This window comes from Diadema antillarum, unplaced genomic scaffold, assembly GCF_040938485.1.
Source record: "Diadema antillarum isolate AM-2024a unplaced genomic scaffold, OU_Dant_1.0 seq00000319_RagTag, whole genome shotgun sequence".
Classification (NCBI taxonomy): Eukaryota; Metazoa; Echinodermata; class Echinoidea; order Diadematoida; family Diadematidae; genus Diadema; species Diadema antillarum.
This window is the reverse complement of record NW_027271338.1, coordinates 26,676-315,033: the sequence shown is the minus strand read 5'-3', so window position 1 is coordinate 315,033 and position 288,358 is coordinate 26,676. Positions and strand designations below refer to the sequence as shown.

At 38.6% G+C, this 288,358-nt stretch overlaps 1 protein-coding gene and 1 non-coding gene across 2 annotated transcripts; both read right to left on the bottom strand.

Annotated features, from left to right (window-relative positions):
• Positions 1–28,459: 28,459 nt before the first annotated feature.
• On the bottom strand, positions 28,460–28,533 carry Trnai-aau (transfer RNA isoleucine (anticodon AAU)). Its single transcript has one exon. It is a non-coding gene; the product is annotated as a tRNA-Ile (tRNA).
• A 41,234-nt stretch (positions 28,534–69,767) lies between these two features.
• Positions 69,768–286,885, bottom strand: LOC139730507 (uncharacterized). The gene is given in 177 exon segments (XM_071641346.1): positions 69,768–69,955; positions 70,846–70,989; positions 72,083–72,202; positions 72,817–72,930; positions 73,588–73,707; positions 74,519–74,632; positions 75,168–75,284; positions 76,040–76,153; positions 77,083–77,211; positions 78,491–78,859; positions 79,642–79,755; positions 80,491–80,604; positions 81,153–81,266; positions 81,624–81,737; positions 82,324–82,437; positions 83,092–83,205; positions 83,781–83,894; positions 84,497–84,610; positions 85,001–85,117; positions 85,602–85,712; positions 86,559–86,675; positions 87,332–87,442; positions 88,104–88,214; positions 88,687–88,800; positions 89,126–89,236; positions 89,784–89,897; positions 90,524–90,634; positions 91,307–91,420; positions 91,893–92,003; positions 92,526–92,642; positions 95,403–95,513; positions 96,093–96,206; positions 96,768–96,878; positions 97,495–97,608; positions 98,059–98,172; positions 98,578–98,691; positions 98,880–98,990; positions 99,723–99,839; positions 100,595–100,705; positions 101,692–101,802; positions 102,566–102,679; positions 103,188–103,298; positions 103,702–103,815; positions 104,313–104,423; positions 104,743–104,856; positions 105,358–105,468; positions 105,888–106,001; positions 106,847–106,957; positions 109,859–109,972; positions 110,647–110,760; positions 111,417–111,530; positions 111,885–111,998; positions 112,555–112,668; positions 113,534–113,647; positions 114,682–114,798; positions 115,478–115,591; positions 115,950–116,063; positions 116,587–116,700; positions 117,330–117,443; positions 117,725–117,838; positions 118,862–119,095; positions 119,954–120,067; positions 121,963–123,676; positions 123,791–124,146; positions 124,489–124,816; positions 124,931–125,856; positions 125,962–126,412; positions 126,527–126,978; positions 129,216–129,917; positions 130,374–130,923; positions 131,380–132,752; positions 132,966–133,118; positions 133,347–133,565; positions 134,364–135,029; positions 135,374–135,487; positions 136,310–136,423; positions 136,747–136,860; positions 137,297–137,752; positions 138,021–138,590; positions 140,931–141,315; positions 141,430–141,782; positions 142,730–142,905; positions 143,134–143,587; positions 145,532–146,101; positions 148,838–148,951; positions 149,656–149,769; positions 151,576–151,689; positions 152,690–152,803; positions 153,331–153,669; positions 154,497–154,610; positions 155,100–155,213; positions 156,281–156,394; positions 156,998–157,111; positions 158,466–158,579; positions 159,761–159,874; positions 160,374–160,487; positions 160,859–160,972; positions 161,924–162,037; positions 162,870–163,667; positions 164,338–164,451; positions 165,969–166,082; positions 166,442–166,555; positions 167,300–167,413; positions 167,782–167,895; positions 168,629–168,742; positions 169,822–169,935; positions 170,405–170,518; positions 171,186–171,299; positions 171,840–171,953; positions 172,497–172,610; positions 173,137–173,250; positions 174,046–174,159; positions 174,505–174,618; positions 175,455–175,568; positions 176,586–176,699; positions 177,952–178,065; positions 178,959–179,072; positions 179,702–179,821; positions 180,340–180,588; positions 181,070–181,315; positions 181,728–181,970; positions 182,531–182,773; positions 183,686–183,805; positions 184,961–185,080; positions 185,687–185,806; positions 190,075–190,197; positions 190,916–191,032; positions 195,846–195,965; positions 196,248–196,367; positions 197,329–197,448; positions 198,134–198,253; positions 198,895–199,014; positions 199,689–199,808; positions 200,441–200,560; positions 201,348–201,467; positions 204,231–204,350; positions 207,200–207,319; positions 207,979–208,104; positions 210,905–211,024; positions 213,031–213,150; positions 213,636–213,755; positions 226,213–226,332; positions 229,278–229,397; positions 229,837–229,956; positions 231,187–231,306; positions 235,194–235,313; positions 238,206–238,325; positions 238,970–239,089; positions 239,426–239,545; positions 239,841–239,960; positions 252,501–252,552; positions 253,283–253,350; positions 253,884–254,117; positions 254,536–254,769; positions 255,107–255,226; positions 255,780–256,019; positions 256,867–257,103; positions 257,475–257,708; positions 258,197–258,430; positions 259,212–259,328; positions 259,852–260,088; positions 260,444–260,563; positions 260,965–261,075; positions 261,826–261,945; positions 263,415–263,528; positions 263,892–264,008; positions 264,727–264,858; positions 265,843–265,959; positions 266,453–266,584; positions 267,087–267,239; positions 267,799–267,951; positions 268,425–268,577; positions 269,045–269,194; positions 269,650–269,799; positions 270,489–270,556; positions 271,028–271,256; positions 286,669–286,885. Coding segments are annotated over 177 exon segments (32,124 nt in total).
• Positions 286,886–288,358: the final 1,473 nt, after the last annotated feature.

Below are 288,358 nucleotides of genomic sequence, written 5' to 3'. Positions count from 1 at the left end.
ATTCGAACCTTCTATCAAATGAACCAACAAAAGTGCGAAATTGGCTGCGAAAACCTAACTGGCTTTGATGTTTTGGGTATCTATGATGTAAACTAAGGCCTACTTCGATTGTAAAAGAAAAACAACTATGACTCTTTTCAGCTAAATGATGTCATAATAATTATGTGGGGGAGGGGCACTTTATGGCTACTGTAACCTGGGCCCAGTACAAGATGAAATGACTGGTTTTCGTAATATGGTCATCTTGGTTGTGCACTATACAGAAGTATGCTTCCTTTGCAAATTTCTTGAGTGTTTTGCTACTGTAACCTATGGGACCCCGTATACAGGATAAGATGACTTGCTTTAGTGTTTGTGATATCTCTGTTCAGTAGGCCCTGATATTCATGTTACAAAAGAATTTGTAAGACCATTTTCAGCTGATTCACAGTACATGTATAATGGATGGGACACTGTGGAGCTACTGTCTGGGGCTCTGTGCAGGATAAAATAACTAGCCTTGGTGTGTTGAATATCTCTGATAGGTACTTCTTCCAGTGCAAAAGAAATTACCCGTGTTCGGGGCTATACTGTGCGGGGCCCCATACAGGATAAAATAACTGGCTTTGGTATTTTGGATATCTCTGATGGGTACTACTTCCATTGCAAAAGAAATTAGCCGTGACCCTTTTCAGCTGAATGAAACTAATGTGTGTGTGTGTGTGTGTGTGTGTGTGTGTGTGTGTGTGTGTGTGTGCGTGTGTGTGTGTATGTGGAGGGGGGCACTTTGGGGCTACTGATGATGATGAGGAGGAGGACGCGTTGTCGTTGTCGCGAAAATGAAGACGAAGGAGCGCATATTTAAGAAGAAGAGATGCAAACAATAAAGAGAATAAAGCAAAACACTATGGAGCTACTGTCAGGGGCCCCGTGCAGGATAAAATATCTGACTTTGGTATTTTGATATCCGATGGATACTACTTCCATTGCAAAAGAAATTAGCCGTGACCCTTTTCGGCTGAATGAAACCAATATATATATATATATATACATATATATATATATATATATATATATATATATATATATATATGTGTGTGTGTGTGTGTGTGTGTGTGTGTGTGTAGGGGGCACTTTGGGGCTACTGTCTGGGGCCCCGTACAGGATAAAATAACTGGCTTTAGTGCTTTGGATATCTCTGATGGGTATACTTCCATTGCAAAAGAAATTAGCCGTGACCCTTTTCGGCTGAATGAAACCAATATATATATATATATATATATATATATATATATATATATATATATATATGTGTGTGTGTGTGTGTGTGTGTGTGTGTGTGTGTGTAGGGGGCACTTTGGGGCTACTGTCTGGGGCCCCATTTAGGATAAAATAACTGGCTTTGGTGCTTTGGATATCTCTGATGGGTATATTTCCATTGCAAAAGAAATTAGCCGTGACCCGTTTTGGCTGAATGAAACTAATGTGTGTGTGTGTATGTGTGTGTGTGTGTGTGTGTTTGTGTGTGTGTGTGTGTGTGTGTGTGTGTGTGTGTGTGTGTGTGTGTGTGTGTGTGTTGGGGGGTGCACTTCGGGGCTACTGTCTGGGACCCCTTACAGGATAAAATAACTGGCTTTAGTGTTTTGGATATCTCTGATGAGTATGCCTACTACTTCCAATTGCAAAAGAAAGTAGCCATGACCCTTTTCAGCTGAATAAAATCAATGTGTGTGTGTGGGGGGGGGGGAGGGAGCAATTTGGGGCTACTGACTGGGGCCCCGTGCAGGATAAAATAGCTGGCTTTGGTATTTTGGATATCTCTGATGGGTACTACTTCCATTGCAAAATAAATTAGCTGTGACTCTTTTCAGCTGAATGAAACTAATGTGTGTGTGTGTGTGGTGGGGGGGGGGGGGGAGCTCCTTTGGGGCTACTGTCCGGGGCCCCGTACTGGATAACATAACTGACTTTGGTGTTTTTGATATCTCTGATGGGTACTCCTTCCATTGCAAATGAAATTAGCCGTGACTCTTCTCAGCTGCACGAATGAAATCAATGTTTGTGTGTGTTTGTACGTATGGCCTATGGGGGGGGGGGGGCACTTTGGGGCTACTGTCTGGGGCCCCTTACAGGATAAAGTAGCTGGTATTGGTGTTTTGAATATCTCTGATGGGAACTACTTCAATTGCAAAAGAAATTAGCCGTGACTCTTTTCAACTGAATAAAATCAATGTTTGTGTGTGTTTGTACGTAGGCCTATGGGGGGTGGGGCCCTTTGGGGCTACTGTCTAGGGCCCCGTACAGGATAAAATAGCTGGCATTGGTGTTTTGGATATCTCTGATGGGAACTACTTCCATTGCAAAAGAAATTAGCTGTGACCCTTTTCAGCTGAATAACACCATATTTGTAGGGCCCTTTGGGGCTACTGTCTGGGGCCCCGTACAGGATAAAATAGCTGGCATTGCTGTTTTCATGATAAGTACACCCAAAGGAACAATATCCACCAACTTTTGTCCGTGACCCCCTTCGGCTGAATAAATCCATTTTTCGGGGTCCCTTTTTGTGGTCCCTAGGCTTACGGTACAGGATGTGACTTGCCAGCAATTCATTTTATTGACCCTTGGACACATCCTTATATGATGAGACCATTAAAAAGTGTGACCCTTTTCAGCTGAATAAATCTTCTGGGCCCCCGGTCTAGAAGGTTTTCCGTAACTACGTACCGGTAGTTGCTCTATTCACGCACCACTACTTTGTTTGAAGAACACACAAATTCTCAAAATTGATGATCTATATGACTTTCATTTAAGATCGCTCATGCATGTATCAAATATACGGTGATCTTCAAACGACATTATTTTCAGAAATGTTCATCAAAAAATATTTCTCCTCACAATGATACTTAACAAGGATGTCAAACTCGTTGCATTTACCTTTGAATAGAACGTTGTCTGCACCACAGTACGTACTTCATAATACGTAATCTATAGACTTTTGACTTTATATCAGTCCTGCGCTGGTCCTCACCAACATTATCCTGAACATTATCGGATAACCCCTGCATGTTCTACATTCTATCGACACGTAAGGAAGTTCAGTAATGTTTTCAATCTTCTTTGAGATTCAAAAAGCATGGCGATTATTATAGGGCCTACGTGTGAACACACATTATATTATGAAGTCCGTCACATTAGAGTTTAGAAAATGATTAATTCGACTTGAATATCAGATCATTAATATTTATCAACTGTCTTCTCATCTTTGTTTTTGTACACATTGTCCGGGTCTATTGTTCTTGATATATTTTTAATAAGCACTCCTGTCAACCACTCCACCTCCACTCCGACACTCAAAACGATGGAAATAGTTCTATAAGGTATAATACTTGTTTAGAAGTATACGTTGTGATAGATTGTGCAGGATATTGTCAACTCCACCCCATTGCAGCCCCTTAAAAAGGAGGGTGGAACCAAACAAGCAGAAACAAGCAAAAATAACATTGGTGATAACATCAAACCATGAATCAGGACCAGGTCACGTTGAATTGACTTTCACATCGACTCGCATCTCAGTTAATCATAGTTATTGAGAGCTAATGCTGACAGCGATTTCTCTTGCCAACATACAGCGTCGCCGACCCCACACGACCTGCACCCTTGCCTCACCAATAGCTATGGTCTGAATTACACGCTGCCTGGGATCAAGGGATGTCAGAAGACAGTAGGTCCAGGCGGACACCTGGTCCAGAATATTCCCAAATTGACCCCGGCCTCATCTGAGAAAGTGAGATGCCCGAACCAACGGCAGAGCCGTCTGGGAATTCCACAAGGAATTATCGTCTGTCGAATACCTGGTGGGCATTTCTTTTCTCTGTTTCAGGGATTACTATTAGATACACGTTCACCAGCCGCTCCTAAATATGGAATTGCACCTGTCTGTTCTTTTATGGACATTAAGTTTGCTCGATTTAGCTTATAGTCTGATGGATAACTATAATATAAGGACGTTCATGAGAACGAAGTCAAAACAGCTTTCGACATACTTAAAGATAAATATCATAGCAGTTTTATCTGACGGAATTAAAGGGATGGTATAGTGTTGGTTGAGATGATGATTTGGCTTTTCACTTTCTGTGAGATACCAAGAAACCACTTATGAAAAAATACAGAACATACCATTCTTAGAGGTATTCAAAGTTTATTAGATGAAAATCGGTTTTGGAATGGCTAGGACATCCAAAAAAACAAAGTAAAACAAAGCGATCCTTTCAAAAAAAGGTGGGTGCCACCTTGTAGAATTACTCTGGTTTGAATATCTCAGCCATTTCAAAACCAATTTTCATCACATAAATGTTGAATCCCTCTTGGAATTACATGCTCTTTCATATTTCAAAAGAGGCTTCTCTTTATCTTACCAAAATAATGTTAGAAACCCAAGTTAGGTCTTAACCAAAATTATACGATCCCTTCAGTGAGAAAAATTATAAAATCGGCTTTCCAGGAGTGTACAATTTCAAACGCTGTCACAACAAACCGCTCTGGTTTACACTTATTCACATTTCTAGGGCCCTATTTCTGAATGGAAGTAAACCATTTTTTGTTCTGCATGGAATCATATTCTATTAATAGTTGAAGTTTCATTTCATTAAAATGGTAGTCCTACATCTGTTTCCGGTGGACCTGCGAGTCATCGGACCATAGGAACTGCGTGAATATTATCTATAATACAATGTTATTATCAAGATCAAAGTCTTGCGTCAGTGTACTTTATGATCCCTTTGACATTATTCACATTGTACGTGTTGAAACACGTAAACACGTGCCATCACCAACAGTCAAACCAAGCCCGGGACCAACCCCCTCAAAAAATAATGGAAATAAAAAGAAATAGATAAATAAAAAGAAGGAAATATGAACACCCAAACACTAATCGGCCTACTTGCTTTTGGTTTCATTTGCAGTCTTGTAATCACGATTCATTTTGTTATCATGAAAGAGAAGATATCATCAGGCCTACAAAAAAAAAGAAATAAGAACATTTCTCTATCAAATGTTTGATATTGATGTCAAAGATTGCCAGAGCAACCCGTGCTTTTCTGGGTGGTGTGAAGAAACCATGACAGCGTATGAGTGTCACTGCCCGCCGGAATACACTGGAATTCATTGCGACGAAGGTCGGCCTACGCACAACAACTAAAAGGCCCTCGTGAGAATTCTTGTCAAGGGCGTGTGTGTGCGTGTGTGTGTGTCTACACATGCTAGGACGTGCACTTTTGCCAATATATTTTGGTATACAATTACATAATAGGATTCAGTCTATCATCTCTTTCTAAACCTGAAGGACGATTGGAACAAGCAATTACTATAACGAATAGGTGCATAAGAGAGAGGCCACGGCTAATAGTTATAGCAATGAATTGCCCCCCCCCCTCAAAAAAAAAAGAAGAAAAGATAAAGATAAAGAGATTATGGCACTAACAATTATCCTAACACGACCTTGATTTGGATGCATAATGACAGCTCCGATCGCAGGGCTACCACCATAGTGATGCGACACAAACCAAAATAAACGATTTTTTCCTTCATTGTAAATGATACTCGTTTGAGATTTGAAATTATTTTTTTCATTGCGAATTTGGCTGGGAAATTATGAGGAAACTCCGCAAACCCTGAGACATAGATAGCAATGCAAAGATTTATTCCTTTTTGGTACTAGCAATAAAAAAGAAAAAGAAAATAAAAAATACAACTGACAGAAGAACGTTGCGAGTAGTAAATGAAGGTAAGAAAAACTAAACTTAAAATATCTGAAACACGCCAAAGATTTCCAACCACTTCTCAGTGCTTGTCGACCAGGGAGAAGTCATTAAAAATTTAGTCAACGATATGCATTGCAAAACCTTTAAGATTATAAATTTCCACGCTGAAGAAATTATCCGAAATCAACCCGCAAGATATTAAGCACACTTCAGTCAAAACAGTGAGACAAAAAGTTGCTTATTTAGTTTTTAAATTGAAAAATCATAACATCAACACAAAACAAACAGAGAAAGAAAATTTGTAAAACAATTTTAAGTTAAACATTAATTTGAAAATTTATGAAAAATACGTAGAGATGTTAACAAACTATTTTTACACATTTGATCTGCCAAAATTAAAACAAAACTGAATTCTTTCATTGCTGCGTGATTGGAAAAAGAAAATCAATTTTGTTCATGTGTGGACACTGCTCTCCTTTGGAAAAAGGGGAGGGGGTGGTGGAACCCTTGAATACCTCCCCCATATAGGTTACGGGCCTTGGAGGTCACAGAGAAATCAGGAATGACAATGCGCTCGTCTTGAACAGTGTGATTTCAGAGTGTTAGTGGTGCTGCTTTACTCCCAGTAGACCATATTTTTCGGGGAGGTTTCTGATATCTCAGTGATCAATTTGATAAACAAGATACATATCAATGAAATATGGAATCACTATTTGGGAAAAGTCATATGTCCACCAACACAAATGTCCTCATTATTCTTCAGATATCGATGAGTGCATGTGCAACCCATGCCAGCATGATGGAATGTGTACCAACCAGGTGGGCTCCTTCGTCTGCAACTGTCAAAACGGAACGACTGGAACATTATGCGAGATCGGTGAGGATTTTAAAGAATGTTTTAAGAAAATACTGATGCTCTTTGGTTGGTCGTTTTGGAAACCCTTCTGGGAGGGAAGAATACATGCTAATTTTACTAGCAGATGAAGTGTGAAAGGAGCAAGACAAATCTAAGAAAATGGATCATTCATCCGTTGATCAAGTTAAAACTTGCAAACTTTATATCGGCTGATCGTATAAGTGAACCTTACACCAATTCACATTTCGTCGTGTAACAGTTATCGTGATAGAGTGTATTCACTAAATCCCTAAATGTCAACATTTACACATAGGTGTATATAATCACTCCGAATGTTATGATCACCTATGGCGTTCAGATATTTTGTAGGGAGAGAATGAGAATGCGGTACATGACTCGGACCCGAAATCCGTTTGTAAGATGTAAGAATCGGACCACTGGGCTAACATCTTTCATAGCCCCGAGGACGACTCTTTAGATCCATAGGTTAGAAATGAAATAACGCCTTCCCAACTGGGTGAAGTTCTCTTAAAGAAGACAAAATACAATAAATGAAGGTCTGATACGGCTGGATGCTGGTTACACTGATGATTCATGCGTGCATTCCGCAAGCTCGTTATTCCTAACACGCAAAACTCCCGACCCTGTGGGTTCCCTTTATGATAATGCCATAATATTGATATTGATAGGGTTTGTTTATCCGAATACCTGTTTCATTAATCCTAATGTTATTCTAATGATGATCACAGTAGGAGAATTTATAATAATACCGATATAAATCCTCTTTACTCTTCAGATACTGATGAGTGCGCGTCCTACCCATGTCAACATGATGGATTGTGTATTGACCAGTTGGGCTTCTTTGAATGCAACTGTCAAAATGGAACGACTGGAACATTATGCGAGATTGGTGAGCGGGGATCTTTTAGAGAGTGTTTCAGAGAGTATAAACGTTCGTACGTCGGTTATTTTATAACCTCTTCTAGGTATACCTATACTAAGAGGCTAAGAGGTGATTATTTAACAGCAGATCAAAATGAAAAATATGATCACAGTGAGGCAGGCACAAGATAATTACGAAAGCAAGTGTGTCTGAGCGGTCCATTCACCCGTTGATTAGGCCGTTGATCAACTAAATTTGTTATCAGTTGAAGATGTGTATATTGCACTAATAAACCTTTGTCCTCAAGGACCTAGCCGGATGAAGAATATACATTCACATTAGAATCAACTCAACATTATAGGCCAACTTCAAATCTTATCATCACTGAAGGTTTTATAGCTATTTTTAGGGAGCGTAAGAGGCCTATTATGATAATGCTATATAGGACTCTGACGCGAAATCCGTCTGTGAGATTTGGGACATTGGGTTAACATGTTTGGTAACACCAAGAACGACTCTTTGTTTCCTGAGGTCATTAAATGTCATGGTAGATTCTCAGCTTTGGAGAAATTCTCGTTAAAAGTCAAAGTACAATACAGATATGATATGTCTTAATGCCAGTTATTCTAAGGGTTCATAATTATATTCGGCAAGCTCGTTATTTTTTGCAAACACGGAATATTACGAAGAAGTTCTGGACTTTTCGTAAGTCCGAAGATTGAAAGTCCGAAAATTGATAATCTTTGTTTTTACGATCATTTGTTGCATTAATGTGATTCTTGGTTTCATGATCATCAATGACGATGACCTAATCCAATTGGAGAACAACTACAAATACGAATCCTTATTACTTGACAGATATCAATGAGTGCATTTGCAACCCATGCCAGCACGATGGAGTGTGTACCAATCATGTGGGCTCCTTTAACTGCACATGTCAACCCGGAACGACTGGACCACTATGCGAGCTCGGTGAGCAAGGATTTTTTTTAGAGTGTTTTAGAGAATCCTCGCATTTTTTTGTAGTTCATTATAGAGACTCTTCATTCATCCACTGTCCTTTTCAATAATCATCAATATTCAATGAAATATAAAGATAAAACGAGAACTTCCCCTTCGAATTTTGAGATTGGTTTTGATGAGTAATTTGAGGTTAAGAATATGGGATTCCGCCCATGCGTACGCCAGCAACAATTTTCAAAGCATATAACGATATGCCCATAGTCACGACAGTAAGCTATTATGATGATTGTAATATTAATGATAATATTGATAAAAATAATAAGAACAATAAGAATAACAATAGTATAACAATACAATATACAGTTGCTGCAGGTGGTCGGAGCTGGCTAACCCTTGAAAAATGGACATATCGAGGAAAGTGATCCAAGTATGCATGAGTATACAATTCAAAACAACTTTGATGTACTCTCTAAAGAAAAAGTCGAGTGGAGATATTCACTCTTGAAGGAGTGAATACAAAAAAGAGTGAATTTTGAGTGAAAATGTTCATTTTCACTCATTCTGGAGTGACCTCAAGGATCACTCCAAAATCTTCGAGTGATCCTTGAGGTCACTCCAAAATGAGAGAAAATGTTATCAAAACGGTCAGTCAAATGACGAGAAATTTCTTCCACAAGCATGAAAGTTATCCAAATATGCCTCGTTGGTCGCAACGAGCTTCAAAACGTAAACCTCTACATGTTATTGATAATATCAAAGGATTAAGATTTCGATTTCTTATCGGCGAAAAACAAAGCTTGAAAACGGAGCCAAATTGCTAGCTCGTTGTTAGGGCATGTGAGGGTAAAATAAAAATTACAATGTGAAAATAATGCGACACTCTCCAATATGAATCGTCATTCCTCTTCAGATATCAATGAGTGCATGTGCAACCCATGCCAGCACGATGGAGTGTGTATCAACCAGGTGGGCTCCTTCGTCTGCAACTGTCAAAACGGAACGACTGGAATACTATGCGAGCTTGGTGAGCGAGGATATTAAATAGAGTGTTTATAGGGAATATTAACGGTCTTTTACTTGGCCATTCTAGAGGCTCATCTAGGAGGAAACAAGCAAACAGGTGGAAAAGAGCAAGACTGTATGACTACAGCGAAGGAGACGCAAAACATGAAGGAATTAAAGTATGTCTGAGCGCTCCACTCACCCGTAATTGATAAAAATACACTTGTACATTTGTGATCAGCTAGACATGTGTTTATTGCATCATTACATTTGTCGTTCTTCAAAAGTTTTCCTGACGAAGCTGGGCATATATAAGTTCACATAGTAAACTTATAAACTAATTCATATTTAGGCCAATTTCAAATCTCATTATTTCCTAAGATGTTTATGATTATTTTCATGGAGAGTATTTTTTTTATCATGATGATAATTCTTAGGACTTTGACGCGAAATCCGTGTGCAAGAATCGGACCACTAAAATTGGGCTATAACATGTCTAGTAACCCTATAAGGACGACCGTATAGATCTCGAGCCATTTAATGTCGAGATAAAAAGACTTTCCAGCTGGGTAAAGTTATCGTTAAAAAGTTTAAAAAGTACAACACAGGTAAGGTACTCAGTATGGCTTGATCCTGGTTATTGCATTGGCTCATACAATATTTGGCAAGCTTGTTTGGTATACCCAACACGCAAACATCCTATAGGCCCTACCTGATGGTTCGTTGATCCGAAAATCAGTAGGGTTTGTTTATCCGTACATTGCTTCATTGATCCGAATTTTTTATTTTTTTAAATGACGCTGGAAACCACAATGGGATGAGAACCCTGAATTCTACCAATATGAATCCTTGTATTCTCTTCAGATATCAATGAGTGCATGTGTAACCCCTGTCAACATGATGGAGTGTGCATCAACGAGGTTGGCTCCTTTGACTGCTTCTGTGAACACGGAACGACCGGAAGATTATGCGAGATTGGTGAGCGAGGATCTTTAGAGAGTGTTTTAGAGAATATAAAAGTTCGTTCGTTAGTCATTTCAGAGACTCTTCTTAGTCGAACAAGAGGTGAAAATTTTACCTTGAAGAAAAGGTGAAAAAAAGCATTCATCCATTTATCAACTGAATTACATTTGTAGATTTGTGACCAACGGAATATAATGTGTGATTGCATCAAGAAACCTTTTGTCCTAAAGCAGTGAAACTGATTTAAACTTAGGCCAACTTCAAATCTTATGATTTCTTAATGTGTTTGTGATTATTCGTAGGGAGAGTAATTATGATGAAAATGCTAACCAGGACTCTGACATGATATCAGTCTGCTAGAATCGATCCATTGGGTAACCATCTTTCGTAGCTCCAAGGACGACCTTGGTCATTAAGTGTTGTGATGAGATGACTTCCCCGCTTGATGATAGTTCACTTAAAGAATTATTGTCGGAGCACAAAAAAGGCGTGATATGGCTTGATATGGCTGGTTTTTCTGTTGTTTCATGTATTGGGCAAACTCGCTATTCAGAAACACGCAAAATTAATGTACCTGATGGTTCGTTAATTGTTGGTTCAGAAAATAAACAGTGTTTATTTATCAGAATATTTTGTTGCATTAATCCGAATCTTATTCTATGATCCTCAGGGACGATGACATACATGTATTTAACCACGATGAGACAACAGCTACCAATATTAATTCTCATTTTACTCTTCAGATATCAACGAGTGCACGTCGAACCCATGCCAGCATGATGGAGCATGTATCGACCAGCTAGGTTCCTTTGTCTGCACGTGCCAACCTGGAACGAGGGGAACACTATGCGAGATCGGTGAGGAAGGATCAGAGAGTATTTTAGAGAGTGTTAACTATATTTATTTGGTTATTATAAAAGTTCTCCTACGAGGTAACAAGAGATGATAATCTTACCAGGAGATAAAGGCGGAAAAGAGCAAGAGATGATTACAGCGAAGAAGACACAAGAGATGAAAGAAAATATGTCTGAGTAATCCATTCATCGATTGATTAACTATGAAACAAAGTCATGTCAGAGGTTGCAAACGTCTGGTGATCAGCTGAAAACGGTTGGATTGCATCCATACAAATTCCCTACGTAAACATTTATCTTGATGAAGTATTTTTCTTCGCATCAGTAAAACTCAACATCTGCTCTTACGCTTATACTTAATCTTTTTTTTTGTTGATTGATTGATTTCCTAAGGTCATCTTATATTGTGATAGAATGAATTCTAAGTTGAGTGAAAGTTCTCTTTAATAAAGCCGAATAACAATAAAGGCTTGAGATGGCTTAATGCTGGTTATTCTGAAAGTTTATATTTTCGGCAGGCTCGTTTTCCCTATAAGTTTCGTTAATGCGAAAGTTCTTTTTTTTTTTAAATCCGATTATTTGTTCCAGTAGTCGAAATATGTCTATGATCATCAATGACGATGATATACAGTGTACATTGTATAATCACAAATGGAGAAGGGCTAGCAATATGAATTCTCATTACTCTTCAGATATCGATGAGTGCATGTGTAACCCATGCCAGCAAAGTGGAGAGTGTATCAACCAGGTGGGCTCCTTTGTATGCAATTGTCAACCCGGAACGAGTGGAACGCTATGCGAGATTGGTGAGCGAGGATCTTTAGTAAAATTACTATAGAGAGTGTTTCAAATATTTTTAACGTTAATTCGTTGGTCATTAAAGTGGAATTGTTTCAAGCCGTAACGCTTAGAGGCCGTTGTCCAAGTCAAGCGATTTGTTTATTGACAAACGGTCTCCTCTATCTGTATTCTTAAAGATGTGTCAACATGAAGTATTATGTATTAATTACATGATTACGTACTGTGAACTCGTGCTTATTGTCCATGACTTATGAATATGTTTGATATTGCCGTACTTGTATTTTATTCTATACAAGTTGAAAAATAAAACTTACTGAAACTGAAACATTATTTCAGAAGTTCTTCTGGGAGTGATCAACAGGTGATAATCTCACAGAAGAATGCAGGAGCAAGATGTGATCACAGCAAAGAGGACAGAAGACATAAAAAAGTGTGTCCGCGTGATCAAATCGTTCGCCTGTATAAACTAAACATATCAAAGATTGTCAATTTGTGGTTACAGCAGAGTCTATCTTGACTGTAATAGATTAATGATAATACATGTAATAAGATATAGTAAATGAAAATATAATGTGGTAAGGGGAACGTCTTTCAGGACGGGAGGGGGGGTGTCTACTGGAAGATTCATACCATCAATCCATGATTGTCTATATATTTAGTATTGCGTGTTCTTTTTGTGTTTGCTTGTTTTGGTATTATTTTGTTTTGGATAAATGACGAATAAACGGAACTGAGCATGCTGTGTTTCCTTCTGGTATGGCACCTTGTTGAGGAGTTCGCAGCATTCGCAAGTTTCCCGTCGAAGACGAGTCCCAAGAATACTCGGCCAGGTGTTTATGGGAAATACGTGTTACAGCAAAACCAGTCCATCCTCAACGGGTTTTAAAGTCTATAGACCAAGCATATATCTTACATGCTTCCCTGCATCTTTTTTTTTTTTTTTTTTTTTTTTTGGGGGGGGGGGGGAGGCTAATCATATATAAAGTAACATGGAAACATGCAAGTTATACTCGGCCCAGGTTAGGGTGTATTTCATATCTTTTGTTCATCACATTAGTTTTGTACCAATGATTGACAGATGATGCCACTGGCAGGAGCTTTTTTGGGGGGGGGGGTGGGGGAGGGGTGGCGCTTATCCAAGGAATCCAGAGAGAAATAGTAGAAAAAAATAATTATATATAGGGCACGTATTTAGACATTCATTTGGTCACATTATTATTCAAGTGATGTTGAGGGTAACATTAATCAACACAAGCTAGCATGCACTTGCACTTTGTCTTTCCTTTAATATGTGTACATGGAGTGCATTACTACACCTTTTGCTGTCGTTAGTAATCCTGATGAAACATATTCCTTCACGCCAGTAAAACTCAACATTTTATCTCCAGTTGACATTATTATAATGAGCAGTTTATCGTTATGCAGGACTTCAGACGCGCTTATTTAGTTGTTGTTTTCGTTGATTTGTTATCCCTCGTTAGATGTGAACGAGTGTGACAGCGACCCCTGTCTGAATGGAGGAACCTGTGTTGATCTTATGAACAACTACAATTGCTCATGTCCCAGTGACCTTGGTGGCTCTAGCTGCGAAATTCGTAAGTGAGAATAGGATTTATAGGGATTTGTAAGTCAATAAATGCAACGAAAGACTTTCTGCCCTTGGTCGTGGTTGCCTTAGAATCCTAGACCTATTGCCTAAATGGTTTCAAAATTGTGATATGTCCAATTTCCTTTAAGAGTTTTGACTTTAGAAAGGTTGCAGCGTCTTCTTGAACAGCATTATTATGATCCTCTGGAAAAACAGATAATTTCTCATAATATGTATTTTTTCCTCAGGAACTATGGGCGCAGTATTCGTAAGTAGTCATGTCATCTGACCAACCAAACGAAAGTGATTGATGATATACAATGCGGAGTCGAGATCATGCTTAGCGTTTGCTATAGCTATAGTGCCCGTAATGAGCTCGACACTCACGAGTCATACATCCCACGAGCTCGACACTCACGAGCCATACAGCCACGAGCTCGACACTCAAGAATCATACATCCCACGAGTTTGACACTCACGAGTCATACATCCCACGAGCTCAACACTCACGAGCCATCATACAGCCACAAGCTCGACACTCAAGAATCATACATCCCACGAGTTTGACACTCACGAGTCATACATCCCACGAGCTCAACACTCACGAGCCATCATACAGCCACGAACTTGACACTCACGAGTCATACATCCCATGAGCTCGAAACTCACGAGTCAAACATCCCACGAGTTTGACACTCACGAGTCATACATCCCACGAGCTCAACACTCACGAGTCATACAGCCCACGAGTTCGACACTGAGTGAAGAAGGCTAAAACGCCCACGTGTAGAGATCGTGGGCCTTTTTTGCCTTTGTCTCTTCTGAACATGTTTTGTATAAATCTAGATGGGGGGATGGATGTAGATATGGAGGCGTTTTTCTTTCTTTCTCCCCACCTCGTCCCACACTGTTCGGTGGAGCAAAACGATATACTTCGCCCTACCCGTGTAAAGCCATATTTTTTAAAAGCTAATCTACCAAAGAAACTCTTCAAATTTCCGCTTTGATATATAAAAATCAACAAGAAGTGCATGATGTGTCGGAAGTTCATGACTAAATAGCCGTAATTAACAGGTTTATTCATGCATCTTCTTATTCTGACAGTGAGAAGTTTCAACATACATCTGGCCAATAATAATGGCGACTCGCTGAGGGGCACCCTAGAGGTACTGTGGAACAACATATGGAAAAGCTTGCGCGTCTATTACTCTTACAAATTCAATGACAACGCAGCTGCAGTTGTGTGTCGTCAACTCGGGTTCACCGGGCACTTCTCTAGATCGTTCCAGCAATGGTTTCATGTGAAGGACATCTTGACCCTTTTCAGTCTCGAGTGTAGCGGCCAGGAGGATGATCTTGGGCAGTGCCGGAATCGCGTCGGATTCCAAAGTACAACATATTATTGGAGAAGACGTATTACGATCACGTGTGCAGGTGATTTTATTTATTTTTGTTTTGTTTTTTTCAAATTCAGAGACCTGCGACAATATATATATATATATATATATATATATATATATATATAATTTGTGTATTTTGGTATGTGAGTGTTTGGTGATGTTGTGTGTTTGCCTTATTTCCTTATCAATTTTGTTTTGTCATTACTTTTATTAGTGTTTTTTGTTTGTTTCACACCCAAATTCATGTGTTACGTTATAATGTTATCTTATGAAATAATGACAGAAAGTATAGATTAGGTCAACCAACTCGAATTGCTAGCTCCAACAGGCTTAACAGTTAGTCTAATACGGTATATCACAATAAGGTACCTGTCAGGGTTTTCGTTATACACCTATATCTTTTTTCGTATGAGTTGTTGTTCGTCGTTGGGATGAATATCTTGTAATGCTATGAATATCGCGAATCGGGGGGGGGGGGGGGGAGAGGTAGAGAATTACCACAAAATGTAAACCTCGATCAGCGTGCACCAGATTGTTGAAATTCAATTCTGAAATGCAAAACCTCCCTCGTGTGAGAAAGGAAAAAACTGTCATTATTTCATCCTCCCTCCTTCTCTGTGAGCCCTCGCTTGTGTATTCTCACAAATTGATATCAAATGTATTTTGCCCCCCCCCCCCCCCCCCCCCGGTGGGGAAATCGGTTGTTCTGTCCTGTGTGCGTGATATGTGTGTTGGGATGCATAAATGTTTGTTTTACTAGTAATTGTCTCTTATTCCAGGTGCACACTCATGTGTCACATATTCCTTTTTTTTGTTTTTATCAACAAGTGATTCCTCATACGATCAATTCATGATTGTCTGTATTTTATAGTCTTGTGTGTTCTTTGTGCATGTCAGATATTATTTCGGTTCGGATAAATGACGAATAAACTAAACTGAGCATGTAGGTACTATAAAAGAGATTATGGGTAGCATTTGGTCTTATTGGCTACAGGAAATTAAGAAAACACACATGATGGCAAAATTCTATAATTATGTAATGATTTGTTTTTTTCAGGAACGAATTCTTCAAGTCATATAGGTACGTTCAATAGATAACATCAAAAATTGCTGCAGTTTCCCTGTATGATTGCATTATATCTGTACAAGATAGAAAATTGTCAATTCAGTCCTTTGTCAATAAAATTTTCCTTATTTTCTTTTTTCCAGTTGCACAATGATCCGCATGTTGATTTATAACAGACATTCAAAGCCTCCATCAACAAGCTTTTGAACTTACATTTCGCACCAGATCATGATCGTGGCCTCCTTTTCCAAGTTCAGATGGTAACTCTGAATTCGTCTCTATTTTTGTCTCCGCGATCTTCAGAAACCCAAGTTCGTCTGACAAACGACTCTACCCCAGACCTAGGTCGAGTGGAGATCTTCTACCAGGGTACGTGGGGAACGGTTTGCAGCAGTCTGTGGGATGACGAGGAAGCCGGTGTGGTGTGTCGCATGCTCGGTTACAGCTCGGGCGAGACTACCCCAGCACTCAGCGTCAGTAGCAAGCCTATGGTACTTAGTGACGTCCGATGTGTCGGCTCGGAAACCGACATCGGTGCTTGCGAGCACTCGCCGTTTATGACGGGAACATGCAACCAACAATCAACCAGCCAAGGGCAAGAAGCCTGGGCGGCTTGCTATACCCTTTCTAACTGAGAATCAGAGAGAGAGAGAGAGAGAGAGAAAAAAAAAACAAGAACCCGGGGCTAACAAAGACACTAGAATTGAAATATGCTTGCCGAAAATGATATACGTACAGAGCAAACGAGATAATCTCGCAGTTGTTTTGGTTGAAAGTGTTTTGAAGGATTTCTCTGCCAGCAAATCATATCTTGATCTAGGATTGATCATTTTCTTAAACTCCGATGAAAGGAAAAAGACGGAAAGACGAAGCCCAGATAAAGATTATTATGTACTGTATGTAATCACCTCTGTAATATAAATTGAACAATTAGAATTCTCGCTTATCTTTTTTTTTCTTTCTACCTCTCAGCTCTTGGTAAAATGCTATGTATACTGTATCAGAATGAACTGTACCGCGAGAGAACTCGAATTTTCACAGTGGTTTATGTTAAGTTAGTGTGTATGTATTTGTTCAGGGGTTAGTTTTTACTAATTTGATTATTACTAAAGGGAGAATATCTTTTTCTTCTCGAGTACTCGCGTTTGCTTGTATATAAAGTTTGCAATCACTCTTTATCAAATTACATGTGATGTGATGAGGAAATTAAAATAGAAAACCATCAAGAAACGAAGACACCACCAAAGGATGAAAACGTTCTTTAAAAAAAAGATATTCATTGGAGAAGTACTTGTCCCTCCTTTGGCATTTGTCAAATCATGATAGACCACAAAGAAACAGTTGCAGTCATGACATGCAGTTCTGGGTCTCCGGCGTTCACATCAATACTCTTCAGCTTGTTCAGCCAGACCCTTTTCCCCAGAAACAGTCAATCTTTGGAACAGCCTGCCACACTCAGAGCAGCTGTTAACCTTACAGGATTCGAGAATTGTAACCAACAACAAAGAGGCTGAAATAGTTTTTATTTTGTTAACAAAAATAGAGAGTTCATGATATCATTATGTACACTCAATGGGAGAGTTATAAAGTATCATCCCCTAGTCTTATTTCCGCAATCAGTAGTTACGTTCAGACGGTCGAGGATTAATGTTGTGTAATCTAACTTAGAGGATAAGATCGTAGCTAAGTATTGGACGCCAACTGTCACATGCTCTCTTTAGTCACAAAATGACAATTTCGTGACAATTTTTTTTCCGTTGACGGAATTGTGCTATTTCTTCGACGAAATTGACGTTGTCACTTGTCAACGAAATACGATTTCGTCAGAAAAGTGGTATTTTGCGACGAAAGAGACCATGCGACACTTAGCGCCCCATACTTAACGACAATCTTATCCTCTTAGTTTGCTTATTCCTATTGCTATTTCGTCGACGAAATTAACGTTGTCACTTGTCAACAACAACAACAACAACAACAACAACAACAACAACAAAAGATTTCGTCAAAAATCGGCCTCAGATGAGACTTGTTAATAGATAGCTTAAAAGAAATCTTTACAATTTCATTGAAATATTGAAGGTATTAAATCTGAGTGCATTGATGCTAGTACCTAAGGGAGTTCCAGAACATAGGGGCCACCAGGACAAAAACTGATTTTGTTGAATTGTGCACGTCAAGGGTAAATGTAGTCTTTTGCAAACAGTAAGGCAGCTCGCTATAATTTCAGCACACAGAGAGCAATGGACTCGCACACACAGCGAGCTGCGAGAGAAGCGAGCTGCGATCCGATCACTGTGTGCGTGCGAGTCCATTGCGAGCTGCCTTAGCAAAAGGCTAGGATAAATGATATTTATTCAGTTTCAATTTACTTCATGCTTCTCATATCAAGTAACATAAAAATGATAGCATAAATTCTGGTGCCTTATCAATAATAAACAAACGACTTTACATATTATGCGCAGTAATGAAAATGATAACTAGTAGAAATCGAAATTACTGTTCGGGTTGTAGAACCAGAAGTGTGACGGGACCTAGCCTACATAAAATCAAGCCTGTTTGGCTGTAAGCCCTGAATACTTAATAAGCGCTGTTTGTGAATGGGAAAGGCAGAGCGGATGAGTTCAGACCTGGTAAATTAATAATGCCAAATACAAGAAATGAAGGATGCTTTTGTGATATAATCTAAATTCAATATAAACCATAATTGTGACCGAATTTCCACTTCATTTCAGAATAAAACATTATTGTTCACCTAGATTGGTTTGGTATACACAAGATTGTTTTTTACACTGGATTCTGGAACTGAACAAGTATTTAGCATAGAGACGAAAAAGTGTAATGTGCAGTCATTGAACCATCAGGAGCCCGCCTTCGAGCTCTGGGTAGAAAGAGAGAGAGAAATGAGGTAGACCAGGGAGGTGGGTAGACTGCGGAATTACTCATAGTGACGGCAAGGCCCAGATCATAATCTGCAGCGTGTGGACAAGGTATTGATAATAGGGCAATAATGGGCGGTGAGTTGGCTCAGTCGGTAGCGCGTCTGCCTCACGATCACGCGGCCCGGGTTCGAACCCGAGTCTGGACTGAGCAATGTTGTGGGTAAGCATACCGTCCCCTCTAGCAAGAGGCAAAAACACTCTGTCCCTCGAATAGGACATAAAATGGAGGTCCCGTGTATGAGAGAGTAACAAATCATGCACGTAATAGATCCCGCTTCATTCATTCATCGCAAAGAGCAGGGTGTTTAACCCGGTGAAGTGGTCCCACCTCACATCCAACTGGACCCCATGGAAGACCAGCTTAAAGTAGCTGAATATGGGCTATCCAGCCATCTTCTCAGATGGAAAAAGAACAAACAAACAATGTATAACAATTAATCACATAAAAAGACGCTGCAAATCTATTCAGTGTCTACTAGATTTTCATTCAATGAAAGGTATGCTAATTTACCAAGAAAGGAATGTAAGGACGAAAAGCTTGTTCCTTGGGGGGAGAGATCATTCTAGTATCTGGCCCTGTACTCTATACATTATCGATTATCGTGTTTTTGTTTGTTTGTTTTTTTTCGCGAAAATTGTCCGACTACACGGAAGGTGAAATGCGTCATAGCTGTGAATCAAAATATTTTCTCTCAACATAGTGAGTAAAAAGATCCGGTTGCTCCTGGTAGAAAACTGATACACGAAATGCTGACATTCTAGCAGATCTGTCGGTTTAAATATTTTGTGTTCAAGAAAATTAAAGCATTTCTAAGAAACAATGATATCATTAAAAAAAAAGAACAGATCACTCAGCCTCCGCACCAACCATGTGCCAACTGCACTGAAATGACACAGGTATCCATTTTTACGTGGCTCAGATTTGATGTTCTCTTATATATATATATATATATATATATATATATATAATACAATATTAGTATTTTACATAGCGCTCTTACAATGAGTGCACATGTTTCACAGCGCTTCACAAATCCATCTTACACTTGGGAGGTAGGAGAAAAGAAAGAAAAAAAAATCAACAGACAAAAAAAAAGTACATAATGAATCAGTCAGGTATTGAAAAGGAAAGTCTTCAATGATTTCTGGAACACTGACAGAGTCACAGAGATGGTGATTCCCTGATACTTTGAGGGAGCTATTTCCACAGGCGTGGGGCAGCTGCTGAGAAAGGATCTGTCTCCTGTCCGAGTGAGAGTCCTAGGGACAGATAGCCGGATTGGGTCTTGGCCTGACCACATTCTTTGTCTTTCAGATTGGTGACGCGCACTGACGTGAAAGTAGATTCAGGAGGTAAAATGGATGCACCTTATACTGGTATATATGCATAATATTATATGCATAACATTGTGTACTGGAACTTTTACATTTATATAAGAAAAAAAAAAGAGATATTCATCGTCATGGTTTGATACCAACCTTCACTCAATAAAGACAGGGGGTCGCTACAAACTTCCGAAAGTCAATGACCCGCTTACAGTCACGTGATCAAGGCGAAGACGGTTCATTCCGCTGATGAAGGCTGTAGCGTTAACAACTGAAATTCGGAGATAACTATTTTGTATTGAGATTAAAGGTTCAACACCAGCTCCAGATGAATTTCCAATACTGATGAGCTTCTACTCTGAGAAAAAGAAAAGCGATTAATTCTAACTGCCTCAATATTCCTTGAATTTCTTTGCCCTTGTTGAGAGAAATTACCTCTTCGGCTTTATGCAATTAATAAACTATCTTCCATTCTTTCTTTCTTTCTTTTTTGCATCGTATTCGCAATCAGCATTAATGAAATTGAGATGTCATTGAGACCTTCCGACATGCCAATATCCCTTTCTCTTTCAGACAATTACTAATACTAATTAACATTAACCTAATGCGTATGAGTGGTAATTTTCACCATTATCTCGAGCCTTCAAAGGGAGACGCGAAATTCACGCTCGCCCGATTCCATGATTAAATTCATAACAATGAAGGAGACTGCTAATCATACAAAATATAGAAATATAACTAAAACAACATCAAGAGTCCTTCCAGAGTACTTCTATCGCCAATGCCACGTCAGAGGGTGGAATGTATATTACCTCCGTCACAACGGGTGGCTCCCTAGTTTCCTGTCATCAGACGAGATATAAGCACACCTCAAAGTTACAACGATTTGTTCTTCTCATTTAGTCTGAAAAATGTGCCGAGATATACCACAATAATTTGTACTCTGCTCCGAAGATACTGACAGACTTTCTTTCGTACGTCAAACTTTATCGCAGGGAAAATGGTAAGCTCAGTCTAAGTTCAAAGCAGTCAGACTATAATTGCATGTTTTCTACACACCATAAGATATAAAACCAAATTTATATATTTATCGATCTATTGACATCACATATTAAAATGTACATACATCCTAACATGTAATGTGACACGAAATGTTGGAATGTTACGGCAGGTTGTGGGTGTCAGCCGCTTCAATAATTTGAAGTTACTTTTAACAACATCTGTAATGGTGCTCATTCAATTTGTGTGTATAGGCTTTAAGAAGTAAAAGATAGATTAAAAAATAGTTTAGTTTTGTTTTTCGTGTACAGCGTAGCTATTGAATCGGGGTATCTTTATCACTATCACGGAACAGAATTATACAGTTGATTACAGGTATCATAGGTTTTCCCGGCCAGTTTCACACTTTTGTCAGCCCAATTCTTTTTACTGCATTCAATTTAGCAAAATTTAGCTTAGATGACATGTTCGGTATTTCAATTTTATTATCTCTTCTTTCAAATTCATTTTGGAGCATTCAAATTACCGTTAATCTCATTCTAATTAACACTTTTTTTTAAAATTCGTAAAACAAGCACCATTTCGTTATTCGTAACCATACCGTGAATCTTTATAGGCTACATCAATAGACCCACTATAAATGCGCAACAATGCCCCATGAATGAAATGTCTTTTTATTGCTGTTGTTTGCTTTTTTAGAACATCCCAAGGGCGTCAATATTCGGGTACTGCGCCTTGTACATTCTTCACCTGGGTAAGATGATGAACAAACACAATTACGGTTTGAACGATCTGTGCATATAATAATATCTTACACTCTCTGAACTTCTGATACGGCAATTTAGTCTGGGTGCCAAAGCCACTTTTTGGGCCTAACCTTGTTTTACCGTACGCCCGATGTTTTTTGATGGTTTTACCCTATTTCGGGGGTGCTGAATCCAAATCTGGATGATGCAACTCTTGCATCCTTGAGGGTTTTTAGATATTCAAGATGGCCGCCAAGATGGCCGCCAAAACCGGAAATTCCCACGTATTTCCTTCTAAATGGTGAGATATTGAAAACAATTGATGGATTTACCCTATTTCGAGGGTGCTGAATCCGAATCTGGATGATGCAACTCTTGCATCCTTGAGGATTTTGAGATATTCAAGATGACCGCCAAAATGGCCGCCAAAACCGGAAATTCCCACGTATTTCCTTCTAAAAGGTGAGATATTGAAAACTGTCACGACCAATGGAAGAGAGCTATGACATAGCCAGTTGAATTATCACAAAATTACATTTATTATAACAAAATTCTGTATCACAATTAAATGGTTGCCATTGCAACTGCATTATCATCACATTGACATCAATTTCCGACAATTAAATTATCTCATGAGTTCCAAAGAATGTAAGTGCACTTCCCTGTATTAATCGACGACTGAAGTCTAGTCCATTCAGCGATTATAATTGACTGCGTTATAACATCATTCAAGCGGCGTAACCGCGGTGGCGACTCGCGCGATGACGGCTCGGGCGATGACGGCTCGTGCGATGGCGGCTCGTACGGTGGCAGCTCGTGCGTTGACGGCGGCCCAAAAGGAACATCCGGCGTTCAGGAGGCAGCATGCATGCTGCATCCCCAGTGTGGGTAGATACTGTGGTGCTCGGCTTATCAACGCTGCGTTGACGGCACCATGGCATTAAAACATGTTGACCCCTCCTTCTCTGCGATGTGGAGTACGAACTCAATATTATGTAGTGCGACTCGAAGTGAAGCACGAACTCGGCTCGGAGTAGGTGCGGCACAGGGACTAGGGGTAGGAGTATGAACTCAGGATAAAACCCTTAAGAAATGGGAACAAATTTCCACTAGCTGAAAATCGTACCCAAATTCCATATATATAATAACTCCACATTTTCAATCCATGCTTCATAAATCTCATATACATTTGCCATAAATTAGCCTATGGCTACTTCAATTTACCGCTGGATAAATTATCACTTACCCTGACACAAATCTCTATTTCAATTATCCGTTCCACATCAACATACATATATCATAATTGTCACATATCTCTGTAAAATAACATTTACTGATAGACTTTCTTCAGATTCTATCACAACCATAGTTATTAAAAATCAAATTCACTTATTCTTCAATTTCTGCCACACATCTATCTCAACTTCCTCAGATTTTCTGACATTCAGATAATATTCTCAAAATGCAAAATAATGCTATCACTTGCTTAAGCGCTGACTGTAAAGCTGATAGAAAAACTATTCAACTCACCACCACTGTGGGCTCACAACTCCTCCCAAAATTAACGGTACTCGAACTCGAGGGCCATAGCCTGTTGGCTCCTCAAAACACAAACTCGACTCTCTGCTGCCAAAATGAAGAGTGACTCTCTCCTACACTGTGGCAATGCAACCTGTAGCTTCGGGCGGGTCTTGGCATTCAAAGTATCCCTGACATTCGCCCTTGCCTGGAGGCGATTACGTAATACTATCTGTCTCCCTCTCTGAGCGGAGTCAATACATTTCCACTAAGCTACTTATTTTTTTCCTTTACAAACACAATTATACCAAAGGCATTTTCTCTTGGCAACATCTTCCCGTGAATGATATACGTAAACAAATAGGAGAACTTTCTGTTGCAGATTTCAGATACTACATTATTTTTTTTTTTTTACTTATTTTCCAAATTTCAGAATATTGCTGTTGGAAAAAACTACCTGTGACAAAAACAATTGATAGTTTTACCCTATTTCGAGGGTGCTGAATCCGAATCTGGATGATGCAACTCTTGCATCCTTGAGGATTTTGAGATATTCAAGATGGCCGCCAAAATGGCCGCCAAAACCGAAAATTCCCACGTATTTCCTTCTAAATGGTGTGAAATTGGAAATAATTGATGATTCTCCCTATTTGGAAGGTGCTGAATCCGAATCTGGATGATGCAACTCATGCATCCATGTAGTTTCTGAGATATTCAAGATGGCCGCCAAAATGGCTGTCAAAATGGCCGCCAATTAAAACCGGAAATTCCCATGTATTTCCTTCTGAATGGTGAGAAATTGAAAACAATTGATGGATCTACCCTATTTCTATGGTGTTGAATCCGAGTCTGGATGATGCAAAGCTTGCATCCTTGAGGGTATTGAGATATTCAAGATGGCCGCCAAAATGGCCGCCTATCAAAACCGGAAATTTCTATGTATTAGCTTTTAAATGGTGAGAAATAGAAAACAGTTGATGGTTTTACCCTATTTCGAGGGTGCTGAATCCGAATCTGGATGATGCACCTCGAGATAGTCAAGATGGCCGCCAAAATGGCCGCCGAAACAGAAACTCCAATGTATTTCCTTCTCATAAATGGTGAGAAATTGATAACAATTGATGGTTTTCGTCAATGGCACAGTTTGAACTTGCTGTATATACAGTGAAACCAGCTCTACTGGATATCTTTGAGTTGGTACGATACAACTGTGCCAGCAATTAACCCTTCAAGACTACAGATGCGGTTGAATAATTGCAAGATTACACTGTTTCCTCTACATATAATGGATAAGTTTTGAACACTAACAATTCATGGACAAGACATGTTCATCTAAATCATATTGTGATAGTGATGTAGAGAAGTGTACTGAAATTACCCAACAATACCTGCCTTAATCCATGAGCAGTTTTAATCTCTTTATCCATGAACACTCAAATTGGTTATTTGGTTTATATTGGTGGTCTTGATGACATTGTTGAAGACACGAGTGGGACATTTGTATTGTTATGCTTCAATTTTTTCTTCAATATTATGTAACATTATGTATGTGTATATGTATATACTTATGTATATATAATCTATTACAAACACACACGAGGGGACGGACAAATCACAGGTAACGCGCCGTGAAAAAAAAAAACTAAACAAAAATCAAACGACAACATGGAAGGTAATAGTTGATAATCCAGTACTTACGAATATCATAATCGCGCAGAGTGCTTTTTAAATTACCCTTATTGATATCTTCTATAGTGGTCATGGATGCAACCATTTCCAATGACCTAATCAGAATATGCGACAAGTTTCACAAGAATACGAGGCGAGACTCGTCAGAATGCAAGACAAGTTTCAACACCACATACCAACATGCCATAATTTAATTTTACTCTATTGATAGCCGAAAAGAATTAACTTTACATCTATAGAGCCATATTATTGGCGACCACAAGCATTATTTCATAACAATTATGCATAAAGACATTTTCAGTCGTATCTTTCTTTGCGTTTGTACGTTTCAGTATGATGTCAATATCACTTCTTTTTTTTCCAGTACGTGTTAAAGTTCCGTTTGAGACATATCGGAATATCTCAGTATATTACAATACCATTGTGACAGTCATTTTGACTGTCAATAAATTTTGGCTGATTTGACAAATTCGCTCAACTGAGTTGAATTCAAGAATACGAATTATTGCTTTTCACCCTGCATGGGTTTAATCTCCCGCTTCGCGTTGGAGCACAATACTTCACCATTTCAGTATAAGAACATGTTAAGGAGTTTCCGTTCATACATGACATTTATAGATGTCCGAAAACCTTCAAAGACCTTCAGCACCCCCGAAATAGGGTAAGACCATCAATTTATTTTAAAATTTTTACCATTAAGAAAAAATATATTAACATTGGAATTTCTGCCACTTATTTTGGTTGTCATCTTGGACGTCTAAAAACCCTAAAGAATGGACGAATTTCAACAACCAAGTTTCGAGGGTGCTGAATAGGGCCTAAAATTTACCAATTTTTGACAGTTATTTTGGCGGTCATCTTGGACATCTCAAAACCCTTAAAAAAGAACACGAAAGTTGCATCAACCAGGTTCGGATTCAGCACCCTCGAAATAGAGTAAAACCGCCAATTGTTTTCAATTTTACACCATTTAGAAGGTAATATAGGGCTTACATGGAAATTTTCGTTTTTGACGGCCATTTACGGGCCATTCTGGCGGCCATCTTTATTATCTCAAAACCCTCAAGGAAGTAAGAGCTGTATACTGGAGCTTCAAATTCAGCAAACTCAAACTAGTGCAAAACCACCAACTGTTTTATATTTTACACCATTTAGAAGGAAATAGGGGGTCTACATATGAATTTCCGTTTTTCGCGGTCATTTTTGGCGACCATCTTTATCATCTCAAAACCCTTAAGGATGCAAGAGTTGTATCCTGAGCTTCGGATTCAGCACACTCAAAATAAGATAAAAACCACCAATTGCTTTCAAATTGTCACCATTTAGAAGGAAATACATGGGAACTTCCGTTTTGGGCGGCCATTTTAACGGCCATATTGAATATCTCAAAATCTTCAACAATGCAGGAGTTGCACCATCTAGATTCTGATTCAGCACCCTCGAAATAGGGTAAAACCATCAATTATTTTCAATTTCTCACCATTTAGAAGGAAATACGTGTGAATTTTTGGTTTTGTTGGCCATTTTAACGGCCATATTAAATATCTCAAAATCTTCAAGGATGCAAGAGTTGCATCATCCAGATTCGGATTCAGCACCCTCGAAATAGGGTAAAACCATCAATTGTTTTTAATTTCTCAACATTTAGAAGGAAATACATGGGAATTTCCGGTTTTAATTGGCAGCCATTTTGGCGGCCATCTTAAATATCTCAAAAACTTCATGGATGCAAGAGTTGCATCATCCAGATTCGGATTCAGCACCTTCCAAATAGGGAGAATCATCAATTCTTTTCAATTTCACACCATTTAGAAAGAAATACGTGGGAATTTTCGGTTTTGGCGGCCATTTTGGCAGCCATCTTGAATATCTCAAAACCCTCAAGGATGCAAGAGTTGCATCATCCGGATTCGGATTCAGCACCCTCGACATAGGGTAAAACCATCACTTGTTTTCAATATCTCACCATTTAGAAGGAAATACGTGGGAATTTCCGGTTTTGGCGGCCATCTTGGCGGCCATCTTGAATATCTCAAAACCCTCAAAGATGCAAGAGTTGCATCATCCGGATTCGGATTCAGCACCCCCGAAATAGGGTAAAACCATCAAAAAACATTGGGTGGACGGTAAAACAAGGTTCAGCCTCTGGCACCCAGACTAATTACTGTATGAATTTTGTATTTCATTTCAGACTATCATGTTGTGTACTTTCTGTTCAAACTGCTCTTTGGATTTGGCATGTGGTAGGTTGATACACGCATAACTTTTCATACCCCAAAGTGTCTTTAAACAGCTTCAAAATATTACGTAACGAAAACTCTCATGTGCAATTTATTTCCTTCGGTCAATGCAATTTTAAAAGTGAATTTATCTATTTTCACTATCCTGCTATGGAGCCTTGAAGACTATATGGGAATATCCTGAGTGTCCTGCCCTGTTATCATGAAAAGAACAGTTCTATGATATTAGTAAAATCATTTCTAGACGATCTCTATTCAATAAATAAATAAACAAATTATTTTGCTTGTTCTATTCTTTTTAAATTTCATTCTACTTTGATTCTTCCTCATTTACATTATGCAAATTCTCTGTGGGGTAACTCAGATAAACTTCTGAGTGAAATAGTTTCTTAATTACAAAGGAAGGTTCTCAGTAATACTTTACGTACCGGTGCGTGATTTATTTCTCTTGCCGATTTCTCTTGCCGACATGCAGCGTCACCGACCCCATCATGCGACAGCCACGCTTGCCTCACGAACGGCTATGGTCTGAATTACACGCTGCCTAGGATCAAGGGGTGTCAGAAGACAGTAGGTCCAGGCGGACAACTGGTCCAGACTATTCCAAAATTGACCCCGGCCTCATCTGAGAAAGTGAGATGTCCAAACCAACGGCAGAGTCGTCTGGGACTTCCACAAGGAATGATTGTCTGTCGAATACCTGGTGGGCATTTCTTTTCTCTATTTTAGAATTTACTTTTGAATCATGTTCATCAGTCGGTCCTAAATATGGACTTGCACCTGTCTGTTCTATTATGGACATTCAGTTTGCTCAGTTTAGCTTTACTGAAAGATAACTTTATATAGATATATATAATAAAATAGCGAAAACTTTGAGCAAAGAAAATGGGTTTTCACCGGGATTCGAACCCGAGACCTCCGGATTATTAGACAGGTGCTCTACCGACTGAGCTATTGAAAGCCCTAGATCGGTGTTCGTCCCAAACCCTTAACTCTCTTTGCTCGTGTGGTCAGAAGCTATAGTGTGTGTATTGTGCCACACACACACACATTAACCTGACATAGACCCAAAGGAAGCCTTTCTTGTTTCGAATCCCGATGAAAACCCATTTTCTTTGCTCAAAGTTTTCGCCATTTATTATTTTGTTTCTGGTCAGTTTTCCCTTTCTTGTTTCAATATATATATATATATATATATATATATATATATATATAGGACGTTAATGAGAATGAATTCAAAACAGCTTTCGATATACTTGAAGAGAAATATTATAGCAGTTTTATCTGACGGAATTAGAGGGATGGTATAGTGTTGGTTGAGATGAGGATTGGGCTTTTAACTTTCTGTGAGATACCAAGAAACTACTTATGAAAAAATACAGAACACACCATTCTAAGAGGTATTCAAAGTTTATTAGATGAAAATCGGTTTTGGAATTGCTATGACATCCAAAAACAAAGTAAAACAAAGCTATTGTATAATAAAAGGTGGGTCCTACCTTTTATTAGGATCGCCTTGAGTTGGATATCTTAGCCATTTCAAAACCAGTTTTCATCAAATAAATGTTGAATCCCTCTTGGAATTACATACTCTTTCATATTTCAAAAGAGGTTTCTCTTTATCTTACCAAATAATGTTAGAAACCCCAAGTTAGGTCTCAACCAAAACTATACGATCTCTTCAATGAGAAAAATGATAAAATCGGCTTTCAAGGAGTGTACAATTTCAAACACTCTCACAACAAACTGCTCTGGTTTACACTTTTTCACATTTCTAGGGCCCTATTTCTGAATGGAATTAAACCATTTTTTGCATTGAATCATATTTTATCAATAATTGAAGTTTCATTTTATTAAAAAAAAAAAAGTGATGGTCCTAAATCTCTCTCCGGTGGGTCCGCGAGTCTTCGGGCCTTCGGACCTGCGTGGATATTATTTATAATACAATTATCAAGATCAAAGTCTTGCGTCAGTGTACCTTTTGATCCCTTTGATATTATTCACATTGTAAAAGTGTTGAAACTCGTGCCATCACAAACAGTCAAACCAAGCTCTGGACCAAGCCCTCTCAAAAAATAATGGAAATAAACAGAAATAGGTAAATAAAAAGAAGGAAATATGAACAGCCAAACACTATTAGGCCTATACTTGCATTTGTACTAATTTACAGTCTTGTAAGCACGATTCATTTTGTTATCATGAAAGAGAAGATATTATCAGGCCTATATACAAAAAAAAGAAGAAAATTTCTCTATATTTGATATTGATGTCAAAGATTGCCAGAGCAACCCGTGCTTTTCTGGGTGGTGTGAAGAAACCATGACAGCGTATGAGTGTCACTGTCCACCGGAATACATTGGAATTCATTGCGACGAAGGTAGGCCTACGCACAACAACAAATAATTTCAAGGCCCTCGTGTGAAATTCTTGTCAAGGGCGCGCGCGCGCGCGTGTGTGTGTGTGTGTGTGTGTGTACATGCTATGACGTGCACTTTTGCCAATGTATTTTTGTATACAAATACGTAATAGGATTCAGTCTAATATCTCTTTCCTATTATAACCTGAAGGACGATTGGAAAAAGCAATTACAGTACTATAACGAATAAATGCATAACACGTATTTTCCAATTCAGGAGTGCGTTTCAATGAGGCCACGGCTAGTAGTTATGGCAGTGAATTTTCCCCCGAAAAATATATAGATAAAAAGATTATAGTACTAACAATCATCCTAACAAGACCTCCGTTTGGATGCAAATAATAATTATGATAGCTCCGATCGCAGGGCTACCACCATGGTAACACAATACAAACCAAAATAAACGATTATTTTCTTCATTGCAAATTATACTTGTTTGAGATTTGAAAGTGTTAATATATTCACTGCAGATGTGGCTGAGAAATTATGAGGAAACTCCGCAAACCCGGAGTCACAGAGAGCAATACAATGATTTATTCCTTTTAGGTATTAGCAATAAAAAGAAAAAGAAACTGAAAAAAAATACAACTGACAGAAGATCGTTGCGAGTAGTAAAGGTGAGAAAAACTAAACGTAAAATATCTCAAACACTTCAAAGATTTTCAATCACATGTCGACCAGGAAGAAGACATTAAAATTTGAGTCAACGACATGTACTGCAAAACTCCGTACCTTTAAGATTATAAATTTTCATGCTGAAGAGATGATCCGAAATCAACCCGCAGGATATTAATCACACTTTAGTCAAATAGACAGAAAGTTGCTTATTTAGTTGTCAAATGGCAAAATTATAACATCAACACAAAACAAATAGAGAAAGAACATTTTTAAAACAACTTTAAGTTAAACATTAATTTGAAAATTTGTGAAAAATGCATAGAGATGTTTACAAGCTATTTCTATACATTTAATTTTCAAAAATTAAAACCAAAGTGAATTCTTTCATTGCTGGGGGTGGAACACCTGAATACACCCCCCCCCCCCCCCGCCCCAACAGGTTACTGGCCTTGGAGGTCACAAAGAAAATATCAGGAATGACTCGTCTTCAGCGTGATTTCAGAGTGATAGTTGCGCTGCTATACTCCCAATAGGCCTAGACGATATTTCCCCCTGTTTTTTTGATATCTCGGTGATCAATTCGATAAATTCAATACATCAATGAAATATGGACTCACTATTTGGGAAAAGTCATATGTCCACCAACACAAATGTCCTCATTATTCTTCAGATATCAATGAGTGCATGTGCAACCCATGCCAGCAAGGTGGAGAGTGTACCAACCAGTTGGGCTCATTCGTCTGCAACTGTCAAAACGGAACGACTGGAACACTATGCGAGATCGGTGAGGATTTTAATGAATGTTTTAAGAAAATACTGATGTTCTTTGGTTGGTCGCTTTGGAAACTCTTCTGGGAGGGAACAATAAATGTTAATTTTACTAGCAGATAAAGTAGGAAAAGAGCAAGAGAAATCTAAGAAAGTGGTCCATTCATCCGTTGATCAAGTTAAAAGATGTAAACTTGTGATCGGCTGAATAAGTGTACATTACACCAATTCACATTTCGTCCTGTAACAATAAAGTGCTGATAGAGGGTATTCAGTAAGTCACGTAATGTCAACATGCATACTTAGGCTTATACCACTTCGATTCTTATGATTACCTAATGTGTTAAGATATTTTGTAGGGATATATTGTACAGGACTCAGACCCGAAATCAGTCTCTGAGAAGTAAGAATAGAACCACTGGACCAAAATATTTGGTAGCCCCAAGGACAACTCTCTAGATCCTGAGATTAGAAATTATATAATGCCTTCCAAGATGGGTGAAGATCTCTTGAATCCGAAATACAAGACATGGAGGTCTGATAGGCCCTAGATGGTTCATGCGTGAAGCGTGCGTGAAGCGTCAAGCTCGTTATTCCTAGCACACAAAATTCCTGCACTTGTGGGTTCCCTTTATGATAAAGCCATAATATTAATATTGACAGGGTTTGTTTCATAAATCCTAATGTTATTCTAATGATCATCACAACAGGAGAATTCATAATAATACCGATATGAATCTACGTTACTCTTCAGATATTGATGAGTGCGCGTCCTACCCATGTCAACACGATGGATTGTGTATCGACCAGATGGGCTTCTTCGAATGCAACTGTCAAAACGGAACGACTGGAACATTATGCGAGATTGGTGAGCAAGGATCTTTTAGAGAGTGTTTTAGAGAGTATAAACGTTCGTATGTCGGTTATTTTATAGCCTCTTCTAGGTGTAATTAGGAGGTGATTGTTTAATAACAGATCAAGGTGGAAAATATGAGGATATGATCACAGTGAGGCAGGCACAAGATATAAAAGTAAGTGTGTCTGAGCGGTACATTCACCCGTTGATTGGACCGTTGATCAACTATGAATTTGTGATCCGCTGAACATCATATACACGATAAACCTTTGTCCTTAAGGCCGTGTCACACCATTCCGGGCAAGCTACGCGGGCTTGTGGCGAGGAGGTAGTTTCCAGCACGTAGAAGATTTTCAGCGGGCGAACAAGAATGTTTGCAATTTTCATTCATGCCTTGTCATACCGTACGGGGGGAGTTTTGCGGTTTGACTTGCGGGGAAACAAATTTACTCCCAGGAGCTCTCCGCAGTTGGTCCGCACCTGACAGTATCTAGCGCGTAGTTGCCCGGAGGTGCTCACGCAAGTCCGATTTAACCGCAGCAAAGTTTTGAGCATGACCAAAACTTTTTCCGGGTGAGTCGCGGGAATGCCCGTAGAGGTCCACGCAGAACGCCAGTAGGAGGCCCGTAGCGGCAGCACTCCCCAGGCAACTCCCACGCAGGTACTTCGCAGTCCCGTATGCAGCCAAGATAATGAAATTCTGTGGGATTTCAGCCATTCCATCAGAGGAATTTCTTCACCGAGTTGTCAGCCCCCACGCGACAGGTACAAAGGTCACACAGTATACTCGCAAGTATAATTTAACTAGAACGCGTCCAGCAAGTAAGACACATGCGCTGACTCGCTCAAATCCTTTTCCGCCCTCAGGAATGTCCGGTATGCTAGAAAATCCCTACACGTAACAAGCCCGAGTTTTGCCCGGAAAGGTGTGACAGGGCCTAAACACGGTTGCGGATAAAGAAATATGCGTGCGCACCTCCGGGCGACTACGGTTGAGATACATGCTAGGTACTGTCATGTGCGGATCATCTATGTGGACCTCCGGATAGTCAACATTGTTCTTTGCAAGTCGCAAGGCTTGCCCGGAATGGTGTCACACGGCCTTAAACACTTATCCGGACTAAGTGCACTGTCAGCTCTAAGATCTGTATTTATCTACGACTGACGATAAGTCTGGTTCTGCTATGAGATACACTGTAATTAATACACTTCAACACTTCGTGAGTTTACTGAACAAAAAATGCAGCTCTTATGCTATTTATTTTTCCAACAAGACTTAAAAAAATATATATATATTTTTACAATACTTTCCCACAAAAAACCCTATTACAATTGCGTTCGTATTTACACCAAAGAAATTATAGAAACGTTCAGGAGCAATCCTATGAGATAATATAATATGCTAATAAATCCTTTCCTCATGTAAACACATCCTAGACTAATCTTATAAACACATCCTAGACCCGGGTTGAATAAAATACCTGTGGTTCAATACTTTACTGTGCGCACGCGATGTCGAGGATGTCGTCCGGCTGGCGGGAATTGTCGTCGTGTCGACCGAGATGCTACCGCTTGCACCGGAGGACTACAAAGTACGGAATTCTGTCCGGGTAGCGGGAATTGCCCTCACGCTAACCGAGATGCCGTTGAGCTAATGGTGATGCCGTCAATATGATGCCGTTGAGTTACCTGACGGTGATTCCGCCGAGCGTATTTGCTATGCCGTCGAGATAACGATGATTCCGTCGATGTTCTTATAGTGATGATTCCGTCGAGCGTATTTGCTATGCCGTCGAGCGTATTAGCGATGACGTCGAGCCCAGCTCGTCAGTGTCCACTGGCGTAGCCAGGGGGGTGGGGGGGGGGGGGGGGGCGATGGGGGCGGTCGCCCCCCCCCCCCAAGATTTGGACCGGGGATTTGGGAGGCGGAAAAAAAATGCGTGTATACTATACGCATGCACATGAAGCGGGTCTCCTTTGCAACCTGTCATCAAATAAAATATTTTTTTGAATATGTCACTCAAAGTGTGCACCAGATCGTTGAATTTCAATTCAAAATATGCAAAATCTCTCGTGCTTGGGAGGGGGTATCCCCCTCCCAAACCCTCCCCCTCTGTGCCTCTTTCCCTAGCTAAGTACACTTTTTAGATTTACAAAAAATTATGAATAATTCTGAGTGCACAAGACTTATCACTTATATTCCGAAAAACTCAAGGTTCCCTCATATAAGGGGAATTTCCCCTTCTAATCGACCCTTTCCTCCCTCAGCCCCCCCCCCCCATCCGTTTTTTTTTTTTGGTGATTTCCCAAATGTTGATTCCATCAAATATGCGTATACGAGATATCTCAATTTCAACCTTAAAAAGGAAAAAGCTCCATCGGAAGGGAAGGGTGGAGATAACACTCGCCCACGCCTTCTCCCTGTTCGCCCCCCCCCCCCCCGCCATGCATAAAAGTAGACTGTGGCTATACCCAGATCGCTTTATTTCAATTCTAAAAACGCAAAAGCTCCACGAGCGGGAGGGGGAATCCCCCTTCCCCTAAGCTCTACCTCATTAGACTTTATACATACACACAGATGGTGCACATTCGGAATAAGAGCTAAATTCCGTGATTTTAACACTTCGATGAAAAAGTATTGCACCAAAAATTTGCATGCATTTTCTGTTTGATTGCTGAACAGACAGCGTTCATGATATTCAGTGTAAGAATTAATACAAGAAGACCAGTGTATTTGAATTATACCATTTTATAGGCAAATTGTTCAATAATAATCTACACTAAAATATACTGCAACCTTTCAACTCGTTAAAACACGCAAAAACATGCATCAAATTGCACCATTTGCAACATCAAAATGCAAAAAGTTCTCACCGTGGGAGGGGGGGGGGGGGACACACCCTCCCCTCCCACCTCGCTCGCTCCACTCGCTCGGGTTCAGTCGCGTTCATGATATTCAGTGAAAAGAATTAATACAAGAAGTGTATTTAAATTATACCATTTAATAGGCAAATTGTTCAATTATAATCTACACTAAAATATACTGCTACCTTAAACAAGTGGGACTGTTTCACGTCGACAAAACGCGCAAAAACATGCATCAAATTGCACCATTGCAAAATCAAAATGCAAAAAGTTCTTACCGTGGGAGGGGGGAAACCCCCCTCCCACACCCTCCCCTCCCCCCTCGCTCGCTCCACTCGCTAGGGTTCAGTCGCGTTCATGATATTCAATGAAAAGAATTAATACAATAAGTGTATTTAAATTATACCATTTTATAGGAAAATTGTTCAATAATAATCTACACTAAAATATACTGCTATATACCTTAAACAAGTGGGACTGTTTCACGTCGATAAAACGCGCAAAAACATGCATCAAATTGCACCATTTGCAACATCAAAAAGTTCTTACCGTGGGAGGGGGGAAACCCCCCTCCCACACCCTCCCCTCCCCCCTCGCTTGTTCCACTCGCTAGGGTTCAGTCGCGTTCATGATATTCAATGAAAAGAATTAATACAATAAGTGTATTTAAATTATACCATTTTATAGGAAAATTGTTCAATAATAATCTACACTAAAATATACTGCTATATACCTTAAACAAGTGGGACTGTTTCACGTCGATAAAACGCGCAAAAACATGCATCAAATTGCACCATTTGCAACATCAAAATGCAAAAAGTTCTTACCGTGGGAGGGGGGAAACCCCCCTCCCACACCCTCCCCTCCCCCCTCGCTCGTTCCACTCGCTAGGGTTCAGTCGCGTTCATGATATTCAATGAAAAGAATTAATACAATAAGTGTATTTAAATTATACCATTTTATAGGAAAATTGTTCAATAATAATCTACACTAAAATATACTGCTATATACCTTAAACAAGTGGGACTGTTTCACGTCGATAAAACGCGCAAAAACATGCATCAAATTGCACCATTTGCAACATCAAAATGCAAAAAGTTCTTACCGTGGGAGGGGGGACACCCCCTCCCACACCCTCCCCTACCCCCTCGCTCGCTCCGCTCGCTCGGGTTCAGTCGCGTTCATGATATTCAGTGAAAAGAATTAATACAAAAGTGTATCTAAATTATACCCTTTTATAGGCAAATTGTTCAATAATAATCTACATCAAAATAAACTGCTACCATAAACAAGTGGGACTGTTTCACGTCGATAAAACGCGCCAAAACATGCATCATATTGCACCATTTACAACATTAAAATGCAAAAAAGTTCTTACCGTGGGAGGGGGGACACCCCCCTCCCACACCCTCCCCCCCCCCCCCCCCCCCCTCGCTCGCTCCGCTCGCTCGGGCTCGGTCGCTCCGCTCGCTCGGGCTCGGTCGCTTCGCTCCCTCGCAGACTAACCGCCCCCCCTAAGATGAAATCCTGGCTACGCCGTTGTCAGTGTCGATGTCTGATTTGGTGTTCAGACCCTCAAGCAATGGTGAGGAGGAGACTTCAGCTGTTGTCAGTGCCTGCAGCATGTCTTGCGCGTACCCTGCCCTAATGCGTGGGGCTGCTGTGCCATGACTCTCCTGCCTGAAATGCAGCGCTGCGTTGTAGGCCGATCAGCTACCTCTCTACTCCTATCACCAGTGAGTTAGAAGAGCATGTCTTGCTCTGACAGATGTTCAGATCCAACTGATTTTCCCTCCAAATTTACTTTCCTTGTCGCCTCTAATATAACTCCACCCTCTACTGTGCTTAAACTGGTTCCAACTAGCTTTCCCCTTTTTATGTCCCTTTTCTTTCCAACTAATTCCTCCTTTTGGCTTTAAACCTATCTATCCCAACTATCTCCCCCTAACTAAATACCTATTCTCTCCTACCAACTCTCCCTTTCTACATTAGCCATTCTACCCTGACTCCACTGAGCATCCCTCTTTCTTCCACACTGTCCTTTCTCCCTAACCACTTCTCTCCACCTGGCTTGCCCGATTCTAACTTTCTATGCTGTTTACGCCTGCTGTCCCCATTTCCCACCTGATGGCTTGCCTGAACAAAGGAATCTCACACATTCCACACTCGCACTCTCAGTCACATCGTGACATGCACACATTTACATCAGAATCGACTCAACATTTTCTCTTAGGCCAACTTCATATCTTAACATTACTTTTGGTGTTTAAATGATTATTTTAGGAGTAACATAATTCTATTACGTAATACTCGTATAAGTCTTCAGAGGTTAGCATTTCCCAGGTGTTTAAGGCAGTGAAGTCACATAATGAAATTCAAAGTAGGTAAAAATTCCAGGCAGTCCCAGTTGGCTATAAATACCCGTGTCAGTGAGCAGTAAGCATCTTTTTCAAGTGTGACGGCAGTGAATTATACCAGGGAGGTGAGACACCTCCCTGATTATACATCTCAAACTCCAATGTCTAGTGATTGGGAAGACGACGCTACCTCTCAGCCCCCATCCCCGCGGGGAGATCAGGGCATGGAAGGCCGCCTTGAAGCTCAACTAGAGAGACCGAGATACTCTCCCGCTTCATGGATAGGGCGGCGGCACACCGTTGTAATGACAAACGGCATGCGAGCCATGCCAGCTGGTGCAGGAGAGCTTCTCCTCCCGGCGATTTGTCCGGACATGCGAGCCATGTCCGCGGGGACAGGGGCGCTGCCCCGCCCATCGAAGACTTCAGCGAGCTAGCCATCCCCATCGGCAGCTCATCAGACGACGACATTCTCATGTCAGCCTCCTTCCCGGCAAAACTGATTGCGTTGCCCTGTATATGGGTGGCCTTGACTCTGCCCTTGTGGTTATGGTCATTTTGACAACCGAATTGATCCGGCTGCCATATCCTTACAGCCAAACTCTTTCAAAGCCTGGTACCAAATTTGATTTTAACTTAAATTCTGATCTCATTTGGGCCAAATTTAAAAATAGGCTGATTTGCTAATGAAGGCAGTCACACTGCCCATATCAGAAGGTAAGTGCTCTATAAAATCGCGAAGCAAACGCTCAATTGCCATCGAATGCCCAAGCAGTTCTCACACCAAAAATCGAGAGAAAAATTTGGGCGATCCTCCTTCACGAGGCCTTGGGTCTTGTGAGCTCCCAACTTCTACAACAAAATGTAGTGAAGGGACTTCTACCACATAGATAAATCCTTTCTGAAATTCACAGATCATGCACGGATAATCATCCATGCAATTGACACAATAAGAATTTTAACAACTCATATCACCATCGATGGCCTGACACTCCCGGGCTTGTATGATCTGAGCATGCACCATCGAGGTACAATATTGTATCTTGAAACCCCTTCTCAACCCTTCTCAACAACACTTGCGCAGCAAGTCGATTCCACTTGGTAGAAAGTTGTTCAGAAAGACATCTGAGAAAAATTGACATGTGTCGCAATCATAAGCATACATCGTGTGTCATGAATGTCTCTACGCAAGCCAGCAAAAAAAAAAAAAAAAAAAGGATGAGTACTGTCCAAAACCGTTCAGTGCTGGAAATCTCAAGCTTTCCAAAGATGACTGGTCAAAATAATTCCCGAGCCTTGGATATTGGCCACGATATTTGGCTATGAAACCAATAATTTCATTTCAACCCCATACCAATAAATTTTTCCTCTACAAAGTGTACATTCTACCGAGGAGGAAAAGGCAACCCATGAAGACTTGTCTCCGAATTGTCTCTCTCGCAAAGCAAGCTATTAGAGAGATTCCTCACATGGAGTATCAACTCTATTCTAGAGCTACCAAAGACTGGCGGTCTAAGTCCAATCATGAATTTGAAAAACTTGAAAAAATTTGTACGATACGAACACTTCAGAGTGGAACAGTTTCGCTTGATTACGGCTTTAATTTTGCCCCTCCAAAGGGTGCATATTTATCGGTATCCATTCACCTTGTTCGTCAAGCATAGTCTTTCGAATGGAAATACTAAGTAGTATTTTCACTGCATTCCTTCAGTGCCTTCCATCTGGCCTTAATTCGACCCCACAGAATTTCCTTAAAGTTATGAAACCTGTCTTTGCCTCGGTGAGTAGTGGCATTAGAACAATCACCTATTTCGATGATATCCATATTCGTTCTCATAGCAGAGAAGAGTGTCTTGACAAAGCCAATGATCAACTTGTCACCCTTTAAGAGTTTCAGTAAGGATTTCGACAAATCCAGTTTCAACCCAAAGCACGTCGAGACCTTCCTTGGTTCTCATATTAATTCCCAGCAAATGATTTTCAGATTTTTCCTCAGAACGAGATTGACAAGGTTACTGCCCTTGGAAATTCAATCTTGTATGGCAACGAAACCAAATTTCGGGATTTTAATGCCCTCCACAAAGAAATTTACATTCTCGTCACTTGGGACTAGAAAAAATAAATCAACTAATGCTCTGCATAAAGCAGAAGATGACTTCGACACGAAGTTTGGTGTCGTTATCTAGTCATTTGATACAAAACATTCTTTGGTGGTGGCTGTCTCGCAAGACAAAGAATTATTTTCCACCTTCATTAGCATGATAATTTTAAGCGATGCTTGCATCTCAGTATGGAGAGTAGTTAATTCTGAACAATGACAATTCCTTTGCTCAGAGAGTCTGGAGTGCCAAACAGAATTCCCCGCATAGCAATGTGTGTGAACCTCTTGCAATTCAGAACGGTCTTGAAGCCCTGTTTGGCTCGTGTACAAAAAATGTGCTTACGTATAAATACATAATTCGGTCAGACATTTCTACAGCTACTAGCATACCTGACCCGAACAAATTTCACGGCCAACATTGGAATTGGTGTCTAGCAATTGGATATCAGCTTCACATTCAACAGATGTAGATAATTCTGAAGTTTCCTGCTTGTCTCGCAGAGACATGAACAACTAATTACTATTTTACATGCTTTTCACCACATAATCCACAAACTCTACATATGGATTAGCAACACTCCTCATGTCAAATGGAAGCCAAGTTTTATTGCCCTGAATTTTGATGCCTTTTTCCTTACCCTAGAACGTTTTCAGTCCTCCACAAGCTTCAACTGAACAAGGTGACCTAAGCAATGCTCAATGCCCCAATGGTGGCGGCAGCCATGGGTCTCATTATCGCTCAAAATGCGAATAGCCCCACCTCTATTACTCCACGAGAAAATTCGTGCCCCACATCCTCACCCACCGACGAGCCTCCAGCTCACACTAGCCGCCTGCATGGGTGCTCTCTGCTAGCGATGACAAGTGGCAGACACATCGCAGCACATTGCAAAGGTCCTTTCATCATCATGGCGAGACAATACCAATAAACAAAACAAATGAGGGTGCTTGAAGACAGTAGCAATGTCTGTATTCTGAACAATCTTGTGATCCCTTTTAACCCGTCTACAGAACACGTTGTCAACATCTAAGCCTATAGCATAGCTTTTCAACAAAGCCCACTCCACGATTAACTCATAGACCTGCTCGGTCTTCCATACTACCTGAAACCGAGAGCTATGACATAGGCAAACAGCCCCTATAGTCAGACTTATGAAGGGCGTATCTAACTCCGACCCTCGCAAGCCTAAATACAACAAGACTTGGGATGTTTCAATTGTTTTGAATCGCTTTTTATCGTTTCAAGATACCTATGAACTATAGACTCCTTCAGTACCTTGAGCCAAAAACAATTTTCCTAGCTCGTTTCGGCAAAACGTACACAAATGCTGAGACATCTAGTTCTTATGACATTACCGGAAGATGATGCCACGTTTGCACATTAGAGATATAGAAGGTATATCTCTAACCAGGTAATTAAAGTGCCTTCTGTTACCTCCAATCCTAAACTCTGTGTTCCGATCAACTCTTCATGAGTACCGGTATATTAAATGCACATCTCCAACGAGCAAGTTCAGAAAGCAAACTCATAATTTCTCCGAAACATCCCAACAAATCGGTGACGACAAGCATCTTGGAGCGGAGGCTAAAAGCCAGTCCCTCGCAGCTGCTTGTATAAACACTTAAAATATTATTATAAAATGGGTTCAAGAATGTAGCCAATTGGAAGCGCTGAAATGAGTCACGTGTGCGTGCATTATTTTCTTCAGGTAAGCACTAAGAAGAGTCTCTCTTCAACCTCCCTGGCCTGACGTACGTCACAATGTTTTACACTAGCAGTGCGCACTCAATCAGTTGTTACAAGTGCGTCACGCGCTACTATACGCGCTGTCAATCCTGTAAACAACTTCTAGTTCGGGCCGCGGGCTGCCACAACAGCCGGCCGGCGGCCTTTCTTGTGCATAACAGTACGTGGCGTACGTATACTCTTATACGTACGTACAGTATACCTAGGTGAGTGTGCGGGATTTCCGAGTGCGATGTGCGTAAATGTTTGGGACGAACATCTTCGGACATCTTGACTTTTGAGCGAGTGCTACATGTAGCTGACTGGTATTGACCCACAAAGGTACGTGAATAATGCTGTTAGTTTTCGACCCATTTTATAAAACTAATGATGCACAGGATTATTTCGTGGCGTTAGTGAAGGTGCGGCTCACTCTCGAGTATTGACAACGGTTGCAAACATGCACTCGGCTGCGCCTCGTGCATGTCGCACCATTGTCAATACTCTCGAGCGCGCCGCACCTTCACTAACACACTCTATCCTGTGCATCATTAGTATATTATAGAATGGGTAGCGAGAATCCTGCGATCTGATTGGTCGAGAGCTATGTGTTCATTTTTACTGGCCGCACGCTGAGTCACAGTGGTAAACATGTTATCGCGCACTTAGCAAGAGTACGCGTACTTGTAACAAAGGTTCGCGCACTAAAGCAAGCGTTCGCGCACTCAGCTTGGCCATGCATCCAGTAAAAACTTATGCATGGCTGGCCATGCATCCAGTAAAAACGGTAAGTACGGGTATGCATGCCCTTTACGGAAAGCCAAAAGGAAATACATCCAGTAATTTTGTCATCGGGTAACACGATAGAAAACTGGGTTTTTGACAAGAAAATTACCCATTCTATAAATCAAATGACGCACATGTCTTTTCGTGCGTCAGTCGGAATATAGTGTGCATGCGGTAACTATGGAATTTAGCCTAAACCCACTCGGCTTCGCCTCGTGGGTTAAGCATTCCATAGTTACCTTATGCACACAATTCCGACTGACGCACTCAGACCTGTGCGTCATTTGTATACTAATAATACTGTCAATAGCTGTACGTATACATCCCTGTACACTGTACTGACTGCTGCATACAATTAGGTATGAATGTATTGTTGCTATGGGAACATGTATCGAGTTTGTTCTGTCTTCGAGATCAGTATGAAAGGGTACCACAGGACGTACCTCGTGTTCACATACATAAGGATTTGGGAGCACAGTCATCCCGCGTTCATCCCAGACTCCAGGATGGTCTGGTAAGACATCCACGGATGCTAACATGAAAGGGGTATCACATTCTCAGCTCATAGCTACAGAAGCGCCGCAACTTAGACTTTCGCGCATGAAGTATAAAGGTCATAATGAAATCTTGTCCACAACTGACTGGACGAACGCTGGTGCATTTTGAACCTTCTACCTTCTAACAATTGATTCCACATTAGTTCAACAATTCTCAGTTCTGCTGAGTTAGAAAGATACATGTAAATTGTGATAGTATGTGTATACAAATAGTATCTCAGTTAAGAACAATGTCCTAATACGAGTCAGATAAGACACAAGACCATAAATCACGTTACGTTGTGCATTGGAAAATGTCGACACATTATTCGGCCACTCGTTTAGGAGATTGGTCCACCAAACTGATGAATTTAAATCTAATATCAACCCAAAGTGCAATGGACTTGCCTCTAATCATTGCTCCAATATTACTATGCCGAGTATGAACTGGTTAATGTCTAATCCTTAATGTACATGAATATTAAGGAACATGATTATGATTATGCCTTGATTGGAAAATCGGTACAAGAGGTCCATTGTATTTGATTACTTTGTGCGCTATCATGCTTAACCCAGCTCCAGTTAAAGCACGCAAGGTATCAAAATGATATCTTTTCTACTCAAAACCTATGCCTTGCACCTTATACTAGTAGGTTCTCAAGCAAACTTTGCTCGAGTTCTTCTCTTGTTTGCGACAATGTGTGTCACCATCGATAGACACTCTTTATGCATGAGGAGTCATGACCAAAGTTCCAACCTTGTTGTGAAGTTACTGTCCATCATCCCTCTTGTCCTCTTGCCCTCACTCATGCCACTAGACCGACTTCTGTACGGAACTTTGAACATGCTAACCTCTGATGACTTATACGAGTATTACGTAATAGAATTCCTAAATTATACAAGTAATAAGAAGTATAATTAGAATTCTATTAGTAATAATGAAGTATAAGTCGAAGAGGTTCCCACCCAGCATCTCAATTGATCGATACTCTTCAGTTCTGAACCCTCCCTTTCCAACACTGTACAGAAGTCAAAACTGGTGGGCCCTTATACTGTATGCTGATGTTCTGCTTAATTGCTTGACTTGAGATGTCCATACGTATAAGAATGCTCCGTGCCCTTGGAACAGCAATGATTGTGCTTTATTTATTGCTTGTCTGAATGATGAGAAGGACCAGTGAGCTAATTGTCTGCATTGCACCCAATACTGCGTGGTGTTGCTGGTCTGTATATTTAAAGCCGTATTCTCTTTGAAAAGATGCTTACTGCTCACTGACACGGGTATTTATAGCCAACTGGGACTGCCTGGAATTTTTACCTACTTTGAATTTCATTATGTGACTTCACTGCCCTAAACACCTGGGAAATGCTAACCTCTTCGACTTGTACTTCATTATTACTAATAGAATTCTAATTATACTTCTTATTACTTGTATAATTTAGGAATTATAATACAGTCAAACCTATCTATAATGGCCGTTATTGACAGGTGGCCGCTATTGTATAGACAGGTTATCCAACCATATGTGTAAATTGCCTATACATGTACACGTACAAGTATCATCGTTGAATACATCTGTAAGTACCAAGTGTACATGTACATGCGTACATAATTATGCACACGTGTGTTTCATGCATTGAACAATGCCCGTGTTTATGAAATTGTTGCACAGTAGCATGTTGTACAGTTGTGAAGAAAGCTTAACAAAAGCGCATTATAAATATGACTGAATAAGTGGTGAATGCAGCGGTGGCGGTCACTAAACGTTGCCCATGAATGACTGGTACGGCAAGAAATCAGAAAAATACGCTGAATTACCTGCTCTGTGACCGCTAGACCTATAGACAGGTTAAAATCTACCGCGGGAAATAAAATTTGTGGCCGCTGGCCGCGTCAGACAGGTGGCCGCTATACACAGGGTCTTTAAAGGGCTTTTCTCTCGGGGGATTTTTCAGTGGCCGCTATAGCCAGGTGGCCGCTGTAGACAGGTGGCCGCTAAGGCAGGTTTACTCTGACGCGAAATCCGTCGGTGAGAATCGGACCATTGAGTTAACATGTTTGGTAACATCAAGAACGACTCTTTGTTTCCTGAGGTCTTTAAATGTCGTGGTATAGATTCTCAACTTTGGTGAAATTCTCTTGAATAGCCAAAGTACAACACAGGTGTGACATGGCCTAATGCCAGTTTTTCTGAGGGTTCGCACATTCGGCAAGCTCGTTATTCCAAACACGGAAAATTACGAAAAAGTACTGGAAGGTTCGTAAATCCAAATATCAAAAGTCCGAAAATTGACAATCTTTGTTTTTACGAACATTTGTTGCATTAATGTGGATCTCGGTTTCATGATCATCAATGACGATGACCTAATCCAAATTGGAGAACAACTACAAATACGAGTCCTTATTGCTCTACAGATATCGATGAGTGCATTTGCAACCCATGCCAGCACCATGGAGTGTGTAGCAATCATGTGGGCTCCTTTAGCTGCACATGTCAGCCCGGAACGACTGGACCACTATGCGAGCTCGGTGAGCAAGGATCTTTTATAGCGTGTTTTAGAGAATCCTTACATTGTTTTTTAGTTCATTCTAGATAATTATTCTTCATTCATCCACTGTCCTTTTCAATACTCATCAATATTCAATGAATTATAAAGATTAAAACAGAACTTTCCCTTCAAAGTTTGAGATTGACTTTGATGAGTAATTTGAGGTTGAGAATATGGGATCCCGGCCAAGCATGGCAAGCAATAATTTTCAAAGCATATAACGATATTCTCATAGTCACGATAGAAAGCTATTATGATGATTACAATATTAATAACTATAATAATGATATTGATGATGATGATAATACTAATGATAATAATAACAATAACAATAGTAACAATAAAATAGCTATAGGTGGTCGGAGCTGGCCAACCCTTGAAAAACGAACATATCGTGGGATGTGATCCAACTATGCATGAGTACACTATTCAAAACAACTTTAGTGTACTCTCTAAAAAAGAAAGAGTGAATTTTCACTCGATTTTCACTCCCCTTGGTAGTGACGTCAAGGATCACTAGAAGTGGAGTGAATTTCGAGTGAACAGAAATTTCACTCCAAAAGAGAGTGAAAAAAGACGGAAATGTTTTTGGTGGGATGTTCACTCCTTTCTCACTCTAAATTCACTCCTGACGTATTTCACTCTTTTGTCAGTCGTTTTTCACTCCTTTCTCACTCTCAATTCACTCCTATTTATTTCACTCTTCTTTAACTCCGGAGGTTTTTCACTCCTTTTTCAATCTTTTTTCAATCCTTTTTCAATCTTTTTTCAATCCCAAACGGAATTACACTCTACATGGGCACACATCTCTATCACAGCACTCAGTGCACTAGTTATTCAACCCTGGAAGAAAAAGTGACAATGGTGATGAATTTGGGAATAATCTAGGTGGTCTGGAGCCATTTCTGGAATAATGAATACCAATCAAACTAATACAAACAAAAACAGCAAGCAACATTCATAATATAGATATTTGTTAATACTAAATTTATGCATGTATTTTGAAGCCAACGATCCACCACTGGTAGCCCAGTGCATTGCCAACTTTGTGTTCCAGTTTTGAAAGTCATTCCTACCCGATCAATACATGAAACTGAATAAATATAAGCTAGTAATCCAATTGGCTGTTGTTTCATTCTTTCTTATTAATTTATTCTTTCTTTAAGTAGCATTGAGGGGGATATAAGAAGATAATGTACTAAATGCTACGCATGATATTTTTTTTTTTTATGAGCTGATTCTCTATATTAAATAAATGTGTGATGTCCACTGGATCACCTGAAATTAAAAAAAAAAAGAAATATACCTCTTTAAATATCTAAACTTCAACTACAGAGCAGTACACCATTACAAATAGTCTTCATGTGCTGAGTATCTGGTTTTCCATGAATTATGTGGCCAATAATAATTATACATATTTTTATCATTTAAGAACAACTGTCACCATAATCATCACAAGGTCCTTGTAAATATGCTATTCTAGCTGTCATTCCCAAAGCTCTACAAATGAAGAGTTTGTTTGCAAAAACTGATAAGTCCATATGTGCCAAATGGAGATATTTGCGATTAAAGGTCAAGAAAAATACAGAGAATAATAAGAAAATGTTTCCTTCTTTTGATCATAACTTCAAAAATGTACCTTTATATGTGACCGTGCACCTCAAAACGAACATAAAGTCGCACACACTGATTTTGCGCGAGGACTGAAAATAAGCGAAATCAGTCAACCTAGCCGAACTTGACTTTTCCATATTTTCTGAAAGAGCGGATCTTCTTTTTCTTTATGCTAAAATTTGGTATCATAAAATGGGCAGGAACATGTGTTTTTTTAGCAATTTATCTCGAACATTTTTGGTAAAAAGTGTGATTAGGTGTGTCTTTAGAATCCCTTTTTCATTTCTGAAAAACCTTGTCCACACTCTTCACTTTCAACTCTAATAACTTTTGAAAGTATAGCGCTACTGCTTTGAAAGTTGGCATCAATTATGGGCAGAATGTGTTAATGAGGCATGCTTAATTTCAGTTTAATCTAATAATCCCTTCATTGTTGTTACTCTGGTGGTTTACTTCCTGTTTTTTGTCCCATTCATCGCACAGCCAGCACGGTTTGGTAAAGATTAAGCGCTTGAATAGACGCTGTACTTCAGAGCCTCTTTTCTCAGTTCACACTTTCCTGAGTTTGCGCTTTCTTTCCAATATTTAGATAGATTAGGAGAGTCCATTTGATTTAAGTTATACATCATTTTAAAGCTTAAAGTCTGCTCTTTCAGAATATGGTCTTAACTAAAAATTCATGTCTGGCGACTCTTTGTTTGTTTTGAGGTGCAGAGTCACATATGTAGTGACCAATATACAATTCAAAAGGTATTATTTTGTACTTTATGACAGAGACCGTACTTCAAAATCTTCAAAAATGGACATATCGGTTTTTGCGAACTAACTCTTCAAATATTAGCATCACACATTTCCCCTAAAATATGCCAAATTCATAAAGTTTGTGCAAAAGTGAAAAATTTTACAAGTACCCATCCTGAACATGTTTAATTTTCGACTACGAGTGAATATAATTATTGCAGGTTCAATGATAAGCTACAAAAGACTTGCAAAGTATAGTCACCATTATCTATATTATAATAGAAAAACAATTACACATGTACCAGGAATTGTGATTGCTTTGAAAAATTGACAAAAATACAGAAATTTTCAATACTGCATGATTAATCAAGTTTGGATCCTCTGTTATGTAACACAGTGATGCTCTACAAGTACATTGCACAAACACCTAAACATACTCGATCAGAGAAGCATGGTCTTGACTTTAAGTAGGCTTTAGGTGGGGTATTTATGTAGATGATAGAGCCAGAGGGGAGTCTCCCTGAAACCCCCCAAAATCCACACACAAATTGCCTGTGACATAATCTATAAAACGGTAATGTTGATTTTCAACAACAAAAAAAGTCACTTGGCTAAATTATGCTAATTTGAGCATGAAATCAGACCATTTGCCATAACTAAAGTTCCAAAAAGGCACATTTGTTTTTTTGTGTAAATATTCTTTCTACCGTCCATAGCAAATGAAAGAGAAAAAAACTGTGCTATCAAAAAATTCTGAAGTATCTATTTTTTTTTCTATTTACTCATGTATTTCTTTGTTTCTTACTTTTTGTTTTTCATTGCCTTTTCCATGAAATTTGTCAGCGACACGTCCAGCATGAAAATATTTATGTTATTAATTACAATCAATAACCCCCCAAAATAATCATGCCTTCATGAAATTTGGTATGGACTGTCAAAGGGGAGGAGGGCTCGTAGCCCCCCCCCCCCCTCAACCGGGCCTACTATTTATGGAAAAAGAATTGCAATCAATACAGTTGACACAACATGTATCATATCATTGATCTTCTTCACCTAAATAAGGCATCATTGTACAATATTGAACACTTGTAATCCTTCCGAGTTTTGCCAGATGTAGCAACAACTAATGCATGCAAACTGAATTTCTTATAGAGTGATTTGACATCATGTTGGCCACCATAATGGTGGCTTCCATAGCAAAGGCGATCAATATTCATTCATGCATGCCTCTCTAACAAAGGTGTTCTTTTGCCTTAGGTTTCCCTGAAGTAAACATTGCTGCAGCTTTTGTATGCAGTCTTGATTTCTAGTCAGTTTAGGCAATTGACTTCATTAGGCTGCGTTCACATAGAAGTATATGGTATACGGTATTCGCTATTCGCTATTCGGGCACCCAGTACACCATCACCCTCACCGTCAACTTGCCATCCCATGCAGTGAGGATTTCTTCATCCTACATCCCAGCAAATCTTATTAACAATTTCTAAACCGCATCAGAATGTCAGTCTACATGCTTATTTTTGCTAAAGGGCAAATCCAGACCAAAATTGTCATTATTTCATAAACGTGAGACGGTATACGCTGCAGAAAAATCGAACAAGCTCGATTCCCACTTTACTACACTATTCTATGCTATTCGGTACATTCAAATAGTGCCCTCTTATGTGAACCGGTGTTAGGAAATCCTATCGTTCGATTCAAGCTATTTGCGTGCCCTCGAAAACGAGCCCCGAATACCCAAATAGTATGTATTTCTATGTGAACGCAGCCTTATGGTGGGCGATTGTGACATCACTGCTAACACTCTATAACAAAATATGATTGTCAGTTGCAGGTTATCTTAATAATTTGTTATTAGGTCAAGGGAAGAATTATCCATAAGTTTGACTTGGCACATTAGTGAACTAATCTATTTGGCTCCATCTACTCTAATGCCATGGATTTATCAATGATGGGCTGCAGATGTTTCGTGGAAAAAGAAGTTGAACCAATTGAGCTTCTACCCACAAGTTTTTCAAAGTACAGTACATCAATTACATAAAGGTGAAAATGTACAAAATAACTCTGGGTCCCGTAACCCTAGGGATCAATGATTCCCATCAATTTTGTTTTATTCTTTTTTAAAGTTTTTTCCCTCTACTCCAAAGAAGATGGATGCAATAAATTTGAGCACATGCATATTGTACTGCATCACTGTTAATCGAAGGGGTGACAAATGTATGTGGTAACTTAATCACAACATGGAGGCATGATCTTCATCCCAAGAGCATGGATGACCATTGGAAGATTCTACTATTTAGCTGCTATTTGTAGCATTCCCCCCCCCCCCCCTCCCAAAAAAAAAAAAAGAATGAGGGAAAGAAAAAAAAATACATACGAGTGTCTGTCAACAGTTTTCTCTCTTGAATATTAGACCATAAAAAGGTTTTATTAAAGAATTGCCTGGAGAGAAGGGGGTGCTTAATCATGAGCGCAGCCAGATTCGTATCATGCGGAATGCCAAGCTGTGTGTGGCCAAACATTCTTTCATATGCTTGGAACACCTTACAGATGAATGTATTGATTAACATGTGGCCATGAAGAGGAGATTTTTTCTTGACTATATAAGTCAAAACTATTTTCAGTTACTAGTATATACAACAATCAACAATTTAAAGCATTAACAATCACACATTCTATGCAACAAACTCTTTTCATCGGCGAGCCCTGTTCTACTTTTAATGTTGAAGTGCTGCAGTACATCCTGGTACAGTAACAGCTTCATGCTAACCTATCGCTGAGCCTGATGAGGCTGACTCTTCAACAAGAATGTAAGTTCCAACGTCAGAGGAGCATATACTGTATCTCAAAAGAGGAAAAAGCAAGGGTATTTAGACCTATACACCGATGGTAGTTGTCTCTTCTCATTGGGCTTCTAATCTAACGATGGAATGGTGCTCGGTCAGGGGCTTGGTGGGAGCTGCAACTACTCTCTCTCTCTGCCAGAGGTGATGAGTGGTGTCATAGCTCCTCAAGGTCTTCAAACGATACTCAATGAATCCATGATCCTTGCCATACAGGTATACTCCTGAAATATAAGAATGCATTGTAAGTCAAAGCTTTTTCTTGAGTCTCAACAAATTTGACTTTGGCACAGAGTTGACTATAACTGATGAAGATCTGATAGCAGTAGAAATACATGTAGTGGCATTCTTATGGAAGAAAACGAGAATAGGTTTATTATAAATGAACAGCGCAACTGGCATGTTGGTACTTAAGTTACATTACGTTACGTTGAAGTTAACGTTTAATATTGAACCTAAGTCATGGATCAGGCCAATCTGCACACAACTTTATTAGACATCTATGAGAAGGTACATCAAAGATTATAAAAAGTCCCCACATTGCCTGTATATTTGCACAATAAGTTAATTAAGAAATAGAGGCAATTTCCCTGTAAAGGCCATTTTTTTTTTTTTTTTTTGGGGGGGGGGGGGGCATGCCCATAACCTGAAAAACTTTGGGTCCTTGCCCCCTAACTAAACAAGGATGATCAACTCCTCGTTTGGTTGCTTAATTCTGTCCACTAGCTCTTTAGAAAAGTTGAAAATGTTGAAGTTTTTGCAAGCTAGATGAATAAGATACCATGTTACAAGGTATTTCACTTAAGCTTTCTGCTAAAGAGTGCTAAAAAAAGTTGTAGATCACATAAACTTACGAGTATAAACTTACATGTCCTTTTGCACCTTGTGTGGTGTCTCACAAAGTGGGGTACTGCATCGCAACAGCCTTGGCTACAACATCCTTTGCTCACTACTTGGTATCTGAATTTAAAAAGAAAGCAAGAAGAATGTTAATCATATTCTAGGACGCAAATATATAACATCAACAATTTGGCCCTCATTTTAATCTTTTAAGGGGCTGAACTATTTTTATGTCTTTTTTTCTTGGCATTAATTTCTATTGCTATTCAGTACCACTGTTTCAAGTACATTTATTGCTACTTGAGCCAGATATCAGTTAATACATATATGAAAATTTCATGCAGATAGGTTAAGTGTGAATGTGCACAGTTAGTAGAAAAAATTATACAAGATGTGATTATCCATTGAACTTCATGGCACATCAACTCCCACTTTTTTATTAATCATTGTGATGATTAAATCATAAGTATTAGGACTATTATCAAATCAATATACATGTGGCCCGATGGGGCTACCAAGAAAATAAGTCAGCGTGGAGTCTTGTACGTACACTCTGTTTACATGTCTCATACAAGTATACCAGTCTTTATTTTTAAATCTATAACCATCACTTCATTAACAATGTTATACTTACCGGTCCCTTCTACTTTCTTTCTTCTTTTTTTTTTTTTTTTTTTTTTGGGGGGGGGGGCAAATTTTAGTCTGCTTTTCTCTATACTTGAAAAGACCCAAAAGAAAAAATGAACAGGCAAATTACATGATTATATATTGGATGGAAATGTAGTACAAGACATGACAATGGGAAACTGGTATTCCAGACCAATTTTCAATAATTATGATAATATAATATATGAATAATAATAATAATATTTTAAATAATTGAACTTACGCTGTACAGTTTTCTGCTTCCATTTGCAACAACAAATATGCTGCAATGATCTTGGTGTGCAGATGTCTCCTCGGAACAGTCAGAACTCCTTCCCTCAGCTTTTGAAGTATCTCTTCCCCCTTGAAGTGATGTGTGTGTTGAATTCCTGGGCAAATAAGTAAAATTTAATGGCTTTATGAATAATACAAATGGCATGAGGATAGTAGGTTCCTCCAGTTTACATTATAAACTTGCAGAGCAAAATCATTTAACATACATATTTGACATAAGCAACAGCTCTACTTACACAACTCAAGACTGACCATAACATGGTTTTCACTTCTGTCGATACGGCAAGTACACGGTACACATTTTTCTTAAATACAAGTACTAACCTGTCAAGACATTCATTTTCAGAGGGAAGGACAGCTCCAAGACTGCTCCATGAAGTATCTTGAAAATCATTTCTTCAAACAAAATAAAACCAACCAAGCATTCAGTCTCTTAATGTAGCCTCTTATGTACCGGTAATTACTAAGACTCTAGAATGTAAAATAAATATAAATCAATTTCAAACTAGTCTCCCTTCATTAATCATAGTGGAAAACAACAGAATAGCTTACAGCAGGGTTAATGCAATGGAAGTCCATATCTCAGAGGCTCCTTCGCTGATGTTGGCCCGGTGTTTTCAGCATTCGTCAACCCTGAATTCAATGGCTAGTCGTTGACCACATCTGGTACTTTGCAATCTGGTGATCTGCACCCTCTTCGTGTGACAGAGACTGTACAGCTATCAGTTTATCTGTTTTTGTTCTCCAAATGATGACCCCTACACCGAGTTCCTTTAAATCACCATCACTCCCAAAGAGCTGTCATGTCCTCGTCTTTATCTGGAGGAAAGTATGAAAACACAAGGTTCAGAAATGGATTTAGAACTCATTTCCACAAGACAATAATTATGCAGTTGTTTTGTCCACACAAATACTAAGTGAGCACCAATACAAAAGCTAGTAGGCCTAATTACTTTTTTAGCTACATCAGCATATTTAATGTTAGAATTAAAGACCCAAAGATGATCTCTGCCAAATTTCAATACCGGTAGGCCTACCTAAGGTCACCTGTAACTTTCATAAAAAAAAAAACAATTTTGAAAATAGTACCAGTCATCGTCTGCTACAAGGCGGATCGATCTCCATGATGTGTGAGCACGCTGATCTTCAGCTAGAAGTGTGATGTCACAGTGGACCAACACTTAACACGAACAGTACCGTACACGCATCATACTTCTTACCTAGTACAGTAACGTTAGAAGATGATTATGACACATGACGTGGGAGCTAGTGTACGTGGTATTCTCCCAGCTGTTTGGATGCTCGAATGTAGCGGCAAATAAAAGTCCTTTTTACTACATACAGTGTATATAATGAACAAGAATCATAAATCACCAAATTTCACCATTCTTTATTACCGTACTGATCGAGATCACCATCTCTTCTGCCAACACAGACCAGTGTCAGTGATTCGGCTGTCAACTCAACAATAGCAATGTAGAGTACGTGTCTGGCGCTAGACGCTTCTAATCTATTGCTTTAATTAGCACAGCTTAGTAACAGTTAAAGTTCGATCTCTACACTCGACCACAGTAATCTTTGTGTGATGATTAACTATACACAGCCCAGTCGCTGTACATTAAGACGTACCTACGTACAGCGACTGGGCTGATAGTTATGTGATGATATTATGCTTACGAATGTCAATTCGGCATAATGGTTAACGACCAACGTTTCATTCATCACTCATTTTTTTTTGAATAGTTCAAGCCCTACATCCCAACGTGTACAATTAAACTAAAGTAAAGACTCAACGTATTATTAGATCCCAACACCTAGTGTGTACCAGTTGAGTTTCGGCCTCGGATTCTAGCTGTTCGTAAAGGTGTTCTATGGTATGACCAGCCCCATATAGCTAACTGTGCCACGGGCGGCCCGGGGTTATTCGTATAGAACCCTAAAGGTAACTTACTTATGATGGTCGTTAACGGAGAGGTATAACGTTAGACTAGCCCGTAATGCTGAAAAAAAAAACTCAACAAGTTATAATTTAGATCGATCTATGGTTTCCTTACCTTCAAAAATGTGAATGATATCTCCGCCCCATACGCACTCAATTTGAAGACAGACATTTTCCCACGTCCATCACGACATTCAGGCTCAGATTCTCACGATTGCACTTACACGCACGTAAATCTGTGATCCTATGCATAATACACGCACAGTTAGCACACAGCACGCAATTGCACACAGTCCACGCACAGGCGACGCGTCGCTGCGTCAGGTAAACCTGCCCGCGCCCAAGCCAGGGGAAATTGCGGCTGGTGATTGGCTTAGAGTAAACACATGACTGGGGAATTCTCAATTTCTATTGGCCTAGCAAAATGCGTTTAATTATGTATTCACTCAGAATTCACTCGGCTTAATTTTCACTCGGAATTCACTCGGCGAATGGGTTTCACACAAATTTCACTCGTTACAAGAGTGAAATTCACTCGACAACGAGTGAAAGTCACTCTTAATTGAGTGAAATTTTATTCACTCCTTCCGAGGAGTGAGTTATTCACTCGAAATTTTTTAGAGAGTACTCTCTAAAAAAAGTCGAGTGAAAATATTCACTTTTGAAGGAGTGAATACAAAAAAGAGTGAATTTAAAGTGAAATTGGAGTGAATTTTGAGTGAAAATTTTCATTTTCACTCATTTTGGAGTGACCTCAAGGATCACTCCAAAATCTTCGAGTGATCCTTGAGGTCACTCCAAAATGAAGGAAAATGTTATCAAAACGGTCTGTAAAACGACGATAAATTTCTTCCACAAGCATGAAAGTTATCCAAATATGCCTCGTTGGTCGCAACGAGCTTCAAAACGTAAACCTCTACTTGTTATTGATAATATCAAAGGATTAATGACTGCAAATGTGATTTTGATTTCTTATCGGCGAAAAAAAAAGTTTGAAAACGGATCCACATTGCTAGCACGTTGTTAGCGCATGTGAGGGTAAAATAAACATTACGATGTGAAAATAATGCGACACCCTCCAATATGAATCGTCATTCCTCCACAGATATCAATGAGTGCATGTGCAACCCTTGCCTGCACGATGGACTGTGTACCAACCAGGTGGGCTCCTTCGTCTGCAGATGTCAAAACGGAACGACTGGAACACTATGCGAGATCGGTGAGCGAGGATATTTAGAGAGTGTTTAGGGAATATCAACGGTCTTTTACTTGGTCATTCTAGAGGTTCGTCTAGGAGGAAGCAAGAAAAAAATAATCATACCAGCACAAACGGTAGAATAGAGCAAGATATGATAATCTTACCTGCAGAAACAGGTGGAAAAGAGCAAGACTTGAGTGAAAGTTCACTTTAATAACCAAGTCAAATAACAATAAAGGCGTGAGATGGCTTAATGCCGCTTATTCTGAAAGTTTATATTTTCGGTAGGCCCGCTTTTCCTAAAGTTTCGTTGATGAGAAAGTTCTTTTTTTATCCGATTATTTGTTACAGAAGTCGAAATACGTCTATGATCATCAATGACGATGATATACAGTGTACATTGTGTAATCACAAATGGAGAAGGGCTAGCAATATGAATTCTCATTACTCTACAGATATCAATGAGTGCATGTGCAACCCATGCCAGCAAGGTGGAGAGTGTATCAACCAGGTGGGCTCCTTTGACTGCAATTGTCAACCCGGAACGAGTGGAACACTATGCGAGATTGGTGAGCGAGGATCTTTAGTAGAGAGTGTTTCAAAGAATTTTTAACGTTAATTCGCCTGGTCATTAAAAAAGTAGAATTGTTTCAAGCCGCAACGCTTAGAGGCCGTTGTCCAAGTCAAGCGATTTGTTTATATGGACAAACGGTCTCCTCCATCTGTATACTTAAAGATGTGTCGTCATGAAACATGATCATGGACTGTGCACTCCTGTTTATATGTCCATGACTTGTAAATACAATGTGTGTTTGATATTGTCATACTTATTTATATTCTCTACACGTGGAGAAATATAACTTACCGAAACTGAAATATTATTTTAGGAGTTCTTCTGGGAGTGATCAACAGGTGATAATCTCACAGAAGAATCCAGAAGCAAGATGTGATCACAGCAAAGAGGACAGAAGACATGAAAAAGTGTGTCCGCGTGATCAAATCGTTCGCCTGTATAAACCTAAACATATCAAAGATTGTCAATTTGTGGTTACAGTAGAGTCTTTCTTGACTGTAGTAGGTTAATGATAATACATGTAATAAGATACAGTAAATGGTAATAGAATGTCGTTGTATATCATGAAGTTTAGCAGGCTACTACGGTCCCATAGAACTGTTTGTGTCCTAGAAAACATCTTGGATCCGGATTATATGATCCAGATCACCACCAAAACTAACTCAGAGGCCTGCGGTGAGGGGAACGTCTTTCAGGACGGGAGGGGGGGGGGGGGGAGGGAGGCGGGAGGGTCAACGTGTCTACTGGAAGATTCATATCTTTTGTTAATCACATTAGTTTTGTACCAATGACTGACAGATGATGCCGCTGGCAGAAGTATTTTTTTTTGGGGGGGGGGGTGGGTATGGTGCTTATCCAAGGAATCTTAAGAGAAATAGAAAAAAAAATCATAACATATAGGGCACGTACCTTGTATTAAGACATGCATTTGGTCACATATTCAAGTGATGTTAAATTGAGGGTTACATGAATAAACACAAGCCAACATGTACTTGCATTTTATTTAATCTAATATGTGTACATGGAGTGCATCACTATACCTTTTGTTGTTGTTAGCTATCCCGATAAAACACATTCCTTCACGCCAGTAAAACTCAACATTTTATGTCCAGTTGTCAATATTATAATGAGTAATTTGTTGTTATGCAAGAGTTCAGGCGCGCTTATTTAGTTGTTGTTTTCGTTTGTTTATTATCCCTCGTTAGATGTGAACGAGTGTGACAGCAACCCCTGTCTGAATGGAGGAACCTGTGCCGATATTATGAACAACTACACCTGCTTATGCCCCAGTGACATTGGTGGCTCTAGCTGCGAAATTCGTAAGTGAGAACTGGATTAACTAAGTATAAGGATTTGTGATATGGTTGGTAGCCGATTCTTCCGTTCTTGACAGAAGTCAATAAGCCAGTTCGTAATTAGCTCATGTAAACATTAGTACAAATGACCTTTCTTTTTTCTCAGTTGGTTAGGCACTTCACTCGTTTTCAAAGCGACATAATGAATAAGCTTGCCTAACGTAGCAATTTATTGAATTCATGTTCAAACAAGGAATGAACTTGCGTTTAGATCAGGTGATCAGAATACTCCATCAGTTGACAATTCAGCAGGCACCCATATAAATGTTTTGTATTGAATGCAATAACAGCCTATTTCCTTTCATATTGCGAAATACCATTCTTGCTGTCAGGCGGATGTGCTGGCAAGCACCATTTAGGGAAGGATCACATGAATAATCATCGTATCACATGCTTATCTCAGTGACTTTACAAACCAAAACGCCTGTTGGTACAAATGACCTTTTTCTGCTAATGCTTAAAAGTGGAATTACGAACTGGGGTGTGTTTCACAAAGCCGTTCTTAAAGTTAAGAAGGACTTAAGTGCGACTGGTGATCAGTTCTTATGTGCGATATTTATCAGAATCGCAGTAATTCAGCACAAGAACTGATCACCAGTCGGTCTTAAGTCCTTCTTAACTTTAAGAACGGCTTTGTGAAACACCCCCCTGGTCTATATATGCAACGAAGGACTTCCTTGAGTCACAGTTGTCTTAGAAGCCTCCTGCCTGAATGATTTCAAAATTGTGAAATATCCAATTTCCTGTAAGAATTTTGACTTCGGAAAGTTTTCAGCGTCTTCTGGAACAGCATTATCATGAACCTGTGGAAAAACCAAAGAGATTATAATCTCTTTGGGAAAAACAGATACTTTCTCATACAGTTGTATTATGTATTTTTCCTAAGAGACTATGGGCGCAGTATTCGTAAGTAGTTATGTCATCCGACCAACCAAGCGAAAGTGATTGATGATACAATGCGGAGTCGAGAACATGCTTAGCGTTTGCTATGGCTATGGTGCATGTCTCGAGCTCGAAACTCACGAGTCATACATCCCACGAGCGCGCGAGCCATACAGCCACGAGCTCGACACTCACGAGTCATACAGCCCACGAGTTCAACACTGAGTGAACAAGGCTAAAATGCCCACGAGTTCGATATTTCATCACATGGGGCAGAATGTAAACAGTGTAGAGATCGTGGACCTTTTTTCCCAGGGTGTCGAGCTCCTTTGCATTGTTCCCTTAGTGCCTGGCTCATGAACTGTATGATTCATAGGTGTGACACCATAGGTAATCCAGCCGTGACAGGTACTCAGTGATCCTGGAAGGCCTACTCAGTATTCTGGATGGAGGGGGGGGGGGGAATGGGTTGGAAAACTGTAAAAAAATGGAAAATAATATTAAAAGCAGCAACAACAACATACACATGTGCCTGGATTTCTCTTGGATGTGCGTCTTTGTGCAATAATATCCTCCAACGTCAAACTTTATCTTATCTGAAAATGTTTTGTATAAATCTAGATGTAGATATGCAGGCATTTTTCTTTCTTTCTCCCACACTGCCCCACACTGTTCGGTGGAGCGAAACAAAATCCCCCCCCCCCCCCCCCCCCGTGCATAGCCATAATCTTTGAGTTAACCTGCTCATAAACTCTTCAATTTCTGTCTTCATATATCAAATCGACAAGAATTATGAATTTGTTGGAAGTCCATGACGACTTAGCCGTACTAAACATGTTTATTCATGCATCTTCTTATTCTGACAGTGAGAAGTTTCACCATACGGCTGGCCAATAATAATGGCGACTCGCTGAGGGGCACCCTACAGGTCCTGTGGAAGAACTTGTGGAGAAGCGTGAGCTTCTATCCTCCTTACCCATTCAATAACAACGCAGCTGCAGTTGTGTGTCGTCAACTTGGGTTCACAGGGCAATCCTCTAGATCGTTCAAGCGATCGTTTTATACGAATGAGGACATCTTGACCCTTAACAGTCTCGAGTGTAGCGGCCAGGAGGATGATCTCGCACAGTGCCGGAATCGCATCACATACGGACGTGCCATATATTATACAAGACGTATTACGGTTACATGTTCAGGTGATTTTATTATCATCATTTTTTTTTAATTCAGAGACTTGCGATAATATAGGTCTTTCCGGCCTATTTCGCAGTTTTGACAGTCCAATTCCTTATTGCTGCATTCAATTCAGCAACATTTAGCGTAGATGATATGTTCGGTATTTCAATTTTAAGATCTCATCGTTCAAATTCATTTTGGAGCATTCAAATTACCTTTAACCCCATTCTAATTAACACTTTTTCAACTAAAACTCGTAAGACAAGTACCATTTCGTTATTCGTTAATTCAATTTAGAATGATATACTTAGTAGTCACGTAATCACGTATATATATGCAGCGCTCGTTCATTCGGATTCATTTTGGGCATCCAATTTAACATCTTCTGCAGTCAGTCTAACACACATGTTTATGCTGTGATTCTTCCTTTATTTCCTTTCATCATAGTTATTGCTTTGTAAGCATCATTACATTTCATATTTTCGTATTCATTTTAGAGATTTCGGCAAAAGTTTTTTTTTCTTCTTCTTCAGTGAGCTTATTGAGTCTCCCATCCGAAGATGCACGTGGCCACATTACATGTCTGGCCATTGAGCTCCGTATTCCGAAGGGCTTTTTACACTGGTACATTTTTGCTTTGGTTCTTCCTGCTTTGCCCCCCCCCCCCCCCCCCCCCCCCCCTTTAGCCCCACCGTTGGTACGGGACTATCCTTAGCCCACTTTCTGTTTACACTCGTTTTTGCCAAAGTGGGCTAGCCCCACCGATAATCCCGTACTGGCCCTGCAAATTAGCAGGATTAGCACCGCAATTGCGGTGCCAAGCAAGCGAGTGTAAACAGAACGAAAAAATAATCCTGGGCTAAGCGACGGAGACGAAGTCCGACCCCCACTGACCAATCAGAAACGAGGTAATCAAGTGCTGCCGGTGCGTGCGTGTACGTGTACAGTACACAGCGTAATCATGAACATTCATGTGGTTTGGAAAGTACCGGACTAAGAAATATGAGTGTAAAAAGGTCAATTTTCTCCTTAGCCCCGGACAAGAGCTTAGTACGGGACTAATTGGCGAGTGTAAAAAGCTGAAGAAATTGGTACGGGACGAACGATAGTCCTGGGTCAGAGAAAGTACGGGGTTAAGAAACACAAGTGTAAAAAGGGCTCGAGTGTGCCGGCCAGTTCTAGGAAATCAAGGTTTTGATCATCAAATGTTTCTATAATTCTTTTTCTGTCCTCTTGATATATGTCTGTATCTAACTTATGCTGTCATGACTGTAACAAGATAAAGTTAATCTGTCGTAATGGTACATGTAGGCCTATAATGACATGTATGAATAGAAAGGGGCGTTACACAACAACAAACTCGAGTTATAAAGGGTGAAAAAATATGATGCTTTTACTGCTTAACAATACGTGGATGAAACAAAAAAAAAGTCACATAGAAATATACGTTAAATGTTCACACCTTTTCAACAACAACAACAACAACAACAACAACAACAACAACAACAACAAAGGAATAACATGACATATCTTTGAATGAAAATGTTTGGAATTTGACTGCCCATTCGCGAAATTGAATGACTCAAATACCCTTTTCAAATTTGAATGAACGTAGAGTACAATGCCAACTTGAATGCACTTTTTACGAATTCGAAAGCCACATGCGCAAATTTAATTGATCGAAAGGCTAAATTGAAGCACAAGTTGCAATTTTGAAAAACAGACTGTGTGATAACGAGGGGGTTTGCTAAATTGAATGAACCTTCTATCAAAAGGACTGACAAAAGTGCGAAGAGTGGAACACCGATATTAAGCATGTTAAGTATAAGTTATATATATATATATATATATATATATATATATATATATATATATATATATTTATATATGTGTGTGTGTGGTATGTATAGATATAAATAACATCTAACATGTAGTTTTGTATGTGTTTGGTAGAGACCTACTATTTCCAGCTATAAGGGGAATGCGGAATAAATGATAGTTTGGGGGAATTTTGATAAATGCATGATAATATTCACAAAAAAGCAAATATTGCCCTTTTGGAAAATTATGCGTTAATATGGTCTCATTGAAGTATTGAATTTACAAGAGCACAAAATGCATATTATACAACTAATTCTGTATGTTAATGAGAAAATACAACTTGTTTTGAGAAAAAGCAGATATACCTACCTTCCCCCACCAGTGCCCACTGACCCGTTCTCTATGGACTTCCAATATGTACACCCATTTTCTATTTCATCGCTGACAATCTCCCCTAAATTGTAATGATGGTACAGTCCTCAATCTATACACACTCTACGCCATCTGTGTCCTACAGTGGAGTAGTCCTTAGCCCCTAGATCACTGATAAGGCATTGAAAAACTTTTGTCAAAACCTTAAAGGCCGTATCACACCTTTCCGGGCAACCCTTTCGTGCGACTTGCAAAGAACAATTTTGACTACCCGGAGGTCCCCGTAGATGATCCGCACATGACAGTACCTAGCATGTATCTCAACCGTAGTCGCCCGGAGGTGCGCACGCATATTTTTTTACCCGCAACCGTGTTTAGGCCCTGTCACACCTTTCCGGGCAAGCTACTCGGGCTTGTTACGTGTAGGGATTTTCTAGCATACCGGACATTCCTGAGGGCGGAAATGGATTTGAGCGAGTCAGCGCATGTGTCTTACTTGCTGGACGCGTTCTACTTAAATCATACTTGCGAGTGTACTGTGTGACCTCTGTACCAGTCGCGTGGGGGCTGACAACTCAGTGAAGGAATTCCTCTAATGGAATGGCTGAAATCCCACAGAATTTCATTATCTTGGCTGCATACGGGACTGCGAAGTACCTACGTGGGAGTTGCCTGGGAAGTGCTGCCGCTAAGGACCTTCTACTGGCGTTCTGCGTGGACCTTACGGGCATTCCCGCGACTCATCCGGAAAAAGTTTTGGTCATGCTCAAAACTTGGCTGCGGTTAAATCGGACTTGCGTGAGCACCTCCGGGCAACTACGCGCTAGATACTGTCAGGTGCGGACCAACTGCGGAGAGCTCCGGGGAGTAGATTTGTTTCCCCGCAAGTCAAGTTGCAAAACTTTCCCCGTACGGTATGACAAGGCATGAATGAAAATTGCAAACATTCTTGTTCGCCCGCTAAAAATCTTCTACGTGCCGGAAACTACCTCCTCGCCACAAGCCCGCGTAGCTTGCCCGGAATGGTGTGACACGGCCTTAAGGGGAATAAAAAATTTTCCCCTTTGGAACGAATTCCCCTTAAGATACCTCGTTTTCAGACGTATGTTCCCCCAATGGACCGGTCACCGTTATATATATATATATATATATATATATATATATATATATATATATAATAATAATAATAATAATAATAATAATAATAATAACAATAAACCATTTTTATAGAGCGCAAATTACATTCAAGTCTCTAAGCGCTTTTAGAAATGAGAAAAGACAGATTATACATGTGTAAGAACACACAATACAAAGTAGAAAATTACATATATATCAACTTAAAACACATCATTAAACAATTTACAGAGCAATGGTATATATGTATATATATATATACACATATATGCGTGTGTGTGCGTGCGTGTGTGTGTGTGTGTGTACGTATAATTTATTTTTGTAAGTGAGTGTTTTTTCTTTACTTTTAGTAGTGTTTTTAGTTTGTTTCACACTCAAAGTCGTGCGTTATGTTTCATGGTTCCCTTTGGTAAGGAATCTGATCTGAAGTAATGACAGAAAGTAGATTACGTCAACCTACTCGAATTGCTAGCTCCAACTGGTCTATTACAATCTAGTACGGTATATCTCAATACGCTGTCGGGCTTTACTCTGTTTTTTTTTTCTGTTTGTGAGTTGCTGGTCATCGTTGGGATGAATAACTTGTAATGCTATGAATATCGCCAATCGGGAAGAGAGGTAGAGAATTACTCCCCCCCCCCCAAAAAAAAAAAAAAAAAAAACACCAAAAAAAAAAACAAAAAAACCAACAAAAAAAAAAACCACACACACAAAAAAACACAAAAAACAACAAAACAAACAAACGCGCACCAGATATGGTTGAAATTCTAAAAATGCAAAAGCTGCCTTGTGTGGGAAAGGAAAGTGTCATTATTTCATCCTCCCTCCTTCTTTGTGATCCCTCGTTGTGTATTCTTACAAATTAATATCAAATGTATCCCCCGGGAGAATCGCGCGTTCTTTCTTGTTTGCATAATATGTGTGTTATTGGTTTTATCAACAAGTGATTCCTCATACCATCAATTTATGATTGTCTGTATTAATAGCCTTGTTTGTTCTTTGTGTATGCTTATCATTATTTTGTTTCGGATAACCGACAAAGATACTAATCTGAGCATGTAGGTACTAAAGAGATCAATGGGTAGCATTCGGTGTTATTGGCTACAGAAAATTAAGAAAGCAAACATGATAGCAAAATTCCATATGATTATGATCGCGGCCTCCTTTTCCAAGTTCAGATCGTAACCCTGAATTCTTCTATATTTTTGTCTCCGCGATCTTCAGCAACCCAAGTCCGTCTGGCAGGCGGCTCAACCCCTGACCTAGGTCGAGTGGAGATCTTCTACCAGGGTACGTGGGGAACGGTGTGCAGCAGTCGGTGGGATGACGAGGACGCCGGTGTGGTGTGTCGCATGCTCGGGTACAGCTCGGGCGAGACTACCTCAGGACTCAGTGTCAGTACCAAGCCTGTGGTACTTAGTGACGTCCAATGTGTCGGCTCGGAAACCGACATCGGTGCTTGCGAGCACTCGCCATTTATGACGGGGACATGTAACCAACCATTAACCAGTCGAGGGCAAGAAGCCTGGGTGTCCTGCCATACTTCACCTCTTCCTCAGTGAGGAAAAAACACACAAAAACAAACAAACAAACAAACAAACAAACAAACAAACTGACAGACAAACGCAAAACCGAGGCTAAAGAACAGGCAGTACTATTGCAATATGCGCTTGCTAAAAATAGCTTCAGAGCAAACCAGATTATCTCTTACTCGTTACTTATTTCCGTCGCAATATCTGTTCTATGTTTTGGAAGATTTCTCTGCAAGCAAATTATACCGTAGATTTAAGGGTTGATCAATATGTTACACTCGGCATACACTGGAATAGAATTGTTGATAAGTGAACGACATTGTGGCTCTTTTCGCGGATGCCCTAAATGAGAAGCATGAAGCCTCAAATTACACATTATAATCCCAATCCATTGGCGATTTTGGCACAAGTTTGGTCAAAGTTTTCAAACGGAGAGCGAAAAAATATCGAAACTAATGAAAGTTAGCAAATTTTTGGGGACTTACATGCACCTACGTCATCTACATGAACTATTGTTGCCTCCGCACATTGAGGATTTTGGCCCGTTTTCGAAAAAAAAAAATCCAGCCACTTGTTTTTAAAGAAGATTCATGAAGGAAAGGTAAAATATTGTGAAAAAAAAATCGGCTAATTCGCGGTATACTCTTTGGCGGATGTTCCTCACGGAAGTGACGGAACCTTCCCATTTTTAAGAAATTATAATCCATTTTAAATGAAAGAAGAAGAAAGAAATATCATAATCATAATAATTAAATCCATTTTCCGATCGACAACGATTCCTACCAAGTTTGGTATCATTTTTTTTAATGTCATCAAAGACACTGTGCTGTCAAGTAGCCAGTTTTGCCATCCTTATTTAACGTGCCGTAATAATTTATTATATTCCCACAACTGAATATCTCTTTCATGTATTATTTACCCCGCCATATTCTCTCTTTTGTTGTGTTAAATCATTTGTTATTGTCTGTATGTATTACATTATATATTTATATATTTAGTATTACTTTCTATGTTTGATGTATATTCATCACTCATAGGCCTTTTCAGGCCGGCCGTCCGTGTGACGGGTGTTATTTTTAAATAAAGAATAAAACTAAACTAAACTAAACTAAACTAAACTTCATTTATATTCACACACACACTTACACACACATAACCTTCAAAACTTTTATGCAATTACTTATTTAGACACAAATATATACTCAGTCAATAATTTGACATATTACACGCCTGCATACACGCGCATCACATCAAACACGATGTTGACTGATAATACACACAGATTAACATTTCCTCCAATGTCGCGTACCTCTGGCAGTGCTATTGATATTACATTGTTGTATATCTTTTGTATGTACTGTATATCATATTAATGTATGTATATATATGTTATACCCATATTCTGTATGTATGCATTCTGCATATGCACTGATGTAATGTTTATGCACGCAAACGAATTTCTAGAAATGGACAACAAAATCGAATGAAGAGAATTGAAAATTAATGTTTCATGCGTGTACATCCAGACATACTACTTATTATAGCAAAAGCCGTGATGAAAGGTCTTTAATTTTCATCGCTTTAGTAATTCAGCTGTGAAGACACAGTTCTCTTAAAGTTTTGTGATCTAATTTACTTCTCCTTCACCTGTAGAGATATCCCGTGTGCCATCATCATTCCCTTTAATTCTTCTCTTCTTCGTAGCCATCAACATCTTTATCTACGTCAAGACTGTTTTGCCCCATATTGTTTTGGAAAACAAACAAACAAACGAAACATGTTGACTACTCGGCGTGTGTCGGGGCGGGCATGTAATTAATGTAGATCAATGATGTAATTGGAAGCTTATTATTCAACTTTTGCACCACATATTCTTGACTGTCTCTGTCAAACTTGACATTAAAAAGGATGAATGCATATTCAGAAAAGTTATGAACTTTCTCCTCGCTTCATACTAAATTGTATTTGAAAGTCACTAAATTAATGTTTAAGTAGCAACATTAATGGTATCAAACTGGTCATTTTTATAAAAATTCCAACTTCTTGTATGATTACATCCCCCCCCCCAAAAAAAACAAACAAAAAAAACCAAACAACTATGCCTCAAAGGGGAAATCCAATCCAAATATAAATTAGTCTGATAAGAAAGAGTAATATATTACGAGTTCAACGGTATAATTTTGATCCAAATCGGATGAAAAATAAGGAGGTTATGACATTTTGAAGTGGAAACAGTTCTTGAATGGTCAATATGAATATGCAAATGGCAAAGTGAGCATGTCATCCCCTCACAACTTGCCATTATAATTATAGCATTATAGCTTGCTCGATTATAGTTTGTACATAAAATTTTGAAATTTCCAGTTTTTCAATCAAATGCAATTATGCCCAAGGCTCTAATCCTGATATATCTATGTGATCACTATTCTGAAGTTATGCAACCAGGAATAACATCATATTTCAGACTTCAAAGACAGAAACATAGAATATTCATCATTTTTTGTACACGATCAATGGAAAGGTTCAGGGTTCTTGTTTTGGATTAGTTAGGTTAGTTATAGGTCTTTTTGTCTTAGTTTCTTTGTTTCGTCCACTTTTTATGTATATCAGTCAATCGATCATATAATTTCTTGTATTACGTGTGGGGGAATGCACCTACAAGCCTAGCTTTTTAGCATTCCTCCCCATTTCCAACATTTCCGTATACTTACAATTTTTTTTTGGGTAAACTTATCCTTTATTTTGTATTATGATGAAATCTATGTATTCAATTTCTGTAATATATATATTTATGTTTCTGTTGGAAATGAAAAAATAAATGAATGAATGAAAATTGTTAGGATATGACATGGTCAGCTCACTCATTTGCACATTCATATCGACTGTACACGAACTGTTTTGCAGAAATTAGCAAAACTTCAAAATTTCATAACTTCCTCATTTTTCATCCGATTTCAGTCAAATTTTTACCACTGAACTCGTAAGATTTTACTCTTTTTTATCAGGCCAATTTATTTTTGGACTGGATTCTCCCTTTAAGAGTGCAAAGGTGTGCTTCAGATTTTGTAATACTGATTCCATCACTTGTAATTAAAAACAAACAAAAACAACAAATGAAATATTTGATCACATAAGGGGTTAACTGCCATGTTAAACATTTCAACGTAAGCCCATAATTAGATGAAGCAAAACAAAACCTTTCCAGTGACTCCTCACTTGTTACATAAGGAATAGTCTTCAAGTTGAGATAGAAATACAACATATTTTCTCATTAATATCTCTGCTTTTTTTATCAGGTTCTATCGCAAATATCTCAAATTAACAAGAATGGAGTAACCCCTTTTGCAATCAAACTCTGCAATTGTGTATTTAAGGTGTGGGTTTAAAATGTGTACGGCCATTTCCTTCTGATGAAGTCAGATAATCATAAAGTGTGATGGTAACTAACCGAGATGTAAAAGATGCAACCTTGGGTAATAAAAACTGTTACATTTTCAGTTGTGACCTTTTTGTCCTGTAAGAATTGATGTGTATAGTCGTATTGAATGGTTAATGTGTGATCTCGATCCTATACAGAAGCTGCTGGATTCCAAATATGCTCTCATGGAGAAAAATTTCTCTACACCCTTTCAAGAGGGAACTACCACACAGACATAACAAACAGTTGTTCATTTAATAGATGGCCCTTCAGGCACGTTTTATTTAATATTCAGATGTGTATAAAATTATCAAAAATTACAAAATAGAAATATTTCCACATGCCACAATACAACTTAGTAAAATATATGTCTTGGTATGACATGGGTAAAATGTATATGATTTTTTTGGGAAAAAAATAAAATACAAGGTACATGTATATATACCACATTTTCACATTGTATACATATATGGTTTTAGAGAAGGTAATATTTTCAAATGTGTTCGTAACGTCAGTTTCTGCTCTATGCCGAGATTGCTATAGCACCATGCGCAGTATTGAATGTGTATAGAGTCAAATCTAATGACTATACACCATATGCAGGAATGATGGGTAAGACGCATACAATTAAAAATTCAACTTGAAATACATTGTATACCATACATTTCTCTATGCTCTACGTCAAGTTAAATGGTGAAGTATTGCTGTCCACCAGCTTGCATTTTCTTTCCAATCTACTCATTTGCATTTCACGCTAATATACAAAGGCCATTATTGTGTGAATGTAGCACAGATTTTTTTATTCATTTTTTTTTTCCAGATGTACAAATGTAAGATAAGTACCAAGGTAACTAGAAGTTTGAGCAAGTTAGCCTGCTAATGAAATTATTCTCATATTCCTTTTTTTTTTCAAATATGTAAACAGCAACAGTACTGGAAGAAATTTCTACTATTAAAGAGGAGATATATATCTACATCCTGAGAACATCCTTCACAATTGAGAGAATTGTTAAAACCGGCAGTCCATGCAGTTGTGAAGTTGTCAAAGATTCTAATGGTTCAAAGTTCTCCGTATCTATCTATATATTTTTTACAGCATTATCATTAATCAAGCGATGAGTTGACTGGATAAATGGCATCACTTTTACATACATGTATATTGACAAATGTCCATCACTTCCTGTCAAATTTTGATACCAAACACTTCGACATGTTCCCACAACACAGTACGTTACTTTAGAATGCAGTGAACACATACATGGAATGACACCTATATGAGAAACAGCAATGATGAAATACAATGTACTCAGTAAAATCCATGACATAGATATGACAACTATACAGTGTGTACATACAAATATGTCCAAAAATGCATTGAATAAGTTATAATTTCTTTTTACAAAATATGTAAAACTTCATTAAAAAAAATGTGAAATGCCACTCAACCAGGGAAAAAAATCTGTACATGCTGTTGAAAGATACAATAAAGTACAAGACACCTGATGAAAACCAATAAATACTAAAAACGGACACGTAACATGTTCAAACACCAGAACTTTAACCACAGACATACAACATACTTTTGTTGCGTATATGAGCAGAGATTATGCTACTATTTAAAAACAACAGTCTCAGCATGGGCCGTCAGAACAGAAATATAAAAATATACACAACATCCACAATAGTAATTCAGTTACGTCATGATGGTGTGAACATGGTGAATTGTTGCATGATCAAGAAAACGTTTAAACGCTTTCAATAGAATTTGAGATATCAACAATAAGTCTGAATTTCACAGGATGGGAGAATTGGTTCCTTGAAAAACATTCAAATATGGAAATGTGTTGACAACGGAACAACATAACAACATAGAATTTGACATTGACACATATGAAACAAAACTTTTTTTTTTTTCAATACTTGTAGTACTTGTATCATAGATTTACTTCAGTACAAAACACCTCTAGAATTACAATTCAGCATCAGCAGTTTCACCTGGTAATCACACACAGTGAATCACATACAATGAAACAATGCCAGTTCACAATTAAGTTTGATGTGATAACTCCAAGTATCAAATACTTTCATAAATCATAATCTGTAACACACATTCTCAGATGTATCCAGCTTTGAAATATGGTTCGACGCATAATACTAGAATCTCTGCTCAGATTGCGTGTGGTAATAATGAGGGGTTTATCACGTATTGCAAAGGAACAGAGCCGCCGCTCCGTCGCAGCTAGTAATACGACGACTTCCGTCTCGGCGACGTGCACAAGCAGTAGAGGACGACGATGAATACAAGGATGAGGAATATTAAGACACAGATCACTGCTATCCACCAGGGTTCAATCAGCAGGTTACCGGACGGCTCTTCTGCCGTTGATGCCCCCGTCTCTGGAAGTCCTGAGCTGCTGCTCTTTATGCCTGAAGGCGCTGGTAGGAAAGGGACAGCAAAGGTGTGCAAATATCGTGAGAATTAGCAAAAGAAAGATGAAAGTATATAGCACGAGAACTCGACACAGTATAGGAAGTGCCTCACTGTCCTAAAGTTGAAACCAGATGGCCATAAGAATATGGAATTTAAATTTTGCACAAAGTTAGCCCAGAACTTGCTTAAAAAAGCAAATCAACATCCGAAGCAAGTATGATGCCTACAGAAGGTCACACAATGAAACCCACACCACAAGAAGGCTACATGAATATGTGAATCTTTATCAGAATATAAACCTTTGCATGATCCACAGGCTATTTTCGGGGTTGCCAGAGATTTTGCTTCCACTCATAAAGTTGCTACTGGATCTTGAAAAACTCAAATCATATGATGGCTTAAGATGCCCTCACAAGTAGCCTTAAGTTTATTCAATCAAAGCCAAATTCAAACATCTTCCTTTTATCTATTATAGGTACATCTTTGCTAAATTTCGGGACAGTATGTCACTTGCATTGATGTCGTATGAATGAATAGGCAAGCACTCTGATGAAAAAGCAAGGGTGGCAGCAACAAAAGCATATTATTTTCCATAGCTTTTGACTTCCCTCTACCGTCATTTTCGACTTAGGACATCCTCTTGAAATCAACTACATGATGCTCGCATGCCAAATTTTACATGCTGTTAAACGTGAAGTCATAATATATTAAACCTTATCGGTAGCTTTGGTGTGTGTGTGTGTGTACATGTTCATATGCATGAAAGCAGCTACTACATTTTCAGGAAAGAGAAACTATAATGATAAGCCATGATGTCAGACACATTTCAAGCCTGTGCTTTAGCAAAACTTAATCACACACAGAAAATGGATGCAAATTACTCGACAGGCTGCAAAAAATACATCGTACTGCTTACCTCTGTCACAATTTGTGCCGGAGTAACCTCCAACACAGTAGCAGCGATAGCTACCCAAGGTGTTGAAACAGGACCCTCCGTTCTTGCATGGACTGGCATCACACTCATTAATGTCTGTAATAAAATACATGTAAATGGACGTCAACTCTTTGCGTGGAATATAGCAATAGATCACTCTAGGAAGTTAGATAGCAGTACTGTAAAAGTGGAAAATTTTGCAGTGTTGAAATTTCTGTGCATTTCACGCAACCAGAAACCAGAGCAAAAATAAAAGCACACAAATATTTTTGCTTGCCATTTGTTCTAGTAGTTTATTCCGTAAAATTAAAAACATGCGAAACCTTTCTTACTGGGCCGAGCGTGAAAAATTATTTGCGCAAAGATATCCACTTTTACAGTATTGCCCATTCTGCCTTTAAATAGCACACTTTGGATTGGCTGCTGGTGATACACAGACATACATTTGTATGTGGGAAGTGCAAATAAGTAGGTTTCTGGAGGTTCTGAGGGAGCGTTTATTTACTGTGCCTCTTGTGCAGTTTGATAACATTGACTTTAAAACAAAATCACCTACTGTTTGTGTGTGGGAATTGCAAATGAGTGGGTTTACTGAGGTTCTGAGCAAGTGTTTATTTACTGTGACATAAGAAGCAGTTAGGTAACATTGACCTTAAACAAAACAAATTAGGGAAACCTGGATGTGTATGGTAGGCAGGATTGAAGCCATTAACCCTTCAGTAGTTCTACGAATTTGAGCGCTGCTTGGGTGTGTGTGAGAGATGGGGAGAGGCATTATACATGTACCTACCATTGCAGGTGACAGTGTGCAAATACTGTTGAGTGGAAATTTTCATGGTATTGAAACTTTCGCGCATTTTGTGCAACCAGTAACTAGCAAGAAAATAAAAGTACACATATCATTTTGCTTGCCATATATTCCAGTCGGCGATGTTTAGATTCCGCGGAATTAAAAACACGCAAAACTCATCTTTCCCGGCCGAGCGCGAAAAATTACTCGCGCGAAAATATCCACTTTTACAGTATAATGTAAGTGGTTAGTTCCCTGTCTATATCTACAGTAAGGATTCAGTGTTGCGTGTACAGTATAGATTATCACTCTCGTACAAACTTTTCATGCGGTACTTTATAACTTCGAACTCAGTTTTGATATTTGACCCGCCAAAGATAAAAATGTCTTCCCACACACCTGTATTGCAGTTATCCCCGGTCCAGCCTGCATCACACTGACACCGATAGGCTCCGTTTCCAAGGTTGAGGCAGGTTCCAAACTTGCATGGTCTGCTGTCACAGGGGTCTACCTCAATTTCTGGAAATGGGGGGAGGAGGGGGGTGGGAGGCAGGAGAGAGGGGTAGTTGCATGTCACTTGAGGACTTATAGAATATACCTGTGGTGATGGAGCACTTGCACGTCTCAATACAGTGAACTTCCATTATAACAGACACAGTTGTTATGAAATCTTGTTAGAACAAAATAAAATTCATGATCCCAAAAATTTTAATCTTTATATTCTATATTTGTTCAGCTGCAATGACATCTTAAATTGATACAACAAAAGAAAAACGCTGGTCCCAGGGACTTTGTTATAACAGGAGTCAACTGTATTAGTCTTACTGATGTTCAGCTATCAAACAACTACAGTTCTCATAATTAGTAGGAGCTTACTTGCCGCCTTGAGGATAGAAATTCAGATCGGCAAAAATATTCACTTATGTGATAGAAGTTAAGTTTGATTTGAAATCTCACACATTTCTGGACATTTCAGGTATGGACAATTTTCATGTTCTGCAGCATAATGGCATTTAAAAGAGTTATGATTCCAAGTCTGTACGTGTCATTTCTAGTCTCACACGTAGAGGAAAGAGTTGCGAAAGTCGTCTGTACACTACCTCATAAAACCAGTTGGAATGAAGATGTCTTACCTTGTTCACAGTTAGTTCCTGTATATCCAGGTGCACAGAAACAGTCATAGGCAAAATTTCCCACATCTACACAGGTCCCTCCGTTGATGCAGGGGTCGCTGATGCAAGCGCTCCCTAGAAGAAGGATGTTTGTGAATGATGTCAGTATAGTATTCATACATGTATGTCCAACATATCCTCTCACTTTCGTCATAAGATTCTCTCTGTCAATTCAGTTTTACGATAAAAGTCGCACTCATTTCTGGTGACTTAATATCTTAGATATGCACCATGTATTAATGAAATATTGTAAATGTGTAACACCGCATTCACTGCTGTTCACTTGGATCCTTCCAAGTAAAATTTCATATACATGTATATATCTAAGATATCCATTTTCAAAAGAAATGCAAAGTCTTTGCAATGGCTACAAAATAAAGTAGTTGCATATTAACCTTACACTTCCCGACTGCTTGTTTCTCACAAAGACAAAAAAATAAAGAATAACTTAAATGTTCAAGTAGATTATCAAAACTATCTTCTAGTAGGGTGAAAATGTATGATATGCATCCTTTATCAAAATCTATCAGTATGATTGCAAACAGTGCCAAACACAGTAAAAGTATATACTGGCTTCGAAGTAAAAGAAATTTGGAACAAATAATCTTTAGCATGACATCTAGGGCCAGGGACACCCATGTGCACACTGTGTTAGAAGGTCACACAAGTCACAAACACAAAAAGCAGATTACAAGAATGGAGGACAGAAGAAACAGTTTTATGACGTCTTACCAAATTGGCACAGATCTCCAAAGAAGCCATCCAAACAGACACACTCGTAGGAAGTGACGCCTGAACTAACGCAGGTTGCTCCGTTGAAGCACAGGTTCCCATCGCAGGGATCTGGCGGTGCTGTTTGAATAGATGAATTTCCAAATGAATGAATGAATGAATGACAGAGTTTTGAGTGGTTCCTGTTTTACCTTAAAATAAGACAAATATTTCTAAATATCTAAAATAGAACAAAGTAACATCATTACAATTTTTCTAGCTTAAACATGATGGTGGCAATACCAGACAAAACTGACATCACAACAAATTTAGAGTCAAAGTTGTAAAATTGCTCCAAAAACATGATAAAATCTATATAACCTCGTTAAAGTCAACCTCACACAGGTTAAGAGCCTAGCTACAATATAAGTCTAAGAAAAATTCTAACTCGGACGGATGCAAACATGTATCAATTCTACAGTTGTATGATGTCAGCTAAAACTCTATTTATATGCTGAAGGATTTTCTTTGGTTTCTTTGGATTCGACTTAGGTGAGGTTGACTATACACGTGTTCAGTGATTACCCTGACGTTACAATTCTTGTACAAACCAAATCTAATATTACCCTACACCTGATTAAAGAATAGTACATCTAAACTCCCTCACTGTACATTTGTGTATTTGTTAGCTTCAGAAGATGGCCTTCATATTTTTCAACAGCACAGGTAGATGACAGATAACTTCAGTTTCAATGCATGAAAAAAGTTAACAAATAGCGACTTCAGTGACATAATCTGCAGTGTAAACAAGTGATAATCTCTGAAATGTGATCTTAGTTTGCGTATATTACACACAAATAGGCATGATGTTGTAAACGTGAATATTTGTGTATATTACACACAAATATGCATGATGTTGCAAACGTGAACATGCATGATGTTGCAAGCATACCTATTTGGCAATGTACACCAGTATAGCCATCGACACAAATGCAGATGTAGCCATTGATATCATCAATGCACTGTCCTCCATTCAGGCAAGGCATACTGTCACATTCTTGGATATCTGTGTGGGGAGAGAATGTGATTTTCAATTACAAAACATTGCTTATAAAGAATCCGTGCACAAAGACACTGTATGAACTACAAATCAAAATTGACAAAAAAAGAAGTCATTTGCAGTGATGTAAGACTTGATGATTAGATGTAACATTTGCCATTACTATTCCTCATCACTGTATCAAAATAATGACCTAATAAATATTAGTGTCATGAAGTGAAACTATTGGGAAAAAAAACAATAAAAAAGCCAAACTACATGCAGAATAACATAAGGATATAAACTATGAAATCAAGATGTACAACAGCTAGGCTCTTAGGTCACTTGAACACAAATTCATGTGTTTCAAAACAAATGTGCTGTCAAAGTTGTCATTGATACATTTGAACAACAACACAAAACAGGGTAACACTATGCACATCAGTATATCTAGACACTGGCAAGAAGAAAATGAAATGAAAAGTGAGACTATGGCAAATTTTGTAATCTGAGACACAATTTGAACAGAATGTTGAGAAGATTGAGAAGATCCTGGACTCACTTGTCTCACAGTACGTGCCAGTGTAACCTGGGTTACACTCGCATGAATACTGATTTCCGGAGCTGACGCACTGGGCTCCGTTCAGGCAAGGGGTGGTGTCACACGGATCGGGTGTTACTGCAAATGTGGGGCACAATCACATACATTTTCTTTGAGGTTGTGAAATGGCAACACTAAACTGAAAAGAAGGGGTTATCAAGGATACTCATAATCAGTGGCGGATCCACACCCGGTGCGCCCCCCTCTTTAATTTTTGTTAAAACAAAAGATATGAAAAGAAAAAAAAAATGGGGGAGGCGTGCGCCCCCCCCCCCCCCCCCCCCCCTTTAATATTGTAAAGGCGCCTCCCCTTTATGGAATTCCTGGATCCGCCCCTGATAATCTACTTGGTTCTCATGCTTCTAATAAATGTATTATAATTATATAACAGATGTAGTAAAAAAGCTTACAGCAACCTGCTACATATTCCCAACAGTGTACAAAAGGGCTTCAACCAATCACATTATTGATATCAATACCGGTATATCATATTTATAGAATATTTTTTCAAGTGATATTTCTTGCATTGATTTGTTTTTATTGCGACTGAGTGACAAATTGCCCTTTGAGTACGGATGCCCCTGATTTTTGTACCATGGCTATTACTCTAAACATTGAATCATTGGTGATTATTTACGTCAATATGCACACACATACTTGGTACAATTTCGTACATCAATTAACCCCTTCCATGCTGAATTCTGAAATCCCCACAGACTGAATACATTGGCCACTAGGTTCTCGTAGGGAGTGGGTTGAGGTGAAAGTGCAGTTTCTCTTGCCACTGGCCAAAGAGATTGTTGCACCAGAGCAGCCTGTGTGTCCATACTTACTCTCCTCACAGTAGCGGCCGGAGAAGCCAGGAGCACAGTTGCACAGGTAGCTGGTGCCGCTGGGCACGCAGGTGGCTCCATTCATACATTGGTCGTAGTCACATGGATTGGCACCTGGTGAATGATTGGGATTCAGATACACAATGATGGCACTAAATGTTTAGCCAGTATTGCAGGTAGCTATGGAATATTGAATTTGATCTATGCCCACTGCCAAGAATACTAGTAGGTCACAGCACGACAATGAGGCAGTTAGATATAATACCAGTATTGCACCTAAGTTCTGAAATAAATTTTGACTAGCTTTCTTTCCAGTAAACTCTGTACCACAGCATTACTCCTTTCAAATTTGCTAAGTTACAGTGTACACACAAGGTAACTTTCATGTTTAGACTGAATTAGTCAACTATCATAGATTCTTTATATTTGATTAATATTAGAAGTGGTGCCTGCAGTGAGTGATTATGTGGACATTCAAAGTAAGATACTAATGCTTAATCTTCCAAAATTGTTAACAGCAACAGGATGGGCAACATGATAGGGTTGCATATGCAACTATGCATCATACAGTGTATATTCAGCTCTCTTCTTTCACTGATGAAGGATTACATAGCAATGAAATAATCTACTGATTGGATAAGCCAGTACCACATCAAGACATGTTATGATATCGGTCTATGCAGTTCCCTTGAAAGTCTATTGAAAGTATCTAACAATGCAGACAAGCATTGAACTGAGAACTGGCAACGACCACCATCAAAGACATGACAACAAGGCCCAAAGAGCAGCACAAGAGAAAAGGGAGGAGCAAGTACTGTAAAACACAATATTTTCGCGGCATGAAATCTTCGCGAATTGGAGCCGATGGCCTTTTTCAGGGCATAAAATTTTTGCGAGTTGCTGCTAACATTCAATGCGTATAGTGTAGACAAGAACTCACACATGCATTTTAATTTCGCGAATCTTGGCTCTCCCGAAATTCGCGAAATTAAAATTCACGCGAACATTCCTTGTTTTACAGTATACAGTGAAGGCCAGCTTACCGACGGGGACCTCGTTCTCACAGAGGGAGCCGTACCAGCCGGCTACGCAGTAGCACATGAAGTCATTGATGCCGTTCCCTGTCTGCACACAGTCTGAGCCATGGAGGCAGGGGTAGCCATCGCAGTTAACTAGGGGAGGAGAATGTTTCAGATGCAATTACATGATTTCATATCGACTGCATGGATAACGGCTTGATCTATTCTGGATTATATGAAAGAAAATTTGATTGACATGAACTGTGGGGCACTTTCTTCGCCTTGTGGCACATAAAATGTCTTGAAACTGTTTGCCAATAAATTGAGATTAAAGGGACTGTACAGTACTGGTTGATGTGAGGATTCAGGTTTATAACATTCCTATTAAAGTGAGATAATGAGAAACCTCTTATGAAATATGATTTTAAGAAGGATTCAAAGTTTATTTGATGAAAATTGGTTTTTAAATGGCTGTGATATCAAAGTGATGATGATAATAAAAGGCAACAGGCCACGCCTTTTATTAGGATCTCTTTGTTTCACCTTGTTCTTGGATATCTCAGCCATTCCAAAACCGATTTTCATCAAATAAACTTTTGATACCTCTTAGAATTGCATGTTCTTGGACATCTCATAGAGTGCTTTCTGAATATCTCGCAAAACGTTAAAAGCTAAATCCTCACCTCAACCAGAACTGTACACCCCCTTTAATTTATTCCCCTAATCCCAATTATTTCACCATGGTCTTATTGTTGACCAAGGCATATTGCTACACCTGAGTGGGCTTTGTCTTTTACAGCTACAAATGTAGGTCAAGTTTGGATGGATTGCTGCATAATGATAAAAAAAACTTGGCAAGTTAATTAAGCAAAGTACAATGTACCTAGGCACAATAAGGGTCAAATCTTTAGTATCACTGTGATATCATTTTGGCATTGATTAAAACCAGACTACTGATACAATGTATCTCTAAAATTTCATGTCTCCAATAATTGGGAGGCATACTGCTATTAAAAGATTTATGGATCTGATAAAACCATGTGGAATTGCTTGCTATCAGTGTTGGTTCTCTTAGATGACAGGCCTACATCTGAACAGTTAATGAAAATGAAATGATATAATTTCATCCATAGATGCAGCCATCTTTAAACATGTAATTGACAGCAAATAAAGATTAAAAAAAACTATGCCACATGCAATATTTTGACGATACTCGTCAGTGTCATTTCATTGAAACCAAAATGTAACACTTTGTATTGCTATTACACGAGCAAGATTTACTTTTCATGCAATATCCCTCTATCTATATCCCTGTACTTTGACCTCTATTTCTACACTTGTGGAGTTTGTGTGTGTGATGTCCTCTTTTACCATGCTATGGATGCCAGGAACACTTTTGGAATGGGTTATCTGTTTTATAAAATTCACTCACACGCCAGTGCCTCGTCGATGACTCGTATTGAGAAGCCTCTGGCTGTGAAGCTGCCCGTCTCTTCGCCCGTGGTGAAGACGATCCAGAGCTCATTGGAGTCTGAGTTGAAGTTCGCCGGGATGGTGTTGCCCGAGGCCCGCACGACCACCGAGTTCCTGTTGTTGGGGTCCAGGCCGTTGCCAGCATCGAGGAAGTCCAGGCCCTCACGGGTGCTGAAGTCGGTGAAGATGACCCGCATGCGCCGGTCGGTCGGCATGGTGATCAGCCAGCGGCAGAAGCGGCGGTTGTCGTACTGGTTGGGGTAGTTTGGCGAGAGGATCTCCACCTGGTCGTTAGCAGCCAGGTTGATGGACTGGATGCATTCGTTGGCTGTGATTATTTGGGGATGTGAACATGAATAAAGATATCAAATTATTGGTAGAACTCATATGCCACACTTTGCACAAAAATAAGGGCGGTGGGCAAAATACATGACTTGTGTGGATTTCCCCCTTCAGAGAGCAGATAACAGCATGCCAGTAGGTACAGATATATTGAAGATATATTCAGATAGATACATTGTACATTGGAAACTGAATGTACTGCATACAGACATACTAAGGATAGAGATATACTAAAGATAGGCCAAGACAGAAGGCATGACTCTTTAAAATTTACTTTAGATATATGTGATGATTAGTACAGCTGAAATTAAGACTTTTAATACTCTCTTTGAAATCTCATTTTTGTTTTTAGGTACATTTGATGTTTTAAAATAAATCATGTGTTACTAATCTAAACAATTCAATGACTAAACATTCAACATGACATATACAGGGCTTTGCTGCTGGGCCTAGGAAGGCAATGCTATAAATGAATTCATAAATTGGCATACAAATATTAGCCCTGAAAATGATTTTGAATACATTTCCCATTATAAAATTTTTGTCAAATTCATGTAAAGGCATGGGCCATTATATTTCTCTATTATCTACAAAGCCTTCATTCTACTGTGGGCAATGAAACAAACTTAAGAAATACATACGGTTGTATAAGTACAAACCCTCCCAAAGCTTGATGTAGTCTTTAGGAATTCACACATGTATGTTTTCAGTAAAATTATGAAACCAGAGAGCAAAAAGATAACCGCAGAATGATTCACTACCACTCACCTTCCTCGCACCTCACACCCGTGAATCCGTTGGGACAGATACACATGAACTCGTTGATTAGGTTCTGACACACTGCCCCATTCTCACATGGGTTGGAGGCACATTCATTGATGTCTGTGGAAAAAAAAATGAACAGAAAGCACATTACAATGAAGCAATATAAAAAAAGTGTATCATATTTTATATTCACATTCGTTACCAAGATCTGATGAAAAAGGCAAACTATTTTAATGTTTCATAGTTTCTTCCATAACCCACTTATTACCTTTATTTGATGTACTATGTCCATTAAAGAAAGCAAAATATGCACATACATTTGTAGTGTACAAAACAGGGTATGTAATGACATAGCAACACAAAGTACACACACACCTCGAAGGCTTGGCAAAGTCTACATGACAATATGCATAATCATTTGATATTTTTTATATGTGGAAATTATGACTTACTAAATATTGGCATGGATAATTGCATATTCTTGCACAAAATTGTACAAGCTGTATTTCTCCTGGTAAGCCCACAATGTGAGATCCTGTACTTGACCCCATCTTATACATTTATCATCAGTCATTCTATTAAAGAAGAAGAAGAAGAAGAAGAAGAAGAAGAAGAAGAAGAAGAAGAAGAAGAAGAAGAAGAAGAAGAAGAAGAAGAAGAATGAAGAAGAAGAAGAAGAAGAAGAAGAAGAAGAAGAAGAAGAAGAAGAAGAATGAAGAAGAAGAAGAAGAAGAAGAAGAAGAAGAAGAAGAAGAAGAAGAAGAAGAAGAAGAAGAAGAAGAAGAAGAAACAATCCAGCATGGCAACTTTCTTGAGTTCTGTTTCCTTCAAGTGATACAATATTGTATATACCTGTCTCACAGAAGGTGCCTTCATAGCCTGGTACACAGTTACACATAAAGGAATTGACCAGATCCATACAGGTGGCTCCATTAAGGCAGGGGTTGTTAGCACACTCGTCAACATCTGTAGGGAGGGAAAAGGAATGGTGCTGAATTGACTCGTCTAGTGACAGGTTTGTCAATTATAAAAACGACTAACTACACCAGCTGAAGGATCACCACTGTTGTTCTAAATGTGACTAAGCATATCCTTATTGTTGGTATGTTCACACTGTAAGCATATCTGAGAGTTATGCTAGCATACGCATACGCATATTTACAAGTGTAGAACCTTAATGCCTACACTAGTTTCATGTTGATTCCTTGTATCAAATCCACGGCTGCTGAAGGAAAACATGGTTTGGAAGCCATCTCATTGTTCACATGGAGCACACTATGCAAGCAATTGTATGTAGACCACCACTGTCACACATATTGCATATTGCCAATGTATTTCCCACACAGAGAAGGCCTAATGAAAAAGATTTATTGTTTTACAAAGTTACATTTCAACCGACAGAACAAGAAGAGAAGTAGATACAAGTGAATTACATGTACCTGGGATATTATTTGAGCACTGACATTGCAAACACACACAAAACTCTCAGACATACAATGTACAGTTGTACTGACCTGTCTCACAGTTGACTCCTTCAAAACCTGGTGGACAGGTGCAGGTGTAACTGGAGAAGAACTCGTTACAGGTGGCTCCATTTTCACATGGATTGGACTCGCAGGCAAACAGTTCTAGATAGAGGGCAAAAATGATGGGTGAAGTGAGAAGCTGTCCACAACATCATAATATGGCAGAATGGGCAGTTTCTGATGCTAAAAAAAAATGTGAAATGGTGTGACATATTTCCCATCCCCCTCCCCTACTTGGAAAATTCAAGGAATAAAATGTAGCTCAAATTTTATGCAATTGTAGACAATTCTATTGAACGATGAATGCAAAGAAACCATCTGATTTTTCCAAGGGTGGGGGTGATAATATTACAATATTAATATTTTTGTTTGCTGCACATGACAATTCATTCAATTTCAGAATCAATTATTGTAAAATGGTCTTGATAATGAAAAGTACATTGTTGTTTCACAACTTACGAGTTTCGCAGTTAGTTCCTGTGAATTCAGGTGGGCAAATGCAGACGTAGCTGTCAATGTTGTTGATGCACGTTGCTCCATTCAGACACTGATTTGGATTGCATGCATCAACATCTGATAGATTGAAAGTAAGGAAGAGATTAGGATAATTATGTTCTAATATCATACAATATGGTATGAAAAAGACATGGGATTTTGCATCACACAAATGAAGCATGCATAAACAATGAAGTGGATAACAATCTCAGGACATCTTTCTGCCATATTCAAAAATAATTTTCAATTTTCAAAAACATCCCCAAATCCTAAAATTGTGACACGCCAAGGCCTTACTTTGGAAGTTTTTGAACAGGAAATTAGGTACATGTGACTTACAACATTTTCAATTACTGCTCTTCAAGTACATACATACAAATATAATTTATGGCCAATATATCCTTCTCCTCAGCAAGACTGCAAGACTCTGTAAGAAGTGAACAAAAAAGCTTAGGAAAAGACCAAAAACAATTTCAAGTTTCAAACCGCAAACCGCGAGGAGGCCAAAATTGGTTCATCAAATGTAGCATATTTACTACGATGGCTAATTCAAATTTCTTTAAAAGATATGGAATTTGGATGGGAAACAAGCGAGGAAGTCTGAAATGAGTATATTAAGCGAGCTTTTGTTGTCATACATGTAAGCACCCATTTCTTTCCTTACCATTTTCACAGTTTGTTCCTTCAAAGCCCGGTGGACATGAACAAGTGTATGAAGTGAAGAAGTTGTTGCAGGTCGCTCCATTCTGGCAAGGGTCTGGCTCACAGGCATTGAGTTCTGTGTTGGATAAAACACGTTTTGTGAGAACTTAGCAAGAGTTATTAACCTGTCGAGGACGGACTGATTTTGCTACAACACATGTTTCCATAGACACCTGCTTGAGTATACTCGGGACTTGTCCTCAATGGGTTAAGACGGGGTTTTAGTAATTTGTTAGCTGTTTAGAGACAAGACTTATTTCTCTTCTCTTTGGTGCCATTAATAAGTATTGAGATGGTCCAATTCATGTGATAATGGCAAAATCTTGCTACTCACACTTTAATGTTACTACATATTACGCACAATCTATTTTTGAACTAGCTGAGACACAATACTGAGCACATACATGTAAATCATGAAGGCTTTTGCACTACTTATTTTCAAAGTTTCCTCCCAGTGTTACTGGCAAAACAGTATGCCTAGATATATTCTATTAAAGTCACAAAAATAAATTAAGCACAATATGCTATGCTGTTTACACTCTGTTAATCAGAAGTTGCTTCTTAGGCAAAGAAAAGAATAAAAAGAGATAAGATATCAAGGAGGAACTGATGTTCAACCTTACTGGCATTCAAAAGGCATAAAAAACTGGCTTGAATAACAGTATGTAGAGCTGCAGTACCAAACTCTAATACATCTGTTACCACTGTGCTTCTTGCTGCTATATTTTACCTGTCTCACAGTTGTCTCCAGTGTATTCCTGTGGACATGTGCAGGTGTAGAATGTGATGAAATCATTACACGTGGCCCCATTCAGACAGCCGTTGCCATCGCACGCATTTTGAACTGCAAGAGATCAAAGTATTTTTTAGCATCAGTTGGTCTAACCCACTCAGTGATTGAAGTCAAGATATCAAATAGGAATCAAGCAAAAACTGGTTGTCCACTGAGAGAATGGCTGCACAGACATTCCATTTTTTAATCCAAGTGTAAATGAACCCTCTGGAAATAAATCTAAAAGATTTTTCTCTATGAAGTCCATCATCAAATTTCTACTCTCTTCCAAATAGTTCTACAAAATGGCATATCAATGAATTGATTTTGTGTTAGAAATCAATTGACACTGTGTTACATCTATGTAGGACAAATAAATGCAATGTACGGAAAGAACAGTGACATTATTTCAGAATTTCTGTGTCTCTTATATACAGTGTACCTAACAATCTTGGGCAAGGAGGTTTACTTCTAAAACATTCTTAAAATGTGAAAAAAAAGCTATTATATAAATCAAAGTTTAGGATGTGCACAACTACTTTATTACTTTCCAATAAGCAGTGCTGAGTAGAGGTCTACTTTTTTTTCTCATAAGTGATGAATGACATCACATCAAATGATGACATCACATAACCATAGTAACTTACCATTCTCACAGTCCATTCCAAAGTATCCTGGTGGACAGGAACAGGTGTATGAGTTGAGAACATTGGTGCAGTTGGCATCATTCTGACATGGGTTGCTGCCACATGCATTAAACTCTGCAAAAGCAAAAATGAAAAACAAAGTTTTGAATATACAGTACAATTGTACGTTCAATCAGCATTTAAACTGATAAAAACGCATACAACTTTTTATTCTATTCAATTTCAATTTTGATCTATTTTCATAATTCTCAAAAAAAATAAGATGTAAAATGGAAATTATACAAAATTTATGTGAAATATCAACCTGAATGTACAAAACTATCCCAATATGAAAACAAACATAGTCAATTTACGGTGAAATTAGTGACTATAATCTTGCAAAGCAGGAGAAATACGATGTGCTTTTCATGAAATCAAGCTCATTACTGTATATTGTAGGTCCCAATATAAAATTTAGTGTAAAGGAATATGGAGCACTGATAACTATTTAGACCCCAAAAAATTGACTGAAAAAATTAAAAAATGGTATTAAAGTACATATTGGTTTTTCAGTCTGCATGTTCTCTTGATAGCACAAACCAAGGGCAAATGGATTTAGGCACCAGTCCTTGACTAGCTGTATGCCAACATGAAAGCCGATGTTGAGAGCTACTGCATATTGCAATTTACAAAATTCAAAAAGTACAGACAAGGAGAGATTATCATACTTATCATACCTTCTGTGCAATTGACTCCTTTCCATCCAGGAGCACATATGCAGATGTAGTCTCCGAGATCATTGATGCAAGTTGCTCCGTTTGCACATGGGTTAGGGTCGCATCCATCAAGTTCTGCCAAGAGAACAAAATTGCAGTGTTTCCATCAAAATTAAGGGGAATATTATTCCCTCTGCATTCTGAAAGAGGTAGGCAAAGCGCTCTTTCATAATGCTAGAAAAGTGAAAATATGTTGAATTTTCTTTATATTTGATATATATTGTTGTCCATAATGACGTCATGAACTGTAGTAGTCTCCTGTCCAACGATGACGGCACCAAAAATTTAGAAATTCATAACTTTTGAACAGAATGTCTAATTTCCCTCAAACTTTCACTGAAGAGTTCAACTAATATTGCTGCTTTTGCTCAATCCAGATTTATATTTGGGGTTTGGTTTCTTTAATGGCTTGATTGAAATAGGGGAGGACATGGCATTTACTCCACTGAAAATTTATATCTTTACCTATTTCGCAGAAATCTCCATCGTATCCCTGCGGACATGTGCAAGTGAAGGTGAAGTCTGGGTTCTGGGTGCAGGTGGCCCCATTCTGGCATGGGTCACTGGCACAGCCTGAGTATGCTGTAAGAGTAGAAACCACAAAGTGCATCAGTGATATTGAGGTTTACGGTATATGAGGGGGCAATTTTATGAGTCTTTTGAGGTCTCTTGAGACAATATCTTACATTCTTGCTCTGCTATTACAGCTGACGACATATGTAGGTGAGTGGTGGTTTTCTACATCCGTGCATGGCAGAACAGTGAGTTTCTAATTAGTTGCAAATGTTCTTCATGGACAAAACTACATGTATACAGTATATGTCTAAAACTTGTGTCACTTCCACTGTCTAATAATTTAACATAATAAAAAATCTCAGGATGCGTGACTGTTGTATCTTACTAAAAAAATACCACCACTGTCAGAGGGTTCTGCATTATTTAGGTCAGTTCTTCTCTGGAAATACTGTCCAGTCATCTAAAAGTCTTTCCTTTTAGTAATAACATGGCATAACTCACTGGGGAAAAAAAACTGTTTTTGCTACACAGTGAATCAAGTACAACTTACTTTCACAGTTATCTCCAGAGAAGCCCATGGGACAGTCACAAGTGTAAGACGTCCTAAAGTTTGTACAGGTGGCTCCATTCTGACAGGGGTCTGGATCACACAGGTTTATCTCTGTGGAGAGAACATCAGCCATGCAATAATCACTAGGTCACCTGACTTTTTTCTGTTTTCACAAAATACTACTCTGCATCTATTAACATTTCACAAGCAGTACAGAAATAATGTCTGATATAGGAGCTACACAGCATGCCAACAAATGGTGCTTACACACGTATTACACTGTAGTTGTGTAAACAAAAACATGTACAGTGTATCATTAGGGCACCATATGAACAGTTTGATCGCGACATGGGATAAGCCCTGTTTGTCTACATTTTAAAGTAAGTCCATTATCAAATAGAGCAAATTCAAATCTTTCCAATGATACCTCACTTGTTAGATAATGAGGAATATTCTTTAAGTTATGATTGAAAGTATCCTGCATTTTCTTATCATTTTCTTTGTTTTTTTTTTGCAGTTGTAATCTCAAATTTCTCAAATTAACAAAAAATGAAGTTAACTGATTTTGCAATCAAATTCTTCGTATGCAATCCTTTGACTGCTACCCTTCCAGGTATCTTGCAAGCATGGCAAATTGAAAGGCGAATGTAAAACCATAATATGCAGTCTGATATACAATGTAGAGCATTACATTGTATTAACATCAACATGTTGAACAAGGAGATGATTTTCATGTGCTTTTTTCCACATCGCCTATGGTAGCATTTTACCTAATAGAGACTTGGATTTCAGAAAGACAAGGACTTTTGACTTCAGCTGAATTTCCATGATCATCTTCTTTCCTGATGTACAATTTGTATCATACACAATATAGCATGCATTGACAGGGAAACCTGCCTATTTGAATTTACTGCAATGCAAGAAAAGTGTTGCATATCAAAATGGTTCATACAGTACCTATCTCACAGATGACACCTTGGAAGCCCGGTGGACAGTCACACCTGTACGTGTTGTTGGATTGCTGGACGCAGGTGGCTCCATTCATGCACGGGTTGCTGTCACAACCGATGTAATCTGCACCATGATAATGCACAGATTTGAGTTTTACATTGTATTTGTGAGTTTTACAAAAACTGGTTGAATGTAGGAAATGCATCATCCCTCATGGATTTCCCCCAGAATAAAGAACATTAGGACTGACCTGTGAGCAACTACATGTATGCAATACAAATTGAGGAGAATACATGTATAAAGTGTACATTCATATCACATGCACACATACAATTTGTAACATTATACTACATGTGCCTGCACATAAAAAAAGAAGATCTTAACACTGTTAGTTTGTTTTTGTTTTTGTTTTATTTTATTTTATTTTATTTTTTTGCTAGCATTTCATTCAACATAAATTAAAGCATTTGGAGGTGTCTTCATTTTCATCTGATATACATACTGTATACGCCATATATTTCACGGGTCTAAATTCTTCACGAATCGGGAATTCCCGACGATTTTGTGTGTGGTTAAATTCGCGCTCGTGGAGTCCTGTACTGAACGGAGAAATGAACATGCGTATGTCACATTTACATACGCATCAGTGTCAATATTTTCGCATGTCTTTAATTTCGCGAATAAAACCTGACTCGCGAAATTTGCAAAAATAAAAACCTAGCAAAATATTCGGCGTATACAGTATGTAAGGTTGACACAAGATGAAGAGCAAAACTAACCTTCACATAGAAGACCAGAAAAGCCTTCTGGGCAGATGCATGTGTAGGATGAGTTAGAACTGACACAAGTTGCTCCATTTTGGCAGGGATCACTGTCACACCCAACATAGTCTGGAAAAAAAAAAACAACAACACATCAACATATATAACTATCCATTTGTAAACAGGACATTATGCTTGTATCATCAAAGATGCACTTAATTCATGCACACAGCTAGTAATTCAGGGATGCCGACTTTGCAGACAGTATATTGGCAGAAGAAAACAGTATTTTCTATGAAATGTGCAGCACTATTAGCCAAAAGAGAGCAAAATATTGCAAAGTAAAGTACAAGCGGTTGGCATCCTAGCCAATCCCCCTTTTTCCGTCATGCCATCATAAAAGCACACATTACCATGCATCTCACTCCATTTGTAAATTACATGTAGATTGGGCCAGATTAGGTCAGATTTTGTAATTGATTGCTTTTTTTGTCATCCATTTTTTGTTTTAATTAACTTGAAATGCAAAGTTACTCCATGATAATTAAACAATATGTGAATACATGTTCAACAATTATTCTTTTACAGATGTAAAGGAGGTATTAGGCCACATGCAATATTAGACCTCACACCCATACATGAAAACTTCAAGCTGATAAATGCATGATTTTTCAGAAAAGATTTGCCAAGTGATATATTTTACAAATGATATATTTCATATGCAGTCTGACATGAATTGTTGATAGTGCTTGATGAAGAGAAGGACTTAGAAATGATTTGCATACTGTACCTTCACAGTTCTGTCCAATGAATCCCAAAGGACAGGTGCAATTGTATGAAGTCCTGAAGTTGGAACAGGTGGCTCCATTCTGACATGGATTTGGATCACACAGGTTGATTTCTGCAGAAAATAGGCAATATATTTGTGATCAATAAACCCGCAGGAAAATCTGGTCTTGCGAGACTTGGAGGCTCTCAGTTAGTACAGGCCAGGAAAAGGCAAACAAATAATTCTATAGCACTGTTAATGGGAGTGATAAAAGTACTGAACAGACCTTTCCTTTACAGTGCCAACTACAAGTGTGCAATTACATTGTGTTATTTGTCATAGGAACCTGAAACATATTCTCCCGTTCTGGGATTCAGATCAACTAAATCTAGGAGACAACATGATTAATGTTAAAAGAAGAGATCAATAGGATTGAAGTATCAAACAGAATACCTAGCACGAAAAAAGTATCTTTTAGACAGTTTTCTCCATTCTGCATTATGTACATGCTTGTATGTCTCACAAGGAAAACCAGACAGGGATTTGTAAATCTTCATACACTTTTGAACACATATCATTGGTCACTATACTACAGATGACCAACCTTCTTCACACAGTAGTCCCTGGAAACCCGGTGGGCACACACAGGTGTACGAGTCATTGCCTTGCTGGCAAGTGGCTCCGTTCTGGCATGGGTCACTGTCACAGCCTGAGTAGACTGCTCAAAAAAGAAAATAAGTCCATATAGATAAGATAAAAAGTCTGCATTATCTACCGTACAATAAATAAGAGAAAAGGGCTTCAGAAAATTAAGAGCTTATTACTTATACACATTCATAATTATAGTTTATAGTCACAAGTTCTGGCTGAGGCTTATCATGTTGTATTTCTCCAGATATGATGAGACAGTCTTTACAATCTTCTACAATTTACAGAGAGACATGACTTCCAGTGATGCATTTACATTAATTATACATGTAATTACATGTACAGTGTATCTTATAACCCCCAGAGGTGTGACCAATGTAAGTGCCATATTGTACCTTCACAGTTCATTCCAGTATACCCCTCCGGGCAGTCACAGGTGTATGAAGTCTGGAAGTTGTTACAGGTTGCTCCATTCTGACATGGGTCTGGGTCACACAAGTTGATCGCTGTGGTGGAAAGATTTAATAGGTAGTATCATTATTTGTTTTCTTTTGAATAACTACACACTAAACTTGGAAGGTTAGAGTATAAGTTTGCTTTGAAAACACTGCTTAACCCAAATATAACATTTTCTCTATCTTAAGTTTGTAAAGGAATTATAAAAATTGTGAAGATTTTATCATCTCTATGGGATACTCACTCAAAGGGTCTGAGTTAAGAGAAATATCATCAATAAAGGACAAACAGTATACAGGTGGATGATTATCCTGATGATTGATTCAGAATACACATCATGTACTTCGGCATCAAATATCAGACGAAGTCGTTACCCCAACATTTACAACATCATGTTTAATCTTCCACCTGGCTTGCACAAGAGCAGCCTATACTGAGAGCCTCCTACATGAATGTTATGTTTTGCAATGTAAACTTTTTTCTTACAGTTACAAAAAAAAAGCATTGTGCTTGTAAAAAAGACCTGTACTTACAACTAGAGAGAAACATGTAGAGGATACTCAAGGGAAAGCTTTGGAAACAGAAACTCATTCTCACCTATTTCACACATTGAGCCTGTGAAGCCAGGTGGACAGGCACACATGTAGGTATTGTTGAACTGAGCACATGTTGCTCCATTCTGGCAGGGGTTGCTTACACAGCCAATGTAATCTTACATGGGAAAGAAAATTGTTACAGACAAAGCAAAGATATGACTTCCCTCAAAATCACATGCCTCACCAGTTAATACATGCATAAGGATAAGACTGTGTATTAGATAGCATTACAACAATTCAAAAATTCATATGTAAAATCTACATATATGCCACATACAAGTCGTAGTGGTAATACAAACCTAATGTGCCAAGTATTCCAATTATGAAAAACATGCATTCTGATCACTGATGAATTGACTGACAACCTAGTTCAATGGAAATATCAAATTTGTCTCAAATTCTGGAACTCAGCAGCTGTTTAGTCTCAGAAAACAAATGTCTCTCACACTACACAAATTATACTTGGATACTTGTTAAAATTAGATGCATACAGGAAAATCCTATATTAACGAGCTCACTTACAATGAGGCACCACTTTTAACGAGGTGAATTTTGTGATTCCAATTTTTAATTTAATACTGTACTTTAGCTGTCTCTTTTTAAGTGTGTTTACAAGGTACAGGTCTTAAGAAAGTACAATTGCCAGTCCAGGCGACCTTGTTATAATGACGGTTTCCCTATTTTGTTCTTATTTCATCTATTTACTGTTAGACATTTAAAGTAGAAATACAATGTAATTACCCTGGCAGTTGACTCCGCTGAAGCCAGGCAAGCAGTCACATGTGTATGAGATCCTGAAGTTTGTACACACAGCCATGTTTTGGCATGGGTCCGGGTCGCACAGGTTGACCTCTGCAAATATAAACAGTGTAAATGATATCAGGAGGGACCTCCCTTTATGACACGATAAATGAATATCTGGAGTGTGTTTCACAGCAAGAGGGATTTTTTTTTTCTTTATCATTCGGCCGGAGCTATATCAAGCTATGACTGGCCAAATGGACTCAAAGACATTTGGGTTTACCTTCATTTCCTTCAGGTCAAAACGTGACATGTGGTTTGCTGGAGTCTTTGTGATTACACACACAAGAATAGTGAATTCTACTTTGCATATCAGTTGACTTGTTTCTCCCCATTTGTCAAGATGCAAGCTATGAAAATATGATGATGTCTTTGATCCAAAGTACATGTACCTCTGACAGTTACTTCTTTTTTAGCTTTCAATTTAGAGTAATTTGCAATCTTCACCCACAGAGATTACTTTTGTTTCGTTTTGTTTTGCTTTTTTTCTCATAGTTCAGCTTCCTTAGGCTTGGCATTCTGCTTTATGTAGACTACTTTATCAGTTGAGGACAAGTCTTGAGTATACGAGTACTTGGCCAAGTGTCTGTGGAAAATGCGTGTTGTAGCAAAATCAAACTGTCCTCAACGGCATTAAAGAAAAAGGAATTTCACAATGATTAAAAAGACTTGGGAGAAACATGATATTCTACACGCAGAGGGATTTTTGTTAAAACAACCTACCTTCTTCACAGTTACGACCTCTGTAGCCAGGTGCACACTGACAGATGTAGAAGTCCAAAGCTTGGAGACAGGTGCCGCCATTCTGACATGGGTCACTGTCACAGCCTGCATACACTGGTGATGAGAATTGATGGGAATACGACTGAATTAAACCATTGTGTATACAGCATCTATGTAACTCAAGCTTGATTGCATAAAATAAATCTTGGGACAACAGTGGTTGCAACATGTCTACGTGCGAAACCACAGTAGTTGCCAATCTTTGTTGCAAGTCCAAGAATCAAAATTTGCATACAGAGACATGTGCATACATTATGGGAATGCTTGTAGCCAGTATAAAGAGTATTGTGCAAAGGAGTTATTGGAATTTGAACGTTATCATTTCACAATGAAGAACATTAATACGATGTAGATTTACATTTCCTTTGTAAAGAAAATTTTCAGTTGACTCATTTTTCTGGCTTTCCAACATACAATATTTTTGCCTTTCCTGTGTCATTATATGGTAGATGCAGTAATACTGACATCCTTGCATATGTACTGTAGTTCAGCATCCTTTACTGCACTGCAGTGAGATTTATGGTACCTTCACAGTTGGTTCCAGTGTATCCTTCTGGGCAAGAGCAGTTGTAAGATGTCCTGAAGTTATTACAGGTCGCTCCATTCTGGCAGGGGTCTGAATCGCACAGGTTGATTTCTGCAGCAGAAACGGTCCATGTCAAGTAAAGGATGAAAAATATCAGCTATGACTACTGAACATTCTTGAAAAGAAGGCAAACACATGTACACATCCAATAGAAATCTAATGAAGATATGGAATTACTAGGCTCCCCCAAACAAATTTGTTCTACATTCTTTAATATCTTGTGGTGCAAATGTGCTAGATGATGATAAAAACTTCACAAAACCTTGAGTGTTACATTTGTTTAAAAAATTGGGTTCTCTTTAGGTGAATGTGAATATGTCTCTACTGTAGAAAGTGTAAATTTTCGCAGTGTTGAAATTTTCACACATTTCGCGCAACTAGAAACTAGCGCCAAAACAAAAGCACACAAATATTTTTGCTTGCCATAGTTGCAATAGTTGATGTCTTGATTCCGCGGAATTAAAAACACTCAAAACTCTTCTTACCGCACAAAAATTGGTTGTGCAAAAAATATCCACTTTTACAGTCTTACTTTTGTGATGCTATAGGAAGCAGACAGAATAATGCACTCACCGTTCTCACAAAGCTCTCCTTCGTAGCCTGCGGGGCAGGAACATGTGAAAGTGTTGTCACCGTTCTGTGAGCAGGTGGCACCATTTTGACATGGGTCACTTGAACAGCCGATGTACACTGCAAGAAACAAGAAGGTATGTTTGTATTGTGTCAGCTTTTTTTTTTTCCAGGCATTTTCAGTTGGTTCAAAGTGAACTAGAGTGCACAATGTATTTCATTCAAAAGGTTACAGATTTTTAAAAGTTTCATCAGACATCACATCTACAGAGGCACGTGCATGTACATTTATATCTTTACAACAATAGATTTCAAAATTTGTTGTCAACAATATGATATACATGTACTATCATGTGATGAACACACTGTATGTATCATATTTACATCAGTATGACTGTACAACGTACATGCATAGTGTTGTACATTGACATACAGCAAACATGCATTCGCTTTATATCAAATGAAGTATGGAAGTCAAAAATCTAAACAAACCAGAAGTGTCTAGAAACCATAAAAGATGACAAAGAAGGCTGGCTTCAACATGACATTTAAACATGACTTTCATAATGTACTGCAGATGCACACATCCTGCACATATCTTAAAGACCTAACAAAATGCTTGCAAAATGTTTTAATATGCAAAAGAAATGTAAAATATATGTCATGATTATCAATGTAAATATGTTGTCAGTGTCGTTCCGGTTTTTATCGCTTCGAGAAACTCCCCCAAATATCACATTTTTGGAGGACCTCGTTGCAGCTTTTGCGAAAAAGATAGTCACGTGACCAACACCCCTGAACCGATTGATGACGTATAAGCACGGAGTTGTGCTCAGTTAGCAGACGCCGCTCAGCACAAGCACTTAGATTACCTAGCTTGGTACACGCGCGTACACGTTAGCTAGCCCGGCCAGGCCCGGGCGCGGGATGTGCGCTCCCGGTCGACCCACTGACTGTCGACATGTACGCATTCGTACCACGTACATTATCACTAAGTTAGCTTGCACAAATACCTGTTACCTCGAGCATAATGTCTTCCCCTATATGGGTAAACTTCGACATTGATGATGATGATGATGATGAAGACTGCAGCTCTGACGATATCGCGGAGAAGAAGAGGAGGCACATGAAGTTGAAGGGGAAGATGGGGAGGGAGAGGCAGCCGATGAACCAGAACGTTATCGTGGGGCTGCACCTTACCGATATGAACCAGCTGCATCTCCCCCGCTGCCAGTGCAAGAGCGTATGAACATGGCAACAAGTCCGAGAATAGACCTCACGGAAACGATCGCCTGGGAAATACAGAGTGGTATGTCTGGTATGCCCCCATATAGTTTAACGTTAGAAAGGATATACTGTATTCTACATGATTGACATTGTAAGTTGCAACTCTTTGTCTAGTAAGTACCGTAGTAGAAGAACAGACCCAGCTCGCTCACAAAGTGATCGGCTACTCCGGCCGCAGCAAGCGGGAGCGTCCCGGCCGTGGCCTGGCCCGTCGGCCGGCGCTAACAAGTTAAACTACTAGTACTATAGTAGTAGTCTAGTAGTAGATCTAGTAGCAGTCTTCTAGTATTGTAGTCTACTAGTAGTAGTAGTCTACTAGTACTACTACTAGTAGTAGTACTATTACCACTAGGTCTAGTAGACTAGTAAGTAGTAATAGCAGAATCTTTGGTAGTAGTATATACAGAGGCTACACTCTAGGGGGATATGTTACACTAACTTACAGGGTGGGTTGTGGCTCAAAAAAAAAAAAAAAAGAAGCCTGACCAGTTTCCCATGGTCAGTTTCTACAATATTTGTTATCAGTTAGGCCTATTTAGATGCGCCATTTTCTAAGAAAAACGATACCAAGAATGATCGTCAATTTTGGTCGAGTAGTTGTTGTTTTATGCTACAAATCATACTGTGGAAGGAAGCCCCAACGCCGTGCTTATCTACCGATGAACGCCACGGTGGGGCTGAATTCACGAGTTGGTCTAGGCTGAATTCACGAGTAGGTCTAGGCCTATAAAGCAGGCGAGTCGCCGTAATATTAGTACAGACACGCAGTGGTGGTGGGGCTATCGTGAAATAGGCCCCACCGCAGTTCGCGTGCACCGCCTACCCGTGCGTTTATAGCAAGCAAGGGTAGGTCCTCCTAGGGTTTAGGGTTAGGTAAGGTTGTATTTATGGTTAAATTGGCCGTTAAATTAGTCGAGGGCCATATTAGGAAGTCATTTTCGCCGCATTCACGAGTATTGACTGTGGAAGGCAGCCCCGCCGCCGTGCTTACCTACCGATGAACGCCACACGGTGGGGCTGAATTCACAGGCGAGTCGCCGTAGTATTAATAATACAGACACGCAGTGGTGGGGCCTATTTCACGAGTTTGCCGAAAATAATGGATATCCAAGCGTACCACAGTTGTAATCTGTATTATTGGCAGTATTCTATCCGATACAATTCATTAAATATTCTTTTTAAAGGCTTAGCCAATGACAATAGTGCAGCGCAGCACCTGCTATGCGCTCGCTAGCTCGCTCCCCCGCCAGCCAGCCGCCGCCGGCCGGCTGTCGCGCGCTGCGCTGCGCTAGCATAGCCTTGCCAGCTCGCTGGCTATGGCTAGGCTGGTTGGACAATCAATATCGACGACTCCGTTCTTAGACGTCATCACAATTTAGAAGTGATAGTGCGCCGCATGCGGCGAAAGTATAGAAAGTTTTCCAAAACCGAGGAAATTGCATCCATTATATTAACAAATATAGAACAAAATTCAGAACAGTAAAAAACCCCGCACAACCATAGAATTACTTAGAATTTAACATTTAATATTATCACATCATTGAGAAAAAAATGTCTAAACCATTTTATTAGGTCTTTAAGGATGTAGCTTACTTTCACAATTTGTCCCAGTAAAGGATGGTGGGCAGGTGCAGTTGTAAGAGGTCTGGAAGTTAGTGCAGGTGGCTCCATTAAGGCAGGGGTCAGGGTCACACAGGTTGATTTCTGGTCGATAAAACAAACCCACACACAAACATACTATGTAGCTCAGAAGTTTCCCTGCTTCACAAGAGTAATGTACAATTATCTGTCCTTATTCATAGACCACAATAATTGTGATATTTCAGAATGAAATTTGTCTTTAAACGAGTAGATGTAGACTGATTAACTAATACAAGTATTTTTGTATATGTATACATGGTAATAGTAACAGGGATCATGAGATTTCTTAGTACTTCTGGTAAAAAGTGAAGTTTCATACATGGCTTTATGATAAAAATAAGACAAAAATCACTCAAGGGTCTGGTGTTTTGTTTTGTTTTGTTTTGTTTTGTTTTGTTTTGTTTTTTTTTGGGGGGGGGGCAATGAAAAGTTTGGAAAAACATCAAAATTTCTCAGCAGCAATTGCCAAAGATAGGTTCACGTCCCTGTCCTGATAATTTGTGCACAAAGTTACATTGTTACAAAGAGTGAAAAGAGCTGACCTTCCCAAGAAGCAAAAACATGCACTGAATCAATTTGATGACATGACGAATTTCATGTAATTAGAGATATGGGAGCTTATATGAAACATCTTGGCCTTACCCAGTTCACAGCTGTCTCCCTCATACCCTGGTGCACACAGGCAGGAGTAGGAATCAGTGCTCTCTTGACAAGTGGCTCCGTTTTGACAAGGGTTACTGTCACAACCAGAATATTCTATGAGAGGTACACAACAAATTGTTAGAGAAATTATAAGGAAGAATGCATGCATCACTGGAAAAGGAAGTTATGGAATGCTGTGATGATTAAAGGACTTTGATGTAGATATAAAGTATAAGTTGTAGACATAAGAATACTATGATATCAAAATGTCTTTGATGTGGAAGAAAAATATTGTTCTTTTTCAAGATGGCATGATACAAAATCTGTTCATTTCTACACATACACTGTTGAAGGGGCCTTTGCCACTTGAATATGCAAAGTGAATTTCATGACAACCTCCAATTTTTACAATTAAGTCTCTCTGTGGAAAATGGAGGAGAAGAATGTTATGGAACATGAAACATCAGCATCAGTCCAACATGGCTTGGTTCATGTGCAATTAGTTTGTTTTCTCTTTCCACAAAATACTTTGTAGTGGGCTCTCGAAGCATTGCAATTTTCATAGAGCTTCTTTTCTGTCTTTATCATAACACAAAACATGTGGATAAATTGCCCAGTGTCACTTCTGCTAGAGTGAAGGTGAATATCTGGATATTTGTAGACATGTTAACTAACCTTCACAATTTGTCCCAGTGTATCCAGTTGGGCAGCGGCACTCGTAGGATGTCCTGAAGTTTGTGCAATTTGCCCCATTCTGGCACGGGTCAGGGTCACACAGGTTCACCTCTGTTCATGAAGTAGACATACAGTATAAACAAATTTATTGAAATTTCTTTCAATACTCAACATTCAGCTTCAATTAGCACTTATTGGGAAACTGTGACAAATTAGAGGATTAATCCCACTTGTTTCCCAGAGCTCAACATTAGTGGTGGTCCGGTTGCCGCAGGCTACTAAAAACTGATGGCGGGTCACTAAATTTCAAAAGAGGTTATCTGTTGATAGTCTGATTGGGCAACTGAGTTTCAATATGGATTGTTATGCCTATGCCTCCTTTATTTCGGGCTACATGTACCAAAATTTAGCATTTAATGATATCAGTGTCCTGGACAGGTCATCGGAGAGAAAAGGCAGTGTTGAGCTCTTTTCAAAGTTATCAGTAGTAGTTATCAGGAGTTTTGATAAAAGGGTTAGCACTTCTGCAACTGACTAATGCTTCTTGATGAGCATTTCTTCAATTTACCTATTTTAAAATTGATGAGTGTCAAAATGTCTATGCCAAGGATGAGATTACCTGAAGCACCTAAAAAGGCTTGAACAGATGTAAAGATCATATTAGATCGCTCATGGGGGAATTTTACACACATTAAGGAGAATAACATTAAGCAAAATCATTTCTTACCATTCTCACAATTTGTCCCAAAGTAACCTGGTGGGCAGCTGCAGTTGTAGGTGCTGAGGATGTTGGTACAGTTTGCTCCGTTCTGGCAAGGATCGCTTCCACAGGCATTGAATTCTATCAAACATTGCATAAATAAAAGGAAAAATTGCAAAATATTTTTGACAAGAATGTAGGACAATTTTTGACATCTCACACATATACAGTGGGGAGAAACGTCCAATCCTGACACACCTGTGTAGCATCATCTCATTTACATAGAGAATTTGAATGTCTAACTTCATCGGCATTCAGATTCCCAATTATTAGGGGTTATGTGGACTTCACAAAACACTGAATATGAAATGTGAGTGGCAGGAATTCACATAATTTACATGAATTTTTCTTTCTTTTTTTTCTTAAGACTTTATCAGTCTCTGCTTTTCTGGGAAAATTAATAGCAAAAGCTTCTTATAAAAGGTGCAACGATCAGATTTTATTTTGATGCCTGCTAAAACTGTATTGTGGGTGATGGTCAATTCAAAGTGTCTACCATCATCAATTTTTAGTAAGTGTTCTTTGGCTCACCCTCTGTGCAGTTGACCCCTTTCCATCCCGGAGCACACACACAGCTATAGTCTCCAAGATCATTTATGCAGGTTGCTCCATTAGCACAGGGGTTGGGATCACAGCCATCAAGTTCTACAGAAAAAGTAAGAAGAAAGGGCAAATATCAACCATGTCAGTCATACCTACAATGTAGGCTGTCACTTGAAATCGAGAGTGTGCATCATCTACCAGACATGAATGTTAACAATGATAATGGTACTGTAATTATTTGTCATTAAGCACCCATTAAGCACTGTGAATGCTGTTCAACATACATTAATGGTGATTTAGCAATTCAATAATATCAACAATTAATGCTAACTTTCAATGTCATGACAAACATGCCCGACATTCATGAATTAGTGACTTTATTTGTTTTTGGCTTGACATAATCTGTGCTTATTCTCAAGAAAGGTCCCCCAAATTAGAGGCTAAAGATAATAAGTTTTGCACTTTTTAAATATTTTTGCAATGTGGTGTGTTTATGACAGGTCTTACCTATCTCACAAAAGGTGCCAACAAAACCCCTTGGACAGGTACAGGTATAGGTGTCGTTTCCTTCATTACAGGTGGCTCCATTCAGGCAAGGATTGCTGTCACAGCCAGAGTACACTACAACAACCAGAACAGTAGAAAAGACATATCAGTGATATTATATGGTGATGTTGCATTTTATTTTTGTCTGCATTCAGGATACCAATACGAGGTGTAGAAGACAAACTAATTTATTTGCAAATGGGACATTTTACTTTGTTTGCTTTAGTGCAGGCTGCCCACAAACATGATTAAAGATACAGTACCTTCACAGTTTGTTCCTGAATATCCTTCTGGACACGTGCAGTTGTAGGAAGTCCTAAAGTTCATGCAGGTTGCTCCATTCTGACATGGATCAGGGTCACAAAGGTTGACATCTGTGTGTAGATGCAACATGTAAAGTGAAATGAAATTCTCGATAATCCCTCACCTACACATGTACGTAACACTTTACATAACAAATGGTCAAGGATAAGCTTCATTTTATTCACAAATTTAGTAGTACTGTTCAATATGATAGTAACTAGACTATGTTTCCATACATCTATTTCATTAAGTAGATAATTTCAAGTCTGATTTGTGACATGAAAAGTAGAGTTGGCACAACAATATAAACATCTGTATAAAACAAAAATTTGTGGCATTGCCCTGTATTCTCTAAAATGACCAAAATAACTTGTGAATCATACAGTATATCTATATGATACGAACATTATATGTGCACAGACATTGGATTAATCAGAGTGTTAAATGAAACACCTCTGCATTCAATACTGTAGACAACCCTGGTGTCTGAGTCCAAATTTGTCCCCCAACAGTTGAAAACAAATAACAAATTTCATAGAATTGAAATTCCATCACAGTGCCAAATACACTGTCAACTGGTGAAATTTTTAGGAGGCAAAGCAAGGACATAAAGACTTGAAAGGTTAGACAAGCTGTGCACTTGTAGTATGGTTTATCTAACCACCTACAAATCTTGTCATAGTTATATAACCTCTAAACAACAATAAAAACAAACAAACAAACAAACAAACAAACAACGACACCACCACCACCACCAACGATAACAACCATCAAATAACAGTGAGTGAGACTTTGACACATACCATTTTGACACATGTTGCCCTGATAACCAGGGGGGCACATACAGACATAGGTGTCGTTGGCCAGCTGAACACAGGTGGCTCCATTCAAACAAGGGTCACTACTGCAGGCTGTGTAGTCTGAATGGAAAAGATCAGAGAGATACAGTGTAGAAGGAATTGAGTTTTTACTCAGGGTTAGCTTCCTGCAACATGGTTAAATATGATGTGTTCATAATGGAAATGCTTTTTTGTAATTTCTAAATTTTTTAATCAGTATTGTGTATGTATCATATTTTATTGTCAAATTGTGCAATTCAGTCTCTGAATGCAATGCGATTGAAATAAAACCATTATTGAATTTAATTGAATATAAAAAAAAAAGCTACATTATAAACAGTTGTGCACCATTGATGAAGCTTGGCAGAATGAAAGTTAATGGCTTGATCGTTCAAGTGAAAGGCATGGGGGGGGGGGGAAGTTGGGATCCATGTCTGTATACACATGTTATTTGTGCGTGAAATTCTGAATATCACATACTGCGCCAAATCAGGGCAAGGTGTGCTCTAAATACTTCTGACTGCCAAAGGGGAGACATGAGGACAGGATTGATTGTAACGAATGCAAAGATACAATTGTACATTCTGTATTGCAGAAGTTATTACAAACATTGATGTACATGTATTTGCTACAGTACACTGCAATTGTTTTTCTGCAAAAATGACCTAATCTTCAGAAGACTTCCTTCTTGTACATACAAAATATTGTACATGTAAAAGTGATTTTCTAGTATTTAAAAACCTCTGAATCTAAAATGATACAGTCTGTAAAAAAAATACACACACACACACAACAAACTGTCAAGGAAAAGATGGCAGGTAAACACATTCCCTTACTTTGACAGAGCAGGCCACTGAAGCCTGGAGCACACACACAAGTGTAGGAGTCATTCAGCTGCATACATGTTGCACCGTTTTGGCATGGATCGCTGCTGCACCCATCATAGGCTGGTAATGAAGATAGGAAGAGAAGGTAAGCTTGCTTGAATAGTGTGCACAGTCTTTTCACACAAACTATAATATCTCATTGGTCACTACATTGTATAGCACCGCAGCAATTAAAGGAAACCAAAACATATTCCAAAGTTATGGAGGTTTAAAGGCTAAAGGAAACCAAAACTCAAAGAAAAATGTGGATTGAGTGAAAGCAGCAACATTAGTAGAACACATCAGTGAAAATTTGAGGAAAATCGGACAATCGGTGTAAAAGTTATGAATTTTTAAAAGTTTGGTGTTGGAACCGGTGGATGAGGAGACTACTAGTGTTCATGATATCGCGTGTGGACAACAATGTAAAGAAAATATCAAGGGAATTCCACAAATATTCATTTTTCATGAAAATTACACATTCCATCAACTTGATACTGACATATGTTAAAAGTAGCAATCTTTACTCCCCCTGCTTTCTGAAAGTGGTTAGTCAAGTGCTCTTTCATTATGCTGGAAAAGTGAAATCATGTTTAATTTTCTTTATATTTTCTTTATACCGGTAATTGTTGTCTACACATGATGTCATAAATTCAAGTATTCTCCTCATCTAGAGGTTCCAACACAAAAACTTAAAAAAGTCATAACTTTTGCATCGATTGTCCGATTTTCTTCTTACTTTCACTGATGTGTTCTACTTCTGTTGCTGCTTTCACTCAATCAACATTTTTTCTTTGGGTTTGGTTTCCTTTAACCTGTACATTAACACAAAGCGGAGACCATCCAGTTGAAACAATAAGATCAAGTGTACATTCTCAATCATAGAAGTCACACCTACTCTCATGAAAATCAAACTTTTTTTTTTTCATGATCAAAATGGCAGCTTGTAGTCTTTATCATGTTGATATAAAACTAAGAATTCATTTATCATTACTATGACTTGTCCACTGGATATTACACATAACAAAGCGTCGCTTCTGATATACATAGATATGATGAAATCTTACTTTCACAGTTGGTTCCAGCGTATCCTTCGGGGCAGGAACAGTTGTATGATGTCCTGAAGTTTATACAAGTGGCTCCATTCTGACACGGGTCTGGATCGCACAGGTCGATTTCTGCTCAAAAGATATGAAAGCACGAATCATACATGTGTATATCATGCATGGTTCTCATAAAACACAAAAACTATGAAGGACATCTGTTTGAAGACTGGATGTACCTTGTATGGGGATTGCATATTGCAATCAGGAAGCCTAAAATTCAAGGAATAACTTATATGTGGGTTTTCAATACAATATAATCTAAATTGTTCTACATACAACCAGTCATTATGTCTTCATACATTTTAATGAGGTCATATGCTGTCATTCTTGTTATGAATCATTTTGAGCTAACCTTCGTTTGTCACTTTGCCTGATAAAAAATAAATAAAATTGGGTGTAGTCATCATATTTATGTCAATGTCAACACATGAACACTACATAATAGTGTTTGAGAGAACTGAAATGCCCCTTGTTACAAGCCATTTGTTGAGAGACTTCTGTCTTGCCAATACAATACTTCATGGCTAACACCTTTGAAAATGCAATAAACATTTCTGTGTAACATTGTAACACGAAATGCAATGGAACAGACTCAGAAACATAAACACATTTGTGCATATGGTATGCCTGAAGGATGCAACACAACACTGCAAGTTAGATATTACATCAAAATAATTTGCCTGATGCTCTTGGATAGGGTGCAGTGTAAAGCACTTATCAAAATGGAGTGTGGCCCTGCATAATTGGGAGTTTTTGTTTATCTTAAACAAAAAGAAAAAGAAGTAGAGCAAAATTTACAATTCAGGGCACAAATCAACTATTTCAGACAGCGCACCTTCTTCACATTCAACACCCTGGTAGCCTGGTGCACAGACACATGTGTAGTTGTCTGCATTCTGTTGACAAGTTGCTCCGTTTTGGCAGGGGTTGCTGCCACACCCGTCATAAACTGCAGAAAGGAACCAGAAATGACATGTTTCATTTTGATTGCCACAATAAAATGCAGAAAATTGTTTGCCGATATCCATTACTTACACATATGTACATGTATGAGCAAATGTCATTTACAATTGTATGCTGTATATTAATTTAATATTTTTCTGTATTAATGCACTTTGAAACGTTAGTAATAAGCACTACAACATGTATTATTTGTTGTTGTTGTTATACATGTAGCTCTTGTCAAACACATGACATATAATTTATGCCCCTCCACTGTCTTATGTATTAAAATTCTTTACGCGTATCATTTACATTGACTATGTACTGTGGTAGATGCTGAGAATAAGTTACTGTATTTTTCATTCTGTCATGCATGCACATAATCATGCACAGTGACAGTAGCGGTTTCAAAGTTTAAGTGACAACTTTTAGCTGTTATGGAATAACAGTTCTTGTGGGAGTACAGAGCTTTCTCCATGTAATACAAATTATAATATCATGTTGTGATTACAAACCTTCGCAGTCTTGCCCTGTGTACCCCACAGGACAGGTACAATTATATGAAGTCCTGAAGTTGGTACAGGTGGCTCCATTTTGACAAGGATCTGGATCACACAGGTTGATTTCTGAGGGAAAAGTTGTAAAAGTATTTCCAGAGTTAAGCATCTATGCTGCTCATCAAATGTTCATATATCTTTCATTCTATGAGATGCCATAGCACATTTAAACAAAAATAACAGAAACAAATCTGTAATACTATTACTCTATTCAAATTTCAGGTATGCACTTTGTGCAGATTGAATGCATCACACAGAGGCTGTTTAGAAATATACCAGCATAATGTGTCTTTTTTCTTTTTTTGTACAACTTTGAAAAGTAATCATATTTGACAGTCTGTATTTGACAGCCCTGAAAGTGACTGATAACCTGACCAGCCATCAGTTGTGTACATTTCCACCTTATACTGTATGCTTTGCATGCTGGATTTATATACAGACAGACAAACAGACAAATAGACAAAAGATGTACCTGTTTCACACATCTGACCAGTGTATCCTGCTGGACAGGCACAGACATACGTGTTGTTGACCTGTGCGCAGGTTGCTCCATTCAGGCAAGGATTACTCACACAACCGATGTAATCTGCTCAAGACACAAAAGCATGAACCATGTCATAGACTAGAATTTATGCAGTGAAGATGCACGAGAATTGCATGCTTCAACAGCTAAAAGCAATGGTAAAGGTGTATATGGCCACCATCATCTACAATGTATGTCTGCAAACAGTCAGCAGTAATCAATTTTAAAGTTCAAATACTTTAGGCTTCATGTGTGACGGTCACCTCTGCTGTTTTTGTTCTTTTGGTTTTTTCTTTAAGATTGCGTATTGCATAGCTGTTCTATTGCAAATGAAAAGCTGAGCTGTAGCTCTACATACAGAATACCTTTAAATATACTAGTATGAAACACATGTTGTTGATTTTCATGCTCAAGTATCTGAGAAATAAGAAATGAGGTGGATTATTTTCCATAGAATTTCAATAGAGCATTCACCAAGGGATATGTCAAACTTATTTCCTATCATAAAAATGTACTGAGCAAATAATGAGTGGATACTGTCGTTAACAGACAAAGAATACCTTGACAATTGACTCCACTGAAGCCAGGCAAGCAATCACATGTGTATGAGATCCTGAAGTTTGTGCACACAGCCATGTTCTGGCATGGGTCTGGGTCACACAGGTTGACCTCTGAAAACAAAAGACATACCAGATGCAGTTTGGACAAGTTTGGTTCATGAAGTCACATTTCTTCTACAAACAGAATGTATTTTGAGTGCATATGAAAGTGCAATATTTGTCACAAAGTGAAGTATGTATTTCTATTCTATATTCATTGTATCCTGCAGTATATTTGCTGTCTCTCGGAAAGGATATGACTGCATCCACGCTCTTAAAACCCATCTATAATGTAAAGATATGTTAGTCTTTTCTCAACTTTGGACAGTGTGTTGAAATCATAAAATTATGTTGCACCTGCAACAGAATCTGCTGAAGAATCGTTACATACCCAGTTCACAGTTGTCTCCGGTATAACCTGGTGCACACTGACAGATGTAGAAGTCTAAAGCCTGAATACAGGTGCCTCCATTCTGACAGGGGTCACTGTCACAGCCCGCATACACTGCAGTGAAAAAAAAAAAAAGGAATTCCGTATTTAAGATACATGTAGATCTTCAGTTTTCTTTCCTGAGGTTGTGGGCAAGAATATCAATGTCAAATCTTTGAGGCAAAAACAAGAATTCTTTGTCTTTCTTTTGTGCATAATTAAATAACGGGGAACGAGTAGTCCATCATGTTTAGCTGCCAGCAATACACACTCAGTAATAGACTGCTTTGCATGATATATTATGTGACCCATAATTACACAAAAACATCTATTGGTACACTGTATATACAATTGGCCATCAAACTTAATAACTGTTGGCAACATTAATACGCCATTTATGTTCTGTTTATATTTACAATGAAATAAAATGTGAAGACAGTAGTATGATATCTACTGGGCAAAACAAGTTCATCGACACGCCATATTTCAAAGTGTTCTATTTAGTCTTCAGACATTCAGTTATAAACATTCAGTCTACGTAGTGCAATTAACATTTCTGAAGCCATGATTTCATACCTTCACAGTTGGTTCCTGTGTATCCTTCAGGGCAGGAGCAGTTGTATGATGTCCTGAAGTTATTACAGGTGGCTCCATTCTGACAGGGGTCTGGATCACACAGGTTGATTTCTGCAATGTGCAATTTCAAAGTAGAACAGAATTCAGTTGTACATCATTGTTTGCATAACAGAGGGAAGATGAAAATGGGAGAAAGTTTCAAAGTACCATTAGGTACTAGGAAGAACCTCATTTGGAATAATGTGTACGTTTACCTTTTGAAAGCAGCAAAGAAGAAAGTCACACCAAAGTGAAAAACAAGAATCCACTAGACACAAGATATAAAATGTAACAGCATGTAATCTGCCACGGGAGAATATGAACTACTGCACAGTGTATGATTTCATTCAGCCTTTTCTATAAACTTTGATTTGTCAAGAAAACAAGCATCACATGTAATGTAAAGTGATGTAAACATTACTGGTTATATTGCTGCAATGCAGCTTATAACACACATTCTGTGAAATGATGCACTTGTATTAGCTACTCACCGAGTTCACACAGATCTCCTTCAAAACCAGGGGGACACTGACAAGTGTAAGTACTATTGTCTTGAACACATGTAGCTCCATTCTGACATGGGCTGCTGTCACATCCAATGTAGTCTATCATGAAAGAAAGCAATATGAACAGCAAGGAATGAGTTATATTGTGAGAACATGTGTATACCAATACATTTCTATCAGCACACTGTAAATTCAACAGTTTCTGGTCTGTGATGCACTACATTGGTAAGGTAATATCAGCAAATCAATATTAACAGATTAATATTTCTTTTGATTTTATGTATTTTCGATAATGACATTGATATTGTATTGCTGTATATCATGTCTATATACAGGTTATATGTGTGCTTTGTATATGTATGTATCGATGTAACATGTATACATGCAAACAAAACAAATTTCCAGAAACGGACAATAAAATTGAATTGAATTGAATTGAATTGAATCTAAGTTGCAAGATTGCATTACAGTATCTACACGTTAATGCCAAAGGTACGACTGACAAGGAGAAAGCATTTGTAATGTAAAACCCAGCTGGTAAACAGTCACATATCTTCTCTGTATTGCCAAAAGCACCAAAACATTCCATTAACTATAAAACCAATTCACACCTACAAATACACTAAGACTAAAATCACAAAATACAAGTACGCAATATAATGTAATGGGGAGACATGATGATAATAGTTATGATTGTTTTGTAGCAGCTTTTCCACTGGATAGGAAGTGCTTCAGATGTCATCCCTGGGTCAGCAGTTATGTCAAACTATGTACACATTACCAGACAGTGCAAGTCAAATGATATACAACATATTTTAACTGTCGAAACAAGTAGGTAGGCATTGTACCGGTATACAAAATCATGACTTTCAAGATGATGGTTGTACCTATAGTGTAATTCCTCTGTCTCATTTGATTGTTGTCTTTTTATATCAAACTCATACCTTCACAGTTGGTGCCTGCAAAACCTGGAGGGCAGGTACAGTTGTAGAATGTCTGAGAGTTTGTGCAGGTGGCTCCATTCTGACAGGGGTCAGGATCACACAGGTCTGTGGCTGTGGGGGGATTGGAAAAAATGTGCCATAATTCAGTTAAGCACACTTCATGGGTGAGTTGAGAATACATCATTATTCTATGTCTGGTCCTTGTGTGAGCAAAACAAGTACTCAATTCAGCAAAGTTTAACGTGAACAGTTTACTACTATAGAAGAAAAGATGTTTACACATCATAAACAAGAAAACGGTCAAAAGAATTGGGTATTATCAGGTAGATGCGAAAATAAAAACAGACAATGAAAGACAGATTCTCGAGTATATGGACCTGTCACCATGACACCGATTTGAACTCATCATAAACTCAGACTCTGCATTGCAAGCTTGATAACCACCCTGTTCTTGTGCAAATCATTCTCTTAAGCTGCTGTCACGCTACACAAAACTATACCTAGTTTACTTCTCGATAACTTCAAGAAGTTGTTGGGATGTCGATAATGCATCGATGTAGGGCAACTTGTTAATCACTTGCAACTTTCAGAAGTTTGAGCACGTGGTCACGCAACTAAGTTTGAGCGATGCAAAAATAATCATAGTTTGGGTCCACATGGACCATACTGACAAAAACTGCAGGTCCTCCTTGAGTATCAAAAATGCAAATGTGCAACAGCTTGCAAAACAATGCGCGATGTGCATAAACAACTTGAAATGGATCTAATCATATTACAAACTTCTCAAAGTTTCAGCCATGCACAGTTTTGCTAGAAGTGAGAAACTCCCAAAATGCATGAGGAAGTTTTGTGGGAACTTTTGCTGGTAACCAGTCTGTAGTTACCCTGCCCATATTACACAAAGCTAAATAACGGGTGGTGAAACTACATGTAATTTTGTGTACTGTGAAAGCAGCTATTGTCAACAATTTGCACAGGAAGACAGCACAATGATGTATCAATCATTGTCTGGCTGAGAATGATAAATGGCCACTGGGAATAGTGACAATAATCAAATAATGGTCAAATAGAATACATCAGGTGAGATGAAAGTAACTTTGAGTTAGTAGTCAGTGACATGTGCACCTATTGATAAACCTCAGTTGTTGATGCAGAGTATTATCATAAATAGATGTGATATATACAAAAGGAATGAAACAAAATATGCAAAGAGCAAGGATTGCATCTTGGATTACCTGCACAAGAGAGAACAAAAGAACACTGCATTAGACATGACAATACATACACATGTTACAAACACATACAGTGTAATGACAATTACATGCTCCACACAAGTAGTTATTTAGATGGCAAGTACTTCTTTTTTTAATTATCTCCTTTAAGATCTTATCAAGAAACTGCAATATTCTACATGAATGGACATCTGTACATCACATGTCTCATATGGAAGTACAATCATGTTTGCTTCTTTGGTAGAATAATCATAGCAGCATGACTGCAAAGAGAGAACTTTCTATCTAAATTAATAGATTTGTAAATTCTTTGCTTTCAATGGGGTTGACAATGAGCACAACAAACTAGTCAAACAAATTCTTATGATGGATAATGAAAGACTTTTTGGTAAATTCTTCTTCTGTAACTTTTTATCTGTTTCTCCATTCTTTTCAATCAGTTTCACACTGGAGGCTTCGGAATGTGACAGCAAGGTACAAGGAAACTGGTATATAAACATGTCAACATGTACGAACAAAGATGCATACATACATGTACAACATATACATATTGTGCATGAATAGACACAAACACACATGCATACATACATACACTATTTAATATACACACAAACATGCATATGTACAGGTTTCTTAAATACATATTCAGTTAATTCAACACAGTCACAAGAAATGAGATTTATGACAAATAAGAACAAACAAACATGTTATGAACAAACTAGAAATGTCGCTATGGCGACTGGTATGCCTCCGCCATAATGCATGGTTCTTCGAATAGGTCTATAGCACAATGCCTTGACAATGTGTGATGACAGTGTCACATAACTGGCAAAATATCAAAATGACAGGTTTGTCACACATGCATTGAATGTTCGCTTTCCTTGAACTAGGTTTATTTGGATGAATGGCTACACTGTCTAATAAGAGTGCAGGTATTTAAGGATTTGTACCCAACTTTTGACCCTTTTACGAGTTTAAAGAAGAAGTGAAATTTAACACTTTCACTTGACCTTTGACCTTTTGGCCCTTGACTTTTGACAAGAAAGAGAATCTGTATTGGGTAATAAATGCATACACTAAGTTTCAAGAAAAAAATCCTGCTGGCATAGCATAGATAAGAGGGAAATAATGGCATTTTGATGAGTGGACCTCGACCTCTGACCCCTGACTTTTGACCCCTAAATTGATCACTGCCAGTCAGTACATGCATATATACTAAGTTTCAGGAAGATACCTTGAAATATCTGTGAGATATGGAGAAAAAAGTGAAATTTTCACATTTTCACTTGACCTTTGACCCTTGACCTTTGACCTCATGACCCAAAACTCTCTCTGGGGAATCTTTATTTGGTAGTTCATGTATACACCAAGTTTCAAGAAAATACCTCCAGGCATTGCAGAGATATAGGGGAAATAGTATGATTCTGAGCATTTGACCTTGACCTTTGACCTTTGACCTTGAGCATGTGCGCCCAAAAGTTGATAGGCACGACTTCGCCCACTCATACATATACATGCCAAGTTTCATTAGGATAACAGTTTTTTAGATACTCTGTCCACAAAATTGATTACGGACAGACGGAAGGACGGACGGACGGACAACCCGAAAACAGAATGCCTCCGGTGACACTTCGTGGCGGAGGCATAAAAACTCATGAAACAGGAGCCCTGATAAAACATATCCAATGTTTATTATCATCGAGATCATGAAGGTGCTGTGGTCCATGAGAATTGCATCAGAGCTCCCATTTAAAAAGGAAGGAAGGTCCTGTAAACCTACCTATCTCACAGTTCTCCCCTTCCCAGCCCGGGGCACACACACACTGGTATCCATTGATAAGCTCTGTGCATGTTCCTCCATTCTGACAGGGGTCGCTGGCACACTCAAGGATTTCTGGAGGGGAGCAAAGAAAAAGAAGGAAACTGATGTAACTCTCCTTGTAGATATTCCACCATAACTCTGTTAACCAGTTGAGGACCAATCCAGAGTATATTCGGGCAAGTGTCTGTGGGAAGTGTATGTTGTAGCAAAATCAGCCCATCCTCAATGGGTTAACAGCAACTGTAGACCTGTTCCTCCATGATGACACAGTGTATTGGTCCTAAAGTCTTGAATGTTTCTTGTAAAAGTGAGAGGCAGGACTTAAAAGTCAACTTCTGGTCACTGGGATATTGCAGTTTATTGTGTCACATTCAGGAATATTCAGAAAGCAAAGGCCATCAACAATGGATGAATGTATAACTGTATTTCAAACCCAGCCCCTTTAAATATATGTGTGTTTTTTGTTGCTTTTTTTTTTCAGGAAAAATCAGTGCCACATTTACAATTAATGACATATATGCATTATATTTTCTAGACAATACAATGAAATGATTAGCAAACATTTTATCCACATAACTTCATAAAAACTAAAACAATGCATGTTTGTATTCACCCCGACCATGCTTTCGGATCACTCTAATCTATGATTTTCAACTTAACCTTTTCAGATAGAGAGTGAAAATTGACTAAATCTGCATTTAATCATTTTTATTTCTTTTTTGCCCTAAGAGTTTCCAGATTCTCACCAATTTCGCAATTTGTGCCCGTCCATCCTGCTAAGCACTGGCATTGGTAGCCATTGATGAGATCTACACAGGTTCCTCCATTTTGACAGGGAACACTGAGACACTCTAAGACTTCTGTGGACAGCAATTGGAAAGTGAGTGACCAGAAAAAAAAAATGAGAAAGAGATGAAGACATGACACAAATATAGAAATAGACATCAAACTATCAAAACGGACAGTGATGCTGCTCAGATATTTAAAGCTATTTGTGGATATTGTTTTTTATTTCATGATGAATGGAGGCCCATATGAGTGATATTTTACGTATGCAGAAAGCAAAGGCGACTACACATTGTATGACTTTACTATGCCATTAAGTACAAATGTAGCTTACTTACATTTAGATATAACGAATCAAATGGCCAACATGTGAAATGAAATTTGCAAGAATGTATACCTGGGCCCCATTTTATCAAAAGATATAATCCATTATAAATTTCCTTACCACATAGGCTGCCATAGACTTACCATAGAAATAAACAATATAATCAATCATAACTCTTCAAAAAAAACAGGGCCCTGGCAACATAACATTGTACTTTAAAAAGTATAAACATCTCTTGAATCAAGTAAATGCTCATGAAAATACAGTCATTCTTCTAAAAAATTGAGGCAATTCCAGTCACTCCGTTTGGAGACTCCCCATTGGCAAACAGCAGGTAGAGATGGCTCTTAAGGTACACCGTTAGATACTTGTAGGATCACAAGGGATGTATGAGGTCCACCTCACCTGTTGCACAAACTGTGCCAGTCCAGCCAGGGGCACAGATGCAGACAAAGCCTGCCACCTGGTCCAAACAAGTGCCATTGTTTTGACACGGATCAGAAGCGCACTCATCGATGTCTGCAATGAAAATTGCACGATTGACGTACAGGTAGGTCTCGTCAATTTACATGTAGCTATGAATGATTACCAAACAACATCTCCAATTACAATGAAAGCTTAAAAACTATTGTTCCAGATGTTACACATTTAGAATAACTGCAAGCATAATCTATAGTGACTTTCACTAAAGGCCGGTTATAAGCATATCGTCAAAACGTTAGACCCTGCATTCACACTATTAATTAAATGTCATGTTCACATAAAACCTGAAGCAAAGTAATGTGTTAGACATACATGTACATATAGTATTCTCATAGAATTACAAACTTCTGTTGCCTCAGAGCACATCATTACAGAAGATGATGAACTTACCATTCTCACAGTGTGTACCATCAAACCCTTCAGGGCACACACACTGGTAGCCATTGACTTCTTCAACACAGGTTGCTCCATTCTGACAAGGGTCACTAGAACATTCCAGAATATCTGAGAACAAAGAGTGAGGAGAAAACAAAGTTATACTTATTTGTGATGGCATAAGAGTCCAGTTTAATCCTGTCTCAGGCTACATGACTAATATTCGGTACCAGTGGGTACTTCACTTGATATGTGATGGGATCATGTATCCCGTCTATATGTGAATCCGAGGACAGTGTATTTCAGTGATTGAAGCAATTGGGATTTGTGTCACAAAAATGAGCATGAATGTGCTGTGTGTTATGTCATGCTGTGTGTTATGCCACATTGACTAGAACTTGTCATGGCAGAACAGTGTTTCAAAACATCCAAAAATTGCACAAGGCTCTGTTTCACATACACAGCACAACAAACAAGAAATACAATGTAGATGCAATGGGATATTCATATAATGTACTGTACATAACTTGAATGTTACACAAAATACACTTAACACAAAATTTGCATGCATAATACAGTTCCCTGTTTCCTACCGCTTACACAGTACACACAGTACTCACAGTGTAGCTATGGATTAAATGTGACTGGATAATCCATAAAAAAAGAAACACACAAAAATTCTTACCAGTCTCACAGTGCACACCAGTCCAACCAGGTGCACATGTGCACTCGTATCCATTGGTAAGGTCTACACATGTAGCGTTATTCAGGCAGGGGTTGCTGGCACACTCCAAGATGTCTAATCATGAAAAGAAATGTACAAACCAATGTGCTGATGTAAATTTCTGATTCTGCAAAAACTGCATTTAAGCCATCATTTTAGTTCATTAATATTTTCTATTCCCTATTGGTTGACAGTTATGCAGTCTACGTACAGGTACATTATATATGTTGCAGGATATGAACTGTACTGTGATTTCCACAGCGTTCCACATTACTGTACCATGCTTTATAATAATCTGCTTTATTAGGACCAATGTCAATCGCTTTATTAAAAAAAAAATATGTATGTTCATCAGACCTTTTGCATGAATTATTAGAAGTCTGTGAATTTTCATAATCAGGTTTCTTGGTATTTTGCAGTGTGTAGTCAATCGCCCATCTGGGACTTACATAAGATCCAATGACTAAGCAATGTGTTAATTTCCACATTGTTTCCCATGAATATCAATAGAGCAATTTGAGATAGAATGTATCATCATTTTCAGCAGACCAAGACTACGCTGTACATGTATTTTACTCTTAATAGTGCATTGTCATCCAAGTCAGGAGAGAGTTGTACAACCCACCAAGTGATTTCATACCCGTCACTTGCAACTGGACAGGTAAATGACCTAATCATATGTATGATTATGATGGATGACACTGCTGATAAATTTAGGTCATTGTGAAAAAAACACCAACAATTGTTGGTCTTGAAATAGATCAGGCTCTTGATGAAGGGCACAGACGTTACACATTACTTAGTTAGACCTAGAATGTATTTTACTATGCCTTGTTTAGATTCAATGATGGATCTCAGTTAGATGTTGATCTAGTGACATGTGAACTTTGAGTGGAGGTTGATTTATGAACACTCACCAAAGTGAGTTATTAACACTCACCAAACTCGCAATGGACACCAGTCCAGCCTTCTGGACAGATACACACATAGCCTGCTATCAAGTCCACGCAGGTGGCATTGTTCATGCACGGCATGCCCATACACTCCAATATTTCTGTGTTGGAGAACAATCACAAAGAAATGACTGAATGTAAACAAGTCTAAAAAATGATGACAAAAAGTTGATGCTTGCATACACCTGTATGTTCATACAAATGGTGTGGTGTAAAGTGACACTCACTATGGTTCAGACATGTTGACTTGGCAAGTCTACATCACATGTACTTATGTAATAAAGATGACTACAAATGTAAGTTTAGAAGTGAATGACAAGACCATATCGGATGTTGAATATTGTCTAATTACTGGGATCATCCATCATTTTAAAATGATGAAGCAGATTGTGGTCAAATGACTGGTTAAAAGCCTACACATGACCAGGCATTTATTTTGCCATCAAACACATACAGCTTTGATTTCCCTATGACTGGTCATTAGCACTTCCGCATCTGATGGTGACTGGACAAACGTTATTATGATTGATGGATGACCCTTTTAATAAATTCAAGTAATTGTGACAAAACAACAACAGATTGTTGGTCTTGAAGTAGATCATGCTCTTGATGAAGAGCACAGAAGTTACACATAACTTATAGTTGGACTCATTTTGTTATGCCTGGTTTAGATTCAATGATGGATCTTAGTTAGATGTTGATCTACAATGTAGTAATGTGTGAACTTTGAGATGAGGGTCATTTATCAAATGGCAAAGATATGCTTCATCATTCTATAAAACAAATAATACACATTACTTTTCTTTTCTTTTTGTCGGGCATTAGTATAACTACTAACACTCTCTACCTCTTAAACAGTCCAAACACCCTCAGCCATCACCTTAGGTGTCTTACGACTGTTCCACAGGTACACTGTACATACATGTATATGTACATGCAGCTTGTGTGGGTAATTCTTACTAATGTCCTCATGGACGTGTACAAAGTATTACTCGTATTCTGTTTCCTATGACTACAAGAAATATCAAAAGAAATTTTATAAGAGAGAACCTTTCAAAGGAAATTGTTTCTACCGGAGAGGGTAATGTCTAACGTCATGTCAATTCATATTAAAGGAAAGGCGTTTCCTGCTCACCAACTTCACAGTTTGTTCCATTCCACCCAGGAGCACAGACGCACACATAGCCTGGTCCAACGAGGTCCTGACAGGTTGCCCCATTCTCACAAGGGGTACTCTGACACTCGTCAATATCTATCAGACAGGATAAGATACAGGTAAGTGATGACAATGAAAATGATGAGAGCATGATGACAAAAGGAATAACTGTGCCAATAATGATGATAATGTGACAAAGTAAAATATAAGATCCATTCTGCAGAAGAGCTGCAAGTCACACAGTTGTGTAGATACGCAGACAGCTGAACATCAAGTGTGTAGTACTGAAGGCACAACTGACCTAATGAAGCGTCCAGTGAAACCACTCTCAGAATTAAAACAGTAAATCCAGGTGAATTGATATCAACCATTTGTTTAATTTTGTACCTTTATTAAACATTACCAGGATGAATCTGAACTTAGACCGACTGATATGCAGCCACTGTTCAGATATGTACTGTACATACAATGTAATGTATACTCCAAATATTTCGCAAGGTTTTTATTTTCGCAAATTTCACAAGTCAGGTGCTATTCAGGAATTTAAAGACAGGCAAAATCATCAACTCTGATCAAAATCTCAATGTGATGTGCACAAATACATTTCTCCATTCAGTACTGTACCTCCAAGATCACTACATAAACCACTGGCAAGATCGTCCGGAAGTGCAGATTCGCCCGGAAGTGCAGATTCGCGAAAAATTTACACTTACTATTATATGGCGTATACAGTATGAAGTGTTTGAGATCAGAAAACTTTGATAGAATCCAATACCTATCTCACAGTTGACTCCAGTCCATCCCGGGGGGCATATGCACTGATAGGACCCAACCAGATCTACACAGGTGGCTCCATTCTGACAGGGTACACTGCTGCATTCATCAATTTCTGAGTAAAAAGAAAAGATATTGACAAAAGTTTATGCAAATATCATAAACTTCCTACATGATTGAGCCTCAAATGTACAGAATGCATTGCACTACTATTACAGGCATACAGTGATGAATGTGGTAAAAATTGTGCATTTGGTGGTTTACAGTTGGACAAGTCACATGAGAAGTATCTTGAAAAGTTTACATGTCATCATCAATAAGTAAGAATGCATCAAGACTGGAACATGAGTAAAAGAATGAAAAATCTCCTACACATACATGTACTCCTGTACTTGCCAAATGTGGCATTCACTGCTGTGTAGTACCACATGTATCACTGAATTCAATCCTGGGAAGCCTGGCCCCAAACTCACCTGTCTCACAATGAGTACCGGTCCAGCCCACGGGACAGACACAGGTATAGCCATCAACCATGTCCACACAGGTGGCATTGTTGTCGCATGGGTTGCTGCTACACTCGAGGATGTCTGAGGGAACGAAATTACAATTGTGTATTGATCAGAATTAAGCAGTGATATGACTGCAATTCATGCTAGGTACATTGTAACAGGCTAACATTAAGAATGGATACAGATTATCTTTTAGCTTTTACAGCAGGCATAACCTGGAAACTATAGGCGACAAATTAATTATTCTGAATATGAAATAGAGAAGATTTTAGTTTTCTAGGCATCTATTTCTGAAGCGTTGGTCATTGAATGCACTGTTTGGATTTGAAAATGAGATCTCTTCTATATCAGATTATCTTGTAGATGAAAAAGTTTGGCCTCAAACACTGCAAAACTGAAAAAAAAAATCATTTTATGATCACAACACATACATGCAAATCGCCTAAAATTTGATGGCGGTTTACCACACCATGATCATATAAATTCAATGCTGATTGGCTTTTTTCCAAAATAATTTTTACCCCCAGAGCTGTATCTCTCATTTGCTACAGTGTATTTTGAAGGGTAGGTACATGAATAAATCACATCTCCAAGGGCTTACCATTCTCACAGTTTGTCCCAGTCCAGCCTGGAGCACACACACACTGATAGCCAGCAATTAAGTCGGTACAGTTTGCACCATTTAGGCAAGGGTCACTGTCACATTCCAAAATTTCTGTTAGAATGTCAAAAAAAAAAAGACCACAGCAATACCCTCTTATCAGTTCTAGAAAGTTGGATAAATCTTACTCATAAATGACCACATTCTTTCAAAACCGCAGCGGATACTTCAACTCAACATTCAAAGAATGTATACACTTTCTGCTAGTCTGACAAATATATATGAAGAAATTGATATACATTTCATGATTTTCAAACTAATGCAAGTTGAAAACTGAGTGAATGAAATAAGACCAGTTTTACTGTAGATGTTCTCTAATCATTTGATTATCTTATACATTTTATTGATCGAATGCATTGTTGTATTAAAGGGAGTAAGGCAGGTTTCATCTGCACTGTTGATGGGTGACCTCCTTGAGCAACAAACAGCATTATCTGTACAATGCAGCAGTAGCAGTATAATGTATATTCAAGTGATTGATATGACCCAACATTACCAGTGTTATAACATTGATAAGACAAGTGTCTTTATGAATTGTCTAAAATCAAATTATATATATATATATATATATATAAACAGTATTACATCAATATGAATCCATATCTATTGTAGTGCTAACAGGGTTTGCATGACACAAAAATTGGGAGCAAAACAACAGGGGGAAAAAAATATAAAAAACTAACCAGTTTCACAGTTTATGCCTGTCCATCCTGGAGCACACACACATGTGTAAGCCGCAATCTGGTCAATGCAGACTCCACCATTCTGGCATGGATTACTGGCACATTCCAGGATTTCTGGGGGCAAGAGAATCATTTGTCATTATGTGCACTGGTTCAAATATACCAGGTAACCAAGAACATCAATGCATTGTCAGGAAAGATACAAAAGAATTCATATGAATACATGTACCTTGTGGACTTGCAGATGATGAATTAATGGTAAAATGGATACATTGGAATCTCAGCCTATTGTTCTTTGGAGAGAAATCATCAAGCTTGTGGTAGTTGTATTGCAGCTTTTTCGCTGTTGCAGCATTGGCACCTACTGATTTCAAGCGCTGCGCAAGTGTTCTTACCTGTCTCACAGAATGGACCAGTCCAGCCAGCAGGACAGATGCACTCATACCCATTGATGCCATCAACACATGTTGCGCCATTCAAGCAGGTGTGATTCACACATTCATCAATATCTGTCAAATTGGAAAAAATTTATGCATTTCATTAGGGTGGTCACATACATTGTATTTAGAGCAGCATTACATACTGTAGGCAGAAATCTATTTTGGGATTTGATTTTACATTGAATGCATTGATAAATGCAAGACATTCATAGATATCTGTCAAATCAGAGAAAATTCATACATTTGAACAGAGCGGTCACATATTTGGAGCAGTATTACATAGGTAGAAATGTCCTGATCTAAGGATTTTATTCTTATATTGATTAATGTAAGAAATTTATCAATATTTGTTACGAGAAAATTCGTAGGTGGTCACATACTTAGAGCAGCATTACATAGGTGGAAATGAACTTGGGGATTTTGATTTATGAATTGATTGTACTACATTTCCAAACACGTATTCAACAGTCAAGCATCTGTCTGTTGATACAAAAAACTTGTTGGTAGAATGTGACATCTTTGTAGGGCAATGGTAATTAAGGTGTACAGCAGAGTTCTTGAGGGCAATACATCAATGTAGCATTAACTTCTCTTCTGTGTGTTGTATACAGGATAATGGCAGGCAATTCTCAATTTAACATATAGGCCTACAACTATTTTTATTTTATTTTTATTTTTATTGTTATTTTATTCATTTATTTATTTATTTATTTATTTATTTTTTTGGGGGGGTAAATTGTGTTATCTTTTATACAGTTGTCCTATTCTTTTCAACTTACATGTACATTGTAGGCTAAGGGGAAGACATTGAATACAGTACTTAAAAAAATCAGCGTGAAATATGAGCTCTAAAGGGATATGCATTTTTCATGTATGTACATGTACAACTGTATGTTTCAATCTCTTTTTCCTTCTCTACATGTACAGTTGTACTGTGTACCTCTCTATAGATGTATGTCCATTTGTGAAAATACATTTATATTAACACACACAATCATATATATAGGTATGTGGAAATATATATGTGTGTGCTGCTATCAGTGGGTCTGGTGGTTCACAATGAACACATTTATCATTCTTGTCAGCATTTACCGATCTCGCAGTTGACCCCTGTGAAGCCTGGTAGACATGCACATTCATAGAACGTCTGGAAGTTGTTGCACGTGGCCCCATTCTCACATGGGTCACTCGCGCAGAGATCGATGGGAGTTTCACAGTTGACACCAGTCCAGCCCGGCTGACAGAAACAGACATATTCGTCTTCTTGATTGCTCTCAAAACAACGACCGCCATTTTCACATGGTGAGCTAAAGCACGGGGGCAGATCTGGGTGTGTAAAATCACGAATATGTAATTATTGCTGTCATAACAGTCAAATACATGTATGATGCTTATCATAGCACAATAGTTGCAAAAGTGGATCAATCATTGGTGATACAAGGGGTAACATAAAATACAGGCACATGTAATGTAGGATCCTACAATCCTCCTTGTAAATATCAAAAGAATCATATGCAGTTAGTATCAGTCACCTGTATATCAACCTTGGAGCCTCAGTACTGGAAAAAAGGAAGTTCCATGAACTCATCTTTCAAATAAGTCTCACATGTGATGACCATTAATGTCACAATGATATCAGTTATACAAAGCCAAAGTTTAAATACCAAATTGTAAAACTTTTTAAAACTTTCAAAGTCTTGACATCATTAACAGTTAGGTAACTGTTCTTTCTAGACATACACAGAGACTCCAACCCCAAGCACCTTCTGATCGGGAGATTCTCCCGCCTGAAACCCCTAGCAAACGGGAGACTCCAATTTGATGTGCGCGAAGTTCCTTGCTCTAGGGTTCTAGATGCTCTCTCGTTTTATCTACGGCTTATTTTTTCAACATACAATGATAAAGTAAGAATTGATTTCAAACGGGAGACACAGAGCCAGGGCGGGAGAAATTAAATCTCAAGCGGGAGAACAGGAGATATTGCAAAAAAGGGATTTCGGCGGGAGATCTCCCGTCGAAAACGGGAGAGTTGGAGTCTCTGAATACAAAATATTTACCTATACACTAGAAAGGAGGCCCAAAGGAGTACAGCTTTACAGTAATGACATGTAGAAAATCACAAGCATTTGATGAGTAATGATACCTCTTTCGAATGCAGATTCAAAGAGCTGACGTGAATCTTACCTGTTTCGCACATGGATCCAGAGAACCCCATAGGGCAGACACAGCGGTATGAGTCAATCAGATCAACGCAGGTGGCACCATTCAAACATGGATTGCTTGAACATTCCAAAATTTCTGGACGTTGGTAAGGGAAACATAACATATGGTGATGAAGAGTCACGGGCTAATTCAGTGATACAGTACAGCCATGTGTGCAGATTGTTTTCAGAATGACTCTGCCAATTATCTGTTGTAGAAATTGGCACACAAAGTAAGGAAATACATAACCATTGAAACAAGAATAAAGCAATTCTGCTGCACACAGTCAACTGGAATCCCCTGCTGCTCATGCAATCACCCTAAACGTGTCATACAAAAATGCTGTACATGGCTCATCATTTACAGTTTGCTGAGGCTATGGTGTATATTGAACTTGATCACTTACCGAGGATTGACCTTTCGACCTCCCAGCAATAAGAATGTATTTTTTTTGTTTCCTATTTATTCCTATCAATTACATCAAAATGCATTCTTCTTGGACTTATCAAATCCTAGTGGAACTTACAGGCAGATTTTTGTTAAATTTTGATGACATTTGACTCCTACCTTGAGTTCATCAGCTAACTATTTATATTCTTCGGAGATATCATCACTGACACATTCCAAGCTGATGTCTTAACTGGACAATTACAATTTGAACAAATGTACAGTGACCTTTAAACCTTGACCTTCAAACTAGTACACTTATGCTGTTCCTGCAAATGATTGTCAGGACACATGTACTTCTACCTTGTGCACCAACTCACGTCATCACTAGTCATTCCTGCAATGTAGTTGAAGCACTAATGATTTGATATGTTACTTTTCTGTTGCAAAAGTACAGAGACTTTGATCTCCTCTTTTCACCAATGTCATTCATGGAAATGAATATCCACCCTAACAGATTATAAGATGATTCCTTATTATAGCTGGAAATGTCAATTTTAGCTAGACTTAAGTATAATCAGCATAATCAGCATATTCTAACCTCTTTTAGCATGCCTGGGCCAGGTAAAAAAAAATTTCGCTGAGCCGTTTTTTTTCATGGCCATTTTTCATCGCAAAAACAAGATGCGGGATGAACAAGTGGAAAATCTGAGAACACAATGCCTTTGGCATCCTTCAAGGAAGAGGCATAAAATGAGGATCCCCCTCTTTCTTTATATGCCAGATTGAGAATCTTGAGAATACTTGCTACAACCTCAAAGAACAACTAAATAGGATGCCACATGACAAATCAAATCTGTAATGCAATCAAAAGATGATGAAGCCGACATACAAACCTTTGTAGGTCCTATTCTGAAACATCAAACATGCATGTATTATACAAATGTATTTTTATTTCTGTTAGGCATTAGAATGTACAAAATAATCAATGTAAGAGCAACCAGTAAATGATTACAAATTATGGACCAATAGTAGATATGTTGAGAAAGTGCACTTACAGTTGTTATAATATTGGTTTGGACAACTAGATGTTTCAACGATGTGCAAAATGAAATGTTGTGCATTGATATACAGTTTGCATATCTTGTTGAACACACACTCCATCTTCAGATGATGCATCCCATGAGTAATACTTTGCTTGGGATCATACAGTAGTTGCCATGCATGCAATGAATATTATGTTATAATGACACATGCTGACAAATGACATTAGCACATAATGCATCATTAGGGGTAATGCCATAATCTTGAAAAATGCAGTAAGTTACATGCAATGTACAGTCACATGATGATTAGTGTCACCAGTCATGCACATTTATCCTTTATATCACACTCTGATGTAAATACAATATTTACTTATATCTTGCATAAGGGCTCAGCTGTTATTATTAAAAAAAACAACAACAAAAAAACAAGGCAGATTAGACTTGGATGACAAGTTAGCTGATGAAAAGCATGCATGATGGTTGTTGATAACTGGTACAAATGGGCTTGGTGGCATGGCCATGAGGTGCACAAGACATAAACTTGGTGCATACTGGTACCTGTCTCACAGAACACTCCTCCCCACCCAGGAGGACATTGGCAATTGTAACCATTGATGAGCTCCACACATGTAGCATTATTCTGACAAGGGTTACTTGCGCATTCTAGGACGTCACTCTCGCAGTTGACTCCAGTCCATCCTGGTGCACATTGACAGGTGTAGGCGTCGATCATATCTGTGCAGGTTCCACCATTCAGGCAAGGGTTGCTGCTGCATTCCAAAGTCTCAATCATACAGTGAGTGCCCGTCCAGCCAGGCAAACAGCTACACGTGTATCCATTGATCAAGTCGGTACAGTTTGCACTATTCTGACATGGGTCGCTGGCACATTCAAGTATCTCCAGTTCGCAGTTGATTCCAGTCCATCCTGGAGCACAATGGCAGGAGTATGCATTGACCAAGTCTGTGCAGTTAGCTCCATTCATACATGGATTGCTCGCACACTCCATGATGTCAAACTCACATATTGTTCCATTGTAGCCTGGTAGGCAGTGACAAGTGTAGCCATCGACAAGGTCGGTACAGTTTGCACCATTCCGGCAAGGGTTACTAACACATTCATCTATCTCCTCTTGACAGAAGGTTCCATTAAAGCCTGGAGCACAAACACACTCGTAGCCATTGATCAGGTCAGTACAATTGGCTCCATTTTGACATGGGTTGCTATTGCATTCAAGGATGTCTACCTCACAGTTAGTACCATTGAAACCTGGTGGGCATAAACAGGTGTAGCCATTGATATCTTCTGTGCAGTTGGCTCCATTCTGGCATGGGTTGCTCAAACATTCCAGGATCTCAAATTCACAGTGGGTACCATTGTAGCCAGGTGCACAAATGCACATGTATCCATTGATGAGGTCAAGGCAGTTAGCGCCATTCAAACAAGGATTCCCTGAACATTCTTGGATCTCGTTCTCACAGTTTGTTCCATTGTATCCTGGTACACAGATGCACTCGTAGCCATTGATCAGCTCTGTACAGTTGGCCCCATTCTCACAAGGATTACTTGAACATTCCAGGATTTCTGTTTCACAACTGGTTCCAACAAATCCAGGAACACATTGACAAGAGTAGCCATCAACGAGGTCTGTGCATGTACCCCCATTCAAGCAAGGGATGCTTGCGCATTCATCAACATCAACCTCACAGTTGATTCCAGAGTAACCAGGAGGACATTGGCAGAAATAGCCATTCACCAACTCAGTACAATTAGCTCCATTTTGACATGGGTTGCTTCCACATTCAAGGATCTCTAACTCACAGTTAGTACCATTGAAACCTGGTGGGCATAAACAGGTGTAGCCATTGATATCTTCTGTGCAGTTGGCTCCATTCTGGCATGGGTTGCTCAAACATTCCAGTATCTCAAATTCACAGTGGGTTCCATTGTAGCCAGGTGCACAAATGCACATGTATCCATTGATGAGGTCAAGGCAGTTAGCACCATTTAAACAAGGATTCCCTGAACATTCTTGGATATCGTTCTCACAGTTTGTTCCATTGTATCCTGGTACACAGATGCACTCGTAGCCATTGATCAGCTCTGTACAGTTGGCCCCATTCTCACAAGGATTACTTGAACATTCCAGGATTTCTGTTTCACAACTGGTTCCAACAAATCCAGGAACACATTGACAAGAGTAGCCATCAACGAGGTCTGTGCATGTACCCCCATTCAAGCAAGGGATGCTTGCGCATTCATCAACATCAACCTCACAGTTGATTCCAAAGTAACCAGGAGGACATTGGCAGAAATAACCATTCACCAACTCAGTACAATTGGCTCCATTTTGACATGGGTTGCTTCCACATTCAAGGATCTCTACCTCACAGTTAGTACCACTGAAACCTGGTGGGCATAAACAGGTGTAGCCATTGATATCTTCTGTGCAGTTGGCTCCATTCTGACATGGGTTGCTTGAACATTCCAGGATCTCAAATTCACAGTGGGTTCCATTGTATCCAGGTGCACAAATGCACATGTATCCATTGATGAGGTCAAGGCAGTTAGCGCCATTCAAACAAGGATTCCCTGAACATTCTTGGATTTCGTTTTCACAGTTCGTTCCATTGTATCCTGGTACGCAGATGCACTCGTAGCCATTGATCAGCTCTGTACAGTTGGCCCCATTCTCACAAGGATTACTTGAACATTCTAGGATTTCTGTTTCACAACTGGTTCCTACAAATCCAGGAACACATTGACAAGAGTAGCCATCAACGAGGTCTGTGCATGTACCCCCATTCAAGCAAGGGATGCCTGCGCATTCATCAACATCAACCTCACAGTTGATTCCAGAGTAACCAGGAGGACATTGGCAGAAATAGCCATTCACCAACTCAGTACAATTGGCTCCATTTTGACATGGGTTGCTTCCACATTCAAGGATCTCTAACTCACAGTTAGTACCATTGAAACCTGGAGCGCATAAACAGGTGTAGCCATTGATATCTTCAGTGCAGTTGGCTCCATTCTGGCATGGGTTGCTCAAACATTCCAGGATCTCAAATTCACAGTGAGTACCATTGTAGCCAGGTGCACAAATGCACATGTATCCATTGATGAGGTCAAGGCAGTTAGCGCCATTCAAACAAGGATTCCCAGAGCATTCTAGGATTTCGTTCTCACAGTTCGTTCCATTGTATCCTGGTACACAGATGCACTCGTAGCCATTGATCAGCTCTGTACAGTTGGCCCCATTCTCACAAGGATTACTTGAACATTCCAGGATTTCTGTTTCACAACTGGTTCCTACAAATCCAGGAACACATTGACAAGAGTAGCCATCAACGAGGTCTGTGCATGTACCCCCATTCAAGCAAGGGATGCTTGCGCATTCATCAACATCAACCTCACAGTTGATTCCAGAGTAACCAGGAGGACATTGGCAGATATAGCCATTCACCAACTCAGTACAATTAGCTCCATTTTGGCATGGGTTGCTATTGCATTCAAGGATGTCTACCTCACAGTTAGTACCATTGAAACCTGGTGGGCATAAACAGGTGTAGCCATTGATATCTTCTGTGCAGTTGGCTCCATTCTGGCATGGGTTGCTCAAACATTCCAGAATCTCAAATTCACAGAGGGTTCCATTGTAGCCAGGTGCACAAACGCACATGTATCCATTGATGAGGTCAAGGCAGTTAGCACCATTTAAACAAGGATTCCCTGAACATTCTTGGATCTCGTTCTCACAGTTTGTTCCATTGTATCCTGGTACACAGATGCACTCGTAGCCATTGATCAGCTCTGTACAGTTGGCCCCATTCTCACAAGGATTACTTGAACATTCCAGGATTTCTGTTTCACAACTGGTTCCAACAAATCCAGGAACACATTGACAAGAGTAGCCATCAACGAGGTCTGTGCATGTACCCCCACTCAAGCAAGGGATGCTTGCACATTCATCAACATCAACCTCACAGTTGATTCCAGAGTAACCAGGAGGACATTGGCAGAAATAGCCATTCACCAACTCAGTACAATTGGCTCCATTTTGACATGGGTTGCTTCCACATTCAAGGATCTCTACCTCACAGTTAGTACCATTGAAACCTGGTGGGCATAAACAGGTGTAGCCATTGATATCTTCTGTGCAGTTGGCTCCATTCTGGCATGGATTGCTTGAACATTCCAGGATCTCAAATTCACAGTGGGTGCCATTGTAGCCAGGTGCACAAACACACATGTATCCATTGATGAGGTCAAGGCAGTTAGCACCATTCAAACAAGGATTCCCTGAACATTCTTGGATCTCGTTTTCACAATTCGTTCCATTGTATCCTGGTACACAGATGCACTCGTAGCCATTGATCAGCTCTGTACAGTTGGCCCCATTCTCACAAGGATTACTTGAACATTCTAGGATTTCTGTTTCACAACTGGTTCCTACAAATCCAGGTACACATTGACAAGAGTAGCCATCAACGAGGTCTGTGCATGTACCCCCATTCAAGCAAGGGATGCTTGCGCATTCATCAAAATCAACCTCACAGTTGATTCCAAAGTAACCAGGAGGACATTGGCAGAAATAGCCATTCACCAACTCAGTACAATTGGCTCCATTTTGACATGGGTTGCTTCCACATTCAAGGATCTCTAACTCACAGTTAGTATCATTGAATCCTGGTGGGCATGAACAGGTGTAGCCATTGATATCTTCTGTGCAGTTGGCTCCATTCTGACATGGGTTGCTTGAACATTCCAGAATCTCAAATTCACAGTGGGTACCATTGTAGCCAGGTGCACAAATGCACATGTATCCATTGATGAGGTCAAGGCAGTTAGCGCCATTCAAACAAGGATTCCCAGAGCATTCCTGGATCTCGTTTTCACAGTTTGTTCCATTGTATCCTGGTACACAGATGCACTCGTAACCATTGATCAGTTCTGTACAGTTGGCACCATTTTCACAAGGATTACTTGAACATTCCAGAATTTCTATCTCACAATTGGTTCCTACAAATCCAGGAACACATTGACAAGAGTAGCCATCAACGAGGTCTGTGCATGTGCCACCATTCAAGCAAGGGGCACTTGCACATTCATCAACATCAACCTCACAGTTGACACCAGAGTAACCAGGAGGACATTGACAGAAATACCCATTCACTAACTCGGTGCAGTTGGCTCCATTTTGACATGGGTTGCTTCCACATTCAAGGATCTCTACCTCACAATGAATGCCAATGAATCCAGGAGGACACAAGCACATGTATCCATTAACATCTTCTGTGCAGTTCGCCCCATTTTGGCAGGGGTCACTTGCACATTCCAGGATCTCAAATTCACAGTGAGTACCATTGTAGCCAGGTGCACAAACGCACATGTATCCATTGATGAGGTCAAGGCAGTTGGCTCCATTCATGCAAGGGTTCCCAGAGCACTCTTGAATGTCAAATTCACAGTTTGTTCCATTCCATCCCGGTGGACAAATGCATTCATACTTTGCTTCTAAGTCTAGACATGTTGCTCCATTGAGGCAAGGGCTGCTTACACATTCTAGAATGTCTGAAATTTGGCAAAGGAGGATTAGATAGGAGGAAGAAGCTAAATTAGATTTAAAAAAAGATAGAAAAAGGTACAAATTCAAGTAGCCATTTATTTACAATGTATAGCTGCATAGAACAATATCAGTTTTGTGTTCTCATGGGGTTCATCCTCGAAATAAATAGAACGAGCTAGAGGATAATTTAGCATAAAAAGAATAAAATGCATATGGATATAAAGGATGTGATGATGCTCATTCCTGATACTGGAAATATCACTTGCAGCCTCCATTTTTGTTTCCAGGGCCAGGCACATTAAAATTCACACCAGCAGATGCTGTTTGAAAGCAACAAGTGCCAAATAGCTCACACATTAGATGCATTTAAGAAAGGTTGCAGTGTAGTGATCAAAGAACAGCACATAAATGCAAAAAGCGTTGCAGACAATGGAAGAAAGCATAAAAATAGAAGGAACAAATCAAGACTTATAACAGATCAGAAACATGCATCTAAGTAAAGTGAAGTGTAAGATTTAATTGAGCAGCAATATGCATGCATAATTGAGGCAATAATCGTGTGTTGCATGCAACTTTCAATCAACTAGCACTTTACATGCATAATGTGTTCAGCTTGGCTAGGATGTATTACATTGCAGTATCTGAAAAACACACCATAAAATATCACTAACCGTTATCAAATGCATGAATAACAACTGAATTAATCATTTTGCAGACATTGATAACAATGTGATAGAAAGTATACATGTACATACAGTAGTATACAAATGGCATCAATTTGTAACTTAGGTTGTAAGAGGGAATCGACTATATAAAGTTGAGTTGAATACTCTACAACAATGTACCCACCAGTCTCACAGTTGACTCCAGTCCAGCCCCGGGAACAATCACAAATGTAGCCAGCAAGTTGATCAATGCAGGTGCCATTGTTTGAACATGGATTGCTTGAGCACTCCAGGATTTCTGAAATGTGCCCAAAGGAATACATGGGGGTGATACAAGGTGAGCTGTATCAGAAGTTTGTTTCTTAATTGAACTTTACAAATACCTCAGTTGTCTCTTCTTTAGGATCATATCACTTTTGAGATGAAACATCAAATTGTTTCACTTGAGAAAAACAAATTCCAGGACAAACTTACCATCTGGAGCACTTTATACTGTACATAAGCCTGCATGCATACCATTATGCAGATTATCATGATTATACATTGCTTACATTGAAGAAACTGCACAAATACAAGTCACAATGTACAACGTACATGATGTGTTTATGCCTATATTATTGCAAAATAATGCAGTTTTTTACAAACTCCACAAACTACTGACAGATTCAATTAAACACAAGCACCACACAAAGAAAAATATATCAGCTTAAGGTATTGCAAAGAACATCATGATTTATTTCAGTGCATAGACGACATTTATCTTGTCAGCTGAACAGACCTGAAACTTTCAACAAACACTTTTTCCCATAATCACAACAACATACAAGTACTTTTGCAATGTTACAACACACAGAGAGTGCAATATTATCTAAGAAACAACAATCATCGTGATCTCTGAAGAAGCCAGTCAGTCTGATCACCAGTCTTGAAGGCCAATTTCTAAGCCCTTTTATTTCAGTTCTCAGGCTGTGATAAATCTCAGCATTCTTCTTCGGTGTGATGAACTATTTTGTTAGCACAGGCAGGATCTCAGAGATTAATTTCTCTGATCTTACAGAAAGTGCATTACCTTGAAAACCGCACCAGTGCGAAGAAAGAACACGATCATGCAGCAGGCAACAAGAGAGGTTCTAAACACACAAGTGCACTAAGAGACTAAAGAAGACTTCAAACAATGTTAAATTCTATATATTAAACTAAAACAGTCATATTCACTTCAAAAAACTTTCACAAATGCACAAAGACTTCTGTTAAATTGTAAAATTACATCTGTTGGGAAAAATCAAAGCAAAACTTGGCAATCATTGTAACTGACATTTATAACTGAAAGTGATGTTCAGGGTAAAACTTTGTAGCCATGCTACTGCAGCATATATCACAGCACAAACAATAGAATAATACATATACATGTACAATCAGTTGGATTAGTGCTTGCTTGTATTAGAATTTGGCAAGATGAGGATAAGTGACAAGATACTGGGAGTGAGGATGGTTGTGAGTATTAAACAAAGAACAACCAAATCATACAAAGTTAAAACTGAAATCACATGAATAAGATTGAATCACATAAGCCCTACCCATTTCACAAAACGTTCCATTCCAGCCTGGAGGACACTGGCACAGGAATTCATCGATGAGCTCCAGGCAGGTGGCTCCATTCTGACATGGGTTGCTCTCACACTCCAAGATCTCAATTTGACAGGTGTCTCCAGTCCAGCCTGGTGCACAGATACACTGAAATCCATCTACGAGATCTAAGCAGAGTGCATCGTTCTGGCATGGATTGCTTGAACATTCCATGATGTTGACTTCACAGAAGGTGCCATTCCACCCTGGGGCACATACACATTCAAAGCCGTCTATTAGGTCATTACAGGTTGCATTATTCTGGCATGGATCACTCTCACATTCCAGGACCTGAACCTCACAAGTTATTCCAGTCCAGCCTGGTGCACAGACACACTGGAATCCTTCTATCAAGTCCATGCACATTGCATCATTCTGGCAAGGATCACTGGAACATCCCTGGATGTTGATCTCACATCTGGTCCCATTGTAATCCGATGGACAGTCACAGATGTATCCATTTATCAGGTCAGTACAGTTTCCTCCATTCAGACAAGGGTTACTGGCACAGTCGATGATGTCTACTTCACAGTGGGTGCCATTAAATCCTGGTTCACAGATACACTGGTAGGCATTGATTAGGTCTACACATTCTGCTCCATTCTGGCATGGGTTACTGCTGCATTCAAGGGTTTCCGTCTCACAGTTGATTCCTTCCCAGCCTGGTAGACACTGGCATTCATATCTTCCAACCAGATCAAGACACACTCCTCCATTCTGACAAGGGTTGCTTTGGCATTCTAGTATCTCAGATTCACAGAATGTCCCATTCCATCCTGGTGGACATACACACTCAAAGCCATCTGTAAGATCAATGCAGGTTGCATTGTTCTGACATGGATCACTTTCACACTCAAGAAGCTGGACTCCACAGGTCACTCCTGTCCAACCAGGCGCACAGACACATTGGTAGCCATTGACAAGATCTAAGCACAATGCATCATTCTGACATGGATTACTAGCACAGTCCATGATGTCAATTTCACAGTGGGTGCCAGTCCAGCCTGGCTCACATAGACATTGGTAGCCATCAATAAGCTCTATACAGGCAGCTCCATTTTGGCAGGGAGAACTTGTGCATTCGAGAACCTCTTCTTCACAGAAGGTGCCATTCCATCCTGGGGCACAGAGACATGCGAAGCCGTCTATCAGGTCATTACAGGTGGCATTATTCTGGCATGGATCACTCTCACATTCCAGTACCTGAACCTCACAGGTCATTCCAGTCCAGCCTGGTGCACAGACACATTGGAAACCTTCTATAAGGTCCAAGCACAATGCATCATTCTGGCAAGGATCGCTGGAACATCCCTGGATGTTGATCTCACATCTGGTCCCATTGTAACCTGATGGACAGTCACAGAAGTGTCCATTGATCAGGTCAGTACAGTTTCCTCCATTCAGACAAGGGTTACTGGCACAGTCCATGATGTCTACCTCACAGTGGGTGCCATTAAATCCTGGTTCACAGATACACTGATAGGCATTGATTAGGTCTACACATTCTGCTCCATTCTGGCACGGGTTACTGCTGCATTCAAGGGTTTCTGTCTCACAGTTGATTCCTTCCCAGCCTGGTAGACACTGGCATTCATATCTTCCAATCAGATCAAGACACACTCCTCCATTCTGACAAGGGTTGCTCTGGCATTCTAGTATCTCACCTTCACAGAATGTCCCATTCCATCCTGGTGCACATACGCACTCAAAGCCATCTGTAAGATCAATGCAGGTTGCATTGTTCTGACATGGATCACTTTCACACTCAAGAAGCTGGATTCCACAGGTCACTCCTGTCCAACCAGGAGCACAGACACATTGGTAGCCATTGACAAGATCTAAGCACAATGCATCATTTTGGCATGGATTACTAGCACAGTCCATAATGTCAATTTCACAGTGGGTGCCAGTCCAGCCAGGCTCACATAGACATTGATATCCATCAATAAGCTCTATGCAGGTAGCTCCATTTTGGCAGGGAGAACTTCTGCATTCGAGGACCTCTTTTTCACAGAAGGTGCCATTCCATCCTGGGGCACATACACATTCAAAGGCATCAATTAGGTCATTACAAGTTGCATTATTCTGGCATGGATTACTTTCACATTCCAGGACTTGAAACTCACAGGTCATTCCGGTCCAGCCTGGTGCACAGACACATTGGAAACCTTCTATAAGGTCCAAGCACAATGCATCATTCTGGCAAGGATCACTGGAACATCCCTGGATGTTGATCTCACATCTGGTCCCATTGTAACCCGATGGACAGTCACAGATGTATCCATTTATCAGGTCAGTACAGTTTCCTCCATTCAGACAAGGGTTACTGGCACAGTCCATGATGTCTACCTCACAGTGGGTGCCATTAAATCCTGGTTCACAGATACACTGATAGGCATTGATTAGGTCTACACATTCTGCTCCATTCTGGCAAGGGTTACTGCTGCATTCAAGGGTTTCCGTCTCACAGTGGATTCCTTCCCAGCCTGGTGGACACTGGCATTCATATCTTCCAACCAGATCAAGACACACTCCTCCATTCTGACAAGGGTTGCTCTGGCATTCTAGTACCTCACCTTCACAGAATGTCCCATTCCATCCTGGTGCACATACGCACTCAAAGCCATTTGTAAGATCAATGCAGGTTGCATTGTTTTGACATGGATCACTTTCACACTCAAGAAGCTGGATTCCACAGGTCACTCCTGTCCAACCAGGAGCACAGACACATTGGTAGCCATTGACAAGATCTAAGCACAATGCATCATTCTGACATGGATTACTAGCACAGTCCATAATGTCAATTTCACAGTGGGTGCCAGTCCAGCCTGGCTCACATAGACATTGATAGCCATCAATGAGCTCTATGCAGGTAGCTCCATTTTGGCATGGAGAACTTGTGCATTCTAGCACCTCTTTTTCACAGAAGGTGCCATTCCATCCTGGGGCACAGAGACATGCGAAGCCATCTATCAGGTCATTACAGGTTGCATTATTCTGGCATGGATCACTTTCACATTCCAGGACCTGAACCTCACAAGTCATTCCAGTCCAGCCTGGTGCACAGACACATTGGAAACCTTCTATAAGGTCCAAGCATAATGCATCATTCTGGCAAGGATCACTGGAACATCCCTGGATGTTGATCTCACATCTGGTCCCATTGTAACCTGATGGACAGTCACAGATGTATCCATTGATCAGGTCAGTGCAGTTTCCTCCATTCAGACAAGGGTTACTGGCACAGTCCATGATGTCTACCTCACAGTGGGTGCCATTAAATCCTGGTTCACAGATACACTGATAGGCATTGATTAGGTCTACACATTCTGCTCCATTCTGGCAAGGGTTACTGCTACATTCAAGGGTTTCCGTCTCACAGTTGATTCCTTCCCAGCCTGGTAGACACTGGCATTCATATCTTCCGATCAGATCAAGACACACTCCTCCATTCTGACAAGGGTTGCTCTGGCATTCTAGTATCTCATCTTCACAGAATGTCCCATTCCATCCTGGTGCACATACGCACTCAAAGCCATCTGTAAGATCAATGCAGGTCGCATTGTTCTGACATGGATCACTTTCACACTCAAGAAGCTGGATTTCACAGGTCACTCCTGTCCAACCAGGAGCACAGACACATTGGTAGCCATTGACAAGATCTAAGCACAATGCATCATTTTGACATGGATTACTAGCACAGTCCATAATGTCAATTTCACAGTGGGTGCCAGTCCAGCCTGGCTCACATAGACATTGGTAGCCATCAATAAGCTCTATACAGGCAGCTCCATTTTGGCATGGAGAACTTGTGCATTCGAGAACCTCTATTTCACAGAAGGTGCCATTCCATCCTGGGGCACAGAAACATGCGAAGCCATCTATCAGGTCATTACAGGTTGCATTATTCTGGCATGGATCACTCTCACATTCCAGTACCTGAACCTCACAGGTCATTCCAGTCCAGCCTGGTGCACAGACACATTGGAAACCTTCTATAAGGTCCAAGCACAATGCATCATTCTGGCAAGGATCACTGGAACATCCTTGGATGTTAATCTCACATCTTGTCCCATTGTAACCTGATGGACAGTCACAGAAGTATCCATTGATCAGGTCAGTACAGTTTCCTCCATTGAGACAAGGGTTACTGGCACAGTCCATGATGTCTACTTCACAGTGGGTGCCATTAAATCCTGGCTCACAGATACACTGATAGGCATTGATTAGGTCTACACATTCTGCTCCATTCTGGCATGGGTTACTGCTGCATTCAAGGGTTTCCATCTCACAATTGATTCCTTCCCAGCCTGGTAGACACCGGCATTCATATCTTCCGATCAGATCAAGACACACTCCTCCATTCTGACAAGGGTTGCTCTGGCATTCTAGTACCTCATCTTCACAGAATGTCCCATTCCATCCTGGTGCACATACACACTCATAGCCAATTGTAAGATCAATGCAGGTTGCATTGTTTTGACATGGATCACTTTCACACTCAAGAAGCTGGATTTCACAGGTCACTCCTGTCCAACCAGGAGCACAGACACATTGGTAGCCATTGACAAGATCTAAGCACAATGCATCATTTTGACATGGATTACTAGCACAGTCCATGATGTCAATTTCACAGTGGGTGCCAGTCCAGCCTGGCTCACATAGACATTGGTAGCCATCAATAAGCTCTATACAGGCAGCTCCATTTTGGCATGGAGAACTTCTGCATTCAAGCACCTCTTCTTCACAGAGGGTGCCATTCCATCCTGGGGCACAGAGACATGCAAAGCCATCTATCAGGTCATTACAGGTTGCATTATTCTGGCATGGATCACTCTCACATTCCAAGACCTGGACCTCACAAGTCAATCCAGTCCAGCCTGGTGCACAGACACACTGGAAGCCATTTTGAAGATCAAGACACAGTGCATTGTTGAGACAAGGATTACTGTCACATTCAGAAATTTCTCTTTCACAGTTGATCCCAGTGAAGCCAGGTGGACACTCACAACTATAGCCATTAATGAGGTCAGTGCAATTTGCTCCATTCTGGCACGGGTCACTTACGCACTCTATGATGTTGAATTCGCATTCAGTACCATTCCATCCTGGCGCACAGATACATTGGTAAGCGTTGATGAGCTCAATGCAGACTGCGCCATTCTGGCAGGGATTGCTGCTGCATTCTAAGACCTCGTTTTCACAGTTGGTTCCCTCCCAGCCTGGTTGACACTGGCAAAGGTACTCGTCGATCAACTCCACGCACAATCCTCCATTCTGACATGGGTTGCTGCTACATTCCAAGACCTCAACTTCGCAGAAGGTCCCATTCCACCCTGGAGCACAGAGACAATCAAAGGCACCCTCAAGATCTGAACAGGTGGCATTATTCAGGCATGGGAGGCTGGCACACTCATCCACCTCAATGCCACAGTTTGAGCCACTCCAGCCATCAGGGCATTGGCACATGTATCCATTGACCAGTTCACTGCAGGTTGCCCCATTAAGACAGGGATTGCTGGCACACTCCAAAATTTCAGTCTCGCAGTGTGTACCCTCCCAGCCTGAAGGGCATTCACATTCATAAGATGCCACGAGATCTCTGCAGGTGGCACCATTAAGGCATGGTGTGCTTGCACATTCTTCTGTGTTCCTCTCACAGTATGTGCCCTCCCATCCGTTGGAGCACAAGCACACATACCCACCTACCAAATCTATGCATGTAGCACCATTCATGCAAGGTCCAGCATCACACTCAATTATTTCTGGAGGTGAAGAGAAGGGACAATACCATAAGTTACAAAAATGTGTCATGCATAATGGTTTGAAAAGATTCACCATCTATGTTGTCACTGGAAAATCAAAGGTGATTTAGGAGAACTGTTTAAATTTAATGCAGTGTGTTACCTTATCACACATATATATACATGTTTGTGCACTTGGACGTAAGAAATACAGAGGCACACACACACACAGCTTAACATTTTACATTTTGCACACTTCAATACAGCAATTGATAATGCACTTGTAATTATCTGTAACATCCTGTCATGCCGATGTGCTGTTCTACTTGCAATATCCTCCTACCTGACTCTTGATAAAAGCGTACCTTGTTCACAGTTTGTTCCAGTGTAGCCGTATCGGCATATGCAGTCATAACCATTTACCCCATCAACGCAGGTAGCACCATTAAGGCAGGGGTTACTTGAACATTCCAGAATATCTGTTACAAACACAATAGTGGCAGAAAATATCAAATTTGACATAGCATCAATAAACATACACATGTAAGCTGTACCACCTGCTTCAAGTGATATTAGGAGGAAGTCATTTTCAAAGATAGAGTATAACACAACCCTGGTAATGGGTGCAAATCCAGTGTCATGACCTGAAAACAAGGCAAAAGTAAGACCCCATGTGGTTCATTCAAGAGGACTAGCATGCAGTCTTGACTGAACATATTGTGCCATACAAATGAATGCAATGGATTCATTCATCGAATAGTAAAATCGGCGACTCCTGTTTCTATTGATAACAAAGCATGAAAGATGTGTGTTGCAGTTGTACTTTATTCATAAGTCTTTATCTGAATCAATCCTGCCACAGGTATACCTGTACCATCAAACTTCAGGAACATCTGCAATGAATGGTTTGATTGTTTTGTTTTTTTTTATTTCCATCTGACGAGATGGCTGGGTAGTCCGTATTCAGCTCTACTAGCTGGTCTTCCATGGGTTATGTAACCTGCTCTTCACAATGAATGAATGAAGTGAGATATTCTATGAGCATGGTTTGTAACTCGCTCACACATGGGACCTCTATTTTATGTCCTATCTGAGGGACAGGGTGTTTTGCCTCTAGCAGAGGGGAGAGCACAATAACATACAACATTGCTCAGTAAGACACAATTTGATTTGAATCCACTCCCAAACCTGAGCAATTTGATGAAAAGGCAGATGCACTACTGACTGAGCCACCTAGATGCCTGTTTAGAGGATCTTCTCCATGGAAGAAAATGAACATGATGTATACTACTGTGGCTTACCTATGGTGCACATTATGCCTTGCCATCCATCTGTACAAACGCACTGAAAAGTTCCTTGTCCATCAATGCAGACAGCACCATTCATGCACGGTTGACGAGCACATTCCATTATTTCTTCAAAACAAAAAGAAAAGATGCAATGAATCACTCAACAAGGTTTCCATGAGAGTCTTGACATGAAAATTATTTTTCCCCTGAACATACACTGTACATTGCCCTAGGCCTCTTGAGACATAAATATGTACATGTTGGGCAGACTGAAAGTAGAATTGTACCTGAAGCAATTGATGGTTTCACTTAATAAAAGGACCAATGGTGCATACAAAGTGCCAAAGAGTTAACATTTCCTTTGAAGAAATGTATTCCTATGGTCAGAGCACCACCTTCTGTTGTCACAGCAAATGCTAGGGGGTTTAGATAGTAGATACTGTTCTTACCATCCTGACACAGGTCTCCTTCCCAACCTGCAGCACACTGACAAAGGAAACCATTGAAGAGATCTGTACAAGTTGCACCATTCAGGCAAGGGTTGCTCAAACATTCATCAGCCTCTGCAAAGGGAATGTGACAGATTCAATCATTCAAAAACCATAGGAAGCATAATGCATGTCATTAGTTTTAAGTCATTATGATTCACACAGTGCTACTGATTCAACATAAAGTGTGAAATATAGTGTAAATGGTGACATGGTAGTTTAAAAATCAATTTCTAACAAACATGATCTTATTAAAGATACACCTTGTAATACAGAATACAATGTTATAGCTATTTGCATGGCAGTGATTTGTACAAAATGAATGTTTATAAATAGGTAACCAATTTTGCAAAGATCTACAGAGATATTCTATCACAAGGCAAACATAAGTTGATCCACTAAACCTTACTTTACAAAGACGAAACAAGCAGAGAGAGAAATGTTCCAGATGATCAATACATCAAACAATGTTTAGTTAGCTTGAAACTGCGTCTGTGTATTCACTCTTTACCTGATTCACAGTCGGTCCCATTCCATCCTTCCTGACACAAGCACTCGTATCGTCCAATGAAATCCAGACATGATGCCCCATTCTGACAAGGGTCACTGGCGCACTCAAGAATTTCAATCTCACACAGCGTGCCCTCCCAGCCAGCTGCACAGTCGCATCGATATCCACCGATGAGGTCTACGCACATAGCTCCATTTTGGCACGGATCGCTTGCACATTCTTGGACTTCAAATTCACAGAGATTCCCAGTGAAGCCTGTGGCACACTGGCAGGCAACGGCGTCTATTCCATCGATGCATGTGGCTCCATTTTGGCATGGATCACTCTCACATTCTTGGATATTCATCTCGCAGTTGGTTCCATTCCAGCCAGGAGCACACACACACTCATACATAGCAATCTGGTCTATGCATGTAGCTCCATTCATGCACGGATTTCCAGCACATTCCATTATTTCTGTGCATGTGAAAGACAATGAAATGCAGGAGTTGTTTGACATAAAAACAATCGTACAGTACATGCTAATACCACAGATCAAGTCCATGTTTTGTAGAGGAAGAATCAGAGTGAACAAGGTGGCATTGTTTAAAGTAATACCATATACCATATAACTACAAGCACTGTAATAAAAAATGATAAAGTATACAAGTTTCTATACATTTCATTTGCTGAAGTGTGATAGCTGCAATTTAAGAGGTCATAATGATATATAACAAACACTCACCGATTTCACAGTTGGTGCCATTCCATCCTGGGGCACAAATGCATTCATATCCGCCCAAGAGATCATTGCAAGTGGCTCCATTCTGGCAAGGGTCTGACTCGCACTCATCAATTTCAATCTCGCAGTGAGTGCCTGTCCATCCTGCTGAACATTCACATTGGTAGCCAGCAATCAGATCAACACAGGTTGCTCCATTCAGGCATGGGTTACTCAGACACTCTTGGATCTCTGTGCCACAGAACTGATCTGCCCAACCTTCGGCACATTGACAAGTGAATCTATTCACCTCATCAATGCAGGTGCCTCCATTCAGACAGGGATCACTGGCACACTCATCAATGTTTACTTCACAGTTGGTTCCATTCCAGCCTGGTGGACATTCACAGAGATAGCCAACCTGAAGGTTGGTGCATGTGGCGCCATTCAAGCATGGATTATTCAAACAATTATCTATCAATGTCTCACAAGTTGTTCCATTCCATCCCGGAGCACAAATGCACTCATAACCACCTATCAGCTCTGCACATGTTGCACCATTCTGACAAGGGTTACTGGAACATTCCAGGATCTCTGTCTCACATCTTGAGTCTTCCCATCCAACTGCACAAAGACAGACAAAGCCTCCAACAAGATCCACACAGGTGGCTCCATTTTGGCAGGGATCACTAAAACACTCTGGAATGTCAACGTCACACAGGATTCCTCCATAGCCTACAGGACACTCACAGATGAATCCATTGATCTGATCAACACATGTGGCACCATTTTGACATGGGTCACTGGCACATTCTTGGATGTTATCTTCACAGTTCGTTCCATTCCAGCCTGGAGCACAGATGCACTCATACATTGCTAGCTGATCAATACATGTAGCTCCATTCATGCAAGGATTCCCAGCACAGTCATTGATTTCTATTGTGAATCAAAAGAGAGAACGAGGACTCGAAAATTTGTCATAGTCATCACGGAGAAACAAAATTTGTAGATTCACACACACACACACAAAAAAAAAAAAACAACCCACACAAATAGACAATAGTGACCAAAAAATCAAAACCATATCAAATGAAAGATGAAACAAAGGTGTGAGGTATCAACTTATTTGCTATTCACATCATATGGTTGTCTTCAGTATCTGAAAGACAAATGACTGAAAGACTGACTTGAAGACATTGAAGATACACGAGGGCAAATCTCCACACAATATTGGATACACTCGCAAGCTTTGACCACTTCTAACTCAGTGCACTTTTCCACTCTTGTAAAAGGCAAATATATAGCAGAAAGCAATTACATATTGTCTTCCCTCTCCTCCATACATTTGTACATGTAGTTCTTGATTGGTGAGTAACGAACCCCAGTTCACACTATGGAATTGATCTCGAGTCAAATTACTGACATATTTCATTAATAACATCAATACCTGCCACTGCATCTTGCAATTTATTTGAAGATATGAATTTTCTGAGAAAAAGCTTTGTGTGTGTTTCCTTACTTATTGTTTTTTTTTCTTTAATTAATACATTTGTACAACCATACAACATGAAAATGAGTAAACAGCACTTCAACCAAAATCTGTGTAGGGTAGCTTACCTAGTGAACAATCTGTGCCATTCCATCCTGGTGTACAAAGACACTGATATCTGCCAATCAGGTCAACACAGGTGGCTCCATTCTGGCAAGGATCAGATTCACACTCTAAGATCTCAACCTCACAGTGGGTGCCTGTCCATCCTGCTGAACATTCACATTGGTAGCCAGCAATCAGATCAGCACAGGTTGCTCCATTCAGACAGGGATTACTCAGACACTCAAGGATCTCTGTACCACAGAAACGACCTGCCCAACCTTCGGCACATTGACAAGTGAATCTATTCACCTCATCAATACAGGTGCCTCCATTCAGACAGGGATCACTGACACACTCATCTATGTTTACTTCACAATTTGTTCCATTCCAGCCTGGTGGACATTCACAGAGATAGCCCACTTGAAGGTTGATGCATGTGGCACCATTCAAGCATGGGTCCAACACACAATCATCTATCAACATGTCACAAATGGTACCATTCCATCCTGGGGCGCAGATGCACTCATAACCGCCTATCAGTTCTGAACATGTTGCACCATTCTGACAAGGGTTACTGGCACATTCCAGGATCTCTGTCTCACATCTTGAGTCTTCCCATCCAACTGCACAAAGACAGACAAAGCCTCCAACAAGATCCACACAGGTGGCTCCATTTTGGCAGGGATCACTAAAACATTCTGGAATGTCAACGTCACACAGGATTCCTCCATAGCCTACAGGACACTCACAGATGAATCCGTTGATCTGATCAACACATGTGGCACCATTTTGACATGGGTCACTGGCACATTCTTGGATGTTATCTTCACAGTTTGTTCCATTCCAGCCTGGAGCACAGATGCACTCATACATTGCTAGCTGATCAATACATGTAGCGCCATTCATGCAAGGATTTCCTGCACAGTCATTGATTTCTGGGAGAGAACAAATTCAAAAGAGAAGTGTTAATTCATGATAAATCATGTCTATGAAAACAAAACAAAACAAAGAAGAAAGAGCTTTGAACAAATCTATACAGTATTAGTATGTTATGAACAGATTAATTCTCCCTTGAATGGCAGAAAAACAATTGTAATTGTCATGCTCTTGAGCAATTTTCAATTCAGTATACCGTCTTTGTGGGTTGAATTGGCCAAATGAGTAAACAATACCCCCTACAAGACCCCATTACAAGGGGCTGAATTTACTCACAGATACGATAATCCTTTGACACAGAATAAAATTACCTGTGCTCTGAAATACATGGAAAAAATCATTACTGTTTTTCAAGGGTAAGAAGGTGATACTAAAAAGAAAAGCTATACATTATAACAACCTACCTGTTTCACAGTTAGTGCCATTCCATCCTGGTGTACAAAGACATTGGTAACTACCAATCAGGTCAACACAGGTGGCTCCATTCTGGCAAGGATCAGATTCACACTCTAAGATCTCAACCTCACAGTGAGTGCCTGTCCATCCTGCTGAACATTCACATTGGTAGCCAGCAATCAGATCAATACAGGTTGCTCCATTAAGGCAGGGGTTACTCAGACACTCAAGGATCTCTGTACTACAGAAACGACCTGCCCAACCTTCGGCACATTGACAAGTGAATCTATTCACCTCATCAATACAGGTGCCTCCATTCAGACAGGGATCACTGGCACACTCATCAATGTTTACTTCACAGTTGGTTCCATTCCAGCCTGGTGGACATTCACAGAGATAGCCAACCTGAAGATTGATGCATGTGGCACCATTCAAGCATGGATCCAACACACAGTCATCTATTAACATGTCACAAAGAGTGTCACTCCATCCTGGGGCACAGATGCACTCATAACCACCTATCAGCTCTGCACATGTTGCACCATTCTGACAAGGGTTACTGGCACATTCCAGGATCTCTGTCTCACATCTTGAGTCTTCCCATCCAACTGCACAAAGACAGACAAAGCCTCCAACAAGATCCACACAGGTGGCTCCATTTTGGCAGGGACTGCTGGAACATTCTTGAATGTCAACCTCACACAGGATTCCTTCGTAGCCTACAGGGCACTCACAGATGAATCCGTTGATCTGATCAACACATGTGGCACCATTTTGACATGGGTCACTGGCACATTCTTGGATGTTATCTTCACAGTTTGTTCCATTCCAGCCTGGAGCACAGATGCACTCATACATTGCTAGCTGATCAATACATGTAGCTCCATTCATGCAAGGATTTCCAGCACAGTCATCAATTTCTTGGAGAGAACACATTTATAAGAGAATTGTTACCTGATGACAAATTTTATGTTCTGGATTTGATTTGAGCTATCCAAGAAGTTCAATACTAATCATTCAGTTTGAAAGAGAAAAAACCCCAACAACAACAACCAAGAAAGGAGAGCTTTGAAAATTTGTATCATATGCTAAATGGAGTTCTGACATCTGGTCAGATTGGAAGCTTAACTCCTGTGACTGCTTTGTTATTTAAGCAGTTGCTATTTTTTATCATAAATAATAATCAAAGCTCTAACAATTGCTTGTGAGAAACAGTCTCACTTTTCTCTATCTGCAAGAGAAATGCTTTGGATATTTTCATATTCTTCATGTACAAGTATAGGATGCTCTTTCTCAACACATAGATCTTATCAGACACACATTTTTGATAATTTTTCATGTAAGACATGTAAGCACTTTGTCATAGTTTGAGCATAGTCATATGAGCTGTTCTCATGCATCATGCAGCCACAGAATATCACAGAAGGAGCTCTTCTGTTACCCGAGTCATCTGAATTCCTAGCATAAAACGTGCTGTCACTTCAATATCAAATAATTCTTGGCTTATCAGAGCATTCATATCGGTTTCGTTCAAAGTTCTTTGAAGATTCTAGCTTCAAGCATAACATTAGTATAAGCTTCATTTTACTAAAGATTAAATTCTGTTCCAAAATGCTAAAAACACAAATTTGAGGACTCAGAAGAAAAGTTTATGGCGGGATATCAGCAAAAAAAGCCAGACATTTTAGAAAATTTTAATTCGAAATTAAGAAATAAAATGACTTAACACACCCTCAAGACATTAACAACCTACCTGTTTCACAGTCTGCGCCATTCCATCCTGGTGTGCAAAGACATTGGTAACTACCAATTAGGTCAACACAGGTGGCTCCATTCTGGCAAGGATCAGATTCACACTCCATGATCTCAACCTCACAGTGGGTGCCTGTCCACCCTGCTGAACATTCACATTGGTAGCCAGCAATCAGATCAACACAGATTGCTCCATTCAGGCAGGGATTACTCAGACACTCAAGGATCTCTGTACCACAGAAACGACCTGCCCAACCTTCGGCACATTGACAAGTGAATCTATTCACCTCATCAATGCAGGTGCCTCCATTAAGACAAGGATCACTGGCACACTCATCAATGTTTACTTCACAGTTGGTTCCATTCCAGCCTGGTGGACATTCACAGAGATAGCCCACTTGAAGGTTGGTGCATGTGGCACCATTCAAGCATGGATCCAACACACAGTCATCAATTAATACGTCACAGATGGTACCATTCCATCCTGGAGCACAAATGCACTCATAACCACCTATCAGCTCTGCACATGTTGCACCGTTCTGACAAGGATTACTGGCACATTCCAGGATTTCTGTCTCACATCTCGAGTCTTCCCATCCAACTGCACAAAGACAGACAAAGCCTCCAACAAGATCCACACAGGTGGCTCCATTTTGGCAAGGATCACTAAAACACTCTGGAATGTCAACGTCACACAGGATTCCTCCATAGCCTACAGGACACTCACAGATGAATCCATTGATCTGATCAACACATGTGGCACCATTTTGACATGGGTCACTGGCACATTCTTGGATGTTATCTTCACAGTTCGTTCCATTCCAGCCTGGTGCACAGATGCACTCATACATTGCTAGCTGATCAATACATGTAGCTCCATTCATGCAAGGATTTCCTGCACAGTCATTAATTTCTAGGAGAGAACAAAGTCAAAAGAGAAGAATTACTCAATTGACAAATAACACTTGCATAAACTTTGGATTAAATGAGAAAAGTCACCTGTTAGTATAAGCAGTGGCACACCATTTTTCATTGATATAAATACAGTGTATCTGTACATGTATTTCAAAGATAGGTGTAAGCTACAAATACAATTTTAATACATTACATAAAATGAAATGCAAGAAACTTGCAAAACTGCTCACTGAATTCAAGACTGTAGTTTTAACTCGTGTATTATTTCAAGTTCCGACATATCTTCGAGAAACACCATCTGCTTTTTCTCAGTTTGCCATAGAAGAATCATGGACAATGCTTTCATGTGCATCTTACAACATATACATGTACACTTTCTTCCTCCCTGCTTGTCAGTAAGTTTGCAAAAAAGACCCATGAGGCTCGAGAAGATCAAAGGATGATGCACTTTGTTACAATAGAATTCCACTTACACTGATTCTCCTTTGAATGGTCCATATTCCTTACCTCTGAGTTGGTGACATAAAAAATTCTACAGTATCATCTTTTCAATTTGAACAGAATTACTTACACTCTAACAGACATCAAAGATATAATTACATCAGTTCAAGGGTTACAAGATTTATTTCTAAATGAGAGACCAGGGGCTCACACTCGCCCAAGTATTGCAAGTTCACCTTCCATGCATTCTTGCAGATTATTACCTGAGAACATTCCAAACTTGGGGGCAGCTTTGAGGACCTACAGGAGGGCATGGCGTCCATTTGTACGGTGCATATTGTATCACACTGGTAAAAACACCTGCCAAGCACACTGTATTATGAAAATTTGACTACGCAGTTTCAATGAAAAAAAAAGATCAATTTGGTCTTACCTGACCCCTGGATTTACCATAAATATCCTCAAAAGTACATTCACAAATGTATTTACTTTAATAAAGTACTTGGGGTCTTCAACATTTTTATAGACTCTCTAATTAGGAGGTCCCGGATTCCTTGTGTTCAAAAGACATTTATACAGTCACCCTGGTGATAATGCCTGCCAAGTTTGGTGACAAACACACATACCAATGTGCAGTTGGGTGCCCCTAAAGTAGGGAGTTATGCCCATTTGTACAAATACATTTTCTACACTGTCATGTTAAACACCTACAATGTATATTAAGTCTGGTGGAAATCTGACCATGCATTTTCAATAAGATGAAAATGTGAAAATTGGGCCCCAACTTGAACCCCTCCCCCCCCCCCCCCCCACCAGCCTACCTCCAGATCTACCCTAAACAAACTTGAAACTACAGTCATCAATCTATTTATTCATAGCACTAACTTAATTCATCCCTTCTGGTTCTTGAGAAGAAGATTTGTAAGGACTCCTTAATTTTTTGGCTTAGCCATCCCCCATACATATAGGCCTAGATATTCTATCACACTTACAATAATCCCTGCCAAGTTTGGTGAAAATCTGACAATCCATTTTCAAGAAGAAGGGGAAAAATGAATATACTGGCCCTAATTTAGTCCCCCCCCCCCCCCCCCACTCCCCAGCCCTTTCCAAATTTGCCATGAACAAAGTTCAACCTACACTTGCCAATCTCATTTATGTATAGCACTACCTTGAGATTTGTAAAGATTCCTTCATTTGAGGGTTTTGTCTATCCCCCCCCCCCCCCCAACCCCAGTGCAACATGCTCCAGAGGAATCCCATGTTGGGAATGTTGCCTATTTAAACAAATCAATGCCCTGTCTCCCTAGGGGTGCTACAGTTACCTGCCAAGTTTGGTGAAAATCTGTGTTGGGGTTTTCAAGAAGAAGAAGAAATTGTACAAAGTAAACAGATGACACATGATGCACGATGGACGCTATAGAGTGAGTGATAGCAATTAGCTCTCTTCCACTTTTGACACAGGTGAGCTAAAAATTTATACTTAATATGAACAACCTACCTGTTTCACAGTCTGTGCCATTCCATCCTGGTGTACAAAGACACTGATATCTGCCAATCAGGTCAACACAGGTGGCTCCATTCTGGCAAGGATCAGATTCACACTCTAAGATCTCAACCTCACAGTGAGTGCCTGTCCATCCTGCTGAACATTCACATTGGTAGCCAGCAATCAGATCAATACAGGTTGCTCCATTCAGGCAGGGATTACTCAGACACTCAAGGATCTCTGTACCACAGAAACGACCTGCCCAACCTTCGGCACATTGACAAGTGAATCTATTTACCTCATCAATACAGGTGCCTCCATTAAGACAGGGATCACTGGCACACTCATCAATGTTTACTTCACAGTTGGTTCCATTCCAGCCTGGTGGACATTCACAGAGATAGCCCACTTGAAGGTTGGTGCATGTGGCGCCATTCAAGCATGGGTCCAACACACAATCATCAATTAATATGTCACAGATGGTACCATTCCATCCTGGGGCACAAATGCACTCATAACCACCTATCAGCTCTGCACATGTTGCACCATTCTGACAAGGATTACTGGCACATTCCAGGATTTCTGCAAAAAGGACAAAGCAGGTGTCATTTTATAGTGCATGCAGAGTCTTTACCAAGAGTATTACAAATCTCAGCATCTTGAGATCACACAGAAAAAAGAAATCTGCTGTAGTCAGGTTATTTTTAAAGCAAAATCTGAGTGATGTACATTCACAGCAAGGCTATTTTCAGCTTTAAAAAAAAAATGAGATGCAAGAACTATTATTGTGTACCCTTATGAGAATAAAAATGGCAAATGTTATTTTTTTAAAAAGTGGAGTTTAAAATACAAGTTATCTTATCATCTTGAGATCACACAGAAAAAAAAAGATCTGCTATAGTCAGGTTATTTTCAAAGCCAAATCTGAGTGATGTACATTCACAGCAAGGCTATTTTCAGCTTAAAACAAAAGAGATGCAAGAACTATTATTGTGTACCCTTAATATGAGAATAAAAATGGCAAATATTATTTGCTAAAAAAGTGGAGCTAAAAATACAAGTGCATAAAATAGCAAAGCATATTGGTTTTCTGTTGGTGCATACCATTTTCCAAAGGGCAAATTTACAATTTAAGAAATCGTAATCATGGGTATTAACCAGTCATTTGCCATCTGCTTGAATAAACCACAGACTAGAAAATTTGAAGTCTAGCAATACCTGTACCATACTGTGGGCAAATTAATTGTTAATGCATTGAAAACGCTATTCAAAACTTGCCAATATTGCCATTCGTAGTCAACACATGTACAACCTAGTTGATAACGTGTCCTCTAACAGTCTAGTAAATCATAACATATGAATGTGTACTTTCATGTGATCCAATGTATGGGTGTAAATGTCCATGAGACATTTTAATAAAGGGAGTGAACACATAACACAACATGTCTGTGAAGGGGAAACATCATACTTATCTTGAAATTGCTGCTCCGTGAGGTTAGATATTGGCAGGCTCCATTGTTGGGGTTAGACACTCAACGCAGAACGGGTTAATCGCAAAAAAACAGGTATATGGTGGTGGTGTCAGTCACTGACTTGGTGCAGGGGAATTCTGACGAGCATGCGGCATCAGTTTTAGTGGCTCACTTGAAATGTTACGGGTCAATCACCACACGACACAGTTACAAGTTGCGCAATGTTTACTTGCCGTCCGCTTGCTGTCGAACAAGCAATCTGGCAAATATGCCTTGTCAATGTGTGGATATATATATGAGCGTTTGTCCATATACTTGCGTTTCACTTTACAAGAGCACAGATTTGCAGAAACAGCACATGCACTGTTATGGTTAGAGACTGCCAGGAACAATGCATCACTTATCAATTGCACAGAATGCTAAATAAATGTATATGAGTGCAAAACACACGTTTTAGGCATGCAAAACTTTGAAATGACAGTATTACACACTTCACATGAAGGCATGCTGAGGGTGTGGTTATTGATCTAATTCATGCTCCACTTTTTGGAACTTTTGTTTCATAAATTAATCACTGAAACAGATATTCAAGAGCTTTTGGCAGGTTGCTTTACACTATACACGATAGGCATAGGCAAATAAGGACTCATGTATTAAGCCATTTGCAGATTTTTGACTTTGTTTTGTCCTTGTCTGAATATCAATTTTTCCGTTAAACTGTGCGCTTAGAAACATCCCTATTAAGCGCCTTATAAATGTATTGTATTATCATCATAATCATTAATGTTTGCAAATAGATTTGACACCAACAGCTGAGTTGAGACTGAAAAGAATGATATGTATGCCACATGATTCATTTTCTATTTCCTCTCTCTACCCCTTCCTTTTATGATATCCATTGCTTAATTTCAATTGTCTGTTAGTTTGTCTCGGGCATAAGCCTCAAATGTACAACATATTGGTGATGTGTCACGTTTGATGTTTGATCAAGATCTGTTCTTGCTCAACATGTCAGAATGTGAACATATGAGAACTATGCTACTAATGAGAAACTTTTTATTTGTCAAGATATTGTCACATATTAGGGAGGGTACCAAGGAACACAATACACACATGCAAAGTTATGCATTATTTCTGCAAACTACTCATTACAGGACAACATAAAAAATGGTGGAAGGCAAGCACTACGAAACAGACTAATCTAAGTTGGTACGATCGTGCATTGATTGTGCATGCACATGCAGGTCATGAACTGTATGCAAGCCTTTAATAATCATTTAAAGGGACTGTACAGTACTGGTTGAGGTGGGGATTCATGTTTTGAACATTCCTAAGTGAGATAATGAGAAACCTCTCATGAAATATGAAAGAGCATGTAATTTTAAGAGGGATTCAACGTTTATTTCACGAAAATTGGTTTTCAAATAGCTGAGATATCCAAAAAAATGATAATAATAAAAGGCGACAGGCCACGTCTTTTATTAGAATCTCTTTGTTTCACCTTGTTTTTGGATATCTCAGCCATTTCAAAACCGATTTTCATCAAATAAACTTTTGATACCCCTTAGAATTGCATGCTCTTTGACATCTCATAGAGTGGTTTCTGAATATCTCGCAAAACGTTAAAAGCTAAATCCTCACCTCAAGCAGAACTGTACAGTACCCTTTAAATGGGGAACATCAACACCACAATTCTGATCTAGAGACGTGCAACAACAAACATTATTAGAATTACTGAATTGAACACGTTACAACAAATATCACGACAGGAATAAAACAAATGATGAGGGAACAAATCTACAAAACACAATGAATTCATAAAACACATGAAGCTTGAAGTTCATACCTTGTTCACAGAGGGTGCCAGTGAAGCCCAGAGAGCATACGCACACGTAGCCATTGATGAGCTCCTCACAGGTTGCACCATTCTGACAGGGGTCGCTGGAACATTCCAGGATTTCTGTGCAATTTATGTCAGAGACAGAACAAGATTATATTTCCTACGTACAGATAGACAGCCTTTCCACCATGTACGTGTTGCATCAGACAGCTCAGCACACAAGGAAGGCATATCATATCACAGGTGACAGGTAAATATCACTTTCTGCCAGTGGTAAAAGTTCCCTTAATACATTGCTGAAGACAGAAGTTGCTTTATACACTATCAAGTGAAAATGCTTCACTGACTTTGTCCTATCTTGACAATGTTAGATAAGTCACTACATGAAGATTGTGAATAAATGCCTCTATTGTATAAAGGAATTCATCACTTGTGTAAATTACATAAGCATGAGGGCAGAACAATTATTATGTATGCTTGGCACTCTTAAGATATCACTGCAGACTTTGTGCAGTGTTTCAAATCCACTCTAGCCACACACAAGCCTCAAAACAACTATATCTATAAAATCTACTATCATCTCTTTACAACTGTAGTGTCCACTCTCACCAGCTTTAGTGGTTACATCTCCTTCTTGTACAAGTATTTATATTAATGCATCTCGAGCACTTAAAAGCTTTTTTTTTTTCCATAGTTCACAGAAAAAAATAAGACAAAAGAGAGTGAGAGAAAGAAGTAAGAAGCAATGATGAGAAGACCAGTCCTGACTTCATCATCTTTATTGTATGATTATTTTTTTTTTTTGTGCTGATGATAGACTGTACCTGTTTCACAGTTGACACCAGTCCAGCCAGCAGGGCAGCGACACTCATAAAAACCAATCAAGTCCAAGCAGGTGGCTCCATTTTCACATGGATTGCTGAAGCATTCCATGATTTCTTTAAATAATGTGAGAAAATTAAAACAGAAAAGAATATTGCACATGTTATAATCTGGAAAGAAACTTACTGCAAGAAATACTAAATAAGTTATGTGACTTGCAACCTTGCAACTTTAGTATTTTTTTGGATTGGGAATCTCACAAATGGTTCAAATTGCAACTGAGAACCACAGCTGTCGAATGAGAAATAAGTACTTGTCTTTTTCAGGGGAAAAGTTTATGCGCGACATTCCAAGACATTATGCAGTGCATACATTCTACCAAAGGCAAAACTTCTGGCAGTGACAATTTTATGAAACTCACAATAAAGATAAAAAGACTGTGAAATGTACACTGTGTATACAGTATCAGAAGTGATGTGAAACCATTTTTTTTTTAATAAAAAGTTTTGTTTAATTTGCTTATAAGTAAACACTGCATTGTACATGGCCAACTACAAAAGTTTCTGTGCACTGTAGGTCCTCTTTTAAACTAGAAATGTCGCTACAGCGACTGGTTATACCCCCACCAAACAACATTTCATAAGCTTTGGTCAAAACAACATTTGATAAGCTTTGGTCAAAAAACTGAGGAAGTAGTTAAATCCGCAAGATCTTTCCTTGATCTTCTGCCATTAATATGCCGTTACCATGGCAACGTACTTTCGGGTACTGTTGAAAAATGCGTCTTGCACATCTACAACCAAAGGCACACATCTGTACCAAGTTTCATGGAAATTGGGCAAAAACTGAGGAAGTAGTTTGCAATACAAAATTTTCCATCATTTTGACTCATAATATGTGAGCTGTTACCATGGCAACATACTTTTTGTCACTGTCAAGAAATGTGTCATGCTGACCTATATCCTAAGACAAACATTCAATATGAATTCCATGAGAATTGGAAGAACACTGATGAAGCAGTTTTGCCATGAAGCATTTTGCCCTATATTTTACCAATAACATGCCGTTACCATGGCAACGCACTTTTTGCCACTGCGGAAATATGCGTCTTGCACATTAACATATTCAGATGAACATCTGTACCTAATTTCATAAAAATTGATCAAAAACTATGGGAGGAGTTCGCGACGCAAGATTTGTACCCATTTTTGCCCATAATATGCCGTTACCATGGCAACGTACTTTTGGGTACTGTCAAAAAATACGTCTTGCACATCTACAACCCAAGGCACACATCTGTGCCAAGTTTTATGGGAATCGGTTGAAAACTGAGGAAGTAGTTCGCGACGCAAGATTTGTACCCATTTTTGCCCATAATATGCCGTTACCATGGCAACGTACTTTTGGGTACTGTCAAAAAATACGTCTTGCACATCTACAACCCAAGGCGCACATCTGTGCCAAGTTTTATGGGAATCGGTTGAAAACTGAGGAAGTAGTTCGCGACGCAAGATTTGCAACGGACCGACCGCCCGACCGACCGCCCGACCGCCCGACCGACCGCCCGACCGACCGTCCGCTGATTCCTATATACCCCCTTCAAACTTCGTTTGGCGGGGGTATAAATATCATGAACTGGCACATGTCCCCTATTCAATTGCACTTTCTGTGTAGACTCCCATTACTGAGAGCATCTTAATTTACTCCATGCAACCCGAGTGCTGAATCAACCAGTCAATGCATGGACTGCCTTCTACAAATCAAACAGGAACCCATACACAGTGAAAAAAAGGCAACACAATGTACACTTATTGTTTTCTTTCAGTTGCTGTTCTTGCATCAATGCCAGTACTACCACTATTACGGTGTGGATGGATTTATGATTGAACGCAAGTCAGTTTTAGAGAAGAATGAGGACCCACCATTTTCACAATGTGTTCCGGTCCAACCTGTCGCACACAGACATTGGTAACCGTTGGTGAGGTCTACACAGGTTGCTCCATTGACACAGGGGTCACTGGCACACTCCAGAATGTCTGAACAGAGAAAAGGGAAGTGACAGAGATAATGCTTGACATGTTATGTGATTTTCACTCTTGCGTGTTATTTGCATAAGACAATTGAAATCTTCCATATTTCTCAGATAATTACAATACTGGACCAAGAGCAACTTAAAAATAATGTAGGCCTACAGTATCGATATGATTTCTTTTGATGAATAACACTGCACATTATTAATTCTTACCACAGGAGCCCATCAACAAGATGTATGTAGTAGTCATAATATTGCGCCATGTACAAAATCAGTTCACAAAATACCTTTGTGAAGTAGCAGGATACACCTTACAAATGTACAGAACACTTGAAATGAAGCTGACTAATTTATGATGGATTGAAAGAAATCAAAAGTGACTTTTGAAAGGAAACTCCATCATATAGAATTAAATATTGATGTTAAAAAACTTCAGTGTGACTGCTAAGATACACACCATTGTGGCTTTAATGACGCAAGGTATAAGAATTCTACTTAATCATGAGTAATACGATCATTATACAATCAATTGTTTAATTCCAATTAGAAAAAGACTTACCTTGAAGTTTTGTGAAGTAATAATGTCCTTATTTCATTAGTTACTGTACACTTTATTATTTTGTTTGTTTTAGTATATTCTATGTATCCTTTGTATGAATATTTGCATCAGGCAGTGCCTGCATTGTTCATGATTTTATAGAAATAGATTTACATTTGTATAAAGCATTATTCATAACATACATTTATGCAAATTGTATTTGAAATTATTCTATTTTGTTCATAATAATTTGCAATTGGTACTGTACTCCCATACCCTATGAGGGTCGTTGAGTCAATAACCTTCAACTTCAACTTCAAGTCTTGAATTTGTCTTTTGCTTAATTTTGTAGTTACCTGAAGATGGATCTACCACATTTGGATGTTTGTCAATAAACTATTCCATCATTTCATCTTGACAAGTAATACTGCTATCATCTTCCATGCAGAATATGTAGGTTACTCACCAATGTCACAATTTGTACCAGTCCATCCCGGCTGGCAGACGCACTCGTAGCGTGCAATGCCATCTACACATGTAGCATTGTTTTGACAGGGATCGCTGTCACATTCCATGATTTCTAAGGACGAAGAAACACAGGAAATATGAAGCAAACATTGTCAGTGGGAGAATATCTGGGTACTTGTGGCACATACATTGTATGTGGGTCTCTTTGAATTAATAAACAAAGATCGAAAAAGATGGAAAAACCAAAAACATGTACATGTACACTTAGTTGACAATGTTCCAGAGTTCACTATAGCATATTATCCTACAATGTATTTACTGCAGTCAACTTGCATCATTTTATTTTTAGACTTCCATCCACTGTGAGCAACATAATGTTTGTAAGTTACGAAGAAAGTAAAAATGCCATGTCCTCCCAAGTAAAATTGTGTAAGTATAAATGTTATACACACTTTAAGGATTTCAGGTAATGTTCACTATTTCATGAGCTGTTTTATCTTACAGTGCCATTTTCAAATAAACATTAAGCTTGTGCACAGCATCTGAACTATATAAAGAGGATATGAAGGAACATTACCCCAATTCAATGCACATTTCACAATATATTGCATGTTAAGATTCTAGGGAATATAGTCGTACGTATTTCACAAAAGCTCCCTCTATAGGCAGGAGGGCACAAGCACACAAAGCCAGCAACCAGGTCAATGCAGGTGGCTCCATTTAGGCAACTCATTTGCTGGCATTCGTCGATCTCCGTCTCACAGTTGCGGCCTTCCCAGCCGTCTTGGCACAGGCACTCGTATCCCGCACTCCCGTCCATGCAGGCCGCACCATTCTGGCACGGATCGTTCGCGCAACTGACGACAATTTCGCAGAATGTGCCATTGTAGCCCGGTGCACAATCACAAACAACCCCATCCGTGAAGTTATAGCACATGCCACCATTCAGGCAAGGGTTAATAAGGCACTCTGAAAATTCTAGGACAGTGAATAGGTAGAAAAGAAATGTGCATAAAGAGAGAGCTAGCAGATAAAGCATATCAGCAAAGCAAAGTGTATCATTCCGAAGGTGGTATATTCTAACTGTGCATAGATTGACAGCAAATATGTGAATAACCATGCATGTTAGCTCGAATATGCTGCAAATTATTCCATTCCAAAGTGATGACTAAAGAAAAATATATTCATCTATTTTCCTAAAGCTAAAAGGATTTGTTACATACGTGTAGACATGAAAGTGTCAAAACAGAAATAACAACACCGTTATTGCAGAATCATTCCAGAAGAAAAGGAACTAAGGTGATAGAATTGGACTACTGCACCACTATTCAAATGTTTTGTGCATAAAGGTTTTCAATCGAAGGAGCAAGGACTCATCTCACTGTAACAGTTGAAATGCAATACAAGATACAGGCATCCATTAATGGAAGATTATAGACACATGGCGAAGGTGTAATCAGAGTGTAAGACAGTAAAGCTGCAAAGGTTGAAACTGCACTGCAAAGCTCATATATCATTTTAGAAAGAAAGAATAAAAAAAAGAGGTTCAACGTAGATGTGCTAGAAGCCATCACAGCTGCACACTGACACATTTTAAAAAGATAGAGTGCAAAACAGAAGACAGGTAACTTGGTCGTTGTCAGATAATTATTCTAAGTGTTACAAAGATCATCACACAGCACACATCCTGTGCAGCAGCTCACAGATTCAACAAGGTTGATTTGAAACATAAACCAGCCAAGAGAACCTGGAAAGAATTACGCGCACACACACACACACACACACACACACAAAATGTTTTTTACCTTCTTGACAGAGTGTCCCTGAGTAGCCAGGTGGACAAAGGCAGACAAAGGCCTGGTTGATATCCACACAGGTGCCGTTGTTCTGGCACGGGTTGCTGACACATTCCGCTATGTCTGTATAGAGTGTACACAAACAATATAATGCACATATTGTCATCAGCAGGGGAAACGAGAACATTGAAGAAGAATTTATCCATCTCAGGGGCGGATCCAGGAATTCTGTACAGGGGGGGGGGGGGGGGCGTGACTGATATTTCTGTTGCCACTTCCGGGTTTCATTTCATTGTTTTTCTTTTTATTTCTTTTGTTTTTTACGAAAAATAAAGAGGGGGGGGGCGTGCGCCGGTTGCGCCCCCCTCTGGATCCGCCACTGCATCTCAAGATATTTTTTTGACTACATACACTGTAATGGCTAATATAAACATCTTTCATTATACTTGAATATTAAATCTTATTGGTACATTGTACTTCATAATTCAGAAGTGAACACTGGTATGATTGGACAATCTCGGGGCATATCCTACAATTTTTCGGATGTGCAGAAATCATATCATTGGCACTGCGAGTGAGATACATATGTACATTGTGTGAAAGGAGTCTCACCATCGGCACATGTGGTTCCAGTCCAGCCTGGAGGACACTCGCAGAAGAAAGATGCGATCCCTTCAGTACAGATGGCTCCATTCTGGCACGGGTTGGGGTCACACTCGTTGATATCTGATGCAAAAACATCCCCAATGAATAAAACATTACTTGCACAACAAACCAATAAAATTAAATGTAATTGTATGAACTAAACATAGATATATAACAGGAGGGCAATGCTAATGAAATCTAAGTTTCTCCATTGCATTGCATTCAACAAAGAATTATAAATCCATTCATCAGAATTTTCACTCAATCAACTTTTCACTCAATGAAAGCAAAATACATGTAGAAAAATTTACTAGTCTTGAACAATGATGAGCTTCTTTCTCTGTCCATGTACAATTGTAGCCACTTTTGATGATGTACTGTAATCCCTAAAATGTGGATTTTTCATTGTACAGAAAATACTTCAATCCTTCTGAAGAATGCATTTTACTGTAATTCTACATCATATTTTGTGGTAGATTGCTTTATGAACACCCAATAAGTAGCAAATACAATTTCCCATAGTATTCAAACAAAAATCTCAAATAAATTTGCAGGAGATCATGTACTGTATAAGCTGTTATTTTTGCATACAGATATTTTCGCGAATTAGGAGGTCACACATGTTTTCGCAAGATGTTGTTTTCGCAAATTGACACCAAAGTTACCATAAATGCATTGGTACCATAGCGTATTGCAACATTTTGTTTAATTTGCAATCCAATGGTGATTTGCAAAATTCGTGAAAATTAAACCCTCACAAAAATAACAGCTTATACAGTAATGTCAGTTGTAAATCTGCACAGGAATATAAAGAGCCGAATATTGCAGTACCAAATTACAAGCATCATTGTTGATAAATTTTTATTCAAAACATGCAACTACATAATTTAAGGCTCTACTGAGATTAAACCTTTTTAAGTTCAAGCTTACCCCCATGGATGTTATACAATGTGCTCTTTCATGAGATTGTAAAATGGATTGCAAACAAATTTTACTTCTTTGGTCAAACATGTAGCTGCGCAAATCTTTCCATGGTCTTGATCAGCTGCAACAAAGACATGTCATAACCCACTGTCTGACTGGCATGGTTAAACACACTGTGCATCAAACCCAAACAGTGTTGACATTTGGCTCCATAGAGGGCTCACCTCCTTCACATAGCGTTCCTTCATAGCCAGGGGCACAGACGCAGAGAAAGCCACCGGTAAAGGCTGTGCATGTAGCTCCATTTTGACAAGGGTCACTGGAACAAGCGGTATCCTCTGCAAATACACATTTTCATTTGATTTCATTTATTCATTTTCATTTTCAACAAAGAGTATCAGTGTACAAAACATATCGTGCTAAATAAAAAGCATAATAAGAGGATGGTAGTACATGTATTTCATGCTTTTTGATATACTTGACATTATTCATTATCTGCACAATCTAATCTGTTAATGGCTCATGAAAAATTTATATCATTCAAACACCTGATACTACTTTAACTGTTAACTCCATATCCAATAACAGTCAAATATTCAGTTAGGATGACAAATGTCTGATACACTCAAATACTGTATGCTATGTGCATAGATAATGTATCATGAGTGAGTGTACTTCTTTGTGAACAAAAAAACTTCGGGATTAAAATGTTAAAATTCCTATACTGACGTATCTGAAAAATTCCAATCCAACCCCCCCCCCCCCAAAAAAAAAAAAACTACCAACAATCAATCAGAAACGCACATGTTCATTCTCTCTGCTATAAAATGTAACTGCACACATGTTATACAGATGCCTACACGGTAAATACTACCACGTTGCTTGAATGACTTTGCACCTATCTAATGGGGAAAATGATTGGAAAATGCATTCATGTGTACCTAGTTCACAGTTGGTTCCTGTCCATCCCTCAGCACATTGGCACTCATAGCCACCAATAAGCTCAGAACAGGTTGCTCCATTCTGACAAGGATTGCTCATGCATTCTAGCAATTCTGTGGTGATGTATGAGGTAATAGATTGAAATAATTAACAAGCACAAACTTGCACATTTCAGATATTCAACGGTTATTTTCAAAGGGGTCTTTAAATGAGCTTCAATACTTTGTTAATTCAGGTTGACTTTTATTTTGTTAAACTTCTAACAAATGCAGAGTACAAAAACCATTTCTACGTGTTTGTACCATCAACAGAATAAAAAAGCATTGTTGAAATTGGGTTACAATACATATGGAAATTGTTTGCAAGAATTCTTCGGGCATCACAGCATAGGCACTATACTAGTACACTGAGAAAGAAAAAAATCATTTTCGGAGCTGCTGAATGCATCAAATGATAGCAAGTGACTGCAAAGTCTAAAATTCACAAACGCACACAAGAGTGCACTGTTACCTGAGGAGTTACACAGTATCACTACGCAAATGTCACAGCACATCAAAAGATTATTTTTAGTATGGCACAGTAGCCACAAATGACAAGGGACGATTGTGCTCAGGTTCAGTGCAGCATAATGACACAAGGAAATATGCACATTTGTGAAGATATACAAGTGTTGCATTGCAGCAAACTGGAGGAAATTTTTTCACACTGACTCTTGTGATCTAAAAGTACAATCTACGCTGTAAGTCTATAAAATATTTGAAAAAAAAAAAGATTGACGTCAGACAGATAATGAATGTCACAGGAACTCTTTATGCGGAAGCTCAGAATGACTTCACAGAAGTCAGAACTTAACTGAACTGCTCTTCTGAGTCTATGATGAGTAACTGTATTGGTCAAATTACTCTCTCTAAAATAATGTTATTTTTCAATTTCTGTCCATACAACGCATATCTAAAGATCTTAACCTAATGTTTGTAACCTATCATGGGAGTGTTTATCTTGAAAAAAGTAAGTAATAAGTCTTATTTTGGGATATTAAGTGATATTTTGTCACAAAAGAGATGAGGAATAATGCCTAAAATATGTAAGTACCATTGTTACAGAATTGAGGTAATTCTTGGAGGTGCCCATTACATAAGTGTTCATCAAAAGACTTGGAAATTTCACACATATTTCATGACTTAAGGTCAAAATAGTCAACACTCCAATAATTGATATCATTTAATACTTTTACCATTAATTGCACAACTAATTTGTTCTACAATTTCAGTGACATCATTCAACTTCTCTTTTTCTTCCTTTTTTAAACAATTTCTGCTTTGAAATCGATCCCTTTTTAAATAAAAAAATAAACACACTTATCTTCTTCTACAAGGACGGTGTCTTTTCATAGGCTTATTTGTTTTTGTCATTAGCACTGGCTAAACTTTGTATGTGAACCAAACCAGGAAGCGAGTGCATGCCTACCAATCTGACAGACAGTGCCATTCCATCCCTGGGGGCACTGGCATTGGAAGCCGTTTGTGAGGTCGAGACAGGTCGCTCCATTCAGGCAGGGGTCACTGGCACATTCCAAGACATCTGGAGCAGCACATCAAAGGGTGTGCGTGCATTGTGTGTGCATGTGTGTGTAGTGTGTGTGTGCGTGTGTTTGGAGAGACAGGACATCGCAGACGACAAGGGAAAAAGGGGAGGGATGATTCGTGGAGGCGGGTGGACAGACATAGACCGGAAATACCACGATCAGAATTTGCCACATTCACATGTGACATTAGTAACAGGACATTACACCGCATAATGATGGACCAGAGGGATAATACAACAAAATGTGCCACAAAAAGACAATGATAATACAATAGTAGGATAGAAGTGGAATGAGTACACATAGATATACATGTAACAGTGGGTAAAGAGAACAAACCTTGATTATTAGATTACAATGTAACCGACATTTTGCCTTAAATATGCTACTAAAAAATCATTTGTTTTTCTGGAGAAAATACAGTCTCAAAACAGTCCTACACAACACATTTTAAATGCAAAACACAAAAGACAATATTATGCAGCATTGTGAATTCAATAATGTAGCATTTCGAAGTCTGAGTACTACTATGAACACTTTTTCCCCCATTTCTATAATGAATTAAAATGCACAGTAATGTACATCAATTGAGGTACCCTTGTTTTTTCCTTTTCAACGACAGACTTGGCAGCACTTTGGGGAAGAATTGTTCAAGAAAGAGAGTACTGCATTTACTTCAGTCTGTAAATCAAGGATCTTTCCAAGCTTGACTTGCCCTTATGGATACAAACTGTACATAGCATAAAATGTCATTTGTTCTTACTCCTGCCAAAATGAGAAGTTCAAATTGTAGAATCATTGTCTCGCACTCAATCAAACAGAAGTGCAACATGTGACACAAAGTGCAATTTCCACACACAGCAAGATCTGAGATAAAGTTTAGATTGAGGTCATGAGCATGCAGGGCTGCCAATATTCACACATGAACATCGGAATCACTGAGATTCCAATTAAGAGTCGTCGCGGAGATACTTGTGTGCTACACATGACTGAATGGGAAATAAAAATTCCCAAATCATAGAGATTTTCATATTTTCTTATCCAGGCAGGAAGAGGTATTGAAGCTTCCAGGAAGCCTCCTGTAGAATCAGGGGCACTTGGCAGCTCTTTCTACATGTGGCCTCAACACAGTGCATATATTCAATACAAGTTTTATCAAATGATAAGATTTGATGCTTACCGAGCTCACAGTTGATGCCTTCCCAGCCTGCCACACATCTACACATGTAGCCTGGTAGAAGATCCACACAGGTGGCCCCATTTTGGCATGGATTGCTCATACACTCCATGATTTCTTTTGATAATAGATTCAGAAAAGGATAGATGTGAGGAATCGAAAACATCAGTTTTACAATTTGGTGCAGCTAGCTCTACAAAAGAGGAAAGTGTAAAAAAGAAAAAAAGAAAAAAAAACTGAGGTGAAAATTTTCTTTAGTTTGTCTCCTCAGCAAATGAAATTTGTGAGATTGCAACTGCTGATCTGATTAATATTCTCTTGCTTAAAAAAATCCCAAACAAACAAACCTGCCAAAAATGAAAAAGACAACGAAAGGAAGTACAAAGGTCCTTGTTGCTGAATAGACAGTGACACTTCTTTTCAGGCTTGAATGTACATTGTACAGAGAGGATGAAGATGCACGAAATGAAATAGTACAAGTTGTCTTTTGGAATAATGATAAGGGGTATGTGTTGGGTGTGTATTGTTTGTGTGTGTATCTGACTGTCTGCTTATGTACTATTCTGTATCATTTTGTGTCAGTGTATTTTCAATGCAATGTTCCATTTTGTCTTACCTTCATCACAAGTTAAACCTGTCCAACCTGGAGCACATGTGCATGTGTAGCCATTGATGAGCTCATTGCATGTTCCTCCATTCTGGCATGGATCGCTAGAGCACTCCAAGATCTCTGATGGTGCGATGAAAGCATCACATAGCAAATGAAAGAATGCAGTTTGCATTGATACTTTGTTACAAACTATGACATTGACTACTGGGCAGCTTTAATTTGACATATATGTAGTGAGTTAGAGAACACAGATACTGTACAACAAAATAATCCCTGTCCCACTAACAAAAAAAAAAATCTTAAAATGATGAAAGACTCTTAACAACTGCATAATGCCTACAGATAGTATCTAGACATAATGTTGAATTATCAGCTGCTTATCACCATATGGGAGCATTAATCTGTGAATAGAAGGGAAATATTGGGTCCACGGCACATCTCTTGACAAACCAAATACGGAGATCAAAAATGCATAAGTTTTGCATGTTTACCTTCCTCACAGCGCAGTCCTTGCCAACCAGGTGCACAGACACATTCAAAGTTGGCCAAGCCCTCAATACAGGTAGCTCCATTCACGCAAGGGTTGGAATCACACTCATTGATGTCTATACAGAGGGAAACAAGTACACATAATTATATGCATAATGATCATCTTGAATCAAATCAGACAATCTTTTTTTATTCAAACACTGGAAATTGATTATGCAGCAATGTACCATGAAATAGTGTTCTGGCCTGCAGTAGGAGCTACTGTATGGCATTTGGAAAACACTCTATTGAACTAGTATTGAACGAAGTAGAATAGTGACAGAATGCTGGGTCTTCAAAGGACAAGTTCACCTTCATAGACATGTGGGTTGAGTGAATGCAGCAATATTAGTAGAACATATCAGTGAGAGTTTGAGAAAAATCGGACAATCCGTTAAAAAGTTATGAATTTTTGAAGTTTCTGCTCAGTCATTGCTGGATGAGAAGACTACTATAGTTTGTGATGTCACATGAGTACAACGATATAAAGAAAGAATAAAGAAAATTCAACATATTTCCATTTTTCTAGCATAACAAAAGAACACTCGACTTCTCTCTTTCAGAAGGCAGGGGGAATAATATTACCCTAAACATACGTCAGTAGCAAGTGGAAGAACTGTGCACTTTATTCAAAGAGTAAAGTTTTGTGAAATTCTCTTTTTATTTTCCTTATATACAATGTAGTTGTATGCATGTGACATCATACACTGTAGTACATTGTAGTCTTCTCTTCCAGCAGTGACTGTGCAGATACTTAAAATATTCTTAACTTTTGAACGGAGTGTCCAATTTTCCTCAAACTTTCACTGATGTGTTCTACTAATATTACTGCATTCTCTCAATCCTTATGTATATGAAGGTGGACTTGTCCTTTAAAAAGCAAAACATTTTGCCAAACTGAAATCATATTGAAACTACTATCACAAAAATGGATTAGGCTTGAACAAAATGTTAGGGATTGAAAGTACTGAAATTGCAGCCTTTTTTTTCCAAGCATAATTTTATATCCACTTGATTCTACAGGGTACCTTGTTCACAAAGAGTTCCTTCATATCCTGCTGGGCACTGGCACACATATCCAGATACGACATCAATACAGGTTGCTCCATTTTGACAAGGGTTGCTGCTGCACTCATTGATTTCTGAAGGAAGTGAGCAAGATATGAAATGAAGCAAGGTTACATTTTGATACGAGCATGAAAATGTTGGTGAAAAGGGGAAAAAAAATATCAACATTTGTGTCCGGTAAAGATACCTTCAGTACAACTTACGTGAGCCAATATGATTTTATGATTGATTGTTGAGAGGATTCTGAGGTAAATTTTTTCTTCTGATGTGACTGTTTTCAAAATTGTACATGCACTAATCCTTCTCTAACATAACTGAGAATCTGCAGATTGAAAAATTCACATACCAGTAACAATAATGTAATCCCTGGGGTGTTTTTAAAGAAAATAAATTTGAGCTTTACCATGATGTTTAACTTGAATAACATACATGTATACAGACAAAAATGAACAAATGCTTCAAAATCACACCGCACAGGTTCCTAAGTCGTTAAAGATTGGATTGTGGTAAAGTTCCTTGGTGTTCCATCTGATGAATTGCAATGATCATATAACTTGAACAGAATCTGCATCGAGCTTCCAACTGTATCACACCCTACACAATGAGATACAATTATACACTCTCTACTCATGCCACATGCATTGGATGTAACTGTATCTAAGCTGTACAAGAAGAAAATGAATACAATGTAGGTGTGCAATCACTTCAAATGTTAAGGTCACTTCAGGCAAACAACAATAACAAACACAATTGCTGCAACTGGCTTACCTTTCAACCATGATTTATCACACTTAAACTAATTCTCATTGAAAGACATGTGTTTATTGTGAGAGGAAAGGTGCTACATATTCTGAAATATGTCATTTTCATGACAGGTGATGCGAAAGAATGAAGTTATTGACAAACCCTCTTCACAATCTCTGCCCATCCATCCATCAGCGCAGACACACTGATAGCCAGACTCCAAGTCGAGGCAGGTGGCACCATTTAGACAGGGATCTTCGGTGCAATCTACGACCCTGATCTCACAGTTGGTTCCATTGTAACCCTCTGTGCAGTTGCACTCATAACCGTCAAAGAAATCTGTGCAGGTTGCATTGTTGAGGCAGGGATCGGAGAGGCATTCGTCGATCTCGAATTCGCAGTTGAGTCCCATCAGTCCAGACGGGCAGCGGCACTCATAGTCTCCAATCAGGTCAATGCATGTTGCACCGTTGAGGCATGGGTTACTCATGCATTCTAGGACTTCATTTTCACAGCGGTTACCGTCCCACCCGTTGGCACACTGGCATTCGTAGCCGCCCACATTGTCTTGACAGGTGGCACCATTAAGGCAGGGGTCGCTGGCACACTCGTTGATATCCACCTCGCAGTTGGTGCCGTTGTAACCGTCTGCACAGATGCAGGTGTAGCCGTCGGTGAGCTCAGAGCAGGTTGCATTGTTCAGGCATGGATTGCTGGCGCATTCCAAGATGTCAAACTCGCAGTTGGTTCCTTGCCAACCCGCGGCACAGACGCACTCATAACCTCCGTCAATGTTGTTACATTCTGCGCCGTTCTGGCAAACATCTGCTGCACACTCGTCGATGTCCTCCTCACAATTTGTGCCGGTCCAGCCCACTGGACACTGGCACTCGTATCCATCGATGAGATCTACACAGGTTGCTCCATTAAGGCAGGGACCGCTTTCACATTCCATGATTTCTGTTAGTGTTTTGGTGCAGCACAGCAAAATTGCACCAGAAGAGTTTGGGAAAGAGAATAAGATGGTAGGGTGGACAAAACAGATTGAAGCACAGCAATTGGACACAACAATTCACAAAGTACATCAAGCTTCCTTAAACTTCAAACTCCTTTGCAGAAAAGCCACAACAAACTTTCAGGACTATGTGCAAAAAGACCTACTCTGTGACATGTCTAGACAACAGGTAACACAACTATCAACTGTAAACAAGTGAAACATCAATTGTGAGAAAGGATGAATGATTGACATGCTACCACACACACTATTACTCACAGTCAACCTACTTGGAATTTGACACACAGTACTATTTGTATTGCATTTGATGATACAGCCATTATATGTTGCTACTATGTGATTTGCATACTTTGACATTGTGATATATCCTTCTGCTTATTTCTACTCTGCAGCAGCACTTGTAAGAACACATTATTTTGGTAATTTTACATTACAATGGTAATCGTAGGAATTACAGCACAAGGGAAATATCAATATAGATGTGTGATTTGATGGTAAAACAGAGAGAGGGAAAAAGAGAGGTACATGTAGAGAGATAGAAAAAGAGGGAAACAGAAGTATATAGTAGAATTATACAGTTATACTCTTCAGAAGATCAGGAAGGTGCATATATACCAAGTTCACAAGATTGACCAGTCCAGCCAGGAGGACAGAGACAGAAAAAGCCACGCCCAGTTTCAACACAAGTTGCCCCATTCAGGCAGGTTGCATTGAGGCAGGAAAGCACCTCTATAGTGTGATGGACAAGGGAGAAGAGAAAGTGCATGCACTCACAAAAACATTGTAGAGGTTATTACGTTTGTCACCACAGAACCACTGTATGTGTGTCTGCATGTGAGTGATTGTGTGGGTTCATGTTTGCAGATATTTGAGCATATTTTTGTGGTTTGCCAATGCTGGTAATTTGCCACAAGGGATCATTCATATTTGGTTTTGTAGCTTTATATTCCTTTGTTCCATATCATGTTGCTATTTGTTGGTAGAAATGCAATTTGTCTGGCTATTCATCTGACAATGAACCTCTGCCAAAGTCATAAGATGACTGTATGGTTGCAGATAAAGTTTCTTGATACTCCCAGTGTGAAGAATGACTACAAGTACTGACATTAGAGTAAGACTGCAATCTACAGAGGTAAGGCCTTATAAAGTGCAGCTGTGTGTGGTACAGTGTATCTTAGCAAGCCTATGGGATGAATGCAGACTTAATCAGTGTAACAAAATAGAAGGGACAAATATGGGAACAAGATGATAGAGTACTACACCAGCACAGCACAAATGCTTAGAAGAAAGAAAGGAAACAAAATAGAGTCCTGCACATGTCTCTATATCATAGCAGGACATAGAAGAATCCAAGAATACATTTACAGTAGAAGAGAAATGTAATACACACACTTCAGTGATCCTGATAGAATCAAGCTGTGTAACATTAAGTCTTGTTTAGTATCATAAGACTGGAAAATTGAATATTTGCAGGGCTCTTGTGGTGAAAAAAACAGAGATACACAGTCGTGAATAATACGTGCAAGCAAGAAAAGTGATTGAAGATCTCTATGACTTACAAAAAGAGTGCAGGAATTTTTATCAGTAAGAAACAGAAATAAGTTCACTCTCATGCAATTAACTCTTTATATGCCACGTTCGCATGTCCGACTCAGTCGACGGCGTGCCAACTTCGCATATTCTGCTCAACAAACAAAGCCGCCAAGACCGATCGATAAACCGCTAATTACTGCTAATCCTGAGGCACAATGAAAGCGTTTCTCGTGCTTTTGTTCCTCTCATATACGGCTTGCATTCTATGTGGTAGTCGGCTATCAAGCGATGTTCCCAACTAGATTTGCTCGTACATTCTAAGTTTCTGTCATGGTTTTATGTGCAAAAGTCATGCCTTTACAGTAATGTAGCAACTGGTCATTCAAAAGAAAAATTGAAAATAGATTCGGCATACAATTTATATCAAAACGAAGTTTGACATTCCACTTTCCTATAACTTTGCCTACTATTATGCCCATCTCAACAGAAATTTGTAGAAGTTATATAAATTGGAAAAACAGAATTCTTTCACAAAGCATGACTACCTTCGTGTCTCAGAATAACGTGGCACACAGGGGGTATCCACCATGGCACATAAAGAGTTAACAAATCTTCAAGCAGTGGGAAAAGAAGAAGCAATGTAAAAACTGTGAGTGAAGCATCATACACAATAAACATATGAAAATCTCATTCCAAAGGAGGAAGAAATATACCTTCTTCACAGTTTGTTCCATTCCAGCCAGGAGCACAGATGCACTCATAACCCAGATGAGCATCCACACAGGTCGCACCATTTAGGCAGGGATCACTGGCGCACTCCTGAATTTCTGTTTATAAACAAAACGAAACCATATGTACAAATCTAGGATTCTTTACCGAGTATCTATTTGTTAGAAATCTGCACCAAACATTAGAGTCAAATGCACATTCCAGCATGTCTGTTTATGAAAGAAACCAAATCAAACCAAATATTCAATACGACATTTTATAACATTGCCTTTCTCTCACCAGACACCACTTGCACTGATAGCGATGTGAGGTGTAACACAACAGAAGAAAAACATTGGACATCGAAACACATTTGTACGTATGGCTGATAATTTATACAAGTATTTTTTTGTAACACAGTTGTGCAGAATACCAAATGTTCACTGGCGTAAAACTGCTGTCATTTTCTCTTTCTTACCTAGTTCACAGTTCCGGCCTTCCCATCCTGCAGGGCAGACGCACTCGTAGGAGCCGATGTTGTTCATGCACGTTGCATTATTCACGCAAGGATCTGACAGGCACTCATTGACATCTGCAAAATAGCAAAGAAAGGTGTGGTTGCACATAAATGGCAAGTCCTACATATGACAAATGATCGAGTGTAGACAAATTCTGTATTTTTGTGCAAACTTTGTAACTCAATAGTATAAAAGCCATATGCATATATGCTTTGGGATAAAGTTTGCATTCTATATTTCTATTTTAGGTGAGCATTTGCAGCAAAGTCAAAATCATGGAAGAAATATTTTTGCAAGAAGTTATCATACATGCTATTCCTTTAAACAATTTGGTGATATCTACCTCCATTTTAAACAAAGGTCAAGAATATATGTCTTCCATTAAAGCTTTGCTTTAGAATGCAGCACAGAGCATTGAAAATGATTTAGCTTATTATCATTTGAAAATTTGTTCACATGACTTTGCTACTGTATCGTTACTGATCTATGCTCCCATTGTATGTACAATGTAATTACATCATAATCATAAACACACATGCACACACACACAAATGCACAGCTAAAAATACATTGTAAGTGCTACTGTAAAAGTGGTTTCTTTCGCGTACAGAAACTTTCGCGGTTTCCATCGGTGCGGACTTTTTCGCGTGTGTTTAAATTCGCGGTCGGTAATGATAGCGTTGTACAACCGACGAGTTCAAAACATTTTCGTGTGATGTTAAATTCGCGGTTCAACCTCAAAGCGCGAAAATAAAACCACCGCGAAAGAAACCATTTTTACAGTAATTTAGATATGTGCAGCTAAGCCAATTTCTCACCAGTTTCGCAGAGAACCCCAGCCCAACCTTGGGTACAGAGGCACTGAAACTGAGCCAAGAGGTCCACACAAGTTGCTCCATTCTGACAGGTTTTAAATTCGCATTCGTCAATATCTGCATATGAAGAATACAATGTTCCCAGTTATCTATGTACAAATCCTCTGAAAACAGATAGTGTAAGAATGCAAACTGATGTATACAGAACACTATGCAATAGCAAAGCAGAATGATATGCAACCAAAAGGCTGGACATTATTAAACAAAGTATGTATACACTGTATAGGTAATGATTATAAAATCCAAATGATAGTACCTGCCAAGCAGATATTCAAATATTTTCAAATGATATTTCTGCAGGTCAGCAAGCAATGAAAATAAGGTATAAGTTATTGTAGTTTGAAGAGATCACAAAATCTGGGTAAAACATTTAAATTCTCCAGTGTATGACTACAGGAAACCATATGGTCCAGAAAACAACTTACCAATTTCACACAGGTCTCCTTCCCATCCTGGTGTGCACTGACAGAAGAAGCCATCCACGTAGTTCAAACAGTTGGCTCCATTTTGACATGGTTCACTGCTGCATTCATTCATTTCTGCAAGAAGAGGAAATACAGATTTGTCATTTCTGCTCATATCTTCCGTCTATTACATAGACACAGAGGTACATGTTTCTTCTTCCGCCTTTTTTTTAAAAAAACAATTAACTTTCAAGGAACTATTCAGAAGAGAATCGGAGCATTGTCTTGGATATACAAAAGATGATTTGTGAAAGAAAAGTGGTAGTCATATAATTGCCAATTACTTGTCTACTCTTATTCACATCCAAGACAGAACTTTTTTTTTTCGATCACTGGAAATTACAATATCAATGCAAAATGGCACATGTACCTCTATCATACAAATGATGCACAGGACAGAGTAGATCAGTGAAAATTGGATGCACAAGTTTAACTTTGGAACTGTTTAAACTCACGAGCACAGCAAGTGGGTTTGAGACTGTTTCCAAAGTTGAATGAGAGCATCCAATTTTCAGTGATCCATGAAATAGGTCTGTGCATCATTTGTTTTATAAAATGGGCCCATAAATGCATGAAATTCAACCTTTTTCCCCCCATCATGCTCCTAGTACACCTACAATACTATACAAGGCTTGAGTCATGTGTTAGAATTTTACCAGACACGTGGATCAGTGTGGATCAGTAAAAATCAATGCATGATAACTGACCAATCATATTGCAGAGATTTTAAAGTCCATTTTATAAAACAAGCTACAGCTGTAAACAGACCAGCTTTAGTATAACACATAATGATGGGATGAAGTCCTACCAAGTTCACATGTGACTCCTGTCCAACCCTTCTCACAGATGCAGCGGAAGCCATTGATTTCATCGACGCACTGTCCTCCATTCAGGCAGGGCATGCTGACACATTCGTCCAGCTCTGTGGGGGAAGTGGGGAAGGGGATGGGGGAGAGATGGGTGGGTGGGGTGCAGGGTGGTCAGAGTGGCAAGGTGTGTGGTGTTTAGGTGGAGAGAGGTGGGGTTGGAGGGGTGGGGTGGGTGGGAGGGGTGAGATGGGACACATTGGGGTGGAAGTGAGGCCAGATGTGAAGCCAGATGTGACAGAATGCAGTGAAGTTGAGATGTTGCAGAAGAGTTACATAAGTTTGATTAAACAGAAGAATAATGGAAGGAGATATCAAAGCCAATTTGAGGCATATGAAATATATATGTGTGATATGAGTGATCAGGGAATGGGTAGAGGGAGATTTACAGTGTAGCGAGAGAGGGGAGAGAGAACAGAGGAACATTGAAATTATATTTTTGATACAGATTATGGAACCATCTAATCATTCAAGACTCTACGATACAGGATTGTAGCCATTGTACGGAGTATGCACATGCTCATGCAACATCTAGAAATGCTATCACCCTCTACAATCAATATGAATTTCAATCCTTCCTTTATACACTACAAGTAATGTTCAAAACTTTCAGGAGTCAATAGTCAAAGCTGTAAATACAATGAATACTCAAGTCTGTAGCGGAAAGACAAAATGTAAAAAAAAAAGAAGAATAAAAACATCACAGAATGAACTGTATTGACACACTTTATAAAGTGCTGCAAAATCAACAATATAATTGTATTACATACATGTCATTCATAGAGGGTAATACCTACTTTTGCAAAAATATATGTCATTATCTGTAGAGAGAAAAAGACCTGTTCTCACCTATGAATTTGTTAAAAATGCCAGAGAAGATGCGGTGTTTCAAGTAAACACCATTTATTTTTGAGCAGTTTACATCTTGTAGTTTATTGCCATGGTAAATGATGTAGATGTACATATAAAGTTGTAACTGTTATATCTGATGAATCTGCAAACCTTACAAATGTTGATATCAGAAAATGTACTGTAAATACAACAAAAAAGGAAGATGGAGAAATAATGCCCTTTGTTTCCTCAAGGAAGAGGGACAGACACAATGTGGTTCTAAAATCAGTCGTTGATAGAGTACCTGTTTCACAATTGGTTCCTGTCCACCCTGAGGAGCACTGGCATTCGTATCGTCCAATCAGATCCAAGCAGGTGGCCCCATTCAGACACGGATTGCTGGCACATTCAAGAGTTTCTGTAGACACGCCATACACAGAGTTGGATGCATTACAAAACACAGCAGCATAACACAAGGATCCTGAGTTATCTTCACCATATATTGCACAGTGTAGGCATTGAGTGTTCAATATTAAAACACAGTGGGAAAAATACTCAACAGCAGTTCACATAATTATATTGTGTCACCTTTTCCTCTTATGCTTTGAATATGGTGGTGCAAAATACAGTCCAATCTACATATTGGTCTACAGTGACTTCATTTTTCAACACACAAACTCAAACACAATTACAAGCCCAAACACAGAAGCACACATGCAAAATTTCTTATGTTATTCTCCATGTTATTTAAGACCTACTTTATTCAGTCTGCAGAATGGGCACAATATAACCACACTTCATGAAAACGAATCTCTGATTAACTCAAAATGAACAATTTTTTTTTATGACTGAAACACTTGGCTACAAGTACCTAAGATTGCACAAACCTGTTTCACAGAGAATCCCTTCATATCCAAGGACACAATCGCACTGATAGCCATCCACAAGGTCTATACATGTTGCTCCATTAAGGCAGGGGTCACTTGCACATTCATCGATGTCTGAAATTTAGGGCAATTGATAATGCAAGCTGTAAAACAAATCTTTAATATTTGACATTGCTGTACAAATTCATTCTTTGCTTCAACTTTTCATAATGCAGAGTTGTCTTCTCTATACAGTAACACTTTTGAAGAGTGTACACGTGTGGAGGTGCTTAAAAAGGAGTACACTCTCTGTTTTGTAGAAATTGGTGCATGATTGAATAGTTTTGATTGTACTTTGACTGGATGCAATTTATAGGTAGATTTGCTTATAATGTCTCAGAGGATTTATATCTCGAAATTTATCTCTAGGCATATTTTGAATATTTACCTCTGGGCATATTTTGAATATTTACATCTGAGAATGTATGCACATTTCTTCATGTCTTTACACACTGGAATTTTCTTTGCAGAAATAGGATGTGGTGTGACGACAAATAATTACAATTTCACAAATGTTGTATGCCCAATGTCACACACCACTATGATAAATCTGACATACTGTAACATCATCTGCTACTACATAATGTCTGAAAAAAGACACATTACAATTTCCACAGACTGGAATTTTACCCATAGTTTCATTCATTGTATCTCCGCAGACTCTGTGAAGATTGATGCAACTGTGTTCATACACATTAACATGACATGGTTTGTCGGCAGAGACCTCTGAGCACACACATACCTATTTCACAACGCTCTCCTGTCCATCCGCTGTCACAGAAACAGGAATATTCCCCGATGAGATCCAGGCATATGCCTCCATTCAGACAGGGGTTGCTGGCACACTCTTGCACCTCTGTTCCACGTCAAACATCAACAACAATAGAAAGAACGAAGGAACATGATGAAATTTCCAAGCTTTCCATTTACCTTCAAACACACATACCAATATTAAGTAGCTGCATAGACAACTCCAAAGTGACACATTCCAGTGAAAGGATATGTTTGTCCATAATGCCTAAATTGTTCCTTAATTGTCTTTATGAGCACTGTTCAATGCTACTAGTCTATCTCCAGATCAAATGATTGTTTCCAGCTGAATAATCTATATGGCATATCACCTTTGACTTGTAATTACTAAGATGACTTAAAACATGCATTTAAGAATATGGATATATGGTGAAGGAAACAATTACACACCTATCTGTTTTCATCTGTTGTGGCTACCTGTGTGTATGGGCCACCTTTCTACAAAGATTAAAACATTTTCTTTTGTTTGTCAGTTTATGAAAATTGCAAAAAAAAAATCAGTTTTGGTCTTCAAAAGGTCACTTTATCCTTCCCTCATGTGACTTTTGCAGACAAATATCACTTGTGAGAGCATTGATTGACAAACCTTGTTCGCAGTTGATTCCCGAGTATCCAAGGGGACAGGAACACGTATAGGAGGTGAAGAGGTTGTTGCAGGTGGCATTGGACAGACAAGGATTGGAGTTACACGGATTCAAGGCTGCAGTGACAGAATAAAAGATAAAACACAGTCACAGAGATTGTGTCATTCATGTGGTATACAGCGTATGGGCCATTTTTTGACCATATGACAGTGACATACAATACAATATTGTTCATTGTGTCAATCATGTGGTCAATGAGATATGATAGTAACATACTGGTGCACTGTGTCAATCATGCGGTCAATGGGCCATTATTTGATTTTTAAGAAAGTTTTTGCATCTCAAGACATAAATTCATATCAAACATGGTTTTATTGTGCCTGCTCAGTAAACCAGAAACTAGTGAATGCTTTATCTGTTAGTAGAAATTTATCAAAGTCTCTATGAACAAGGAAAAAGGAAAGGAATAATATATCTTAATCATCAGTACTATAGCCTGTTCCCTTATTTGTAACCATTGGTAAGGCTCAACAGCTATAGTTACCCCTGCAACAATTGTAATGGTGTTTCAAACTGAAATAATCATGGCTTGAAAGCATTGCAGAAAGCATCACATGAAACAGACTTTGGAGAAACTCATTGCATGCAGGGAAACTCACCAATTTCACAGAAATTGCCAGCGTGGGATATGGGGCAATCACATCGGTAGGAGTTCAGAAGGTCCACACAGATGCCACCGTTCAGACACTCATGTCCAATGCAGTCATCCACATCTAGTCGTAGTAGAGGTAGAAATGTTTCAACAATGTCAACAACAACGTACAAAAAGACTGCAACATCAAGGGCATGGGGTACTACTGTACATGTATTTTAAAACTGCTTAAAACATCAGAAAATCACTCTGTCATTGAAGTTTTTGCATTTTTTCTTCTTTCTTTGCACAAGGACTTTAATCACTGCAGACTTCTGAACTGTAATAATCCCCCTGACCAGTGTAGCATACTGTGCACATCAATTTTGATAGTGCTTAGGCCTACAAGACTTGCAGGCACGTACAAAAAGCACAGATACCTTCGCTTCAAAGGGTATTAAGAACATTTCTGATCAGAGCTTCATGTCAAGAAGCTGGAACGTCTCGCAAGAGCCCATAAACTGACAAATCTACCATACTGCACTGTAAAATACACATTTTTAGGGTCACACATATATAGTGCTACACATGGATTTAGATTACACAAACACAATAAAAAGCATGGTGGTTAAGTTTGGAAGAAATTGAAGAATTGTATATCTTCTTACCATTATCACAGTTTGTGCCGTTGAAACCTGTTGGGCATTCACACTCATATGTTGTACCCATTTCCCTACATGTGGCTCCATTCTGGCATGGATTGGGGTTACATTCATCAATTTCTGCACAAAAAGAAAACATTACATTAATATTATTGTGAAGTACATGTAATATTAATAAAACTACAAAGAAGTCATATATACATGTAAATGCATCAAATTGATGTCAGAGTCAAGCTATATTTCTTACCAAAAAGCTTTGATCCCTAGTCAAAATTGCATACATTGTATCTTGTGGAGAATATCTGCACAGGAGCAATAATGCACTATTTATGAGGTGTTTAAATTCTCACCTCCCTTTGCTTTGCTTTGAATCTTCCATTTACAGACTGAAAAAGAATTGTTTTTAATTACATGAGATAAAAGGCAGTCGTCAAATGTCAAGAAAGATAGTGCCACAATTGTAATGTATGCTGTTTGTTATTTTCTTCAATGTTGTCATGTTTGTATATGTACACATATTTATCTGTTCATTTTTTAAAGTGCCATGAGCACTGAAGGGTAGACCTATGTGGTATGCAAGTACAATGTAGCCACTGCTACAATATTACAAACTGTACTACACTTATGATCAAAAAGTTAGGACCGTAAAGTACTATAAGTCTCTAGCAGTTTAAAAACAATTCAGAATAACACTTCTATGATTTTATCCATCTGATTTTACTCAATCTATTTAAATCAACTTGGACACTGTGTGGAATAACACTCAAATCAGGTAACAATCTCTAAATGAATGCTTTACTACGATATTGTATGTATAACATATATACAACTGTACATGGTACACGTACAATGTATATGCATCTTGATTGAGCTACAGTGTGGTACACAGATTTTTAATAGTCGTGGTTTTCCTACCAATTTCGCAGAATTCGCCAGCGTAGCCCACTGGACACAGACAGTTGTGAGAGCCCACAAGGTTCTGGCAAGTGGCGTTGGCCGAGCATGGGTTGCTCAGACACTCATCTATGTCTGTTGGAGCACAAAGTAAGAATCAGTGAGCAATACAGAATAATGAACACAAATAGCAGAGTACAAATCATTCCCCATACTCCATACTTTCTTTTCATGAAAAGAAAAAAAAATTACAGAAATGGGTATATCTTACATGAAGCACGCATTCTACAGAAATGTTACAAAATTCTGAATATGCAACTGATTGACAAATTGCCCTACATTGACGTATTTACGTTGATGTAGGGCAATTTGTCAATCAGTTGCAATGAAAACACCTCGACGGAAGAATTTCATGAATTTGAATTCTGGATATGTGATAACAGGTTAATGAACCAAAACAAAGAAGGATTGAACACTTACCAGTCTCACAAATATTCCCTGTCCAGCCCTCATCACAGATGCAAGCAAAGCCATTGAGCTGGTTCACACATGTGGCATTGTTGAGACAAGGGTTGCTTTCACACTCGTCAATATCTAGAATACCAAATAAAAGAAATATCAGGTAATGAAGCTCACAGCACAGCTACATTGTACAAATGTAAGTCTCTGTTTAAATTTGGATGCCTGAAACAAGCAGCACTAAATTCTATGATAGTCAATGGAATGAAATGCAGTGTACATAATGTTCAAACAATTAAATTTTTTGATGAGTAGAGGTTGAAGAAAACTTTCGATGCTACAAGTGGTGATTTGTCTTCAAATTTTGAATGATCAACATTACTCACTATACTGTGTCAATGCAAGACGATATTTTCTATGGAATCTATATCTAGAGGCTCTCTGAAAATATCCTGTCTGAGTAAAACAATCATAAATCAAATACAATGAATGATGGAGAGAAATAAGGCATTCATTCTTATTGACTGAAGTATTACAAGGGTACAGTGTTTGAAACACACTGATTTCTAGCATGGCATATGGTATGTGCCTTTAATGTTAAAAACACTTCCTCTACTCACTCCCTTGCAATACGGGCTAAAATAATTGTGATATACTCAAACAACAACATTTTCTGCAAGGTACTGTATACGCCGAATATTTTGCGAGGTTTTTATTTTTGTGAATTTCGTGAGTCGGGTGCTATTCGCGAAATTAAAGACATGTGAAAATATTGACTCTGATCCCCATGTGAATGTGACATACACATGTACATTTCTCCGTTCCATACAGGACTCCACGATCGCTAATTTAACCACTTGTGAAATAGTCGGGAATTCCCGATTCGCGAAAATTTAGACTCGCGAAACATATGGCTTATACAGTAAATGAGATAAATGGCTGTATGGACAAGCTTTTGTTTCAAATCTTACCAATCTGGCACTGTTTGCCTGTCCAGCCGGGCTGACATGTGCAGATGAAGGAGTCATACTGGTTCAGGCAAGCTGCTCCATTAAAGCAAGGATCTCCGATGCAGGCATCTTTTGCTGAGGGGGTGTGAGGGGAAGGGGCCAGTAAAGCATGATTTGTCTAAAAACAACAATACTGATGTAAGTAGCAGCATTGTTCACGGTATTGGTCAATAAATCCAAACTGGATCATGTTTTGATACAGGGTCCAGGCCACAGAAATGGACATAATGGTCACATGGTATATCATTGAATTAATACTTGTAGCAAATGCCAGCACATACACTTGTATTAGCTTATATCAATAATTTGATTAATAAAGTAATCATTGCTTACCTGTAACACAGAGAAACCAGAAGGTGTCTACGGTTTCTCATTTTGTCACAAAAATTATGTACACTGCACAGGAATGTTATCCAAAAGAAATTGGTACAGCCTGATTTTAAAAACACCAGCTTTCGTTAAAATGCAAGATTCATTAACCTATTGAAGACGAGTCCCAAGAATACTCAGGCAGGTGTCTACGGGTAATATGTGTTATAGCAAAATCAGTCCGTCCTCAACGGACGATTTTTCTTGTCCCGGGAGGAGTAAAGAGGTGTTTATTTTCTCCATTCCCTAAGATTGTCCACACTGTCTCCTTACCAACATGCTTCCTATCAAAGACTACACAGTTTGTGATGTCACATATGGAAATTATAGGAGAATATAAAAGGAAATATGTAGAGAATTCTACAAAATTTTCATTTTTGAATTTACACATTCCCTCGACTTGTTACTGACATACATGTATGTTAAGATAAGATTACTCTCCCTGCTTTCTGAAAGAAAGTAAGTCTAATACTCTATAATTATGCTGGCAATGGCAAAGTATGTTAAATTTGTCTATATTTTTTTTATATATTGTTTTCCATATGCGATTTAACAAACTGTTGTAGTCGTCTCATCAAGCGATGTTGGCACTGAAACTTTACAAAATCATAATTTTTCAACAGTTTGTCTGATTGTCCTCAGACTTTCACTGATGCAATCAACTAATGCTCGCTCAATTGACAGATGGCAGATATCCACACATGTCCAATACTGCAGACTTACCCGTCGTGCAGTCATCTCCAGTCCACTCAATGGGACACCTGCACTCATAGTGGGTCACGTTGCCACTGCACTGACCCCCGTTGGCACAAGGGTCGGAGTCACAAGCAGTGATGGCTATGGGAGAAGTGGGGGGGAGGGAGGGGGAGGATGAAAATGAAGTGACAAATGAATGTGGGTGATGCAAGGAGTTAATAAGAATTCATGGTCCAACTACCAACTTGAAGATGGATGCCAGTTTGGACTAATGCTTTGAGTACAGTTTTAAGATGTGGAGGGGGTTTGGGGGATGACGGGGGGATGACGGTTTTGACACATTTAAAAATACTATTCTTCAGTGTCACGAATGAAACTAGAAATTACAGGGCACTAGATGATGAGACTGCAAATGGCTCCAGGGTTACTTCTAAGATTTCAGACTAGAATACTCATTTCCTGTTTTATGGCAACTGATTATATGATGACTAACTGATTTGAAAGAGGTTTAATTGACTTAGTATTTGTGATTGTCTGAATAATTAAAATTGCATTCTTTTTCTTATCACATTTTCTCAGACTTCAGTCCTTCAATCAATATTATTACAGTCGCCACACAATCAGTCCTTCTGAATTAGAAAACAAATGATCCGGGCACATTCACATCAAATTATCCCCACATGACCAAGTAGCTAAATCAATCTACATTAGGAACTAGACTACAGTGTTAACTCTAAAAGGAGAAGCTTTTCCAAAGAGAAACTTTTTTTATGTCACCAGTTACAAAAAAAAAAAAAAAAAATAGAGAAGCAAATTTGACTCAAACAGAAAAGCAAAGGGCAAGAATGACCAACATTTTGGGGCAAACAGGCATTTATTTCCTGAAACCTGCCGATAACTTGCAAATATTCTTGGTCTTGTAATCAGTTGATGATTGCTAATACCAAATTGTCTCCATATGAATCGATGAAATCAAGGCTTTCTTTTGTCAAATCGGGTATACATCTAATGAATTCTGACCACTCTGATATTGTTCAGGTGTACCTTACAGTTGTCATTTCACCTTAATCAGTCCAAAGCATTCACATGATTGAAGTGGAAAATTTGCACAGTGGGGCATGTTGACTCTTCAGCAATTAACAGGGATAATGCATTGACATTGAAATGTGCCAACACTCACTCATAATGGGTTGAAAGTAGATCATCCTGTTGCTGATCTGTAATACAAAATTTCTCTTGTTTTCTCAAAGTAGCTTTCTCTTTTGAAGCAATTCTCCTCTTGTATTCTCAAGACTAAACTAGACCACAAGTAGATGACACAATCTATCAATAAGCAATGATTCATGACAATGAATTATGGACAAATATGAAAAGCCAAAGTGATGATACTTACAGCTTTCACATCTCAAGCCAGAGAAGCCCAGCAGACAAACACAGGTGAAACCACCATGTGTATTGGTACAGGTGGCATTGTTCTGACAAACCCCAAGGTCACATTCATTGATGTCTGTCATAAGATAGAAATATAACATTCACAGTGATTTTTAGGTTCAACTGACATTTGTCTTCAGAATGAAATAAGAGTGACATGCATACAATGGCATGTCAGAAAGTCCATTTAATGTCTTTACAACATATGGTAAGAGGTAAATCTATATTCATGGACTGTAAGGATCCATATACCACTGTTTCAAAAGGCTTTATCAGTTTAACATCTGTGGGTGTAACTTCCAATGTCCTTTTGGTATGATCATACATTACTTTTTCACTGTTTGCAACCCAAAAACAATGTGAAGAAAGTTACAACAAAAGAAGTGTGATATTCATGTGACAGTCTTACTGATATGGAAGGATTTTAATTGTACTGTATTCTTGTGCTCTGTTTTGATGAACAATTCACTTCATTGTATGAAGTATATGAATTCCATGAAAATTACTGTCTTTCTGTGAAATGATCAACAGATTTAACTCAGTAAAAGTGGCTTGATAACTATATGCAATGAGTCTTTAATTAATGGGTAGAAAGCAAATTGCCTTCCTTAAACCAGGACTCCACACTAACTTTTATTTTTGGTGGCCCAAAGGCAAACATCCGACCTTTTTTGGTGGCCCAATCAGGCCACCAAATTCTTCATTTCTGAAATTTTGATGGCCCGACGTGTGTTTTTGTGGCCCCGAGCCACCGGGCCACCGTTAGTGTCGAGCCCTGCTTAAACATTACAATCTGAAACAATGACAGGGTACTGAAAATGATATTTTTACCAAAGTACACACACATGTACAAAAACGTATGTACACTTTTTCGTGAATGCAATAACGTTGCTGTACTATTGTATGAAAACACCTACAAATGCATAGAGATAACAGTCATGATAATACCGTATGAGTGTTACATTGTACCTTGTTCACAGTCTTGTCCTACAAAACCGATGGGGCAGGCACAGGAATACGATGTTCTGTAATTGGTGCAACTAGCGTTGTTCTGGCAAGGGTCGGGGTCACACAGATCAATTTCTGAAGGAGAGGAAAGTGAGATAAAACATTCGCAATTATATGTGCTAAACCCACGTGGTACTGCAACAGCAGTTAAGGATGGACAAAAAACAAACAAACAGACTCATTTTTGTTTGAGAACACTGCCCTGCATGCACAATCCTATTCATCACCATTTGCACTATGAATATTGGCCGCCATACTGCCCTCTATTGTTTACCACTGATGGCTACATGGGTAAAAAGAAATTGAAATTGGGAGTGTCATCAGACTTGTCTGGCATTGGAAGGTAGGATAAAGACATCCTCTGAAATTGAGAAAGTACAAGTGTATGAAGAAGTACATGTAGGTCCCTACAAATGCCCTGCATATCTTAACTGTTTCCCTCAGCAAAGCCTGGATAAATAAACCTTTTCTGTGCCAATGAGATCGACAAATGTGAACAAATTTCACACATAAGTCTATGGACAAAAACTGATGTGGCATGCAAATGGTTAATTTGTGGTAATAGCAAAAGGAATGTGCCACATATGGTACAATGCCTGACTAGAACACTTGAGCATCAAAACAATAGTTTTAAAACGAAAACCATGTTATTATCAAACCATCAAAAGTTATCTTCAAAGTAAGGATACAACTTTTTTTCTTACCGATTTCACATCTGTCGCCAAGGAAACCAGGAGGACACTGGCAGATGAAGTCCGTGTCATTGAAGACCCGGCAGGTGGAATTGTTGAGACAATCACTGTCCTCACAAGGATCATCAATACCTGTGCCAGTAAAGAAGTAAAATTACACATACCGTTTTTGTTCAAAACCAACACTAACATTTTGAATAAATGATATACATTGAAATTTAAAAAAAATAATAAATGCATGATTGATGTTATTGTCTGCTGAATGAAACAAGTAGAAGGCAGTAAAAGTATTGTTGCTTACATGTATATTACCACTGAGACAGCAAAGTACAAGTAATATATTGATCAGTCTCTCCTCATACAACTGTACATGTATATCCAGACAAAAGTGTTGCACTTCATACTATCCAATCTCATATAAAAATTACTTGATTAACTTTCAAAACGACAGGTACACATCTACTGCTGATTTCACATCCAGTTCTGAACTACTATATGGCTAAAAATTTTTTGCTACAAATGTGTATGTACTAGAACTCTCAATATTTCATATGTATTTAAATGCTGCTCATTGAGACATACAAGTACATATACATGGATATGAAGAAGGAGCTGTACAGCATGTTTAAATAATGCAGATTATGACTTACCCAAAACAATGACTGAGAACTCGCAGGTAGCTGCATTTCCAGAAGAGTCGATAGTTGTGTACCCGATGGGCGTTGCCCCGACAGGGAAGTCTGCCCCCTGGGCGGGGCCCGCTGTCTGCTGTAGGGTGACCTCCCCAGCATTGTCTGAGGCCACGGGTAGGTTCCAGGTGGCAATGGCCGAAGATCCCCCTGGAGCGGTCTGTACGGTGACATCTCCCGGGCACATGGTGAAGACTGGATTCTCTGTGTCTGTTGCAAATGGAAAGGAAAACAAGATTAGTGATATTCAAATGAAGCAACTCGCCTGACATATTCAAGAGTAATATATAATCCAACCACTTTCATTTACCTAGTATCACATGCACCACATGCTACAATAATAGTAGACCCAATTGCATTTGCATTATTCTTCACTGCATGATAAATCTCTGAAAGGTCTGCAGTGGACTCAGTTTAAATTATGACAGCTTTAACAAGTCATACATTCCATTTTATTATCACAGTAATAACAGTTTTAAATCTAAGTGTACAATGTCAACCCCATCAAAATAAAATTCCAATTAGAACTGTACAATGTAACACAAGAAAACATGGTAAACTGGTCATGTTTAATAGGCTTATTGTCTAGTATATGTAATTTTGGAGGGTTTGGTTTATGTGAATAATTACTCAAAACAGCCATGTCTTGCTATGGTATCCCTTTAATTCAAATGACACATTGCACACTCACCTATGACAGTAATAGTAAAGACACACACAGCGCTGTTCCCTGCTTCATCCTCAGCCACATAAAGGACAGTGGATGATCCCAGCCCAAACTGACTGCCCACTGTGACATTGGTCATGAGGGAAACCTGAGCTCCCGAGTTATCCGTCGCAGTGGGTGTCTGCCACGTGACGGTAGCAGTGGGCTGGGCGGGGTCCGTCGTGACGGTGGAGTCCGGTGGACAGAAGGTGAAGGCGGGATTCTCATTGTCTGGTGGGTTTCAAATAGACACACTTATGATATTATGATGGATGACATGATTGTAGATGATAGGATTTTAGGTGCCACGGAGGCCATATAATGAAGTTGAGCTCTTGTCATAAACTGGAGAAGTCACTTTTTTCTCTCTTGTCAGAAAATTATATGGAACAATTGAAATAGAATAAAAACTTCACCGTAAGAAAATAATCTGAACTTAACGTCACGATCAGCAGCAGTCTCATTTGTGGTGAATTACAGGGTACAGTTGTGACTACTGTAGTTATGAGGCAATTACCACTGTCAATAGAACAATTAATGTTCACACTACACTAGAACAACACTCATGATTGGTTGATTACTCACGATCATCACTCACTATCTACCTGACGGATTCATATTTAAATTTCCATGCGTCCTTTACCTTGAACTAGGATGGAAAACGTGCATGTGGCAGCATTATCAGCTGCATCGCGAGCGATGTATGTAACGGACGTGATGCCGATTGGGAAGGAATCGCCGCTGTCTGATGAGACTGTGATATCTATGACTCCTGAATTATCCGAGATGGTGGGTTGGGTCCAGTTGACCGCGGCCGTTGGCAGGCCAGGGTCAGTGCTGACCATGATGTCATCGGGACATCCCATGATGAGGGGAGGCATGAAATCTGCAGCAAAGTGAAGAAAATTACCACATGGTCAGTGTGGAAGAAAAAGTTTAGCACTTTAGCAAACCAGTGGTTTCAACCTGATCTACTCACCCAATGAAGTGGTGAAATTTACACACAACTTTGCATCGGATTTACACAAAATTAATCAAATATCTATGGCGGTTACATTGCTGAATGAGATGGTACATGGGCGATATGAAGTAGACAAAGAACATGCACATTCCCACACTCTGTATCTCTTACACAATTCTGTACGGGCACATACACATACAAGCACGGTCGTAGGTAGATCAGAAATCATTTTCAGAGGGCCAGTTGTGGGAGGTCAAGGGGGATGCAGCATCAATCTGCATTTTAACTGCGCAATTCATGCCACAATTATTTATTATCAACATTTTCTATGCATTCCTCAGTTTTCTGATTGTGTGCTCCTGTATATGGGATACAAAAATTGTATCAATGCAAAAATAACAACAAAAAACCCTTTTGTGAATCATAAAGCTTTTACAGTGTATGTGAATTAATCCATGCAAGACTGGCAACATTAGCAGCAGTACCTTGAACAATAATGTTGAAAGTGCACGTGGCTGTGTTCCCACTGGGGTCAGTTGCTGTGTACTCAATCGTCGTGACCCCTATGGGATAGAGGTCACCATTGATGGCGCTGGTTGCCAGGGTAACGGCACCAGAGTTGTCGGTTGCTGTGGGTTCAAGCCACGAGACGAATGCCGAGGGAAGGCCAGGATTGTTGGCGACTGTGATGTCAGACGGACAGCCTGAGATAACTGGTGGTGCATCATCTAAAAAGTGGAAACAAGGAGCATGCATTATATTCTTTGGATTTGAAACTTCTGGGGTTCTTTTTTTTTTTTTTACTATTAGAGACATTGGTATTACAGAGGATGTGATCTATTGGACAGGTTAGCTTTTAGGTTAGAATGTTAATTCCACTGATTATATCTTTGTGGAGTTGAAACAAGGAGTACAGTATATGCATTCTATATTCTTTGGATTTGAGACATCTGTTTTTTTTTTTTCACTGCTAGAGGCATTGGTATTACAGAGGATGTAATCTATTGGACAGGTTAGCTCTTACGAATGTTAATTCCACTGATTATACGACGTATCTTTGTGGAGTTATTATCAATATTATTATTTTTTTCTTTTTTTGCTATGGCAAGCAAAGTGTTAAAATCTCATTTTCTGTAAAAAAAAAATTTGATCATTATGCTTCATGTTATGCCAATGACTGGCGATGTACTGTTACTGAAACGTATATCATAAATGCTCATGCATGTAAACTGCTGAAATTTGTTTGCTTAACTGTTTGTGAATGTGTTCCATTTATATTTTTGAGCTTGCAGAACAAGAATTAAACTTATGATTACATTCAAGACCCCTTAGGGTAGGAAAGAAAATGCTTTAAATCTTTAAAGTATCAAAAACAGATAGGACAAACATAAAAACAAATGTCTTAAACATCAAATGCAATCGGTTAATTGCCTCATTTATACAAGGAAAGGGACACAAGTACATATGTAAGTTGGTCCATGGATTTGTCTATGATCAATTTTCTAAAGCAGTGAAGTTGAAAGTACATACAGCATATCACACTAGTTAACACACAGGTCAACAATGACAATGAAAAAAAGGGAAAAACAGTATGAAAGTATGAATTCAATTTTTTGCTGCCAGGTAAGAGTGGTGTGAACCTGTTTCGCAGTTCATTCCGGTGAAGCCCTCTAGGCAGAGGCAGTAGTGGCTCGTGGCACCACTTCCCTCGAAGCACGTAGCATTGTTCTGACATGGGTTTGTCGAACACGTGGTCAGGTCTGTTACAGTTAGAACATTAGCACACAACAAACAGAAGACATGAATGACTGCAACACTAAATGACATAAAATATTAAACAACACCAGACTGAGCACAAATTATGATTAGATAACATTTTGCACAGGGAATACACGAAATGCAAGATCAGACTTACACGACATTACTGTCACTGATTATTGTAAGTCACAGGAGTAACAACACGTGCAGACGCATGCACATAGATATATTTGCAAGGCATAACATCTGTTACATTGTGATAAAAAGTTTGAAGGTAGACAAATTCTACAACTAATGAATATGAAAAAATATATTGTGGTTAAAGTATCACACATTTAACAACTTCTGCAGTGAAGGGTTGGATTGAGGAATCAGTTGACAGAAGGTTATACGAGTCACACTTAGCACATGAAACATTACAAATGTTACGTTGACTTTGATCAACATTGTACAGTGCATCAACTACATGTATGCTTTTGAGAAGTATTAGTGACAGCCTAGTTGTGTTGCCTTTGATATAGCATTTCAACAGAAATAGAGATTTATGCATGCTCTACATTTGGAAAATTTGGCCAGCTCTATGATAATATAATTGCATAATTGATTAATTTTGTGTATTCCATGAAACTGTAAGAACTGGACTGTGATTGAATGTGCAAAAGCTCTGAACATCTACATGTACCACTAATTGTACTACATCATACAAGCAACAGCAGTCCTGGTCATGCATTGCCTGGTTTGAGATACTTGAAATGCTTGATGTTGAGTATGTAAGTGCAATTTTCAAGTGTGTGCACTATCAAGGTACTGCAGATTAGTCTCAGCATCAAAAACAAGTACAACCGTGGACTCATATTGGAATGGGTGCCCAGTGAAAGTGTGTCTTTTGAATGAGGGGTTAACCATCCAGGATTTACACAAGCTTGTTTTGCTATTCAGCTCAAGCTAGATGTAAAAAGTTCTACTGGATGAAACTAATCAAGTGTGATATCACTCGTTTGGACAAAGAGTTACACGGTCACACAGTCATGAGTATGGTTTCATTGACACAAACAGAACAGTATACCACGTGTCAGCATAGTACCGCAACAAACCACCACTACTGAATTACCCATCCATATCGAGGCAACCGCCACTGCGATTTATAATGGGCATACCGATTTCGCATCTGGTCCCCTCGAATCCCGCGGGACAGAGGCAGAAGAAGTCCCTGCCACCGTTCTGCTCAAAACAGGTGGCGTTGTTCTCGCACGGACCGCTGTTACACGCTCGAAGTTCTGTCAATTTGAGAGAGGTACTTGTAAGACGTCAATCAAAAGAAATAGCTGTTAAAGAGTGATGATTTAACATCTATGAATGATGAAATGCCTTTGCAGGGCTCGACATCAGGGGTGGCCCAGTGGCCCGGGCCACTAAACATTGGTGCCGGGCCACCAAATTGTTCACTTGCTGGTGCAATCGGGCAACTCAGATTCAAAAAGAATTGTTATCTTTGCTTTTATTTGGAGCCACAACATATCTTGTTCGAGCCACCACATATCTTTTTTGGGCCACCAAAATTCTGATTTAACAATGTAAGCAAGCAAAAAAAAAAAAAAAAGAGACTCTAGATAGTCTACTTCTAATCACCTGAGTCATCATATCATCAGAATCACCATCTTTTAGTATCAGTGGCCACACCTCTGATATGAATCAATTTGGTTTGTTTGCTTGATAGTAAAATGAAAAGAGAACATGTTTTAGATACTGAAATGCATATTCTCACAAACTAGTACACACATACGTACAACATTTGTATGTTTACATTTACACTGAGAGAACAGTTGCATTTTACATTCTTATCAACAAGAAAAAGAGATAAGAGTTTTGTATATGTACTGTACCTAGTTCACAATTTGTTCCCTCAAAACCATCTGGACAGAGGCAAATGTAGCTGTTGCCCAATGCATGCTCAAAGCAAGTGGCTCCATTAACACAGGGGTTGCTGTTACAAGCGAGGATTTCTGCAAGTCAGAGAAAGAATTATGGTAATTAGTGCAGCTAGGCTCAAAGTGAAGACTGCACAAAAGTTTGAACAATTGAGAAATGTTGTGTGAAATGTTCATCTCTGGTGACATCAACTAACATATTGCAGGAAATAAATTTTAACTGTTACTAGCAACAATGAACCAGGAAGTTTCCCACCTTTTGCTCTCTGCAAAGAGCTTCTAGTGTATATGTGTATCTTCAATCATTTTACACAAGAACACAGCAAGAATGCAGTTGAAAGAAAGACATTATTCAGAGGGGTGAAGGTTCAGGTGTTAGTTTCTTCAATTTGTCTCCCTCTTGTAGATGGAGACATATTGAAGAAACTCACACCTGAAGAATACAGTTTTCAAGGGAAATATCAATTTAAATAGACACCAAACAATCTTACTTTCCTGCTTATTGTTGATGTAATAATTTGACTACTATGAATAATGTATGCATTTAAATTCTAAACATCAGGGATTCGTATTGTCACTCCCCTACACTAGCAAGGTCACTCCATTCATCAACACAAAGTACACTGCAAAGGATTATCAAACTGCAAAGAAACACTGACATTAAAGGGATGGTATGGTATTGGTAGAGATGAAGATTTGGCTTTTAACTTCATGTAAGATACCAAGAAACCCCTTATGAAATAAATACAGAGCATACCATTCTAAGAGGAATTCAAAGTTTATATAATGACATTCGGTTTTGGAATGGCTGGCAAAACAAAGTAAAACAAGTTAAGCAATGCTAATAAAAGGTGGATCCCACCTTTTATTAGCATTGCTCTGTTTTGGATATCTCTGCCATTTCAAAACCAATTTTCATCAAATAAACATTGAATCCTTCTTGGAATTACATGCTCTTTCATATTTCATAAAAGGTTTTTCATTATCTCACCAAAGTTATGTCTCAACCAAAACTATACAATCCCTTTTAAAACAGAGGAATACATGTAAGCAATACACAATACAGCAAAGCAAGAGATGTCAGGCTGTGTACAGTATCCAGTAGGCAGGCAATATCAGTTCTCAGAACATACTGTAAAAGTGGGTATTTTCGCGTGACTAATTTTTCGCGCTTTGCCGGGTGAGAAGAGTTTCGCTAGTTTTCAATTCTGCGGAATCAAGACAACAAGTACATGAACATACGGCAAGCAAAAATATTTGCACGCTTTTATTTTCGCACTAGTTTCTGCATGGTTGTGCGAAATGCACGAAAATTTCCACTTTTACAGTAGTCTGTCTTATGGGTGGAAAACTGCAACAGGCAAACTAGAAATGTGCATTGCCATTACACAACAGACATGTATGCAGCAGGGTTAAGAAGATCAGATAAATCAGACTAATATCCATATGGCAGTAAACTTCATGACAGACTTCAGATGGATAGCTGTGAAATCACTAGTCTGACAAGAAAAGAAAATGCACACATTTGCACACATTTACAAACACACACAGTGTTTCCACATGAAATGGCAAGATTAACAAAGTAAAAAAAATCTGTCATTATCGGTTTTTAACAGAAATTGCAGATTGATTACAACCTGAAACATGTTAATCAAGTCATAGCACACTTGAGCACAAAAGCAGAGATTCGTGCAATTACAAATCTTGTATAATGCAGTGATCACGGCAAATCATAGCAGTGGGGCTGCTGCATTGCAACACTGTCTTGCAGGTGGTGCTTGGGGAAAAAATCAAAGAGTGATCATGTAGCGAGAATGTGCCAACACACAGAAGCAACAATCACTCCGAGCGCGTATTAGATGCATTCCATGTTATAAACACAACAGGAAAAGTTCATCAAATAGCAATATACCCAGTTCGCATCTCTCTCCCTCGAACCGAGGTGTACAGATGCACTCGAAGCCTGCAATGAGATCTACACATGCTGCACCATTCAGACAGGGGTTGCTGGCGCATTCTAGGATCTCAGTACCACACTCTGTTCCCTCCCAACCCTGTGTGCAGACACAGGAGTATCCATTTGTCAGTTCGGTGCAGGCGGCACCATTGAGACAAGGGTCGCTGGCGCACTCGAGTACGTCCACCTCGCAAAGTCTTCCCATCCATCCCGACTGGCACACGCAGAGAAAGGAGTTGATCAAATCGACGCACGTTGCCCCATTCCGGCAGGGTCTGTTGATGCACTCGAGAATTTCGGTCTCGCAGTTGGGGCCGGTCCATCCCGGCACACACTGGCAGTGATATCCATTGCTTTCTTCCATGCAGGTGCCACCATTGTCACAAGGGTTGCTTGCACACTCCTCTATATCAAGCTCACAGAGGTGTCCCGTCCAACCGGGCAAGCAAACGCACTCATAGCTATTGATCAAGTCAATACATGTAGCGCCGTTCTCACATGGCAGGTTTATGCATTCCATGATTTCCAGCTCACAGTGAGTACCCGTCCACCCTGGTGAACACTGGCAGCTGTAGCCGTCGGTCAAGTCTGTGCAGGTGCCTCCATTAATGCAGGGATCGCTGGCACACTCTGCGACATCCAAGTCGCACAGCTGTCCGGTCCAGCCCGCAGCACACTCACAACTAAATCCATTCACAAGGTCGTGACAGGTGGCTCCGTTAGCACAGGGTTGGTTCACACATTCCATGATATCCAGCTCACAATGTGTGCCAGTCCAACCCGGTGCACACCTGCACTGATATGCGTTGATCAGGTCCATGCACACACCTCCGTTCACGCATGGATTGCTGGCGCACTCGAAGATTTCTGTCCCACAGTGAGTTCCTGTCCAGCCAACGAGGCAAATGCAGTCGTAACCATCGATCAGCTCCATGCATATGGCGCCATTCAAGCATGGATTACTTGAGCATTCCAGCACCTCAACCTCGCATAGATCACCCATCCAGCCGGCAGCACAGCGACACGCAAAGCCATTGATGAAATCCAGGCAAGTCCCACCATTTAAGCAGGGGTTGCTCTCGCATTCAAAAGATTCTGTCGCGCAGTCGCTACCTTCAAAGCCAGGAGCGCACAGGCAGACATAGCTTCCTGGCTCCTCTTGACAGGTTGCTCCATTTTGACATGGATTGCTAGCACATGGTATGATTTCTATTATGAATGAAATGATGGGTGATGCATGATGATAGATGATTAATACACACACTTCATTGCTGTCTGTATCAATAAATACATTGCACTGCGCAATGAAACCAGGATCAAAGAGAGTTATTACTGTAACATCATCTCATGGGTCTATCACTGCCAGTGGCATTTATTGTCTTGCAGATACCACACCCCTACAGAGAATTCTGAAGTAAGAGGATTTCAATAAAGACATATTATGAAACAAACCTGGAATTGACTAAATATCCTTTTGAATTTATGCAGAAACTAGAGGGTATGCTTGAAGACAGACACATATTGATGAACCGTGCTACACAGTCTGAATACAGAATGTGCTGATGTTCAGCTGTAGACGACAGCAGATGGGCATAATTAGTGGATTTTCAACTTCATGCTTGTACAGCACACATGCACTGAAATCTACTTTCTTACATGATATTTTGTTTGATATACCAGTAACATTTCATTTCATGTGTCTCTAATTCAAAGAATATTTGCCTTGCCACTTGTGAAATCCAAAGCTACATTGTATATTTGCATCATGCAGTATTCTTCAATATCTCCTTTTTTGTGTGTGTGCAGATGGCAAACAGCATAAGGATTATGTGTGCCACTGTTGAATGCCAAAGTGCCTCATGTTAACAATGGATATCAATAGTAAATTACTCTAAGAATAAATGCATCACAATTCCCTTTCATTTGCATTAATACATGTACATTGTATATAGGCATCTTTCATTTGCATCAACCCATAGGATGCATGGTTCTGGTCCTCCAATTACGAGTAAGCATATAATAATTTTGAGCCAGAGTTAGGCTTGATGCGATTGTAGGTCTAATGTCTGTACTTCTGTATGGTGTCCAGCAAACAAGGACAAAGAAAGATGTCAATTGAAGTGGAAAATGAAATCAAATCTACCAGGAGTTCCCGCAGTAAATGGGTGGGTTAATCTGTATCTGCTGGCATGGGCAGAAGGTGGGGGTGGGTTTGGGAACTTACACCACTGCCTCGAGTCTATCATATGCTCCACATCAGAAGGTAATCACAGCTGAAGTATATATTTGTGTAAACATATGAATGGAATGCTGTGAAGAAGACTGATAAAGGACCAGGCACATACAGCTGTACGGTATCTGTACAATTATTGAATAAAATCCATACCTGTTTCACAATTATCCCCTTCAAAGCCTGCTGGACACATGCAGAGATAGCCTCCGCCGGATCCTTCAAAGCACATGGCTCCATTCTGACATGGGTTACTCTCACAGGCAGGAACTTGTGTCACTGCAGAGGGGCAAAAGGAAGTATGTGAATAAATGATCACAGATTTTGCACTTTTCCCTCTGGCTCTTGTACCTTTCAAACCTGATGCAGACTGATTGTATAATTTCTAACATCCATATACTGTAAACGAAGAATGTTCGCGTGCATTTTAATTTCACAAATTTCGCGAGAGCCGAGTTTTGCAAAATTAAAATGCATCCTAAAGATTTTGTCTAAACTATATGCAATGTGAATGTTTGGGGCAACTTGTGAAAATTTCACAATGCGAATAAGGCTGTCGGCTCCCATTCGCGAAAATCTCATGCCGCAAAAATATAGTGTTTTACAGTACATTCTGTGAGTACAATACAAAACAGTACAAAACATGAAGATTTGGCGATGAGTACAAGAGGAAAAATATTTATAGCAACGACAACAACAACGAACCCCCCAAAACATTAAGCATATAGAACTAAGAATACATTATGCTAGCACATCACCCAAAACTCAAACAAATTCTGTCTGTAAAGGATGAAAAGGAGGAGAGGCTAAAGGAAGACAACACTGCATCAAATGGTTAAGGGCCTGTATTATTAAACCTTTCCAAATGTTCCATCCTACATCAAGTCTAAAACAGGCAGACAGCACCAGGCATCTTCTACCCTCTGTACACATGTCAGTTAGAAGACAGATTACTACTGGTACTGAGCAAACTCCATACTGGCATTGGTCTTTGTACCTGTTTCACAGTTGAGCCCCTCGAATCCTGGAGGACACAGGCATGCGTATCCTCCCTGCACCCCCTGGAAGCAGGTGGCGCCATTCTGGCAGGGGTTGCTGTCGCAGGCTGCCACTTCTGTAGGAGAGAATGAAAAGTGATAGAGACTTACATGGCCAATTAGTGACTGAAAGATCATGCGTGGTAGAAAGGTCAAGTAAAAGGGCTTTCATACCAGGCCTAAGTAGAGTTAATTGCGTAGTGTCGCGTATCGACTACATTGAGCTTACAATTTACACTGTATTACGCTGCCCTACACTGTGCCTATGGTGGCCTACATGTATGTAACAATACGCCAAGGGAAACAAAATATTAAACATGTTACGATTTTTTCACATACTTTTGGCATGGAGCACAGGACATAAAGATTTACAACAGTACATGCATACACTGTACGAATCACTATGCTACTGTATGCCACGCCTACTGCATATACAATAGTACACAACACTACGATACTGTATGCCAATACTTATGCAATCAGAGGCGGATCTAGGAATTCTGTAAACGGGAGGCACCTTTACAAAATTAAAGGCGCGTGCACGCCTCCCCCCCCCCAATTTTTTTTCTTTTTATTTCTTTTGTTTTAACAAAAAATAAAGAGGGGGCACGCGCTCGGTGTGCCCCCCTCTGGATCCACCACTGGCAAAAGTACACTTTGCTATGCCCAAAAAAACCTTTTTGAGGTTGGATCCAATAATTTGCAAAAAAAAAAAAGAATTTTTAATCTCATTTTGGCAATCACTTGTTTCCTTCAATTTTTTATTTTTAATGAGTATATATATGGCCTATTTTGGCATACTCGGTATGCCACTCTAATGCAACTCTACAAGCCCTGTGTGATAGCCCACTGAAGGGTTGTAAGTGTGAAATATACATATCATTTATACACAATTAAGGTTAGGCGAGACATCACATCCCATGACATAATGATACAGTATATGGCTCTTACTTAGGGTCAAATTTTATTCGCAATTTACAGGAACAGCAGCAGAGAGCAATTAAATTTCGGATGCACAGATTTTAGGACTTTCCAGCACTCTGCAATTTTTTTTTAAACTTGTAGAATGCTTCATTTCAATGAAGTACATTCTACAGCCAGCAGCTCATTCTGCTTTCATTGGAAACAGTTACCGTGGCAAACATTTTCCCAGAATAATTGCACTGAGCACAAGGAAATGAAATGAAGTGAATCGCGAGAGTAACCGAAGAACTTTTAATATCTATTGTGTAAAACTATCTTTGAACAATCAAATGTGATACACTATTATTATGGTCCAATCTTAACATCCATAATCATTCTGAAAAAGTTATTGTATTATCATTAATGATTCAATACTACTATTCATTTGTGTATTAAGAGTGACTGCAACTCTAACCTCACTCAATTTTGAAACCATCTACGCAACTACATATAGGTGTATGCCTACAAAAGCTGCCTTCAATTCTAACTTCCTTTTGTAGGGTATCAAAACACTGACCCACTAAAGTTTTTGGAGGATTGAGTACCTAAGAAAACTTCATTTAACTTTCTGCTCGGTAATTCTGCGAGCATGGTTTGTAGGAATGATTACACCACATTTCTATACTGTTTATGCAGTATCCTTTCCTGTGACTTTATTTTTGTGAATTTTGCAAATGGACCGATATGAACGAACTTGAAAACTCACAAAAATAATGCCTCTTGCCACACAAATGCAGTGTCAATCAGCTACAAGGTGGGGAATCGATAATTTATCTTTTGAAAAGTAACAAACCTGTCTTTCTCATTCCATCACTGGTGTTCTACATCCGACACAATTCAATCACTCTTGAATTGTCTTACAAGACTTACTTCACGTCAGGATACTGTACATATATTAATGATATTCATGTACACGCTATTGAGATCCTTTCACTATGCCTGCATCATGTATCACTAAGGTAGTGGTGGGGGGGGGGGGGGGGGGGGGCGAGTGAGCTTGAAAGCAAAAACAAACTGCAACTGAAAGGACACATATAGCTCAACTAACATATAGTCCAAACAAAAGCAACATACAAACAATTTTCAGTGAGGGTCAAATGTGCATGCAGGTAATCTACCCCACAAAAAATACATAAATACAGTCGTATATACACATGAACATTCATGCTACTTGTGTTCTATATGTGCAATGAAACAGAGTATGGAATAATGAAGATGCAGTTAGTGAATAAGAGTGCTTTGCAAAGCTTTTCTTGCATAAACTACATATGAATTAATACATGCATATATGTAGTAATGGTCATGATGTGAGGTTCTATGATTTTATAAAACTCTACAAAATTTGCTCTAAAAGTAAGTCTGCTATCACTTGAAAACCCCATGGTCACATATCTCATGAATATAATTAATCTATTCATTTTTCCTTTCTTTTGGATGCAAGATGAACACATGAATGTTTGAGATACCAATTTCACAGAAGATTCCAGTGTATGCTAAGCTGCAGACACAACGAAAGCCATCGGAGGTATCTTGGCACACAGCCCCATTCAGACAAGGATTATCGGCACAGTTGGTTATTTCAGTCTCGCAGTTGGCTCCCGTGAATCCGTGTGAGCAAATGCAAGCGTAGGTGTCGGCTGATTCGACGCACGTTGCACCATTCATGCATGGGTGGCTTTGGCAGGCGGCCACTGTCACATTTTCGCAGTGAGTGCCACTATATCCGGCGGGACACACACACTCGTAACCACCAGTCAAGTCAATACACGTGGCGCCATTCAGACACGGCTGGCTGTTGCATTCGAGAAGTTGCGTCTGGCAAAACCTGCCCGCCCAGCCAGGCGGGCACTTGCAGGAGAAATCTCCGATCAAGTCGATGCAGGTGCCGCCGTTCTGGCACGGAGACGCAGAGCACTCATCCAGCTCCACCTGGCAGCGATCGCCATACCAACCAAAGATGCAAAGGCAGCGGTACTCGCCAACTCCGTCCAGGCACGCTCCCCCGTTAAGGCAGGGAGTGCTTGCGCATTCATTGATATCGCCCTCACACAGTCTTCCAGTGTAACCTCTCGGGCATTGGCATGTTATGGAACCATCATTCTGATTGACACATGTGGCTCCATTGAGACATGGGCGGGATGAACATCTGTCCACCTCTGGCGTGGGTTTGACAGAAAGTTGCAACGTCATGGATTAATCTTCTAACACGACTACCTTGCACAGCTATACCATTCAGCACCGTTATGGATTGGAAATAATGATAAAAATAGCAGTACTACAAAGCCAATATGCACTAAATCCACTCTGCAGAATTCTCAAGGCACACTGAATACTTCACTTTACATACACACGATGAAACTTATGTTATGATACTACCATTTATCTACAATCTACATACAAGATGATATAAACTGCAAACATGCATGGAGCAATATTCTAATGAGAGTGCACAACTACAAACAAACATGCATCTAGAACGAATTTGCTTGTTACTTCTATTGACTATGAACTTTTCTTTACTACACTCTACACTAAGGTGAAGCACAGTGATGATAAGTAGTAGAATTATGTATCCATGGTGTTTTTTTTTTTTTGCTGATACAAAATTTTCTGATTTATAATGACTGAATAAGAAGTTAGCAAGACATTACTTGCTTACACTTGTTTTGGTTCATTGTGTTAATGTGGTTGGTATAAAAGTATGAAGGGTGATGGACACTCCATTACACACTGTTTAAGATGTTTCAGGGCCCATAACCACAAAGAGCCTAACAAAGATAGGTTGAGCAATCATAATCAGTCAGCCACATGATTCAAAAGAGCACTTAATTTGCAGTAATATAGCTCATTTGAGGTTATACGATGAGTATGAAACACATGTGAAAAACACATGACAGTGAATAAGTACTCCCTCGGTTCATTCTCTGCAGCATGTATGGTCCAAGTGAGCATGGTATGATTTGCTCTGACCTTGAGAAACATGATCTAACATGCAAGTACTACCTTGAGCCGGAGGGGGGGGGGGGGGGGAGGTATTAAGCCCACAACTCAATATTCTCATAGACATTGCATCTTTCATTCAGCCTACTAGAAGACACTATCATACTTGTATCTGAGAAATTGATGTACCGTATACAGCCCATGTAAAATGGAAAGTATCAAATTTGTTTCTTCTGTTACCAAGTCACAAATAGGTTCAGTACACAATGATGACAAAGTACAGGTATTACCACTTGGTACGAGCCTCCTAACATCAACTTTAAAGAATTAGCGGAGAAGCTTGATATCTACATTTTGATGACTACATCATTATAAATGATAAATTAAATTTGTATGCTTTTTCAAGAGATTCATTAATTTTCACCATGCAGAAACAATGAATGAAAACTGTCAGTGTTAACAGCGACACACCATTGTTAAAACACACAAGACTGGGTGGCAAGGAGACGCAGTCTGCAATTTAGACTTGGCATCCTTACAACTGACAGGGCAGAAGCACAACCACTACCACAACTGTGATAACTTTCACCCATTGAGGATGGACTGATCTTGCTACATGTACAACACGCATTTCCCATAGACAACTGCCCAAGTATACTCGGGACTCGTCCTCATTTAATAATCATGTTACTCAATTCAGACATGGGTTATCTGCACAAACAGCCATGAATTATTTGGTGAGATGTACCATAATATGCAGATGGCAAAAAAAATAAATAAAAATGAAGGGATTAAAATGACAACATGTGAAGACACGGACACAGATAAGAGACATACTGTGCATCACCACTATAGTGTCTACAGAAGTAGAAAACTATCGACATCTAGCAAACAATCTCTACACTATGATAGATCAGATAAATTGTGCATTGTACCAAGAAAGAAATGGCATGCAGTTGTGGAGATAAAACAAGAATGAAAGTGTACCAGATTCACAGTTGGTTCCCTCATAACCTGAAGGACAGAGGCAGACGTAACTACTGCCACCATTGTGATCAAAACAGGTTGCTCCATTTTGACAGGGGTTGGAGGCACAGGGTAAGATTTCTGAGATTAAAGATATGAATGTACATGATAGGTATAACTTATGTGACAGATTATCAATAGAAGAGACTTTAGTCTGGACTGTCATAAATATTGTACTGATGGAGGAAATTTGGTGAAATGCAAAGATGGCAGTTGAACAATGTACATACGCTATGGTATGAGATAATGAGAAATTGATTAAAAAAACCAAAAATCTGATGTACTCTGTAAGTATCAAGTATTGATTTGATTACATCATAAGATAATGCAACAGACATACAAAGAAGAAACAGTGTTAGATACCAGTTTCACAATTGGTTCCTCCAAATCCAGCAGGACAGAGACACACATATCCACTGCCACCATTGTGATCAAAACAGGTTGCTCCATTCTGACAGGGGTCAGATGCACAAGCAAGGGTTTCTAAAAAAAAAAATACACACAAACACACAAAATTGAATTCAATTGCAGATAACAGAAGAGAAAGTTTCAATGCTGGTATCACAAAACTATGTCACTCACAATCAATAAAAATGCAAAACAGAGTGACAAATACAGTTGTAACTTGATGTCATTTCTCTTAAGAGACATAAGTTATATTAAGACTGTGATCCTTAACCTCGAGGATAGCTATAATTGTATCTCCAAGGATTAGCACGTAGTTAGGCATCGTGTGGATGCATTTGTTGATAACTAACTTGAAGTTAAGTTGAAGATACAGAGTCTATCCATGAGATATTTCAGGGTTAGTGCTCTATCAATGAGCCACAGGGGGTCTCCATTCGTAGTTACGCATCATGTAGACAGAACTTGCTGATAGGAACTTGTAGATAAGCATGACCTCTCCGCGAACTCATCCCCCCTCCCCCATCCCGCATTTTCCTCTTCTTCTGGGTCAACCTCCCAAACATAAATACACTACGACTGTACTTTGTTTGAATGGAGTAAAAAACTACAATATTACACCCTCGTTAGTTCTGGGGTCACCGTGACACTCCCAGTTCTGTGGTCTTATCATCAAGTGTGACTTGCTCATAGTTAAAGGGGGAAGTTAGCCTACCCTCGAGAATAGCTTCCTTCAAGGATAAACTTTGTTGTATGAGTACACATAGTAGCTAGGGGGCCAGAGCTTATATCCTCAAAGAGAGCTACAACGTATTCTTGATTTTATGGATCACCACCTGAACGTAACTAATATATTGTAAAATAATTTGTAAAGATACCAAACCTTATCTGCTGATCTCAGAAAGGGAGACAAGATTTACAAGAAATGCTCTAAATAAAGTTTCTTTACAGGTTGGATACAGGAAGATGTCAATCATGGAGGTGCTAAATGCTTCAGAATAAGAGTTAGAATACATGTGGAGTTAAGAAAGGAACAAACCAATTTCACAGTTGGTTCCTTGGAATCCAAAAGGACAGAGACAGACATAGCCACTGCCACCACTGTGCTCAAAGCAAGTTGCTCCATTCTGACATGGGTCAGAAACACAGGCAGCAATTTCTAATGAAGACAGAGAAAGGGTACACACCAAATCAAGTCTTAGACTGAAAAGGGGAAAAAATCATGAGCAATTACAGTTATGAAACTAAAAGAAAAAAAAACACAGAAAGCGAGGAGGGAAAGAGAAACATTCTGATTTGCCTGTTTGAATACAGATCAAAGAATGAACATGTAAGAAATGATTGTCTGTTTTCATCTTCAGAGTAGAAATATGATATACAGACGGTGTCAATGTAATGATTACATCTCTATAAAGATTTAGAAAGAAAGTCAAGGACACAAGGACACAGGGACTACAGTGAGAAAAAGAATACAGCATTGTTTTGCATAGTCTTGAAATAGTCAGAAAGAAAATGTAAAATTTTTCTTTTTTAATTGAATAAATTATTTACAAATGTTGATAAAGCACTTGTTAAGGAATGTGTAAAGCTGTCGAGTTGAGAAATTAATTTAAATGTATTCACTAAATTTTTGGTTGGGTTCTGCAAATCCAGGACTGAGGAAGACATAACTGATGCTATTGCTAATATTAATTAATAACAGACTGCTCCATTGTGGCATACCAAACACTTGCAATGATACTGGACAAAGAGTAATTCACTTAAAGAGTCATATGGCCTTAAAAATCCACAATAAAACAGAAAAATAAAATTACAAAGAAATGGAGAATTTTTGAGACAAGTACCATTTTGACAGTTATTTCCTTCAAAGCCTGCAGGGCAGAGACAGACATATCCACTACCACCATTGTGATCAAAACAGGTTGCTCCATTCTGACACGGGTCGGAGGCACAGGCAAGGGTTTCTAACAAAATACAACACACAGCACAGAACATACATACAGTAGATGTAAAATAGGCATGTCTAATCAGAAAATATGAAATTACATGACCTGTATGGCTGTGGACGTCACAAATTTAAGGTTGTACTATAATCGAGATGAATCAGAAACATTGATTTGGCATAATAAAGATGTAATGATATACACAAACAGACAGAAGGTTGTCTTATATGTGTATATGGGATACACTGATATTGTGTACTATTTACTTTAATAGTACACGTACATTGAAATTGCCAGAATCTCGGTGAACAAACAGTGAGTAGTGAGCCTAACCACAAGGATAGCTACACTTGCACCTTCGAGGATAAGCTTCATCAAGTGAATAATTACATGTGTATGTCTCATAGTTACGGGGTCCGAGCCTATCGTCGAAGATAGCTATCCTCGAGATTAAGGATCACTGTCTGAATGTAACTAATATATTGTGGAATAATTTGTAAAGATACCAAAGTAAACCTTATCTGCTAATCTCAGAAAGGAAGACGAGATTTACGAGAAATGCTTGAAACAATGCTTCTCTACAGGCTGGATATACAGTAGGAAGGTGTTAAATGCTTCAGAATAAGAGTTAAAATACATGTAGGGTTTAGAAAGGAACAAACCAATTTCACAGTTGGTTCCTTGGAATCCAAAAGGACAGAGACAGACATAGCCACTGCCGCCACTGTGCTCAAAGCAAGTTGCTCCATTCTGACATGGGTCAGAAACACAGGCGGCAATTTCTAATGAAGACAGAGAAAGGGTAGACACCAAATCAAGTCTTAGACTGAAAAGGGGAAAAAATCATGAGCAATTACAGTTATGAAACTAAAAGAAAAAAAAAACACAGAAAGCGAGGAGGGAAAGAGAAACATTCTGATTTGCCTGTTTGAATACAGATCAAAGAATGAATATAAAAGAAATAATTGTCAGTTTACATCTTCAGAGTAGAAATATGATATACATGTACAGGAGGTGTCAATGTAATGATTACATCTCTACAAAGATTTAGAAAGAAATTCAAGGACACATCTGGCACAATTGTGCTACAGTTAGATGGCTGAACTGGCAAAAACCATGTCTTCATGAACACACACATTATCATCAATTTCAGTAAATATGGAAAGGATAGCATACACATTGTAAGTGCTCAGGTACATGTAATCAATGAAAATAGGAAACTGGTGTATGTTGAAATGAAAACTTAGTGATAAAGGAGTTATAGAATACAAGCAAGACTGGGAATATACTCAGTGAAAAAAGTTTTTTTTTTTTTTAAGTTTTGAGGCAAGTTAAGAAAGTAAGAGGCATTGGCTGAAAGTCAGAGAGATTTCAAAATCTAATGAGACACTAACACTGACAGACCTAAAGTCCAAATCAATCAAAGGTTTATGAAATAACCATGGAAGAAGAGTACCATTTTGACAGTTTGTTCCTTCAAATCCAGCAGGGCAGAGACAGACATATCCACTGCCACCATTGCTTTCAAAACAGGTTGCTCCATTCAGACAGGGGTTGGAGGCACAGGCAAGGATTTCTTATGCAAGACAAATATTAAAGTAAAATAGAGATACATTGTATCAGAAAGAGATAGAAACTTGAGATCACAAACTCTAAATAGGTAAAAGCTTTGAAGTAAATATTGTAGGAAACAGTTACATTGGCTATGTGAAGTTACCCTGAAATGTACTGTACAATGTATTAGTAAATAAAACAAAAAAGCATTCTGAAGTTTGATAAAAGGGGATAATATTTTGAAGAGCATTTCTATCAAGATTTAGAAAGAAATTCAAGGACACATCTGGCACAAATGTGCTACAGGTATATTGCTAAATTAGCAAAGACTAAAGCACAAGTATTAATGAACACACACATCATCAAAGTAATTATGGAAAGGAGAGCATAAGTGCCTGGGCAATCAATGAAAATAGGAAATTGGTGTATGCTGAAATGAAAACTTAGTGATAAAGGAGTTATAGCATACAAGCAAGACTGGAAAAACTCTTAGTGAAAAGGTTTTTAAAGTTCTGAGGCAAGTTAACAAAGTAAATTGTAAGAAGCACTGCTTGAAAGTCAGAGAGATTTCAAAATCTAAACAGACACCAACACTGACAGACCTGAAGTCCAAATCAATCAAAGGTTTATGAAATAACCATGGAAGAAGAGTACCATTTTGACAGTTGGTTCCTTGAAAGCCAGCAGGACAAAGACAGGCATATCCACTGCCTCCATTGCTTTCAAAACAGGTTGCTCCATTCTGACATGGGTTGGAGGCACAGGCAAGGATTTCTTATGCAAGACAGAATGTGAAGTAAAATAGAGAAGAGAAAGAAACTTGAGATCACAAACTATGAATAAGTAAAGCATTTAAAGTAAAATAGGAAACAGATACAGTTTGCCATGTGAAGTTATAGTATTAGTCAATCAAGGCAAAGAAAAAAAAAAAAAAATCTGAGGTTTGATAAAAGGGGACAATATTTTGAAGAAAACACATCTTGATTTGGAATAGGTGTATTGAGCATATATTGAATAAAGAAAATAAAGAAGAAGTACAGCTGTACATGATTACAGTTATGGAACACACAAAATTCACGTTCGGTTCTTTCAAATCATTAAGGACAAAGACAGACATAAACGCCCCTACCGCTGCTTTTGGAACAGGTGGTTCCATTATTACATGGGTTGGAGGCACAAGGCACACTTAAGAGAAAAAGAATACAGCATTGTTTTTGCATATTTTTGAAATATTTGGAAAGAAAGAAATTTTTTTTTTCTATTAAATGAATTATTCACAAATTTTGATGAAGTACTGGATAAGGAATGCATAATGCTGTTGAGTTCAGATAAATATTCACTAAATCTATGGTTAGGTTCTGCAAATCCTGGACAGAGAAAAACATAAACTGATGCTATGGCTAATACTCTGCTCAAAACAGATCGTTCCTTCTTAGCATCTCAAACACATGCAATGATCTTGAAAAAAGAGTCATTCATTTAGAGTCATATGGCCTTAAAAAGCCATCTCAAAACAAACAAAAAATTACAGAGAAAAGGAGAATTTTTGAGAGACAAGTACCATTTTGACAGTTATTTCCTTCAAATCCAGCAGGACAGAGACAAACATATCCACTGCCACCATTGTGATCAAAACAGGTTGCTCCATTCTGACAGGGGTTGGAGGCACAGGCAAGGATTTCTAACAAAATAAAACACACAGCACAGAACATACATACAGTAGATGTAAAATAGGCACATTTAATCTGAAGATATGAAATTCCATGTATGGATATGGGCATCACAGAGTTACTATAATTGAGATGAATTAGAAACATTGATTTGGTATAATAAAGATGTAATAATATGCAGACAAAAGGATTTTTATACATGTACAGTATGTGATATACTGAAAGGATGTTTTATAAAAAATGTGATATGCTGATATTATGTACTCAATCAGTGTTAAACACCCTGAATGGAAAACATTCACGAGTTTATGGGAAATGATTAGAACAAAAATGCTCTGCAACATCAGGAAAAGCCCACTTTGAACTTTTAAAACCTATCTGGCATTCATTTTGTTTAAACATGCATATGATAAAAGGATGTGACTCTTTCACTTCATTATATTCAGTATCAATCTCTGGATGGTACAGCAAAATTCAATCTTCTAATTTTTGTTTGAAGATATGCACCACATGACACTGTGCTGTTACCATCAGCACCAAAGATAAAGTGTTTTTAACCATTCCTTATGATAAAGAAAGTTATGATATTATCATAACTACCTTCATGTACAGAGTGTGCTTATAATATGTTCAAATTTGACTGCACATGAAGTAGATACAATGTAATATATCCTCAGTGTGTTTTAATGTGAGTGTACAGTATGTACCTGTAGAATCCCATTATAAAGATAAGCATTCCACACTGGATGTTCAAGATAATAGACCATTATTTGTTGAAGTGTTCAGTAACACCTCACTTGCTTATCTAAAACCGTTACTATTCATTATAATTATCATTATTATCATTATTATTATTATTATTATTATTTATTTATTTTTTTTTTTTGGGGGGGGGAGGTCATAATTTACTGAAATTTCTTGAGCCAAGAAAGAAAAACACAAGCAGAGGCAAACAAAAGCTTCACAACTGGTTTCTTTAAATCCAGCAGGCAAATACAGATAAAACGAAACATTTAGCTTAGACAAAAAAAAATAAATAAAAATGTACCAATTTGGCAGTTGATTGGTTGAAAAGTTCTCTTACACACATAGACATTAATCAAGTCACAATCTGATATTAAAATGAAACAGACAAAAACTAGAAATGTCGCTACAGCGACTGGTTATACCCCTGCCAAACAACATTTCATAAGCTTTGGTCAAAACAACATTTCATAAGCTTTGGTCAAAACAACATTTCATAAGCTTTGGTCAAAAAACTGAGGAAGTAGTTAAATCCGCAAGATCTTTCCTTGATCTTCTGCCATTAATATGCCGTTGCCATGGCAACGTACTTTCGGGTACTGTCGAAAAATGCGTCTTGCACATCTACAACCAAAGGCACACATCTGTACCAAGTTTCATGGAAATTGGGCAAAAACTGAGGAAGTAGTTTGCAACACAAAATTTTCCATCATTTTGGCTCATAATATGTGAGCTGTTACCATGGCAACATACTTTTTGTCACTGTCAAGAAATGTGTCATGCTGACCTATATCCTAAGACAAACATTCAATATGAATTCCATGAGAATTGGAAGAACACTGATGAAGCAGTTTTGCCATGAAGCATTTTGCCCTATATTTTACCATTAACATATTCAGATGAACATCTGTACCTAATTTCATAAAAATTGATCAAAAACTGTGGGAGGAGTTCGCGACGCAAGATTTGTACCCATTTTTGCCCATAATATGCCGTTACCATGGCAACGTACTTTTGGGTACTGTCAAAAAATACGTCTTGCACATCTACAACCCAAGGCACACATCTGTGCCAAGTTTTATGGGAATCGGTTGAAAACTGAGGAAGTAGTTCGCGACGCAAGATTTGCAATGGACCGACCGCCCGACCGCCCGACCGACCGCCCGACCGACCGCCCGACCGCCCGACCGACCGCCCGACAGCCCGACCGTCCGCTGATTCCTATATACCCCCTTCAAACTTCGTTTGGCGGGGGTATAATGAGCAGTGGAAGGGGAAGTACCAGATTCACACTTTGTTCCTTCAAATCCAGCAGGACAAAGACAGACATATCCACTGCCACCATTGCTTTCAAAACAGGTTGCTTCATTTTGACATGGGTTGGAGGCACACGCCAGGAGCTCTTTAGTCACAAATGATAGAACAGAGATGGCACAATACATGGATCAAGATTACATGGACAAAGGAGAGTAAAATAAAGTGTGGATAAAGGAGATACATAACTTTGGATAGATACCAAATCCCACAGAGAAACGTAAATAAAAACAAACAGACTTTGAGACTGACAAACAGTCTCTGCGAACAAACAAACAAACTATTTGTGTGTTCATAAAAGAGACGTACTGGATTCACAATTGGTTCCTTCATATCCAGCAGGACAGAGGCAGGCATAACCATTGCCACCGTTGTGCTCAAAGCAGGTTGCTCCATTTTGACACGGGTTGGAAGCACAGGCAAATATTTCTGGTGAAAAAAAAGGAGAAGAAGAAAAAGAGGAAATACAACAGAAAAGAGCAGGAAAAGATTAGAAGAAAAAACTAAAGGATGTAGACAATATGAAGTAAAAGTCAGATAGGCAGAGTGAAGCTGCACGCTTTACATAATGTGTGTTTCTTGTTCGAATCAAAACGCCAAAAACAAAATTTAATATCAAGCACCCTCAAGAAGGAGTCACATGGTCAGATTTCATCCATGTTGCTGCCAACTTCCGAGAAGAGTATATCAGCACAAAAATGTCAAAAGAAGAGTACCATTTTGACAGTTTGTTCCTTCAAATCCAGCAGCACAAAGACAGACATAACCACTGCCACCATTGCTTTCAAAACAGGTTGCTCCATTCAGGCAGGGGTCGGAGGCACAGGCAAGGATTTCTGATATAGACAAGAAGATATAGGCAATAGAAGTTTAAAAAATAAAGGATAGATGATGCACAGGAGAAAGGAAACATAGCAGTACAGGCAGTAAAAATTTAAGCTACACAGAAAGACATAATGAAGTCATATGATAATAAAAGTGAAAAAGAAGAAAACAAGTAAGAAGAAAGGAAGTACCAGATTCACAGTTTGTTCCTTCAAATCCAGCAGCACAAAGACAGACATATCCATTGCCACCGTTGCTCTCAAAACAGGTTGCTCCATTCAGGCAGGGGTCGGAGGCACAGGCAAGGATTTCTGATATAGACAAGAAGATATAGGCAATAGAAGTTTAAAAAATAAAGGATAGATGATACACAGGAGAAAGGAAACGTAGCAGTAAAGGCAGTAAAAATTTAAGCTATACAGAAAGACATAATGAAGTCAAATGATAATAAAAGTGAAAAAGAAGAAAACAAGTAAGAAGAAGGAAGTACCAGATTCACAGTTGGTTCCTTCAAATCCAGCAGGACAAAGACAGACATAGCTACTACCACCACTGCTTTCAAAACAGGTTGCTCCATTCAGACAGGGGTCAGAGGCACAAGCAAAGATTTCTATTGAAATAAAAAGGAGGAGAGATACATAAGGATAAATAATGCCTCCGGCCACTTCGTTGGCGGAGGCATAAAAAAAATTGAAAGACATAAAAAAGAATATGTTGAGTCTTTTAGGAAATAAAAACAAACAAACTCAGAAAGAATGCAAAGTCAAGCTGCTCACACAAAACTAGATATAAAGGGGCATGCAAGATACCCCTTGAAATCTTGATGTTATTAATCAAAGAGTGGTAATGGAAACCAAGAACACTACAGTGCATGTGAATGTCATGCTCAAAACCAACAAGAAAGACTGTAGGCCACAATGAGTTTCCAATTTTTTATGAAGTTTAAAGAGTAAGCTCTAAGTTTTAAAATTGATGTGTAACTTGTTAAAATTAGACCATCCTAACCCATTTAAAAGGTGACTGAAATAAGTGAAAGAGGTGCTATAAAGAGGTGTTATAAAGATAAGGTCATTAAACACCTTGGGCCTGTTGCATAAAAGTTACTTTTATGGTAACTTTGCCATCCAATGGTAACTATACTCAACAGCCAATCAAAATCAAGAATTCCATGGGAGTTACCATTGGATGGCAAAGTTACCATAATAGTAACTTTTATGTAACAGGCCCCAGGTACGTTGTATGCTGTGCTGAAGTATCAATGAAAAGTTTCTATTTCCTAGTGAAAGCAGCACCAATGCAAAGAAAATATAGCCCAGAAAAAACTCTAATATCTTGATTTCGGTTTTGTTTCAAGCTGCTAAATTTGGCAATAGGAAGGGAAAAGATTACTCTACTGGGTAAAGAACAAACTTTAAAAATTCTGAGTTGGGCAATCCATATGACACACTTTGGTATATTAATGGAAAATCGTAACTAGTGACTTATTGCTGATTTTCAGCTATATGGTCACATATAGTATCAGAGTTAATTGACTATTTTTAGTCAATGTAAAAAATAACTTCAGGACCAAGTGCAAGAGAAGAGTACCATTTTGACAGTTTCTTCCATGAAAGCCAGCAGGACAGACACAGACATAGCCACTGCCACCACTGAGATCAAAGCAAGTTGCTCCGTTCTCACAGAGGTTGGAGACACAGGTAAGGATTTCTGGTGTGCAGAAGATTAGAAAAAGATGAGACAGAAATAAGATGCAATAACATCTATTATAAAATGGGTTCAAGAATGTAGCCAATTGGAAGCGCTGAAATGAGTCACGTGTGCGTGCATTATTTTCTTCAGGTAAGCACTAAGAAGAGTCTCTCTTCCACCTCCCTGGCCTGACGTACGTCACAATGTTTTACACTAGCAGTGCGCACTCAATCAGTCGTTACAAGTGCGTCACGCGCTACTATACGCGCTGTCAATCCTGTAAACAACTTCTAGTTCGGGCCGCGGGCTGCCACAACAGCCGGCGGCCTTTCTTGTGCATAACAGTACGTGGCGTACTTATACTCTTATACGTACGTACGTACAGTACTAGGTGAGTGTGCGGGATTTCCGAGTGCGACGTGCGTAAATGTTTGGGACGAACATCTTCGGACATCTTGACTTTTGAGCGAGTGCTACATGTAGCTGACTGGTATTGACCCACAAAGGTACGTGAATAATGCTGTTAGTTTTCGACCCATTTTATAAAACTAATGATGCACAGGATTATTTCGTGGCGTTAGTGAAGGTGCGGCTCACTCTCGAGTATTGACAACGGTTGCAAACATGCACTTGGCTGCGCCTCGTGCATGTCGCACCATTGTCAATACTCTCGAGCGCGCCGCACCTTCACTAACACACTCTATCCTGTGCATCATTAGTATAAGACAAATCAGCATTTCAAGATAGAGATTGACACCTCAATCTATGTAAAAGAGTGTTATTCGTCTAAAACAAGATGGGAAGAATACTAAAGCAAACTACATGTAAGTGGTCTTCAAGATATAGAAGTGATAAGAGCAACAGAAGTGTGAAAACTGTGCAGAAATGTGTGGTGTTGTGAATTCATACAGCATTCCTACAGTCAAATGAATCGAAAGGAACAAGCTTGATGTCAAATAGTATGGTGTGAGCTTGGAATCCACAGAAAAAACAAGCACAGCAAGGGACATATTGGATCCATTGGTGGTTCCCTCAAAGCCAGCAGGGCAGAGGGAAATGTGTACATGTATCCACTGTCTCCATCTACTCCATCACGGTATTCGCAGATGACACAATGGACATGAATGAATTAAATCAGAAGCAGGGATTAAAAAAACGCTAGATCTCATACCATTTTCACAATTGGCGCCTTCAAAGCCCTCTGGACAAAGGCAGACGTAGGACTGCATCTGTCCACTCTCAAAGCACGTGGCTCCGTTTTGGCATGGGCTGCTGTCGCAGGCAAGAGTAACTGTAGGGGAATGTGGCACAACATTGTCTTGCATTACAATCTGTCTGGTTTTGGGCTGGTACTGAGTGCAAATGGTGGGCACACACTGTTTCATGCAAATCAGAACTACCATTGCTCCAAAGCTACATTGTAAATACCAATACATCACAAATGTTCACACAGAAATGCTGAAGTGCTGTGATTAAAAGTTCATCAGTTCTTGCAACAAAACTCAAACTACATAGTAAATACATGTATCACAAAAACAAGTACAATCATACACACAAGTAGAACTTTTGAGCTCAATGAGTGCATTATTTGCAAGTCGGTATATTTTCTAACACTCGTCTTCACAGCTTGTATACATGCATTGAAAAATAACCCTACAAAATATATTTCTGTTTTCTATTGAAAGTAATTCATTAATGAACACTTATTGTGTGTGCACAGATGTAGTGGATGGACAAATGTAACTCTATGAAGGTCTTAAAGCATGGTTTGGCAGAAGAACATGAACTAGTCTTTATTTCATATGAAAAAAAGCTTAACGTACAAATATGTCATACTTTCAGTGCCTTTGCTGTGAAAAGCAGACATATCCCACTGCACAGCATTTTAACAACATACACTGTAGTGTATTGGACTAAAGTGGCATTCTTCAATCACATATTGCATAATACCTGTGTTGGTTTCACAGTTCTTGCCCTCAAATCCAGTGGGACACAGGCAGTGATAGGAGTTTCCGTCGGTGTGTTCAAAACATATCGCATTGTTCTGACACGGGCTGCTCTCACATACTAACAGCTCTGTAGGGTTGAAAGAGACACATGCCAGGTCATCAGTATGTTTGACATGTAAAAATAGACAAGTGTATTGGAACACCCCGATGTATAGAGTAATCACATCTAATTCTGATAGTGTTAATCAAGAATTAGTCTCATTCAAGTTAAAACTGTGTGTGCTTTTTCATCATCGATGCCTGATAAAATGTCATACGGTGGATACTGTATATCTCATGCAGCAATAATTTTTCTTGCATCCTGACTCATGGAAAATTCATAAGAGGTGGATGGTGCATCAAAGTGTGAAAACAAGCATTGCATCTAAAGAGAAATACAAACATACAAAAATACAGGTCAAGATAATTTGTGCCACAGTGTGATAGTGCACACCTACAGTACACTTTATGGGCAATTAGTCACAATCAAGACAGATACATTATCTACGAAGAATGGGCATTACATACAATGTATGCATGAACCTACATTGTATCACGCACAATTGTAACAGCATTTTAACGCATGAAATTTTTTATTACAGCAAAAAATAAAAAATGCAATAAATATTTTCTACAAGATGCAGCTTTTGCAAATTACCGTTTTCACAGTTCGTTCCAGTGAAGCCGGTGGCACAGAGGCAGACGTAGCTGCTAGAGTTTGTGTTGGAGAAACAGGTTGCTCCATTCAGACAGGGGTCGCTGTCACACGAAGGTGATGCTGTGGACCAAAGCAGGTGGAAGTCATCAACCCATGCTGGCAAATGCTGGCATTGTTTGATTTGACATTATGGCTTGTATTCACAAAGGCTGTCTAAATTGAGCCTAGGATTTATGCAAATTTTTTTCTGCATAAAAGTGTGTGACTGATAGCATAATGTGTCCTGACAGACATCCAACCATAACTGTGCATTGATACATGCAGGGAGGTCTCTCTTCCACCTCCCTGATACATGTGTATGCACATGTTAACAGTATGCCTATATATTTCATGCTTATTTAAGTCCATGGGCTAAAAGTAACTATGGCTTTGATTTAAACCACCTTTTGTGAATATGGGCCTGTAATTTCAGTTGGTTCCCTCACTTACAGAGTAACACGAGAAGCATTAACATTGCAGATTTGTACACAGTACCCAATTATTGACTCATTATGAATTCAGACAATGTAGATTGCGTTGTTTGAAACAGGACCAAGATTTGGGTTGCTGGCATGTGGCATACTCCGACAAATATTTGAATTTTCTGCACAGGATGGATGCTGTAGATGACATGAAACCTTTTCTCAAGTGTCGTTGCATTTAAATTACAAAATTTGACCAAGTTTGGATTCCTAATGTTAGTGAATACAAACTAGTTTGACATGGCAAACCTTTCACACAGAAGGGAAGTAACATAAAAATCATGCTTTCATTTATAGATTAGGAGAACGATTGTACACAGCAAAGAGAGTGTTGGCAATTTCGAGTGTGACAAAGTGAAAACACATTTAAGAGTGATGAAAATTCTAGATTTTTATAGAAAAAAACCCAGTAAAATGAATGTACCAGATTCACAGTTGGTTCCTTCAAATCCAGCAGGGCAAAGACAAACATAGCCACTGCCACCATTCTGATCAAAACAGGTTGCTCCATTTTGACATGGGTTGGAGGCACATGCGAGAATATCTGATGAAACAGACACACATAACGAGAAACAAACACAAAAGATATGAAATGTTAAATGTAGATATTAGTATAAATGTATATCAGAATCATGTAAGATAAACACACATTAATACATATGGAGATTACCAGATCAGGTAGTTATTAAAGAGGAAACTCCAGTAATAAGGAAGAAATAAGCAATACAAACAAGTCATGTAAAGTTATACAGCAACGACTTTAAATGAAAAACAGTGAAAGAAAGGTACCAGATTCACAGTTGGTCCCTTCAAATCCAGCAGGACAAAGACAGACATAGCTACTGCCACCATTCTGATCAAAACAGGTTGCTCCATTCTGACACGGGTTGGAGGCACAGGGCAGGATTTCTAACAATGATAGAAGATACCAGGAATATGGAGAATATGACTTACAAATGAAGAATATTGTGATTTATATACGATTAGGAAATGATTTGTTTAATCAATGAAATACAGGGGATATGTTCACAGACTATGGTGTAGAATTGAACACGAAAGGTAACTAATAGATAGGTTTGGTATCAGCAGAGAAACAGTAGGCACTTGACAGAGTCAAAGTTCTCAACCTTACAAGCAAACAAAGCGACTCGAAGAAACAATAGAAGGGAAAGTACCAGATTCACAGTTGGTTCCTTCAAATCCAGCAGGGCAGAGACAGACATATCCACTGCCACCATTCTGATCAAAACAGGTTGCTCCATTCTGACATGGGTTGGAGGCACACGGCAGAATTTCTGGTATAAAAGATTGGGTAAAGTGTATGAATGAAGAGTAAAAGATATAGAAATATTGCGTGAAACTACATGTACCACTTGATATAGATGAAGATATGAAACAGTAGGAAACACAAAGACATGCTATGATAACTATAGAGGTATGAGGCACTACTATGAAATGCTGGAAAGTGATCATTCAATATGAATTAGGGACTAAATGAAGTCAAAATGTGATAATGGCATCAATTCAAGAATCAGGAAAATAGTGGAAGAAGACTGAGTAATGCACATGCGTCTTTGAAGGACGTGTATAAAAAAATGTAGCATAACTGATGTTTGATGTAAATGTACTATTGAGTGAAATAAGTATTTTGCGAAATAAGAACATGATAAAAAGATGGAAACAGAAAAGAAATGGAGAAAGTAAAGTACCAGATTCACAGTTGGTTCCCTCAAATCCCGCAGGACATAGACAGACGTAGCTACTTCCACCATTCTGATCAAAACAGGTTGCTCCATTCTGACATGGGTTGGAGGCACACGGTAGAATTTCTAACATGGAAGAGAGCATACAATATTTTGACAAAAAAGTGCATAGAAATTTGATGATAACACAACAGAACATGTGTAGGACAGAGATACATGTATCTACAGAAACATATGACTGAGTAGCACACATAGATCATTAAAAGATGCATGCATAAAGGAACATGGAAGACGTTTGACCATCCACAAGCAAGGATTCAAGAAACCTAAGCATTCTATAAGAGCACAACATGATGATGACTTTACACATACACACACACACAAAATGAAGAAACAGTCAATGTAAAGTACCAGATTCACAGTTGGTTCCTTCAAATCCAGAAGCGCAAAGGCAGACATAGCTACTGCCACCATTCTGATCCAGGCAGGTTGCTCCATTTTGACAAGGGTTAGATGCGCATGGTAGAATTTCTATGGCGAGGGGAAGATTAAGATTGTTTGAATGTGTGGGATGAAATATTTGATGAAAATGAATGCACTACTTGTATGTAAAATTGACAGAACTTGACAGAGCATGGGAATTATGTTATAAATAAAGTATATGGAATACAATCACTATTATGAAACATTTACTGTCCAATATAATTTCAACATCAAATAATGTTACAATGTAAAAATGATGGAATGGTAGGTGCCTGATTAAAACTATAATTATGCTAAGATGGAATGGAAAACAGAACGTGAAAATAAAGTACCAGATTCACAGTTGGTTCCTTCAAATCCAGCAGGACAAAGACAGACATAACCACTGCCACCATTCTGATCAAAACAGGTTGCTCCATTCTGACATGGGTTGGATGTACACGGCAGAATTTCTGAGAATGAGAGGTAGGATTACATAGTTTGAATATGTGGAATAGAAATGATTGAAGTTGAGAGAGCCTGGAAATTACACTATGTTATAAATAAGGTATAGTGGATATTGTACAAATGAAACATTCACTCTCCAATATATTTTCAAAATCAAATCGAGTTACAACATGTTATTCAGAAAGAATAGTACTTTAGGGTAACAATGGTTGTAATTAAACAAAAAGTGTTTTGAGCACATAAAATGATTATCAAAAGTGACCATCATCACAATGTGAGGAAATGGAAGAGGAAATTTGAAAGTAAAGTACCAGATTCACAGTTGATTCCTTCAAATCCAGCAGCACAAAGACAGACATATCCACTGCCACCATTGTGATCAAAACAGGTTGCTCCATTCTGACATGGGTTGGATACGCACGGTATGATTTCTAGAGTGTTAAAGAGGTAAGATTACAAGAAGTTGATGTGTTGGGATACCAAATTAATAAGATTGAATGAACCATGTAGGATTGATTAAAGTTGACAGAGCATGAGAACCATGTCATAAGTACAGTATATAGCCTACTATTACAGTGAAACATAAAAATTACTGTCCAATATGAAATACAGTTTATAAATATTATGAAGAAAGAATACTTTATGGAAACTATGGGTGCAATAAACAAACAAAGAAAGTTTGAACCAAATGAAATGGTTATTCAAACTGACAATCATTGTATTGAGAGGAAATGGAAAAATAGAATGTGAAAGTAAGAAAATAAAAAAATCACATGACACACAGAGACATGTATGAAGTCTATTGGTAATATCAAATATTGAACAGAAGATAAAAAGCAGCAAGAGGGAAGTGGATTCTTTTCGTCTGAACAGGAAATTAATTGTGAAAGTAAAGTACCAGATTCACAGTTGGTTCCCTCAAATCCAGCAGCACAGAGGCAAACATATCCACTGCCACCATTGTGATCAAAACAGGTTGCTCCATTCTGACATGGATCAGATGCACAGGCAAGGATTTCTGATATTAAGAATAGGTGATATGACATAGATGAAGAAAATAAAGGGTTAACTGTGATACATATGAGACAAGATAATAGATAACAAATGAAATTTAGAGAGCTATGTCACACACATAGACATTAACAAGTCACAACATGGTAAATATATGAAACGGAAGAAAACAAGCAGTAAGGGAAAAGTACCAGATTCACAGTTGGTTCCTTCAAATCCAGCAGGACAGAGGCACACATAGCTACTGCCACCATTCTGATCAAAACAGGTTGCTCCATTCTGACATGGGTTGGAGGCACAGGGGAGGATTTCTGATATAGACAAGATATAGGTCATAGAAGAAGAAAATGAGAGGTTGATGACATGTAATAGGTAACAAACATTGTAGACATGAAGGTTTGAAAATTATCGAACGCAAACAGACATTAATGAAGTCACGAAACGGCATAAAAATGAGCCAGAAGAAAAGAGCAATGAGAAGGAAGTACCAGATTCACAATTGGGTCCTTCAAAGCCAGCAGCACAAAGACACACATATCCACTGCCACCATTTTGATCAAAACAGGTTGCTCCATTCTGACATGGGTTGGATGCACAGGCAAGGATTTCTGATATAAAGAAAAGGAGATATGACATGGAAGAATGAAAAGGATTTGTGATAAATAGGAGACAAGATAAAAGATAGCAAATGAAGGACTCAAAAAATTACGATACACACTTTGAATAGACAGTAACGAAGTCATGACATGGTAAGTATATGAAACAGACAAAAATGAAAGGAGTGAAAGCAATGTACCAGATTCACAGTTGGTTCCCTCAAATCCAGCAGGACAGAGACAGACATATCCACTGCCACCATTGTGATCAAAGCAGGTTGCTCCATTCTGACATGGGTTGGAGGCACAGGCAAGGATTTCTGACAGGAAAGACATGATACAGCATGATGTGGTCAAATTGGAAAGGAACAAGAAACTAAGGAGCAGGAGATGAAGTGATAAGAGACAAACTTAAATGTATGGAAGATTATAAAATGAGTATGTGTTGCTTACAATATCGGTGGGTAAACATTGCACACACAGGATCTTAAGGGAGTCACAATATGATAATGATATAGGACAGATGGAAAATGGTGGAAGCAAAGTACCAAATTCACAGTTTGTTCCCTCGAATCCAGCAGGACAGAGACAGACATATCCACTGCCACCATTCTGATCAATGCAGGTTGCTCCATTCTGACATGGGTTGGAGGCACAGGGGAGGATTTCTGATATAGACAAGAGATATGTCATAGAAGAAGAAAATGAAAGGTTGATGACATGTAATAGGTAACAAACATATGAAGGTTTGAAAATTATCGAACAAAAATAGACATTAATGAAGTCTCGATATGGCATAAAAATGAGCCAGAAGAAAACAAGCAATAAGAAGGATGTACCAGATTCACAGTTGGTTCCTTCAAATCCAGCAGGACAGAGACAGACATATCCACTGCCACCATTCTGATCAAAACAGGTTGCTCCATTCTGACATGGGTTGGAGGCACAGGGGAGGATTTCTGTTTATGAGGGTACACAGAAGACAGCAGAATGCATACAATAGTGGTAGGATGGAAACAAAAGATGCAAGATTTTGACATGAAAAAAGAGAGGAATTTTATAGAATAGGTACAAGAGTCAATAAAATTTAGAATGCAATCAATGGTGACATAGGACTGAGTAATCACACAAAAAGACAATATAGGGATGTAGTGCAATATAAAACTGGGAAGGCAACAATTCAGCAACAGTTTCAAGTGGATGCTTTTCTTCTGAAGAAGAAATGAATTGTGAAAGTAAAGTACCAGATTGACAGTTGGTTCCTTCAAATCCAGCAGCACAAAGACAGACATATCCTCTGCCACCATTCTGATCAAAACAGGTTGCTCCATTCTGACATGGGTTGGAGGCACAAGCAAGGATTTCTGATATAAAGAATAGGAGATATGACATAGAAGACAATAAAGGGTTGATAATACAGAGGAGATAAGATAAAAGGTAGCAAAAGAAGGTCAGAAAATATATGATTTATGTTATATACAAGGATATTAACAATGTCACAACATGGTAAATATATGAAACAGACATAAACAAACAATCAAAGGAAAGTACCAAATTCACAGTTGGTTCCCTCGAATCCAGCAGCACAAAGACAGACATAGCTACTGCCACCATTCTGATCAAAACAGGTTGCTCTATTTTGACATGGGTCGGAGGCACAGGGTAGGATTTCTGTTTATGAGGGAACAAAGAAGACAACAGAATGCATATGATGGTGGTAGGATGGAAACAAAAGATGCAAGATTTTGAAATGAAAATAGAGAGTAATTTTATAGAATAGGTACAAGAGTCAATAAAATTGACAATGCAATAGTGATATAGGACTGAGCAATCACAAGAAATGACAATATAGGGATGTAGTGTAACATACGACCGAGAAGGCAATAATTCAGCAACAGTTTCGAGTAGATATTTTTCTTCTGAAGAGGAAATGAATTGTGAAAGTAAAGTACCAGATTCACAGTTGGTTCCCTCAAATCCAGCAGCACAAAGACAGACATATCCACTGCCACCATTGAGATCAAAACAGTTTGCTCCATTTTGACATGGGTTTGAGGCACAGGGAAGGACTTCTAACATAGACAAGAGACAGGTCATAGAACAAGAAAGTGAAAGGTTGATGACACATTATAGAAAAGAAACATGGAAGCCATGAAGGTTAGAAAATTATCGAACACAAATGGACATTAATGAAGTCTTGATACGGCATAAAAATGAGCAAGAAGAAACAAGCAATAAGAAGGAAGTACCAGATTCACAACTGGGTCCTTCAAATCCAGCAGGGCAAAGACAGATATATCCACTGCCACCATTCTGATCAAAACAGGTTGCTCCATTCTGACATGGGTTTGAGGCACACGCAAGGATTTCTGATATAAAGAATAGGAGATACAATTGGATGACAGAAGAAAAGGTGTAAAGGGTTCATGACACACAAGAGACAACATGAAAGACAGCTATGAAATGAAGGTTTCAGAAAATTATGATACACACTTTAAACAGACATTAACAAAGTCACAACATGGTAAATATTTGAAACAGACAGAAACAAACAGCAAAAGGAAAGTACCAGATTCACAATTGGGTCCTTCAAATCCAGCAGGGCAGAGACAGACATAGCCACTGCCACCATTCTGATCAAAACAGGTTGCTCCATTCTGACATGGGTCAGATGCACAGGGTAGGATTTCTAATTCAGAAGAAATACACATACAAATGAATGTAGAAACTGATGTCAGTAAAATGACACACAAGAGTAGATAGAATTATGATAATATCATGGTGCACTTAATGGAAGAGTTAATGGTAATATACGACCAATAAATGCACACATGCTATGAAAGGACAATGGAAAGATTCTGATATTCAAAAGAAAAGGAGACAATATAACAGCATTTTCAGTATATACCTGACATTTAATTTGAAAATAATTATTAACTGGACAAAAACAGAAAAAGGTGATGGTAAAGTACCAGTTTCACAGTTGGTTCCTTCAAAACCAGCAGCACAGAGACAGACATATCCACTGCCACCATTCTGATCCATACAGGTTGCTCCATTCTGACATGGGTTGGAGGCACAGGGGAGAATTTCTGGTGAGGAAAATATGACAAGACAGATATATGGCCTCATATGCAAGGTATGTATAGATATGTACATACATAAGTAATATACATGGCATATATGTGATACATGTATGTATGACATATAAGTAAATGCATGGTTAAATACAGGGGTTTAAAGCAAAGGTCAACATGAACCTAAGTTGAAGATTGAATAAGGTGTTTGCAGGTTTTATTCACAATTATTTTTGGACATAAAATTGTTAAGTTAAAATGTATTAAAAACAAAGTAAACAAACGAACATGGTAATCCTGGCTCCAAATGCGAGCCCTGGTCTAGTCATTACAATCACACAGTAAATGTTTATTACAGCACACACACACAGATGTTAAGAATATGTACCAAATTCACAGTTTGTTCCTTCAAATCCAGCAGGACAGAGACAGACATAGCTACTGCCACCATTCTGATCAAAACAGGTTGCTCCATTCTGACATGGGTCGGAGGCACAGGGGAGGATTTCTAATACAGAGAACAAACACACATACAAATACAAAAACTGATACAAAAAAAAATGATGCACACAATATATGTATTGATACAATAGTAAATAAAATTTTGATAAAATTGTTGCATACATCATGGAGGAGTTAATGGTGACAAAAGACCAACTAATGTACATGCATATATGTACATATGATGAAAGTACATTTAAATAATTTTGATATGCAAATGCAAAAACAAAAATCAACAGCTGTTTAAAATTCATACTTTATATTTACTTAGAGCATGATATTGCAATGGACCAGAAAAATGATAATGGAGGTAATGTACCAGATTCACAGTTTGTTCCTTCAAATCCAGCAGCACAGAGACAGACAAAGCTACTGCCACCATTCTGATCAAAACAGGTTGCTCCATTTTGACATGGGTTAGATGCACAGGGAAGAATTTCTGGTGAGGCAGATATGACAAGACAGATATACAGGTATAAGGTGATATACAAGATATACATAGATATAAATGTACATTGGATATTATGTACACGTACATGCATATATGCGATATATATGATATGTATGTGTGGGAATAAACATGAGTTTAGTGAAAAAAAAAATCACCATGAACTTAAGTTGAAGATTGAAGCTTTACACGTACTAGGATTTAACTGAACGTGTTTGTTTGTCCACTAAAAATGTGACGGAGCTCATCAACAAACATTTGCTACCTCCTGGCTCCAGATACCTGTCCTGGTTCATTGATTATAATGACACAAATATGTGCATATGAGAGCATGAATGAAACAGAAATGCTGAGTAAAATGTACCAGATTCACAGTTGGTTCCTTCAAATCCAGCAGCACAAAGACAGACATATCCACTGCCACCATTCTGATCAAAACAGGTTGCTCCATTTTGACATGGGTTGGAGGCACAGGGTAGGATTTCTGGTGAGGCAGATATGACAAGACGGATATATGGCACAATATACAATTGTAGAAAGTATGTATGGATATATATAAATACATACACATGCATAAATGTAATACATATGATATATATGCATGGGTTCATACAGGACTTTGGTGAAAAAATCAATCTGAACTTTACTTGAAGATTGAACAAGCTGTTTGAAGGTTTTACCCAGAATAATTTTCGCACAAGACTCAGAGTGATCAAAACAAACATTTGATAATTCCTGGCAACATACATGTATGTGAGCCCTGGTTTGGTTATTACAATGGCAAAGATGAATATGTAGTATCACAAGCATTCACGGAACAGAGATGCTGAGAGAGAGTGTACCAGATTCACAGTTGGTTCCTTCAAATCCAGCAGGACAAAGACAGACATATCCACTGCCACCATTCTGATCAAAACAGGTTGCTCCATTCTGACATGGGTTGGAGGCACAAGGGAGGATTTCTAATTCAGAAGAAATACACACACAGATGAATATAGAAACCGATGTTAATAAAATGACACACAATAGTAGATAGAATTATGATAAAATCATGGTGCACTTAATGGAAGAGTTAATGGTAATATACGACCAATAAATGTACACATGCTATGGAAGGACAATGAAAAAATTCTGATATTCAAAAGAAAAGGAGACAATACAACAGCATTTTCAGTATATACCCGACATTTAATTTGAAAATAACTATTAACCGGACAGAAAAAAAAGAAAAAGTTGATGGTAAAGTACCAGATTCACAGTTGGCTCCTTCAAATCCAGCAGCACAAAGACAGACATATCCACTGCCACCATTCTGATCAAAACAGGTTGCTCCATTCTGACATGGGTCGGATGCACAGGGCAGAATTTCTGGTGAGGCAGATATGGCAACAGATATATATATATGCATGATATATGATACATATAGATATTCACTGTATATACAGAGAGAGATATACATACAAAACTGGTCTATAATTGTGATAGGTACACATGTATGATTAAAATGTGGTGGTACACAATTCAATGAATAAAAATGAAACAAAGTTGAAGATAGAACAAGACTTTTGAAAGCTTTCCTAAGAATCATTTCTGGACACATTCTTTTCTTCATGAAAGATGCATGTGAATGCAGGGCAAACAAAAAACTTGTAATTCCTGGCTTCAGATACAAGTTCATGTTTTAACAAATCACATAAAAATGTGCATATAAGAGTACACAACAAACAAAGATGCTGAGAAAATGTACCAGATTCACAATTGGTTCCTTTAAATCCAGGAGCACAAAGGCAGACATAGCTACTGCCACCATTCTGATCCATGCAGGTTGCTCCATTTTGACATGGGTCAGATGCACAGGGTAGAATTTCTGGTGAGACAGATATGACAAGATGAATACACTGTATATAGGGTATTACACACAATGGATGTTGTAGAAATACATGTATCTGTTTGTTTAGTAAAAATGGTAAAGAGTACTTTAAACGAAGGTAATTCTTGGTTGATGTATTATAATAACATACATTGTAGACTGATGTATAGTGGTACAACGTACGTCCATATAACAAGCATACACAGAAGAGAGATGTCGAGAAAATGTACCAGATTCGCAATTGGTTCCTTCAAATCCAGAAGTGCAAAGACAGACATATCCACTGCCACCATTTTGATCCATGCAGGTTGCTCCATTTTGACATGGGTCAGATGCACAGGGTAGAACTTCTGGAGGGGCAGATGTGATAACATGGATTGCATAATACACAAGATATACAATATGCATATATACAGATTGGTATATCATATACAGGTGTAGAGTATACAGATTTAATACATTATGTATAATATACTTCTGTGGGTACATATAGGAGTTTAGTGAAAAAAGAAGAAGAAAGAAACCCAGCACGAATGTGAGTTAAGATTACGCAACATGTTTGTAAAAAAGTGATTATTGGATATGTTTCTTTCTCCATCAAAGATGCAAAAGCGTAGCAAACAAATGGCTGGTAATTCCTTGCTTCGAACGAGAGTCCAAGTTTATGACAATACTAGGAAAATGTGCATAGAAACTGTATAAAGCAAAAATGGAACATAGATGCTGAGAAAATGTACCAGATTCACAGTTTGTTCCTTCAAATCCAGCAGGACAGAGACAGACATAGCTACTGCCACCATTCTGATCAAAACAGGTTGCTCCATTCTGACAGGGGTCGGAGGCACAGGGTAGGATTTCTGGTGAGGCAAATATGATAACACAGATGTGTTGCATGATATACAAGATATATACAATGTACATTTATAGAAGTATCTCTATATACAAATGTACATACATAAACAGATTATAATATGTATGATATACAAGTGTTGGTACATAAAGGATTTAGTGAAAAAAAAGAACTTGTGTTGAAGACCGAATAAGGAGGTTTTTAAGATATATACAGTTTCATTTCTGCACATGTTTCTTTCTCCATGAGTGATGCAAATGCATTGGTAAATCCCAGCTTCAAACACGAGTCCAAGTTTATTACAATGAGATGGAAATTATATACTTAGATCACACACAGAACAGAGATGCAAAAAAAAAAAAAAAAAATGTACCAGATTCACAGTTGGTTCCTTCAAATCCAGCAGGACAGAGACAGACATAGCTACTGCCACCATTCTGATCAAAACAGGTTGCTCCATTCTGACATGGGTTGGAGGCACAGGGGAGGATTTCTGATGAAGAGGGAATATAGAATGACAGGACACAGCAACTGACACTGATGGAATGAAAACTGATGTGAAATACCACACATCACTAGCTCAATTTTTAAGTTTACGAATAATTTGTTTCTCACATTTGTTCCACAAATTTGTGTATTAGTCACATAATCATGTTGGGAGACTCAAAACAAACCCAAATATATAATACCCATAACAATGATGATATAATAATGCACCTCAATATTATGAGTGATATACAGATGAGCCAATAAATGTTCGTAGCACAATAAATGTAGGGTCTGTATATGTCCGTTCCGTAATCCTGTAGTACACCTGTGTCTGATGAGATGTTATAATGTGAAATCACACATACCACTCTGGCAGGTTGGTCCTTCAAATCCAGGTAGGCAAATGCACACAAATGAACTGCCACCATTTTGATCCACACATATTGCAGCATTTTGACAGGGATTGGAGGCACAAGGTAGCATCTCTGAAAGAGTGTGAGAGCAGAATATAGTAAAAAGGTCAAGTACAACATGCATTGTGATTGGTTAGATTGCATTACGTGATTGTGTGATAATTCTGATGCAGAGCACAGCTGTGCCGTAGATACCGTTTATTTTGGCACAGAGAATCCCACATTAATAAATAGGAGATGAGTCATTTGTTTACAATTGCTACCATTGGGGGATCAATTTTTGTGGAATTTGGGATTCCTTTTGTACAATGTACAGATACGCTTTTGCATCCTGTATCTATATAAAATCGGTAGTAGATCTAGTAGGGCCCAGACCTACGTCGTGTACAGAAAATGCATGTACAAACTATAGATTGCAGAGTTAATTACATGTACTATAACAATTGGTACATGCTCTATTGATGCACCAGAGAACTTCAAATACCTGTGGTACTAAATTATCCCTCATGCAGCTCTAATTAATCTCGGCCTGTGGCCTCGGTGAAACAAAATGGCGCTCTGGATAATTTAGTATTTGTTGTTGCATAATCCAGTACAGTGCATGATAGAGCAGGCACCGACTACATAATTGACAAACAGCTACTCAGAAATTTTCTTATGATTTGCAGAAAGTTGAACACTGCAAAGTATCGTTTTGAGAACAAGTACAAGTCCATCATACAATGTGCAAAGCAAAGGGTTTGATGACAGGAAAGATTATGAATCCACACAATAGAAGGAGGATGATGTACATCTACTGAGTCATTACGCAGCATTTCAAAGAGATCGGGTGATTCCAAAAATTACTATGCTGATTACAATACTCTGAAGTATGCTGGGTGTGTTCAGAGCATACAATTTTGTACCTAATATCTGCAACAAAAGTATGCATAAATGTAATAAAAACATAAAGTCCTATTTCACACAAGTGATAACTACACACATTTTATATCACATACATGTACATTGTACATGTAGGATATGTTTATCTTGGTGTGTCAGTTTAAACTGACCACAGTTTTTAAATATTGGACATGAAGAATCCAAGCACTTAGAATTGTGTCCTGGGGGTGTTTCATAAAGCTGCTCGTAAAGTTACGAGTGACTTACGAGCGACTGGTGATCAGTTCTTGTGCTGAATTATGGAAATTCTAATAAGTATAGCACATCAGAACTGATCACCAGTCGCTCGTAAGTTGTTCGTAACTTTACGAACAGCTTTATGAAACAGGGCCCAGTTGGACAGTGAGGTTTCAGATCACACAAAATCCAGAACATACCATTTTCGCAATTTGCGCCCTCGAAGCCAGAAGCACATAAACAGACGTAACCGACACCATTAGCCTGGTTGAAACATGTAGCTCCATTTTGACAGGGGTCGCTGGAGCAGGGCAGAATGATTTCTGCAGAAGAGAAAAAATCATACAGTATGACTTTGACAAGGCAGCATGACCAAGGCAGATAATTAATGATGATATTACTATTCACATCTCCGAAATGCATAATTCCATACATTAGTCTCCTTGCATATACACAAAAACAAAAATTATGCATATACAGAATCCATATATCACTAACATAACCAACAATTATCAGAAAGGATGAGGTCTTTTTTTTACCACAGATTTCAATTTGTCAAATTCTGTAATATGTCTCATATTTAGGGGGGATTTTTTCCATAATGCTGGTGCCATTTAAAAACAAAACAAAAACAAACTATCATCAAATGTCGTAGATTTCACACTCACATAATTCAGACAGCAGATTCTTTAACATTGAAAGTTAATTACTTTCTTAATGGTTGCATGAGTTCACTGAGTTAGGAAGAGGCATTACTGCAAAGACATTTGAATACAAGTGTAAGAAACCTTCACATTGATACAAGCCCTAATCAGCAACTACATGTAATGGAGACTGTGAAGAGCAGGAGTTCAAGCATTCTGACACAAGTATTTATCTTCTTCCATAAGTTCAAATACTTTTTTTTAAAAGTAAGCTAAGGAAAAATTCTCACATATTACAGATCTTTTCCCCTCTTTCAGAGACTCCAACCCAAAGTACCTTCTGATCTGGAGATTCTCCCGCCTGAAACCCCTAGCAAACGGGAGACTCAAAGTTGATGTATGCAAAGCGCGAAATTCCCAGGGTTCTAGATGCTCTCTGGTGCTATCTAAGACTTATTTTTTCAACATACGATAGAAATATGTAAGAAATCCTTTCCAACGGGAGACAAAGAGCCAGGGCGGGAGAAATTAAATCTCAAACGGGAGAACGGGAGATTTGGCAAAAATGGGTTTTCGGCGGGAGATCTCCCATCGAAAACGGGAGAGTTGGAGTCTCTGCTCTTTGCACTCCTATGTAGAAATACATAAATACTGCATATTTAATTTGCTTTTCCTTCCTGAGCAAACCATGACAAACTTTCCTTTTACTTGAAAAAGCATTATTTTTTTTCCATATGAGAAGTGCAGTTTGGCTAAACCCACTTCAATTATGCTCAGGAGAAAAATTTGCAGTGAAAAAAGAATGTAGAAAATACCTGTTTCACAGTTTGTGCCTTCAAAGCCATCCGCGCAGATGCAGGTGTAGGTTTGATTAGCGAGGTCCTCAACACATGTGGCTCCTTCGACGCAGGGGTTACTTGCACATGGTGGGACAGCTGGCAGTGATGAAAAAAATTAGATGAGTTTTGAAAGTGCAGTTTATAGAAAAGGAAAACCATGCGATGCCTCAAAGTAGAACTCTATGTAATGAATTCAACCCACTTGTGATTGCAATGAAACTAGCATTTCTTTTATATCAGCGAAATGAAAAAAAAAATTCAAACTTGTTTAATTGAAAAACAGTGGTGATCCCTGGTGTGCTGCTGATGAGCAATTGGCATTAGTGAGATTTAATACCTTTCTGTTATCTATATGGTTGCACTACAATGTATCAGCCAAATAAAAAACAAAACAAAACAAAACACACAATCTTGTTAGATTACATCATAGACACATGGGGTCAAATAAAATTATGAAGTAAGTTATCTGTTACTCTAGAAAGAATTCCAGGTCTCAAGTGTGAATAGAGTCCTAAATATTATCAAGATCACTGATGTGCAATCAAGGCAATGCAAACATGACTACCTACATATGTATTTTGTACCTGTACATTGGCTCTGTTTATCTAAGATGAAAGCAGTCTTGGTGGCATGAAGAGACCTTTCTAGCTCTTGAAATATCAAAAATATAAATTTGACAGACTAAGGATTCCTTTCATGGGAGAAATATTTGCACAAGTATAACACTTGCACAGCTCTTTCCCTTCATACTGTGCTTAAATCCTCATTCGAGTCGGTGGTTGTCACAGTACAGTCATATTAATGTCCGACTTATCATATGGCGGATCACATTACTTATCTGTGATCGACATGTAGAATGCTGAGCAAGGAGAATGAAAACTACAGTATGGTGGACAGGAAGGGATGTTTGGCATATGAGAAAGGTGTGTACCATTTTCACAGTTGGTTCCTTCAAAGCCGGATGCGCAGAGACACACATAGTTTGAACCACTCGCATGGGCAAAGCATGTGGCTCCATTCAGGCATGGATTACTAGCGCAGGGTTGGATTTCTAGTGAATGAGATACAGAAGGGAGAGAGAATACTTCTACATTACTACAACAGTAGAGACAAGATATGTACCATCGACAAACATACAACAGACTTATGAAATGGTGTGGGCATACGACTTTAAAAGATTAGCAGAATGCTTGTTCATGAAAGTCTTCCTACCAAGCGAAGCTTTGACATATCACTACAAACAGAAAATTAATCATTTTAACTGATTACAGAAGATGATGTAGAGATACCAGTATGACTTCAAAAAAATAGTAAGATATTGAATAGTTGATGAAAATCTTCCTATCAAGAGAAGTTTTGCCAAATCATTACAAACAGAGAACTGATAGATACATGGTATATACTTTTTCTGTCTGTTACTAGTCACCAGTGGTATTGATATAATTGTAACAAAGATACAAAGCTATATTATAATAATAATAAGTACAGCATTTGTAATGCGCCTTCGATCTAGTATCCTATTCTGAGGCGCAGAGGGACGTAATTATGAAAAGAATAGCATACATCGTAGTCATAATTGTACATAAGAAGGTTGAAAAAGAAGAAAGAGATAGGTAGAGATATACACACCAATGAACAATTCGTTGAAAATTCAATCGAAACAAGATACGAACATATGTGATTTCAAAAGCTTTTTAAATGTTTCAATGGTCTCTGCTGATTGGATCCTCAGTGGAAGAGCGTTCCAGAGAGATGGGGCTGCAGAAACAAAGGCTTTTTCTCCGAGAGTCGAGATTGTTCTTTTAACTGTTAATTGTTTACTATTACATGAACGGAGATTTCTGCCAGGGACGTATTCTGAAACAAGGTTTTGCAAATATTTTGGAGCTGAAGAATGTACTGCTTTCCATGTATGTATTACATTGTAATAAGGCGTTTTTGAGGTCCAGAATTTGCAGCAGGAAAAGAATACAAAACTGCACTGATCGAATGGCATGCTATGCATTTTTATATTGGTCACAACAGGCTGGGTAACAACACAACAAATTTACAAACTTTTAGAAGACACAATATCTCGAGCAGTATGTGAATACTTGGTAGAAGAGAGATGTAAAATAGAGAAAAGTAGGGATGAATATTATGTACCAGATTCACAGTTCATTCCTTCATATCCAGCAGCACAAAGACAGACATATCCACTGCCGCCATTTTGTTCAAAGCATGTCGCACCATTTTCACATGGGTTGGAGGCACAGGCAAGGATTTCTGAAATGAAAGATACCAGAAAACACATACAGAGTATAATACGAAAATGAAAGTAGCAAAAAAAAAAGAAAAAAAAAGATGTAGGCAGGCTATAGCATGCAACAGAAAGAGGTTCATGCACAAAAACATTGACATGAAACATGAATAGTAATGAATACAATACCAGTACTTGATTAGATGAAACTAAGTAAACATGGTTGAATCTACAATGTTTGACCTGATAGCAACACAGAAACAAACAGGGAATGTAAAGTACATGTACCTGATTCACAGTTGGTTCCTTCAAATCCAGGAGTGCAGAGACAGACATAACTACTTCCACCATTTTGGTCAAAACAGGTTGCTCCATTTTGACACGGGTCGGATGCACACGGTAGAATTACTAATGCAAAAGATAACAAAACATACAAAAACCCACAATGAACATAATGAGATTACATTTTAAGGACACAGACAGATTAGCAATGAGATCAATGTTAGGTACTCAAAGAGATTAATAACAAAAGGCGTCAACTTAATGTATGTCCCATTCTCACATTTGATTCTTTCAAAAACATAGACATAAAAACCACTACCAACTCTGTGATGAAAACAGGTCTCTTTGCTCTGACTAGGGTTTGAGGTACATGCTAAAATTGTTGACATAGAAAACAGGATACAGAATTATGAGGTCAAAGTTCGATAGGAAATAAGAGCCAATACAAAAATGGCTGGACTTGAGGAGCAAGAGTCCAAATGAAGAAAAAATATCTAAGACATTGCTAATAAGCTAAACAGCATGTACTGTATGTGTCATAACTAAAGATTTCAAGAGGGGACAACATGATAATGACATTACATAAAAATGAGATGGTGAGAGTAATGTACCAGATTCACAATTGGTTCCTTCAAATCCAGCAGCACAAAGACAGACATATCCACTGCCACCATTGTGATCAAAACAACTGGCTCCATTCTGACAGGGGTTGGAGGCACACGCAAGGATTTCTAACATAGAAGATATGATAAGGATGGATAATATGATATACAGTACAAATGAAAGATATTGACATTTATATAAGATAATGAAGTAATTTGTTAAATCAATGAAATATATGAGATGTTCACAGACTATAATGTAGAATTGCAAGAGGAAATGGGGTATTAAATGAGCACGTAAATATTCAGGGCTTGACAGAGTCAAAGTTACTACATTATAACAAAATAATGTAACTCAAAGAAAAACAGAGTAAGGTTAAGTACCAGATCCACAATTGGGTCCCTCAAATCCAGCAGCACAAAGGCAGACATATCCACTGCCACCATTGCTTTCAAAACAGGTTGCTCCATTCTGACATGGGTTGGAGTCACACACAAGGATTTCTAGCACAGATGATACCATAGACACAGAGAATATGACATACAAATGAAGGGTACTAGGCTTGACATGCAAGAATGAGAAGTGATCAGTGAAATATACTAACAGGTGTGTACAGACCAAAATGTAGAATCAAATGAGAAGATAGGATATTGTGAAGGATAATTTGGGCTATATTGAAATTGACAGAGAAGTAATCAGCAATATTAATGAAAAACATAAGAGATGTTGACAGATTATGATATAGAATGTCAAAGATAATTAGTATATTATAAAGATTAATCAAACATCAGCATAGAAGCATGAGACATCTAACAGTTAAAGGTCTCAACCGTTAAAGGTCTCAAGTTAAATGTCTCAAGAAAATAATGCAACTCAAAGAAACTTTGAAAGGGAAAGCACTAGAGTCACAGTAGGTTCCTTCAAATCTAGCAGGACAAAGACAGACATAGCTACTGCCACCATTGCTTTCAAAACAGGTTGCTCCATTTCGACAAGGGTCAGAAACACAGGGGAGGATTTCTAACACAGAAGATACCAGAGATATGGAAAATATGACATACAAATGAAGTATATTGTGACTTATATAAGATTGAGAAATGTTTTCTTACATCAATGAAATATATAGGAGATGTTCTCAGACTATTGTGTAGAATTGAGCAATAAAGATAACTAATAGATTTGATAATCTTACAAAAAGTTCACAATCTTACAAAAAAATAATGCAACTCAGAGGAAAAATAAAGGAAATGTACCAGATTCACAATTGTTTCCTTCAAATCCAGCATGACAGAGACACACATATCCACTGCCACCATTGCTTTCAAAACAGGTTGCTCCATTTTGACATGGGTCAGAGGCACAGGCAAGGATTTCTGATATAAAGGAGATATGACATAGATGAAGAAAATAAAGGGTTAATTGTGATACGTAGGAGACAAAATAATAGATAGCAAATAAAAGTTAGAGAGCTATGTCACACACATAGACATTAACAAGTCACGACATGGTAAATATATGAAACAGAAGAAAACAAGCAGTAAGGGAAAAGTACCAGATTCACATTTGGTTCCCCCAAATCCAGCAAACACAGAGGCAGACATAGCTACTGCCTCCATTCTGATCAAAAGAGCTTGCTCCAATTTGACAGGGGTCGGAGGCACAGGGGAGGATTTTTTATTATGAGGGAACAGAGGTGAGCGCAGAATACATACTAGTGATAGGATGGACACAAAAGATGCAAGATTTTGAAATGATGATAGAGATAAAATTTATACAATATGTGTAGGTATAAGAGTCCATGATATTGAGAATGCAATGGTGATCTAAGACCGAGTAATCACACATACGACAATGAAGGGATGTAATGAAATATGCAACTGAGAAGGCAACAATTTGGCAACAGATTCAAGTGGATAGTTTTCTTCCCAATAGGAAATAAATTGTGAAAGCAAAGTACCAGTTTCACAGTTGGTTCCCTCAAATCCAGCAGCACAAAGACAGACATATCCACTGCCACCATTGCTTTCAAAACAGGTTGCTCCATTTTGACATGGGTTGGAGTCACACGCAAGAATTTCTAGCATAGAAGATACCATAGATACAGAGAATATGAAAAAAAAAAGGGTACTGAGATTGACATGTACGATTGAGAAGTGATCAGTGAAATACATTAACAGGTGTTTACACACTAAACTGTAGAATAAAATGAGAAGATAGGATATTGTGTACTATAATTTTTAGTATATTGAGATTGACATACAAGATTGAGAAGTGATTAGCAAAATCAATGAAAAACATACACATAGGAGATGTTGATGGACTAAGATGAGGAATGAAATGACAAAGATAATCACTTCATTATGTAGATGGATTAAACTTCAGCATGGAAGCATTCCGCATCTAACTGTTAAAGGTCTTAATCTTACAAGAAAATAATGCAACTCAAAGGAAGAGTAAAGGGAGAGTACCGGATTCACAGTTGGTTCCTTCAAATCCAGCTGCACAAAGACAGACATATCCACTGCCACCATTGCTTTCAAAACAGGTTGCTCCATTCTGACATGGGTTGGAGTCACACGCAAGGATTTCTAGCACAGAAGATACCATAGACACAGAGGATATAACATACAAACGAAGGGTACTGAGCTTGACATACAAGCTTGAGAAGGGATCAGTGAAATACATATTAGGCATTCACAGAATAAACCGTAGAATCAAATGAGAAGACAGGATACTATGTAGGATAATTTGTAGTATATTGAGATTGACATACAAGATTGAGAAGTGATCAGCAAAATTGATGAAAAAACACAAGAGATGTCGACAGAGTAAGATGTAGAATTAAATGAAAAAGATACTTAATACATTATGTACAAGAATTAAACAACAGCATGGAAGCGTTTGGCAGTAGTCAGTTAAGGGTCTCAACCTTACAAGAAAATAATACAACTAAAAAAAAAAACCCACACACACACACACACACACACACACACACACACACACACACAAACATGGAAGGGAAAGTACCAGATTCACAGTTGGTTCCTTCAAATCCAGCAGGACAAAGACAGACATATCCACTGCCACCGTTCTGATCAAAACAGGTTGCTCCATTTTGACATGGGTTGGAGGCGCAGGGGAGGATTTCTAGCGTACAAGATACAAGAGATATGGGGAATATGAAATACAAATGAAGTATATTGAGAGTTATTTGAGAGTAGAAAATGATTTGTTAAATCAATGAAATATATAGGAGATGCTCACAGACTTTGGTGTAGAACTGAACAAGAGAGATATCTAATTGATAGATTGGATATCAGCACAGAAAAATTAAGCACTTGACAAAGTCAAATTTCACAACCTTACAAGAACATAATGCAACTCAAAGAAACAGTAAGGGAAAAGTACCAGATTCACAATTGGGTCCTTCAAATCCAGCAGCACAAAGACAGACATATCCACTGCCACCATTGCTTTCAAAACAGGTTGCTCCATTCTGACAAGGGTTTGAGGCACACGCAAGGATTTCTAGCACAGATGATACCATAGATACAGAGAATATGGCATACAAATGAAGGGTACTAGGATTGACATGCGCGATTGAGAAGTGATCAGTGAAATACATACAGAAAGAGGTGTTTACAGACTAAACTAGAGAAGCACTCTGAGAGCACAGACCTCCACCAAGCAGCTAATTCATTTCCACCAATGACCTTGTTCTTCCATAGATATCGGTGATTTGCATGCATATGCATGCTGAAAATCGCCCACATTCCCGATATAGAAGCCTTTTGTGATCGACCTTCAGCTGCGCCGCACCCCTCGCTCTAAATAAACTAGAGTGCGCACTTTACAGCGGGTATGAAAACCTCAAAGATGCGCAATTTGAACTCCCAAGTTCATTGACCCTACCTGCCAAAATATCAAAAATCCTTCATAAAATCCATAAAAATTTCCAGATCACTACCAAAATTTAATCATCTGTTTCTTGTGTCATTCTGAACTTTTCCTGCAAGTTGCATCCAAATCTGTTCACAATTTTTTGAGTTATTTTGCACACTAACAAACAAACAAACAGTTATGAAAACAAAATCTCCCTCGGCGGAGGTAACTATAGAATTGAATGAGAAGATAGGACATTGTGTAGGATAATTTGTAGTATATGGAGATTGACATACAAGATTGAGAAGTGATCAGCAAAATTAATGAAAAACATACGAGATTTTGACAGACTAAGATGTACAATGAAATGACAAGGATAATACATTACATAGATGGATTAAACATTAGCACGGAAGCATTTGGCAGCTGAGAATTAAAGGTCTCAATCTTACAAGAAAATAATGCAACTCAAAGAAACTTTGGGAGGGAAAGTACCAGATTCACAGTTGGTTCCTTCAAATCCAGCAGGACAAAGACAGACATATCCACTGCCACCATTCTGATCAAAACAGGTTGCTCCATTCTGACATGGGTCAGAGACACAGGGGAGGATTTCTAACAGAGAAGATACCAGAGATATGGAGAATATGACATACAAATGAAGGGTATTGTGACTTATATAAGATTAGGAAGTGATTTGATAAATCAATGAAATATAGAGGAGATGTTCACAAACTATGATGTAGAATTGAACAAGAGAGATATGCAATCCATAGATTTGATAACAGCAGAGAAACATTTGGCACTTGACAAAGCCAAAGTTCACAACCTTACAAGAAAATAATGCAACTTAAACAAAAACAGTGTAAGGTCAAGTACCAGATTCACAGTTGGTTCCTTCAAATCCAGCAGGACAGAGACAGACATATCCACTGCCACCATTGTGATCAAAACAGGTTGCTCCATTCTGACATGGGTTGGAGGCACAGGGGAGGATTTCTAGCATAGAAGTTACCAGAGATATGGAGAATATGATGTAGGAATGAAGGATATTGAGATTTGAAATGTAACACAAAGAATGATTTGTTAAATGAATGAAAATAATATGAGCTGTTCACAGACTATTGTAGAATTGAACAAGACAATTATGCAATAGATAGATAAATATAGTAGGATATACACATTAGGCACTTGACACATTCAAAGTTCACAACCTTAAACAAAAATAATGCAAATCAAAGAAACAGTAAGGCAAAAGTACCCGATTCACAATTGGGTCCCTCAAATCCAGCAGCACAAAGACAGACATATCCACTGCCACCATTGCTTTCAAAACAGGTTGCTCCATTTTGACATGGGTTGGAGGCACAGGCAAGGATTTCTGATACAGAAGATATCAGAGATATGGAGAATATGACATACGAATGAAGGATATTGAGATTTGAAATATAACACAGAGAATGATTTGTTAAATTAATATTAGAACTGGTCACAGACTATGTTGTAGAATTGAACAAGAGAGATATGCAATGAATAGATGTAGTATCAGTATAGACACATTAGGCACTTGACACGGTCAAAGTTCAACTCCTTACAAGAAAATAATGCAACTGAAAGAAAAACAGTGAAAGATAGACTACCAGATTCACAGTTGGTTCCTTCAAATCCAGCAGCACAAAGACAGACATATCCACTGCCACCATTGCTTTCAAAACAGGTTGCTCCATTCTGACATGGGCTGGAGGCACATGCAAGGATTTCTAGCACAGAAAATACCAGAGATACAGAGAATATGACATATAAATGAAGGATAATAAGCTTGACATGCACGATTAAGATGTAATCAGTGAAATACATTAACAGGTGTTTACAGACTAAACTGTAGAATGAACTGAGAAGATAGGATATTGTGTAGGACAATTTGAAGTATAGTGAGATTGACATACAAGATTGAGAAGTGATCAGCAAAATTAAAGAAAAACATATGTGACCGTGCACCTCAAAACGAACATAAAGTCGCACACACTGATTTTGCGTGAGGACTGAAAATAAGTGAAATGGGTCAACCTAGCCGAACTTCACTTTTTCATATTTTCTGAAAGAGCGTGTCTTATTTCATATTATGCTAAAATTTGGTATCATAAAACGGGTAGGAAAGTGTGTTTTTTAGCAGTTTATCTCGAACATTTTTGGTAGAATATTGTGATTAGGTGTGTCTTTAGAATCCTTTTTTCATTTCTTAAAATCCTTGTCCACACTCTTCACTTTCAACTCCTATAACTTTTGAAAGGACAGTGCTACTGCTTTGAAAGTTTGCATTAATTATGGACAGAATGTGTTAATGAGGCATGTTGAATTTCACTTTAATCTGATAATCCCTTCATTGTTGTCACTCTGGTGGTTTACTTCCTGTTTTTTTGTCCCATTCATTGCACAGCCAGCACAGTTTGGTAAAGATTAAGCACTTGAATAGACACTGTACTTCAGAGCCTCTTTTCTCAGTTCACACTTTTCCTGAGTTTGTGCTTTCTTTCCAGTATTTAGATAGGTTAGGAGAGTCCATTTGATTTGAGTTATACATCATTTTAAAGCTTAAAGTCTGCTCTTTTGGAATATGGTCTTAACTAAAAATTCACGTCTGGCGACTTTTTGTTTGTTTCGAGGTGCAGGGTCACATATGTAAGAGATGTTGACAGACTAAGATGTAGAATAGAATGCAAAGATAATTCATGCATTATATACATGTAGATGGATTAAACATCAGCATGGAAGCATTAAACAGCTGACAGTTAAAGGTCTCAACCTTACAAGAAAATAATGCAACTCAAAGAAGCAATGGAAGGCAAAGTACCAGAGTCACAGTTGGTTCCTTCAAATCCAGCAGGACAGAGACAGACATATCCACTGCCACCATTCTGATCAAAACAGGTTGCTCCATTCTGACAGGGGTTGGAGGCACAGGGGAGGATTTCTAACACAGAATATACCAGAGATATGGAGAATGTGACATATGAATGAAGGGTATTGTGACTTATAAAAGATTAGGAAGTGACTTGTTAAATTAATGAAATATATAGGGGATGTTCACCGACTATGGAGAAGAATTGAACAAGAGAGATATGCAATGTATAGATTTGATATCAGCAGAAAAACATTAAGCACTTGACAAAGTCAAAGTTTACAACCTTACAAGAAAATAATGCATCTCAAAGAAAAACAGCGAAAGGTAAAGTACCAGATTCACAATTGGTTCCTGCAAATCCAGCAGCACAAAGACAGACATATCCACTGCCACCATTGCTTTCAAAACAGGTTGCTCCATTCTGACATGGGTTGGAGGTACAAGCAAGGATTTCTAGCAAAGAAGATACCAGAGATACAGAGAATATGACATACAAATGAAGGGTACTGAGCTTGACACAAAAGATTGAGAAGTGATCAGTGAAATTCATAAGAGGTGTTCACAGACAAAGATGTAGAATTAAATGAGAAGATGGGATAGGATAACTTTTTAGTATATTGAGATTGACATCTAAGATTGAGAAGTTAACAGTTGAATCAATGAAATACACATGTATGGGATGTTCACAGACTACGATGTTAAATCAAACGGCAAAGATAACATATAAATTATTCAGATCAAGGATTTAACATCAGCATGGAAGAATTTGGCAATTGACAAGTCAAAGCTCACAACCTGAAAAATCCCCTCATGCAACTCAAAGAATATGATGAAGGGAAAGTACCAGATTCACAGTTTGCTCCTTCAAATCCAGCAGCACAAAGACAGACATATCCACTGCCACCATTCTGATCAAAACAGGTTGCACCATTTTGGCATGGGTCGGAGGCACAGGGGAAGATTTCTAACATAGAAGATACCAGAGATATGGAGAATGTGACATAAAAATGAAGGATATTGAGATTTATAGAAGATTAGGGAGTGATTTGTTTAATCAATGAAATATAAGGAGATGTTCACAGACTATAGAGTAGAACTGAACAAGAAAGATAACTGACAGATCTGATATCAGCAGAGAAACATTAGGCACTTGACAAAGTCAAAGTTCACAACCTTACAAGAACATAATGCAACTCAAAGAAACAGTAAGGGAAAAGTACCAGATTCACAGTTGGGTCCTTCAAATCCAGCAGCACAAAGACAGACATATCCACTGCCACCGTTGCTTTCAAAACAGGTTGCTCCATTCTGACATGGGTTGGAGGTACAGGCAAGGATTTCTAGCAAACAAGATACCATAGACAGGAAAGGAGAGGCATATGAAGGATATTGAAATTTTGTTAAGATTAAAAAATGTGTTAAATTAATGAAGTAAACAAGAGATATTTACAGAGTGATAATATGTAGAATATAATGAGAAAGACAACTAATTCATGGCATGAAAACATTAAATATGAAAACATTCTGCAGCTTGCAGAGTCAAAGTTCCCATCCTTACAGGAATATGATGCAAATCAACAAAATGATGAAGGGAAAGTACCAGATTCACAATTGGTTCCTTCAAATCCAGCAGCACAAAGACAGACATATCCACTGCCACCATTGCTTTCAAAACAGGTTGCTCCATTCTGACAAGGGCTTGAGGTACAAGCCAAGATTTCTGATAGGTAAAAACAGACACACATATAAACAGACAGAGAGGGATTCAGTATGAATGTTATGCCAGTTAAAAAAAATGGGATGTTTCCAGGAACCACATTATAACACACAAGTTGATGACCTAACATTAAAGAACTCAAAGATGATGATTAAAAAAAAAGACAGAAAAATAGAACACATATGAGAGGGTATATTTAAGCAGCAGCTAGTACCTAAAAACGACACACAGAATAAACGCAACACATGATTATATCATGAAACATGTAATGTATGTGATACTGACTATAACTTAGATAAAAAAAAGGTACAGTGAAGACCGCATGAGATAGATGATGAAGTTGCCTCAAAATTAGGATATATCTACACTAATAAGGCATTACACCTAGAAGCGCTCGTAATGGTGTGGTGGTACACAAACATACAAATTGTTGCAAAGGAAAAACGGTAGCCAGCTACAGTACAAACAGAAAGCTTTCAGCTCCATGAATTCAGATCATACCATTTTCACAATTTGCACCCTCGAAGCCAGAAGCACAGAGACAGACGTAACCAGCTCTATTAGCCTGGTTGAAACAAGTTGCTCCATTTTGACAGGGGTCACTGGAGCAGGGCAGAATGATTTCTATAGGATAGATGTAGGAAGAGATGATGTACTTGTCATGAACCTCTGTTGTATGCTTAAACCCAGTGTGTAGTATTAAAATTTACAGAAATCCATATAAGAGAAAAAGATGCGGTACCTGTAATATTCACTAACTAAACCAGTGTTTAACACTATTGTATATCACAGTACGCAATGCTGACATGACCCTGCTACATGTATGTTCATGAATCATTCACTGATGCTCACCACAATTTGTATGAACACAAAAGCCTCTGAAATAACAGTCTAACTTGAATAGGTTTTGTTCAATGGATACATGAAATCATTAATAAAATAATGTAACCTTAGCAAATGACCAATAGTAAGCAATAATACTTGCTCTAAAATGCAGTCAAAGAGCATACCATCCACAATGCTCTTGTATAACTGTAGGAATTCTCATTAGATGTAGCTGTTTTGTTTTGCTTTGTTTTGCTTGCTGCAGAAGACCTATTTGAGGATGTGGTCACTTCTGAGAATAACTAAGGACTTTCTCTTTTTGCTTGAAAGTCATTCTGTTTCACAAATCAATAAGCTCCTTTCCCTTTCAGTGATAATCCTGCATGTCAATTTCTTTTTTTTTTAAATGTGGTTAATTTCATGTAACGAGGTACAGAAGTCTTAGAAAAAAAAACCATTCTTTTCTGCACTGCTGGTTCAATTATCCAAGAGGTGAGAATTGGGACTTTAATAAACAAAACATAAATTTCTGTAACTACCAGTTTCACAGTTTGCTCCTTCAAAGCCTTCTGGACATAGGCAAGAGTAGCTGTGGTCAGTGGTATTCTCAACACACGTTGCTCCTTCGATACAAGGGTTACTTGCACAGGGTGGGATAACTGACGAAGGTAAAAGAGTTAGGAGAGACGAAGTGCACAATCAGATTAAGGATTGAAGCATATGACATACAAAGTAACTCTGTAACACATCAGGAATAGAATTATACTCGATAGACAGACTACAAGATATTGAGCATGCAGAATAAACTAACACCGTAGTGTCCAATCCTTCCATTATCACATGGACAAATTAAGGCTCAGTGGAAAAAGACCATTTTAAGAAAGTGGTGTGTTGACACGAAAAGTAATGTGAGTATATGTGAAGGCTATGTAAAGATTCATATCAAACTTGCGCTCACTTGTCTTAAGAGAGTATACCATTCAGTATTCACTGTGTTACATGTATGCTTTAATTTCTTCTGTTGTTGTCCTGCAGGGGAGCTATTTCCATTAAACATTTGAATTTCTATACTGCCTGAATGATTGTGATGTATACTGTTAAGTAGAAAGCTCTTTTCACACAACATAGGCTTGGAAGGTCCATACTTCATTTAAATGGCAATTGAATCATATGCATGATATCTGAGACTTAGTGGGGCAGGAAAGATGGAAATCACAAGGTAAGATGGTCTACAGGCAATGCTATGAGACAGACAGGTACCATTTTCACAGTTGGTTCCTTCAAAGCCGGATGCACAGAGGCACACATAGTTTGAACCACTCGCATGGGCAAAGCATGTGGCCCCATTCAGGCATGGATTACTAGCGCAGGGTCGGATTTCTAGTAAATGAATAGAACAAGATATTATTGTACTTGTGCACAGTCGCAAAAAGTACATAATATGTAGCTGTAGCTTAAAGACTAAAAGAAGACCAACAAGCAAAGATCTAGAAAAGATATGCAACCTTACAAAATTTACTTCACAATCATAAGAAAACCTTGTAAAGGTTTTTGTTGTTTCTTTGTTTATTTTTGTCAGAGAATAGTAAAATGGTGATGAAAGCACCAGAAGGATTTCAGGGATATAAGGCATTGCTTATACTGTAATAGGATATGAATGATACTGAGTTTTGAAAGTAGTAAATTTTGCTTTTAATATTGAGTATTCATTAGTAACATTATCAACCCCTCTGGGAAAGCAGGTTGTTTGGGGTGTTGATTTTGCAGCAGAAGGGAACAACAGTATGTTGACCAAGGGTATTTAGAAAATAGTCATCATATCAATACACTGGGATTTCCAGTAAAATAAATTTTGACAGCTTCAAAGGAGTTGGACAGGAATAGGAAAAGATTCGCATAAAATATATGAAGATACCGAAAATATATAGTTTATATGAATATGACAGAATATAGATTACACAGTAAAATTAATTTCCACTAAAATGTGATAAACTTGAGTTAATCCTCTATCAACATAAACAAAAACATTAACAAATTTGGAAAACAGAAATCAGAATGAAGGAAGTGTACCGGATTCACAGTTGGTTCCTTCAAATCCAGCAGGACAAAGACAGACATATCCACTGCCACCATTCTGATCAAAACAGGTTGCTCCATTTTGACATGGGTCAGAGGCACAGGGGAGGATTTCTAGCATAGAAGATACAATATGTACCGTAGATATGGAGAATATGACATTACAAATGAAGGATATTGAGGTTTATGTAGGATTATTTGTTAAATCATTGAAATGAATGAGAAATGTTCACAGACTATGGTTCAGTGAAGAAAATAACTAATAGACGGAGATAATATCAGCAAAGGAAACATTTGACACTTGACAAAGTCAAAGTATACAAACTTTCAAGAAAATGACACAACTCAAAGAAACAGTGAAGGGCAAGTACCAGATTCACAGTTTGTTCCTTCAAATCCAGCAGCACAAAGACAGACATAGCTACTGCCACCATTGTGATCAAAACAGGTTGCTCCATTCTGACATGGGTTGGAGGCACAGGCAAGGATTTCTAACAAAGAAGATACCATAAAAATGGAGAATATGACATGCAAAAGAATGATATTAAAGTAGTAACTTAACATAAGATCGAAAGAGTGATGTGTTAAAATCAGTGAAATACTGTATATAACAGAGACATTCAAGATAAACGACAAAGATAACTAATAGATGGGTTAAACATCAGCTTAGAGGTACACTGTATTCAGCACCTGACAGGAAAAGTTCTCAACCTCACAAGAAAATAATGCAACTCAATGAAAGAGTGAAGGCAAAGTACCAGATTCACAATTGGTCCCCTCATATCCAGCAGCACAAAGACAGACATATCCACTGCCACCATTGTGATCAAAACAGGTTGCTCCATTCTGACATGGGTTGGAGGCACACGCAAGGATTTCTGATATAGACATGAAGGTATAGGTAATAGAAGAAAAAATAAAGGGTAGATGAAAGATAAGGGAAAAGAAAAATGGCACAGGCACAGATTTCTAACAGAATATAGCATAGATATAGAGAATATGACATACAAATGAAGGATATTAAACTTAGCATAAGAAAAGTGATGTGTTAAATCAACGACATACTGTATATAACAGAGACGTTTGAGTTAAGTGACAAAGATAGGTAATAGATGGATTTAACATCAGCATAAAGGTATTTTACAGCTGACAGTGAACGTTCTCAACCTCACAAGAAAATAACACAACTCAAGGAAACAGTAAATGAAAAGTACCAGATTCACAGTTTGTTCCCTCAAATCCAGGGGCACAAAGACAAACATATCCACTGCCACCATTCTGATCAAAACAGGTTGCTCCATTCTGACAGGGATCAGACGCACAAGGGAGGATTTCTGAGGTGGAAGATATGATACATATTGCACAGAATACAGTAAAGGAGACATTCACACTAACAATGCACAGACCATGTTGTCCATAGATCATGTGAATATGAGAGTATGGAAAAAATGTAACACATGCAGACACACTTTGAAAATTGTTAAGTTATCTGTACAGAGATGAAAAAGAATGGCACACTGGATTTTTTAAAATATATATTGAAAGTAACAAATTCGGGATTAAGATAATGACCATTACAAGCATACAGTTGTAAGTCTAAATGAGGAAGGAATATGTACATGTATGTACCATTTTGACAGTTTGTTCCTTCAAATCCAGGAGCGCAGAGACAAACGTAACCACTGCCACCATTTTGATCAAAACAGGTTGCTCCATTCTGACATGGGTCCGATGCACAGGGCAGAATTTCTTGTATAGCAAACATGACAAGACAGATACATGTACAATTGTGTATATATGGCATGTTATGAAAGGTACATATAGGTATATTTACACATAATTATGAAATATGTGATATGGGGGGCATATCGAGTTTCGGTAAAGAATTTAATAAGCTGTTAGAAGGCTACATAAAGATATCATAAATTGAGAACTTAATAAGCTGTTAGAAGGCTAAATAAAAATCATTTCTGGATGGTATAATCTATCAATGAAAGATGTAAATGAGCTAGTGACAAACAAATAACTTGTAATTCCTGTTTTTCGACACAGTTTATAAGAATTACATAGAGATGTGCATGATTGTGTACAGCACACATAGAACAGAGATGCAGAAAAAGATGTACCAGTTTCACAGTTGGTTCCTTCAAATCCAGCAGGACAGAGGCAGACATAGCTACTTCCACCATTCTGATCAAAACAGGTTGCTCCATTTTGACACGGGTCCGATGCACATGGTAGAATTTCTGGTGAAGCGGATATGACAACACAGATATATACCATGATACAGATGATGGATAGGATATATGCATTGTATGTTTGCTTGTTAGGTAAAAATATATAACAGTGCTTTAAAAAAAATTCATAATTTCTGGCTGCAGATTTGAGTCCTGGTTTATTTATGACAATCACACAGATTGATGTACAGTATATTACAAGCAGATATGGAGCATAGATGTTGAGAATATGTACCAGATTCACAGTTCATTCCTTCAAATCCAGCAGCACAAAGACAGACATATCCACTGCCACCATTCTGATCAAAACAGGTCGCTCCATTCTGACATGGGTTGGAGGCACAGGCAAGGATTTCTGATATAGACAAGAAGATATACATGTAGGTAACAGAAAAAAAAAAATAAAGGATAGAAGATATATAGGAGAAAAGAAACATGGCATTAAAGAAAGTAAGAAAATTATGTTACACAGAATGACATTAACGAAGTCAAATGGTATAGTGAAAAAGAAGAAAACGAGCAGAAAGAAGGAAGTACCAGATTCACAGTTGGTTCCTTCAAAGCCAGCGGGACAGAGACAGACATAGCTACTGCCACCATTCTGATCAAAGCAGGTTGCTCCATTCTGACATGGGTCCGATGCACAGGGGAGGATTTCTGATATAACGAATAGGAGATATGACATAGAAGAAGAAAATAAGGGGTTGATAAAACATAGGAGACAAGATAAAAGATAGCAAATGAAGGTCAGAAAATTATGTTACACGCAAGAACATTCACAAAGTCACGACATGGTAGCTATATGAAAGAGACAGAAACAAACAATTATAGTAAAGTACCAGATTCACAGTTTGTTCCTTCAAATCCAGCAGGACAGAGACAGACATAGCTACTGCCACCATTCTGATCAAAACAGGTCGCTCCATTCTGACATGGGTCCGATGCACAGGGGAGGATTACTGATGGAGACAGAGAAATGAATGATAGACAAAAACAGTAGCATGGAGTATATTGTGGCAAGGATGAAGATATACTTTGTGTAAGACGCATAGAAACACCCAGCATGTGGATTATCATGGTATTTATACACAGCAGGGGCCCCGGAAATAACAGAAAAAAAAAACTTTTGATGTATCACATAAATATATCATGGGAAATTGTTGGTTTTTTGTTGTTGATATTTTTAAAAATGAAGTTAGAGTCAAAGCAGCAAAAACAAAATAATTTGAATAACCAGTAGTTCATTATCAGCAAGATACACAATTTCACAGCAAAGCTGTGGTATACATGGTTATGTTAATGAACACGAGAGATTCATGTGATTATATTATGATCCTCACACGAAAATGCATAATATGAACATGGATGCACAGACCCGGATACAGATAAAGATATACATTCATTCATTCACTGATTTATTGAAAGTCATACCACTATCGCATGTGGGCCCTTCAAAGCCAGGCATGCAGATGCAGATAAAGCCACTGCCACCACTTTGATCCACACAGGTTGCTCCATTTTGACATGGATTGGAGGCGCAAGGCAGGATCTCTGAAATTATGAAGGGAAAGTGTAAAAGAACTTCAAGGATGTAACTGCAAGGATTTTGCTAGTTGAGCAATATTTGTGAAATTAACTATTCACAGAAAATATTGCCTCCTGCAAGAACTCCAAAAACTGTTTTGTATCTTTCAAAAGTCATGTATGTTGGAAATCACCAATTTTGCTCATGAGATGTGCAAACATTTCTTTCTTTAATCTGCCAATGTGATTCTGGACTGTGAATTCAACCATTTGACAAGTTTGCACTTGCAAAAATATCATATTATGTGAAATGTCTGACCTGAACAGTGATGACCTGACAGGTCAAGCACACGGGAGTAAACTGTAACATACAAATGTACATACTGTACTAATCTTACACGCCCGAAATAAGCTCTGTATTACATGTACACAATTTTGTATAAAAACACTGATGCCATATTACATGAAAAACACAATACCTGATTAGGGCTATTTTTTTTTCAATGGTGGGGGTAAAAAAAAAATGGCAGGATAACAATCATATGCTTTCAAACATATATAAAAACAAAAACTAGAATAGTATAGAGAAACATTTGTGGTAAAATTCAAAGTATTTGTTATTCACGGAAGTGTGAGCTTTAAAATGTTATGCATATCATTAAGTCAGTTGAAGTCGCAAAAGTGATGAACCATCACACTACTGATTTCAGTTTGAATGGCAAAGCACACTTACATCACAAAATGCTTTCAGAAAGTATTGATTTCTTCACTCAAAATAGCCACATTATCCATATCATCTTTGTCACCTTAAATAGAATGCCCATGTATTGGAATAAGCTTGGTTACAAACTTACAGCAAAAAGGTATAGATAAATATAATAACACACAAAGGGTTTTGAATGTAGTTGGTATTTGAGTTCATATGTACTGTATGGATGGATACAGAAATCTATACAGTTCAGGTATGATTTTGGGTTAGGAAGTTATCATCATTAAAGAAATCAATATCTTACAAGTATTTACAAGGAGTTCTAACAAATTTGTTGGTGTTAGGTTAACTGGAATGAACGAAATGGCACTTTTTGTTAAATTAACACATTTGCCCAACTTTCTCTTTTCAATTTGCAGAAGATACACGTACATATAGAGAAGAAATGCAAAGAGATGGACAAAATGCGCTGTATGTTTGCAAGAGAGAAATACTGTACACAGACACTCTCTCATCTGACACAAGTCCCATTCATACCATTTTCACAATTTGCACCCTCGAAGCCAGAAGCACACAGACAGACATAACCAGCTCTATTAGCCTGGTTGAAACAAGTTGCTCCATTTTGACAGGGGTCACTGGAGCAGGGCAGAATGATTTCTATGGGAAATGAAAGGTTGACAAGATAAGGAATTCAGAAGGGAGATGAAGGATACAAATAGAAGCAGAACACATAGATATGGTGAATAGCTATGTTTTTCTTTGTTCTGAGTGAGTATCTACATAATACTTTTGCCAGGATTTTTGCCTCAAAATCATGTGTCTGAGCATTCTACATGTACAATCTCAAAACCTATACTTTGCATATAGCAAAAGTCAAGCCCTAAAGCAAAGACCAAATCCTAATCTAAATCTGAACTTGCAGTTGCAGCTAACTATAAACTTGCCTCAGACATTTAGTGTAAAACTTAGTTTTCATTTATGGGACTATTTTAGCATGTCATTGCATCTGTTCCACTTTGGCATCAAAATCATTCCATATCATGTTATTACTGGAAGCCATACATGTGCCTGTACATTATGTAGCTTGAAGAATCAACATATAACTTATCTTCACTCCACTGACTTTGTTCAACTGATACAAAGTAGAAGTTGTATAACTTACAAAATAAATCTAAAGAAACATAAAGAGACAGATATCCATAGACCTATATAAGAAACAAAAATGTAGATTTAGAGACAGAAATTCATAGATTTAAAGAAACATAGATAAAGACATATATATTCTTAGATCTAAAGAAACCTAGATAAAGAGACAGATATCTATAGATGTAAAGAAGCATAGATGAAGAGACAGATATATATTGATCTAATGAAACATAGATAAAGAGACAACCATACAATGTAGATCTCAAGAAAGTGCCATTTTCACAATTTGTTCCTTGAAAGCCCTCTGGACACATACAGGTGTAGGTTTGATTAGTGAGGTTCTCAACACATGTGGCTCCTTCGATACAGGGGTTACTTGCGCATGGTGGGATAACTGTTAAAACAGAAGAGTACCAAGGTCTTGAAGATTGAGGACATACATGTACCAATATGCTGAGTGAGTCACAGCACGTGTACAAAAAGACAATACCATAGCGCTGAAAGACTATGGTACACTTGTATGTATTCACATATTATACAGAATGGAATGGCACATGAATACCATTACACATTATGTGTAAAGTTTGGAAATATTATGAAACTGTTTTAAGATGTTTGAGGTATGCTCAATGAGAAAGCATGCAGAGTAGCAATCATGCTGCAAATATATAATGCATGAAGAGTAGCAATCACACCGTCAGTACATAGTAAGACATGACTGCATATCTATAACCAGTTGATATAGTTAAATGTGTATATGGGTGACACAAAACACTATTTGGAAATTGCCACATTGGGAAGCGATGACATATGGTCAGAGCAAATAATTGATCCTTGAACTGTTGATAGCTGCTGAGCATCATCAGTAGATCCAAATTCTTTTACTTTCACATTTCAGTGCTGAGTGCCAGAGGTGCAATACTTTTTTAATTTCATTACCAGGGGCAGATCCAGGAATTCCATAAATGGGAGGCGCCTTTAGAAAATGAAATGGGCTGCACGAATCCCCTCCCCCCCCCCCCCCCCGCATTTTTTTAATTTCTTTTGTTTTAACCAAAAAAATAAAAATAAAGAGGGGGCATGCGGCTGGTGCGCCCCCCTCTGGATCCGCCACCGCATTACAGCATTTTACAAGATCATTTGGTATTTCACAGTAAACATCTTCTCTATGGAGAGAAATAAAGCTATGCTCTGAGAAGAATGTAGTGTACATTATGTAGGTACCATTTTCACAGTTGGTTCCTTCATAGCCGGATGCACAGAGGCACACATAGTTTGAACCACTCGCATGGGCAAAGCATGTGGCCCCATTGAGGCATGGGTTACTAGCGCAGGGTCGGATTTCTAGGAAAGGGTCGAGAAAATAGGATTTCACACATTTCTTGTTAGCAAAGGTATATATTACAATGAATGACTGTATCTACATATACACTCAGAGCATCAGGAATTCCAATATAAAAATGACACATAGAGAGAAACACACACACACACTCACGCATCTCACACATATATACATGATGTGTATATACTATGGTTTTAAATGAATATGGAGGATAACTATGGAGGATATTCCACTCATGCAAAAGAATAACTTAAATGATCAGGTGATAGGATATTGGGCTATCTGCTTACATTGAAAACGAACAATGTATATTATTTCCTACACATTCACACATATTTCAGAAAAAGCTAAACAAATCAAAGTCAACTTGAATGCATCTGCAGTATATCGGCAGGTATTTTGGGGTGTTTACCAATATTAACTGCTGTGATATTTTGTCTAAAATAGAACCATTATGAAGCATTTCACCCTAACATCAGAGTCAGGCAGAATTTGGAGATTCCTTTAGAAAAGGACTTCAAATGTAGAAAACATAACATCACAGAACGAATTTAAACTTTCAGCAGGGGTGTATGAAGATGGAACAAAATGGATACCTTCAAGGATGAATTTGCATTACAGCAAGGTCATAGAACAAGTACAAGTATACTGTAAAACGAGGAATGTTTGAGTGCATTTTAATTTTGCAAATATCGACAACCAAGATTCACGAAATTAAAATGCACGTGAAAGTTCTTATCTACACTATATCCATTGAATGTTAAAGGCAACTCGTGAAATTTCATGCCTAAAAAGGTTGTGTTTTACAGTATCTGTCTGTAAATGGGAGTGGCTCCTTGTTTCTTTGTTTGTTTGTTTGTTCATTACAAAAATGACAATGACAAGGAGGATTTTTTTTTGTCTGCCTGCTCTGCATATTTCATTAACTAGAATATCATCTTAGTAACATCAAAGAAGTGAAAGACATGTACCAGATTCACAATCTGTTCCTTCAAAGCCAGAAGGACACAAACAGACATAACCACTGCCACCATTGCTTTCAAAACAGGTTGCTCCATTCTGGCATGGGTCAGAGGCACAGGCAAGGATTTCTGGTGTACGTAGAAAACATGACAGCACACACACACATATAGAACAGTATGAGTAAAATACAGCATGGGCATGTGAAAAATGGAACAGAATTTTGAGAACTAAGGTAAGAATATATAAGGCGAATTTGAGGAGAGTAGATGATGGTTTTTAACAATTATGGTTCTGGAAGTATGGATGGATATTTATTTGGTTCGATGAAGAAGTGGAAATGACTAGTTGCAGTATACATTTTCTCTTTTTCTCCTAGGCATGCCTTCCAGACTTCAGTCATTACACTTGAAATTTGTAATATTCATGATTTCTTTACAGAAAAAGACCAACAATTTGGCAGCACAAAGAAGTGAGGAAAAAGTACCAGATTCACAGTTGGTTCCCTCATATCCAGCAGTGCAAAGACAGACATATCCACTGCCACCGTTACTTTCAAAACAGGCTGCTCCATTCTGACAGGGGTTGGAGGCACAGGCAAGGATTTCTGATGTGGAAAGTGTGACAGCACACACACACACATATAAAAGTGTAGGTAAGATAAAGTACAAGCGAAGTGAAAGTGTAACTGAAAATTGCAAGATGCCAACATGAAGGCTAGATTTGAAAGATGGCAGATGATGAGGAAGTGAATACAGTATTGTTTTTTGAACATGAATGCGTTTTTGTTTTGTGTCTTGGAAAGACATGAAAAATGATAATTAAGGGGTTTTCTCCTGCTTGCCTAGTAGAGTTACAAAAGTATGTGATTGAAGCGGCAGTTCGCATCACTCATTCAAAACATCTAACACAACATATAAGATTCATCTAAGCAGTGAAAAAGAGATGATGGTCATGTACCAGATTCACAGTTTGTTCCTTGAAAGCCAGCAGGGCAGAGACAAACATATCCACTGCCTCCATTGCTTTCAAAACAGGTTGCTCCATTCTGACATGGGTTGGAGGTACAGGCAAGGATTTCTGATAGAGAAATTTGTCGAAAGAACAACAGTAAAAGCACAGTGACAGGGATAACAGGTACATGAAGGTTTATAATAAGGAGGCTAAGAAATAAGAAAGTCTTAGAAATTTGTTGAGAAAAAAAAAAGCACACACAAACATTTACAAACAAGAGCTGGTACAGAATGGATGAAAAATGTGTATTCTTTTGTCTTAGGCTAAATGAAATAGAGAGATGGAGAGGAAGTATGATGTTGGGGAAAACTGATGGAAAAGGAATTGGAGTCATAAATTAGTTTCCAAGCTGGTGAGATTCAATGAAATCAAAGAATCAGATTCACAGTTGGTTCCTGGAAAACTGCTACAACATTAACTGATACAAACACTGTCATCACTTGTCAACAAAACAGACAGTTTTCAACTGTGACATAAATTTGGAAATTCAGAAAAACTTGTTGATCAGCAAGTTCAAAATTCTGTCACTTTCAAGTCTGATTTTGATGGATCTTTCATGACTCTATATTTGCTTCACTCTCACTCTGCCCATGATAAATCTTCAACTCAAACCTACAGAGACTGCACTTCGAAAATAAACGTACTGCACAAATAATTTTGAAGAGTGTTCCATGGCAATGATTAGATGGCTGGACATGGATCGTGTACTCACTAAAATCTATTTTTTTCAAAAAGGGACTGCTTTTGAAAGCAAGACAAGATTTAAAAAACCAAAAAACAAATTCAATTGGACATGCTGAGAAGTAGGTACAATGGAGGATTCATGTATAATACTGATCATCTGATGGGGAAGTTTTTAAGTGATTTTGTTTCAGTGTTTTCCTTCTTTGGGAAGATTGTAAAATATGACAAATTAAGTTTTGTGTGTGCTCCATGAGTCAGAGTTTACTAACATGTATTGTGGAAGCACAAATTTCATTATAGGTGAGAGTACCATTTTGACAATTGGTTCCTTCAAATCCAGCAGCACAAAGACAGACGTATCCACTGCCACCATTGCTTTCAAAACAGGTTGCTCCATTCTGACATGGGTTGGAGGCACAGGCAAGAATTTCTAACATAGGAGATAGCATAGATATGAAGAATGTGACACACAAATGAAGGATATAGAACTTGAAAAGAGATTAAAAAGTAATCTGTTAAATCAATGAAAAAAAGGAAGATGTTCACACACGAAAGTATATAATTAAGTGAAAAAGTAAGTTACTGTAAATGGACTTAACATCAGCATGAAATTATTCTGCAGCTAACAGAATTTTCTTCCTAACAAGAATATGATACAACTCAACAAACAGCGAAATGCAAAGTACCAGATTCACAGTTGGTTCCTTCAAATCCAGCAGGACAAAGACAGACATAACCACTGCCACCATTCTGATCAAAACAGGTTGCTCCATTCTGGCATGGGTCAGAGACACAGGGGAGGATTTCTGATGAAGTTAAGGACAATGAAGATGAAATGAAAAGATATGCTACATAAGGTAAGGATGTTTATACTCACATCAACAAAAAAAAAATTATATATACACTTGTACACACACATGATATATATAATATGTATGTATAGGGAAGAAAATTTGTAAATTTCTAGATTAATTGCAGATCAAGATTTGAAGAAACATTGGGAAAAGGATATGATATAGAAGACACAATCCATTAAAATGCTTCACAAATTCAAACTTACATTTGTAAAATACATGTAAATGGCATTAATCATTTAACAAAGGTAGCACAGCAAATTTTCATGTTGTAATGACGTTAGAAAGCAGCAGCAGAAGCCATGAGCCAATGAATAAGATCTAGATATTTTGAAGGTATGGATGGATAGATAGAGTAACTATGTATGTAATATCATGCACAAAATATGGGCATGTGTAATATAAGTATGGGAATATAAATTTCCTTCCTGTAGAAGGAAATAAATGTACCAGATTCACAGTTGGTTCCTTCAAATCCAGCAGCACAAAGACAGACATATCCACTGCCATCAGTGAGATCAAAACAGGTTGCTCCATTCTGACAGGGATTGGATGTACAGGCTGATGTTCCTGTCAAAACAACAGGGAGTTTAAATTGTTCAACCATTCTGGTGAATGCACTGGGCAGATCACATAACATGAAAACACAGTAATACCACTCATGACATATACATTATGATTAAGAAGCAAATTCAGCTTTAAAAGTTCATGAAATAACATTGTATGTTATTGTAAATGCTACAAAGGCCTAATTTTGTACAATTCAATGTCACCATAAAGTTTGGTACAGTGGACTCCCGTAACAATGATGTCCTCAGGACCGGCAGTTTTCTTTTGTTATATCGAAATTTTGTTATAACTGAACAAATAAACAATAAAATGCATAGGGTGGAGCTGTTAGGGCCTGAATTTTTACTTCACTGTAACCGGAATTTTGTTAAAACCGTGTTCGTTGTAATGGAAGTGCACTGCATAATATGATAATAAAGTATTGAAGAAAAAAAAAGGAAGCCAGTATTATGGAGTATGTGTTGGAATTAATGTGACAGCAACATTTTTGTGGAAAGGTAGGAATTATGTTGTCCTCAAAGAAATCTTACTGGATTCACAGTCGGTTCCTTCAAAGCCAGTAGGACAGAGACAGATGTAACCACTACCATCACTCTGCTCGGAGCATGTTGCTCCATTTTGGCAGGGATCACTGGCACAAGCTGAGGGTCCTGCAGATGTAGAAACACATACAATAGGACAAAATGCAATGTTTAAACGACATCCAATATCAAACAGACAAACAAAAGAGCAAAGACACATGCACATACATTTACAATCCTTTTCAGATATGATACATATAAAGCGCATCGAGCAGTTTTTAATTGATTATGCACTAAATACGATTTGTACACCTTGTAAGTGCTAGTTCAATTATCATTATTATTATACATGCCTTAGATATCAGAATTCTCTTGCAAAGATAAAGAATCAAAATCTGACAACATTTCAAATGGTGTTTCTAGGAAAAATAACAATTTCAGCGTAAGCAATTTGAAAAAGATTGATTATGCAAATACACTGTACAGAGCACAAGAAATAATTAAATTCTATTCAAGGATATCATTGTTATGTGTAGATTTTTATACAGAGAGTTATCAGCATCATTGAGCACAGTACAGCTACACCAACACATGTACAATCAGTAGTTCATAGAATTAGTGAGGTGAAAAAAAAAGAATCTTAGATTACCAGTTTCACAGTTGGTGCCTTCAAACCCAGACGTACAGAGACATACGTAGCTCCCACGGGTTGTGTGTTCAAAGCATGTTCCCCCATTTTGACATGGGTTGCTGCTACATGGGAAAATTTCTGCAACAAAATGGTTTGGTATCATAGATATTAATCCATCCTTTTCCACAAAAGATGACCAAAAAAATAAACAAAACAAAACAAAACAAAACACCATACCTATACAGGTGAAAATGCTCATGGTGTGATGGGATACTATACTCCGTGATCAATTCATTTATACCATGGTACTTGTTTGCAGTGGAATCAAAGCTCAACAATTATGTCTTCTTCATTTTTTTTTTTTTAAATATTTTTAGCAAGCCAGGAGAAGATCATTAAAAATCCTTCACTTTGAGGCTGACAACTGCACAAGCTGTGAACATACACTGTTTGAGGAATATCCTCATTGCAGAACAGATGGCAGAAGAAAGCAGATACAGTTCTAGTTTTGCCAGAATGTCCCATTACATAGTACATTTACCCCAAAAATGTCTACCATTATATGAATATTCCACTGTATGCTACATCAGATGCCACACTATCTACGTATACAGCATTCTTTTTTTTTTTTACTAAGTGTAAAAAAATAGAATTGTCGTGATTTTGATGGATCCACAAGGACATGACAGCAGTATTTTTCATCAAGTACATTTGTATGTGTATCAACTTCTCAAGTTACAATTGTAGATACACAATTACAATTGTACATTGTAAATGTCTTCTGAAATATAAGCTAAAATTGAACGCATGCTCGATCTTAACAGCTATTTGATCAGAAATGGTACGTACCCCCAAGATAGAACAAATAAAATACTTCAAATTAGTGCAGACAGACTTAAAACAATTATACTATGATACTTGTTAGATTTATAGAATTTAAATGTAAATGGTGAATGAAGCACGAAAAAGTGCAGGATTTAATGTCAAGATGATGATGATGATGATGATAATGGGTACCAATTTCACACTGTGATCCCTCATAGCCATCGTCACACTGGCAGACGTAGCTGTTCCCAGCGGCATGCTCGTAGCAAGTCGCTCCGTTCATACAGGGGTTGCTGACACAGGGAAAGATTTCTGTACACACCATGGATGGAAGGGATATGAGGGAATACATTTGTACAAATGCTGCATGGTTCACCAGGGGTAAAAGCGGAAAGAGACAGCACAAAGCAGGGTGGTAGGGTATATTCAGGGACACAAGTGTTCAGCCACCATGAAACATATTGGTTTTTATTATTTTGAGGAGTACAATGTGAAGAATTAAGTGCAAAAACTGAAATATCCATTTATATCAACTTGAGAAAATTTGAGATTGAAGCTACTAAAATACAAAGAAAATTATGAGAATATATGTGATATTTTCAATGATATCTTAAAAAATATTCCTTGTTAAATATGATGAGTGCAATATTCTGTCTTTGATGACGACCTTAACTACTTAAAAAAACTTTGAAAATGGCTTTTATTTGTTTTTGCATTCAAACTCTTCAATGTACTTCTTCACGTACATTATACACCAACGACATGAAGATGTGTTTATGTTTTGGAAAACCTCAGACTGATACACATACCTCAGGAAAACAGATGCATTGACAAGTAGCCTTTTTTAGAGGACTTCTTGGAACATTTTTATGTCATTTTCAAAAAAATATGATGTGAAAATGATAAACCAGCACCACAGTCCAAAGGATGACAAGAGAAAGACTGCACAGAACTGCACAGTCAAGGTTGATTTCTAGCTTAGTAGATAGTTTGGTAACCCAAATACACCACTGAATGTGGAGATGGGGATATACAATGCACTTATAATGGAATGAGAGCTGACACTGAAAAACAAAAGAAATAAAACCAATTTTCATTTCTTGCAGTTGACAGGTAATACCTCAGGATCACCCAAAGTGACAGAATCAAAAGTCACCATTTTCATACACCCATGTGATGACTCCCCAAATCAGTGATGTATACGCATGATACAGGGGAGGGTATGCTGGTATACATGTGATTTGCAAAAATATGAAATACAAATAATACCAGTTTCACAGTTTTCTCCCGTGAAGCCTGATGCACACAGGCAAAAATAGCTCTCAGCTGCAGTATGCTCAAAGCATGTGGCTCCATTCTGACAAGGGCTACTAGCACAAGGTAACAGCTCTGATTCATGGGACACAAAAACAGACCAAGACAAAACCAGAAGATTACTTCACAACTCTGGGTAAATAAGCACTTGCACTGCTGTATGCTGTAATTAAAAGGCATAAAATTAAATTTATCAATACTGTGAGTACTTCCATTCACTGAGAATATGAAAGAGTGATTGGCTAAAAATGTTGCACATGAGGTTCGACTCTCTCTCTCTGCTATCAAAACCGATGACAGGACAACATGAGAAGCACATGATTATGCAGGTCCGTCATTGATTAACACTGCTTCTCACTAGCGGCACACATACCAGAGTCAGCTTTATACACTTGTATACTTCCCATTTCCTTCATTTTTTTTTTTTAATTCTGAGATAGGACTGAGAATTCTTGTATGAATTGTGTTATTTATGTAAAAGCTTTAAGACTCCCTCCTCTATTGCTGTATAATCTAACCTCACTCAATACTGTGATAATTATTGTACACAGACTAGCTTTCATGCATATGAGAGAAATCATACCACGATACATTGTAGGTAGACAGAACCTAATTAATGTACACACTGAATGACAATGGTAGGAGCAAGAATGTGCAAAGCAAAGTAGACCTGTCGACTCACCATTTTCACAGTTCTGTCCCGTATGGCCTGGTCCACACAAACAGAAAAAACTGACTGTGTCCCCATTGGCAAAGCAAGTTGCACCATTGAAGCAAGGATCAATTGTGCAGCCAGTTATTATACCTATACATGGAAATATAGAGCCAGCAAAAAAATTGCATGATCATTTCATTACTCAGTACAAAAGCATTGCAATATCACTCTGGTTACAAAATCCTATAAAACAAGGAGTTGCAGGATATTTCTTGTATCAGTCTGTGCTGGGCAGTTTCAAAGGACAAGTTCTTAAATCTGTCAGATAAAAACTCACTCTTTGTACTCACTACTGAAAGTAATGGATATACAGCACACTATGCAATTGTTCACTCAAAACATTTTTTTTTTTTTTTTTTTTTTTTTACATCAGATACTTGATACTGTTGCAGGAAGACAAACACACTGTAGACACCCAGTTCTTATCATAGGACATTCTTGAGTACAGAGAGTACATCACTGATCAACCACTGCACTACAGCAGATATCACAGATTTTTCCCATGGCAGAACATTGACACACAATGGCAGAGGCAAACTTGGTGCAGAGGCATCCGTGTTTAGTGTGAAAAAGAACGGTCATCTTCAACATCCTACTCCCTCCCATACTACAGCATCATATACCTTGTTCGCATCTGGTCCCGGCAAACCCAGAGGGACAGTCGCACTCGTACGAGGTCGTCAGACTGCGGCAGGTTCCGCCGTTCAGGCATGGGAATGGGTCGCAGAAGTCCACAGGAGTCTCGCACGTGGCCCCCTCCCAGCCACTATCACAGCTACAGAAGAAGCCATCCCCAGAGATTGAGTCAAAGCAGGTGGCTCCATTCTGACAGGGGTTACTAGCACAGGGCTGAACAACTACAGCAAGGAGAAAATGCAGAAACAAAGAATCTTGATAAATTATACATTCATGGTATACACTGAAATCATGCTTTTCATAATAATTGATGACTTAAATGTAAGCTGTCCCTGATATAGTTCAGGACTGAAACACAATAACAAAATTGAAGTAGTTATGATTTGAGTTTAACTTCTGGGCCTAAGATTTGTTGAAGATTCAACCTAAAATCTGACATAACAGAAACAATCTTGCTCACAATGAACATTCTTCAATGATAGTGAGAGCAATGCTGTTTCCACAAAAAAAAAGACTATCATCATGATCCAGAAAAACAGCTTCAAATCCTATGACTAAGATTACATTTGATGTTATCTGAAAATATCAGATAGGCCCATCAAAGAAAAAATTGGGAAGTTAAGGAAGATTTTCTCTTACCCTGATCACACAAGGCACCTGAGAAGCCCATTGAGCACAGACAGACAAAGGTTCCACCAACTTCCACACAAATGGCAGCATTAGCGCAGGGGTCTGGGGTGCAAGGCGTGACCTGGGTCTCACATGTGTCACCCTGGAATCCATCCGCACACATGCAGAAGAATCCTGCACCACTCTCCTGCCGGAAGCAGGTGGCCCCATTCTGACATGGTTCCAGCTCACAGCCAGTCAAGACTGACAGACAAAAAGAGAAATGAAATAAAATGTAATTACAATTTAGCCTCACCTGTCCAATACATTAAACTGACTTTCATAGGTCTGCCAAGGAACCATTACATGTACCAGTACTTCACTTCAAAGGTCAAAACAAACAGACGAACAATAAAAAACATATCTCTTCCCAAGAGTATAAATAAAAACAGAGGGGATAACATTTGATTCCACAACACAAAGATAATTTGTGCTGTGAGTGAGGTACCTGTAATACTATTGGGGATATGAGTTGAGAAAGAAATGTATCAAAGGGTGAGGAGTATTCTTTTTGTTGTTGACTAATCATGTCTGTTCTTACCCGTATCACAGTTGGTTCCAGTGAAGCCTGCCTCACAGCTGCAGAAGTAACCGCCACTGCCAGAAGCTTCAAAGCAAGTGGCTCCATTTTCACACGGGTCACTGGCACACGAGGACAGTGCTATAATTGCAAATGGCAGAAAAACTTGCAATACAAATAGGAAAATACAGATAGTGAAACACTTTTTCACACTGGACAATGTACATGGACCAGATAGTCACAGAAATAAGCAGAGTTCCTTGCTTTTATGTATTAAAATGTATTCATTAAAAATTTGCATCATAAGCAGAACAATATTTTATGTTGGGTCTGTACAAGACAATAACTAAAAATCTCAATTGTCTGGTCAAAGTCTTCAAAACACAAACAAAGCCCCTCCATAAAACAAAATACAATTGGACTTTTAACAGAATACATCCTAATTAGACTATCTGTGATCATTTATATTAAGTTGTCTTTCATGAAACTACATAAAGAAAGTGTTGCCTTACATTTTTGTATCCTTTACCCCTGGATTGTGGGTGCACAAAATGCTGCAATATCTGTATAACAGTGATGGTTTGGTGTATTTCCCAGCAGAATTTCTTTTTTATGGTAAGAATGAAGTGTGTAATGAGTTCCAGTCCACTTAAAAAAAAAATAGAAATAAAAGGATTCCAAACAGCTCTCTTACCTGTTTCACACACAACTCCTGTAAAGCCTGATGAACACTGACATTCAAAGGAGGTTTGTTGGTTCAAACAGGTAGCTCCATTGAGGCAGGGGTTGGCGGGCTGGCACAGGTCCACAGCCTGCTCGCAGGTCACGCCCTCCCAGCCCTGCGGGCACATGCAGATGAAGCTTGGCCCACCATTGGACGGCAGGAAGCAAGCTCCTCCATTCAGACAAGGGTCATTGGTGCATCCTGTTACAGCTGTACAGATGATTATATTTATGGATTATCAATTCACAAAGTCATTATGAATATTGATATATGCATATATAAGAGTATTCTTTGCTTGGTTCCAACAAGCCCACTTAGTGAGAAGCTTCGACATATTGCACACATTGCACTTGTGGAGTACAGAGTTTTTGTGATTTCCTCTTAATCATTTGGTGGTGATGTGGCCTCAATATTGTTGAAATGTCACAGAAATGGTGTATGTGGGGTTCATTATCACCATCTTCTTGAGGTCATAACACAGTGTTCATGCATAGTGCACTTCTACTGTATGCATTATGCATAAAATGTAGTAGCAACAGCTTAGAATTTGGATAGCAGTAAAAACATGGAAAATCCTATGACAAATTTATACTCTATGCATCACTTTCCCATCAAAGAACTAGAAAGTTAAATGACTGAATCATACTATGTACTACAACCAATCCACTCCTCAGTAAATTCTTGACATACTGGAAAAATTCATTTTCTTTCTTTTGTCTTAGTGTGCGGGACTTGATCAGTGTTATCAAATCTTGAGATACTTGTAAATCACAATTTATTGAGATGAATATGAAATGACAGTCAAGGATATTAACCCACTGAATGTATAGTAGCAACATGTTTAACAACTACTGCAAGAACAAGGAAAGAAAAAGAAAAAGAAGCACCATGAATCTAATAAACGTAATACAGTTTTCATGACAACTTTCCAATCAGGGAAAAGCGTCAAAACACCTATGACAAGACCTGTGATTAACACAGAAATCCATACTGTGTATTTCATAGACCAAGCTGGGAGATGCAGCACCTATTTTGTGCCCACACACACACGTTGTACCTATTTCACAGTTTGGCCCGTCAAAGCCGTCGACGCATTCACAAGTGTAGGAGGTCTGTAGGTTGTTGCATGTGGCTCCGTTCATGCATGGTGATGAGGCACAAGCATCGGTAGGGGTGCTGCAGGTGTCCCCCTCCCAGCCCGCCTCACACAGACAGTGGAAGCCATCGCTGGACTCTGAACTCTCGAAGCACGTAGCCCCATTCTCGCATGGATCCGTGGCACAGGCAACAAGAACTGCAAATGAAAGACATCATTCATGAGGGCAGGAATACTAAACAAAGATCCACTCTTGCACCAGTAATGATATGCTTTGCATTGCATATGTACAAGGATCATTTTGACACAACTTTGGAATGAAGAATGGTATACATTTCTCAGAAAAGTAGGTTAAATGGTAATCATCTACAAGTTGCACTTTGAAGATGATACCTACAAAAACTGAGAAAATGTCTAGCCTTAAGTGCAATCTCAGTTCCATCTTTCATTGACACAGAGATTATTGTTGATACATTCATGACAGATAGTGATGAGAGAACCAGTAAACCATAAAGCATCACCAATTAATCCATAGCTGGAAAATTCCCCTGTATGCAGGATGTTCTTACTTGTTTCACAATTGTCTCCACCGATGCCCTGTGGGCATGAGCACATGTATGCTGACTGAAAGTCATCGCAGGTCGCTCCATTGAGGCAGGGATTTGGGTCGCATGCGTTGATAGCCACGGTGCAGTCCACTCCCTCCCAGCCGGCAGAGCACACGCACATGAAGGACGAAGCATCCGAGTTCTGGAAGCACGTTCCCTCATTCTGACAGGGCTCACTGGTACACGGTGACACAGCTACAGAATACAACATACGTGTAAACTCTTTAGAGTTTGGGACATTTTGAAGGCTGATTGAAAAATGAGTCAATGAATGAGTCACAAACAATACAGACATTTCCAAATTTGAGGAAGAATTTTTCTAAAATCTGAGTGGAAGATTCCAATCACAGTAATTCTGTTTTGATACTGATGTCATGGCGGGCCAGCAAAGCTGTATATTAGCTATACTGAATTCCACTGGAATAACTTTAAGTCTGCAAATTGAAAAAGATAATAACAATCTTTGTTGCAATTTTTCTAACATGTATGTATGTATGTATCACTCTATGTGTACGTATTCTTAGATGGGTAATGGAACATGGGATTGATTATCCAACAAAAACTCAAAATTCAAAAGGGTGCAAAATGAATATATGTCGAATAAAAAAAACACACACACACATACACACACAAAATAAAGTCAAAGTCTAAAATTAGCACTAATAACACAATTGTAACTGTACCATTTTCACAATTCAGGCCCTCAAATCCGGCTGGACAGTCACATGTGTAAGAGGTCTGCAGGTTGTTACAGGTGGCCCCATTCAGGCAGGGGGATGGGTCGCACTGATTGACGGCAGTGTCGCACGTGTCCCCCTCCCAACCATCAGCACACATGCAGAAGAACTGGTCCACATTGGCAGCTTCAAAGCAAGTTGCTCCATTGAGGCAGGGGCTGCTATTGCAAGGGGTGATTTCTGTGGGTAGCCAATGGATATTAAACTTTTGAGCACTCGAGTGTCCTACTCTTTTCAATGTGGACAGATGGTACAGTGTGGCTCTCTCATACTGATAACACGAATACAGCCAAAATGTACTTCCCAGAAGGGCTCAAGATTTGTTTTCCACTGTTTGGAACTTGCTTGCAATACATCAAAAGGGTCTACCAAGAAACTTACCTTGCTGATATGTTTTGCCATGAGTTGCTTTGGAACTCATTTTGAGATTAAAAGTGTACAATACTTTTAATCATATGCATACAACTTTAATTCCAGAACAACCCTTCCCGTGCAGCATTGTGGGTGGGTAAAACATTATGTAATGATCGATCATGCCCCATCAATTGTATTTTCCAACAAGCTCCATGCGATTCACTCCAGCACGGAAGATCAGTGAGCAATTCTTTTTGACGACTGTCAATAATCAATTATAAGAAGTCATGCAGCAACCATGATCAGGTATGCTCCCGGTAAATTTTGGCAAATACTTCACATTTTTGTTGTTTCCCAACTGGAATTGTATTATTACAGCATTATCTACCAGATTTTTAGGCATATGTGTCCATCTTAAAGCAAATATTATTGACAGTTCTGCAGTCATACATGATTGAGAATGTTTTTACTTTAAGAATTTCATTTATTGTTCCCACAAATCCTCGGAATAAAAAAAGATTGGAAGCCATGCAGTTCACTGTCTAAAATGCCTAATAATTCTGTTCCCAGCTAATAGAAACAAAAGAGGTGAGAAGTCACTGCTAACCTGTCTCACAGTTTGTGCCTTCAAATCCGACAAGACACTGGCAGAAGTATGCCCCGTCTGTCCCATCAAAGCAGTTGGCTCCATTCTGACAAGGGTCACTGGCACATGCTTGGAGAGCTAAATGAGATGTAACGATATAAAAAGAAATGTGAACCGTAATGCTCCTAAGTTGCATATCAAAGAAGTGTACAAATATCATGCATAAACTTACAAGACATTGATCATTCTTACCTAGAGTTATACACCCTACAGGAAATGGTGGGGAGGGGGAACCAACATACGTTACAATTTGTATCATTAACTCTTTAAGTACCTGGCACATTCAGTGACCTCATGTCAAAATGTGTCCCACCTGTCAATACAACAAGACTAAACATAGAAGAAGAAAAAAACATTTGAGGGCCAAATTGACACAGAAGGAGATAGATACGCTTTCTGTTCAGTCAAACCATTCAAGGATAGAAGACTGCATCTTGAATGATTACTGTAAAAAGTGGCATGGGAAGAGAACTTGTTAAAGGGGGTGGGTGATGTGCACAAAAGACCATTACAAGTCACTTTCATTTTGCAAACTTTGACATGAATAATTGCTTAAACTATTCTAGTCAAATATTCACAGCCAACAATAGTGGAGACTCACCAGTATCACAGTTTTCTCCGGTGAACCCTGACGTGCACTGACAGACATATGATGTCTGGAGGTTGACACAGAGGGCGCCATTCTGGCAGGGATCAGGGTTGCACAAATCGGATGGGGTCTCACAGTTTGTTCCCTCCCAGCCCAAAGAGCAGGAGCAGAAGTAGCCACCTCCGCTCTGAGATTCAAAGCAAGTGCCTCCATTCATGCAGGGATCACTCATGCAGGCCTGTGCGACTTCTTCAGTCAAATAAAGCAGAAATACAGTAGCACAGATAAAAGTATTTGTAAAGAATATATGTTTACTCTCCTATTTTTTCTGAGGTAATGAGAGTCAGTAAACACATGATAAAATAGCATTTGCATATACCCTGTATGCAACATCACAAAGAATATCTTACATCACATGTAGGCCTATTCATAAACAACTTCTTATGAAGCCGCTGATATCACAAATGTTGGACAAACAATAATGTATCTTCTCTTCTGTCATGAAAAGTATGTAGCAATAGCTTTTCATTGAAAATTATGTATCATAAGTAAGAATTCAGCAGACTGATATAAACCTTTTGTGTTGATGGTACAAAGTTTATACCTGTTTCACAATCTGTTCCAGTGAATCCATCTAGGCACACACACATGTACGTCGCCTGGTTTGCCTGCTGGAAACAGGTTCCTCCATTAAGGCAGGGATCAGCATTACACGGTGTTTGCACTGGAGGAGAAAGATAGAGAATATCATTTTTTTTTTAAAGTACCAATGAACTTCTTTTGTATTCATTCCTACTGCAGCATCATTACAGTTTAGCAAATTTGTGAACAAAACAGAGCCAACCACCTAGTGCACCGCTTGTTGTGCTATAATTATTACAATAACAACATGCATACTGCGCATTCTGACTTGACAAATCTGGAAGTGAAATCTCAAGATGTGGAACAAGTCCCTTAATTTTTATGCAACCATGTTTCCGTGACTTCACGCAAATCATCATTCTCAGAGATAACCCTAGCTATACTTTTGATTCAACTGATAAATTCTCTCTGACTTTTATACACATTATGTACACCTGAAAATTTAGTCATGTGAATAACATTGAGGAAACGTCAGCTACACACCTTCACAGTAAATGCCTGAAAACTGTGGATCACAGAGGCAGACAAAGCCACCCAGTGCATCGAGACACAGTCCTGAATTCTGGCATGGGTTTCCAGAACAGTCAGTAATATCTTGGGGGAAAAGACAAAGTAGTGAGACAAGAAAATAAATGAAATATTTCTGATCCTCCAACTCACATTATAAAATTGTATTAAAATTGTGGAAAAAGGTGACCATGATTCAAAAATTGATTCAAAATGAATGAGGAAAATGAGAAAAAAGTACAATAATGACACTCTGCTACTATTTCAAATGAAATGGAAAAAAAAAAGCCCTGTCATATATTCAAAACCTATCAAAGAAAGTGATTCTTTCCTACTTTTTTAAACCTCTAATTTACTTTCTTTTCTATTCCACAAATAGTACTGGTACATGCATCTTTTTGTTTTTTTGGTTTTTTTTTCAAGGAGAGTTTTTTTACCTGTATTCTGAAAATCACCCTAGATCAAGTATCGGACATATTTATATTTATCTTTGAAATAATTTGTTTCCTTCCAATTTTGTGTGAATCACACAATGAAAGGCATCATTTTCATTGTTATGTCTTTACGCCCTGAAGCTATGGTGGATATAGTAACAAGCATCATTTCAAGTTTCCTTGAATTAGCAAGAACATAAATTACATGTATGTGAATGACACAATATCCCAATAGGAGATAGGCTATCTATTTTATATACCAAGTGTTGACATATTGCCGGATGCAAGGGAATATATGTGGAGTGGTTATAAATAGAATTACAGATTTTTCATTTCAAATCAATATTAGTTTACTTTTGCCAACTGATGGTATTTTTTCATTAGATATTTTATGCAAACCTACTTAGTTCACAGTTGTCTCCAGCGAATCCAAGCTCACAAGTACACTGATAGTTTACACCATCGAGACTGCACGCTGCTCCATTTTGGCATGGGCTGGATATGCACGGGTCTACCAGTTGAGCTGACAGGGAAAGAGATACATTCAGTATGAAATCAATTTGTATGTGTGCTGTTGGCAGCTAGTAATGAACAAGAATGGCATGGTTTAAAAGTAATGACTAAAATTACAATAATGATATGCAGACTAAGTTAAATAAGATTGAAATCATTCCAAGACCAAGTAACACGTTAGATATTTAATTTAGGCCTATATGAAATAAAGATTCATACCTTACATCACATGCGCCAAAAAGCTGTAAAATTGCACGTCTGTCTTTCAGAACATAAATATTAAATGGTGTACATTGCATCATTCACTTAAAATGTTTCTATTCTCGTCTCTATAATTCTAGTTCCAACAGTAGGCCTAACGTTAAATCTGTTTTGATCAAGCCGAGACCACGGTGAGAGTTCACTGTTCAGATCACATGAAATGTGAAGTTTGTCCATATTGTCTAGCCCTTCTACTTCATGCGTTAAAAAGACTCAACTTTAATCTTACATTTACAGTTAAGGCTGAAATGTGAAAATAAGTGAAGACAGCCCAGTCCCTGACTGAGGGAAAAGATCAAGAAACGGCCCGATCTCGGGTATCTAGCATTGTATCAAAGCGTAACACATTATATATGATGCACCGCACAGAAACCTATAGGTGGGACTAGCGACGCAGACGTTCCAGTTGCGTTTTTCTTATTCTCGGAATATAAAAGTTCAAGGTATCTGTAAATAATTGCATTTTACTCCCTAGAGTTTCATTGTGACACTTACTCTATAAGTGCATATCTCTGGTTCGGACTACGAAACAATGGAAAATGGCGTAAATCTATCACTACCACTTTCTGCAAACAGGGGGGCGTTTCATCAACGAGTTCGTCGGGGGTTTTCACGACGAATTTGCTATCAGCCAATCAGACGCAAGGATTTACACTGACAACTGTTAAAAGCTAATGAAATCCTTGGTCTGATTGGCTGATAGCAAATTCGTCGGTGAAAACTCCGACGAACTCGTTGATGAAACGCCCCCCAGGTCTTGATTAAGCAGACAGCAGACTTTCGCGGACAGCAGACTTTTGTTTATCATCCCTTTTTTTTTTTCTTTTTCTTTTTTTTTTATAGAGGGCAGCAGTCGAACAACGAAAAGTCAGGTACGACGACGCGTCGCGTCGCTGCAGCGACGAACCGAGAGGTTTACTTGGCAGAGCTCTCTTAGTATGAATACCGTTGACGTGACATAATGCTTCCCTAGTTTTCTACCAATCTGTTTTTTATTTCTATTTCTTTTTATTTTTGTCTTTCCTTTCTTTCTGTTTTTGTTCTTCCTTCTAGCTTCATTTTTTTAAATGTTTGTTTCTCTCACTGTCCATCTCTCTGATTTATTATGTTTGTCGAATACTAGTATACTAGTACTCTTTTCACCTGTCCGCGGGGAGTTTGATGATAATGAAAGCCGTTGTTGGTGCCCTCGCAGTCCTTTGCTTCACTGATACTTACCAGCTTCACAGTTTGTTCCAGCGAAACCACTTGGGCAGTTGCAGAAATAAGAGTCTGTTCCGGAAAAGCAAGTTCCCCCATTCATGCAAGGGCTACTCGCGCATGGGGCATTCTCTGCAGATGAGAGAAAGTTGCAAATGTATGATTTAAGTGAAACTCGACATCTGCTTTCAGATTTCAATTGAAGCTACACTAATACCCATGATTCATACCACTCAATCTTTTTTAGAAAAAAAAAAACAAACATGATTATGGCATTATACATTGTAATACCTTTCATGACACAAATGAAGCTATAATAGACCTACACAACAAACAACAAAATAGATTTTTTACATCTCTGTAAAAGATTTTTTTACAGAAACGTTAAATATTTCTCAAATGGGAAAAATGTCCAATGTGTTGTTCACTTTCTCTCGATCTCTCTCTTATCTATTAGGCCTACCTATAATCTTTCTAAGTGTTTAATCAACCCACCTGTCTCGCAGTTCGTGCCGGAAAATCCCGAGGGACAAGAACAGATGTAACCTGTTCCCGCGGAGGCAATGAAACACACTCCTCCGTTCTGACACGGTGCCGAGTCGCAAGATGAAGCTGTTTATCAAACACGATTACAAAAAGAAAGAAAGAAAAAAAAAAAACAGAATGAGATCTAGCACATCACAAAACACACAATCACACGCATACCATCTTTCTATCCATTCATCCATCCACTAATTTTTCACATTTCTTGGTAAAAGAAAAGAAGTCGTGATCTGACGTATACACTTTTAGCATGATTTGGCTCCCTCATTTTCTTGAGCCTGGTCTGGACTAAAACGAAAAGTAGGACAGTATGGTGGCTAGGATAAATGTTGTATACACATATTCTATTATACTGGTCGGTGATTCATCATAACGCAGTCACGTGACCAATGCAGGAAAGATCGAAATCATTTAGAGGCGCGTTCTGTCACCTATAGTACTTGCTACCTTGTGAAATATGGACTGGGGCCACGGAACATTTTTGTATTTTTCATGGGTCTACGAAGGAAAGAATCCCCGCGCGGAAGCCAAGGAAAATTACAGGGTTTTTTTTGTGATTTTTGATATTTTTTTGTGTGTGTGGTTTTTTTTTTATGAACCAAAAGTATGTGCATGTGCTATCAATTGGCTATGTGAGGGAAGGGGGGGGGGTACATAAGTCTCAGCCTCCAGGTCGGTTCCGCGGCCCCTGCATATAGGTGTAAAATTTCCCAATTTCTGCACAAGAAGACATTACTATACAATCGATTGCTTGCTACTTTTAATGAGAACCTCATATAGGTCCTACCTGTCTGTGCGATGTTCTGGCAGTTCGAGCCGGTGAACTCTTCTGGACACATACAGGTGTACGATAGACCGTCGGCAGCGTTCAGGCACAGGCCGCCATTCTCACAGGGGCCACTCTCGCACGGATCAATTCCTGGAAGACGAAAAATAGCGCAGCATCGTGCCATTGATATCGTCTCTGACGACTTCATCGGTGAGTTTAATGTGTTTTTTTTTTATTACCACTCTCTAAAAAAATCGAGTGAAAACATTCACTCTTAAAAGAGTGAATACAAAAAAAAGTGAATTTAGAGTGAAATTGGAGTGAATTTTGAGTGAAAATGTTCATTTTCACTCATTTTGGAGTGACCTCAGGGATCACTCGAAGATTTTGGAGTAATCCCTGAGGTCACTCTAAAACGAGTGAAAATGAACATTTTCACTCAAAATTCACTCCAATTTCACTCTAAATTCAATCTTTTTTGTATTCATTCTTTTAGGAGTGAATATTTTCACTCGAATTTTTTTAGAGAGTAGGGCCTTCTCATTACCCTTGAATTGTGGATATACACCGGGTTGATTTTTTTTTATGCCTGTAATCGGTTGTTGTATAGGTAATGATAATAATGCTATACCTTTCACGATGCAGTTAGTGAATTTGCTCATGACGATCGTAATTTCTTGTCATGTCACTGAGTTTTAAGTGACGATAAAGAGTTGACATTCTACCCAAATCATGTTGCGACACAGTGTCATGTGATGTGCGACAAAGGAGAAAATATAATGTACTTTAACTATTAATGTTCTTTTTTTTCAGTCAACACCCATCGCATTATTTGGAAATCCTCGAAATACAATCTACATTAATTTTATATACGCTTTGCAAAAACCTGACCATGCTAACGTTGCCATCGACTCTGTTGAAATCGTTCTTTTCGCAACATATTATTGTATGATATTGCTCCATGAGTAATATACAATGTAAACAACAGGATGTTCATGGTAGGCCTACTTATTGCAACAGTAAATACGATTTAATGAATAGGTATATAATATGTCGACACAGTATAATGATGGGATGCTGTGAGATGGTTTGCTAGCTTAAAGTCAACTTCACTAAATACAAAGCATATCGCACTTGTTTCACAGTTGATTCCGGCAAACCCAGTGGAGCATGCGCAGAAGTATCCGCTGCCGTCTGACGAGATGAAACATTGGGCGCCATTTTGGCAGGGCGATGAGTCGCACGCAGAATCTGCATGTGAGAATTGAGAATTGAGTATGACTGACAAACGTTTATAACAGCTGACGGGTTTATCTATAAGAATTTATGTGAGCTACACATCTGTAGACATATCCAAAGTGTAAACAAAAACCTGAATAACATGAGCGTTTCACATTATGTGTCCATACAGTTGATATAATTAAGTCACATGACTTAATTACCACACACTTTGAGAGTCGTGTTGAGAGAACGCGTTCATTCTAACTAGGCCGAACTGTGCCATTATCTAAGTTGCGGCGGTTTGTTATATATATAATATATATATATATATATTATATATATATATATATATATATATATATATATATATATCGCTACTATAGCGTTATCAATGGTTTTCCCGTAAAAGTTTGAATTAACTGATTTGAATTAAGGCCTTAATGAAAAAAGCAACGATTTTTTTTTTAAACAACAGAAAGAGGTATGAGATAAAATTGACGTGATAATCACAATGCTGGCTTACCTGTTGTTGTGGCCGTTTCACACTGCAGCCCGGAGAAACCCATGGTGCATAGACAGGCGTACGAGGAGTGATCCCTTGCCGAGAAACAGGCGGCGCCATTTTGGCACGGGTCGCTCAGACAGGGATTTATGACTTGGAGATTCAGGAGAAAAACGAAAAACTAATTGCAAACCTATACCGGTATTTGGTGCACAATATAATAAGTGACTCTGGACTTTTTTTTTGAACAATGCACGATATTTTGAGAAAGGTAAAATACTTCACACATTCTAGGCAATTTAGTCAATGTCCATCATGACAGTGTCCAGCTGTATGTAAGCCTATTATTTCAATTAATGTACTTATTTGCGAAATATATAAATGAGCGTTGTATTTCATATCTGTGTTCAGACTGCTTGTTATATTATACCGGATTTCGCGTACACATTATAACGAAAGTACGGGCTATGAAATGCATGGTTGAGTTTTGATTAAAAGTACAAATTGTCGGATAAAAGTAAAGCAAAGCAAAGCAAAGTTTTGTCATAAATTATACATGTGAAAAAAGTGGAACCGTTCTCATAGATCAGAATGTAGGAGATATAGAATTAGTATAACATGTTGTATGATAATTATCTTTTTAAAAGTATCTTACCTGGTGAGGGGGTGGTAATAGTTGTTGTCGAAAGAACCCCACAGTTGGTACCAGAGAATCCAGAGGAGCAGAGACACCTGTATGCCGAGTTGTCACCCAGGGCAAAGCACTGGCCACCATTTTGACAAGGACTCGATGAACACGGATTCGCCACTGTATTATAATCAAATGTCCAAGAGATAACATGTGAATTCACAACTTCATATGTAACGCTTCTCTACAGGAACTCCATAGATCTATCTATCTATCTAAATATCTATTCATCTATCCACAATGTATCCATCTATCTATCTATCTATCTATCTACCTCTCTATCTACAATGTATCTATCTATCCATATATATAACCACTGTATATTATGTATATGTATTATCCATCCTGTCTATCTATCTATCTATCCATATATATATAACCACTGTATAGTTATGTATTTGTATTATCTATCCTATCTATCTACATACACATACATACATTCAATTAGAATACGAAAACAAATTTGAGGATCTGAAAGGCTAATTAAGAATATTTTGGATTCATCCGTGAACAAAGCATGTATTTGTAAGACATTGAAAACGGAAATGAAACTGAAAGATAAAGATTGATCACGCGTGATTATTATAGAGAAATTAATCGTAACAACGTAATATGAATACAAAATACGTTACAATCATATACGATATAATGAGAGTGTCTCGTGACAATATACACATACGTGGAGCTGCAGTTGTTGCTGCGATCTGTGCAACGACCTGGCAGTTGATTCCAGTGAAGTCAGAAGGGCAAAGGCACGCGTATGCTGAATTATCTGCCTGTGCAAAACACTGACCGCCATTTTGACAAGGGTTCGACAAACATGGGTTGACAGCTGCAAGTTGAAATGTGACAAAGAGAAAATTAGATAGCAGAAATATACCTGACAAAAAACCTTAACTATAGGTGAATGGCGATAAACGAATATTAATGAGATAGCATTTCACATAGAACCAAAGGCCAAAAAACACTCATCTTATACCCAGACAGAAAAATCCGTCTGTTTAGGAGTTTCATAATACGGTGTATTTTTTCGACTTTGATGGTTCTCCTCATGCCAGATATATAGTTTCCGCGGAAAATCATCCCCGACGATATCTTAGACTCATTTTTTTGGTCAACCATGTACATTTTGCTACCGATTACTATCATGATGACGCGATTCTTACCTCGAAAATGTTGTGCAGGATTTCACCTGGGCAGCATTTTTATTTGTTCGTCCTGTATATCACACAATAGGCCTAACCCTTGTTGATGATCAGATTTGAATAGAACGAAAAAAAGAAACAGGCGATCTATTTCACTTACTAGGTGCAGGAGTCGATGCTTGGGTCAGAGCGATGACCTGACAGTTTGTACCGGAAGAGCCTGACGGACAAAGACACGTGTACGCCGAATTGTCGCCCTGTGCAAAACACTGGCCGCCATTTTGGCATGGGTTAGACGAGCATGGATTGTCATCTGTATGGATATGAAAAGGAGTACGAAAACCACCTTGATAATTTGTATTTCGACGGCAAGTAAGTATGTCACGTTATTTGTTCTAAGTATAGTATCGTTGATCTGATACACGACTTACAGCAAGTATGAAGGATTACAGACGAGACATTTTTGACATTCAATTTGTCCTTTCAAATTATCGGATTAAATCAAAAACCTCGATCACTGAGTGCATGTGAAATAACGGCCAGTCATTGGATTTGTAGAGACTCAATAGCCATGAGGAAAAGTGAATATATCGATACAATGAACAAACATTAACAATAAATAGCCTTTTTTTTCTGCAGTGAGTAGTACACTGTACGGTGATTATACAGCGATCAATATTTGTCCTAATTTTCCGAAGCGAATTGCGCACTTTATCATCCTTTCATTCAATCTTTCGATTCTTCCTTTCGATCAGACAAAAAAAAAGAAAGTCTACATACTTGTCTCTGCGGCTGTGGCTACAGTCGAGACTGCTGTTTGACAATTCGTTCCCGTGAAGGCTGACGGACAAAGGCACGTGTATGCCGAATTGTCACTCTGAGTAAAGCACTGGCCGCCATTTTGACATGGATCTGATAAACACGGGTCCGCTAAAAGGCAGGTGAGAAAGAAGACAACTTTTTGTGTTAGTAAATGTTTGAGCACACAGCGTTACTGTAAACAATATTACTACTACATAACAGCCTAAAGATATAGGATCTATGTCATCACAAAGACAGGTTTATAATAATTACATGTCTCCTTGGTTGTCTTTACCCAATTCTAATCTTAAGTGTGACGTAATATATCGTTCAGACATATTAGTCGTATTCTTTTCCATCTCTCCTCGATTTTCAGATTCTTAATTCGCTTCGATCTCCCCTTTCTTCCATAACATTCCAATGAAATTCCTTTCAACGTTCTCCTATTCGTTTCATTCCTTTTCCTATTAGTTCTTTTCGCAATTCATTCTCTCCACTTCTTTTTGATCTACTCCTTGTCTTTTTGATATTTTTCCTTTTCTTTCGATTTATTTGCCTCTGTCCTTGTAGCTAAGCAGGCCTACCTGGGGTTGTGGTGGTAGCAGTCACTGAAGAGACTTCGCAGTTTGTTCCAGAGAAGCTCGACGGACACAGACATGTGTACGCGGTGTTGTCCTCGTGAGCGAAACACCGGCCGCCATTTTGACAGGGTTCTGACAAGCAGGGATTTACGGCTACACAAAAACGAAGAATGATAATCATCGAAGTCCATTTCATTGGCTGTTGTTGCTGTTATTTGAATTTATTTGGCGTATTTTATTCCCCTAAGAATATTCACGCCAGATTAGCGATAGTTTAACGCATAGCCGTTTTCCTTTTAACATTATTTCGATATTTTGTGGTCTAGAAGTCAGGTCCAGGCCCGCTACATTTATGTACGTATCACTGAGAATTATATAGCAGGTGTTATTTGAGGGTAAAATTTCGTGTCTTCTTCCTTCCTTTCTTTCTTTCTTTCTTTCACTTCTACCAGCTCTTTCCTTATCTGATCTTGATTTTATACACTATTATGTGAGTTGCTGTTTGGTTCTTGATATATGTTTTGTATAACACTATACGGTGCCGAACAAGGAAAATGATGAAAATATCAAGTAAGGAATATTATTAGTCTGAAGTCACTTAAAATGTATGTGTAAGCCACTTTTAGTTTCTCCTAATGTTGACAACACAAAAGCACCCTATTAACATGATATAAATTTGATTGACACCGTGTGATATTCCAGCATTCGAAAGATCTGGTATACGAAGGCATGAAGTTCCTGTATGCAGTTGACTTCCACTTTTTTTTGCATTATCTGAGTTTAGTAACATACAGGGGTATACATCGTTGCATTCGATGAAATATGAGAATATTCATACTTACCCCGTGGCGATAATGTACTGGACTGAACCTGTACCCAAAACGTCGAACGAACTTGCACAAAGGTAGCTCTGCGTTGAATATGAAAGAGAATTGCTTGAATTAGATACATTTTGTATGTCCGTGAGTAGCCCTAATAGTAATAGTTGCCATTATCTTTTTATTTTCAATACGTTTCAATATCATATTCCCTATCGTAAAAGAAGCAGTCAGCTCTTTATTCAGTGATATAACAATATACTTAACATGATTGTGTGATGTCTTTGCGTGTATATTAAATTCATATAGTTAAATCCTTGTATAGAATATTATCATCTAATGATTACATTGCATAGGCTACTCTGTAATTTGCGAGATAAAAGGAAAGGTGATGGGAGAGAAAATGAACGGACATGAACATTAACAGCAAAGATAGGCCTATCAAGGTCAAGTTAGCTACACAATCAAAAGTCCATTGCGTAAAGATAGGAAGAAATAAAGAGCAAGACAGAAGAGAGAATAAACAAATGAACAAAATCAAACAACAAAGATGGCGGACTTACAGAAACTGGATTTCTCCCAGGGCGCTAGATGGAGCTCGCCATGCAAACACTAGGTCAGACGGAGTCTTGTCCGTGTTGTCCGAGTGTGTCACGGCGTCCGAGGGCGATGAGCAGTCGAGCGTTCGAAAAGAGGACGGAACGGACGTCCACTCACCGACAGGATCCGTGGACCCGACCGCCCTGGCTTGTAGGAGCAGGCCCCGTAACGATTGGGTTCCAGATATTCGAACTGTGAAATAGATGCGATAGAGATGATTATTATGATGCTACTTAATAGAGTTCATCTAATACTTTTTATACATACTTCATTGTTTCTACGAAGTTTTACAGCTCAAAAAGTTATAACGATTGTTTCTTAATCATGTCTGTTAGTCATGTTAATAGCATTCGGTTCCGCCATCGCCGGATAAGAAAACTACGACAGTTTGTGCTGTCATAATAGGACACCGGGATACAGAAATGTAATTGTACAAAATAGATATTCATCTCTTTTTTTTAAAATGAAAAGTACTCATTGTTATCGACATTATCTTGACATTGCTATGTCCCCTGCCTTCTGACAGAGGGACAGCTGTACGGCGCAAGTAGCTCTTCTTGGTATGCTACAAAAATTAGAATATTTTTATGTTAAATTCTCTTTATACTTTCCGTATAATCAATTGATAATCGTTTCCCTACTGTGTGACGTCACGAATTGTTGTTCTCTTCATGATTATGAGATCCAGCGACGCCGGCGCATGGATTTAACCACAGCTTTAAGTATTCATAACTTTTGAAAGGATTGTCCGACTTTCCTCAAGATGTAGTTATATTCTGCCTTCACTGAAGCCACACATAAACTTATGTTTGGAGTGATTTGCCTTCAGAGATGACATTCTACTTTCTTGCGTGTCAAGTACGAGGGGTAGGCCTTGAGGCATCATTTCTTACTTGTTCCTCTTTGTTCCCCCCCCCCCCGAGACAAACGACAACGACAAAAACTTACAATCCTTCTTAGACATGGAGCAACATTATACAGTATCTATTAACGATTTTGTGAGAACGCACTTTGTTTATTTCCTTCATGAGTAGTACTGAACAAACTATCGTACGAATGTGGCATATGCTGGAACTTAATGGCTTAGTACCAAATCGTGCTTTCTCTATCATGAAAGAAGTATTGAATTAGAAAGAGAAATAACAGCAAAAAAAAAAGAAGAAAACACGCTGGAGACATTGTACTGCTGTAAGAACCGTCTTATGTCATAAATGTTATAATGATGTGCATTTCATGATGTTCAAATATTGTACACATCTTAGCAAATAACAAAAGATTGTTCGTTGTGATCTCGCGATTAATATCGGAATTTAATTTTGCAATTTCCCCTTTTTTCGAGTGCGCTCCATGCACGTACATTGTACAAGTTTAAGAAACTTGTATTTATACATCTACATGCTTGTGTTACCATTACGTGTACTGCAATAATAGTCATCGGCAAATAGGAACTGCAGTCTCAACGACCAGGATAACGATGTCACACGAAATAGATAACACTTATGAAGGATAAATCTTACAGTTTGACTTCATTCTTCCATTCATCTCTTTGAATTCAATGTTGTGAATAGAATAATAATGTCAAACTTCCAGATTTAAGACCGAAAATAACAAAGTTGCTTCGTGTTTTTTAAGTATCAAAATCGATGTACTAAGAGATCTACCGCTCACAACCATTTTCAAGTTTCTGTATAAACACGTTTCATTTGCGCAGGAAATCACGCACTATTTATGACTCTATTTTTCCCGCATTGGACAGCATGATAGGAACTGTTTTTTCCCCCACAAGTAATTACATCACCAAAAGTCAACGAAAGTTTGAGGGCTACAAAGAGCATAATGCACACGCTTTATTGGAAATGTTTGTCATGATCCATACACACTGTGCTCTATACATGAGAGATGCAGTTGTTGGACATTATATAGCTACTGGATAATCTCATTAAATCACTACTTTTCTAACCAGAACCAGTTCACTCGAGTGATAAGGGCGAGTTTGGTAACCCACTCGCGACCTCGAAAATAGACGCCCTTTCAGATGGCTTCCTTGTGCCTTTCAGTGCATATGGCGTCGTAAACATAGAGTCACTCTCTTGTAAGTCCTAGCTTGACCTCGTGAAAACTGTCACGCATGGATGTACACCCTACCACTCGTATTGTATACGCCTTTCAAAGCTACTCCCATGCCCTTTAAAGTGAGGAAATGTTTGGGCGGTAGCAGATATTTTCGGAGAAATGGCCAATTCGTAACGGACGCATCACATTAATCATATTACTCAGAGGATAATAGCACTCCTGTTAAACAAAACTCCCTCAAAAGCGTGACAATAGAAAGAGTGCCATTTGCGTAACAAAGGCTGAAGTGTATTGTGCTGGCTGATTATTTAATGTGCTGTTACGGTCCAGCGGAATAAGTAGTGCGGAGAGATAGAGTGAAAAAAATAAAAGATGTTGGCAAAACCAGATTTCACGTGTTGAAAGCCACAATGGAAGACTCTACAAGCTTACCCGGCCATGTATGCACTTGAGGATTTACCGAGTTCATTTTGTTCAGTGGTTTGCGCAGCTTTTGCTCTTCGCGGGTTTACTCGAATTTGCAAACAGACGACGCAAATACGAGTGTTTGCCCTTTCTTTTTATCTTTTTTTTCCTACCCCCATTCGCAAAGTCACACATTGGAATTCATCACATTCCTCATCAGATCGGAAGTGGTAGTGGACAAAAGTGCGGAGCAGGGCTAAATGTGCAGGAATGCAGTTATGGAATGTAGCTGGGAAAGGATAGAGTGAAACCGATTTCTTGAAAGTGGATTGACACTCAGGAGCATGATCTGTTCAAATTACATACACGCTATAATGACTGGGAAAACACAACAAAATTGCATTTCATGCGTGTTTTGTCCTTGAAAAAAAAGAGTGAAGAGTGAACACACGTAAGATAAACTATATTTTATTCTAAAAATCGGATATATAATCGGAAATTTATGAATTTAAAAAGCTGCGCAAGTCTTTCGGACACAAGGCTTATCAGTCAAAGCCCCATGAATATACGCAAATGAGATGACACTTCCAAACGGTTTCAAACAATAATATGCACACACAAAATAATATACAATTCTGATTTAGCAACTAGACTTTCTCCCTTAAAGAGATGGTATTGTTTTGGTTGAGATGGGGCTTCAGGTTTATTTGTGAAATAATGAGAAACCTCTATTGAAATAATGAGAAACCTCTTGTGAAATACATGCTATGTATACATGTATTTCAAAGAGGAATTGAAAGTTAATTTGATGAAAATTGGTTATGAAATGGCTGAGATATCCAATACAAAGCAATCCTAATAAAATGTGGCCCCACCTTTCATTAGGATCGATTTGTTTTCACTTTATTTTCTAGTATATATCAGTCATTTAAAAACAAATTTTCATCAAATAAACATTGATTTTTCTAGAATTGTATGCGACGAATAAGACTTCATTAGTTTGATTTCATTCAAGGTGACACTTAGTTTAGATTTCAACTCAAATCATTGCAAGAATTAAGAGGCAATGGCATCATCCACTCATCTTTTTTATGTGAGGTACAATTCTATAGTGGCTGACCAACATTTCATGAAACCTCATTTATACAGTTTCATTTGGATAGGCTTTTTATTCACGACAAATTTTCACGAAACATCTAGCTACTATTATGTGTCCTTGTTTGTTTGTTTCTTTGTTTGTTTTTTGAATTCTACTTTACCTACTAGAAGTCAACTTAAACAGGACCTGGCCAGGCTATCATTTCGTTCATATTCGATGATGTTTTCCTGCATAGCATTTCGCACTTTGAACATAATTATTTTGTACATTATAGAAGGATGAAGTCTGGTATGACATCATTTTCGTAACTTCTTCACCATCCCCTGTTTTTCTGCTTATAGGATGAGATATGGGTTATTTTTTATCCTCCAACCAAAATATATATATTTTTTTCGAGCTAAAATTAATTCTGTTTTCACAAGGAGTGTCTTTTTTTTTCAGATATTGTACAGGTCAGACATAATTATGTTGGGTTCGCATTCGTTGAAGAAGTGTATGTCTGCCTGGTATTTTGACTACACTGATTGAGAGAAAAGGAGAAAGACAGAGACAGACGGACAGAGAGACAGACAGACAGCCAGAGATAGCTATCTAGACATACGGATATTTTTGTGTATTATTTATCTGGAGAGGCCCATATGCAGAACACGTGCCTCGCGTGCGTTCGCGTCGTTCTCCTGGGCACACCTTCCTTGAATCGCCTGAGTTCGCGTCGTCCTCCGGGCACACAACACCCTGATAATCATTTACCAGTCACTGTTCGCGCCAAAGAGAAAGGCATGGATCATGATGGATGGAGCGCAGATTGGTGTTGCCGTATACCATACTAGTCTGGGTGCCAGAGGCTGAACCTTGTCTTACCGTCCACCCAATGTTTTTTGATGGTTTTACCCTATTTCGGGGGTGCTGAATCCGAATCTGGATGATGCAACTTTTGCATCCTTGAGGGTTTTGAGATATTCAAGATGGCCGCCAAAATGGCCGCCAAAACCGGAAATTCCCCAGTATTTCCTTCTAAATGGAGAGATATTGAAAGAAAATTGATGGTTTCACCCTATTTCGAGGGTGCTGAATCCAAATCTGGATGATGCAACTCTTGCATCCTTGAGGATTTTGAGATATTCAAGATGGCCGCCAAAATGGCCGCCAAAACCGAAAATTCCCACATATTTCCTTCTAAATGGTGAGATATTGAAAACGATTGATTGTTTTACCCGATTTCAAGGGTGCTGAATCCGAATCTGGATGATGCAACTCTTGTATCCATGAAGCTTTTGAGATATTCAAGATGGCCGCCAAAATGGCCGCCAATTAAAACCGAAATTCCCACGTGTTTCCTTCTAAATGGTGAGATATTGAAAACGATTGATGGTTTTACCTTATTTCGAGGGTGTTGAATCCGAATCTGAATGATGCAACTCTTGCATCCTTGAGGATTTTGAGATATTCAAGATGGCCGCCAAAATGGCCGCTAATTAAATCGAAAATTCCCATGTATTTCCTTCTAAATGGTATGAAATTGAAAATAATTGATGATTCTACCCTATTTGGAAGGTGCTGAATCCGAATCTGGATGATGCAACTCATGCATCCATCAAGTTTTTGAGATATTAAAGATGGCCGCCAAAATGGCTGTCAATTAAAACCGGAAATTCCCACGTATTTCCTTTTAAATGGTGAGAAATTAAAAAACAATCGATGGATTTACTCTATTTCGAGGGTGCTGAATCCGAATCTGGATGATGCAACTCTTGCATCCATGAGGTTTTTGGGCTATTCAAGATGGCCGCCAAAATGGCCGCCAATTAAAACTGAAAATTCCCACGTATTTTCTTCTAAATGGTGTGAACTTGAAAATAAATGATGATTATATACCCTATTTGGAAGGTGCTGAATCCAAATCTTGATGATGCAACTCTTGCATCCATGACGTTTTTGAGATATTCAAGATGGCCGCCAAAATGGCCACCAATTAAAACCGGAAATTCCCATGTTTTTCCTTCTGAATGGTGAGAAATAGAAAACAATTGATGGTTTAACCCTATTTCGAGGGTTCTGAATCAGAATCTGGATGATGCAACTCCTGCATTGATGAAGATTTTGAGATAATCAATATGGCCGTTAAAATTTGCCGACCAAAACGGAAGTTCCCATGTATTTCCTTCTAAATGGTGACAATTTGAAAGCAATTGGTGGTTTTCATCTTATTTTGAGTGTGCTGAATCCGAAGCTCAGGATACAACTCTTGCATCCTTAAGGGTTTTAAGATGATAAAGATGGTCGCTAAAAATGACCGCCAAAAACGGAAATTCATATGTAAACCCCCTATTTCCTTCTAAATGGTGTAAAATATAACAGTTGGGGCCCGTTGCATAAAACTCCAACTGGATTTTTTTCCGGTTGAAATCACAAAATTCCGGTTGGAAGCTCCTAACCAGAGTTTTTATGCAACGGATTTTACATTCTTAGGTTAGCAACCTTAAAAAATTCAGGTTGGGCAAATCCCAACCTGAATTTTTTAAAGTCAGCTGAAAGTTGCTGAGAAAGTTTTATGCAACGGGACCTTGGTGGTTTTACACTATTTTGAGTTTGCTGAATTTGAAACTCCAGGATACAGCTCTTGCTTCCTTGAGGGTTTTGAGAAAATAAAGATGGCCGCCAGAATGGCCCCTAAATGGCTGTCAAAAACGAAAATTTCCATGTAAGCCCTATATTACCTTCTAAATGGTGTAAAATTGAAAACAATTGGCGGTTTTACTCTATTTCGAGGGTGCTGAATCCGAACCTGGTTGATGCAACTTCGTGTTCTTTTTTAAGGGTTTTGAGATGTCCAAGATGACCGCCAAAATAACTGTCAAAAATTGGAAAATTTTAGACCCTATTCAGCACCCTCGAAACTTGGTTGCTGAAATTCGTCCATTCTTTAGGGTTTTTAGACGTCCAAGATGACAGCCAATATAAGTGGCAGAAATTCCAATGTTAATATAAATATTTTCTTAATGGCAAAAACTTTAGAATAAATTGATGGTCTTACCTTATTTCGAGGGTGTTGAAGGTCTTTGAAGGTTTTGGCACATCTATAAATGTCCTGCATGAACGGAAACTCCTTAACATTTGCTTATACTTAAATGGTGAAGTACTGTGCTCTAACGCTTTTTAGCAGTCCCCTCCATTTCCGACCTTTTCTTTGTTATGATTCAGTCACATTTTGTCCATGTATTTCTTCAACTAAAGTATGTTTATTGATTCATGTAAACATATGACGTGTATCTAAATTTCATTTTGAAATGTAAAAGTTACATTGTACTTAATTTGTTTATAAGCAAATGTCATATTATATGCTTTGGCCGGAAATGAAATAAAAATGAAATGAAATGAAATGAAATGAACGCGAAGCGGGGGGTTAAAACCATGCAGGGTGAAAAGCAATAATTCGTATTCTTAAATTCAACTCAGTTGAGCGAATTTGTCAAATCAGCCAAAAGTTATTGACATCCAAAAGTTATTGACATCCAAAATTACTGTCACAATGGTATTGTAATATACTGAGATATTCCGATATGTCTCAAACGGAACTTTAACACGTACTGAAAAAAAAAGCAGAAGTGATATTGACATCATACTGAAACGTACAAACACAAACATACGAGTGAAAATTTCTTTATGCATAATTGTTATAAAATAATGCTTGTGGTCGCCAATAATATGGCTCCACAGATGTGAAGTTAATCCTTTTCGGCTATCAATAGAGTAAAATTAAATTATGGCATGTTGGTGTTTGGTGTTGAAGCTTGTCTTGTATTCTGACGAGTCTCGCCTTGTATTCTTGTGAAACTTGTCGCATATTCTGATTACGTCATTGGAAATGGTTACATCCATGACCACTATAGTAGATATCAATAAGGGTAATTTCAAAAGCACTCTCCGCGATTATGATATTCGTAAGTACTGGATTATCAACTATTACCTTCCATGTTGTCGTTTTTTTTTCATTCAGTTTTTTTTTTTTCAAGGCGCGTTACCTGTGATATATATATATATATATATATATATATATATAATCCATATATACATAAATAATGTTACATCATATTGCCGAATAAATTGAAGCGTAACTATAAAAATGTCCCACTCGCGTCTTCAACAATGTCATCAAGACCACCAATATAAACCAAATAACCAATTTGAGTGTTCATGGATGAAGAGATTAAAACTGCTCATGGATTAAGACAGGTAATGTTGGGTAATTTCAGTACACTTCTCTACATCACTATCACAATATGATTTAGATGAAAATGTCTTGTCCATTGATTGTTAGTGTTCAAAACTTATCCATTATATGTAGAGGAACAGTGTAATCTTGCAATTATTCAAACGTATCTGTAGTCTTGAAAGGTTCATTGCTGGCACACTTGTATCGTACCAACTCAAAAGATATCCGGTATAGAGCTGGTTTCACTGTATATACAGCAAGTTCAAACTGAGCCATTGACGAAAACCTGAAATCTTTCAGAAAAAAAAATAGGGTAAAACCATCAATTGTTATCAATTTCTCAATATCTATAAGAAGGAAATACATAAGAGTTTCCGTTTTGGCGGCCATTTTGGCGGCCATCTTGACTATCTCGAGGTGCATCATCCAGATTCGGATTCAGCACCCTCGAAATAGGGTAAAACCATCAATTGTTTTCTATTTCTCACCATTTAAAAGCTAATACATAGAAATTTCCGGTTTTAACTGGCGGCCATTTTGGCTGCCATCTTGAGTATCTCAATACCCTCAAGGATGCAAGATTTGCATCATCCAGACTCGGATTCAGCACCCTAGAGATAGGATAGAACCATCAATTGACTTCAATTTCACACCATTTAGAAGGAAATACATGGGAATTTACTGTTTTAATTGGCGGCCATCTTGAATATCTCAAAAACTTCATGGATGCATGAGTTGCATCATCCAGATTCGGATTCAGCACCTTCCAAATAGGGTAGAACCATCAATTATTTTCAATTTCACACCATTTAGGAGGAAATACGTGGGAATTTTCGGTTTGGGCGGCCATTTTGGCGGCCATCTTGAATATCTCAAAACCCTCAAGGATGCAAGAGTTGCATCATCCAGATTCGGAATCAGCACCCCTGAAATAGGGTAAAATCATCAAAAGACATTGGGTGGACGGTAAAGCAAGGTTAGGCCCAAAAAGTGGCTTTGGCACCCAGACTATACTGTCTGGGATTGATTCCAGCACCAAAGAGAATAGTAAGGACAGTGTATAGACTGACGCAATCACTGTACACCAAGGGGACGCCACTTGGCGCTCTGGAAGAGGAAGAGTTCCTAACGATGATTGTTCTCGGCGAAGGTGTGGGTTTCTGAACATACGCGCAGAATTAACTTTAATCACTGTATTGTTTGGGTTCCCTCAGCGGGCAACATTGTGTTCGGAGATTAACCGGTTTAACATGCCTCTACTATATCTGTATTCTTTGGGTGATAGAGACGCCGTGAAGTAATCCTCTACACTGTCTCGAAACTCGCCACCTTTTGCAAGCTCTTCTGAAATCCCTAACTACAGTTTGTATGTATCCAGAAGATGGTATTTGATGTTGAAAAGAACACGTAACTTAACTTCGTCTTGGTATAGCTATGAGAGATAACCTTATAATGTACTCCTTCAGGTTCCTCCGTTTTGCTTTATTGCATTTCATAATTTCAGACAGGTGGTTTCGAATGCAGCATCTCTATATGTACAAAATACAGGCTGCCTCATTTTGATCATCAGTCTCATCTGAGAAACTTCATCTGAAGTAGCAAGTTGTATGTCCCTGTTATAAGTGGGCCCCTCTAGAAAACAGTTTTGCCATGTGTTTATCACAAACACTGAGAATAGGGCCATCCACCTGTGCATCTAACTAAATCATCAAAGTATTGTTATATGTATTCTAATGATAACAGTACATACGTAATAATGAAAATAATAATAATGATAATAATAATAATAATAATAATAATAATAATAATAATAGCAAGAAGAAGAACTTATGGATAAAAATAATAACAATTGTGATTACACAGCGTATACACGTAATACGGAAATAAATTACCATACCATACCATACCGTACCATACCATGGTACCGTACCAAACCATATCTTTCCTAAAACTACTTCGAGATCTATATATCCCACGACGGTTTGAACATGAGGACACGGTATACAGTGTGAACTACACTTTCGCAGAAGTATCTGTCGACTATCGTGACTGAACTGTCCAATGGTCGGCAGCAGAGATACTTCCATGTTTTACAGAGAATGGGTATATCAACACAGTCAAAGGAGTAGTTTTACTTACACTGCATACAGGTATAGGGCCTATTGTACATGTGATGTAAGTAGGAGTATTGTGGAGCGCCTAAATACTAATACGTTTCTTCCGGGTCGCTGAACCACTTACAAAACCATCGATCTGTCGATCCATCAGAGTCAACTTCTGCCTTAACGAAACCGCGTGATTTGATACTTTACGGGTCTTTTTTTATCTCACTGGAGAAGAAATGGCTGCGAGTGCTGCGACTGATCAGTCGTGGCGGCTCGTGTGATACGGGGAAAAACAACAACGACAAACGGTCCGCTCTCTCACAACAATATGTCACGCAAGGTTGACGTCGACGTCCGAGACGTCTTAAAAAAATATAACTTTTTTCCCGCGGATGTCGCTTGGACGTCCCCGGCGGTCTTGTATGGCGACTTCTCCGAGATGTCTTCTTAGCAGCGAAGACGTCTCCCTGATCGATGAATAATGATAGTCTCCACCACGTGGCCGAAACTAAAAGGGACAAATAGGAATAGATGGACGTCTCCAAGACCAGCTGGAGACTGCAAAGAGTCTGCAGGACCCAAACGAACACATTCGACTTTCCTGGGAATCTCCGGAGACTCGGCTAGTATACAATATGTATGTCTCCAGAAGACGTCGTGGAAGACGTCTCCACAACCAGAGGAGACTTGAGTGGCCACCAGCTAGGTTGCCACCTAGTCTCCAGGCCAATCTGCTATATTCAGATATGACTCGGGAACACTTGGTGTATAATCATTTCATCATTTCAGAGGCGCCATGATATCGTAAAAGCCGAAGTGTTTAAACGTAATGATAATGTTCAATCTATGGACACATATCGCGCCTTAATTACTAAGTATAGCAGTTCTGCTTTCCATGGACACCTGTCATCAACCTCATCCCTCCCGCCCATCTCCCATTTAACCTGGATTCCAAATACTTTTGATGTTGTCTGTTTTTGACATATTTTGTGAAAGTTGTGTCAAGCTCTCGTAGTCGTATCACGTGCCGAACTATTTGCAACGCATGGGCCGTGTTGTTTCTTGAAAGAAGGAAAAAGGTGACGAATATCAGTATATTGATCCGAGACCATACATGTAAGAGATCCGATTAAAGAGTAAAAAGCTTAGAACTACTGAGGATGCTTACAAAGTACAAATACTTGCACATTGTAGGTCCCAGACTGACAGGCTGGACTGTTGGATACACACATATTGTTTTCCTCCAATGCAATTATTGCAATTGTTATTGCTACCGATATCAAAATTACTGATGCTAGTACAATGTTGACCTTGTTACCACAATTTTCATTATCAATGTCATTATTGTCATGTACATCTAGTTATTTTAAGATCAACACTACACTTAAAGTTTCAGGTTTGTTCATGCCTTGCTTTTTTTTCCTGTATGTTTTATTTGATCTTAATAAATGCATTTCAAAAGCTAGAATCTAGCTAATACACTTTTATTGATGATGCGGTATGTGAGGCAGGTATTAAGCAAGCTTTTCTGGTTCTGAAGAGCAACATTGGTTACCAATGTCAGTAAAACGATATTTAAAAAAAAAAGTTTGCTATAACTCTAGGGGCCATTTTGATGACATGTTTGTAGATGCAGTATTCAGAGATTGTTGATGAGCGAATAAGGTAATTTCCAACATAATTATGTGAGCATAAAAAACACATTTGGTGACTTACTCTGAGGAGGGAATGGACATACATTGTAATTCGTGATTAGAGGGAGTTACAAAGCAAAAATGAGGAGAGAGAGAGAGAGATAGATAGATACATGTAGGAATATACATTGTATAAACATATTTATTTAGCAAATATCTAGCTTACACTAAATTAGCATTGAACTGGACTCGGCATTTCCCCCGCTGGATAATCTCACATTCAGGCATGGTCACAGTCTTTTAATAAAAAAGCTATTTTATACAACTTTACGTGGGCCGGTCCTCTCAACAGAGACAAGTGAACAACTTATGACGCGCCCTTCTGTTTCTAATTCCTTTATCGCCGTTTGCTGCGATGTTGCAAGAGATGCATTCAAGGAGGTTGATCAAGGGTGCTTTGTGTCAAAGAGTGCTGGAAAACTTTTACAACAAAGAGTTAACCATTGTAGTGCCCCCAAAAGAATGTAATATTTATGCAAAAGTAAAAAGGCCATTGTTAACATTAACTGGTGTCATGTCGGGAAAATGGCGCCATTAGAGACTCAATCATTAAAAATCTTTTTTTTTTCCCCGTGTGTTTCTTTTTCCGCAGTCGCAAACATTTATCGTGTGGTATTAAAATGGAAGTACAGTGTATGTTGTTGTTGGTTTTTTTTTTATCTCAGGGAGGTCACCTTCCTGGTTATCTTTAACCAAGTTACAAATAGGATAATAGGCTTTGCATCATTTTTATATTACACAAACCAATGCGTGACAGTTGCGAGGCAACTGACATCATAGCATTGTCTATTTTTCAAAATGTGAATTACATGTAGATTGACGTCACTGCTTTAGGAAAATTATAGTGAACTTCAAAATTTCATGTTTTCCATTTTTGTCTGACTTAATTTGAACTGCTCCTGCTTGTTGTACTTATTCGTCTTATCAAAGTCTAACTGAGCACAGAGTGTGGACTTTCAATTAATAAATCAAGAGTGTTCACACATTCAGAATTTAATTAATATAAACACAAAACATACAGTGTAATTAACGTGGTTAGCACTACACGTGTATCTACTATCTACGCTGGCATACATTACGTAGTTTTTAGCAAAAAGTTACTCTGAACCTTACTGGATACGCGTGCAATCGAAGTTGGGATCTTTAGCTAATTATACATGTAGATTGAGTTGCCTCTTTAAATAAAAAAACCCCAAAATGCAAAGAACTGCAAACAAATATAACTACATTATAGCTAAAGAGACAACATTGTAGTACTATTCCTAGATTCGAGAAGAACAACAAAAATTCTTTCCAGATTGCCTGGTGTAAAATAAGATAATCATACATGTATACAAGTTGTACGGTGTGGCAACTAACAGAGCCCCTATTGGTTCCTCTTTCAAAACATTCTGCCCTTGATCAGCCTGATTATTTGAAGATTGTTTTCATTAAACACATGTCAGACATTAATTTTTGTCAGATATAAGTAGCGCGAAGTTACTTCTCAACACGGCCTTATCCATTCATTTCGAGACATTACGCGAATAGGCTTATTAAGTACTCGAAGAAGTGATTATGCACCCTTCAAGCAGGTTGAGCGTCCTATACAGTATAAAGAGATTTACTACGACTACTGAATAGTCTGGAGAGTATCCGACTGTGAGAGAGGGGTTTTATCCCCGCAAAGAACAGTTCTCCTCTTATTTTTTCTTTACGTTTAGGTAACAACGCTTTCGTTGTCCCAAATGTGTTGTATCTCTTTTTCTTCTTAAAAAAATCCAATGATGTCTGACGGAGGAAATGATGTTGAAGCAAGGATAATGATTATCAAAACACGACTTAAACATTACTGTGATTTTGCGACATTATGTAGACGTATGAAGCGCACGTATATTAACATGGCTTACAGTACAGTATTCACGGATGAAATGCCGTACTGTATTTACTCTATAAAGCTACAAAAGTATCATTATATGGGTATTGTCTTGCCGAAGATGCCCACAATCAATAAGTTGGTTATGATGGCACTAGGTTTTAAGAAATACAAGAATGGGTGTACACATCTGAATACATGTTGCTAACCAAACACGAAACTTTCAATATGTACACATTTATCTGTATAGGTCCTATATGAAATATAAGGAGATTAATTGAGGAAAAACACCTGTTAACAACGAATCTTGCAATAACGGTGAACATCACTAATGTAAAGACAAGGAAAAGTGTATGAATATACCGATTGTTTTCTTGTCATGGTTGCAGCTGAACTTAAATGTCACGGACACAAATGTCCTCTACTTATCTAGGTGAATCTGATCTCAGTATTCATCGCTTATCTCAGAAAAAAAGGTGTATTAATGTCTACACTCTGACACTCTGAAGCTGAAGAAGACATTCGCTCACCTTGATGTTAGAAAGTTCTTCTTCTCAAATAGAGTGGTGGAATCATGGAATAAGCTACCAGAAGATGTAGTCAGTGCCCCATCTGTGAACTCCTTCAAAAACAGACTAGACAACTACTGGAAAGAATTACCATCTGTTTATGACCCTGAAGGATACTAACAGATGTCCTGAATCCTCCTTCTCCACACACACACACCTTGCCATAGAACCACTCGTAATTGAAAGATTGATTCAAATGACTACCAATCGATCGATGAACAGGCCCGGACCTACTAGCATCGATGGATTAAAGTAAAGTAAAGTAAGTAAGTACACACTCTATCTCCTGTTCTGTATGTACAATTTTGTACAACATACGGGACACATACACAAAATGGCATACATTTTACGTAATTGTATGTAAGGATGTGCATTTGCACATGTAGGTGTACAGTGTACAAATGTACGGTACAGCGTTGTATGTACACGCTGTAATGAGTCATGCAATACACAAAGATACATTTACATGTACATTAATATCGAACGCATTATGCGACATCATGCATGTACCTGTACATGATGCATATGTAGCCGATTCAACATGCATAATGTAGCCGATTCAACTTCAGTCTACCGACGGTCAGGTTGGATAATAATAAAGAATACAAGGGTAGTTGCATTAGATCTACTATATAAATATATTCATATCAATCCTTGATTTTATCGGTATGCGCGCCATTGTGCACCATAATGAAAATCAGAAGCGTCACGTGTTGCCACCCATGTCTTACTGGTATTTATCTCAATTCTTAAAGTAATTAGGGTATAGAAATTTGTATATAATATACAAATATGTTGAAAAATGTATATACATGTACATAATTATGTATACCATGAATAATGTATGGAAAAGAAAATGTACAGCATACCGGTACCCATTCTTATCAATTTGATATATTTAAGAAGAAAATCTGCCGAAAGACGAAGAAAATTATTAAAATACATGCCTTTTACGTACAACTGTATGTGATAATATTGATAATATCTTGAAAGATGTTTCTTGACATAATCCAACATCATTGAAACTTTTCACTTTTCTCCAATTGATGATGACTTTTCTTTAAAAAAAATGGAAGTGAATTTTATCTGTTCTTTTTAATTCAAAATCTCCATGTATGTGTACAACCTGCTTGTGGGGTGTGTCTAAAAGATATTAGCCTTATAATGTGTATGGTTGTGATACATCTTCCATAAGTAATTATCACTGCAAAATGGTATTTGATTAACACAACGAAAGAAAGCGATTGCAAAATTAGCGTTGATTAGGAACGTAAATGGTTGCGGCAGTAAATTTGCTCCGGTTATGCAATATGGACTTCAATACACGAAATGTTAGACCTTACCATTTTCCATACATACAATCTCTGTACATACACTGTAATATTCGAAGTAATTTGTTGGAAAAAAAGTCACCATTCTGTCTTGTAGATTATTTAGTGGAACTCATTTCACTATAATGGCATTGATTTTGCAATGTCCACGACTTAAAGTTGCCCTGTGATTGTATGCGATTGTGTGCGTTTGTGTATGTGCGTGGGCGTATTTGTATATCACTGAAACCTACTTCCGTCTTTTTATAGTAAGTGTTTACCTGTGACCGTTCCTCCCAGAGCGTAGGTTGCCTCATCCGTAGTGATCGAGTACGGGCTCGACGTCGTCTGCGCGTCAACTCCGTGCCCAGTTGGTATCATGTCCAAACAGGCCAAGTCTGGTGCCCCTGTGGGGTACGCGTCCGACCCCCATCTTGGGGTAATGGTACTGAGTAATCCTATCACTAGTAATGATAAAATGCGTGTCCTTAATTCCATGGTTTCAAGACTGTCTTGGCCGTATCGTGCCAGTGGCACTTGGCGATGTTCAGGTGAACACAATTCACAGCCCAGGAGCTGTATCCGCAATATCAGCGCGAGTAAAAAGGGGGTGTGTTAGCTACAGGTAATGATCAGAACACACTTTTCTGCACTGACTGGCATTGCTGACGCCAATCTTTACCTTCCTTGGTACAGCTGAAGCCCTGGGTCTGGGGGCGAACTTTACATCACCGTGCGAAACCACTGTACGTCTCACCACCTTTGGCTCGGGCGAAAGTTGTTTTCATTCACCTCAACGCGATAAACGTTCGGAATATATTCCTCACCTTGCTCCTAGCCTGAACACATCACCTTTTGCAAAGGTAATACCAGATCGGGTATGATTCAAGCAATCCAGAGCCTGGAGTGGTGTGAGAACGGGAACAGATTTTAGCAACGCCCAATTTCACAACACGCAACCCTCTCACGGCGCCCGATTTCGTCTCTTATAACACCAGAAGCTTAAGAAAATCGGCGCTATTCATTGATAGTAGCGTGCGGAGAGAAAGCTAGAGAGAGAGAGAGAGAAAGAAGCTTCAAGAGGGAGAAAAAAAGCATCCGTATTTCCTTCCATAGTGTCCGTTTAAATCAGGCCTTTATCATGCAGATAGCCGATGAAAGTAGCACAATAAACTCTTGGGCGTGGGGGTAAGCCATTACAAAGCGAATGCATCGCTACTTTACGGGGGAGGCACTGATGCGTCAAAGGATGAGTGAAAGCTCGGAATGTGAACCATTTCAGCAGGTCGCTTCAGTGAGCCCATCTCAAAAATCACACGTCGCGCCTCCGTCTTAGTGGTTATGCGACAGAACACTGCTGAAGAAATCGTACATTCTTTGCATATTTCCCCTGAATCTTTACGCAAAAGGACCAACCAAACCACAAAACGCAGACATGTGAAATGTTGTCTTAAATGTTTCTTTTAAAAGCCATGTCGTGTGTGATGAAGGCTGGTCACAACAATGCGAACATAGTATGTAAATCGATATGCGTCAAACAGAAAAGTGGGATGCCAACCAGTGAAGCGGAAACCCCACTGGACGGCAGTGTACTTTTTTTTTTTCAGTGAAGGACATTTGAAGAATACGTCTTCGTAAATTATTAGAATCAGAGTGTAAATGCCGCGCCAGATTTGACGTTCAAGGTCTCGGATGATTTTAATCAGCTGACAAGGAGATAAGGACAAACAGGAATGAAATATCAATACTTTGATTAGAGGGAAAGAGGCTTCTTTTAAGAACATCTATTTTCTCGAATAATAGTCTACACTATAGAAGTATAATAGTGTGGATTTGTTCATTTACACTCGCACGCACAGACACACATAGACAGTTATTTAGACACATGTATTTACAGTTACACATTCTATGCACAATATACATGCAATGTGTTCATATTTGTACACACATTATACATATAATCATATATAA